Source organism: Serinus canaria, chromosome 9 (assembly GCF_022539315.1).
Source record: "Serinus canaria isolate serCan28SL12 chromosome 9, serCan2020, whole genome shotgun sequence".
Lineage (NCBI taxonomy): Eukaryota > Metazoa > Chordata > Aves > Passeriformes > Fringillidae > Serinus > Serinus canaria.
Genome location: NC_066323.1, coordinates 14,222,011 through 14,495,598, shown reverse-complemented (window position 1 = coordinate 14,495,598; position 273,588 = coordinate 14,222,011). Strand labels below are relative to the sequence as shown.

Genomic DNA, 273,588 nt, shown 5'->3' with positions numbered 1-273,588 from the left:
ATAGCCATGTGGTTGTGGATTACTTGAGTTTTTGTGGCAAAAGGAAATTCTGTAATTTGAAACTGCAATTTTTTTCTTCTAGCTGTCTCCCTTTTTCCTGCTTTGCCAATGTTGTGGTGTCTCACTTGGCTGCCTCGTTTTCCAGCAGATAAGATGCATTTGAGTGCTAATATAATCTAAAAAACTAAATTGTGAACTCTATCACATTAAATGCCATTTGTGACAGGTTACAGGGTGCCCTGGCCACTTTGCAGGCTGAGTGCTGTCTTTGCTGCCATGTTTTACTCAGCCCAGCTGCTGGAACTGTTTGGTAATTCAGACTTTAGCAAGCTAAAGTGTGAGATTGATAGCGCTTGATGTGTTCTTACAGGAACATCATTTAAAGTTCAACAACACTCCTGCTGGCTCTGAAAGGTATAAGAGAAAGACTTTTCCCTTGTATCTCAAGTCCTGATTTTCTTTGATACTACCTCTGTTGCCCTTACCATTACTTTCCTCATTTCACTGAGCACAGAGACAAAATTATGCTTGTTATTAATATTAACCGAATGAAATCATTGTTCACAGAGATTATTTCTCAGTGGCACTGAGTACCTTCAGTTGTTTCATTACATAGGCTCATTTAGTCAATAAACACCTTGTTTTGCAGCAAGTAGTTCACTTTTATGTTCCAGTATGAAATAGATTTAGTAATAGAAACCTGTGTGCAAATTCCTGGCACATCTTCAAAGTTGCATCTTTATTAGGGAAGGCAGCTTTAACATTAACCTAAGAGCATCATAATGAATATAATACTTGAGGTAGTTATTTCTTCAGCTATAAACTAATGCTAATAGAGAAGTATGATGAGATCTGTACTTAGAGCAGATGCCTGAAATTGTACAGTTGTAGTTATAAAGTGATGCATGGTTTTATATATACTTTTAATATCAGCATTTTCTTAAGAAACAAAATGTTTATAATACTGTATTTAAAATATTGTCACTTTTATAGCTTTTAATGATATATCTGTAACATTTTTCTCCTCTGAATATCCACATCTGTGATGAGGATAAGTATGCTGACATTATTTACCTTAAAAAGTATAAATTGCTTCTTTAATGTAATGACAATAATTTTTATCGTTTTATCATTCATTTTTTAATACCAAAACATTTAATCTCTTTATGCTGTAATGAACTGTAGAAGAAGTATTTTTATTATACACAGTGTTTTTTCCTCCATAATAGGATTTTAATTAAGATCTTAGCAACTATGGCTCACAGCACTATAGAAGCACTGAAAATCCTTCCAGTTCTGGGACTTCTGCTAAAAGCAAAGTTTACATTTTTCCTGTATCAAACACATCCATTTTGAAATCTACAGGTGGAAGAAGGTACTGGTGCTTTCCAGTCTGAGACCTGATGTGTAGTATTTGGGTAAAGGTCCCCTGTGGTCAGGGCAGCTCGGGGAATGCATTTGGAGCTTTCTGTCACAACAGCCTTGGGGAGCTGCATGGGCACAGTGAGGAGTGCATGGACAGACACTGCAAACCAGCTCAATTCAGCACAGGACATTTTATGATTCAGCACTGCCTCATTACAGCAAGTAGCACTCAATCTAGTATTTCAGTTTAAAAAATAGACCAAAAGAATAATGTTTCTTAGGAAATCATTGCTTGGTATTTCTCTTGAGTTTCACTTGTATAACTGTGTGAACATGAGCAGATCTAGTATAAAACTCTTACCAGTCAGTACTCTTCCTTAGGGAGTGGAAAAGCAGAAGAGTAAGAACACAGGGGTGTCACTGTGTCGCTTGGAATGCAAGTACCTTTATCCATGGGAAAACATGCCTGGTGATGCCTGTAGCACCCTTCTCCTGAGTTTCTTTCCTTTTATGTGACATAAAAGATGGCCCTTATATTTACTCCATTGTGTACCCTCTCCTGTCACCCAGAGAAAATTGGCACAATTTTGAATGAAGCTATTTTAGTTTTCAGGGAAACTTACTGTTACTTCTGTATCTTGGACAGGCTAAAGGTACCATAAACAACAGCTGTCAGCACCATTTAGCATTGACCCAAAGTGGTGAAAGGCTTTTGTGGGGAAAAACATGGGAAACCCCCCCCCCCCAAAATGAGTGTTTTTGAAAGGGCTTCTGGATATGTTATGTCTATTCCTTTCCTTTTCACAATTTTGAGGCAGCTGCAGTGGTTAACTCCTCCCTTTCCTGTTGACTGAGCTCAAGCACAATCTGGTTTAGTAGTTCTTTTATCCTGTTGATGCTCTTTATCCATGTTTTACAATGTCTGAGCTTTGTTAGTTGGCCAATTCTTCCAAGTGTTTTGTTTTCTGGTTAATGTACACTGATATGGTGCTATTACAGTGTTTGGTAGAATGACTTACAAAGAAAGAAAATTTTCATTTTTCTTCTGTACACAAGCATTACGTGAAGTTAAACATAATTAATGAATTCTGACATGTGTTTTATCAGTTGCACTTTACCAAACTTACATGTTGGCCTGTGCAATCCATTGAAGTTGTTCTGACAGTTACATTTTACAGAGTGGAAAGATACAGCCAGGCTGAACGACACACTGTGTACATGTCCTTATGATGGGAGTTCCTCATGATGAATGTTTCCGTGATTCATGTTTTTATAAAGAATGCCAAAGGGATGACTATGGATATATCACTTGTCATAACTTGTAGTTCAGTTAACAATAGTGAAGTAACTGTTTAAAAAAACAGCTATTGTACAGGAATGTTCAGTTATGTTTGCTTTGCAAGACTTCAAGCAAGCATGACATGGGATGTGCTAGACATGTCTCGTGACTTTTGAATGGCTGGGGTAAAAGGGCTACTGCAAGTAAGAGCAGATTTGTTAATCACTCCTCCCTGCAAACATTCCTGCAGCAATACATTCTGTTCCCACTGCACACCTTTTGGACAGCGTTGGAAGCTGTCTTTTAACTCCAGTGCTGCTGTGCAGTGCTTAGTGCTCAGTCTGCAACTACATCAATGGAACTACAAAGAGGGAAATGATTCTTATCTCCTGGGACTTTTCAGAGGATGCAGAGCACAGCACTGTAGTGATATGAGGGCTTGAGCCTGCTGCTGGCATCACCAGCGTGGAAGGCAAGAGTGGCTTTGAGAGTATGAAAGTGGGCAGAAGGAAGTCAGGTTTCATAATGCCTGGAGTCACTTCAGTCCCACTGTTAGGAATGGCTTCTCTAGATTGACAGTAAAGCTATTTCTTGATAAAAATGATGATTGGAATGGAACCAATGAGAGAATGTCTACAACAGGACCAAACAGGAAGGCTATAAAGCATTCCTGTTTGTGCATTTCCTTGTAGGAAGGAATTAAATTCATAGTAAGAAGTATGGATAATTATTATAATTTCTAGTAATAATAAGACCAGGATCATAAAGAAGAATTGCTAGCACCAGTTACTAATTTTGCTTGTTACTCTGCAGCAGCTTGAAAGAGGCCTGATTTACAAACAAGGCAAAAGAATTCTGCTTCTGTTTCCAAAACTTAATACCTTAAACAAAGAACACCATGAACAATGTCTTGTTCATACAACAGGATGTCATAAACAAGAGGAGGAAACTGTCTGGTGAACTTGTACAGGACAAGTTGATGGAATAGTAATCTCAAATATGGCATCTGGACTGTAAATCTGTTGTATTCTATCCTAATTATGCAAAAACTGTGAATCTGGTTTGACAACAATCACTAGGCAAAGTTTTTTCTGAAGAATAGAGGAATTTTTTCTTTCTGTTCTTTACAAGGTTTCATCCCTTCCTCCAGGCCAACTTCTATCCTGTTCCCTACTAGGATGTGATACATTAAAGCAATTTTGCAAACAGATGAGAGAGGCCATTTTTGACCCCAAAACTGTGACAAAGTTGGTAAAAACAGAGCTACCTTGAGAAGATAATGATACATCAGTACTTATCTGGTATCCAAAAAGATGAGAAATAGGAAATTAATATATATTGGAAATTAGGCTGTAGTTTAAGGAATATTTTCTTCAGCAAAAAGGAGATACACATCAGTTCCTTAGTACAACTTTTGTCCATGTCTGTAAATAAATTGTATCACTATTGCAGGCTATTTTAATCAGCATCCACATAGAAATATTAATTCTAATATTAAGTAATGTTTGAAGAGACCCATTTAAATATCTTGCTGCATAGAGTGAAGGCAAAGACTTGATTCTGGATATTTCTTTAGGACAGCTAAAAATTTCAAGTTTAAGGTATTGTATTAAAGAGGATGAACTCTCTGAGAGGTTGTGAAAAGGTGTCATGATTCTACAGTTATGCATCTATTGATACATCTGGTTTTATTTGATAAATAGTGAAAGCAGCAACATTCTCAGTACTTTTTGAAGAAATGTGGGAAGCTGTGTTCTGTAGTTGTAATGCTCAACTGCATCTTTTCATCAAGTACAGAGGAAGAAATCAGAAAATGTGCTCTTACTAAATTGTAAGGATACTTTGTATGCTGCTTAAAATAAGCTGCTGATGATATATTGTCTGATATGACCTAAGAATTTTCATGCTTTCATTTTAGTTTAAGGCATCCTATAATGAGAGTTCTACTCTGTTAAATCAAGAAATGGATAAATGTTCAAATACTAGCTTTCCTAAATTCTAGCATCCCAGATGATTTTTCTCATTTCTGCAGTTTACATTTTTGCTCCTCTCCCCATCTTTCTGTGCCAATACTAAATCAAGATGTTACATTCTTTTTGGTGTGAATGAAAATGTGGTAAGAGATCCTGGATGAAAAGTCCTATAATTCATGAATTCATAACTCTAATCCAGGATCTACTACCCATGAGAACCAAACCTGAGTATGTATTCTTATATGTGGTCTTTCTAAAGGCTCTTAGGTTACTTCAGTTCCAGTCAGGGAAAGGAATAAAGAAATGGACAATCTCTTCAGAACTTTCCATATGCTTTGTTCAGAGAATGGCAGATCAAATGTTTTAAACAAAGAAAGGAAGGAAACTTTGATTCCTTGCCAAGAGATTGAAACCTGATCTTTTGCCAAGCTAGTTTATTTTGCTGCCAACAGTTTCCTCACCTTAAACAGCTCCTTTTCATCTGTAAAGCTAATGGCTGTGAAAGAAACAAGCTCTGCAGAATGGCAACACTAAGAATCTGCCCTAGTTTATGTAGGGACAGATTCACTTTCAAATTTTGATATGAACCTGAAAACACAATTCTAAGCAATGAATCACCTCAAATGATTTGTAAGCAAATTTTACTTTTTTCTCTAAGTGCATCAAAGTTACTGGCTTTGTGAATGTTGATCTCTTATTGCACAGGAATTACTTTATTGCTTTTGCTATTGATTTTCAGGATTCCATATATTCTGTAAATCCTTCATTTCAGGATTCCATGTCTTCTGTATTTTAAAAAAAAGTTGAGATTTACTGAATTTAAGAAACTGAACTCCTTTGAAGTGAATGCATCAGTTCTGAAACTTAATCTCCTTTAAAACTGTTGAGTTAGTTATTGGAGTTTCACCATATCCTCAGTGGTTGTAGTTGTGATTTCAGTGCACTCTTGAAGCAGATATGCAGCACAAGTTCTTAGATATTTCACTATTCCTTTTTCAGTGAGAAGAACAAGATGATGAAGATGTTTAGTATAGTCTGAAGTCAAAGGCTGGCCATGAGTACCATATGACAAGGTTTTTAGTTTTATTGTGCTAATAGACCTAAGACCAGATATGTGTGATGAAATTATCTTCTGTGTAGTAATAGAGTACAAATCTTGCACACCCTTCAGCATGTTGTCCCAATCATATTTATGCAGGGCTAATTAATTGAGGACTTAATCATCTACAGGTAACTGTTTAGTCTTTAGCTGAGAGTAAAACAGAGGAAAAGTTTTTAATTGGAAAACTGTAAATTAAAAGAGTAATGAAAATTACAAATTTTGAGGGAAGAAAGTTGTAATTCATGAGCTGTGTTAACAAACATATTCCAGCTTTTGTCTGGATGGACACAATCCAGACACAGGGATAATTTGTTATTCTGAGATCCATGGAATGGTCAGTGTTCCAGACTGTAAAGTATTGTTCTGAAATGACCATCATATTGGTATTATCTGAAAAAAAGTCATTTTGAAATCAGTTTAAGACAGGATATGCAGGAGCTTAAATCTTCACTTTAATCAGGAGTGGCAGTAAATGCACTAATTGTGTTCTGTTCCTGCAATTTTCCGGTAAGGAGAAAAATAGACTCATTCTGTAAAAGCTATTCTTTTAAATGAACAATGCCATTTTTTTTTTTTTTTTTTTTTTTTTTTTTTTTTTTTACAATAGCAAGAGAGCAAATGCTGCCTGAATCTTTCTTTTCCCCTTGGAAATACTTTCTAATTTATAGTAAATTAACCTCCATATGAACAACCCTCCATATGAATTTGTTTTTTCCTTTATATAGCTAGCAGACTGCAACTAATGCTTCTACCAGCAGAACTGATAAATATGAGAAAGAAGAAATGTTTCAGACTTTGCCACACATCTCTGGGTCACCTAGATGAAAATATTTGGACTGTTTAGAAGAAATGTATTTATTTTCTAACAGTAAGTGAAAACTCTCCTGAAGCCTACAAGCAGCAGGCAAAGACCAGGGCATCTAAAGAAATTGTACATTCTAAACCAACTGCAATGAACTTTTGTGTATTCATCTCTAGAGGGATGGTTTACCTACCAATTTCTCAGTTGCTCAACTTACAATTTATAGATTACTGCACAGTCATTTGTTTAGTTTTCTGTTTCTAGTAACAATACAAATGGTTTTGTCAACATAAAGGGATTTTATTTCACTGGAGAAGCAAAGCAATGGGGAGGGATGACATAAACAGGGCAGGAGATATTTCTCCCTTTTGGTGCCTTTATTTAAAGTGATCAGCTCAAGGCCGGCAGGCCCAACGGATCCACGGGTTTGCCATCACAGCTCTCTGGAGTGACTCGGAGGAGGAGACCAATGCAGCTTTGTCCTCCAGAGGACAGAGATGAGCAAGCAGTGGTATACTCCCCAAGATCCCGATTTTCATTTGGCAGACTCAGGTCCTGGCTCTACCCAGCATCTTCCCCCATTAAGGTTTTCAGAGTCTCTGCTGGCTTCTCACCTCACCCCTGATGTCTAGAGACCACTTTGATCTCTGAATTCTATATTGGCTCGCTGGTTTAGGGGTTTATTAATTGCGTTTGGAATAGGGCCTTGCCCTATTGCATTTTGGCTTTAAACTTATCTGCATATCAACTCCTGGTTCCCTCCCCTCCACCGTCTAGGGGGATGCCATCCTCCCACCTGGCCCCAAGCAGGGTGATGCTGATACAATAGGGTGAATTCTCAACCATAGATGGCTAACGACCCGATACTTAACAGGTGATTACAACAAGCAGCTAACAAAAGCACTCCTCGCCAAAACTGGTTAAACTTGTAATTCTACTTTTGGAAAAAAAATGGGTAACCCTTTTCTTGTTCAGAACAAGGGAGACACAAGGAGAGCCAAGGAAACAGCTTGAGAGCACAGTATATGTGCCCAGAAGAACTCAATTAAAAATACTTGTTTTTTATAAGAGTCTCTGTGGTCACAGATGCTTATCTGTGTAATACTAAGTGATACCCTAAGGATTTTTTGGGCTATTCTGCTGCTTCAAGTTCAGACTGCAGCATTTTTATTTACTTTATGCTTTATATTACCCCTTTTTAAAACAGGGAAACGTCTTAGAGAACGGAAAAAACCTATTTTTAACTATATGGTAGGACACACCCTTATGAAAAAACACTGTCCTTCTTTTCTGACTTGAGCAACAGACATGAGTTCTAATAAAAGAATAATTCAGATTTCAAGGTGCCAAAAGGATTTATTCTGAAATTTGTTGTGAAAGTTGAAAAGCAGGTAGTGTAATGAGCCCTTCACTACTTGACTCAAGCTGAACACAAACTTAGAAAAGTACCATGGAAGAAGGGAATTTTTTATTTAATAGGAATCTTAATCAGATCATTGTTGCTACAAACTGATTTATTATGTATTATTTGACCCAAAATAAGTAAAGATCTTGTGTCTAGGAAACAGCAGAGTTATGTATCTCACAGGGTAAAAGCTCAGAACCAGCCCTGCAAATCAAATACATTCTGCATAAGCCAGAAGCAAAGCAAAAGCTAGTAAAAGAAATACATTGCATTTGTCCAATCATTAACTTGTTATTTTCCACCTGTGCATCAGTCACAAGTTAAGAAGTCTGTCCCAAATTTATTAAAATGGAAAGACAACAATGATAAAAGTAAAATACTTACACCTTTGTAATTTAATGCAATGCAGGAAATTAAAATTAAATTAGGATTTTTTGCATAGAGTTACAAGCTTTTTCAAAGTCAATGGCTGAGGATTGCAAATGAGGGATTGTGTCTTTCTGCTATGGAAATGGCACTCATGGCAAAACCTGAATCCTCACTGGCTTCCTCCAAATCCAAAATTTCTTAGGTCTGTGTTCATGAACATTATTTAGAAGGAATTGCTAACAATTCCTTATGCTGTATAAACAATTCCTCCTCCAAACTAAATACAGAGTTTCCAGTTAGTGGCTCACGTGTCTCCCAGTTTACTTAAGGGTATGTATACACAGATAAGATGAACTGGCTTTGGATCTTGGTGGTATGAATCCGTAATGAATAAATAAAGAGAACTAACTTAAAACCAAGCTTTGAAATTGGGTCTCCATCTAAGAATGTTTTAAAATACAGAACACATACCTACAAGACACATATTACAGCTGCCCTACCTGGACTCCACTGTGGGTCCTGACAATGATTTAGGATCTAGCAAAAAAACCTGCTCTTACTGAGATCATCCCAACCACTTGATAATTACCAAGGAGGGGGAGACAGCTATAATTGTATTTCATGGTCACATTTAAGGTAGATGTGTAGTATTTTTTGAACACTGTTTGGAGCAATATATAATGGATTTGAGTATGAATTCATTGCCTGGGATCTAGACAAATAACCATTTTCTCTGCAGCCACTTCAGTGTTTTCAATGCGATTAACTCTGTATTTTTCTGTTATACACAGAAGTTAGGCCTCTCAAGTATTGATTAATAACCTCTAATAAGCTTGCTAATGACCTTTTTTATGTGTCAAATTTGAGTAGTCCATCTTGACATGAAGTGCAAGGAGAGCAGCTGTGCAGCAGCATCAGCACTACAGATGTGTTCAGTGCAGTGGCCAGCTGTGCTTCGTTTGTGTTTGAATGCTGAGAACACAGCTCTGCTCTTCATAGCTCTTATGAAATACAGTTCCTTCATCTGTTTCATAAATTATCTTCCACACCTGGAAGCTGCACTATGATTTCTGCCAGAAATCACAACCAGGTTTACTCCTTAGGAAGGCTGTAAGTACTTTATTTTATCTGTTGTGGAATTACTTTTAAAAAATACATTTCTATGGCCCCAGATTTGTTAACAAATAGATCTCAGGTGTAATCAATACATCCTTGTCTGAGCATTAGAATGTGCAATTATATTTGCACAAATCTATGCAGATGGGCTTTTATTATAAATTATCTTCTTTTTCTCATGTTAGCAAACAATTTAGCAAATAAATAAAAAATGAAGATTGATGGTATTAGAACAAAGTGCCCATTACAATTACAGCAGCAGAGAACTGCAGTAACAAGGATGTAGAACATTTCAGTCTTTTTTAATACTCAGGGTTTGTTTGTAGTTTAAGATTTTATTTCCTCATAGGCTCTCAGATTATAGCAGACCACATTTTGACAGGGTTTTCTTTTGATTTTTCAGTGAACTAGATCCTGCTCCTCCTGCTCAAACACTTCCATTCATGTATGGCAAGCATCTCTCCCAGCATGGGAGGAGATACAGCAGCTTTGCTGATTATGTGAGCACTCAAATGTGGATTTTTGTTGGTTTTGTCTGCAGTATGAATCTGAAAAAAACTTTCCCAAGCTACCATGTTTTAAAAAATTTCTACTTTTCCATCCTCTTGTAGTAACTACTGTTGCCCTTAAAGTAGATAGAGACAAGTTAAATGTTCTGTTTAAGTATAATTTCTCTCCTTTCAAAAGATTGCATCTGGTAACTGGAGGTAGAAGAAACATTTTAGATTGTATTCTGATTGAGAAGCAATGGAAAGGGAGGCTGGTTGTACATGCTTGTTCAAATGTGAGAGAATTTGGAAAATACATATACAAATAATTAACAACCTTTATTGGTGGCCCTGTTGGGAAAATCTGCTAGCATTTATTGGGAATGAAATATGCAGGAGCCTGCAGAACCTCAAAGAAATGGGCACACAGATCCTATGTAACTCCAATTCTTTTATATTATTCCTATAATACTTTCTAATAAAATTATGCTATAGACTATGGTGTATTTACTGCCTTTTCACAACCACAGATAGTTAAAAATCAACACAAATCAATTGCTGAGAGTTTATAATTCTAAGATGATTGAATAATTTGCTGTAAGGATAGTACAGTCTTACCAAAAATGCTGTAAAAAAAGTCAGACCAAAAATAGACTAATGGTGGAATTCAGACTAGAAAGAAAATGCTGACTTTCATTTTTCATTTTCAAAGTTCTTTTTTTTTTCACTTTCCTTTTCAAAAAATCATATAAATAAACAGATTAACTTCCTAGCATGAAAAGGGGATATTATCTCAATTTGTAAGCCTTGTGATTTTGTGTGGGCGTTCCACAATTGTACTTACTATAGGGATACTCCCTACAAGTGAATTTATCAGGAACAGATGGATGTAGGACTTCATGGAAAAAATGCTAAGCATCTGCAGTATCATTTGTGGTTAATAAGAGAGGAAGGTAGTTGGCTTTTTAACAAATCTAGCTCTCACTGAGGGGGAGACATACTCACAAAGACTTAGTAAATAACCCCAGATAAAAATATCAGTCAGAAGCTGTTCCTGTGTGGCAGCTGGTTCAATGTTTTTATAACATCAGTTTGATGCCACCATCACTAAGGTGTATATCTGTAACACACACTATTTGGATTAGGAAGTAAAATGGAACGTACCCAAAGCAAGTAGATTACAATAAATTTTAGTAGTTAAAGGGGAACTACATTGCAATGGTCTGTACAATACTGTGAACATTCTGCTAAACTGTACATAAAAGCTGGCTTGCTATAATTTTTTCTGCTAATGTATGCTCAGAAGGACTAATAATAGGCCTTATGAGTCACAAGCATTCATTAAGTAAGCCACCAGAGTTTAAAAAACATAACAGTTGAGATCTAGTCTGTTTGAAGTGAACAAGAAAATTAATATGTTTTAAGTAATAGTGACTCTTCTAAAAACACTATAATCATATGCTTCTAAATATTTAAGATTCTTTATTCCATGAAAAACCATCATGTTAATTACTGGATTAGCAAGAATATCTTTCAAGACCAAATTTGAACCCATCTTCTTGGTTTTGAAACACATGTGGAATGCTGGACTCCCTCACAGTAGTCCCAAGGGGAGCTGTGTTACTTTCACTCGTGTCTGGTTACTGGGGAAGGCCCACAGCTGGCCCAGGGTTTGGTTTGCAGGGAAAAGCTGCCTTTTACTTTACTTGTCCCGCTGGCTTGATTCGGGTGCAATTAAATCAAATGATTTGTTCAAGATCACTAAGGGATTCAGTGACTCAACTGGGGTAAGAAAGCTGGACTGGGAAAACTGAAAATACTAGTTCCCATCGTGGGACAATTTCTCAATACCATTTAAGTAAATTAGAGGGGCAGCTATTGTAGTTCAGAGTCTTCTGTACAAACTGCTGCATTGTATAGACTAAATTTACATCAGTAGGGAAATGCAGATACAGAAGGAAAACTGAATGAAAAAGATGAACACTTTATGTGACAGATATCCTAACAGACATACCAGATGACAACCAGAAAAGTTTAAATCAAGTTTTGTCTGCCAAGGATTTTTGAATTTGTAGGTATCCCTTTTAGAGGAAAAATGAGTCTTTCTTTCTTGTCTTTAGCCATGTATGAGTCAACCTTTAAGTATTTTGTAGCCTTACAGGTGTTCAAAGTTCCTTTGTCTTATTTTGTTTTGGTTTTGTTTAATCATTTTTCTCCTGTTTTTTTAATGACCTAGAGACATGTCTGTACTGTCTGTTGGTATGATACCACTGCTTTTATCAGAAAGATTAGATGACTGCAAAAGACTTCCCTGCTGCATGCATTGGTTACTGATAAGAGTAAGGAGTTGTCATTATCTATGACAGCAGAAGGCAATGACATATGCACATTGGCTCATAATTTGCATCAGAAAATTTGGTGGTAAAGGAATAGTGAAATTTAGTATTTTCTAATGTATTTTCAAGGGCAGAACATAATGCTGCAGCAAGGACAAACTCCTGCAATTTCTTTCTATCCTCTTCCTCCTTCCAAACCTGACCTCACTTCTCCAGGCCTTTCATTCCCTCCAACATCAATTTTTCAACAGTGTTTTGTCTTCACAGACTCTTCATTTCAGCCTCAGTCTCCTGACTTAGCCAGTGCTGGCTTTCTCCTTGGCTTGCTGCCTGAGTCCCCTGCTGAACTCAGGATGTGGTTCTGCCAATCTAATTGTGGGCTGCTACTGAAAGGGGTAGTCCGTCCCGTTCCTCCTACTGTCTGTCCTGGTCTCCCTTGTGAGCTGAGTCAGGGAACTAAACTTGTATAGTTCCTTTTCTTTCACTTCAGCTCTCTGAATCAGGTCATTATGGGGTAAAATGAGCACTAATGCTAAAAATTGCAGCCAGGGTTGGAGAGGACAGTGAAATAGGGAGAGGAGGGACTACCTCTTTCAGCAGCACTTGATAATTAATGTGAGTTTCATCATTAAACTGCATTTCCGTCTCCAAACTCCTCACCCTGCCTCTCTTGTGCTTCATTTTCCCCTTCTAGCCCCTCTTCCTTCCCATTTGTCCCTGCCCTTTCTGCTCCAATCCCAGAGATATCCATGAACTAATGCCAGCTGTCTTACCCAGCTCCCTTTTTTTCTGTGTCAGACCTGTACTTCACTGGTGTCTTGTAGACAGACTTTGCCAGTAAACACCTGTGGTCCCTCACTCAATTGCTGTTTACAAAGTATTAGCTTAAGAGGATAGAAAATGCTTCACCAATTAAGATACCTCATTTTTATAAACTCTTCTCAAACCAGCTTTCATTAAGTAGCTCTTTAACTTGTCCATGAAAAAAATCTGAAACTGAACTCTGACAAAATGTTATAAAATGGATAAAACCCCTGATAGTTATGAAATTCCTACAAATTGAGCTTTCCTCACTTTGAACCCTTTGTATTAAAAATAAGCAGTGAAACAGTTTTCAACAATAGTTAAGAGTCTCTTGTTCCTACTGTAAACAAATGCTGAATATCTGGGCAAAAATCTCTGCATAATGCAAGTCAACTCCCATTGACTTCACAGGAGTTATCTTGCTATATATGAGAGCAGAATCCTGTCTCTGTGAATAAAGGAGTTTTTTCCAGAGTGAGGGGGCTCTGCACAATGAATGCATTTTTACCAGCACTTTCTGATTCATTGGCAAACTCCCAAACACAAGAACTGTTTCTGTAGTCTTTCTACTCTCACAATGACAGACATTTTCTTTTTCATTTTTAGTGGGAAGTCTTTTGTACGTATTTTCCTCATGAAAACGTTTGTCTTGGTATTTTGTACAATGAAGTAGACAATATTTTTCAGTCACAATATTTTTGAAGTCGTTCCTTCCTGAGTTTATTGTGTATCTTCTAATTCCAGTTTAAACTTAGCTGAAGGTAAAGAAGCAGATTTGAGCCTGATGTGTACGTCTCCTGCAATTCAAAAGCTGCTTTGAAACGAGACTGGGCAGGCCCCTCTGGAAGTTCCAGCAGCCCCAGGGAGCTATCCAAGTTGTGCCAAAGTTGTGTCAGGCTGTGGTCCACCCTAGACCCAAACTAGAAAACAAGGGGATAGCTTTCTACTTTTCAGGAATTCTCCAATGGGCCAAAGTGAAATTCCCTTTAGCAACACACATACACAAAAAAACCTCTTGTGCTGAATAACTGCCCTCTCTACAGAGTTTTGTAACAAATTACAATTTTGCCTCCTATAATATTTTATTTTTTCCCCTGAGTTCTACATGACAATTTTTAAAAAGAATTTAGCAGGTATGTTAGGCAATGTTTTTAAAGTTTGGAATTTTTTTTGTTATATCATTTACAGTTTTGTCATCATCATCATCATCATATCTTATTTTCAAGGTGGTTTTCTTCCTGTTGTGCTCTGAGAAATAACTATTACTGATGACACCATTACAAAGATCAGATAAAGCTGCCTCTCCAGAGAAACAAGAAATTGTAAGTTGAGGAGCATTCTTAGTGCTGAATGGTCTGTGAGATGAGCCTACACTTGACAATGTTCAGACACCCATATTCAGAACCACCAGTACCATTCCCTCATTTCTCTCTGTGGAACCAGCTCAAGTGTTTCAGTAATCACCTGATACACACGACTGGATTTCTTCCAAACCTGAGTTAAAACCTATCTTTAAAAAGTATATCTAATCTCATATTTAAAACCCAAGCAAATGAATACACTATCTCTGCTGATATAAACTATTTAAATGTTTAATTGCCCTCACAGTCGAGAAATGTCAACATTAGGTTTGTCTTGCTTCAGTTTCCAGCAAATGGATAGCATTGCCTTTGTCAGCCAGGTTGAAAAGGTCATACTATTGAGAGCACTTTTCTATATTTAAAGTAATCCAGTCTTTTGGATTATTTTTTCAAAGTAATCCAGTCTTTTGTCAGGTGTTTTCTCTTTCAGAAAACAAATAAGCTGAAATGTGGAAGCTTCATATTCTATGTGAGCTTGTTTTCTGCTCCCTGGATAATTTTTCAGTACTCTTTGAACTATCACTGATATTTCCCTGCTATTGTAAATATCAGAAGTGGCTGCAGGTGTTTTTGTACCATTTCTTCACCATCTGTGCAGATGCCTGCTTTCTAGAAGACAAGTTATTATGCCCATTAGATTGCATTAGTTCTTTTCCAGTTGCTGTGATGTAGCACTGCCAGGGCTGTGCTGGTCCCTGTACCAGGCCAGGGCCCTGCCCACCCAGCCCCCACCCTGGGGCTGATGTCTGGACCTGGACTCTCACAGGAACCATGTGGCAGATCAGGCTATCCTCATTCAGCACTTTGTGTTCACTGGAGGCTGGAGGGACCCTTCCATTATTTTACCTGGCATCAGTGTGTATCTCATGGGTTTATATGTCCATGAGTCAGGATACTGACCCTCCGCCATCTCAGAAAGAGTTTGATTTTCAGTGGGGGTGTGGATCCACTGTCTCATCCAAGTCAAGCTGAGCTGCAGGAGATGGCTGATTTTAAAAATGAGCATAATAGTTAAGACTAAAACTGAGCCTCTGAAACTCAGTGGAGCAGAGTACAAAAAGATTCCAACGTTTTAGGTTGTGCAGACCGCAGAGTTTTGATGATGCCAGATAATACTAGTTCCTCTAATACTTTAGCTTACAATTTCTTTCTTTCTGTTGATTGCATAATGTAGAGCTTGGTCATTCCTTAGAGACAATTTGATTTTTTAAATCTATATTAATTTCCACAGTTCTTTGCATTGAGTAAACTTTAATGTTATTGAATCCATTTGGTGCTCAGTCCAAAAAGATTGATATAGGTACATTTTGCTAACGTGTTATTCCCTAATAGTGTAGGATACCTATTTGAATAAACTGGGAAAAATAATTCAGCAAAGCAGATGTTAAAATGGAATGACAGTCAGTCTTTGGCTTGGTGTCATGTAGAAAAAGAATAAAAATGGAGATGGCTTATTTCTGGCCTGAAATGTGATCTATTAGCTGAGCAGTGTGACAAGGAGTAATTAGTGAGTGATACGTTATTTTCTGTTGTTGTTCTACAGCAAATAGAATTTTTTAGTTGATGTACTGTAACATTTGAGACTACTGGAATCAGACGTTCAAGAGGCAAATAGGTTTATTCTATTTTATACTTTACACTTACTGCTTTCTGGCAATATTGCAATCGTTGTAATGATTTGAACTAACCATGCTGATAAATATGTAATTCCTCATAAGACGTCTCTTACATTTTTAAGATGTAGTCCGGTGTAGCTTTTTCACTCGGGTTTGATCTCTTACTATTTTTAAGAACTGCATTGATGTAGGAGCTCTCCTGTCACACGTGAGTTTTGCGAAGTCCCCAGTTAATGCCATTACCGCCACTGGCTGAGACTTCTGTGAGGGAGAGCAAACTGGAGCCGACCCCCGGGGCTGGGGGGCTGCCGCTGCTCCGCTTCCTACTGGGGAAAGAGAATTCCAGCTCCTGATCCGTGCCACAGAGTAAATGGAGGCTGCTGCCGTGCTGCCAGCCGGGGGATGGGAAAGGGGGTGCGTGCTGTCTTACACGGACCTACAGGAGCGCGACTGCAAGGGAGCTTTTGAGCCCTTATGCTCCAGGAGTCACCTTTCCAACAGCCCTTCTGTAGTATCTTGACACATTCGTGTTCTGTCACCCCGTGTTTCAGGGCGGTGCAGGATCACAGGGAGTGCCGAGATGCGGTTACACTTGCGAGCCTTTCCGTCGCCCGGCACTTCTCTAAGATGGTTGCGCAGCAGGACCCGCCCCGCCGCGCGACATCCCCGGCGCTGCACCGGCCGGGCACATGGCGGGGTCACGGGTGCCCGGAGCCGGGCTGGGAGGCGCCCGGTGGGGTCGGGGAGCGGCGGTCAGGCCAGGCCGGGCCGCGCGGGCCCCGCGCTCCGCCCGCGCTCGGTGCCGTCCGCTCCGCCAGGCCGGGCCGCGTGCCCCCGCAGCAGGGCGGCGCTGGCCGGCAGGGGGCGCGCGCGGCAGCGGGGATCGCGTGTGGGCGGAGCGCGGCGGGGCCCGCCCGGCGCGGGGGCGCGAAGAGGGAAGGAGGGCGGGATTGGGGAAGGTCCCGGCGTGCCCGGCCCCCGCCCGCTCTCCCGCCGGGCGCCGCGGCCGCAGTTACTTAGCGGTTGGGAGCGGGCGCTGGCTGTGGCTTTCTTTGCTGGGGAGGGTTTGCCGCCGGAGGCGCGACGCAGCCGCTCCTCGCCTAGCCATGGCTAAGGAAACGAAGAAGCCCTTCCGCCAGAGCATGGCCGAGTGGCGGCAGTTCATCTACAACCCCAACAGCGGCGAGTTCCTGGGGCGCACGGCGAAGAGCTGGGGTAAGCCTGCCGCGGGGGACAAGGGCGGGGTGAGGCACAGCGAAGCCGAGGGGCGGCGGGGAACGGCCGAGCGCGGGAGGTGGGGGCTGCGGGGGCGGGATGCGGGAGGGCCCCCCGCGGGGCTGAGGGGACGGGATGCGGGTGGGCCCTCCGCGGGGATGGGCTGGAGGGCCCCCCGCCGGGATGAGGGGACGGGATGCGGCAGGGTCCCCGCGGGGATGCGGAGGCGGCGCGCACCAGGTGAGGCGGCCCGCGCGGTCGCGGCGGCGCACGCGCCCCGGTGCCCGTTACAACCGCTGGTCTAAAAATAGCTCCGTCCGTGACAGCGGGGGTGGGGGTCGGGGGGAAGGGGGAGTTCCCGGAGCGAGTCCCGAGATGACTCAGCGCCCGCCCCGCAACCGGTGCGGGCTCGTGGGCTCCTCTCCCGCCCGCTCTGCCGGGGGCGCCCCGGGGGCCGCCGCGGTGCGGCCGTGACGGGTTTCCGCCGCGAGGTGTGGGGCGGCCCCGCCCGCGGCATCGCCCGCGCCGCTCGCAGCCTGCGCGTGCCGGGGCAGCTCCCCCGCTCCAGCCGTGCCCGAGCCCCCCCCCCCCGCGCTCCAGCGCCGCCCGGAATCCAGAATGAATGAGCGCGAATTGCCTGTGTGCTTGGAGCTGCAGTTCGGGGAGAGTAAAGGAAAATCCCCAACTCCCCTCCCCAAAAGTTCATTAGCCCCAATTCCAGAAAGTGATCGTTGTGTGTGGTTGTGCGTCATCGTGCTAAATTTGTTCCAGCGTAGGGCTTCTGGGCCTTTTATTTTCTTAAAGGAAGCTTTAAATGAAGGCTCTCCAATAAAGCCTGTGAAGGCAGTGTTTATTTTCCTATTTTCAGGTAGTCATCCTATTGCTTTCTTCGGAGCTGGAAAGCATGTTATCGTAATCTGGTTGCTTCCAATAAAAATATTTTGATTTTCCGAGTGTGTTTTCTCATATTAAACAGTTGTACAAATGCTTAATATTAGGATGTTTCTTCAGTCCTCATGGGACGTGTTTACTGACTTCAGAAAATGCTGCGTCTCCTCCCAAAACTTGGATGTAGTTGGGATACTTAATAGTTGTGCTTACAAAACCAACAAGGCTCTCAGCGTGGTGTTAAGGAACAGGCCAATACATCCTTGGCCTTGACACGATCTCAATGAATGCTGATGTTGAAATAGCGAGGAGGAGCTTTAAGCGGACGGTGCTTGGGGTGTGCTTTCTCTGCCGTGCCAGTATCTCCTGTCTGTCAGGAGAGGGCCCGAGCTCTGACTGGAGTTCCCCTCCATTCAGATGGAAATAAGAGCTTGCAGCTACTCAGCCAGTTGAATAGCAAAGGATAGGAAATTTCCACTATGCTGTTGTCTAGTGATCTTTCTGAACAGGCAGGTTTCCTCAAGTGCGTGGGCTGGGTGTGTGGATTGCAGAAGTCTGGCTGTGTCATGAGTCTGAGCAGCACAGACTGTAGATATGTTAGAAATAGCTTGCAAGTTTTTTGTTGGTTGTTTTTTTTTTAAGGGGAAGATGAAACCATCTTCTTTGTTTAAACCTATCTAGTAGGATAAGTCACCTAGGATGTTATTAGTCCATGTTAGACCAAGGCCAGTAGATAAAATTCGAAGTTGAGATGATTTAGTTGGTAACTGAGTTTCCACAGTTACTTTAGAAAGTATCAATGGACAGTTTGAATAATTTCACTTCATTAAAAAGAAAAATTATAACTAATAATAGTTATAATAACTATTTTATTTAGTAGCTTAGGTGATTGGCATGTGGTTACTACTGTATACCATTTCCTCAGCCTGGACATTAGGAAGTGAATGTTCAGTAACCCCATATTTTCAGTGTTTTGTTTGTTTTGGTGTTCCATGATTAATATCCTGTTCTTATTTAATTTAATTATAATCTGACTATTTTGGGGCATGGTGTGTGGCTTTCTGTTTGGTTTAACTTTTTGATGGCAGGACACTAAGTGGGTGGCTCTGTTGGCACAGAAGAATATGCAGGGTTAGGTCTCCTGCTCCTGCAATGGGGGTGTGAGCTTAGAGCTCTCACCGACTACAGTTGCTTTTCTGTTGCTGGTCTCTGGGCTGAATGGCGAGGGCATAGGGGAGGGGAGCTCTGGTTGCCAGCCTACTGGGTTGTCGTGTCTCCAGGGACAGCACGATGAGAATTCAGCTGGCTCTGGTTCTTCTGTGCACATTTCTCTTGTCTCAAGACAGCTTTCTCACAGAAATAAGACAAGAGCAGTAGAGAAGCCGTTAAGTAATTATTCACAGTATGTGCATGTTTTCCCCACTCTGACATAGTCTGGGGGGGCTTATGTAAATGGTAACTGCAAGGCAGTGATTCTCTGTGAATGCCAATGCTGTGGCATTGGAGTACTCCTCTATCTGCCATTTCCAGTTCAGGGTTTGTGAAAAGATCAGACACGAGTGGTTCTGTATTCATTTGTCATGTAACAGAGGTTGCATTTTAGGGTTTGGTGAAGAGTTGCTTTTTACACCTTGGTGAAAACTGGATATGTCTCTTCCTGCAGAAAAAAATTGGAGATTTTCACCTTAATTTTTTTCAAACTTGAGGGGTACTTCAGTTTGAATCTTTCACAAGTTGATATGCAAACCTACACACACTCTCCCCCAAACTCTTCTATTTTTAATTACTTGGCATAATAATTTGTTGTATTAAAAGAGACAGAAAATACTGAGAAAACTGCTGACTTGAGGCTGTCCTGTTCTCAGCAGCAAGGCATGAGGGGTGCTGATAGTCCTCGAAGAGGCGATGAGGACGAGGGTGGGTCTGGGCTGCACCCAGCGTTTAATCAGGTATAGCAGAGAAAGAAGGACTCAGCAGACTGCTGGGTGGAGCCTTCCTGCAAGTAAAAGGAGGATCAGCATCAGTCCTGCCTGTAATGGCAAGGTGCTGTGTCTGCCTGGAGTTAGCAAGGATGGAGTGAGATCATCATAAACCGCTTGTATTGAGATGCTCACTGCATAGTCAGGTGTGTGCATTGTCTTACAAGATAGTTAATTCTATTCACATAAGGTTAATAAAAAAATAATTTGTGCCAAAAAAGAAGGGCAATGTAGGCTGTAGTAGTACTTGGTTACACTGGATGTCACGTCAGGTGTATTTAAGTCTTTCTGTAAAGCTGGTTGTGTCAGGGTGTTCGAGGTAGAGGTGGCATTGCCTTGACGTGCACAGAAATTCAGACCTACTGAATTTTCTTTTAAATGCTTAGTTGTATTTTTTGGTGCACAGATAATGTAGTTATAATTACAAAGACCCCACCAACAAAACCCAGCACCTTATTTCTGGGAAAGCTTTCCCCCATGTCAATGGAAATACACTCTTGTTGGCCACCATGACAAAGTATCTTTGCTTCTTTTTTTGTCTTTGCTTCTTTTGAATTCCTGGTTGGAATTCAGTGAAGACAAAAAAAGTGCTGTCAGACTTTTAACTGCTTTTCTGACATGGTTATTCTGTCTTCCTTATTGCTGTTTTGAGCAGGGATTTACTGTCATTTAGCTTTCTTCATGAGTAGTGTAATATTAAACATTCTGGCATCACTGTCTGCCATTGCAGTAGAGTATTTTATTTTCCTTGGCTCAGAGCACTCTGAAAAAAGGCATCTTGCTTTGTCTTGTAACAGATATCAGTATGCTCTAGTAGTACAGTAAGTGTATTTTGTGGTGGTGGTGGGGTGTTCTAAATTTTTAATCATGGCATTAGACCCTGTCTTTTGGGATTCTTTAGGAGTGTAGCCATGTTCTGTGTGGAGCCCTGGCTTATTGTGACACAACATGTAACATGGGACTGAGGTTGTATTTCTAACTAGTTTTTTTCTTCCTCCCTCTGCTGTCACCCAAATCTGGAAAACAGTAATTCTCAAATGTCCAAGGAGTAAGATTGAAACATGATTAATGATTATTTAATGTGTATAGTTAGGTTAAAGTAAGGAAGTCATCTGCAGGTGGACTAAAACTCCTTGATGTTCCTGGTATTAGTCAGTAGGAAGATCACTTGAGTATTTAAATCCCTCTTGTTAAAGATTCTGAAGGACAATCATGCAGGTGATAGGATCTGAGTGGCATGAAATCCAACAAACTATAAAAACAATTTAATTTTTGTTGTTGCAGGTAATGTTGAATAGTTGCTACCCTGTTTGTGGGAGTGCTTATATTGATCCGTGTATGTATCTAACTAAGCATTACGTACTGGTAGATTTGTCAGTCTGGTTTATGCCTGAGTAACATGCTTTTCATTGCTTTTGCCATGTGAAGTTTGGAAAGCTTGTATTCCATGGAAATGATGGCCAGGTATGTGATATCTTGCAGTCACCAGAGTCAGAAATTCTTAATTTTCACAGTGGCAAAGTGTTTTGATTCCTGCAAATTAATTCCAGCTAATGATAGTATCAATATGTTGGTTTAGAATTTAAAGTCTTCCATATTTGACTTGCTTGTCCATGTGGTTAGGATTCGAAGAAGTGGTTTTGGTACTGTGATGCCCTGCAAAAAGAAAAGCAAACCAAAACAACTAGGTAAATTTTAATGCAGAATTTTGGTTTTGAGGTTTTTTTGTGTTATCATTTTGGTGTACAAGATGTAAGTACAACAATTGAGTTGGGTTGCATGTTAGATGTGGAGGCTGTACTTTGTTTGGAGGAAATATGGAAGATAGCTTTTCACTGTTACTTGGGTACATCTTGTTTCCTGACAAGAAATCCAGTGTTATGTGAAGTTATTTTGGCAGAGTTTCTTGACAGGTTATGGCTTGCTCACTGTGATTAGCTAAGGATAATTAGTACTAATAGGCTCACAAAGAGCAGCTTACTCAGTTTGGAGCTGTTGGAAGTTGCAGAGGGGATTTTTGTTGTTTGTTTTTTCCCTCTTTTTAATGTGGCAAAGTAATGAAAATGGGTCGGTTTAGTGGTCAGCATTCTGCAGTGCATTTACAAGCTGTATTAAAATAAAGATTAAACTTTGTTGGGCTGGGGGAGGCTAGTGGAGCTTCAGGGCCGTGAATCGTGTTCTGCTGCACATCCCGGTGGTTGGGCTGCTCTGGGAGGAGCGGAGCTGGGGAAGGTGCAGTTGTCACTGCAGTCTCCACCAGGGAGTGGGGACCACTGTTAGCCCTGTACTGGTGCTCCCGCCAGGCTGGGAGGGGTGCCCAGCTCTGCCCTGAAGCTGCCCTTGGTGGGGAAGGGGTCCCAGCGCTGCCAGCCCTGCTGGAGTGAGGGGCTGTGCAGGTGGGTGGGGCACCTGTGACCCCACTGGGGAGAGCTGCCCTTGTGGCGCCTGCCCTTCAGGGTCAGAATGCAGGTGATGTGGTAGTGCTGGCCCAAGGCAGGACTCTTCTTAGGGCTGTGTCTGCTTAGAACTGCATTCCATGGTGCTCTGATTGCCCATGTTATGCCCATCAGTTTTTTTCTTTTTCTGGTGAAGTATGGCATATTGTTTTAGAAATTAAATACGAGCATATTCTGAAATAACTTCCCTGGTTTTCTTGCTTTTACTCTACTTGCCACAGCAGCTTCTTGTCTTGTCTTACATGTCAAATTCTTCTGTTCCATTGGGACTGTTTGATGAATGTCTTGGTCACTTGATGGAAAGTGTGCTGTCTAGGGAGTTTGATGGAAGTATCCAGCAGTTGATTAACTTGTATGGATCACAATGAGAGCTGACCAGAGGTTTTGTAAGGGAGCTTTTTTGTTTGGTTGGTTTTATAATACCCAGAACACAGTGGATATTAATCAGAAGATCCTCGTTCTGCTTTAAATCCAGTTAAAGCAATTACAAGCTTGTAGGTAAAACACATTGCTGCTGTGCCAAATACACATGCAACTCTTATAATGGCTTTTGTTGACTAGAATTTCTACTATTTGTTTTTATGTTCTCGTTGTAGCAGCTAACATTTCTAAATAACCTTAGCAATCATTCACAATAGATGCCCAGCTGTCTTGTTCATTATAGAGTAATCTTGTTTTTGTGTTTGCATACTTTGCTACTTCTACTTGCGGCATAGAATCTTACATCTTGGTGGTTTCAAGTGTGTTTTAAATAGCTGATCATTTTCAGGTTATTGTAGATTGGTAGGTAGCTTCATCAATGTATGAGATTGAAAACTAAATCCAAATGGAGAATCCACTGACATTCAGCTGGTTGCTGTTGAGAACTCTACTTAAAAAATTTGGAAACCATGTCATTATTTTAACAGATGTACACAAAATTCTTTTGGGAGAAGTAAAACGGGTTCTTGGATTTTTAGCAGTCATGGGTTTCTGGGTACCATACTGCACTAGAGGCTATTTCAGTGCAAAATGCAAGCATAGTTTTTGGGACAGGAGCCAGGGCTTAGGTTCCTTCTGTCTTATTCCAGTGGACAGTACATAGCACTGGGGTACAGTTGTGTTTACTTTTGCTCTTTCCTTTTCTGTGAAAGGTTAGAAAGTTCTGCACTTGGTTCTGTCAAGTGTCAGTGGTAGGATGTTGCATAATGGTTTTGAAGTGCATTTCTTCATACCCAAGTTGCATATCTGGCTTCTGATAGTGCCCTTATGGCTAGAATATCCAATAAAAATTGAATTTGTGTCAACATTTGGTTATGTTTTTCAATTAGGCTCTCAGTCCAGGCATCCAGTCCCCTCAGTACTTAATAGCTCCCATTCTTTTTGACAAATTCTTAGTCTTAAAACAGAATCCCACACATTTATTTAGATTGGTATTGAGTGCTCAGTTAATGAAACAATTTGAAGCTGGTAATAATCTGTGTATCTGGTAAATTTGGTGGGGTTGCTGGGTCCCTGAGGTAGATTGGTAAAGTAGGTGTGTGTGTTAGGCTGGATAAATCTGAAAGGAAGGCTTGGTTTGTTTTCAGAAACATGTGGCAGAAAGCATTTTCACCCTGAGAAGTGTCTTTTAACTGGGCACGTGTGAAGGACTACTCTTGTGGGGAGTTCCCTCAAATATCAACTATGTTATTAAAGCAACAATTGCTTCCTCCCTGCTCTGGATCCAGTGTAATAATTTTATCTTTTCCCTCAGTTCTTTCGTTTTCCCAACAACCAGATACAAAGCTAAAATTCTAGTAAACAAGTGACAATTTATTTTTTTTGTAATGCACGGCTTAGTAATTTTTGCTAGCTTTCCTGTTTGGCCTGAAGAGTGGTTTTTAATGCTTCTCTCTTGAAAATAGAGATGCCAGAATGGTCTGTAAGCTTTAAGAATCAGAAGGTATTAAGAAAACCTTTTTGTATGCATTACTGTGCACTGTGCATTACATATGTATGCTAGAGGCATATTTATGATTACAAGCATTGTATTGCTGATTTCCTGTTTCTGATTTTCAAAATAGGCAATGGAATTAGATGAAACAAAAATTGTAATTTTAACTTTTTCTTTACAGGATTGATCTTGCTATTCTATCTGGTATTCTATGGCTTCCTAGCAGCACTCTTCACATTTACAATGTGGGTTATGCTTCAGACACTGAGCAGCGATATACCCAAGTACCGGGACCGCATTTCTAGTCCAGGTAACGCTGTATTTATTTTTTCATTAACCTCTGTCTGGTTTAACAACTGAGTTTCATTTGAGAGCTCTTTTGAAATATGAACCTCTTATGGGAAATCATCATTATTCAGTTACTTGCAGGTTGCAAAGGTAAAACTCGGTGTAAGGCAAGTTATATATGTTTATACCATAAATTCCATAAATTCAGGCAGTTGGTTTTTGTATGGGTTTTTTTGCTAAATTTTGCTGTTTTTTCCTTTAAGCTCCTGTCAGTTGAATTTGTCATGTAGACCACAATTTTGCCTGCAGATCCACACAGCATGCTGATGTAGAAGTTGGTTTATAATTTAATCAAATTGCTGTAAAGCTACTTTAAAACAGTTCTCTTGGATGAGGTGGAAGGCCACCTTGATTAGTGTTTGATACTTTGCAGAAGGTACGGGAAGGCTCTGTGGGTGTGATCTGCTCAAGAGCATGTAAGGACTGTGGGATAGAGCCCTATGCAGAGTTTTTATTACAATATTAGATAATTTCCAACTGACATGGAAAGTCTGTGGATTTCAGGGATTGCAGACCTCTTACATAAGGGTCTACTAGAGGAAGGACCCTGTTTATGATGAAGCTAAGTCTGTGTAACACGTAGCTGCCACTGAAAGTGCTGTCTTGCTTCCTTTGTGTACTGCCCTCCTGTCTCACTGTTGGATGCTTCAAGAAACTAATTGTATATTTAAAAAACCAGCCCTGTACAAATAAGAATGAGTAATAAGGTGGTTGTCTTCACCAGTATAATAATATATTGGGGGAAGCGAGATGATGTTATTTTTTAAAATACTTTTTTCCTTTTGTTGAATGCAAAGCTCTTAAAATGGAACATCATCTTGCAGCTGTATCCACACTTAAGATGGTACAGTGATCTTTGAGCAAGTTGCAGTTGGGCCAATGTGAACAGAATTTGTTTTGGTGTAGTGTTCTGGCTTCTCTAACAGGTGTCATATTGTAAGGGATTTTGAGGATTTGTGCTGTTTTTTCAAATTAGGAATGGGCTAGATGCTCGAAAGAATAATAGAACAAAAAAAAAGAGAAGAAAAATAAATGAGGGAAGAAGAAGATGGCTTAGTTGACCATTTCTCCCCATTTCCATTGTGTCTGTTGTGGAAGTCAGAAGCATCGTAGTGGATGAAGCTGTGGGTGGCTGTGGCTTAATGCTGGGCTTGAGTGACATTTTTTCTCTCATGTAGTTCAGGGTATTAATTTTCCTTGGCTTTGAAATAAGTCATAAGGGATGTTTGTTTTTAAAAGTATATATTCTGCAATAAGTTTTTAATTGAAAAACTCATGTAACATTTCTGAATTAAGTATCTTTATTAACCATGTCTTTAGTAACTCATACATTGAAGTTAATCAAGTTGCTTGTTTCTGTTTTAATGTTTCTCCTTAACTCTGTTGTTTTTCATTTGCAGTGAGACATGTAATGTTCCTGGCTGTAAACTTAAATTCTTTTAAAAAACCTAAAATCTACACACAAAACCTGGATGCCGTAGGTCAAAGGTTCTCCTCTTACATTGAATGTACTTTGAAATCTCACAATTGATTTATTTTATAATTGATACCTGAATTGCTTTGTACACTCGGATATAATAGTATAAATCAAATCCAGATGATTTTAAAACCTTTTTTGTTAAATCCCTTCTGGAATTGTAAAATAATGTAATCTCTTTCACAATCCTAGATGTGATCCTATGCTGAGGCTGTAAATTCTGTTCCTCTAGAAGTGCTCAAATCCTACATCTCTCACAGTCTATGCATCAGCGCTTCAAATAGCTTCTGTAGAATTTATACCATAGTTTTTAGGCAGAAGTAATCCACTGGAAGTGGAGTCCCTTCTTCTTAGGATGTTTCTGACATTCCCCTGAAGCAGTAAATCTCATTGAGTTATTTTTTTCCTTCATTGATGACTGGTTTAGTTATTTTGTTGTATACCCTTTGAAAAATATCATTTAAGTCCTTCATTTACATTATAGTTCTGTAGATAATAATCTCTTATCCCCTAAAAGCTCCTAATGTGTAAAAACCCTCCAGTGATTTTTCAGCCCTGCTACTAATTGCCTTTTATGTTGTTGAATCCCAGTTCAGTGTGAAGGCCAGAAAATTACTGTAATGGTGCAAAGTAGTCTGCAGTCAAAATATGGACTGTTAGTCATTAAGGCCTTTACTTGGTGGTGTCCATGGAAATAATTTAACTGCCGTTACTGCAAAATAGAGGATTTATGATTTATTTGGAATCCTGTAAGAGACCTAGAATAAAAGACATTAAATTGTATCTGGGGTTTTTTTAAATCTGAAGAACATTTGTTGGTGATGAGTTTCTAGTATAGATGTTTATTGTTTGCAAGTTACAAGTATTTGTGAATAATTTCTGCCTTTGGGTCAGAAGCTTGGCCATTTGTGTAGGTAAATCCTTAATAGACCTAGGCTGATGAACTACATACTCTGATGGTTAACTACAGTAACCTAACTTTATTTTACTTTCTTAAATGTTTATTTTTTTATGAAGACGGCCTGGTTTTTTGGGGGTGGGATTTTTTGTTGCCATCAGGTACCTGTGTGAGTGACAGCTCCTGGTGGCCCAGGCTGGGTGTATCAGTGTGCCGTTTGCTTTTACCTGCTCCAGAGAAATCCCTGAGATTGAACTCTGCAGCTTTCTGGGCCGTATGCTGGGAAGCAGGGGGAGTTCAGCTCTTGAGAGGGCCATGCTCACTTAATTCCTTGTGTGCCTTGCCCGTCCTCCAGCTGAGGCTGGGTTCGGCCTTTGGTGATCCATGGGCTGGTCCCTCCTGCAGCTCTGGCCCCTGCCCCTGTGCCCCCAGCAGGCAGCAGAAGGAGCTGGAGCTCTGCCGGGAGGCAGCTCCGGAGCCCTGGCCGAGCCGTGCCCTGGGGCTCTGTAAAGTGTCTCCTATTCTCCATGGAACAGGAGGTTCCACACATATCAGCTGTGTTTGAGGAGAGGGAGGAGAAGACTGAATAATTATTTGACTTGTCTGTTTTGACTGGGGTAACTTTCAAGCCACCTTTATGCATAATCAAATTTTAATTTTTTTTCCTGGGTTTCTGTGAGAATAATACAATCATAGCTTCACTCTCTATTGCCTAAATCTTTGAACTGTTGCTTGAAGTGAAGGTTTTCTGGGTGTGCTTTTAGGTATTTTTAAAATTATTTTTAAAGCTTAACTTGCTGAGTGTGGAAAGTGGATCAATAAAAATCTTTGATTTAAAGTGATTAAACTGCTGATTTTTTGCTTTTCCTAATCACTTGGTTTGGTTTGTGAATTGCAGTTATACATTGGGTTGGATTTAAATGTTAATTAATATAATGCTGATTTTGATTACTGGCTTCAAGCACAAAGTACCTTCCAGTACTGCAGAATATAGGGGTAACATTATTGTTTCTTTACAGATAATAGACATTTTCCAATTCATGGATGTTTGAGTAGGGGTTAGAGTGGTGAAGGAAAGATAAGTTGCTTAGTTCCTAACTTAAAGTTTTTCTTTTTAAGGACTTATGATTTCACCAAAGCCAGACACTGCATTGGAATTTTACTTTAATAGGAGTGACAGCCAATCATATTCAGAATATGTTACTACACTTCAAAACTTCCTTGAATGTAAGTTACTTAAAATTGCCCAAGTGATTTAGGAGTCTTAATCTTGAGTACATTATTTCATTTCTTGCTTGTGCTTACTAATTGCCAATGGAGACTAATGCAAGTTCAGGGTTACTGTAGATATGTGTGTTATAAAAGTCTCTATTTTACAGAAAATGGTGACTAAAATGCCTGTATTGGACAGTGAGCCTGAGCATGAGGAGTTGTCCAGTACACACATAATGGAGAGTTTTGGGTGATGTGGTTATTTAAAATTACTGTAACATGTAGAAATTACATGTGCCAAAAGAATTTAATTTAAAATAACATGTTATTTTAAATTAAATTCAAGACCTATGTTATCAGATTAGTCTTAATCTAAATTATTTGGTTACTGAGTGAGAGTACTGTAGTCTGAAGAATTTGGGTGTCTGTTTGAAAAATGAGGCACACAAAGATTAAATTATTTGCAATGTATTGATTTTTCACTCTGATACACAGTATCTACACACAAAAATATTAAAACACTGAATTTAGAACATGGAGAAAAGCTAATACAGGACAAATCTGAAGGGTGGAAAAATCACTGGTTTGTAAATATTTCACGTATGTGCCTATATGTACACTTATTAGAATAATATGGAAATCAGTTGAAAATATTAATAAGTGTAACCCCTCAGAAGTTGTAAGTCAGAATGAGGAAGGTGCTGTGAAATCTCACCTGTGTGCATGAGTTGCTTTGTTAGCTACAGCTATACTTGAATCTCTCCATATTCACAATTTTGGTGCCTACTAAAAGCTTCTATGAGTAGGCTTTTCTTTCAGAGCTCTGCCAAGGGTTCCTGAGAGGAATGCTGCATTTCATGACTACCTGCCTCTCCTGCAGTTCTTTGGGTCTTGCATCAGGATGAACTTTCCCTTTCTCCATTTCACCTTATTAGCTGGGAGATGGGGTGTAAGGGAGGAGAAAAAAAACACAAAGTGTCTTAAATGGGAGTCATTTAGCATTTGTGACAGTGTGGTCTGTGCACTTCAGAAACACAAAGTGAGAAACAACTTGAGATGTTAGTATAATATAAATTGTACTATCTGATGTAAATGTAGAGGCAATTTAATATTAATTATTGCAATACTTTCAAGTTTCCTGTGTGTTTGTAAAAGAAACATGTGGAAAGGGAAATCTGGTTGAGTTTCCAGATAAAAACTTGATTTTTGTATTTTAATAAATTATTGGCTTAGCATATGTGGTTAGTTTATGTACAGAAATTCATGAAGTTGTGATTGTTACAATTTTAAAAGCAGGAGAGCATTCATTCTTCTGTAATAGTCTTTTTCATTCAAGTACACTGCTACTTGTCTTTAGGCTTTGAAAAAGTGTTTAAGGTGGATGTAAGATACAGTGCTCTGAAAATACTACTTTGAGAAAACTCTTAGGGAAGTAACAGGATAATTATTTATATAGGCATCTGCAGGTTTTGGCTGGTTATGTGCTTTATACCATTGATTTACAAGCTGTTTTTGTTTCATAGCATATAATGATTCAAAGCAGTCACAAAACATAGACTGTACCCGGGGGAAGATCTTTGATCAGAGCGATGCTGCTGTTAAAAAGGCTTGTCGATTTAACCTCTCTGACCTCGGACAGTGCTCTGGCAAGGAAGATGCAAATTTTGGCTATTCTAAAGGAACTCCCTGTGTGCTTGTGAAAATGAATAGAGTAAGTGCCTGCTTATCTTTTAGCTCTTAGTACAAGGGCTCCCAACTACTGCTGTATGAAAAAATACTGTGGAAAGGACTGAAATATGTGTTCAGTTTGCTACTCAAGATATTTGCATTTCTTTAATAGTGTAATTTACTGAAACATTGAGCAATTCCAGAGAGTAAACTTCTTAAGCATTCTAATACTTACCAGTATTGGCTTTGACAACTTGAACCAAAATATCTGAATCTTGTTTTCAGAAGTATATTGTTCTTTGCTTTTACTTACTGTTCTGTGAAACAGATTCTAGACCACTCTGCAAAGTAAAGTGCTGTACTTCGTGTCTGTGTTCCAGAACTCTAATGTAATAACTCTAATCTAATGTATTCTGTAACTCCTAAACCATGAAAGGTGAGGAAAACTACAAAGTTTTTGACTTTTCAATGATGTCCTGTTACTGATTGATGAATGATGTACCTGTATCTTGAATTGCTAAGTGGTTTGAGCCATTAAAATTATATGCTAAATGTAAAATAAGAAAACAGTACTTTCTGTTACTACTGTAAATATTTTGAGTTAACCTGAGTAAACTATTTAATTTAACAATACTTTAAAACTTTTAGTTTAAAATTGTGTTCTGAAAATTATACTAGATAGACTTAGTCCCTATATGAACTCATAGTTAGTGAGGGAAAAGTTCAATTTCAGTCTGTAAAAATTGAAAGTGGGAAAAAGATCTGTAAATATTTTAACTTTGTCTCCTTTAGATAATTGGATTAAAGCCTGAAGGAGAGCCACATATACAGTGTACCCCTAAGGTCAGTTCAGAATGTAAGAAATAAGTGTGTTGTTGATTTTCCTTGTGATTACAATGAATAATGAAGTAGTTTATTTCACTCTTCCCTTCTTCTTAAAGATTCTGTTCTTTTGTTTGTGTTTTTCACCTTACTGTATGTCTCATTTAGTTTTAGTGTCTTTATTTTCTTCAGTGTACCTATAGAAACATTTGTTGGTTGTTCTTCATCCGTAGATGTTTGAGCTACCTGATTTGATTTAGATTTGAGGAAAGTGCATACATGTGTATTTGTGGTCTTGTTTATTTATTTATTGTGAGTTATATTTTGTTTTCCCATTTCATAACCTCTATTTTTATTTTTTCTCCATGCTGCAAGTGCACCTTAGACAATTTTATAAATGATGGGTAAGACAACTGTGTGAAAACTAATGTTACCACTCAAGTAAAAGTTGCCTTCAAATCAAGTATAAACTACTTATAATAACAGCTAATCTTTGTGTATTTGTTATGTACCAGTGGATTTAAACAGAATGTTTTATTGCAATTATAATAATTACTTTGACTTATGGGTGTTTTTCCTAGACTGCTTGGGGAGCAGTGAAAGAGTTGGTAAGTTTGTAGCTTGAGCAAGGGGCAGACTCCTGGCTTTTAGCTTCTGGTGACTGATAAAAGTGTAGGCTGGGAAATACTGGTAGTTAATGAGACAAACACTTGTAAGTGTTTCTGCCTTCATCCTAGATACCTGTGGTAGGCACAGTTTTTAATACATGATTTTTGTGGGGTCTCTGCAAGTTTTGGTCTCTCCAAGACAGTCCATAGCAAGCAAAGGTGATTGTTCCTCTTACTTGAGACTGATTTATTTGCTTCCATTCACAAACCTCACATTCTCTTGAACAGAATAAAGCAATTAACCTCTTTCTACTTTTACTAGTACTCTTTCTTCTTTGACTTGTCTAATTTATAATTTTTTTTAGCAATGTGATATTCCAAACTAGATAGAAGTTTGCCTCTGGCTGAGGTATTGTGACAGCCTTTCTCCCTTTGTGATCCCTTTGAAAGCAAGGTGAAGCTGTTTGGAATACACTAGTCTTTATTTTAATTGTTCTCCTGTTTAAATCATTCTTCCGGTTATTTCCCAGTCTATATTTGTAGATGTGACTTCTCAAAGTTCACTGCTTTGAATTTCATAGGGCTGTTTTTGGCCCTCCTCTGTCATTTTTTGTGGTCATTTTAACAGGATCAAGTTCTTTGAAGTGTTTTGCCCTACTTAGCTTGGTGCCATCAATGAATGAACTTGGGTTTGCCTCTCAAGTCCTTATTGAAACACGGAATAGGCTCCAGAGCAGTCATCTTCATTTCCACCAGAAATGCCTTGTGAGGTGTTGAGAACTAATGTTCAAGTGATTTATAAAATATTGATGGCAGTCCTATTTTATGATGAATTTCTTCAACTTTTGTCTATGGATGCTCTGAGACAATAGTAAAAACTATACTAAGCAGATGATACTTCTTCTTACCCTCTTAACTGGTTTCACTAGCAAAACAGTAAGCTTGATAACAACTTGGTCGATCATGGTGGCATTTTTTGGTTGCTCATGGTGGCACTTTTTGCTATATTTTTACCCTTTGGGATACATAGAAGTGATTTGTGTGTGTTTCCTTGCATCTCCTTTCTATAAGTATGACATTCTGCTACTGCATCCACATAAAATTTTTGTGATCTACACAAGAGTGATGGTTATGATTTTTAAAATTAATAATCTTACTAATTCTTTAGTGACTTCCAGGGAAGTATTTGTCAGGCTTTGCTACTTTGAATGCATCCATTTTATCTTTATTAGCCTATTCTCACCCTTGCTCATAATAATTTACTTGCTTAGGAAAGCTTAGGTACCAGTTAGAATTCATCCTGTAGATTAACTGTTCACTGATTTTTATTTCCCTTTCATCTCTGTTTTTAAATATTTCTTACAATTAAGAGTCACAGAGTGGATAAGGTTGGATGGGACCACAGTGGTCATCTGGTCCCACCTCCCTACTCAAAGAAAGGTCATCCTAGAGCCCATGGCACAGAGTTGTGTCCTGACAGTTCTGGAATATCTCCAGTGAGGGAGACTCCACACACTCTCTGGGCAATCTATTCCAGTGCCCGATTACTGCCCAGGAAGAAGGTTCTTCCTCATGCTCAGATGGAACTTGTGTGCTTAAATCCTGCATGTATTGAGAGCAATGTGGAGAAGTATCTGCCTGGACTTAACACACCATCTGACTTTTAAGTGGTATTTTTGCTTTTACAAGTCTCTCAAATACAAAATTAGTTCAGTAGCTTCAGTCTGCACATCCTGCCAGTCTTGGCCACCTGACACATAATTTTAAGTTTTTCAGTGTGGAATTTATGTTCTTCAATAAAGAAGGTGAATCTTCTTTATTCTCCCTGCACTTTTTGTATGGGATTTTTTTTTAATGGAAAAATTTTAGATAGATGGGTAATTTCAGAGTCAGCACACTTATAGCTGGGGATGCTTCTCCCTCTGCCCTCATGTAGTTGAAGCTGTCATCACTGTAATTTCTGTAGATGAGGGATGTGAGTGTTTGCAGTGTCAGACACTCAGTCCTGCAGTGTGTAGGAACTAATCTGCTGCAGTGTTGAGAATCTCCAGAAAGAGAAATAAACCAACAAAATTTGAAGATCAGCATTTTAGGTCTTTAGTTTGGGGCCAGAGTTGTGCAGTTTCACATGTGCTAGAACAACTTGTAGCAGTATTTATTACAAGTTAAAACAACCTTTACTGAAAACTGATAAATTTGATGGGGTGTTTTGTTTTTAACTAGAGAAAAGAAAAGAAGCCTTAATTCCAAGATACATCTATTTCTGCTGTTTAATGGCCATCTTGACTTTGTGTTAGGTATCACTTTGTAGTTGACAAGAATGAAGAATGGCTGTATGAATGACACACTGTGCCTTGCTTTTGTCAGCATACTCAGGATCTGAGTTAACTTGCTCTTTGTGATAGAAATCTGTTGTTTTACAGCTTCTTCTAATGAATACTGCTCTTTATCTTCTTCATTTCTTCTTATAAGTGATTACAGATAATTCCTTCCTAAATTCTTTCCTTGGGTCTTTATTATATTATTTCAACATCTGGTAAATTCTTCTTTCTAAACTGCAGTCTTAAGACCCAGTTAGAGGTGGAAGTCTGTCTGTCCAGCTACGTTGTCCAATTTTTAGATTTGCTGACTGTCAGCAGCTCTTTGTGGAAACTACATGATAAGCAGAAAAAGTGACACTCACTAATGGACTGATTCTTAAAGTTCTTCAGCAAATGCAGCTTGTTTAGGTCTTTTTTAGTTTGCTTTTATTTAATTGTGAAGGGATATTAATTAGGATTGCTTATTCAGGAAGATCTGGAACCACCCAGCAGTTGCATTAGATAGGCAGCTGCATGTCCCAGAACCTCCCTGCTATTGCATTGATAGCCTAATGCATATATTTAGTGTATAGTGATGACTGCATGCATGCCTTTTATTTAGCTGCTCCAGAAAGCACTACTTCTGTTTACTTTGCCTATGTTATTCCATATGCTGATTATTTAACCATTATTTCAGCAACATACTTTAAAAGTAAGTATTTTCAGCTGCATGAGCTTTAAATAAAATAAAGAATAATGGTGAAAATCAACATATTCCTGCTTAATAGTTATATGCAAGCTCAAGGTCCAAAATACTTAATAAACTTACATTAATTATTGCAGTAATTTACTGCAAAGGAATGAGAATGTGGCCATATCCTAAAAAACTATTGTATGTTCTTTTGAGGAGGTGAAAAGAAAGTAATCTTGAGCTGTGGCTTGTTCTTAACCGCAGTAAGATCAAAACATATTTATCTTCTGAATTTTGTAGGGATCTATTTAAAATTACAGCTCTTGTACAACAACAAACTTGCTAATTAACTTTGAACTTGTGAATTACATGGAACAAGCAGTGATGTTCTGAACTTGCATTTAGCATTTTGGGGTGGTTGTTTTAATGACATTTCTCTTGCTTATGGTAATAAATTAATTTATTACACAAGGTTACAGATGTGGGCATTTCCTAGTGGTATAAACTTGGAGCAGCTTTTTATTCTGCCAGGATGTACAGTCTTGAAGAATGTTGTGTATAGGGAGAGGTGTTTGTGTATTGCTATACTGATAACTTGTGTCTGGACAGCTCAATCATACATACATGTTTTGTATATTTTATGGATTGAGTGACTCCTTAGTCAGAAATTAGGCAGCAGCTTTGTAGGTAGCTTATTCTTATTCCAGGATTTGGGGTTGCAGGGTCCTGTTTAGTGATAAGGCCTGCATCTGTGTATATTGTTGCTCTGGGGGAATTATATAACTCTGGCAACATCACCATTTTAACCATTTGGGTTTCTTCATATCTGTCCTGTATTTGAAGGATAGAGGGCACCTAATGTCAGGAATGACACTGTTGCAGAGAGGTGTCTGTGGTTCTCTGTGAGGGGTTGTATTGAGAGGCTTAAAAACCTGGCTTCAAACAGCACATGATTCACCAAAAATACACAGGCTTGCTTGGAGATACTTGGGATTTTAATTATATATGGGAGGTTGGGTTGTTAAATTACTCATTACAATGAACATACACCCTCCTTCCCCATTTCTTTGACTCATAAGTGTGAAGGCAGGCTGTCTTTGACTCGATTGCTAATTTAAGTACTGCTCATCCTTACTGCAGCAGATGTGTGCAGCGTGTGACTGCCAAAAGAAATCCGGTTTGAATTATTTTATGAGTTTGTAAGTCAGTTGCCCTTTTTTAGGTATCTTGCAGTTCATCACTGGGTTATAATTTTAATTTTGTGTTCATTTTTATGCAAGCAAATGTTAATTTCTACTTTCCTTGCTGTCTGCAATTACAGGAAGAAGGCATGGTTAACATAAATTATTTTCCTCCTAATGGCGCAATGGACTTGATGTACTTCCCGTACTATGGGAAAAGCTTGCATGTAAGTACCCCCTAATGATGGTCTTCACTTTGTGTTTTGTTTCTGTGTGCATTTACAGTTTCTAGTAGCAGATTAATTCTGAAGTTTGAACTTTGTAATGAGGTGCTGCTAAGGAATATTGCAGATGCAGATGTTGCACAGCACTCAATGAGGCTGGAGACATGCTTTGGCAGACATGAACAAACTGGGCATTGTCCTCATGGAGGAGTGGCTGTACACTAGCAGTCTTGAGAGTCACTGCTCCTTTTTGCTCATTGAAATCTTTTGGAGTCTGAGTGCAGGGAAAGGCAGGAGAAGTAAACTGTCTTCATGTACAATACACTTTCTAGTAGTTAAACCTTGGTGTTTCTGTATGGGATGTTAAGCTCATATCCTTGTGGTGGTGTTGATTATATTTCTTTATGGCTCTGCCTGTCATGGTTTCTGTTTGCCCTGTTTTATGAAGAAGGACTTCAATGCAGCAGATAGGTTTGGGGTTTTCTAAAATTATTGTGGTAAAAACCCTAAACCCACTACTTTATGAACACAGTATACACAGAATTAAATCTCCAGTTTCTTTTGAAACTTCAATTTAATCTTTTTGTTTTCTTGCATCAAGTTGTGGTCACTGTATGCAGAAAATCTATACCTTCTATAAAACAGAAAATATTGCCTCTTACTGACCAAGTTATTTAGTCTGATAAACACTGTTCACCATTGGACATAAAGGTACTTTTTCAAACATAAATCTATTAGATCCATAGTGTACCATGGTGGGTGGTTGTAATTACACCAAAGTGATTTTTGTATTAAATTACTCCTTTCTCAGTTATTTTTCCAGTGTACTCTATACTTAGAGCAGTTCCACAACATTTTTAAACTCCCATGGCTTTTACTAATGCGGAAGGAGCTTGTTTTCCTTCAACATTTGCTTTCATGTTACTTCTGGGTAATTCTGTATTTTCCATTTTGTTGCCATGTTATGAATTGGTACCCCATCTATTCACTTAGGGATTCAAATTAAAGAGAGATTGCCTGTGCTTCCAACAGCTGGAGTCAGTACAGACTCTCTCCTGTTCTTGGAATTAAAGAATAGGGAAAGAGAGCACTGCTTCCCTAACAAATGCAAAATACAGCATCTGTGCACCTTAACATATCAAGACCCAATTTGTACCAAGGATGGGATGAAGAATTTTACTAACAAAATTCCCATCTTGCTGCTATACTGATGGAAAATAAAGATTATGAAAAGACACTAATGAAGATAGGCAAAACACAGTGCTATTCCTTGCTTGAATTAGGTGATTTAGAAAAAAACTTTTTTTATTATTATTTTTAATGTTCTTTGTCATATGGAAGAACAGGGGCTGTGGTTTTAGGGATTCTTGCTTATGTAAGGCCTAATTCTCCTAACATTATCATAGTGAGAAAAAGAAGACACAGTAAGAAGAGTTGTGGGAAGTTTGAGTATTTGACTGCATCTCAAGGGTGTGGATTGATTCCTTGGCTCTGCAACAGAATTTTTATATTACATCAGTGTGGAATTGTTAAATTACTTTATTCTGTAAAGGAGTTAAGATTTTAACAAACTTGCTGCTTTGGTTCAGGTAGGAGCCAGAAAAATACTAATAATAATATCTACAGTTTTGTGATCCAGAATGGTTCTTGTCTTTTGCTGCTTAGTACAATGAGCCCAGCGCTGACCTTGGGGAATGTTCCCTTTTTGAGATGATCTGACATAGTTAATGGATGCTGCCTCTCTTCCCTCCTCCTCCAAATTTTATACTGAGTAAAAGTCCATTTTGGTATCATCTCTTTTCAAAACATCATAGTGTGCCCCTTTGGAAAAACCTTGATGGTGAGAAGACTTCTCTCCCTGAGGAAACATCGGAATTTTAGTTCTGATTTTTAGAAAACTCCAAGTGTGGTATCACCCTTACAACTGGGAAGTTTTGAGGGAGTCTTGCCTGGCTGCATTTCCTCCCTCCCAGTCTGAAGTTTATGGGAGCACAGGAAAATTTCTGATCAAGTAAAACCATTATCCAATGAAAGCAGCTACTTCAGTCTGTTTCTTACTAGTTCTTAAAGATTTTAGCACATCTACTTCGATGACATCATCCTTTATAAATGAGACTTTGAGTATTCTCTAGTGTGCTCTTTGGTAGAGAAGATAGCCTAAAACCAACAGAAATGTATTAAATACTCTTTTAAGTTGATGAGGATGAAGTTTTAAAACAAAATTTTGTTCAATTAAAATTCAAGGTTTATACTTACATAATACTGGAGTGTTTAGTCCACTGTCTTACATTAATTTTTACCTGGAAAAGAATTTTGCATAATCATCAGTCAGCAGTACTGACCTAAAAATACTAATAAATTATGGAAATGCTTCATGAACATTGCATAAAATGCTGCCTTAACAGTGTATAATAAGCTCCTATTTAATTCATAGGCACTTTACAAGAGAATGCAAGTTCTCATTGAATTGAGTGTGAGGTACAATATTGGGTTGACAAAAGAATGGAATTGATTATACTCTCTCTCTTAAATTTTAATTTTTACAGTAGTCACAAGTTGTAATTGTTCCACCATTGTCAGGATATTCAAGGAAGGTTTTATGTAAACCTGTTAAACAGATAACACCTTTCAGAATGGTTTGTTGCTGAAAAAGTAAATGGGATAGGGGAGAAGGGAAGCTGGTTTATTAGTATTTGTTGAGCCAAGCTTTTGGAAAAAAACCAACACTTTAAACCCTGCTAGAAGAAAAATTGCATTCTGTAGCAGATTACATGCACCCTGCCAGACAAACCCAAAGCAAGCAGAAGAGTGGAAGACACTCATTTCTGAGGTCCTGTCATTGAAGGTTTCTAGAAGAATTTGAATTAATAAAGTAGAAAGTCATATGCATCTTTAAGATACTATCTGTGACTCAAATTATGTTTAATATATTAGTTAAGAAATAGTATGAAGAATGTCTTTGTAACCTGGGAAAATAAAGTGCCTTACCTGAATCAGATTGGACTTTGAAAAGTTGGGTTCCTGATTAGCTTTTTCTTAACTGTTCTGATGGATTATATGTTAATTTAATGCCAACTTACTCTGGTCTCTCAAATATTTCCCCATCTTTCTGTTTACCAGGCTCACTATTTGCAGCCTCTAGTGGCTGTTCAGCTAGCAATTACCCCCAACGGTACCAAAGAAGAAATAGCAATTGAGTGTAAGATCCTGGGCTCACCTAATTTAAAAAATCAAGATGACCGTGACAAGTTCCTGGGACGAATTGCCTTCAAAGTTCAGATGTCTGAATAGCTGGAGTAAGCACTCTCCACAAAGTAAATGTTGTGTTGTCTGTTTTGTATCAGCTGGACATGCCATTCTAGGATATGAGACCACCTTGAAGAATGTTAAGGTGGTTCATGGCGTTCAGGGTAGCATAATAATATGCTTCCAAATTGTATGTTTAAATTCCCTTAAAGTAAATGCCTATCCTGCTTTTTGCCTGCCCTGTTGGAACAGTGTACAGACTATAGTTATGTCATAGGGACCTGTAAATAGCTGTTTTCAAACACATAATAATGGTGACCTTTGTCCTGCTCTAAAATGTGGTTTTATCCTCCAAGTGAGTGTCTCAAGCTTAATGTGCTGTGCTCTGTAAATATTGTATTGATTTAACACTGGTTTAACTGTCATATCTCAATGCTGACACAGTTAGAGGGATAAATAATAAATGGTACCTGATTGACATAGTGATTTCTTTGTAAGAGTAAACACCTCCAACATAAATCGTGTGTATGGGAGTGGGTGGGTCAGTGGATGGATGGCTGTGTGGAGATGCCTTAAATTGTAGACTGGGTGGCGTGGGAGAACTGAAGTGGATTTTAAGAGTTGGTATGAATATCTGAAAGTAAGTGCTCAACTAGTACTTTCTTGTGCTTGTCACTGTGCAAGTATTGTGTACATGTAATAGTTGGTATAGAGTTTGGTGTTGTAGCTGAGGAATTGAACCTTTCCTTGTGTTGTTAATTGCTTGTAATATGTGGAGCACAAATAAAATCTACACTATTTTGAAACTTTTTAGTTCAGAAATATCAATAGAAAACAATTTAAATAGTTCAGGATCCTGGTAACAGTTGTACAACAGAGCTGCTTGAAAGAAGTGGCCTCACTATTGTGGGAATAGGCTTTGATTTTCCAATGAAAACAATTCTGGAAGAACCTCTGTTTAAGGAAAAAAAAGGAACAAGAAAGGATTGTCTTGATTAAACATTCTTGTTTAATTTATATATCTGTTTTGTCGCATCATTTTAACATCTCACGTCTTCATCTGCTCTTTCATCTTGAACTTTCTATGTATTTCATCATCATCCATCTAGAAAATTGGTGTCATCAACTGCTTTGTAGAAATACCTTCTTGACTTGGGGTTAATCACTTGCAGTGTAACTTAAAGTGCAGCTGCTAAAATGACTACAACTACAACCAGACTGGTTTACTTGTGATTGCTGCTCACTTTGAACCAGGCTGAGCCATGCTCTTGGGCTGACTTGGGCAGTTGAACTGACATGCAATTTATATTACTCTTCCCAAGGTTTTTGTGTCTTTCAGTCTTGGGGGGGGTGGGCTTGAGCTCATGGTTCACATTCTGATGTCTTCCCATATTAAAGACCACAGCAAATCTGCATTTGTGTAAATACCTGTATGTTGTACTAGTTAGGCCCAAATTTGTTACTTAACAACTTTTATACCTAATTATTACAGTGGTTTTTAATATTTTATTTAAACAAATTAAATGAAGGATTTCTAAAATTCAAGATCCAGTCTTAATGCCCTGCTTTATGTTTGGGGCCAGTCTAAGCCACATTAGTGAAAAACTTTTAACAACTGTGCAAGCCTACTCTGATGCACAGTTGGAGGAAGCTGCTCTTAATGGGACTTGAACAGTGTCTTAAACCTCATTAAAAATAGATTTATATTGATCTGATACCATTCAGCATGCTCTCTGTTGTCTACAAAAGAAAGTTGTTGTTCCTACAATAGGCAATGAATATTTTTGTAATAATGGCATGCATTAATACTGAATGAGATGTTCTTTCAAAATATTCCATTACTAATGTTTTAAATGATGCACTTTTAGAGCTGGGATACCTGGCTTCTTGAAGATATGACTAATTGCTTCTCCGTGTATTAATACTGCCTGAAAGTATTTTAATAGTTGTGAGGGACCTTAAGTGTAGATGTTGCATCTGACAATGAAAAGGACTAGCTTAATGTAAAACTTCTCACATTTGTGTTCACTTAGGAATGGTAAGAAGTTCTGGAGAAACACTCATTTTGCAAATGAGCTTGTTTTTTGCAACAATTTATCTTTTGACTTATCTTGTCTATAGACAAAGCATGAAATGGCAACTTTTCACCAGCACTTTTCAGACAGGTAAAACTCAATAAACTCCTGTTCTCCCTAGATTCTGTACTAGTGTTTTTTGTTTTTTGGGGTTTTTTAAATTTAAACATGTAAAGATTATCAGTTGTGGGGGGGGGAAGAAAAAACCACAACTTTTGGAAGGGTTCAGCTATCAAAATAAGCATGTAAATTGTATGTGGGTTGTAAATCTAGTATTAAGCTATTTAATTAAACTGAACTATTTCTTATTTTTATTTCTGTGTCTTGAGTAGGTAAAGGATACAGCAATTATCTGTAAAGAGATGTACAGACTATTACGACGGGATAAAATTACAGTTTTCCTTCATATGAACTTTGGAGTAAAGGTTTATTAGCCTTAATTTTAAATTATGACTAAAGATTTGATTTAACTACCATGTTACCAGAAATCTGAAATGTTTAACTTTTATACTGGTAAATTCTTACTTGGTAACTTTTAGTACCTTCAAATCTGGAAGAATGATTTTTAATTTCAAACCTGTAAAATTGCCAGTGTGTGTTCCAAATCAGCTGAGATGCCTTCTCCTTGCCATGCCCCACTCCCCTTGCCACCCCCCACGTGAACACACACGGGGTTACAGGGGAGACTGAGGAGAAGCTTGTCAAAAACCAAAATGAGCTGTAAGGCTTTCTTTACATCCAGCCTGCAGTAGGTAAGATGATCCCTTGAGGACAGATGCCATTTAGCACTGACTAGTAATTACTTTCGGCTGGGGATGATGCTGCTTGTAGAACAGTAGTAAAGAAAACTCCTTCCTTTTCTACTGAAATGTCTGCTGTAGTAGTTCCCTAGCAGTAGAGAGAAAATCTGGATGGAAATGAAGAGTAGAAGGGAGAGTTGTAGACTAAAGGAGTTGTGAATCGGTATGGAAACAAAAACAAGAGTGGGGAGGGTGGGTCTTGTTTTTTGTGTTTTTAATCCCCTGCACCCTGCCTCTTTCTCAGTAGGAGATTTGGAAAGGAAAAATATATTTCTCAGCACCAAGTCCTGCTCAATGATTTCATACAATTCTTTAAATGCAGTGTTCTCGAGCCTGGTATTGAACCTGGATTTGCCCTATTTTTGCCCTCTCTGTGAAGTTTATTCATCATTATTTTTGGAGAGATTCAGTTAAATAGAGCTTGAAGCGGAACAAGAACTTTGCATCAGAAAGTACACTTTGGTCTTCTTAAAAAATGAGTGTGATGGAGAAAACTGCATAATTTAAGGGTTTCTGGAAAAATCCTAGTTGCTAAGAGTATGTGGGCAGCTCTGAGTATGGATTTAAAAATGACAGAATGCTCGAAGCTTTAATCTTACAGATTTTTGCAATTATTCAGAGCTTCAACTTCCCTGCTAGAGGAAGTGCTAATCATCATCTTGCTAGTTGGACACTTTGTTAAAACACCTCAGCATTCTCACTAAGTCTACCATCAAACTACTGAAGCCTTTTGATGAATTTATATTTACAGTTTGTGTTAGTGTACCTGGAAACTAGTGGTTGTTTTCTTAGAGAAAAAAAAAAAAAAACATTCTGGTAATGTCATCTACCATGATAAATCATTTAGACAGATTTTTTTTTATTTTTGCATTGTATTACTACAATATGCAAGGCATAAATATGTTCAGAAGTTACTGTTCAGTTTTGCCTGTAGGTCAGATCTAGTTCTGTACCTGTTGGGAATAGAAAAAAGCTTCACCTACAATGGGCAGAATTTTAGGTAACACCACGTGGGGTTTCCTTCCAGTTTGCTTTTGAAGAACATCACTTCTGTATTGGAAGCTTTACTTGTATTAGCTGTGCTGAGGGGATAAATCACTGTAGTAACTTTGATCCTCAGCTGTTTGGCATCATAAATCTTTGTCCTTATGCTTGTTTGATTACAGATATTGGCTACACACCAAAAATGGGACTCCTCTTTTACCTTAAAAGTTTCCTGACTATGAATAGTCAGTTAAAACATGTAAAACTGTCATTGTCTTGTTAGAAGCATTTTAATATAGAAGATCAGAGTGAGTTCCTCTGTAAGCTGTTGCTGCAGGTTTTCTTCGTCTTTAAATGAGAAGTGGAAGACCTAAGAGAAAAGCTCAGTTAGGGAAAAGCTAAGTCAAAAATTCAGGTTGAAGTATGTTAATTTGGTGACTGATTCTCAATGTAAAATCATTAGCAGAGCTATCAGAAAATCATTAAGACAAGGGTTACTAGAAATTTGAATGTCACTGTGTAGTTTGGATCAAATAGCTGTAATAATTCATGACAAAAAGTAAGAATTTTGTTTCTTAAAATCTCAGGCAAGCACCTGAGGAAGCCAGTAAAGGGAATTTCAAAGTTTTGTTCACTAGCATGTACTTTAATATTTTATGTGGTCTGAATAGTAAGTATTGCATGGAGCTGTGGAAGCAGTGCCTCATCTTGATTTTGCATTACCTGAAGGGAGATGTTAAGAGTTTAATCTGGATTTGGCAACACTTCCTGTAAAAAGCTCATGGTTTTCAATGTATTTGGAACAAAAATCTTCATACTCAAGTATAGAAAGTTTACTTAGCTGTGCATATTGTGTATTAGAGATGATTATCTTCTTTTGAATTTGCTTTACACTTGTATGGAACAAAAATGTGTCCTTCCAGTACCCAAATGTTATGTGACTTGTGAGCATATTATGATATTTCTATTTTTCTGACACAAGAGACCCCCTACAGTGATAACTCCTCCAGGGTTTATTGTCCCTAACAAGGTCTCTCTTAAACCTGCTGGGCTGCAGATTCTAACCTCAGAAACTGCCACTTCACTCCTAATTACAAATGGGACAGATGCACTTAACACCATAAATATTTTAATGGCTATTATTTAGTACCAAGTTCTCATAACATTTTAAGTGTTCTTGTGAAAAAGCATAATCTATCAGAGCTTGGGTGAGTTTTAGTGTAAGGAATTGGGTTTTTGCTTATCAACAAACTTTTTTTAATGCTTCTTTTGCCTTTTGATTTTCAGGAGAGTAGCACATAATTAGCACAACATCTGTAATTCTGCAAATTTCTCTCTAAATATATGTGGAGAAATTGCTTGATTTAAATATTACTTACAAGTGGTCATAAACTTCAGAACAATTGATTTATATGTTACTTTAAAACAAATCCACAGATAAGATTACAAATCTTAATGTGCCCTTGAGAGAAGTTGCAGCAATGGCTCTGCCTTCTTTTGGGAGCAGTTCATTATTTTGTCCTCCCAAGTTGCATAGTAACTCCTTGTTGGGTATAAGGGAGCTTTTTTTTTAAGCTGATAGCACAGAAGGGTTTGCACTGAGGTTCAAGGGGATGTCTCAATCTACAGGTGAAGCCTGAAATACCTCTTAATTTTTTTTAGTTATCTTAAAGGACACAAAACGAGAATTGGGTAAATAACAACATTACATAAAACCTCTTTCACAGAGAAACTAATTGACCCCAAAGCAAAAGTATAATAAATTGCTTGTAGTTTTCAGTAGTAGTAATAGCCTCACCTAAAGCTGAGGCATTGCAGGTAAACAGTGAAAGAAAGATCGAGGCACTGTAGTAGTAAGGTTACAAATTGGACTGGAATGGCAGGCAAGAGTGATAACTGCCTGTTAAAGAAACCAGGTAAAGCAGCTGTTGGTCAATAATACTGGATGGGATTTGGCCTTAATTGTTTTATCTGCATGGGAAAAGTCAGGATGGTGTGTGTGGTCTTTGTTTCAACCATGCTTAAAACGTCCCTTAATAACAGAATTTGGGGAGGGAAAAAAACAAAACCCAACCTTTCAGCATTATTCTGAAGATCTACACTGCTCTGTAGATCTTGAACTTCAACATAGTTTGCAATGACAAGTGTCTGCTGGCTCACTCAAACAACTGTGGTCAGACATCTTAATCAGATTACAAATCTGAAATTTCCACACAGTGAAATGTGTCTGGAGTCCTGTTTCTCATGGGGGAGAAGGAAGGGATAGTAATCCAAATTTCTCCTTATTACTTCTCTTATTTAAGGCTTAGTTCTAATTTAATGGTAGGAATTATTGTATATGCTCTCTTTCCTTTAGTAGTGTTAGGTCTGTGTTAGTAGTTAGGTTCACATTTGATAGTGGAATTAATGAAAGTGTATCAAGGATCTCTTTTGATAAAACTTATAGTTCCCTGAGGTTGCTGGAGTTTTGGAGGATCTTTCTTCTGAACACAGCTGGCTGGTGTGCCAAGAGAGAGGATCCCTGTACTGCCAACCAGGTCAAGGTTTATCATCAGTCACACACACGAGCTCTCACCTGAGGTGTTCTTCAGGAAGTGCAGCCTAGAAGGGCCGAGAAAGAGCAGTGCAGGTCAGTGCCTATGAACAGCTTACTGACTTGGCCATTTGATCTTTTTGAAATAATGTGCACAGTCTCTAGGTAAAATAATACAGATGATGATTGATGTGCATGCTGCCAATGACTTGACGAATACCTTGAAAATTATAGTCTGTCACCTGTGTTTTAGTGGATCCATGTGTTAGTCTATAAAGACCTGGGCTTCCTGCTGCAGTATCCCACTGTCAAGCAGAATGCTGCAGTGGATCTCATGTTTCCAAATGCCCCAATGTGTTAAAGTAGGTCAGAAATTGCATAAGATGCCATTACTGGAAACTGCTGTAGGCTGGCTTGCATATGAAAACTCAGCAGTGCAACTGGCAAATGCACTCTGACAAAGAGAAATGCAGCCATGGCTTAAAACATGACAAGAGAACTCTCTGAAATCTCCCTAGGATATGAATGGCTGTTGGAATTGTGAGATGTCTTTGCCCCTTCAGTCCAGGTTCCTGCTATCTGCTGAGCCAGAGCTGCCTGCCTGCCTTGTCAGGGGGGCTCACATTGTTCTTATCTGCAGGGAACTCAGGCACATGGCTCCTTAACTCCTTCTGCACCGCACAAAATGTGTTCTGTGTTCCCCTGCTGGCCAAGCTCCTTGAGAGAAAACCCAGCACACAGTACACTGCCACTCCTGTAAAGGCAAGAATCTGGAGCAGCTCTTCCACTGACTGAGTAGTTGCTGTTGATCAGTAAGGGCCAGTGGAGTGTGGGGCTAAGTGCACAAGTCTGCAGTTTCTCCTGTTCAGTTTAACACCACCAAGCCCAGGGAACACTGAGCTGAGTACAGCATGTGCATTTTCTCTCTTCCATAGCAGTCTCAGAGCTTTAGCACATTCCTGGGTATCCTTTACCCCCTATATATAGTTACAAAAACATGCCAATGGAGAAGGTAAAAATAATTCTGGAAGTACCTTAGTGACTCCTCAGGGTGCCTGCTTGTTCTGCTGTATGTGCATCCTGTGCCCATGAAACCAGACCCACTTGGTGAGGAATGTCTGTTGGCCCACTTTTTCCGATGCCCTTGGACTTCACTACATTTTACTTTCAGGTTTTTTATCTTTTAAGAATTTGAACACTGAAAAGGACACTCTCCTGTTTTATTTGGTCTTTTTTTTTTTGCTACTGATATTTTCATATAAACTTTTCTAGCACAAGTTTAACCAGTTGAATAGAAACAAGAGAACTCCCAGTTGAGGGGATTATATCTATTAATAATCAGAGTGGGGTATATATTTGGCTGCAATTATATTTTAAAATTATTATTATTATATTTTTAAATTATCTTTTAGTTCAGTGTATTTTTAACTCTGAATGGTTCATTTGTCAGAAAATGTACTGCTTGGTGATACATTTTACAAAGATTTGAAATATGGGCACTCCTCCCTGAAATGAATGAATTTGCAGTTATTTCTGAAAAATCTTCACCATCCAAGACTGCTTTGTTTCCTGGAATTGTTGCATCTCTGGTGGTATATGTGCCCATTTGACATCATGCCAATCACCCGTTTCCTACAGATAAGTAGATGGGTCAATATGAACCATCTCAGGAACACACAGTTGTACAGTCAGATGTGCTGGAAGGGTCTGCAGTTAATGTACAAACGTCAGCAGGTCTCTGCCAGTCCAAGAGCTTCTGCTCCTCCTTTTGCTGCTTGAGGGCCAACAAATAGTTGTCTGATAAATGCTCTGATACAGTTGACTCAGTCATTTGGCAGCGCCCTCTAGACAGAGCAGCCCTATCACATCCAATCTTAATTCAATAGAATTAATGCATTGCCTGATGACAGAAAACGAAGCTTGGCAGAACATCAAGTAGTTTTTCAGCCTAGATAGAATGTTTAGAACTTGGCTTCAGTCATGCTAATGAGGTGATGAGAAAATATCAAAAGGTGAGAAGGTTTGAAAATAATAACAATAAAAACCTGGGCTTTCAGCAGACTTTCATCAGCCTGGCCATCCCGATTGCAAAGAGCCAGCAGCTGTGTTAACCTACATCTTACTAGCAACACTTACAGCAGCTTTTTCTACAGCTTGGTTAATATTAATTATGCTTAATGACTTACTTATGGTAATGTATTAGTGTTATCTTAGTGTTAAGATGCAAATTCCAAACTCTCCCGAAATCGGGAATGTTTATAAACAGGTGGGTTTAGCAGCGGTGTTCCCGCAGGTTCCCAGCGCGCCGGGCCCGCGGAGGAGCGCGGGGCGCTACCGTGAGGGCAGGGCGCGAGCGCAGGCTCCTGAGGGCACGGAGCGGCGGGCGGGCAGCGCAGGAACCGCGGGCCCCTCGGGGCACGGAGCGGCGGGCGGGCAGCGCAGGTACCGCGGGCCCCTCGGGGCACGGAGCGGCGGGCGGGCAGCGCAGGTACCGCGGGCCCCTCGGGGCACGGAGCGGCGGGCGGGCAGCGCAGGTACGGCGGGCCCCTCGGGGCACTCAGCGGCGGGCGGGCAGCGCAGGAACCGCGGGCCCCTCGGGGCACTCAGCGGCGGGCGGGCAGCGCAGGAACCGCGGGCCCCTCGGGGCACTCAGCGGCGGGCGGGCAGCGCAGGAACCGCGGGCCCCTCGGGGCACTCAGCGGCGGGCGGGCAGCGCAGGTACGGCGGGCCCCTCGGGGCACTCAGCGGCGGGCGGGCAGCGCAGGTACCGCGGGCCCCTCCGGGCACGGATCGGCGGGCGGGCAGCGCAGGGTCAGGGCAGGAGCCGCCGGCCCGCCTGGGCTTGGCCCCGCGGGCGCTGGGGCGGGTCCCGGCCCGACGTGCCCCTGGAGCAGGGGAGGGGAAGGCGCGGGTGCGGGCCCCGCTCCGGAGCGCGGAAGGCGTACAGAAGCTGCGCGGGGCGGTGGCGGGGAGAGAGGAGGGGCGACTGTGCAGGACAGTGCGTGCGGAAAGCGGCGCCGGCTGAGCCTTCGCAGAGCGGGCCGGGAGCGCAGTGCCCCCAGCAATGCAACACAAGGGGCAGACGTGGGAACTCGGCAAATAATGAGGCCGGGTCCTCAAGACAGGGATGCAGTTTCTTGGAAAGGTGTCCTGGTCGAAAGCTGTCATCCCAAAACAGTAGATTTAAAGCACAAGAACTGCCTCTTAACAAAACACATGAACACGCAAACACCTTTTTTTCTGATGCTTAACTAAGGTGTGGCCTTAAAGCATGCTGCCAATTGTGGAAGCTCCACGGGTTTCTTTTTTACCTTTACCGCGGAGCAGCGTGGGTGCGGTGTGGGCAGTCACCGCGGGCTGTCTGCGGTGCGCTCACAGCCTGCCTTTCCTTGCAGGAACTTGTTCCCAGTCCTGTTACTGGGAGCTCTGCTTGCTGCTTTAATTTTACTCTGCAGAGCCGGAGACTTAAATTATACACAGGTCAATGCTAGGACATTTTCCTGGGGTTTACTCATTTGAAACGTTTTTTAACTTCTAAATGTGCCAAGACACTTATGTCCTTGTGGTGCTTATTTATTAAAAATAACTGTCTTTCTCATGCCAGCAGCTGCTGTAAAAATGCAGTTTGCTGCTTTTTACATAATATGGTGTTAATTGTAATTTTTGTCATTTAATATTTGAAAAATAATGTTCAATTAATGGCGGCAGATTAATTGAATTAGTATTTGTATGTAATATTGTCTTTGCTACATAACCTGGACTTTAATGTCAGGATGATGAAAACTTGAGTTAGCACAGGTCATTTGAACCAAGGGACTGGCTGTGTGGTTTCATGTGTTGGACAAGAAAGGTGCTTTGACAATTTGGCCATTTTGTAGCTCTGTTTGCAGCCTTATGCTGGAAGAACACAAAGCCTTTTGTTTGCTTACTTCTTCCTTTTGATGTCATTTCATTATTGTAGGCTTTTCTATTGCTTCCTGTGCAGCTTTGCCTGGGACAGTGGTTTTCATTTTTCTAATGGGTCTGTGAGTTGAGTGGCCGGTGAGAGATTGCTGAAATGTTACAAAACCGAGCCTGCAATGAGTTGTCCAGGGGGCAACTCTAAGAACCAGTGGGCAGTAGTGCCTTCAGCAGTTTGGGACTTGATTTAACCTTTGTGACAGATGGGAAGTTCTGTGACATATATAGGAACAGATTCTTCTATTTTGTTACCCCTGAACTGTGGTTCAGCAAGAAGTCCCAGTGACATTAGGTCTTTCAGCCTTTTGAACGATCTCCAGTGGAAGGAGCAGAACAGGAATTCAGTATTGTGTGGGACCCCCAGAGCAGACGGGTCCCTCCCCCGGCAGGCGAAGGACGGGCACTGCAGCACAGCTGAGCCTCTTCAGGAGCTACCAACCTACACGGATCACACGGCCCAGGGCAGCACTCGTGACACGGCGCTCGGACAATGAAGTATTGTTCACATTTATCTCCTATCCTACACTTGGGGTTGAGACAGAGTTTAATGAATAATAAACCTACACAAATTTGGGGGTTTTCTAGTTTTCCTGAATGTTTCCAGATATTTTTGCTTTCTAACAGAATGTGTGGAATTCAACAAGATACAGTTTTAAATACTGTTATTTTTGACCAAGTACAATATTTGTTGTTGTCCTAATGTTTCCATTATTAGCACAGAGCACCTTAATCCTGTAGCAGTTACCATTGATTCCTTATTTTAGAAAACATACAGATTTGCTTAGGTGAAGAAAAACATAAACTAGTTTATATGATGGTATCTGGTTGGACAGAGAAACTAACCAAAAGTATTTGTAATTTCAGAGAGCACTATTTGCAGACTTCTTAGATATCCATGCTGAGTACTTCTTAGAAAAGATGAAATGGGCTTTTATGCTCTCGCATCTCCTCAGTTGCTTTGTTGGGTTCTTGGGGAGGAGATCCCCAGCTGAAAACATAGCACAAAGAGCTAAGGATTGTTTAGAGGAGAGTATTTATTCTAACCAGGTTCACCATCAGCTTAATGTTTCAGAGTCATTCTGATAGCAACTTATGGAGCACTGACACAAAAGAAGGTAAGGATTTTTACTTTTTTTAATAAGAAGCATAAATAAGCCCTGTATATCTTTATTGCTGGTATAAAGACTATACCCTCTCATCCTCTCATTTCTGCAGTCGTGTTTCTTGCCCATAAAAAAGGCTTTGCACGAGTGTTAGGTGGTTATTTGCCAAATCTGTTAGCAAAAATGCTTTCCCAAATAGGCCATTGCATTTTAGATGAAAGGAGTTTGTGGTAGAGTTTCTATTTATTACACAAGAATGAACTTACAGTTTTGTAAGTCTTCTGCTGTTGTCTTTAACCTTTACTTTTAGCTGGTTTGAGATTAAAAATAGTGAGTTGTGGCTCTTCTCTGCATGTGGAGAAAAGCAAGCACTGTGACATTACTTGATGTTTTCATGTTTGGGAGAGTTGGAAAACCAACACAGGATGAAGAGGGACTGCATCTAATGCTGCCTAAATTCTTGTCATTTGGATTCTTGCTATCAAAACAGGATGGTGTTTGGAAGGATATGTGTTCACAGTCTGTAGGTGTTTGAAGGGTGTTCAGCAGGATAGATCTAGCATGAAACTGGAAGAAAACACCCTGTTTCTGGGCCTTCTCTTAGGTATAGATCAGGTGTGTGTCTTGAATGGATAGGGACAACAATATCCCTAAACATTTTGTGAGTTATCAAAATGTAACCATTTCAGAAGTCCAGCACATCTTCCTGGATAAGGACATAGGATGTTTCTCTGAATGACCAGCCAAGGAGGATGCAGTTGCTAGACTGTGGTGTTTTCAATAACCAGAGGCTGCAATATTTCCCATGTAAAGCAGGGCAGTTCCTTGTTTTCCTAACGAGGTGCACAGACTGGCAGTGTTAACCTTGAGCAACCTTTTCTCTGCAGTGTTCTTCTCAAAGACAAGCTCGGTCCTGTTGCCTTGAAATTCTTTTATTCAGTTCTTCTACAGTTTAAGGTTTACATTTCAGTTCACAGAAAACTGGTGGTTCTTCTCCAAAGCATACACAGCTTTCATCTCAGCCAAACTCTGCTCCCCACCCCCATTTACAATGTACAATTCCCACTTGCAGCATTTTCAGTAAACATGGGATCAATTGAGTATACAGAAAAAACTTCTATAAAATTTCCATTAAAAAAATAACAAGTATTTATTTACAAAGTGTTTGCTACTACAAAGTAATATTTCCTATTGGTTCAAATATACTATTTGCTAATGCCAGTGTTCCTATTAGGAAAGTAAAACTTTGTATATGCACTTTTCTTTATATCTTTGTCAGTGTTTAAAGCACATAAAACACTACCACATTTTTTTTACACTACTCCTAGCCACGTACAATGTGGTAGTGGAAATTAACATTATTTGTTCAGGACAAAAAATCAGCATAGCTTAATAGCAGACTTTCTGCAAAAATAAAACTTTAGTTCATAATTTATAGGTATTTGGAAAGAGAGAAATCTATGGAGAATTCAAAAATATGCAGCAAATGAAGATGAATGGGAAACTTGGGCTTTCCTGAAGATACAAGAGCTTAGCACAAGAAAAGGGAGAAAAGTTTCCACCAAAGTGTTTGTGTGACACTTTGTGCCAATACACATCTTGGGAAAGCAAGATGAGTAGATTAAAAAAATTAATTAAACTTCAAATCCCATATAATTAGCATACTTGTAATTGGATTTGTCTCTTCCCACCCACTATGTTTACAAAACCCTGCTTTGAGTTCAGCATTGGAGGTCATTAAATTGCTTTGTCCGTGACTGGCCTTGTTCTTAAAAAAAAGTTTAAATTAAAAGTTAATGGACTTTCAAGTGGTTTCTGCATTTTAAATATGAAAAGGAAGTGTCTCTACAATTACTTCCATATAGAATATAGTGGATATTAAAAAGTGCTACTGTAAGGGTGGGGAGGAAGGCCAGACCTGCCTTTTCTACCCCTTGCTGCATGTTGTAGCACCTTCAGAACATGGGCTGATGTCACATCAGCATTCAGAATTCAGCAACAATCCTCCTTGCCAAGGACTCGTCCACTGCCAGATCATCCCCCAGGTGCCAGCAAACAAGTCCTGCTGTAAAACACTGCCTGTGCCTGCTGGCCAGTTTCTCCTGATGCTGAGTAGGATATGCAAACACAAAGCTTGTGCCTTGGTGCCAGGGCATGGTTTGCAGTCAGGGCCTGAGGAACAAGGACAGGCTCACATCCTACTTCTTACAGGTTTGTTCAAACTAGGATTCATTTTTTTTTTTTACAGCAGGTAGGTCCAGGTGAGATAGTGTCATAACATTTGCATATGCTTCTCTGAAGTATTTCTCATGTATTCAGCATGGCCTTTAGGACAAGGGAATGTTTCAGAAACTTGTATGATGGGTTGTGATTCAGATGGTGTTTTCCTGGGGAAATTCTGGGAGATCCACTTAGTCCCTGCATTAGTATGACCAAATCTACTAATTGTTAAAGTTACAATAGCCATTTAACAAACCCATCAAAAAGCCTGGAGACTAGTTTTGTGGACTTTACCTTTTCTGATAATTTTAACTTTTGTGGCCATTCAGAATAGTTGTATGTGACCTGAAAATGTCAGCAGGAAGGGCTGTGGATATGTGATGTTCTTCCCTCTCTGGCTGCCTGGATCGTGTGGGTGGGCAGCACAGGAACCAGGCAGTGTGAGGGACAAGTGTTTCACTCACCATGGAGAGGGGAATGGGCTAAAGTCAACTCAATTTGTCTTGGAAAGTTTCTGCATAGATGAGTTTGATTTGCAGCTACAGCTGGGTTTAAATTTGAAATTGCTGTATCCTGCTGTCCTATGCTGTCCTTATATCTAAAGTACCTAAGCCTGGAGAATGTTGAGTACTTAAGAATGGCATTTAGAGAAATCAGATTTAAGTGACTGTACTTTTCTAGCCAATACAGAAGACTAAGAATCTTAGAGATGCAAGTTTGGGCTACTGGCAGGTTCCTGTGTCTGCTTGGAATTATCATGGCTCTGTTAAAGATACTGACCTGACCCAGGTCAGTCTGCTTTTCTTCTTAGAGAAATGCAAAAGTATTTACTTGCTCCATATTGGTCCTAAGTAGGAGCCTTTCCCTTGGGATTTGGATAGCGAGATCTCAGATGTTACTTCTGACCAATTTTGAGCAAGGATTTTTGGTGTTCTGCAGTTTAGGTGGATATCCTAAATGCTGGATTCTTCAGTACTGTCAAAAATATGGAAGCAGAAAAAAAACCATTTTGGTTTATCTGATCTCTAGGTGGGCAGACAGGGCAGGTGTATTAAAGGTGGAGAGTGACTATACAGCTGTGAGGAACAGCCCTTTCAGTTGTTACTGCCAGACTGCTGTAATGAGCATTCCTTCCCCTCCCTCTCAGTGCCAGCTGGGGAGGGATCCATGGATGCCACCTCAGGCACTCAGATTAAAGGAGCTGAGGGGCTCTTGCACACGCAGCTCAGCAGTGACTTGCAAGGACAATAATCCTTTGCAGGTGGAATGAACAAATGGGAGTAACATTGGTTATGGGTAGTTTTTGGCAATATACCTAGATTGGGAAGAGAAGAGTTACTCACAGCCTCTTAAAAATACTCGCCAGACAAAATTCTAACAGTTAAACAGGAAAGACATTATCTGATTTGGGAACTTTAAGTCTAAGGACTGAGTTTCATGCAGTTTTATGGTATCAGAATTGGGTTGTGTGAACACCTGCCAGCAGAAATTAAGTATTTAGAGCTTTCGTGTGCTCAGGTAGGTGTGTGATGTCCACAACATCACAAATGATTAATTGGTGCATTGCTTGCAGACAGAGGCCAGAATTCAAGTGGCACATGTTAAACAACAAACCTCCATAAACAGGCCCTTGGCTTCTCCTTCCCCTGTTCAACTAATGCTGCAAGAGGCACCTGAGACGCCTTTGGCCTCAGTGACCCAACTGCAGTAGAAGGATGTCACCTCAAAGTATGGCTATTACTAGAGTTTTTTAAATCACAAATTAAAAAAGCACATTTAGTCTTTCACCAGCTCGTTACATCTGGTTATTTAATATAATGGTGTTCCTGAGAGATTCCTGGAATGAAAAGGTATAAATGAGGTGGGTCAGGCAGAAGATAGCTTGCTTTGGTTTGTTTTCTCTACACCATACCCGGTGGTGCTGGCTTTGATTTTAAATGAATCCAAATGCCAAACATCTTTAACTTGCTGAAGGGAAAGTCTTTACCATCAACTGCCTGGATTATTTTCAGGTGAAAAGGGCCAGTTAACTACAAAAAGGAGTATTGCCCAGAGTTCAAGTGTGGTTAAGTTTCACCTATACTCTTGAACTAAAATGGTGGATTTGGTAAAAAAAAAAAAAGCACTTGAATTTTTAAACCTTAACTGTGGAATTCTAAATTCAAGCATCATTTCATGTATGAACACAAAGGCCTCATTTTTCTTTAAAAAAACCCCAAAAGGATTAAAATTTGGTTATTAGGCCTTTTTACATAATGTTACTTCAGGCTGACAGCCCTTCTGTGGGAATTCTGTATTCTCAGCAATTTCTAGCTACTCAAAAGGATTTAGGGGTATTTGCAAGCTGTAGTTTAAAAATTAAAACCCCTTAACCAAAATGGAAACACCTACAGCAGGGCTTTTACTGGGTTTAAGTCATACCTTCAGGTGAACTGGTCTTATTTACTAGATACACACACTTTCTGAGATTAGGTAGATTGTTGGCATTAATTCCAGTGTGGAAATGTGAAGACTGGTGCACTTTAATACAATTTTGAATGTCAAAATCCACAAACATTATGTTTTATTTCCAGATAATAGAAAAATGCTGTCTTCCACTCGTAGTTTTTCACCTAGATAGTGGAGCTGACAAGCTTTTCTAAATCAAATGTAGATTTTTCAAGCACCACAAAATTAGGCCAGAAATAAAGTTGTTCAGTGCACAATAGCTATAAAGGCATTTACATACAGCATTATATGGCTTGCAGTCAAGTGCCTCCTGAATGTATAATCAAGAGAGAGTGTTCCAAGACACAGACACATCCCTTAAATTTATCTTAAATATAAGTTGCATGAAAATTTAAGTGTTCACTTTTTCTTACACGAAGTATGACCTAGTACCAGTTGCTGCTTGATTCCTGTCAATGAATGTCATTCAGGGGTATTGCATGAGACAGGAGATGATGATGGAACTGAATAGAAAATGGGAAAACCAGTCTTGGTCATGACCATTTTACTGTGGAAAGTGTTTGCTGGCTCTCAGCAGGAGGGAGGGCCTGTGTATGGAAGCAGCTGAGCCTAAGCACTGCCATGAGCTCAGTGAGAGCTCTGTGGTTTGTTAATATTCTCAAGCCCCTTCTTACTCACAATTGCAGCAGCTGCCTTTGGTGAGGTCTTGCATTTACCTGTTTTGGTTTGTGGTTTTTGTGTCTTTTTAAAATATGGCAGTTAAGATCACCAGAAATGATTTAAAAGTTTGCCTGAGATCATACACAGGTGATTGTGCTGGATCAGGCCCCAAATTCTCCTAGTTCTCAGACTTTAGTGTGCCCACAAGACTGCAGTGCTTTAGCTGAGCTTCATCCTCAACTGGTACTTGGCACGAAGCCCAAGGAAAGAATTTACTTTTGAAGTCTCTTCTAAATGTTCTAACTTGTTTTGTCCTTTGTATTCAACTAGTCCAGGAAAAATAACTTTTGAAGGCTTGGTTCAACTGTCAAATAAATGCTATGCGTGCCCATATTTTTTATTTTTTATCTTTAAATTTGATAGTTAGATGTTTACCAGAAAGTGAGCAGCTGTGCAGGCTGCAGCTCTGAAGGGCACAGACATCAATGGAGGAAAGGTGTCACTGAAAAATCCTCCCCCTGTAAAGCAGACTGACTGCTAATAAAATACATTCCATTTCTGGGCCAGAAGCCTTTTTTTGCCAGGTTCTTATAGTTCAAAGTGCTGCTCTTTAAGAACTGTTTAGTGTTTTGCTGTTTTTTCTTTTTACACCGATCTTGAGTGGGAAGTGTGAAGAAAGTGTAAAGTTAAATGTGTTCCTAGGGTATTGTTGGGGAGAGGGTGGTGTAACTACTTTGGAAGATATTTCCCTCCCTCTTAAAGAATTCCTTATAAGTTACCTTTGATCTGTCCTTTCCAATGAAAGCTTACTGACAGGGCAATTTTGAAGAAGCAGTGGTTTTTTTAAGAATTAAAGTGATGATCTGTTTAAATGAAATGTCAATCATGAAGCTGGCAATTACATAGTAATACATGTGTAGTACATGTTCCCTTCTCCCCCCATCTCAAAAGAGAGCCACTTGGCTCAATGCACTGACTCTCTCAGCAAGAATATTTTTTTGTATCTGTAAAGCTTTTCTGGTATGGAGGTAGTGTTACAGATTTGGTGGAAATGAGGGGGTATAAAGCCCTCAGTCTGCTGTTGCCTGTGAGCCATGAGCACAGGATGGTCTGAACAGTCTTGCCCCAAGGGTGAGTACCATAGCAGGCATTGTAGTTTGTGCATTTGCTATTCATTTGTGTAAAGCAGACAGCTCAGTCAAGAGCCATAGCTAGTACTGGTGCTGCCCTCAGGTACTCCTCAGGTGCAGGAGTTTGAACTATCTGTGAGAAGTTTCTATCTGGATGCTTCCGTTTGTAATGGAAACATGCGGGTGGTGCTTGTCTACACCTCACAGTTTTACCTGTCCTGTGAGCAGCCAGCCCTGGGCTAACTCCTGCACATGGCCAGGCAGCTCTTGAGCTGGAGCCTCATTTTCTCTCTGTAGCTCAGGCTTGGTGCTTTTGGATCTTGCTGGCCTGAGTGAGTGCAGGTTTGGCTGTAGAAGATGATGTGGACACAGTCCAGGCTGTGAAAGGATGCTGCCAGCAGCCCAGGGGTAGCTTCTGCCATTGCTCAGGTGAGCAGCAGCACAAGCTGCCTCATCCCCCAGGGCAGGAACAGAGCCAGGACAGCTGCCTCACACAGCTGAGACACAGTGCAACCCCCTGCAGACAGTGGAAAAACTGGAAAGATTTGCCTCCTGAAAAATAGTTAACTTAGAGCTAGGCAAAGTCCTGGTCACTGGAACACCATGGGAAGAGTACATCTACAGTGTATTTTGCATTGATATTCAAGGTTTTGGTTTTTTTAAAGGTCTTTATGATTGGATTTGATGTTAGCTATAGAAAACACAGCCTCCTGCTGCAAGTCTAAGTTTAACAGTTCACATGAGATATGTGTTGGGTAACTTGAGCCACAGACTATTAACATGGTTTGATACAACTTTCAAAGGTGCATCAAGGTGAGTGCAACTGAAGTTACTGATAAGAAAGTCTGTCAGAATCCAAGCTGACCAGAATAGAAAATATGAAATGATGTACTATTGAATTTTTTTTTTTTCTAAGAACCTCAGCCTATGACTTTAAAAGTTATGTGACCTGCCCAACCCAAATTTGAAAGGACTGCCTTGAAAACACACTGCCTGAGATCCTTAATATGGTGGGAGGCCTTTTTTTAAAAAAACAAGGCATGCTCTGATATCAAAGGGATTATATAAAGTTAGAACAATAAAGGAGAAGCTACACTGAATACGCTGTAATCTAGAAAATACAGGTTTTTTACTTATTTTCCTTGAAAAAAGCTGGTGCAGAGAATACTGTTTTTTTTCCTGACTGTTTAATAATGGCTAAGAATAATCACTTATAATAAATTAGGCCTGCAATATAAATGAACATATGAACCTTTTATACTAATGCTTCTTGTTACTTTTAGAGTATCTAAAATGGATATAAACTATTTCAAGATTCATTTAATCACTTGCAATTTATATTACTTTAAGAATCTTCTATACAGCAAGTCGAACAGAAAAAAAGCAAACATTTTAACAGCCCCTTTTCCCTATAACCACTTTCATACAAGATAGTTTTAAATAATGATTTTAGCACATTTGTGTGTGCTGTGTGCTCTCTCCCCCTTTTTCTAAAGGCAGCACAGCCAAAAGACATTACAAGAATCAGCTTTTACTGGCTGTTTTCTTCTCCATCTGAAAAAGACAAGGGGAAGACAGAGAACTGAGTCCCAAAATGGAAAAGTTGATCTTAAGGTTTACTTTGCCAAATCTCCAGGGATTTTGTTCTTTTCCTCATTTATAGTTTATAAAACCCACTTTGCTCTGTCTCTGCATGTCACTCTGTGTTCAGTTACACAATTCTTCAATTTCAGCTTTGGATAAACTTGAAGTTTCCATTTTGGTTCACCAAATGCAGTGCAAACCAAGGCAAGAAACCAGTAAAATCCAAACAGGAACTCCCATTAAGAATATTTGAGCAGCAATTTGTATTTTCCATTTTCCACTGTCCTCATTCTGGGGAGGAAGAATCCTCATCTTCATCCTCTTCATCTTCCTCGTTGAAGGAGCAGGGCGTCTCCCCCCGGGATGCTGCACTGCTGGACTGCTGACTGCTAGGGGCAAGCAGCTGCCCAGTTGCTAAGGCCACTTCAGCATCCAAACACAACCCTGGATTCTCACTAGCAAGACAACAGAAAGGGGCAAATTTAGAGGGCTTCTCATGAGGTTTTAAACTTTTTTCTTTTTGGCCTCAGTTTTTCCTTTAGTCAGAGAAATGCTACCAACAAGGAAAAATCCCAAAGTGTTACAGTAAACACAGCTATTAGTTGAGTTGATAAAACATTGGAAAATTGCATAAAAAAGAATATTGGGTGACTTCCTTTTTTTCATAATCAACTAGTAGAATTGCTTAAGCTGAAGGAAAAAAAAAAGGAAATCCATCACAGTTTCATTAATACACAGAAATGATTGCAATATAAAATGAAGCTGTTAAATGCTATGAGAAAGAGCCTGCTCCAAAATAATAATCCCTATAATAATCCCTATTTCCATTTTTTATGGTATAGGTAACCTCCAAGTTAAGTCTGGCTGCTGAGATGTATTTAAGGTTGGGGTTTTGTGCATGGTGTTTATTTGTTTGGTTGTTGGTTTTTAATTTTAAATTCTTATTAAGTTGTGTGAACTAAACTTCTTTCAGGAGAGCTTAAATAGCAGTGCATTTAAAGAGCAGACATTCTTATGCATTCTTCAGAAATATTACCAGGCTTTTATCCACATGTAATTATCTATCTGTAGTCCATGCCCAGGCAGGAATTTAAGGTTAATCAGGAAAAGGGGCTTGAAAGTGATTCTATTCTTATGAAACATAGGTACAAAATAGCTGGTATGTTCAGTGTTCAAAGCATGTTGATTTGACCTTTCAAACATAATTTTCCTTCAAGGAAGACAGAGACTTTTTCGCTATCAAAATCAGCCATGATAATTTCTCAATTCCTGCATGCAAATGGTGTGAAGTAGCAAGGTTACTAAAGTACCACAAGCATATATAACTATTCTTGAATAAAAAATGATTTTATTTACCTTGATTTAGCATCGTAAGTGCTTCCAGCTGCCTCGAAATGGGAAACTGCTTGTGCTGAACTTGAAATTAACCCTTGGTTTATCCACGAAAATCCCACAGACATATCTAGAAGAAAGCATAACTATTTATGATAGTTACTTACATTTTTTCTTTCTTTTACAATTTTAAACTTTGCATTCTCTTTGCAGTTAGGATCCCTTAATTTAGTTTAGAATGTACCAGCAGCTTGAGTTTTATACTGTACATGTGTCCTGTTTAATCAAGATGAAATTCTGTCCTGTGTTTGTGGATTGGTTTAAGCCTTGCACTCAGCTTTTCCCTCTATCTGAAGAAGATTCACCTGGCTGGTGACTGTATGCAATCACAGGTATCTGAAATGAGTTCTAGAGTCCTTCATGGAAACTTACTGCCACAGCCTGACCCAGTGAAATACCCGGACAGCTCCAAGTGCCTTGGCTGCCCTACTTGGTGAAGGTACAAAGGAATTGTATTTATTTGGGTTTGAGACAGTGCAGTAAAGCCACCCAGGCAGTCTCTGTGTTGCTGTGTGTTTTGGTGGCCAAAGGCAGTTTCAGCCTGGTGCTTTCATGGCTGGCTGCGGGGCAGCCTCCTCACCCACTCTGCCCCCAGCCAGAGCTGGTCAGCAGCGGTGGGCATGCACAGACCATGGCAAAGGGCTGGTGCCAAGAATGGAAGAGAGAGCTTATTGTACACTGCACATGAGACATGAAAGGCACTCTCCTCCCTAGGGATAGGAAATGGGGGCGTTAAGACCATTAAAATGGTCTGGCAATAATGCCAAGTTTCTTCAGGTAGTTTGTTAAAAGCCCCCTCAGACATGTGAAGAGGTTACTTACAATGCCCACAATACTTGTTTTCAAATTTTCTAACAAGTTATGCCTGTCAGTTGTTTCCAGTTATGCACATTTCTGCCAAGAGAATCACCAAACCAAGTCTAATGACCAAATTACATTTATGAATTTTTTTTTTGTGTGTGTGTGTTTCTAATTTGTTTCTTAGATAAGACATTTCTATTCACCTGCCCAAATTCTATCTTCACACAAAGTTAACATCAAGACAAAGTTACCCAGACTGTCTAGTTCTTTCCCATGGTACTTGCATCTGGTTCCAGCTGGATGCATTAAATCAGAAGTTAGAGTTAACTTACTGTTAAATTCTATACCTAACCAAGCCTCTGTTTTAGACAGCACAGTTGCAGTAACTGGGACTATACTACTCATAATTATCTAGAGTTGTTCTATAACAGCAGGTAAGAGAAATAACTGTTTGTTACATACACATTCTCATTTGTCCTGTGTCCTTGTCAAGCTTTGGTTGCTCTAGACTTGGCAATGCTGCCTAGGGAGCAGGGACTGTTAAAACAGGGACTGTTTTAAGCAGGGCTGTTTTATTGCCATGTAAATTGGCTCACCATCCACAGGGATGGATCCACAGGCTACCTTGGTTTGTGCTGTGGAAAGCTGTTGCAGCAAGGTATTTAAATGTCATGGTAGCCTTGCCAAGGCTAGCAAGGGTGGTGTTCCTGGCAGCAGTCCTTGGAACATAATAGCAGACATTGATAAATGGCAGTTTTAGGGTGATGTGTGAGGACAGAATAGATGAGAAGAGTTAAATGTGGATGGAGCTCGATGTCTTTCATCAAGATTGCCCTAAATGCAGATTTCATGTTACAGAGAACATGTTCTCACGGATTCCTCCTGTCTGTGCAGGAGGAGGCTAAACCATTTGGAATGACTGCAGTGTATTTAGACTAATAGAGCTGTACCACACTGTTGTTCCCTGGTATTTTGAAGGAGTGTACCTGTGCATACATGTTTAATATTTCAGAAGAATAACAAGACACTACTAGTAATCTTGTGGTTTATAAACATTTCTGGATAATAGCTCATTAGTTTTCTTTTTGAAGAACAAAGTAGAAACATGGCAGAAAGGTGGTTCATAAAAGCATATCCCTGCCTTGAATTTTTATTGCCTTATATTTCTAAATAAAATATATATTTCAATAATATATTTCAGTTTTCCAGTGGACTCTGAGGAGCTAGGGATAAGAAGTTTGTGAAATATGGGGAGTTGAAGACATTTACCAGTATGGTAAAGTCTGTCAAAACAGAAGTGTGCCTACAATGAAAACACTTATTTCTTCTGGCAGTGTAGATCAATTACTAACAGCTACACTTAAAACCAGGGAAAGCAATTTGAATAAACCTTCCCAAGGTGGTGCAGTCCAATCAAGTAGTGGCATTGTTATATACTGTATCTTGCAGATACACTTGGTAGAAATTTATACTTTATTTGAGAGGGCTCTAAAGCAATACCCTCAAAAGCTTTAGCAGTTAATGTACAAATGTTGCATGGGAATGTTCTTGACATCTGAACAAACTTGCTCTGGCAGTGGGTGCTCTTAGCTCTTTAGTTCCATCTCCAGCCCATTTTCCAGTCATGGATAATTACACAGCTTAACAGCAGAGCACTTCCTCACACAGGTTAAAAAAACAAGTCCTAAACTGCACCACTTTGCTCACTGCCTCAGTGTGGGATACATAAGGTGAGATGTTGTCTTATTTTTTCTAGTAGTCACAACTCAACCAACAAAGGTGGGACTTGGTTTTGTGTTAAGTGCCGGTAGGAAGTGCACAGCCCAAAAAAGAGAGATATTACTCTGGCTGCTGTTCTACGAGTTCATGCTTGTCCCAGGCAGTGGAGTATTTCTGCTCACCTAGCAACCTCACTCCCACCTTTCCACTTGAGCTGTTCTGGTTGGAGCTCTTTGCTACACAGTTCTACTTGTTTAATTGATGCAAACTCGTCTGCCAGACAAAGCCTGCACTTTTGTACCAGGAAACAGCTCAGGGAGAGCACATGGGAAAGCACCTGGGTCAAAATGCAGAAATGGGCAGAAATGTATAATTAGGATTGTGCCCTTGGGATGTCCTCTTAAGCTGGTGCACAAGTCATGTTTTAGACATTGTCAGTTATGACAGTCAAGCAACAGAAAAGTGTGTTACAAAAATAATGTAAGATACACAGAATCTTTTTCTCTAGGGGGTCAATATGCCTTAGCTTCTGCTGATTTCAGGGCAGTTGTATCTGGGGATCACACCAATGCAGTATTTAAAATGCATATTACAAAAATACATTTATTTACTAAAACGTGGTGAAATGAGCAAACCTAGAAGATGCTACTTTTATGAAATTTGGGCACTTGAAGAATGGCCTAATTCACATGATCCTCTTTAAAAGAAAATCCACCAATAAAGCTTTGATGTGCACATTATCAGTTCAACAGTTCCAAGTAATTTATGGGACTGTTCATTGCAAATAGAAAGTTACTACTTTTCAAAGCTGAGATGGTTCAACATTTTTTGTCAAGTTAATTTCTTTAGTTGAATTGGTTTACACTTAGGATTCTTCCAACTGCTTCTCTAGTCCTTCTGGTAAGGATTATAGTACAAACTTGTTAGTGTTTACAAGTCAGAAATTATCTGAAAAATGTCCAGGCTAAGGTCAAACTAACATTGTACAGGAAATAATTCACCTATTTGGACATATTAGAACAGAACTGGCTTCTGGAGCAGTTGTCCATAGAGTCAGCTACTGGGATCATAATGAATCTTGATTGCAATATATTTACTCAGTGAATAAATAAGAGACCTGGATCTGTTTTTCCTGTATAGTAGTAACTGAAGCCATTGTCCTTGGAAGAGTCATCATGACAATGCAGAAGTAACCATGAATTCTAGAAACCAGTGATGACCCTTCTATTTCCCTACTCTTGCTGTGCACGAAAATGTCTAAAGGCTCCCAAGGTTAAAATGGGAAGATAAAAAAAAATGTAACCAGGTAAATGCTTTTCAAATACTGTGCAAAACATTTAAATGTTTCCTTTATTGGTAACTTACTGCAATTAGAAACCACCACTATGCAATTCATTCTCTTAATTGTAGATTTGTGTAGCACAATTATGTAATAAGGAACAGATAGAATAAACATTTAAAATTAATACAGGTACTGGTATGTAAATTAAAGTACTTTTTTTTTTTAATATATATACTACTAGGAATACTTCTAAGCTAACCTTTTACAGAGACTGAAACAGCTGAATGTAACCCATGTATGAAGAGTACATTACTTGCCTTAATGATTTTGAGTAAAAAATAAAATCAGTGCCTTTCCTATGATTAAAACTCTATACAGGTTCCAGGCTGCTGGTTTGCTACTAGGGAAGTACTCAGTAAACAGTGTCATGACGCAGGGTTTTTTGCAAATGTAAGGAAACCCTGTTTTCTGGAGGTAAATTAATGCAGGCTTAAAATGAAAAAGAAATTTTAATTTGATCCTTGACACTTGGGAGCAATTAAGTAACTTCAACATTGCAAAACTATTAATAGACATGGGTTCTGCTCCCTTCCCCTTTTTTACACTGCTGATAAATCACATGCTGACACATAATGTTGAGTTGAATGAACCTGTGAGGAACACATCAAGATTTCTTTCAACTTCTCTTTTTGTTGCGAATGCCATTTTATAAAGACTTCAGGTGCAATTTCAAAATTGACCAAAAATAAAATAGGAAATCTAGTTTTAAAACCCACAGGACAAGAGAACCAGGAAAATACAGATAACTGTTAATAAACATAAGCACATCTGATGTAGTTTGAAATGTTAAGCCATTTAAAATGTACTACTTTGATTGCATGTAACTGAATTCTCATTTATATATAGCAGTAGAGAAGTCAGGGCAAGAGCTTTATTCCCTTTCCTCAAAAACAAAGGTCTGTACACATTAATTGGGTAACACTTCCTTTACAGATAAAGTCCCTCCAGAAACTTGAGAAAATGCTGGGCTAAATTAAAGCTGTGGTGCAGCAAGAAGGACACACTGACAGTAACTGTAGGAAGTGACAGCAAATTGTGGCAGCTCCAGTCCAGTGATGGACTGAAGGAGTTCCAGTCTTGCACAGCCTGTTCAAACAGGGGAGGTAAAAGCCCCTGCCTGGGACACCTGTCCTGAAGTCTATGGACTTGCTTTACTTAGAGAAGCTTGGTTCTCAGGTGGCACCTGCTAGCCCCTGAGGGATTACACCAGTTCAAGGTGCTCTTTTTCTTTCCTTTTCCTCAGCTTGGGAAGAGCCGCCTTCTTCCAGTTTGCTCCTCCATACACTCAGTTACTCAAAATTAATACTAACACATAAAAATTTGTTCTTGGTGTCAGTTTAGTTATTTAAGAAATAATTTCTTCATAATGCAGCTTGCACATCACACTGTTATAAATCTGTGTGCATTAAATCAACAGGAAAACTAAGATAAACCTTCCAAAATTAACAGCAAAACAACTGGTTCATGTACCAACCCTACTAAGTCCCACAAACCCTGAAATTTCCATATGTAAGTTAATATAATTAAATTTGCTTGAGTTAAGTAAGGTTATGGATTTGATCAGGAACAATATTTAACTTACCTGTGATGTAGCCTTCTAAAGCTTTTGGCACCAGTGATTTTGCAGTTCTCAGGTCCTCAGCTGAGCATTTGCCTGCTTCAAGCCCAAAGGACATTCCCATTCTCTTCAGCACCTCGCTGTCATCATGAATCTCAAAAGTATTATCGAAATTAAAGAGGTATTCAAATCTGCATGTAAAAAATTAAAAGTGAGATGGTTCTGAAAAGAGCACAGCTGTGCTCTTCTTGCCTATTCTTTCTCTGGTGGTTTTGGCATGTACTAAGGTAAGCATCTGGAGTCCTGGTTTTCTGTAAAGGGTCCTTAAGGAAAGAGAAGTGCAAGAAATGCTTTCTCTTTTCTGTGACTGGCATGCCTACAGGTTTAAAATGGCACATTCTCAATTAAAGTAACTTCACCAGTGCAGGAACAAAGTTTAAAATTTTCTACCTCATTAAGTAGATTCAAAAGGGAAGAGGGAGGCCTTAATTAGACATGAACTTTCACTTGCACTAAAGCCAGTAAGGTCACCTGAAGCCCTGTCACCAAAACAACTATTTTCTTTTTCTGCTTTTACATTTCACTTTCTGTTCTAATGTGCAACACTCCTCCTGTGAACTGACCTATTTACTTTGGTATAATTTTGCTTCTTTGGATGCAGCTAGAAAAGCAGTCTGTTCAGAGTCTTGTGTGTTCACAACCCACTGTTTCTGCTGCAGGACTCTCAAAATGTTTTTAACTGCATATAAAAGTGGAAAATGAGGTTAAAACTTCAGACAGCTTTAAGAAATGCAGGGGCATTTAGGCTGGCCTTACACTGTTATCACAGGTATTAAAAGCCTGGACAGTTCTGGTCTGTAAAATAAGGCTTAGTTCCTAGTACCTTCTTTCCTACTGACAAAACCTTTATCCTTGGAAAAGCAACTCATCTGTGAGATAGTCTTTAAAAGGTGACTCACTGGTGGGTCTTCCATTATCTCTCCAAGCTCATGTCACATGTCAATTTTCTTGTTTTCTAATACTTATTTTCTTATACCTGAACCAGGAAACCTGGAAGCTTTACAGCTCTTGAGTTTATACACAGAATTTTTAATTGGTAATCTAATGTTTTGTGCTGGGTGTAATTGTAAATTACACACAGCATTTCTTCTGTGACTCAAACCATATTACTTGTTAAACCTACTGTTTATGTACCTTTATTTATTTCAGCATAATCAGATTAAGAGGGAAAATAAGATGTGTCATTTTAATTTCAGCCAGTACAATTACATTGCTGCTGCCTAAACTGGCACAGCTCGGTGTCATACCAAGCTACTACCAACAAGCTGTAATTACTGACTCATAACTGAATTCCAATTTATGGCACAGGATCAAAAGCTGCATTTATTGATAGCTCTGCAATTCTTCTTCCATGTGCTGTGGCCAAATACTGGATATTATTTTCCTTTCCCAGCGAGTTTCCAAACTGAGAAATGTACAGTCTTCAGTATTTTCCAGTTTAGTTTCTAGCAGCCTGCAGTCACTGATACAGGAAATCCCTGCACTTATTCTATTTTGCTGTTAACAGCTTTTTGAGGATTTTCTTTCAGGCACTTGACATGACCCCCTTCTGAACTTATGTAAACTTTTAGCATGAACAAAATCAAATTACTACTTGCATAGAGTGTTACAAAAAACTTACTTTTGTCATCACCTGGTTTCTTCTCTTAATGTCTCTCAATTTAATAAGCAACTATGTGCAGCTATTCTCTGTACATGTTCACCATATCACCCATGACTTTTGAGACACCTGGGACCACTGTCCTCTCCTTTTTAGGCCAAAGAGCCTATCTGTTCCTTCTGTCAAAGCCCTTCCATAGCCTCAGTCCTTCTTGCTGCTCTCCTGGTTATGCCATACTTTTTCCAAGAACATGAGAGTGAGTAGTATTCCAGATATAAAGCACTATATGCATCTTGCTTTACACTGTAGTCCTTGCTGGTTTTCCTGGTAATTCCCAGCGCGATTTTAGCTGCTACTGAGAAATCAACTTTTGTTCTCACAGGAATTGTCTACTGGGCTACCATGTTATTATTCAGTACTACAAGCCAGGTCCAGAGGCTATTAATACTGTGTATGCAAACTTTGGGTATGCTTCAAGCCCCTTTCCCATGGTAAGTGCCAATTTGATCACCCGTGATTTTGATCTGGATTTTCTGCTGCTACAGGCAATTCTTTCTGTAAGGGTACAAGAGGCCACTTCCTACATGTTCTTGCTAATATACAGCACTGTATCTCCAGTACTGTCCAAAATCTTCTGCATTTCCCCTTAGAGATGTTCTAATTTTCTAAGTTTCTGATACATCCATTGTGTCTGAATGCTTGTTTAAAACAAGGTATCCTAGCTACTTTTTTTTTTTTTTCCTAGGATCAGCAGCATTTATACAGAAGCACCATATACACTAAATAAATTTTTCCTGTTTAAATGGGACTTACTTATTCAGGTGCCTCATCTTTAAAATTAGTTAACGACTTCCTTTTTACCTGAAGACTTTGCTTTTCCTACTCCAACTTCAGAAATGCCATTCCCAGCATGCTGCTTGGCACTCATCTACCTTCTCACCTTCTCAAACCGTAAACAAAACTTGCCCAATAACTTACCTTTTTTTTTTTTTTTTTTTTTTTTTTTAAATAAAATTGTGAGACATTTTACTCTGTTCTGGTTGTTCTGGCATAGGAAAACACTTACAGGACACAAATCTATTTTCCTTCTGATACTATAACAGCCTTATATGTACAACATTTCCAAGCAATTACTTTCCTGTAGAAGTTCCTCTGTAAATACAATTTTGAGCAGCTAATGCTGTGAGCTTGGCTCTTCATTGGACTTACTAACATCAGTACTTTACATAAATGTTATCTGGAGAAGAAAGGAAAATTGAAGCCCTTTAAAGTGACTTTCAGTCTGGAACCAAGTGCAGAGCAAGCCCTCAAGCTGACCAGTGATGGAGCCAGGCAGCAGAAATACTCTCCAATTAACTGTAGACTGGGAATACTCCAAACCAAGTCACTACCTTTGCTAACTGCCTTATTTAGCAGATCAGTGTAACAGTGGTTAAAATGGAGCAGTTTCTGGCACTGTTTACCCATTACTGCTGCCACTAATTAGTGGCATAAATAATAACCCAAGTGGAAAGCTGGCTTAATTTGGGTTGTACACTTAATGACCTCCAGGTGACATACTACCACAGCTGAGTTACATAAATTAAGTATCAACAATAATAATTTTGGTGTGCTCACTTTTAGTAGGAGTGTTTTCACACAGCTGGAGAGCACAAAAGCATGTTACACTACTCTGGATCCCAAATGCCAGATTAATCTCTGACAGCTCAAAGCAGCAGTTCTGAAGTTTCAGTATGAAATTGTTCAACTTTTTAACAACTTCAAACCTAAATGTAGAGTCCTGTTTAAAAGAGCAGGAAGACCTTTATAGTTAGACTATAGAATAAGGGTATAATTATGCTAAATCAAAAATGACCCTAAAGTTCCAAACTTGCTGAACTGCAGTGCTCTTGAGGGTATTCCAGAAGTTTTGTGATAGAATATATTGAACTTCAGTCTAATTTTCTACAAAAATTCAACTTTTAATTGCTGTTTTGCATGCTGGTGCATGGATTACTAGAATCTGTCTATTTTTGCTGTGTGATTGACTTGAAGTTCAGTACAGGATTTGCATACCACAGAGTGAAATCTGTAATCTACAGCATTAGAGCAAAGACAGCTATTTTCAGCTAATAAACTGATTGTGAGCCGATTACCAATTGAGGTAACAGCACCTCAAACTTCAGCCATATTTTCACAGGATGAAGAGCACAAGCACTCACAATTATGTAACTGGAAGATTTTTCAGATTAATGTGAATGCAACTGTAGCAGTTTGCTCACAAAGACAGTATTACAAATTTCTGTAACTTTTCCTTCAAAGTACTTTTTGCTGTTAAAAAACCCTTTCAAAGTTTTTATCATCACCTGGAGTATGTTACTTTTGTGTCACATGGGTAACCTTGTGTTTCTGACTGTGTACATTTTTATGGCATACTAAGAGTAAGAATTCACATGGCTGCTTTAATGGTAGTGCTGCAGCCGTGGTAGTGCTGTCCTAGTAAATAGTTTCATTCAGTTATTTCTTCTGTGCAGGGAATGCTCTTTGGAATGTCAGCCTGAAGTGCCTTTTACAACAGTGAAAATCAGCCTGTTTTAACCAGAGATTGCAAGGCAGTGTTAATAAACTCATCCACACTATTACTGTAGTTGCACTTAATATTGAAAAAAACAACAAGCACCCCCGAAGTGACAGTTCCGAACATAAATACAATAATTACTTCTAGTAAACTAGAAAAATCTTCCTCACTTGTTTGAGGAAAAATTCCAGTCCACAAAGAAAATAAAATAATAAAAATTAATTTCAAAAACACTCACTTATCACTTGATATGCTGCAGTCTATAATTGTTCTTTTGCTAGTGTTGACTATTAAGAAAGGCAGCTGTATTGTGGAGGTCAAAGATGGAGGGCCTTGATTTTGCTGTTCATTTTGCTGATTTCTTTGTACCAAGTTTTTAAATGCTATTTGCTGTAAAACAAAAGAAAGAAAAAATGATCACTGACAATAAAAGAGCAGACATTAGTGTTTCCAGGAAATAAAACCTCATAGGTCTTATTCACCAACTCTCAATACCTTCAGTAATTTTTTGTCAAAAAATGAGCTGTGGCCTTACTTTCTCTTGGCACTAGTGAAGTTCACCGGGAGCAGAAGTTAAACCAAATTTTTGCACACATTTACTATTGACTGTTTCCCCTCATATTCCCTGGTATGTGGCAGAAAGTAAAGGTGTTGGATTTGCCAGCCTTCTACTCTTAAGATCCAGAAATGTCTCCATTCCCCCAAACAACTTTGCATTTACACAAGTTGTTGTGAACTTCATAGCTTAGGTCAAAGCGAAAATTTGAAGAATGACTCAGGGTAGCTCTGGGGGAGCTTAGAGTCAACAAAGGGGACTTGTGACTTGTTCCCATTCCCACTGAGGTTGGCAGAGCTTCAGCAGAACACTTAAGAAAGCTTGTGGCACATAGATGGAGCGTGCTGGTTTACAGCAGACAAAACTGAACCACAGAGTGTCAGCAAGCAGTCCCCTACCAGAATCGAGAAAGGTCACAGGGGTCAAACTTTTCTCCTTAGTATGTCACAGCTGTTAGTTAAATCTAGAAAGAACTTCAGAAGGTCTAACGTGTTGGATTTGCACTTGATATTTTCATTTATGGGGGAAAAAAATTAAAATGAAATATACCTGCAGTAGCAGTTCTTGCAGTTGGGCTCGCTTCTGTTTTATCCTTTCAATCCGCTTCTGCTTTTCTATCTTAAAATACAAATGTAAATGCATCAGGATACTTAGTTACCTTGTCCATTCCCTTGTGCCAAACTGACCAGGCTTCCTTTGTAAATGGGGCCAAATAGGATGGGCATAAGAGTTTCTCCATTAAACAGGTCTGGCAGACTGAAATGTCTTTGTCAACAGTTTTAACTCCAGTAAGGATTTAATTATTACAAGAGACTATTATGTCTCCCCCCATTTTGCCTCTTATGTCTTGCACTGAGTGCAAATTGGCACCAGATCAAACACTTGCTCAAGAGGATGCTTTGGGGTTTTTTCCCTTCTGCCCTCCACTCTTTTGGAATTGTGCATGTCCCACTGTTCTCCTAGCTGCAAGCTACTAGACATAAATATATGGAGGCTGGGCTTATGATCACCTCCTGTATCTTACCAGTGACCTCCATTTTTGTTTGAGACTTGACTAAACTGACAAGACTGCAGCAGCAAAAGGGCTAGAGGTAACATTTTCTATGGGAGCACAGCTCTTGCAGCAGTTCAGTTACTGCTGGTTGATGTGGCCAAGCTGCTGTACCCAGGACACACAGGGCTGGGACAGGGCAGAGCTGACCCTGCAGGTACAGCAGTGTTTGGAAGTGTCCTTTGGGGCAATGCTGAAGAATTGAACAGTCTTTGGGGCTGAAAGGGCTTTTTCCTCATCCTCCTCTATGGTGCCATCTCTGTATCTGGCTCCCAAAATACTAAACTCTTAAATTACCTTTTCATTCAAGCTCTGAAACTAAATAATGCGGTGTTTTAAAACTTAGCTGGCCAAACTCCTCTATCTTATTTACAAGGTTGCTTTGTGATGGTTCCCTCCTCACACATTTTAATGATTAAAATGCATCTTTCAGTTGGCTTTCTCTGCTGGGACTCTTAAAACCAGTAAGCAGTACGGATATCATTCAGGCATGGTTTCTATATAACGAGCTCTTTTGCATTGATTTTTGTACTGGTAATCTTATTACAAATTTACATTGTAAGAACAGTTGCCACTTTATACAGCCTTAAAAGCAAAATCAATTCTGATTTTCACACCATGAAAATGCAGCTTTGTTTTACATTCTTTTCTATTTTGTCAGATGAAGCAACACTTTTGGAAAAATATGCCTGGCTTCCATTTTGTGCATGTGTAATTAGAGCCTGAAACAGTGAATTGCATATGATTATTTTGAAGACGAGACAATGAAATTCAAGTTCCATATTTGTAACAATAACCTGTACTGGAGACAATGCATTCACATGAATGCATGCAAAATGTAGATTTATCCAGAATTAAAAAAAAAACCATCCTGGAGCATAATGATGGAACACATACATTCTCCTTGGATGGATGTGTTTTTCAAGTCACTGTAATGGAAAAGGACAGTAAAAGCTTTTCTCTTACCACATCTAGAGAGACAATTGATGTAAATGACGCTGCACAAAAAAAACTGTTCTGTACTGCAGAGGCACTCACCCACCTTTTAAGATACCTAATGTCCAAGTGTCACAAATGGAGATGTATTTGCAGACAGCCATTACAGCAGCCTGCAGTAAATACAGTGATTTGTGCTTTTTATTTATAGCACATTTGGCCTGAAGGACAGGCAACATTTGTGCATATAAATTCTGGCATCCCTGCAAAAAACACTGTAACTCTTAGCCTGCTGAAAAAATAATGGAAATAACTGATGAGTAAAACTTATTCTTTTGACTTTCTTCTGGTTAATTCAAGGTACTGCAGACTTTAATCTTAAAAATAATCACTGATTTAATCAATGACCAATTTTGTAAGGTAAAGAGCTTGGCTTTTTTTAAAAACTAAATATAATGTATAGTAAATAAAACTGAACTAAGCATGCACAAACATATTTTTTCAGTTTATTCCAATATCAGAATTTGTATTTCCATAGCGCAGAAGCATGAAAACCAATCAGGTTCAAATTAAGAAAAAAAATCCCTCTTCTAAGGAAGAGCAAGTCAATTATCACAACATGTGAACAAATCAGAATTTCCCATGAACCTCCCTTTCCTCCCTTTACCTCTAGATTCTGACATTCCTGAGCTGAGTTTGTGGGAAGGCCGATCCATCGTATTTCCTTCTTCTCCTTTGAAATGATGTTCATTGCCATCAGGACATTGAGGGCATCGTAAACTCTCCGTCGAATGTTTTTCTGATCATAAGCCTGCTAAGAAAACAATACAACACTAATTACAACAAAAGAATTGAATTTAAAAAGGAAAAGCAATTGAACACATCCTCCACAGACATGGAGAAGATCAAATACCAAAATGGCAGTTCTGGTCAGAGTGGTGTTAAACCACGATCCTTCATATCTGATATCCCTTGGATAACACATGAGCATGCTTGGTTGCAAATGAAAGTTTCAAGCCTTCCTGAAGCACCTCTGCAGGAAATTCCATCATGGCAAGTCTGGCACGGTTGAAAAGCCTGACAAGACCACATATACAAGAGTAGCATTTTCTTAAAGTTAGTTATTTTGGCACATTCCTCTACTTTGTTTATAGTTTTGAGGGAGTTCAATTCTTCACTTTAATTCTGTATTTTTAGATTTCAAAGGGTAAGTCTTTATATCTGAGAACTAGTTAAGTGCAGGAGAGTATGGACTGTGCAGGACAGTGCAGAAACAGAATTGCATGATACAACAGACAACTCTGTATTGGAATAACACAACACATATTTGCTTACTGAATCTGTCGCTAGGTGGCTGTTAGAATTTGTGAATTCGGATACGAGCTCGTCAGCGACTTCATTGTATGAAGTTGTTCCTTTACGTTGAACTTTTTCACAAACTTTCATTGAAAAATGCCTCAGACCCTTCCCATTTTTATCTCCTTTCTTGCTTCTCTTACTGAAAAGAGAAAAGTATTATTTTAATACGTTGAATGTTAATAAGGTACTTTGTTACATAGCAAAAGGTCTGCATTTTGTAACAGAAATCTGGACTATCAAAATGAAAAATAAAAATTTTGTATCAATTTGTTGTTTCTTACAAGTTGGCAAAAAAGTGCACTAGAGCCCCTTCCTTGACTATTTCTACATTGGTAGCATTTGAACACATGCTGCTGGGAAGATGCTTAAAATGGATTTGTAATTCATCTCCAGGTAGTCTCAGAAAAGAACAACCAAAAAAAAGAGGAAAATCTCCCAGGGAGCTTATGTACCTGGAAGCCATGTTTATGTGGAGCTCTCATGTGTGTGCCTAAAATAGAAAGGCTCAGACATCCCTGTGTAGTATACAGCAGGAGATAATAAACTTGCTCATTAGGGGAATTAAGGTGTGTCCATCATAGAATATATCTGCATATATAAATCACAGTATATCTACCTATCTATACATCTATTCGGTGATGTATCCATCCATCATAGAACAGATACAAGAATCTATTTGTGTAGAGTAAGTACGTAGTCATTGGGTTTTAAGGTGCTAAATTAAGAACTGGCAAACTGTCAGGATTATTTTCCATTCACCTTTTTCCAGAAAAGGCAATGGTAATAGAAAAAAACAGGAGCAGTTGTTTTTATCACACAAACTAGATCTGGATGTGTAATTCAATAGAAGCCTTTAAAAAGTTCTGCTGTGTTGTTTTTGTTTCCTTTTTCTTTTTTTTTTTTAATTAGTCTCATGGTTTCCTTTGACAATGTATTCCAGGGAGAGCTGTTACTTTACAGAAAAAGGGCCCCTGTCAGCAGTAAAAAGCTAAAGAAACTATTAAAGAAACCAAGAATAGTTTTCAAATATGTGAATGTATCTAAGAAAACAGAATACAGGTAAAATAAACAAAAAAGAGTAAAAAGGAACACCAGCAGACAAAAAAATGCAACACAGTTTGAAGGAGTGAAAACTGCTGAAAGCAGGAACTGGGCAGTTAACTTTCTGAAAGGCAAATCTGAAGTAAAGCAGGTAGGACTCTATACACAAAATACACATTCAGTAACACTCACCTTTCTGAAAAATCTGACTCTATAATTTCTTGAGTCCGTTTTCGCTCCCTAAGACAAGACAATTCAAACTTAAGTTGAAAGAAACATTATATCTATAGACCACTAAAATCACTGTATGTGGGGCCTAGCTAGTTCTAGTGCTTGCTGTCACATGCTTACTGAAAGGGAAAATACAACTCACAGAGGCTTGACAAAATTTGAGGGAAGATGGATAGGACTTGTGGAGGAAGTTGTCGGAGCTCACTGCCAGACAAATTCTATTCCAAATTTTACTATGCTTTGCCCACAGGAATCGAGGGAAGTCACTTCACCTGGAACTACAGAAAGTGCTGGTGTGAGCTAGATGTCCAAAGTCCATCAAAAAAGAGAAGCTGGGCTCCTTTGAAAATTCCTATTTAAAATTCCTCCATATGGAAGAAAAATGATATATCCTATATTTTCAAGCCAGTGAATGTTTAGGAATCTTTAAACAAAACCTAAGCTAAAACACTAAACATATTCCTGTTAGAAATGATGCATACAGAGCTGAAGACAGACTCTTGAAGAAGCAGCTGCCATAAATTTTGAACAGCAGCAGCAGTCTGCAATTGTTGGCCATTCCTTATCTTCCAGTTTATTCCCCACAGCAAGCAGGAGCTGCTTTGCAGCCCTGCCTTTTCCTCAGCAGCCCCAAGGCAGTGCCCAAGAGCTGTGCTGAGCTGGAGAACGCTGTGTCCCCACGCTTTCCAAAGCTGGTCAACACCTGACAGTGCTGGGAAGGAAGCTAAACAAAAATGATGGGTTTGAAAACCTGTGCTTGAGTGCCAGCGCACTTTGGTTGTGTGATCCAGAATGCACAGGCAGGCCCCTCCCTCAGCAGCACCAGAGGGATTTCTGTCCATGGTGCTTAACTGGGGGCTGAGCAGCTGGGCTGGGGGCTGCCCTGGGCACTGGCCTGGGACAGCAGGGAGTGACAGCTGTGCCCTGCTCTGCACAACAGGCTGCCAGAGCCTGTGCCAAGCACTGCCATTGAATCTGCTCCTCTCATTTTGGACATAATTTGGAGTCTGTGAAGCAAACAATGGGTAAAGCAAGCAGTCTTCTGATGTGTCTTCAGCAGCCACAGCTCACTACCTCACTTCAGGAATACCACAGACCCTTCCTTAGCTCTGTTCCTCAAATGAAAATATGGCCTATTGTAAGGACTTCTGCATGCTTCACTATTGGCTGCTCTGTCTGGAGTCATCTCGAGCCTTTTTATGGATGAAGCAAAAGATTAAGCTCATTGGAAATCCTGTGTCTCAACTTGGACAGTACACAAAGAGGATGGTGCTGCCTGGTGGTGGTGGTTGATGCACTGCCACAAGGTGGCTCTGGGAATCCCCACCACTGCATGGCACTTAGGAAAGTGAGGTGTGTTGATTCTCTGGTTCAGCAAGCTGTGACCAGATAGCAGAGTTTGTCCCTTTTCTAGGTACTGAAAGAACCTCTGTCTGGCCTCCACATTTCCCAAAATGTGCGGAAAAAAAAAAAGATCTTTGGCAACTCCTTTCTCAAATAAAATCAGAACTAAGTGCATTCAAAAGGTATTTCAGGAAATGAACACTCAGTTAAAAAAAAAAAACAACAAAACAACTTAAAAACTGTGTGGCTGGGCTGGTAGTTTATTGACTCTCGGGGAGGAATACATTAATTGGGAAGTACAACCTATGACACACCTTGCTTACAGAGTAAAATGGAGAGAAGTCAAGGTACAAACTGTCATTCCTGCTTTCCTAGATGCTCCATTTCCCACCTTTATTGTTGAAAAGGTAATACTGACATTCGTCACTGATTAGAAAAATTAATCTAGATGCAGAAATATATTACTTTTCAGAGGCAAAGCACTACATTTCTGTTTTGAGACAGCTAAGCTCAGCAGTACTGATATTAAAACAAAATACCAAGAAACACTGTAAAGACCAGATTTAATTAGATGAGATAAAGAAAGTCATGTTTGGCTGGAGCACCTCAGAACTCCATGAAACTTGTTGTTAATGTAGAATAGTAATAAAAATACCATACTGATTATATTCAAAGTGTTCTATTAGAGTTTATTCTTAAATGCCTGTTGAAGTGTTTTTGGCAGTCTCTCCCCCTATAGGCACCTGCTGCTGTGCTTAAGAGCAGTGCTACATGGATATACCATGAACTTCTGGAAAAAATAAAGGCTTCTTTTAACAGGAGTCATTGTGACTCTCCATTTTCACCAAGAAACAGACACTGTCAGAAACCGCAGTAAAAGCAGACAGTGAAGTGACTGGTGCTCATAATTTGTGTTCATATGCTCCAGACATCAGAAGTGCCTCCTAGTCTGAAAAGCACATGCCATACTCCATTTAGTTGTGCAAGAAGTAGAAACTGTAAGTCAGCATAGATTCATCAGTATAAATAATGGAAAAGATGAGAAGAGATGCTCAGACATCTGTACAGAGACAAAAGCCTTACCCTGGGACCCAGCCGGACGCTTCCGTTATGTGTGTCTGTGTGACCATGGCTGGAGCTGGGGTGTACGGGCTCCCGATCAGAACACTCCCTGAACTGGTCAGTCTTTGTGGTGTGCTTATGATCTGTAACATTTAGCAATAAAAACCACAGCTCTCTAAAGAAAACAGAGGTAACTACAGCCCAAAATTCATACTAAGCATTGCACTAAGAAAAGTAACAATGATTCTGTACCAGAAGCAGTCACAGTATATAGAAGAGATGGCATCAGAAGATCTTCGTAGAGCAAAGCCATTACAGTGCTGCCAAGTTTCCTATTAGTTGTACCATATTACTGTATTATTCACATGGACAAGAACCAGAGAAATGATTCCAAGTAATTCCTAGCTATGGCAAATAGGATCTGTACCTAGAGACACCCAATTGTTTCTTCATGAGTACATCTAGGCAACTTCTTGATCAATGTAATCAATACAGCCTTCTTTCTTTCCAATGGATTTGTCGCTTGTAATTATCTATACAAAAGACAATCTGAGCTGCAGGCAAAGCATTCCCTAACATTCACAAGATCCCAAGGCACTCTGGCAACTAATTGCACCTACAGAATTCAATGTAAAGTCTTTATAGTATAGATAGAATTTACATTTCAGCAAACCTGGTGAAATTGTAGGTACACGGGTTAACACCGACACCCAGTCTCAACTTTTAAATCACATCCAAGCTCATTTTTCAAAGTAGGTCACCAGAATAATTGAAATAATATTTAAAAATTAAACAGTATTGATAAAGCTAATCTTTAAAATGAACAAAATTTAATTATTTTGATTCCATTATGGTAAGATTCATATCAAAGCTTCTTGAACAGTGCTTTTTACTCATATACCTTACCTAATTTTTTAAAACTTTGTATTACTTTACTCCATTTATTAGTGACATTTGGAGTAGTGACTGTGCTAAACTTTGTGGTTTCCTTTACTATTTAATTTATCCAACACCTGTGTAAGCATCCCAAGGCACTCAGGGACACTTCCACTAACTGTTGGAAGTATACGCTGCAAGAGCAGATATATAGGTACTGCACGTGTGTACATATATATGCATCTGCATATATATATATATATATATATATATATATATATATATATATATATGTATACAAACTAGAGATAAGCATATAGCATTTGTTTGGTATCCATCACTATTGTTTAGACAAGTAGAAAAACGGGATGTGAAGAATTCCCCATTTCCTTAGCTTATTAGCATTACTTCACATCCCCCCCAATAGCAGGTTGTGAACACATACATGTCTTTTTTGTCTTAAAGACATAAATTGATCTCATCTATTGTTTGCAAATGAACAGCTTGACAGAACCAAGGGAAAAGAGAATTTTAGAGAAACCAAAACACAGGTACAGGTATGTATTTATTTCCTGGTTGGTACTGCAGAACCAAAGCGCCTGGCTTTACCCATTGCAGCAGGCACAGAAAAGGTGTCGCTTCTGTCACCTGGCTGCTGCACCGGCCTGGAGCAGAGGTTCAAGGGCTGCTGGGTGTTTTGGGGCTCGCTGAAAGGAGCGCGGCTGCGGCGGGTGGGTGCCAATGGCCCCGGGGCGAGGGACGGCCCGGCCCGGCCCGCGCCGCCCTCTAGCGGCACCCGGCCGCTCCTGCAGCGCTCCCGCACCGCGCCGGCCGCTCCGAGCGGCCCCGGACGGAGCCACGGCGGGCAGCCCGACCTCGGCCTGCGCGCCGGAGCCTCCGCGCTGCTCCAAGGACCCGCAGCGGCCCCAGGGCCTGGAACCCGCGGTGGGGAAATAAGGCCTACATCAATAAATTAATCAAGCAGGGTATTGCTGACACAGGCAGATGCTGAGGGAGTGCTAACATTGCCACTGCTGAGAGCTCGGGAGCATTCGTTTTAAACAGCCTGGCACAACACAGCTGTATGCTGGGTGTCTTAGAAAGCCTGTGTTAATGGCCTTTTATTAAGAAAATGTTTTCTGAATATAGATCTATCCTTGCAAAGCAGCAGAATAAATGATTAAAAAAGAAACAAACAAAAAGGAATAAAAATGGTGTGTCTCACATCCCTCAGTAGCTTTTGCAACTTCTACTGCTATAGAACCTAAGCTGCAAGCAGGGCTCACTGAAACCAAAAGCAGGGCTTGAGAAGTCAGTCATAAGAGTAGGAAGTGCATTAAGTGAGTGCTCTCCCTGTTGTGGGCTATTTATTGCACTGCCAGGACACATCCTCAGTGGCAGAACTGTTCCAGCACGGTGCCACAGGGCACAGGCCTGTGAGACATCAGCACTGACGTACTCAGCTGTTCCTGGCAGGCAGCCCCTGGCCAGTGCTGGGGGCAGAGCTCTGTGACCAGGGAGTGCCACGGGGGTGGCTGTGATGTGTGTGCCCTCTGCCCGGCTGGGACGAACCCCAAGTGAACACTGCTCAGGTGAAAAAGGTCCAACACCATTTTTATGAAACACATCGAATGGTTCTGTTCTCAGGCTAAGTGCTTGGCAAGGAGGTATCAGGTTACTAGAAACCGTTCACAGGATTGCCTATTTAGCTCTCTGGCCACCAAAAAATCTAAATTTTTTCTCAAAACTAGATCCAAAAATCCCTGGAACATCAATATACGTATACAGTTATCATGGACAGGAAAAGAGAGTTTTAAGAAGAGTAGTTTCAACAAGTTTAGAATTTCTACCAACACATCAAAGATATTCTCTGACAATTCTGGAGATTTACTGGTGAGAACATGACTTAAAACATTCAAAAAGTATCAATAATGAGGGATTTTCTTAATACACTTTTGAGTAATAGTTACAACGTCAGCTGCTAAAGCTGTTTCAATTTCCACTCAAAGCCCAGAAGTTAGGTACCCCCCTGAGGGCACATACAAGAGCATTGCTGGGAGTGGCAGTTCTGGCATGCCAGGCCTGCTGTGCCCCCAGGTCACCACCCTCCCATCCAGCTGGGGCACTTTCTGGCTGAAGCAGGAGGCAGCAAGTTCCTCTCCTGTTCCTGTCTTACACCACCAGGAAGTCACAGCCAGTTACACAAGCTGGCATTACTGGGGTTGCAAAACTTACCATTTGGGGTCCAACATTCACATTGATTGGTCCCAAGGTTTTTGGCAAAATCTTAGTTGGAGAGTTGGTGCTGGAAACTGGTAATGTGATTACTGAAATATTACCTAAAAAGAATGGTAAAAGGAGAGTTTTAAATTTCTTCCTTAGTAACCTGTGAAAAACACTTTGGCAAATTCTCACACCACTCTAACGCTCAGGAATCAGGTTGGCTTTGTTTCATTTGATGTGAACGCACCCTCAGGTAAGCTCCAGATCTCTCAGCAGATGTCACAAGGACCTCTCACAAAACTACACCTTCCCTATTTTACTTCTAAAATTACATGTATTTTATTTCCAGAAAAAATTGATTCTTGCTTAAGACAAAGAGCACACAGCCTGACATTCCTCCGCATTAGAAGTGAAAATTAATGAGAATACTTCTAAAAGAAGCCAACATACAAATCCTACTTACAGTCATAATCATGTGTACAAAATATGCGTCCATAAACCTCCAAAGCCTTAACCATTCCTCATCTGACTGTCCCAGAGCATTCCACAGTCATTGCTGATGTAAGGCAGCCACAGCCTGCCACTGTAGAGATGGAGCAAGTGATGCCTTTACAACTCACCTAAAGTCACAGAGCAGGCAGCTGGATGTCACAATAAAGGCTCCCATCCCATCTGCAGTGCAGGGTGTTCTCATCCCAAGATGTTTATCATCCCTCTGATCCCAAACTGCTTATGGGTCTAAATCATCCTGCCTTCCACAGAGAAAAGCAGCTCTGTGCTGACAGCCCCAAAATACTGCTGCTCCTCCTCTATCCCAAATTGCATCTTGTATCTTGATTATTTGGAATGTTTAAATCAAAACTGTTGCAGCTGCTCCTTGGGTGTTCAAACTGCTGTGCACAGGCCTCTCCAAGCTCTGAGCACATTGGCTTTTCCAGACTGCCACTGTGGTGGCAGCAGCTCCTTTCTCTGTGACAGCTTCAAAGCAGGAGAGCTGGGAACGATCAGTCAAAACCAGCCCCCGTTCCTACACAGCCTGATCAGCGTGGGGAGGGGTGGGCTCTGAGGCACAACCAGATACATGGAAGAGCTGCCACTGCCTGGTAATCCAGAGTCAGCCGGGGTCTAGCTGGGGTCATGAGGACAAGGATAGGTTCCTGGAGAGCTACTAATGTTCTCTGGCACTGCAGCCAGCAGCTGAAGGCATCTGAGGTGACAGGTCCCTTCAGAGCAGCACAGGCACCAGCCCTCCTCCCACAGGAGCCAGCCAACACTCAGCTTAGCCCACATGGCCCAGGCTGACTCAGTGGTGTTACACATCCCTGCTCCCCTGTCTTTTCTCACATCACCTGTTCACCTCCACTGCCCAATTTTCATTTCTCACTTGGTCCTGAATCATGGTCTCTTTATTTACATTTTATTTTAGTACACCTGTTTTCCATGAGGTTACTGAAAAATGATAAATTCAACAAAGTAACTTCTCTGTGACAGGAAGCAGAAGCAACACAACTGAGAGGGAAAAGGATCTTGTCTTCTGTAGTTACAGCACAGAAATAGAAAATATGTAGATTTATGCAAAGTCTCACCTTCATAAGAAATGTTCAACAGATATATGAGAAATAAAAATAAATTGAGACTAGGATATTCTAATGTTCTGTGTAGATTCTTTTGGCATCTGGAGTAATACTACTACTAAATATTAATTTTCCATAAGGCAAATTTGTATCTGAAAACATCTTCAGAAGGAGCTTGCATCTCTAGTCAATAAAATGAATAAATTATTCAGTCATGTAATTCACCTAGAAAAACAAATATAAACCTCCCACACTTGCAAACCCACCCCCTCCAGTAAATCTTTGCTCTGTTATGAAAAATCTTTTGTGAGGTAGTGCCAGAGAGCACAACACAGTAATTCACGGTTTACATACACTGTGTTCCCATGATGAGCTCAAAAGAGTTCTCTCACTTGCCAGTTTTACTTTTGCTAGAGGATTTTGCCCAGGATTACCCAAGCTGTGCCAGCACATTCCATCAAAACCTAGTCTCTCCCCTCATTCCAGGCTGTTGCCATCAATGATGTGTCACTTCCCAATACTGTTGTAGGAATTTTCCTCTTTTCTGCTGCATCTGAAACTTTTGACCCCACTACCTCCAAGATCAGCTCTCATACTGTTTCTCCTTGTCCCTTTTCTTACCAGGGAAAAGAAATAAATTCCTTTCTCTGGTGTTGACAGCACAAGGTCACATGGCCAAGTGCAGTAAAATTGTGAAAGGTCAGTTTTGGCTCCCAGCTCAACCACAGGGCTACACCACAGAGTTGCCTCCAGCTGCCCTTCCCAGCCTGCAAGGGGCACTGGGCTGTCATGTTTGTCTGTGCCAGAGTGACCACATGGGCTCCCAGCACCGGGCAATGCACAGGGCCACCCACCACACCCAGCACTGGGCACAGCCTGTTCCTCCCCAGCACGCACCACGCAGACTGGCATCCATGGCATCCATGAGATCCGTGGGATCCATGGGGATCCAGCTGCACCTGTGATTGCTGAGAACATTTCATGGATGTACTTCCCTCACACACACATGCAGACCCATGGTCAAAGCCACACAAACCCACCAGATTTACTGAGCAGCCTGGGAAAAACCACTAATAAACCACTAATTAGCAGCTACTGCTGCACTGTGCCTTCATTTACAAGGCTCCCTGCATAATGGAACATTGGCACCACTGGGCTAACTTCAGTAAATACAAGGGTCATTCAAATGACCTGATCTTGATTTTAAAAAGACATTTGCTTACATATGGTGCGTGTTTAAATGTCTTTTTGGCAGAGTTACTGTCAATAAAAAAGATTTTCATCTTCTAATCCCTACACAAATCCCTCATTTGGCAGCAGTAGCGTCAAAATAATCTTAAAAGTTGACCAAGTTTTCAAAGAAATGTTTCCCTGCCCTTGTTCTTACTTTTAGTTTTCTTAATTGGCAAATATAAATATGTGGATGTGTAGATTTTAAAATACAGATCGGATGAAAAAGAACCAGTTTGTTTTTATAAATGAGGTATTTCTTATCCAGTGGCCAGAAAGAAAGAATAACCAAATTCTTCACAGTAAGAGGTTACTTTTTGTGTTTGTCAGTTGAAAAAATAGTAAATAGAAATACAAATAAATTGTTCCTCCCTACCATCTTCTTTTTTTTCCAAATAGCATCATGGTCCAGATACTCCTGTAACCTCAATTGCTTAAAATATTATTATATCATTAAATTTAGGAGGAAGTAGATGCGACAAAACATTCAACAGATTTTGGAATTTGACTGAAAGCAGAATTATCATCAAACTAACTATATATACTATCACAAGGGCTTTAAACATCACCAAATTCTAAATAAACGCCAAGTCTCAATAACAGCCATCATCTGGGGGCAAAAAAGATTACACTGATTTATGTCCCAGGGCACAAGAGCAGTGAGTACAGTGATAAGCTGAACACAATGAGACCCATCAGCCTTGAGTCACGGTAATCTCACTGCATGGATGGAAAAGGTCAGCACAGATGGATCAAACTGGAATGATTTGTATAATAATACTCAATTCTTATATAATGTTTCTCAGCAGTACTTTCAAGGCACAAAGGAGGTCAGTGTCATTATTCCCATTTACCTATGGAAAACCAAGCACATGGGAAAGAAACCCACTTAAAACTCTCATAGGGAGGCTTTAACTGCAATACACAGCCATCCCAAAGTGAGCCTCCTTAGCACTGAAGCAAATTCAGAATAAGAATCTGCCAGTGGATATATATATGCGTATTTCTCTCAGAACAAAAGCACTTTGCTTCTACACAAATTATTTTCACATTCTTCAGTTGCCACTATTGTTACTTCTCAGGGAGAGAAACCAGTGTTGTTATAATTTCATATTTTAAAAAAACATCATTGCTACATAACCATTATTCTTCCTGGCATTTGTGCAATAATTTTACTGGTACACAAAAAGAAAAAATCAATTTAAATGATCTTCAGCTTCAAGCAGTCACACAGATAATGTTATTCATGTTTATGTACATGTATGCTCTCATGCACACCCAAAGCAGCCCACCAAACTCAGTTTAAGTCATTATGTGCCACCCTAAATAGCCTAATTTCACATAAACAGCATGCACTTCTAGAAAAATATGAAGCTAAAGAGATTTTAGTGATTTTTTTCCTGTATAACTAAATCTGTTAGGCCTGCAGCTTAGTTGCAACGATAATCAGAAACAATGTCAACTAGAGAATCTATAGAATCTGTCACAGCCAGTTTGAAGGAGACCATGGCTGATGGGGAGCACAGCCCAACCAGCTGGGGTTACACACAAAGCATACATCAACAAAAAAACCCATTGAATTTTCAAACAAAACACCAGGGAAGTGGTGGCAATTTGGATTTCATATTCAGAGCTCTAAACAAATGTGCACTTTTTAAAGGTGTCTCAATGACAGCCATTTTTAATAATACAGCCTACAGCTTGACAATGATGGCAAAAACCCCAGCTCAGAGCTGTGAGATATCAGCAGCCCTTGGGATATTTTGGAATAACATATGTGATGTGTCCTCAGGGTCCTCTATTACACTAAGACAGATCAGTAAATTTACTGATCTCCGAGATCAGTATGATAAATGCATATAGAAAAAATGGAATTATTATTGCATTATTAGTACACAAGTATTTTCTTGGTACATTTCTTCATTTGTGCATTGCACAAAATTACCAGGCTAAAACCCTAACTTTAAAAATTCCATAGAGATGAAGTCAAAGGGATCTGTAGAAAAGAAAAAAATAAAATGGTGCAGACAGTTTTTCAGTGTACTTTGGGTTTACACTGAGCAGTACAATTTCAGTCTTTTACTGTTCAATCTGAGACAAATCTACAGGAGTTAACAGCTGTATGAATCTGAAAGAACCAGGCACAGGCCTATGGATAACTTCTGATGTCTTGGACATTTAGCAGATCTCTTCAAGCATACAATGAAGTACCTCTCTTACAGCAGCTCTGTGCACCGAGTTTTTAAACATCAGCCCTGTCAGGACTTAGTAAAAGACAGGTACTGTGTAACAGAAAGATGCATTGAATGAAGTTCATTGTGAAGTTGTCTTAGAAGTGAAGATTCCCACCCAAAGCAAGCCCTCTACAATTATGATGTGATCAATGGCTCCTCCCTCATGGAGCCTGCTGCAAGACTGGTGCTCTTGGCTGGACTCCCTTTTCCCTCCACAGCAGTAAACAAAGAACAACATGCAAACTCATAGGAATTGGGAATACAGTAACAAAGAAGGATTAACTAAGGACAGCAAGATTCCTCAAAACCTTTGTGTGAGTCTACACCAGCCATTTTAAGGTAAGAATCCTGTAGCTATGGCCCAGCAGCAGCTGATGTGCCCAGTCCCAGGTGCCCCACGGCTGTGCCCTGGCAGCCGGCCGGTGTCTGGGATTTAATGGGGCTGCTCCCCCCACCAGGCCCCCTCTGCTGGGCAGAGGCAAATAACCAACACACACCTCAATTATCTTTTTGGAAAGAAAAGAAAAATGCAACTTTTTTATCAGCAAAAATTTCCAGCCCTTGAAATCTGATGCTTTCAAAAAGGTCTTCAGTAGAGCAAATGGCCTCTCTCCTTTGTTTTTGAACATACCACAAATGCATCATGCCTCAGTCTAAGGGGATTATGAAGGCACAGTATAAACAGGCCCAGACATGTAGCAATAAATTGCCTTTATTTTTATTATAGCAAATTATTTAATTTAAATAATATATATTTAAAAAACAACCAAAAAACCCCACAAACAAACAAACAAAACCCCCCCACCACTAAAACCCCAAAACCAAACAAAAACCCAAAGAAACCAAACTGCCTTTACTAGGAAGCTCACAAAGCCCTGTTAAGAGACAGTGGATCTGAATGCCTGTTTGGAGTTTTTCGCCCCTCCATAATTTCCAGAGTTCAACAGTGGACATGCCAAAAGAAGTAAAGGATATTTTAAACTGAAAGTAAGAGACAGCTTAGATACTGGCTGTATCTGTACAAGTTTCCCCAGCTTTTATGGAATATTTGATGTTCTAAGAAGAGTAATCCATTGTGAACAAGATAATTTATTTCAACAGAGATGGCAACAATTTCTAACTATACCTCAAGGTTAAAAAAAATCATTAGCTCATATAATTTTAAAGAATATATCAAATGGAGGTAATATGCATCCATCATCCCAGAAGCAAAATCTGATAAAGAATGGGATATTCCTAACAGTAATGACCCATACTTTATAAAGTTATTCAGTTATTTTCTGGACAAATCAATTGCTTGTTTCAGAAATTATTTGAAAATGTTGCACTTAGTCTTTTTCCCTAGCATCACAACACAATAATCACAAAACAATGAAGCACAATGTGCAATACATAATTCTCAAAGGCCTCCAGCAGTTTGTCATGTTCTGCAAAGTTTAGTAAACTGGGAAGATACAGCAGCTCCAGCCATTTCCTGTTTAGTTGTTCCAATTTTTCAGTCTCTTAGGTTTGATGGCATCAGCCAAAAATTAACCTCCCTGCTACTACATGCATTGGATTATTGCAGTGGATAACAGCAAACCAGTATTTACTTAGAAAAGCCAATTGAAATGTTTCCTGAACTGCAAATCCTTGAGTTTTCTAATATAGATAAGGGGTTTATTTGACTGGAATACCATAGCTGTTATGACTGATCATAAATTGGTTTTGAGTCAAAAGTGATTAATCTAGAAGTGCTAAGATAAAACAGGACAGGACAAAACATAATTATTATTGTGCAGAACATTTAGAAAGAAGTATGACATCATGCTTAGCCTTCTCTGTCATTTTGACTACAACAGAATCAGGGAACTTTACGGGTGGGCTAGAAATCAGAAAATTCAGCACATTATTCACCATCAAGGAATGAAAAAAAGGGCTTATCCTCTTATTATTTTTACTAAAACTTCTTTTCCCCTCTAAAATCCTGAAGACCTTCCCATCTTTGCTACTGACACATGTTGGTATTAAACAATTACTGGTGGGGATGTATGAAATATGTTTTGAACATTTAAATTCTGAGTATCCCAAATGTGAATCAATCATATACTGCAGTGAAATAAGTCTTAATGTATGCATCAAACAGAATTCTCTTACCTTTTGTTGGACTCTGGTTCTGATCTATAAATCCTTTCAAGTCTCCATTTGTGGAAGTCACACCAACCTGAACAAAACATTTTTGAAGTCTTAAAATATGATAAACCTTTCTATGTTTTCTAATATGCAACTAGCAATGTTATGAAAGCAACTTTCAGCATTATGAAACATCATAATCCTGTGGACAGTAAAGTCTAACAAGTGCATGAGACTCGAGGCAAGGTATCCAGGACATTTGGAAAGTCTACTTTTTACTAAGTTGTTATCTAAAAAACACCCTGAACATTCTGACTGTGTACTGCATATGACCCAAGCAGCCTATTCTGGCTATTATGGTGTAAGGCACCATCCCCTCCAAGTCAAAGGGAGCAGCTGCCACCAATAACACAGCAGAAATCTGCCCATGTCCAACTGCCTCAGTACCAAGCTGCACAGTCTACAGGTATGAGATGTGACTATTGATGCATTCTAAATACATTCCCTAGTCTTCAGAGATACACTGATTTACTGAGGGGAAGTTACTGGAGACATGGAAAACTTAAATCTTATATAGAATAGTGCAATTCAGACTTTAGCATGCACACAAAGCATAGGAAGATGTAGTTAGTACAGAAAAATACAAGATCATCCTGGATGAGGAAGGGAACAGATGGGAAATCCCTCATATCCCAACCTCTTTTTAAAATATTATAAAATGTGAGTGCTTCTGTAATTCATTGGGACAAAGGGTTCCACTATCCAAGTTAAAAGAAGGCAATCATATGATGAAGGATCAAGCATTTTGGTTTATTTTACAGATGTATGCAGCAATAATGGAACCTATGCTATGGCCACTTGAAGAATTTTAACATACTACAGTCAGAGGATCATTTAAATTTAGGTAAATTAAACTTAAGTAAAATAAACTACACAAGACAAAAGAAATCTGCTACAAGCATTCAGTCTCTCAATTCTGATTAGAGAGACTTGTATTCAGCAGATAATTTTTGTAGGGGAAAATCTGCACACAGCATTGTGACAGACTCTTGAAAATACTTCTACTAAGATTTTTTCTCCCCGCCAAGAGACATGTAAGAAGATCTGATTGTAAAACTGATTGTAAAACACTGCCCAAATGAGCTCAGTTATAAACAGCTCAGCTATAAACCAGCCCTTCGAGATGCTCAGTACAGGCCTCAGTTTATCTCGGGCATTGTCACTGTCGCACTGTCCCTTTCCTGCCCTTCCTGGCACACCCAGCTAGAGCCTCCTAAAGCCTCCTCACTCGCAGGCGCTTGGGCTGCTGTGCTGTCCCCAGAGGCTGTGTCAGAGGCTGTCCCATCCTCCCTCCCACTGCCGGGCTGTCTCCCAGCAGGTGGCACCGGTGCAGCAGGGATGCAGCAGGGCTGGGAGGGCCCGAGCAGAGGGAGAAGACATAAAAACAAACCACAACATCTCCTTAGCAGGTTTGGTAGCAGATCTAGGAAAAGAGCAGCACTCCAGGATCTCCTGTGCATGGGCACAAGGAACACTCCTTGTGTGGTAAGAGGCCACTGGGGCTCCTCACATGGAGGATGAGCTCTTGAGGAGATTTTACCCAGAGGTTGGCACGGCTGGGGAATGCCCAGGGTAAAGCTCTGCAAGGCCCAGCCAAGGGGAAGAGGCTGCACTGCTGGCTCACACCTCTGCTGCCTCCATACAAACAAGGGTCAGCTTCTCCCAGGAGCCCTGCCTGCCTCTGCAGCAACTAGAACAGCACTAATGGGAGAAATTTTAAATTCAGGAAAAGAACAGGAGTCCACAGGGATAAATATCATGTTAGATTACAGGCCTCAACTCATTCCAAGAGAAGGGATTACAAGGAACATCTTCAAAGGCAGCACTGAAATTTGTTCACAATTGAACATTCAGCTCTAGATCTACAGCTGTACAGTTCCCTATTAATTCAGATCAGTGTTTCAATAAAACAATGAAGATGATGTACATATACAGTGTCAGAATGATAATTGTAACTTCCACATTTAATTCTCTGAAAGATTTAGAAGGAAATGCAATAAAGTACTTGAGAGGGTTTTTTGTGTGTATGTTGTACTTCAGCGATCCAAATGACACAAAATTACAGAACTTCAGTTTGCACAGAAATATGTTGTTTTCATTACAATGATCCTAGTAGCAAATTTATAAAGAGCAGCACTTTTTTCAACTTTATAATACTTGTATCTAAGTTTACAAGAGCTTGAAAACTAACTTGAATTTCATGAGAACTGAAGTGAGAAATGTGGCAGATCTAAGGGAATTTAGTTCTCCTGCAGAAGAATGATCCTACGTACTCAGAGGAAGCAATGTGTGACACAACATTATAATACTGCTGCACAGCAATACCTTCATTGGATTCCATCTCACTGTTCAAGAGTTCCCAGGCCACGTTGTTATCTGAGACAGACCACACACTGCTTTTGGGAATCCTGTACTGTAACAATTCTTAAGCTGAAACCGGTAAACAATCCAATGCTTAACTGGTATCATTTGTTACTTTTTGTACTGCTCCTGTGATATTTCTACTTTAGCACACTGGCCCGGAGTGCCAGCATTACTGGGCATGGCAGGAGCTGGACTTCTGCTCATCTGCAGCACAAGGAATCCAGCCAAGATGGAAGATGAAGAAAGGACTTGGCAGGCCTTTGCATACTACTCAGTATCTTAGAGGTTTGTTTGCCTTTCCTGTTAGGTGACTAAGTTTCCAAACACGGTGAAAGGAAAGAGTCATAGCCAGAGTCTTGGATGGGGCCAACTGCCATGAGCAGCTCTCGCAGCTGCCTTGTAGCCCAGCCCTCTCTACTGCTTGGCTGGGCAAGTCTCTGTGACCACCCTGAGCAGTGAAACTTTCTTCCATGCTGAATGTGAAAGAAGAACATCACAGACATTTAACTGACCTTATCTATGGCAAGACAGGCACCCTCTGAGAAGCACTGACAAACAACTTCACAATCAATAACTAACAGTCTTATTAAAAAAACTTGCTGAGGTTATATCACTCATTTGTTTGAGTAAACTAAACTAAAATTTACCATGAGTATTTGCTCTTTTTTTTCTCTATTTGTTAATACTGTTTTATTGTCTTTTTACCTGAAGGACCAATGGGAAAGGAAATACAAAATAGGCAAGAAAAAACCACATTTTTTCATATAAGTAAAGAATGAAATAACGAAGTTGGACAGGGTGATGTGAATTACATCTGGGTACAATGTATATGGTAAGCACATAAACATCTTTTTTCCAAGAGAACTTTTATTCAACATTTTATTATTCGTAGCTTCTTTGGTCATGTTAGTTTTCTAAGGAAGGTCAAATTACCCACAAACAATATTCCATAAACAGATACCAGAAAGGGTCCTGTGTTTAAAGAAAATGAGCAGTGATCCCAGCCTGGATAATTTTCCCACCATATGCTCAGAGTTAGGAAGGAAAAGGGGGAAGGTTTTTCATCTTGCACACACATTCAATCCACAGGAACATTCTGGCACGTGCTTGAAGCACAAGCTGGCTGGACAGGAGGTTTGTTTGCTGTTCCACACAGCTTCTTGCAAGGTGGAAAGCCATTCCAGCCACAGCTCACTGCATGGGGCTGGGATGTAGCAGGAGCACACACATGCCCAGTTGAGGAGCAGCGACTGCAGAATGCAGAGGTGGCAGCTTCCTGCTGTGCACGTTTGACAGAAACCCTTCAAGAGTTTCCTGGAAGATGTTTAAATTCCATTACTTTAAAATTTCCTTTCCTTGATGCTTCAACACAAAGGAAAATTATGGAAGTACTCTCACAAGGAAGCTCTCTCCCTCAACTCACTCTGCAGATCACTAAACCATTTCTGACACTGTAACAAATATGAACCTTACATTTGAAACAGGTTTTGTGCTGCAGAAACCCCCAGGCATATACAGAATCTAAACCCTGCAACTCTGCAAATTCAGAAGCATTATGCCCTTCTAACAGCACCAGGAAACACCAGGGCTGACACTATTCTGAATAACCAGAGCAATTCTGAGTAACCAAGCTTGGGAAAACCCTAAGAAGTGCTACTAATGACACAAAGTGTATGACCACCATATGAACAGGTAAACGTGAAAACTGAGTCCTACATTCTGTACCACAGCAGCTGATTTTTTTAAACATAAACCCATAAATGTTAGGTATCTGACTAGGTCTGCATGATTTTGGCATGCAAAATTTCAAAGTACGCATACCAATAAAATATTTCTTCTCTAAAGTAACCATAGCATTGTGCTGAGGTAAACAACAAAACTATATTTCTATATTCAGAACAAGAGTAGGTTACCCAGAGTAAATGTCACGTCTGTCCTAGGAGATTTTCAAAACCCAAAGCCCTGATGGAGCCCTGAACAAAGCACCAAGCAACTGGGTTCCAGTGTCAAAGAGCTTTACACAAAACCCCAGAGTAGATGGCTTCCTGAAATCCCTTCCAGCCCCTGCCCCTCTATGACTTACACAGCCCTCCATGGATTTTATTGGGATTGGTATTTATCCTTTCACTGCATCAAACAAAAGGTCAAAGCCACAAATGACCTGGATTTATGCAGCTGTTCCACATACATCAGTAGAAATACTTATTTGTACTAGAGATGAACATGACCTATGAAATAATAAGCAAAGGGCTTTGAATATATACATATACACTTTATGTCTTGGTAAGCTTGAATCAAAAAGTGAGATATAAGACACCTCAAAGCCTGGAACCACACCAACAGAAATTTCCAACACTTGAGAATTAATTCAACCAAACTATATCACGGCACCAATCTAACCCAATATGCACAAAAGCTTTTGCAGTTACTGAACAGAGCACATTCCTAGGTGACAACCTGCACTTTCATTGTGGGGCACTTCTTTGGTGGTGTTGGTTCCTAAACCCCTCAGATTTAACTAGAATGCAGGATGTCAACAGGCAAATTGCCCAGGGCCCAAAGTCATACGCAATTCACTGATCACCAGGATTAACCAGAACTGCTCTCTACACAAGCTGTGTACCTCAGGAAGGACAGCTAATTAGGCAGAAAATTAAGGTCAGGATGTTAAGACATTTCATAAGCTTCCTCAGAACTCAGGATAGAGGAGTCAAATATAGAGCCTTGAAACACCACTCCAGGCTGGGTAATGAGCAAGCAAAGGAACCAGAAGGCCTCCAGTCTTCTAGAAACCAAGAGTGTACCAACAGTAGCCAAATAATATGCAGCCCTGCTATTTTTTCTTGAGATCTGAGACTCAGACTCAGTGGAAGGATTTTACAGAGTTGCAAAGGTGAGAAGATTCAACAAAATGTGCAGCTTTCATGTAAGTTTGAAGAAATGTTAGAGAAATCACAGACTCACAGACTATCTCAAGTTGGAAGGATCAATATGAATGGATCAATATGAAAACAGCATAAAACATTGCCTCAGTTATCAATCTGACCAACTAAACTCCACATGTTTAAAGAGCTTCTAACCAGTATAAATTTATCAAAATACTGCAGAAGATGGTAGGGTACATATTTGTGGAATACAAAAATCAGGTAAGATTTCTGAATTTGAAGGTCTTTGTGATTGATTTCTTCTATTTGTCCACACAATTCTGAAAGTCAGCAGTGACTGGCAGGATGCCAATATGAAAAGTAATACATGTTGAAGAGTCATACTTACATTTTTTGCCGTCATGTCAGACAGTATTGCTTTATATTTCATAAAGCCATAAGATATCCCTTTTCATCTTCACAGAATCTTCAAAATGAACATCCTGTAAGACAGTGAATGAAATACCTTAGTTGAAACCCAAGCTTCTGAGAAAATAATCACCACGATAGTCAGGTTCTGCAGAGATACCAAAAATGGTCATTGCTTGGAACAGGCAGAGATGAAATCCTATATATAAAGGCCCAACTTACATAAAGGCCTGACTACATTAATGTCCTAGCAAACCATGTTGTATCATTACTAAAGTTTTATAATTAAAACCATGCAATTTTTGCATTTAATGCAGGTTGGCTTTAAAAATTGAAGTGAATTACTTCTCTCCACTGTCTCTTTAGCCACCAACAGAGAAGGCTTTAAATCAAATGTATATATAGAAAAAACAGAAAACATTCAGAATTTTTAGGAAACATGCAAGAAAAAAACCCAATTCAGCTCTAACTCATCTTTTAAATATTTTCATGCTTTTTTATTAAAGCTGTGTAGTTAGAATTTTAATATTAGAATTCCAGGAAAAGATAAAAATTTTGGTACACCAAAAAATAGCTCAAAGTGACTTATTTTTTAAATGAAAGCTTCCAGAAGCCTTACAGAAAACAGAAGAAAAGTTATGAATCTATGTTGTTAACACAAACCATTTTAAAGACAGAATTAACTTGACAAAATGTTTAGGTACCTTAAAAAGTACTTTATAAGTACTACTTGCAGTCTAGAAATGTACTACAAAAGACATTTGAATTGCATTTGGATGTATAAGAGAGAGAGAACTGTTCACACTTTGAAGTGTGGAATCAATTCAGTAAAATTAGGAAGATACCTAAATTCCTTCTCAAAGAAGAGTCATGACCATTTACAGCAGAACTCACCAGCTACAAAAGTAGGATGCAATTTATGCCATTTCCTCTGTATTTTAACCTATGTCAAATTTGAGAATGGCCAGTGTCTTTACCTCCCCCAAGGAAAGCGCCAGGTCTTGTTTCAGAAGTGTGTGCAACTAATGAAGAACTCTACCATCACATCCTATCACTGCTTTAGGAGATTTGGATAACCCAGGAGAATTTTAAATTCTAGCTGTTTCTACACATTTCTTGGTTAATTCAGATATCGTATCAATTAAACTGCTAGTGAAAAACCATTTTATTCAACTTAGAGGTATCTTCCACTTGCTGTTGACTGAGTTGTACTTATCTTCCTTGGTGCCTCCCTTGATTGCAGCCATAATTAAGCAGTTACTTCAGCATAACACCACACAAATCTACTAAGACATTCTCCTGTGAAAACTTGGACATTTTAGTTTCACCACAAAACATCCAAGAAAAAAATACAAATTTTTCTCTGGCTTTAGAGGAGATACTACAAAGAGGTATCTATTCCCACCCTGGGGAAAGGAGCTACTGGATCTGTAGTAATCCTGAAACCTGAAGCTATAAAGCTACAGAGGTCATGACAATGAGCAAATACTGAATTCTTGCAATGCATCTGAAAATTATGATCTTTGGTGCCTGTTCTTTTTTTGGCATTTCTGACCCCTGCTGACGAACTCTCCAAATCCATCATCTGGAGCTCTGGCCAAAATTCCGGTTGCAGACTGACCTCCTTTAAGAGGCTTTACAAGTAATTTACTCAAATAAAATGTAGTTAAGAACATAATTGCTGAGCAGTTTTAACTTATTTGCAGATAAGCAAACTAGGTTCATCATGGCAAGTTATTTGCTGCCAAGCTTAATGATGCAGAAGGTATTGTCCATAAACTATTACAGTCCTTTGCCACAATGCTCTTTAGCCAGTAAGAACAGTTGGGATTCTTCCAGCTTTATGAACACATTTTGTCAAGCCTGAGAAGCCAGACTTTGTGACCCCACCATCTGCCATGACCTCTTGTCAGGTTCAGACAAAAGAACCGACACAGATGGCCTCAAAATGGAGATTTTCTTCATTCCCAGTTGCTGCATGTGCTTGCACTGCACAGACAGAAAAACATAAAACTCAACCTTTTTTCTTCTTTAGCTGGTTTCTACAGAAATGAAGCTGCATAAGGACAGAGCCCAGAGCACACGAGACACAAAGATTGCTTTTATTGGAACTACATTTGTCCCTTCATAAGCTAAGTCTTGGTTTATAATCCACTGCCATAAAATTGCCTTTTGGTCATATATTGTAGAGTACGAGGAGCCAATCAAACTGCCTGACTTTGTAAACTCTGAGTTGTAGCTTCTTTTAGAACATGTTTTCTAATTACTTATGCCACTGATATTAAAAAGCCAGTTTGAGTATGAAATTTACAAAAGCCTAGGTAACCAAGCTCTAGTTATAGCAAAACAGTATAGGAGTTTTATCCGTACCAGTATAGGAGTTTTATGCCAGATCTATTTTGATGTTTTGGTTATTTTGAAGCTGAATCCCAGTGCAACAAACAGTGCAAAACAGAAAACAGTTATCTGCAGAATAACACTGCATTCCTTCTTATGTTTATTTTATCTATTGTCCAGTCTTATTTTTAAATTACCCCATAAGACAACATAACAGTCTGTTCTCTGCTTTACCAAACTTGCCCTGGCTTCTCTTCTAAAATTTTATCAGTACAAGTCACAGCCTCACCTAGGCCAGCACCATGCAAAGACCCTCCTCAGTGCCAGAGGTCAGTTCCCAACAGAAAGTGCCATTTATGTAATATTACATCAGTACTAAACATCTACAAATGAAGACAACTATTGGACAATCACCTAAATTGTTATGATGAAAAGTCTTTACAGAACACATGAAAGATAAAAAAAGAGATATTTTAGTATACTAGAATGGTTTTTATCACCACTAAGGAGTGCTTTTTCTGATTTACCTCACAAACAGTATTGTAAAGGAAAATTATTCCAGGTAACTGGGTGAGCTAAGAGGAAAGTGTGATGAGTTTTAAGAAAAAGAAACCTGTATAACACCCGTCTTTCCACAAGAAAGTAATTTATACTCTTCATATCCCTCTCCATAGTACTAACTTTCAGCTATTACAAGACTGATTTCAGAAGACAGCAGTAACAAAAAGACTCCTTACTAATCAGTACAGGCTCAGTTTAAAACCACTAATTTATGCACAGCATCTACATGGCTTAGACCACCTGTTACACATATGCTGCTTCAGTGTGTCTCAAGTTTTCAGATCAGTACAATTTCAGAATTATTAAGTACTTATCAGAAATCCACCTGCTCCCAGGAAGTGTTTCTCCAGCTTGTTCCTAAAACATGTTTCAATATCTAACTCCTTTTTGGGGAAAAAAAAAAAATCAAAAAAAAAAAAAAAAAAAAGACAGGAATGCCATATAACATCCAGCTTGTCACTCAATGAAGCTCTTCAAAAAAGCCAACCAAGGTCTATACCCAACAAGTCACATACAGAGGATGGGAAATAAGTCATCACCTTCAGCTGTCACACAGTAATTTTTATTTTGAAAACAACATTAGAAAGTAGCTCTAAGGAAGCCTTTGAAAGGAACTTCCACCATGAGGTATATGATGAAGATCTGGCAGGTATCACAACTTATTTTTCCAGCCTTTACTGTGAGCAACTCTATGCCTTAAAACAGTCCTAGTAGATAACAGACAAGGTAATTAGAGAGACTGAACAAAGCAAGTCTAAGTGACTTGACCACTGAATGATATTACAAATTTTTAACAAAATAAAATAATTTGAGAGGAGTATTGAGTTTAAAAGTGTCACTGTTTAATCATCTTTACTTAAGAGGCTGCAGCCTGCAAATCCAAAGCACAAAAGTTCTCCCAACTATACAACACAAAAAGGAAATGAGCAATACTGCTTTAAACCTAGATCCAAATGAAAGATAAAACTACCTGAACCCAAACTGAAAGTGAAGATCTCATCATCCAGGTAAGATCCAGCAAAATGCCAATGTATCATCAGAAAAAATTAACTGACACCTCCTGGCAACAGCAGTAATTATAACTCAAGTTTACATAGCACAAAGAACTTGGAAAAACAGAAGAGGCATTCCTGCAAGTTCAATGAGTATAAACAGTAGCACTTCAGCTCCATGAAGGAAATCCACCAACCTGAGTGGTTTGCTGAAAGCAAATGTCCCCTCAAGGACTTAATGTAGCAAATACTGAGGCAACAAATTAATTAGATCCCATTCAGGACCCTGGGAGTGGATCCCAAATGCTACATTCCAATTACTCCCACTAGTTGTATTTACTCACTGTTGTACCTATTATTTACTACCAATGTACACAGTATATGACTGTACATGTATACATGAACTAGAAAAAGCACTGTTTGATAGAGGCTACTCAATATCCTGAATCCCAGCAGCGAAGACAGGTCTGAGTGAGAAGGACAGGTGACAGGGGAAGAAAATCCAAAGCTGGATTCAAACTCTCTCCTAGCTGAAAGGGCTCAAGATCTCCATTCATTTAACTGCACTGCTGACCCTCAAGTCTGCTGCTTCCCCAGTCCTGACAGGGCTGAGTCCCCAGTTCCAGGAACCTGGACCTGGGTGCTCCTTCCCTCATGGGACCTGGTTCCTGGGCATGTTCCTAGACACGCTCCATGCCAGCACCTGCAGTGAGCTACATGCCTAACAACAGGGCAGCACTTATGGATTCTTTCTGCATCAGTGGGGTGAAGCATGTCTCTTATTGTCCAAATGAGGAGAACTTTACATTAAACACATGGAATAATTCCCTAGCACTTGCACCTCTGAAGGCTCTTTTAATTCCCCAAACCAGCTTACTGTCATTGAAGACAGAGTTCATAGGGCCTGACATCAGCACAGTGGGTAACATTCACACAGCACTTAAAGCACGATCTAAAATGTCTTTTTGAGATTTATAGACAACTTTTATCACTACCAAGATAAATTTGGAATTAAGAGAAATTTATCGGCAGGGTTTTTATTTTAAGCAGGCAATCTATTCTAAAAGCTCATTTTTTGTTCTCTCACTGGGTTTCTAGCCCATAGCTGTCTACTACACAGGCACAACATTTGGGAGTCTGCTGCTTCAGTAGTAACAAGCAGGTACAATTTCCTCTCAGAACAAACAGCACACTGTATTTTCACAAACACATTTTTGCCTGAAGAAATTTCATTTTCACAATGGATTGACATTTGAAAAAAAAGTAGTGATTTTTGTGATGACTGTAAAATACCATGGTAAGATGGTCTTTGTGCACTGCCAAGAACACATCAGCTCCTCTTTCAATCAACCTCAGCTGAAAACAGCATTTTTTTGTCTACCGAGACTTCTACACCAGCTTCTTCCTAACACCAGCCCATACACTGTATATGCATCAGAGAATGCTCTAGATATTAATCTGGTTTTGTAAGTTTTAATTTTGAGATTTAAAAATTTCCAGAAGTATCAGTGTGTTGACAAATATATGGAAATGTTTAACCACACTATTGAGATATACTTTTGGCTACACTTCACAGCTGGAAGGATCTTAACATCCAGTGAACTGAAAATAATTTTACATTTGCATTTAATTAAAAATCACCAAGTTATATGGCAAAAAAACTTGATTATGAAGACTTAGTAGGTATTTCTTCTATTTTCCTCATAGTTTGCTAGAAGCTTTGCTCTAGTTTAATGCCACTATTTAACTCTACTCTTGCATGGGCTGAAGACTATGACAGTATTCACCAAAGGGTAAAGGTTACAAATTCTTTAATTGTAGTTTGGTACAAAGGCAAAAAGGGATTTTTCTGGTGATGAACAAGCTCACGAACACTGCTGACAGCACACAACGTTACCTGAAGGGCACAGTTCCATGAAACATACTGCACTGCTCTGAGATCCCACCCCTGCTGAGACTGCTACAAGGGATCTTCCACTTTTACCCACTTCCTCCACTTTCCACTCCTTCCCAATGCTGCACACCCTCAACAGCTCCCACTGCTACCTGACCTCCTCAGTGAGCCACCTCCATTCTAATATTGTCAGAATTCAACAGTGGGGCTGACAGGGGGTACAAGAAAGTTTTCTAATTGCTGTGACCCCTGACAGCTCCAAGGGCCACCTCAGCCTGTGCACAGGACAGCACCAGCCCTCAGACTTGGCCACTGACTGACCAGTTCCATTTCTGAAAAAAAAGCATTCATGATCCCTCAAAATTTACTTATGGAATGAAATGTGACAAAAGGTTCCATATGGCTTGTTCATATGGATACTACTGTATGCTTTTGAAGAATTCACTGGGGTGTGTGCATGCTTCAAAAATCCATTAGGAGGGGGGTATTTTTGTCTCCAGATCACAGCTTCCTCAATTTCTTATACAGCAAGAAGCAGGATTAATAATTTGCTTATGACAGAGAGCAGAATTCTGCTGTTATACCAAATCAATACACAGCTTGAAATTGCATCAATTGTATGTGTGAAGTTATTGATTTAAAAAAAAATGTTTGAATGTATTTGCAATTGCAAGTTGAATTTTAAATAAACTGAAATTTACAATAACCTGATTACACCTTTAAGAGAACAGAAATATATTTCTCACATTCCTCAAATCTCAAGGTCAAGTTTATAACAAAAGGAAGTTACCTAACTCCTTCCTCCCAGGAAATGGAGAGCCCATGCACACACGGTTTCGCATTTCACTCTGAGAACATAAGCTCACTTTCACTTGCAGTTTCTAATCTCATCCATGATTACTGGTCGTGTTACCACCATATATTCTTGGATGACCATTACAGTTCACAAGTGACTTTTAGTATGTCAATGCATTGGCATTTACAAGCCCTAATGAGCAGCTACTGATAGATTTGCTTTAATTCCCACAAATAACATTATAATAGCTGTTACCAAGTCGAAGAATTCCTCTCTACAACTAAAAGTTCACATCCTTAAAGACAGTGGGTACCTGTTACAACCTACTAATTTCTTTCTGACCTTATTTTTCTTTTTTCCCACCCTGAAATTTGCAGTAAGAAAACAGTAAATTAAAATAGTCCCTTATTCACACAGGACATATTTGTGTACACCACCCATGGGTAAATGGATTATGAATTCCTATCAAATTAACCTTCCCATACACCCAGCCAGATGTTATAATCACCCAAAAGAGGTCAGTGAGGGACTCCATTAAACAAAAGTACTAAAGAGGCTGTAAGCCACAACTGAATCATTTGCTATTCCCACCCAAACCAATACAAATCTGGCAGCAGCAGGAACCTGATGGAACAGGAGAAACCTGCCTTGCCTAACACAGAAGCATACTCTAAGCTCCACAGGAAAAAATAAATTGAGCTGCAAGACCAGAATTCCATTCACGAATGGAGTTTGGTTGATAGATGTTAACAAGAATTCCACGGTTTGGACACGGGCACTCCACTCACTGTTAGCAAAGAGGAACAGAAGCAGTCCCACTACCATCACCACTTCCTCTGACCCCTGTTTGTGTAAAAACTGGTGCTCAGGGCACATCCACTGACTGAAATAACACAATCCCAGTCAAAAAAACATCAGCTTTATAAAGTGGATGATTTCTACAAGTCATGTTAAAACCTAGCTGTTCCTGTCAGTCAAATATCCTATGGACTGTAAGATCCCAGTGCTGTGACAATCCTGGATAATGCCTTCAAAGATTTCTCTAAAGAAACCCCTTCTAGAATTTGTGCTTCAATGATTTGGGAAGTTACCAAAAATCAAGTTTTCTTCTCTTTTAAACATTATCAAGTCAGAAAGAATGAAACTGTGCCAACACCTGAATTGCGGCAGTTCACAACCAAGCACACTAACAAAACCAAACACTCATCTTTTCCCAGCTTGGTTTCAGGCTCCATAGTGACAGCCAATACTGGATGTGAGCTGGCTAAAACATTATTTTTCACGTACTACAAAAATCCAGGAGTTACTTCAGGTTTCAGTAAATTCAAATATCCTCACAAATTGCTTCACAGGGGGCTGTGGATTTTGCAAACCGCGTTCTGAAAGGCAAAGAGTTTCTTAAACAGTACTAAGTGAATAGCTGGACCTCAAATTATTTTCAAGCATCATCTTTCTTCATTTAATTACTGTTCTGTATTTCACCAGAAGTAGGATATTCTACAAAGCTGTGCTTTTGTTACAGTTCCATTATAGTGGTCTTAAAAAAATGAACTATTGTAGGCCTGCAGTTGACTTGCTTAGATAGATTTTTATGCTATAAATACTGAAAAACATAAAAGTAAATTTGAGCAGCCTGTAAAGCCCTTTATTGGGAACTATCTCTGCACATGGGACATCAGACCAAGGAGTTCCTTTAATGAAACTATGAAAGTAAGATCACTTACTACTGCCTCAGATCCTTGCAGAAGAGTCATAGCCTACAAATACAAATAATGGGGGGAAAAATAATTCATTTCATTCTAATACTGGATGTTACAAAACATACATGAAGAATCAATCCAGGAAGTTGTTACAAAACTCTCACTCCCTATCACACCTGCACCTTTACACAATATTTCCTTGCATATCCCTGGTTTCTCAGATCCCACCACAGACCCTTTGTGCCCTCAGCTCCACCATCTTATGTGCCCTATTACCACTCCAAGACATTGGGGCTGTTTTTCACCTAATACCTAAAGTTTTGAGACAAACCCATCTGATTACAGTGGTTTCTTGGCTTTACGCACAAAAAAAATTCACAAGGGTATTTCCTTGCAGCAGAACAGACAGCCGTTTTTCCCTATTTTAAGATTCACTGTTGGTTCATTAAGACTCATGTACAGTGAATGTAATTGAAAAGGCAGTGGAGAAAGTCTTATACCATTACACTCAAAAAATGAAAAAGCAAACAATTTAAGAGATTATCACTTATTAGAGACAGCCCTAAGAACATTATATTCAAGTAGCACAACAGCAGAAATGCAATTCCAAGAACTGAATTAGACTGGCTATAACTAGAACTCATTCTGCTCCACATCAGGATACAGAAATTAAATATTTCTCTCTACATAGGATGGGCTGCAGCAGCTTCTCCCCCATACCACTACTCTATATCGCATTTAGAGATTCACATTCAGCTTTCAAAGGCACAGTGACAGGGTCTGCACGTCTAAACCAACATCACACACCCTTGACGAGGATGTAATGCTGGAAGTTTGGTCCCTGTTTCTTCACTAAACCTTGAACAATTTTAGCCAAAGCTACTGAAAGATCTTCACTGGGAGGGTGCTCACAACTGCTCAGGAAGTGTGTCCAGATGCACCAGAGGTCTCTACAGGGCTGTCCAACACAGACAAGAGCAGACAGAGATAAGGAATGCTCTGGCCCTACTGACATTCCCTGCAGAACAGCACTGCTGCTGCCCAGCTGGGGAGCTTGGCCTGTGTCTTGTACACAGGAGAGCTGCTGCCAAGATGCTCTTCTGAAAACTGTACCTTCCCACTTTGTAAAGTGAGGCCACCAGTCAGATCCCTCTGCAACAATTAAGAGCATTCCTCTCACTGGTGTGTTTTCTGTAAAATTAATTCTATTACGATAGAAACCATTTGACTTGTGCTTTTTGCTATGCTGCAGTAGTAATCTTTGTTGAAAGGGGAAGTGGTTAAAAGAAAGCCAAATAATTTGACAGTAACATAAGATCACTCTTAAATTCACCCATGAGACAATCTTATTAATATTTAATAATTTTCTTTTTTCTCCTAGTATAGAACTAAATCATTTTACCTGTTACTCTGTCCTTTTCTAGAGGCACTAGACTCACTTCATAGTAAGAAACTTTTCAAAAGAAAAGTTGACTTTTATCCCCTCCTGACCACCTCTCCTGCCAAGTCTTTTCTATAACACAAACTTCTCCTTAGTCCTCCATGTTTTTTTCAAAGTGCTATATTTAACACCCTCCACGTTAGTTTGAACAGAAGTTCTTGAAATTCAATACTTCACTGCGCAAAAACCACCGGTGAGTATAAAGAGCATTGGCATAAATATGGGCTGTGAAACACAGCTCTGCATTTGCCCTGTAACACTGGTCCTCTCAATCCTTACCACACTTACACAGATCTGGTTTTGTGTATGACAGGATATAATATTATATAATATAATCAAAAGAACTGAGGTTAGTTTGGGAAGGGTAAAGGAATAGAGAAAATCTATTAATTTCTTTTTTAACAGCATCCATTTTTATCAGCATAACATTATTTCTGAATCAAAGATTGTATCAAGTTGCAATTTGTTACAGCACTACACAACCTCTAGCATTTTATTACCTTTTGTCCACATAATTAAGCTACATCAGTGATAGTAGTTGAAAAAAAGTCACTGTGAGCCATATTAATGAAGAGTCAAAAAAATAATTGAACTGCTTTCAGAATTACAAAAGCTGACCAAGAAATAATTTGTAAAAAATGTTTACCTAGCATATTATATCATATCAATTAAATCTATTCATTTTCTCTGTCAAATCAAGAATTTACAGAGAAAATGAAACTCAAAGTCCTCTCTCCAGAGGAGAGCAGCATAAGCTGAGACACACAGCTCGGCATCCCCCCTATACTCAATGAGGGAGCACGCTCTCATTTGCGGTTTTCTTCCATATTTCAAGGAAGTTTGCTTATTCCGTATTTTCCTCCTATTGTTTGTATTCTGAGCTGCAACAGACGTGTTTACGCTGGGTTCACCTCTGCCGCTGAGCCCTTTACAGCTGGAAGCCAGGGCAGGCCTGTAACTCCCAGGAAGAGGCAGGCAGGGAAGTTTTGTTGTTGTTGTGCCGGACTGACCCTCTCCCGATAAGACCCGCGGGTGAGAACCGCCCCGACACGAAGTTCAGGCACCACTGAGCAGGGCCGGGCGCTCCGCCGGTGCCTTCCCGCTCCGGGGCCGCGGCCGGGCCGCCGCTCGCTCCACAGCCCGCACAGCCCGGCGCGGCCCAGCCCCGCCGCGCCAGCGCTCCCCACAATGGAGGAGGCGCCCCGGCTGTCACCGCCGCCCGGGCCCGCAGGTGTCGGGCACCGGCTCCCGGCCTCCCGGATCCGCCCGGCGTGAGGCACCGGGGGGGGGACGAGGTGGGGCGAGACCGCGCTGCCCGGCGGCACCGGGGAGAGGGCGGCAAGGCCGGCGGGACCGCGCCGCCCGGGGCACGGGGGGCGGCGGCCGCTGATTGCTGAAGAAAGGCGCTGCCCTTCCCCCTCACAGCCCCCCACACCCGCCCCCCGCTTCCCGCTCACCTGCAGGCCCGGTCAGGGACGGAAGGTAAGGCGGGCGGCAGCGCGGGCTGGGCCCAGACAGCAACGCTGAGGCGACGAGACGGCGACGGTCCCTTGGCAGCCGCCGCGGCAAGGAGCGATCCAGTCGCGCCGACGACGCCTCTCGGCCGGGCCGGCGCCGCGCACTCGCCGCTGGCAAGGAGGCCCCGGAGCCGGGACCTCCGGGCGGCCCCCGGTGCGTGGCGGCAGCAGCGCCCGCAGCGCCCCCGGCCCGGCCCCGCCGCCCCCCCGCGCCCGCCCCGCGCCGAGCGCTACCCGGTCCTGCTCCCCCGCACAAGCTTGGCGGCGTCTGCCGGCCCGGAGCGCCCATTGGCTGCCGCGACGCGTGACGTCAGGCGCCCTCTCCGAGCCATTGGCCCGGACCCGTGTGTGTACACACACCGCTCGCCAATCGGCCGTGCCGGGCCCGGGGGGGGCGGGGCGGAAGGGCGTGGCCGGCCGGGACCCGCCGCCGCCGCCTCTCCCTCGCGGCGCGCGCCGGCCGCTGTCGGGACTCGGGTTCGATCCCCGCGACGGCTCCAGGCGGCCGCTCCTGTCCCAGCGGCGCCCAGCTGCCGCGGGCGGTACGGAGTGTATATAAATACACAAATACATAAATATATACAGGCCTGTATTTACACATAACGCGCGGCGCCACGCTGGCTGCGGCCGCGGGCCGTGCCGCTTATCTGCGAGGAGCTCCTGGGGCTGAGTCCCGGGATGCAAAGTTCAGCCCCGCCGCAGGCTCGGCGCCGCGGGCCCTCCAGGAACGTCCGGCCCCGGTGCGGGAGCCGGCGGCAGAACGAGGTCAGGGCCGCCTGTGCACCGTGCCCGGGCCCAGCTCCTGCTGTGTTCCCCCTGCGAACAAAGGCGGCGGGGCCGGGGAGCAGCGACCGCGCCCTCGCACCTCCGCCCTGCCAGACCCGGCACCCGCCCCGCAGCCGCAAAAACCAGGCCTAGCTCGGCGCCTTGGAAAAGCCTTAAAAAGTGTTTGATTTTAACGTTTCCTTACCGCTTAAAAAAAAATGTTTCAACGAAGCAGGGTTACGTATTCTTACAGAGACTATATAAATAGAAAGCACTCCTGGGAGCAAAAAAATAAATTCAGCACTAGTTCCATTCAACGCAACGATGCAACATTTGTTAAGTCTTCTCAAGTGCCGCCAGGCACACATCCAAGGCGCGCAGTTACCCGTTTTGCATATTTCTCCAACACAAACGCAGCTTAATGCCATTGAGCAAGCTGAGCAAAACAAGATTTATGGGGACACAAACACTAAGTGCTTTAAATCCCTTCAGATCATACATATACTAGATCAAACATGGTAAACTTCTATTTTTCTTGCATTACAGACATTAAATGCTCTAGAAAGACATGGTTTTGATCCTGTCGCCTTCACTAAAAAAGGAAGGAATGTCAAAAAACAAGGTGTTCAGCCTATAAAATTGAGTTCCTAAATGTCAGTCTAAGGAATATTAGCAGTATTAGCAAACAAGACCTTTGTATTTATTGCAATGGGGCAGTTTACAACTGAAAATCTTGCATGTGCCTATGAATTTCCAGACTGTAGCTTTAGTTTCTTTTCCTCCTCTATAAAACACTTCCATGACATGTAACAAGACCTTTTATCAATATTGGCAGTGTTATGCAAGATACATTCACAGAAGCAACAGAAATATGCCAACTATTGTGTATTCTCTTGGAGCCCCCTCTAACAGGTACAACAACAACCACTAATATGACACACGCCCTGACAGAAGTGCAGAAGGCACACACTACCTTCAAAAGGAAGCAAACCAGAACCAACCAGGTTGGCTGGTTTACTGCACTATTATTATTTACCACAGCAAAACAACTACTTGAACCTAGCCTCAATAAAGACACTTGGGCTTCACAGATCTCTTTTTTGTTCACTGGTTTATTTACTTTTTTGACAAGAAACACTGATGAGCTGAAGTCAGATACTGGAGCTGATTATGAACATGAAAAATAGCCATCTGAACCCCCAAGGAGAGAAACAGAAGGAAGGTCACTGCTGTAATTTGCATTTGCTTTCAACAGCAAATTGCAGACTAACTCTAGATACACACATCTATACATATACATTTACACACTATTGAGTTTGAAGGTGGTGAAACAATGACCAACTTGCATGAGTGTAAGTATGCTATTTATGCAACATTCTGAAAGACTGTGTATTGGTTTAGAACTTTCACAAATCCCAAATTTTACCCCAGAATGAAGGCTGCATTGAAAAAAACCCCCTTAGAATTGGGTTTTTTAGACATTCTAAGGTGTGAATTGAGCAGCTATGCCTGCCCTCCAGAACCTGTCTGGTGTCCCAGCCCTTGCTCCCCCTGGCCTGTCAGATCCAGCCAGATCCCTCCTAGATGCCAGCTCTTTTCCCTTTCACAGTACATCACTTTTCAGTATTTGCTAGTTTTACTGCTTTCCTGTCAGCCCTCAGCCCTTGCTGTGATAACCTGCACAAACATTAACCCAAAACAGGCTCCCCAACTACCACCATACCCTTTTCTCCTGCTCAACCTGCCCTGACTCCCCTTAAAGCCCTAAACTAACACACTGCCCAACTTCTGGGTCAGAGCACCGACTCACCTGCAGGACTGTCACACCTCTTTGTTTCAAGAGGGACTCACACCTTTGTACTCATTAGCTCAGACCAGTAACACAACCCCACTGACAGGCTAGAAATGGTTCTTACCTCTTTCTCTTCAACTGCTGAGCCTCTTGTGCTGTGCCCTGATCCTGGAAATAGTGGGACTAGTTGAAGGATCTTTCTACAGAGATTATGCCAGTAGAAGGTAGCAGGCTTTCAGCAACGCAGTATTTTGCTTTTTTAACTTTCTCCTGACGGGAAAGCAAGTCTAAATGTTCTTGTTAAAAACAAATAAGAGCAACTGAATTAATTTTACATGAAATTAGCTGTTAGAGTAGAGCAGAAAATACTGCTTAAAAGAAAACAGTACTCAAAAATCTTGGTCAAGTTTATTACAGTAAGCTTTTAAACACAGCCAACTTGATAATTTTTTTAGCTATGTAACAAAATTAATACAGCTGCTGATAGTATTTTCAACTATCTGAAGACTTTTCCATCTCCCCTTTCTCTTGAAATACAACAATTAATCTAATAGTAGCAAGATTCCTCCAACAATAGAGGGGCTATTATGAGGCATCACTTTTCATGCCACATAGTCCCCACATATTTACTAGGACTATATGTTATGAATGATCCAACTGCCAAACTGATAGGACGTTATCCACTATCAGCACGGAGGGATCTGTCAAGACAGAATGCCCAGAGATCATTAACACATCTCAACTCAGTTGCCAATCTCCACATGCCAATGTGCTGCATTGCTGTCCAATCCCAAATACAAAATTAAATTTCAACCGAGTATCTTAAAATGACAAAGCTGCAAACGAGTTAATATTTGTAATTTTGTATTGTTACCTTTACTATCAAACTCCGCTGATAGAAAATGTAAAATTGCATATACTTTCCAAACTGATGAAAACAACCTTGAGACAAAAAAATTAAATACAAGCAAAAAGACAGCAGTAAAAGCTGACATATTTTTAATAAAAGTTAGTATGAATGAGGTTTTAAAATGGTTTTAATCCCCTTCTGTGCAGCAAAAATTGGGACAGCACAGCACCTGTAAAAATATATCTAAAGCTTATTTCAAATCCATTATCAATTAACAGGTGCCACATTTAGATAACATCACATTAAAGATTTCATGGGAAGATAAAATAATTTTTTTTGGTAAAAGATAAGCAAAAGAGGCTTTGATCAGTAATCAATTTTTTTCAAAATGTCGGTTTGTCTGCTCAGTCTTTGGACAACTTCATGTCACAAGCTGTGGCAATTGCTCTGATCTCCAAAGGTTGGTCCATCCTGGGAGATTTCCAGACACCCCTGTTTAAGAGCCTTACTCCCTACTTTGAAACTCTCCACATCAGAGCTCACAACTCGGCAGGCCAATTGAAAGGTTCAGCTGGTAAATACACCAAGGCCTTTCCACATCCTTCATTTGTAGTGAAGTTTCTCTCCTGTAGACTTGAGGTTAGTGAAAGGAAAAATCAGCTTAAATTCCTGCTTCAAATTAAACAGTGACAGTGCTAAAATGGTTATCTAGAGTGTGTCCTCTAGGATACCACCTGGAACAAGAGGACTACATAATGTCTTTGGTATCTTCTCTCTCTCCAGCTGTGCCATTGCCAGGGTGAAAACCACCACCACATAAAGGTGAAGTATCAGGCACACGGTGCAGAGTTGCCTCCAGCAGAGTGATTTGAACAGAATCAGGTTGAGCTCCTGTCAGAGTGGTCTGGGAGCACTGCAACACTGCCAGCTCAGCCCAGCTAAACCTCCAGGCTACCAAGAGAACCTAAGTCAAGGAGCCTTCAACAAAAGGGCAATAGGTGATGAAAGGCAGATGATGATGAAACTAAACTCCCTCAGTGAGAACAAAATGTAGAATACCAGTGACTCAGGCAAAAACTTCTGCCCAGAGTGCCAGACTTAAAGCCTTTCTCCTTGGCTTTGGAGAGAGAACCTCCTTGCTAATGAGCATTTTCTTTAGCAGTGACTTTGTGATGGCAGAGGAAAATCCCAAGCTGAATACAGGTGTTAAAGCAAAGCAATTGTTTCACATATCCTGTAACTGCAGAATCTTACCTTACAGCAGGAAGAGGAGTAGAGGGAATCTCTTTGAGGAACTTAATATTGGAGTCTTGGCACTACACCCTGGCATATTACTAGAAATCAGCAGACACACTTGCTCCTGTGCTTCATGTAAGGATTCACATTAAAGAAGGTTAAGGAGAATTGGAAAGATACCCAGAGAAAAGAAAATTGCCAAGATGTAGCACAGGTTGAAGGGCAGAATGTAACAGAAGAACAAGAAAAATGGCATGTTGAGCTTAGGCTGACAAGTAAATGAGATGGAGGCTGAACACAGCCAGAGGAGATGCTCCAGCTCAGGGTACATGACTGAAGGCAACTAAGGAAATGGTGTATGATTTGACCTTCTGTGTATCAGCACAAGAAAATTATAGTTCTTCAGCCTTCTTTCAGTGATGTTAAATCTGTAAACATTTCTTATCTCCAGTGTCTATGGAATACAAATCACCCACAGCTTGTACTTGATATTATTCTGAAATAAAAATGTTTAATATTTTTTCATTTTGGAAGCCAATTTACACATAATCCTGAGAAAATTACAATAATTTAGTATTAGAAATAAACAATTATATAAGAATAATTAACTACACATTTCTTTAATTATATTTTATTTGTTTAAAAAATACAAAAGTAATTTATAGCTTCAAAAATAGACTTCTTACTCCCTTTTAGTTAATAACAACAGGATTTAAAAATGGCCTTGAAGATAATAACAGTACAGATATTTACAAGTTAGATAGCACACCTGGAACTAGTTTTAATGTATCTGTGCTGGCCACTCCAGATAAAATTGCTTTTGGTCTATATAAAATTTTAAAAAATTGAGCTACAAGCTAGCTACAAAGTATCAGCTACAAAAATCCTGGATTTTTTAATGGAGTGTTAAAAGCCTATTTGCTTTTGTATTTCATCTTGATCTAGTGCACAAATGTGATCACAGTGCCTAACGTCAACCAAAAGGTGGTAACAGGCTACTTCCAAACCAATGTCTTTGTACACAATTGAATTCCTCACAGCCCAGCCCCAATAACCATTTTGTTTCTCAGCAATGCCTAGGGGAGTCCATGTGCCTTTTACCCTTCCTGGATGATGAACACAGGCAAGATTTTAAAGATCTGAAGGGAGGGGAGCTGCTCAGTGAAAAACCCATAAGTTAGAACAGCCCATGGGTAGTACATGGTAGGATTTGAGCAGCTGGGCCACCCAAAGGAGGTCACTGAAGGGACACAAATGCTGCAGCTGGACCACAGCTGCCACAGGGATGATGGGAAGGTTCATTACAGTATGGTAAGTAATCCAGCAGCAGGGGGGGGATCTGAAATACCACACGACTTATAATACACCATCACAAATTTCAGTTATGTTTTTTTACTGTCCTGTTAATGTCAAGATGTTATAAAATATGAATTAAACCATCTTAATTCTTCTAAAAGTAAAATAGAAATTTCTACCAGTGTGGTGAGTGTTTCATTGCTTGCAGCCATGCATCCATAGCAGGTCTGTATTCCTCTGAATCCTTTTGGGGCTCAAACACTGCTTCTATTCGCCTTAGCTTCTTTAATTGTTTTTTGTTTGTCCAAAATCCTATAAAGAGAAAATTTATTCTCCAGCTCAACGGCAAATATGTTATTTTTGAGTTGTTTTAATCTATTTCTAAGAGATGCAAAGTGGAAACACAGAAAGAAATAATGACAACTTTTCTTTTTACTCTCCCAGCAACTTTCTCAGAGGGAAGCATATTTTTAATATTGTGAAAATCCTTTCCAGTAGGATCCACTTGTTTGGAATCTGACAACAGTGCATCTGCTTGACTGGGATGGTTTCCAAGGAACAGCTCTGGTACACTGAAGTTCCCTTAGGTTTCATCCACCAAGTGCTTTTGGTTGCAGGTCCTTCTCAATGAAGAAGGGCCACAGAAACCAAGACTTAGCTGCTTTCCTACTGTCTTAAAAATTGTATCAATAGCAAGAAACAGCTGGTGTTACAGATCCTATCAATATATGTTATTAAACCATTCTTGTCTATCAAGGGTCTCAATTTTCTTGCACTTTTAATTGCTGAATAAATCTTACCCAAACATATAGTTTTTACTTTCATTTGTGTTATTTACATATCAAAGCACTTCAACAAAAACGTGTTTTGTAGGTGCATATTAAGCAAAACTGTCAACAGTTTATAGCTTTCAGTCTGGTTAACAATATGAAACAATTCTGTGTGAGTAGAGCTGTTTTTCCTGTTAATAATTAATTCTGTACTTCCATTCCTGTGAAAGCCTCAAAGGATAAAGGCTGTGTTCACAGAGCACAGGACACAGCTTCAGTGGGAGTGAGCTGCAGTGGCTCCCTGGCCACGTGGTCCATCCACAGCCAGCAGCACCAGTATGGGAATGGACATGGAATGTCTGAGTCAAAGAAGAGGAGGCAGCAAAGACAGGGTTCACCTTTCTTGTCTGGTAATACATCCTTCTAATGGTACCGTACAGAGAAACATAAACACTATTTACCTTAGATTCCCACAAAAATGGCTAAAGTAATCCTTTGAGGTAGGGGGGCTTACAATTATTTGAAGTTATGCCCTTTTTTTGTCTTATCTCTTTTCTATTGTATTTACAACATGCATTATAAAGGGGGAAAAAAGCCTTTTTAATGTCTACGTACCTGAAGCAAGGCCTGCTAGAAAAGCTGCACCAAGACTAGACATTTCCACATTTGCAGGTTTTTCTATTTTCTTATTAATTAAATCTGATGTCATCTGCATGACAAAACTATTATTACTGACACCTCCATCAGCTCTATAGGAAGAAGGGAAAAAGTAGTTAAAAAAATGTGTTAAGTGCTTATTGCCAGCATTTCAGAAAACAACGTTTGGTATTTCACACTTATGCATAAATCTTCCTGTCATTCATGCACAAATGCATTTCCACTTTATGGGTAAATTTAGAGGACAGAACAAGGTGCCAAAAAAAAAAAAAAAAAGAAAAAGAAAAAAGAGTTTATAAACTCAGAGAGGAATGGTAGGCAAACAGAGACACAGGACTCTATCAAAAGCTCTGAAAGTTCTGTCTTTTAAAACTATGCATCATCTTGGCTGAAATATTGGGGTTTATAACAGAACCTTTACATAGTTACCACCACAATATGACAACACCTAACAAACCTTCCATGTGTTCTCAGATCTGGAAAAGTACAGTTCTCCTTAATACCAAATCTTTGTATTAGTTAGCTAAAATGCCTTCACAGCTGCTTCTTTTTAAGAGGAAGTTTAGAATGAGGCTTCCATCTGTCTATTTTCCCAATTTAACGGGGAAAACGAGAACTTAGCAGTGCTGATCTTTTTACCATCTGAGATTTCAAAGTAATTACTCTTGCAAATAAACTAATTCTAACAAAAAGCAATCTTTGAAATGTCCTAGGTAGGTTCATTATGCTCTTGTACTCCAACACCAGCCATGTATGGAGCTGGTGTTCTATCAAATGTGGTGCAGAGAAGACCTCTAGTGTTTATTGCTATAGAAAGCGTTAGGAAATAAAACTCCTTAGTTATAAGACATGTGGAATAAAGCTGAGGGCTCTTTCTCTGGGCTTTCCTTGATGGTGTTGAGACAAGCAAAGAGAAGCAATAGAAACCTATGGAGGACTAATGAAAACAATGCCCAGAGACCAGGAAGGAACAAGGAATACAGGACAACAGCTAAAACAGGAATGAATAAATTCATGGGATAAAAACAACAAAAAAATCAAAGGTAATAGATGCAAAAGATGTGGACATAAGGATGGCAGAGCAGTTTGCAGCCCTACTGAGAACCCCACCTGAGTGTGTCTCATAATGTTTTAATATTTAATCCACAAGCTGAATTGCTACTGCTTTTAGTTAAGTAATACAGACACTATATAAAACTGCAATTTTATATCCATGAATAAAAAATAACATGATCATACAATTTAAGGTTTATATTGCAATGCAAATGGAATCAGAATTCTAATGCTCCCTAGGTTGTATTTCCATACTTCCCATATTTTAAGAGTTTTTTTAAGAGTTTGCTCTTTTAATGTGACTGTTCAAAATTTGGATGCAATTTTCTATGTTAAAAAGCTTCCTAAGTAATCAAAGTTCTGGTACTTTTCATTAAACACCTAATCCTGGCTGTTTCTTCACCTTTGCCCTCTCTCTCCCAGTATGTGAAGGAAAGCAGAAACTTTTCCCTCCTCCCACTTCTGTATTCTCGCTTTTTTCCCCACTGAGTCTGATTGTGACATGCCTGCCAGTCTGTTCTTCCTTTGCAGAGGCACAGGAGGGATGGGAACGCTCACCTCTGCTCCTGACTGCAGTGCCATGCTGACCCCTGGCTGCCCGAGGGAGGAATTTTGTTGCAGAGCTTTCTGAGCCTCAGGGGGCTGGAGCTTCTGACAACTGGTGTGCTCAGAGAAGGTCCCTACCAAAATGTGAAATGTGGTCTTCCAGCAAGGTTTAATTCAGCTAAATGTTGTGCAAGCATATTTTAGGGATTACAGTTGCCTCACTGAATTTGACATAGTTCTTCAAAGATTAAAGCAAAACCGATTTCTAAAACTAATCTCTCTCTTTCCCTCACAAATAGAACCAGTTTTAACCAATGTCTTCAAAAAACTGTCTGTGAAAAACCCAGCACAGGAAATGTCAGTATGAAAGAATGATGACAAAAGGTAGAAAGACCTTTGTGGTAGGCATTGCTATATGCACTCTAGTGCTACCTGAAAACATGGATATGCCTTCTTTTTAATTTTTGTTTTAATATTTAGAGCAGTTCATTACACCCCCACTAACAATCACCAATACCAAGAGCTGTGAGTAGACTCTACTGTTGCTTAAGTTACATTAACATTTGACTTGGAAAATATCTACTTCTAAACAGCAGAATTTTTACAGGAAGAGAAAATGCATAATAAAGCTCAAACCTGTTTAAAATCAAACTCTCATATATTGAATTTAAAAGTTACGGGGAACTTACCGAATAGTTCGAAGAGGAATGTGCACCTTCTTCACAATGATATCATAAAGCAGTTTGTTTCTTTAAAAAAAAAATTAGTTGAATTAGGCATCATATATTCCATAGAGTGTTTTCAGTATCTACATAGTCAGAAAATAAATGCAAGGCAAGAAAGGCCTCAGTTCTGTTGGAACTGCTGCAATAGCTGAAAAGTTTCTAGAATGCATAAATGAAAAACTCAAACCCACTGAAACTGATGTTTGGTCTTTGTCACTGTTAAAAAGGCAAAGTATGGCTAAATCATGGCCCATTCTATGGCAAGTCACTGCAGAAGGTTCATTTTTACACTGAAAGTTACTGATGTGTTTCTAGAGGTGTAATTGCTGATGTAGCAAGTGGCTTAGAGTGAGGAAAGTAGGCCAACAGTGCTAATTCCCCGTATTCTGTACGGGGAATATCTGAAGCCTCTAAGTTGACTTTTTCCAGAAACCATTTCATTTAATGGGAGAAAATCTAAACACAAAGGATCTCTACTTTTTCTCTGGTTATTTGTATGCAGTATTTGAACGAGACAGATGAATGCTTAACATCCCTTAACATCCTTTTCAAGACACCCATATGTCAGTTCAGAAATTACTGCATCTCATGTTCAGGCTTAAGGTGCAGAAGGAAAATCCATTAGAAACTACTTGCAGCAATTCAGAATACTGCCCTGGCCCAGACATCTTTTCTGAGCTCTTTGCAGGAGATTTTTATGCCCAAAGTGATGCCTCTAAGGCATCAAAAGCAAAACTGTTGACTACATGGAAGGAATCACATCAGTGCTCCCTAACTGGTCACAGCACAGTGTGAGCCAGGCTCAATCCATGCTCAGCTCCAGCTTGAGGCATGGCAAAGGGGTTGGCAAAGCAGTGACATACTGATGTGGCATCAGCAGTGACATCTTTAGCCTTCACAGATCTGGAAGCTGCTGTCCATTCACATCTTTTAAAACTTTTAAGAGGCCTGTTACTTTGTTTTATAAAACACCAAAATTTCAAACTTTAAATAAAAACTGATATAAAACTTTCAGCTTCAAGGATACTTTAAACACAGATGGAGAGGACTACAGTTTCTGACAAAACACTGTCAGGAGAGGAAGGACAAACTTTAAATAGAAAACACTTTCAAAACATGCAGAAAACAATATCATTTAAGAATCTCTATATGGTTACTTAATGACAAAAACTCTGAATGAACAAATATACACAAATTTATTTGTAAAGAGTTAAAAAAAAGGAAGCAGCTAAAACTCCTTTCCAGTGTAACAGTAGTGTATTGTACAAACTGCAAAAGTCCATGTATCCATTTAACACTGCTGATCTAAATAAAAGCAAAGATAAGAAAATACAAGGCAGACAATTTAGCAAGCAGTACCTGAAAGCTACAGATTCCAATATAGCCCGAACAAGATGGTTTCTGGTAGTGGAAGGTTTCAGCCCCATGAAAGAGGCACATAAATATGGGTCATCCCCAGAAACCTGCAGAAAAGATGTCACCATGAGTTCAGTGAATAGTATTTGTAGGCTTTTGTGAAAGAAGTAAAAGAGTAAGAAGAAAATAACTTACGACAATTACAGGCAGCATAGTGAAAGAAGAAAATTGAAAACAATTGTAAGAGGCATATAGTGTTATTTTAGCTTACTCAGCAAACAGTTTAAATTGCTTCTTTCAACAGGAAAACGTTTAAGTGACTTCTTCCAAATAAAACAAACTAGAAAAGACTAATCCACACAATTTCCCTTTAAAATACATTTAAAATGTACACCAGTTGACTAGGACATGGCACACTCCTATTATTTATATTGCTGTTCTCTAATGTCTAAGATTTCACACGTCCCCTCCTGAACTCTTGAAAAAAAGATGAATTGACTTTCAAAACTAATATTAAAAAGGACAATAATACTTTTTATTGATGTATACCACAGCCTGTTATCAGTGACACTGCAGGAAGCTGGGCTATCTGAAGAAGAAATTAAATTCTTCTTTGCTTTGTTCCATTAGCATACAGAACTTAGACAAAGGTAAGGTAGAGATGTTAAGGTCCTTCATAAACACTAGTCCTGGGAATGATCAAACTGAGTATGATTAACTTTTAGCAACACACTGAGAGATGGGCTCGTATCACTGAAGCCAAACAGTTACTAAGACTTCTGAGAGAGAAGTCTATTATACTGAGCTTGATCATTCCCAGGAAAGTGCTTCAGTATTATCCTTGCTTTTCATAACGCCAGGACTTGGAATCTTGCTAATATTTAGATACTATAAAATATTCAGATGAATTACAAACCTACACCTTGAAAAAAGGCAGAATAAAAGAAATTATTTTAGAAGAGTGATGAGAAGTATTGTCTCAATGAAAGCTCTGCCCTTCATAGCAGAAAGCTGTGACATTGGTTTGTGTCTCTGCAGGCATTGCCAGTGCTACTAGGGGAAAATACTTTGGTCTATCTGTCCACCACTGATTTTCATATTTGGTAAGGTTTTTCTTAAGAGGAGGAATGGCATTTAACCATTCTGATATGACAATGGCCTTCGTGTATCGTGATGAGCAACAGACAATAAGAATCTCAACAGTACAGAATAAATGCTGTGATAAGATGTAAATTATTACCTTTAAAATGTAAAAATCAATTTTTACTTGGGTTATTAAAATATAATCTTGATTAATAATATTAATTAATATTATTAATATTAATCTTTTATTAATAATATTTTTACCTGCAAACCTGGAATGAAACAAACACCTTCAGAATCAGCAGTACTCTGTGCCATTTCTGCTGTTTCATCTACATTGGTGAAAAGTTCTGTAAAGATACACAGGTTGTAGGATGTTATTATTTCCTTCAATTTCTTCATTTTGTTTCACTAGAGAAAAACATCTAGAGTCAGACTGCTCCTTTTTTAATATTTTCAAACTACATGTTCTAAGGGAGACAATTTCTTCTCTATTTCATGTTCACCAGTCACATCAATAATCGAAAACTATTGAGATGAAGGCTAAACTCAAAAGGATCCTCTCCTATCTGCTGTGCTGTAGCCTTTTAATCTCCAAGACAAAAATGGGAATTAAGAATGATAATGGCACCTAAGAGGGCTAAAACCTTAGATTCATAGAACATATTCCGCCGCAACCCCCCCCTCCGCCCCATGCTGTTACTATCAGTCCAATCATCTCACAACTACAGAGAGAGTCCTTAGTACCCATATTTTATCAGCACTCTTAGTATCTTTACAAGTGACACATAAGGTAATAGATCACCTCTCATCACAATAATGCCTCTTGGATAAACACTGCTTTTATTCTCTGTCCAGCCAGATGAATCCTTTATTAACTCTACAGACATTCCTCTTCAGCTTGTTCTTCACCCACATGAAACTCTAGTACTAACATCCCTCTTCATCAGTTGTAACTAATTATGTCCTTATGTGGCCACATAACATGATTTTACAGAAGACTAGAGGTCTTCTCTACATTAGAGATACTGCTTTCTCTTCTCTAAAAAAAGTGAATTTTCCTATTAAAGGTAAATTAGTTTAATCTAGCTCAACTTACCTTTGAAAAGCCCATCTGGGTAATTTATCAGGAGTTTCAATTTACCTTTGTAACCTTTATGAATTTGTGGGAAAACTATGGATTCTACTGTGCTCAGACTAATAAACCTAAACCACTTTTTTTCCTTCTTGTTATCTTTGCTATTATTGAATTACACATATAGTACCTCTATGCCAGCACAGAAAATCAAAAATTAAGTAAGACTGACTTCATGCTGAAATTCCACAAACTACTACTTCTTAAAAATTCTTAGAAGTTATAGCATTCCACTAAAAGAAGTCCACTAAACTAATTTTGCCTTGCTGCAGAAATTACTATTTCCAAGCCTTTACCACTATTGTGTCTCATCTTCATCCATGTTGGGCCTCACCACCCTTATTGAGGCCCTTACCTTGTGTTTTGGCCCAATTCCTTCTGTAGAGCTAAAGTTTTTCCATTCTCTAAAGCTGATGAAGTTTCTGAATTCTGCTTCTCTGCAACAATTTTTTTCAGTAAATAAAGGCCTTACTTGTTACAGAGTTCAAAGCAGCTTGCCTTTTATTTATCCCATCTCTAAAACTTCCCCCTCTTTTTTTTTCCTATGGTAGCAACTGTAGGTCATGATCATTTTACTACTGACTAGCTAAAGATCCTTTATACTTCTGCATATACCGATAATATCCGTTTGAAGTACAGATAAGTTCCATATGGATAATTACCCATTTTAATGATGGAATCTGAAGTAGCAAGCTTATATATGTAGCCCTGACACTTGAGTCTGCAGCACTGAACTGTGAACTGAACTGAGTCACTTCCTGCAAAGCCTAGTGGCTGTTACTCTCTAGGTTTAGTCAAACCTTGGATGAAGAGGTGAGGACCAGTCTGAGTCATACTTAACCCTTAGGGGCATGTACCAGAGCACATCCATGTACACATGCATCTAAAGCTTCAAGAAATGTGGAATTTTGGGATGAGTTACACTTGGGGAAAACCCTTCCCAGACAGTCCAAACTTTGAGACATTATTCACTTTTTTCTCATCCTAGTAAAAATATGCTACATTTCTAAGTCAGTCAAGTAAATTTTGAAGTTCTAATTAGAATACTGAGAACAGTTGTTCTATGAACAAATCAGTAGGTTTGAACATCACTACTACAGAGCTAGTATTTTCATAGTCTGTCATTTCACTGGAATGCAAAACCTTTCATTACAAAATAGTAACAGCCAAAAGGCACATTACTTCCACGTGAAGCAACAGTTACTTATACAGTTCTTCATGTTATTTTCATATAAATCAAACCTGTTATTAGTTATGAGATGTACAGCTCAAGATCTCTCAAAAGCAAGTGTAGAGTAAAATGTTTCGGGAAAATAAAACAGGCAGGATGGTCTGAGGCAGAGACTGAAGAGGAGATGATTGTGCAAACCAAATTCCCTCAGCAGAGTGCCTACTAAAAAGATTGTGCATTTCTGCTGTCCAAAGCATGAAGATTACTTCCTTCACTTATGAATAATAAAATCAAATCCAGTAACATAACTATGAACCCCTAAAACAGCTTCTAAAGCAGTTATATATTTCAGCCTCTATAAAATGACAAAGTTACCTATATCCAGAGCCCATTTTATGGCAGTGCCAACATCCGATATAGAGCCTTCAGTTAAGTAAACAACTTCTTCCCCAATCTTCCAACCGATCAGTGGATAAAGACCTTCATTATTTTCCAGGAAACAAAATATTCAGTTAAAATAAATGTTTACAGAAAAACATAGACAACCATTCCTCACAATAAACCCACCTAGAAAATGTAAATTTCTTTGTAGAATTCAAACTACAGAAGTCATTGGTAGAGGTTAAATGTGTTGTTTAAAACTTTAGTGATGGGATAACAAGAGAACTGAGCAACAGGTTGTTAGATCAAAGTTAATTTAAAAAATTGCTATCAAATTACCAAAAAAACACCTTTAAAATGAAGATCTATCTGTGCCTAATTTTATTTTTTATATAAGAAATTGTGCATACCTAAAAATTTATCAGCGTTTTTCTATTTAAGTCCATCCAACTTTCCCCAAGGGTTTCTAAAAAGGAAGAGAGTTTTTCCCCAAAACATAAAGCATGAAGGCTTGGCTCTCAGATAGGAAACACAAAACTGAAACAGACATATACACACAAAAAAAGTAACAGAAACTTAAGAGCACAGATCTTATTCACGGAAGAGGATGAAAGTGGTGTACTTTTAAATTCCCTGTTTAATATGCAATGCTTCCTCAAACAGAAAGCAAAAAAGACAACAAGCTTCACCTGCACTTCAGCTAAAGAAATGGCTTTTCAGGTCACAAGATAAGAACTCTAGTAGTCAGTGGTCACTGCAACAACTCCACCCAATGAGGCACAGTAACTGTTAGAGTGAAGGAGCCCTGCTGAGGACTCAGAGATCATGGGTGATATAACAAAGGTACACAAGTCCCAGTGTACCTTTACAAGGACCAGAAAAGCGTCAGAAGAATCTAGGGGCTCTCTCTGCTTTCTCAAAGTGACTTTGCTGATGTTTGTGTTCCTCACAGAATCATGTCCACCTTGCTTGCCTGTGTCCAAATGAGTTGGGTGGGAGTACCAGTGCAATTGCAGGAACTTGTGTTAGTACTGGGGCACTCTGGTGCTTACAGTATAAAACAATCAGCAGCATTGATTATAGTCTGTATTTGTCTCTTGAAAGGGGAATGTATATATATAACTCCAGATCATCCTGGTGCAGGTGTCCCTTGAAATCTTTATTTTTTACTAAAAGTAAAGCCACAAAGAAAAAAGCCCAAAACATTAACTGAGCCGAAGATCCTAAAGAAGAGCAGCTAATTAGTGACAGAGACATCCATCCATCATGTGGCCTCCCTAAAATGCTCACACCAGAGTCTCTAGCAGGGTAACATAATCTTACCTCGAGGGAAGGGATCCCCAAGATACTTTGGCATGACCAGAGGTATTAAGAACCCTCAGACTATCAGAGGTAGCTTTAAACCTATACAACATGATTCCATCATTGATTTGTGAGACGGGCTGCTCTTGAAGGAACTACTTTATTTTCCTTTTTTTTAAAACTGTTATATGTAGGAGCTAAATGTAGACCAGAAACTAGAACAGCAGCTAATGAATAGCTTGCACAAGGATGCTGCAGGGATTCATCTTGCAGTCTTAAATACATATGTCAGCTTTAAAGATTGAACACATTACATTTCATGCCCAGGGCACTGAGAAAGGCAGGCACTTAACTTGTCCCACTAACCATACCCCACGACAGCCAAAGAATATAGGGAAAGTAATTTTACAAAACTAACAGCCTAAAGTAGTAAAAGTTTCACAGCACTGCCTTAGAAGATTTTAAACTCCTTTTAGAGTACAATAGCTAAATCAAAAAACTTCACAGCAAGTTTTTTGCTATTACATTTTAACAGACTACATATGTATTATTTCCTAAGTAAAATTTTAATAATAATGAAATAATTATCATAAAAAGCATTTCCATTCATAGAGAATTCAATGTCTATGCTATTCAGCTCTGACACATCTCATGTATTTGCCAAGGTCCTTCAAGACTTGAGCTGGTAAAATTCTCTTGATCACACTGCAGTCCTCCTCCCCAGCCTCACTCCATTTTAAGCAGTAAACATCCTGAAATTAGTAACTCTTAAAAAATATGACAGACAGAGAGAGACTGTGTAGGCAAATTTACTTCAGTGTCATCTTCAGCATTTGCTCTCTTGACAAATAGCTATCTCTGACAAATTACTTGACAGACCACAGATGTTTAGAATGGCAAAGTTTTAAACACTAGAAACACACTGGGGAGCCCATTTTAAAAGAAAATTTTAACTTCTAATTCTGCATTATCTCATTGCATGTGCTTCAATGCTTAAGGGCTCAAGGGGAGGAACTTGCAATGAATCTCTGCAAGATTTTGATGGGAGAAGCAAGAGGACCAATCCCTTTTTTCTCCTATCCTGTACAATACTGCTATGAAGAACAGGTGAAGGAAAAAAAACCAGGAAGTATGCAGGTAGCAGATATAATTACTAATGATGCTAATTAAGTTCTCTTCCTGAGAAGCTTACTTTAGGATAACCAAAATTTACATTGCTAATTAAAATTTTCCACAGTCTTCTCTTCTGAAAGAACTCCCAAGCTGTTTTTCTACAATCATAGACAGAAGGAAAAGCACAGCCCTGTTCTATTCTTTTGTTCTGTGTACCCTCAGGAATAACAGTTATCAAGGAACAGCTGAAAGAATAGAATCCCCTGAAACCAAAACTCCACTGTCTTACTTCCCCGTGATGCAAAGAGATGCTCTCCAGTATTGACATTCCAGAAGCCACCTGTTCCCATTGTCAGTTTAACATCTCCTGGGTGAAAGCAGCATTCTCCAAACATAGCTGACTGCTGATCAGCCACCTGTCAATCCAACAAAAACAATGGGACAAGTTAGCTACCAACTACCAACCTGCAATTCTGGGTTTGAAAATATCTCTGTAAACACTCTGGAGTTCTGAATACAAGTAACCACTCAGGAACCAAGCATTCAGAGAGGATTCATTTACAATTTTATTATAACAGTCAGACTTATCACTGGCATCAAATTACACGAAGTTTCACAGTGTGAAGTATCGGTAGGACTCCTTGCAACACTGAAAAACATTATGGAAACAAAAGAAGTATTTTGTGGTTTAATATTTAACAAGGAAAAATGAAGCATTTACAATCCCAGGGAGCAGAACAGAGTAGCTTGGCCTGAATTCCTTTCTCTCCAAATAGAAAGTTGAAGTTTTGAGGTCTTGCCTTCCTTTTTCCTTGATACCCCTCCTGTACCAAATTATTCCATGCTCCATTTTTCAACCACAATTATGGTTATTAAATATATTTACTTATGTTTTTGCATTGGTGAAACAGTAAATTTACGGCTAGATTTAGTCCACAGTTCTTTAAAACCAGACAAATTCATGTTAGCTGGGGTCCAGTTTTTTCATTTAGCTCAATTCAAGCAGATTTTGCTCCAAATCATCTCTTTAGGTTTTCTTATCCAAATTCTAACTTCTGAGGAAAGAACATGCTATTTGCCACTTATTTTTAGTGAAAAGTAAAAAAGGGATAAAAGGTACCACAAGTGGATACATTAACACATACTCTTCAATTGTTTGGTCTCACTGAAGTCAAGCCAGAATGGACTCATGCATAACTTCAGACAGAACAACTGCTTTTAAGCCAGACACACACATTACCAGAGCTTAGAGTTCTACATTCAGAACTTAATCATTTGGCCACACAACCTTAGTGGACCTCAACCTCTAGAAATCCCTTCTTGTTCCTTTCTCCTCCTTCCACCTACGGTTGTAGACTGTGTTTTTGGAGAAAAATTCAACAATCAATTCTATTGTAGCTAAATCACAGAGACTCAATAGAGAATATTAATGAAAGAAGCAAGTACTAAATCAAAGCCAAATAAATAGAGTATAAACATACAGATTTAAGAAAATATTTTCACTTACCAGTGCCATTATTGGAATAGGTACCCCAAATATTTCAGAGTCAGTTGATCCAAAGTTGAAGCTTAAAACAAATCACATTAAAATGACCTATTTGTTAAAATGAAATCTAGGTACATACAGCTTGGGTCTGGATCACACATAAAAGGTAATGCTACTGACTTATTTTAAAGAAAACAGTAAAACTATCACTTTAAGAAATAAAAAATCACAGTAAAAAAATGGCATACTTTTTATATAAGGTATAAATGCATAGAAAAATATTTTTTGTGTTCATGTGTATTATTTGGCCTGTACAGAATATTTAGTACTTAATAATTAATCATAATTAATTTAGCAATAGATTTAACAGTTATCATATTCATTTAGTTATGTCTTCATAGTTAGTTACCTTGTGTCTCTCACTGGTGGATAAATAGACACTGGAATAGAAAGTAGATTGCACAAAGTGGGATTCCAACATTTCTGAAATGAAATGAAAAAGTAAAAACATTAGCAACCATCTCAGAAGCACAATAAATAGTAACAACATTCTTTGGAACAGCACATACCGTGAAGGGCTCAAAAATGCCTGTGGCACTGGCATTTGAGTAATCTGTAGCATACACAGAACCTAGCATGGAAAGAGAGAACAAAGTAAGATTTTTAGACATCCAAATATTTAAGTTTTCTTTAAATATCTCATTGACTCCTGTGAAATATAAATCAAGTGTGTATGAGCAAAATCACAACGATGCAATGAGCACAGAGATTTTACCTGCTGCTCACTATACTGTGCACACATTAACTACTCTATTTCTCTCATGAACCTGTCTAGAACAGCCAACAGCACCACACCAACTGCATCACAGTCATAATGTGACTCCTCAGACATTAGTCCTCAGGACTGAAACTTGTAATTCTTCCACATTTGTAACAATTCTTTGATCTTCTGCTTTCACAGGTACTTTTCTTCAATCAACACCAATCAGCTCTGTTAGTTCTCTTTAAATCTTATACTCTTAGAAGGCTGATTACACTGAATAAATATTTCCCTTCCAGTAGGCCCAAAGAATAATTTATTCAGAAGTTTTTTGTAACAGGAAATACATTACAATTTTTATTGAATATACATAAGCACAAATTCAAAAAAAATATCTGAATTCTAGGATATATAAATGACAAGTAATGAACATAATTTCTTAGATTCCAGTGTGTTTTACTAATATTTAAGAGGAACTGTAATGTTCACCTTTAGTCAATCTATACAGTAACCATGTGTCAACCGTTCCAAAGCAGCAGTTGTTTTTTTTAGCAGCTTCCTCAGCCTGGGAAAAAGATATGTGAAAAAAAATTATTTACAATTGGGTACAATAAGAGAAGAATATTTATTGATTTCTTTTATTATTTTCTTCATGAATAATCAGAATGTCCTCAGAAAATAAGTCTCTGATTGTAAACTTTTCTTCAAAACAGACTGAGTTGGCTATTTAACAGATATTATCCATAAATTCATGCTCCTAACAGAAAATAAGAACACTTTCTTACAGCTGTTTCTAAGGAAAGAAATGCAATTAATCTTCTATTGTAGGGGCATCATAGCCTTACGAAAAGAAACTTTTAGTCACAATGATAACAGTGGTGAAAGAGTGGTAGATAAAGAAAACAAGGTCCTGCATGGTGAGTATTAGAGCAATGAATATAACAACACATAGCTCAGGGCTCACTAGTGCACTAGAGTAAATCCATCACAACTTATTCCACATGCATTTTCCAATTCACCAAAATGCAGATGAATTGTGCAGTATGGTATTACTTGTGAAAATGCAAAACATTGGCATAATGCAGAGTGGAAAGGTAAGAGGTCCCATGGAAAAGAAATAAAATCATCATGCAAAAACCAGAGGGTAAACAACTTTAAAACAAAGTACAATAACTAAGTGTATAAATGTATCAAGTGAAATAAGATTTTATTATGTTGCTTATGTATGAAGAAAACTCTTTACTACTACACATTTCCAGAACGAGAGGAAAAATTTGTACAAATATAAGTTACTAATTAGGTAGACAGGCTTTGAACATTAACAGAAAAAATCCTTTCTGGTTCTTCTGAGAAGAATGAGCAAGATAAAACTGAAGCAATTACAGCCAACAGTCATAGAGCCATGGAATGGCCTGGACTGGAAGGGACCTTAAAGAGTTCCAACTTCACAGCCATGAGGAGGGACACCTTCCACTAAACCAGGTCACTAAGGCCCCATCCAGCCTGGCCCTGAATACCTCCAAGTCACAAGCCATCATTAGGACTTAAGAAACCTATTGCTTTTCCTTTTCCAGCTTACCTCATGTATGTTTTTAAAAACCCATGACAACTTCATGGAAGCTTGATGTGTTGAAAAAGTAAGAAAACTGGGTGCCAAATATCGATCATTCCCAGTCAAGAAATGAAGCACTGTAAAAATAACATGGATTACCTGTTTCAAAAGAAAACAGTTACTTAATTTTTAATCTTGCCCTTTAAAGGTTACTAATCAATTATCTTTAAAGGATGACAACACAGATGAAAGCTGCAGACATTAGATTCAGAAAGCTAAAAGTCCTTTAGAGGATCCTTGAGAAGGACTATGTAAGGATGTTCATATCAACAGACTGCCTTCCTGCAACACACACCACAGGAAAGAGCAGCTGCTCTAAGCCAGGCTGCTTTAGCACCTTCTGCTGGAGCTCTGACAGCCACTGCTCTGCATTGCAAACACTGGCCACCTCTGTGAGCACAATGCATGATGTGGCTGACAGCATTACACACTGTTATTCCAGTGCAAGTTCTCTTACAGTTGACAGGCTCAATCATGACTTACGAGATTTACCAAAATTTAATCATTAATCAAGTTTTCACAAAAGAAGTAACTGGCAAACCCAAGAATTTAATTTCTTATTGTGACTGTGCTGGTTCATTTCCACTCAGAGGAAAACTAACTTCTGTTTTGGACTTAGAGCAAATCTTTCTCTTCTGAAGGTATGAAGCACAAGACACAAATAGCATATAATGTAACTCCTATAGATAATCTGAGCAAAGGGTACATGAATAAAACAAGCCTAGAAACCAAAAGCCCAAACCACTTCTAACCCAGACCTACTTACACCCACAATCCATGCTGTTGTGGTGTCAATATGAAACATTTTAATATAACAGACTAAAAAGTAACAAAATAAGTCTTAGACCTGTAGGAATCTTTTTATAAAAGTTACTTTAGGCTACCAGTGCTGAACTTTATTTCTTGGAACTATCTTCTATGCTAATATTACTCAGTTAAATGTTCATTGCTTAGTTAAATGATGGTCACAGCACATCACATCACCATGTGAACAGGACACTTGCAGTATTCTGTATAGCGTCCTTACTTGTCATAAAAGTTAAACAGCTCTAATATATCCAAGCAGTATCTAGATTAGTGCAGTTTTACCTTCAGCAGAAGGGAGTTATTCCAGGAATTCACAAGTTCAGCACTTCTTAAATCTTGCCAACTTATGAAATTATGAAAGGGTTTCCCTGTCCTCCTGAAAAACAGTATTTGGATGATTAAAGCTAGAGAACACAAATTGCCCAAAACATTCAACATTATTCACCATTTCCAATCAGGACAATAAACACTAGGTCAGTTCCTATAATAACTGCAGATCCTCCTGGTCGATTTGAGGAATTATTACGTCAGCACACAGACATTTGAAGTGTCAGACTTCTCACCAGAATTAAAAATACATATGGATTCATCTCTTCCAATGCATAAAGAACAAAACCTAGGCCACACACTCACGATCTGTTCTGAACAGCTCTAAGGTGTGGCTGTGCAAACACAAGAGAACATGAGTGACTTGACAACTTCTACTTTTGAGTTCAACACTTCTACATCCTGCTTCCATCCAGTCTATGAATACAAATTCATTTTAAAGAACACATAACATACATACTTGTGCCATGTAATGAAAGTTCCTCTCTGGGTGGAGATGCCAAGACCAGCAATTTGCCTCATGTGAAGTCCTGCAGCTAAAATCCAAAAATAAATGACAATCACAAAAAAAGCACTTATTTGGAGAAGCAAAGAAAAATATAACTTCTATATAAGTATTAAAACTATAGAATACTTAGGAAAATAATAGTTTATGAGAATATAAATCTCTACAAATTGCTCAACTAAGTGTTAAGAGCAGTGAAATGTTAGAGTGCTCTGAGTCAGACAATTGATTCCAAAGCAGATAAACAAACCTACGTACTTTGCAAAAGCAGTTGTGGCTCACAGACCCTTTCCACCCTCTGAAAGGCCTGTTGATACTTTTTATGAACAATCCCAGAGAAGGCAGGCAGATTACATATGCCCACAAAATCAATTAAAATTTGTATTTCACATGGATGAATGTGAACAAAAGCACCAATGAAAGTACCTTTACATACTTAGGGAAACAATTTCTATAAAGTAACAAAACTAAATTGATCCTGCAGGCAGTAAATAGATAAATATGAACACACCATAACTTTTTGCATCACTTTGATAATGACATGTCTTACTTTAAATATTTCTTAAGCAATGGTTCAAAATTCCTAAGAAAGAATTTGCTTAATCAGGTACCACTGAATGCAACAAAGTATAGTTTAAAGTCAGAAGTACAAAAATGTACATTTGGATATACACCAATTTTGCTGTTAAACCTTACCTTCAAGTAACTGTTACAGAACATTTTTTCTAATGTAAGTGTAAATAATTAAATATGTCCATAGCTACTTTCAAAGCAACTCTGTTCAGCTTGCTAATTACCTCCAGTCATACTTACAGAAGCAAAATTAGATTAAGAAAATACACATTAAAAAATTTCCACTTAAATGACCCATCCTGTCTTTACTGCTACTCTGAAGGGTTCTCAATCCAGCTCCTTGAACAAATCACAGGTTAAGTAAGTCCTGCTCATACGTGCTCTCATGTTAATTTTCACATCCAAAGTTGCTCATTTGTGTGAGCATGTCCTGCAGACTCTACACCCAGCACCCTCTCAGGAAGGGGTTTCACAGAAAAAGGGTACATCCTGTGCTACCCAACTCTACATGTGCATCTGCACCTCCCCTTACACTGGGTCCTTGCATTCCTGCCAGCAGTGCTCTCAATTCCTCAATCAGCTGGAGATTAAACCAGTGCTTTCACAAGGCAACCTGTTCCACCTGCCTGCACAAGTGCTGCAGGAGGGTACAGGAGGAGCACCTGGGAGTGGGTGGCCTGAACAGCACTATTTCTTTTCCAGGCAAAGGCACAGCTTTCAAGCACTTGCACGGCTCACTAAGGACTACTGGCATGTGTTATTCTTTCCCATCTCCACAACCTGCACGGTCCCACCACTTTCCCTGTGTCAGCTATCATACTCTCCAGACACCCATGCAAGTGGAGCTAACTTCCATTACAGACAAAAACAAACCTGAAGACAAACATGGGTATTTTTCAGTTAAGCTGTCTTTTGGATGGAGTGCCGTAACAGTAAGAGACAGAGTTGGGACCGTGCAGCCAGAAGCTTCCACCTTTAGGTAGTACTGAACTGCAGCAGCTCATCCACACATGCATGGAATCACATTTAGCTCCACAAGCCCTGCAAACCCAAGTGTCACTGTGCTCCTTCTGCTTCCAGTCATTCCTGCCCCTGCTACCACACCCTCTCTTGCGTCAGCATAAACACTGGTGAAGCTCTGCTGGCATAAACAACAGGACAGTGATTCCACTCAGGAAGCTGCCCTAGACTAGAACTCTGTAAAAAAGGGGTGGCACTGCTTCTTTTGGCAGCACTATGAGTTATGCTTACTTACACAGCCACTTAAAAATTACTTGCCAACAGTGGGTGCAGCTTGGCCACAAGGAAATCTTCCCTTTTTAAAACTAGCTGAAAAGTCTTGCTTCCTGACTTGTCCCACAGAATGAAAATGAAGGAAGACAGCAAGGTCTTTGGGGGTTGAGGCAGCATTGCTGTTCTTGTGACCAAACAGTTGTGGCTGCTGACAAAACAAACCAAGAGCCCAAAATAATCAGCTTCAGTTTACACCTGGTGATATTTACTTTCCCTGTTCCTTAGGCAGCCTTCCAAAGGAAGGGACAAGCAGTTTTGCCATGAGCCATGTCTGAAGGCAGAGCAACACTGGAGACCAAGCAAGAGGGGCTGAACAGGAGGAACTGAATGACTTGAATGAAAGAGTGCAATGTGCACACATGAGCCAAGGAGGCTGGGGCACAGTGGGAAGGCAAGCTGGGGTCCAGTTGACAGGTTCACAGTATCAACATGGCACAGATGATCCAGGATGGATGGCAGAACACTGGAGGCAGATTAATATGAAAGCCGTGAGAGTTGTAGAGAGCAAGAGCTAGATTAGAGCAACATCCAGAAAAGCAGGGGAAAAAACCCATCAGAGGTTTGTCAGAAAAAGGAGTTGTATGTATTTAGTGTGTGGAATTTTTAGGCTAAAGTACAAATAGAACAGTAATAGAGGAACAGGACGGTAAGAATCACTTAACGTTTGAATGGGAAAAGGAGAAATATCAGGTTGCAATCGAGTGAGCCCAGCTCTGCAGCATCCCGCATTCATTCTCACTCACACACACAAAGTGGTGGAAGAACAATGAGGCACTGGAAGGGGAACAAGCCTGCCTTCTGTTCCTGCACAGAGGCATCTGGAGGAACAGACACTGGGGAAGGATGCATATACAAAAAGCTGGAGCCACAAAGTGCTGGCACTAATACATAAATCAAGTATTCACATCGCTTCTACTTCAATCCTAATCTGGCCCCAATGAAAGGAAAAAGGTAACTGAAGAACCCTAATTTACACAATGATTGAATAGGCCTTAAAGCATGCCATAGTCCTGTGCCCAGTGATGATTTTCAGTACCAGCTAAAAATAGTTTTATTACCCACGTAACTAAATTTACTAATTTTTATAAATAAATAATTTCTCAAAATTTAAGCCCTTACCATGTACAGCCTCTTTTATTACACCAATAAATTGACTCCATAGCACTTCAGGATCTAATTCAACCCATCCAGGACGAGGATAAAGTGATTCTACCTGTTCGGGAAACACAAACAGCATTATTATGATCCCTAGAAATCAGCAAATACATTTGGGTTTGGGTTGTTTTGTTTTGTTCTTCATTTTGTGAATCTCCTGTAAGAGTAGAATCAACAGTATATTTTTAAAACATTGCTCAACATAGGTGTGTGATCTCTAGAAGACCTCCTCTGTTCTGGGGCAATAAAGAAGCTCAAAGCCCTTGAAATCAGGAAGTCCAAACCTTTTGGAATAAAGGAACCTTTATTCAGATGTCTCAGAAAGCCGTTTCTGCTGCATTGCTTAATTCTGACGTCGATGCCTCTGAGCTTCTCAGTGGCAGCAGAGCAGGCCTGGGATCACTTGTCAGACGAACTTCCAGCGTCAAGGAGGGTCAGCTCCACCGAGAGGAGCCCCTTCCATCTCCAAAATCCATCAGATTTCTTACACTTCTCGCTGCAAGCTTTTCATTGCAATAGGTAACAGTAATAAAAGTTAATTCTGGAGATTGCCTCGATCCTAAAATCACAAGCAGTGCTAACCAAAAGCAACCTAAAATTCATGTTCTAAAGTTGACACTTCTCCTCATGGAGCTGTTACATGATGGGACACATGTAAACGTAAATCCTATTCAAATCTCAGCTATGCCCTACTAACAAAAGTGGTTTTGTTCAGACAGAGATTAGTCGATAAGAGACCAAAGGTAAGGTAACCAGGAAGGGTGGGAGGGGGTGAGCGCCGAAGTAACGGGTTGAGTGCTACGGCGGTCCCGCGGGGGTGGGGGGCTGGGGGTTTCCTTTCCCCCCTCGGGAGGTGGAACCGCTCCTGTCTGCCCCGGCTCAGGGGATGCCCGCGCACCGGGACCAGCCGAGCTGGCCGAGAGCCCCTGCGAACGCCGAGCCCCGACGGGCAATCCCTGAAGCCTGTCGGGGGCCCGCAGGTCGGAAGCGCTCGGGGCAGAGCGAGCACGCTCGGCCCCGCCCGGCTCCCAAGACAGGTGCTGCCCCCGGCTCCTCTCGCCCCTCGGCCCCGCTCCGGACCGGTGGCGCGCCCTGCAACCCGCCCGCACTCACCTTCCTGTGGCTGGAACCCCTGACGGCGGCCGCCCGGTCGTAGACGTGGCACTTCACCACCGTGCTGCCCACATCCACCCCCAGCACGTACTGCGCCGGGGCGGCCCCGGTGTCGGGCTGCCCGCACGGCATCTCCAGGCGCGGAGCGCGGAGTGAGGGCGCTCCTGCGGCCGCGCCCGCCACAGCCGGCCGGGGGCGGGCGCTCCTGCGGCCTATGGGAGCGGGCAGCGAGCGGGGCCGCCGCGCGGGCAGGTGGCGCCCGCCGGGGGCGGCCGGGGCAGGCCGCGGCCTGGAAGCAGCGCGGGCGGTGCGGTCCCGCCCGCCGCGCCCTCACAGGGCAGAGGTGCTGGGCTCGCGGCCCCGGGATCCCAGAAAAATAGCAAGAACACGAAAGCGAAGCCTCGCGGTTCGTCTGTGCGGTCTCTACGTAAATCCACTACGTGCACGCAAAAAACGGCTTTTAGTTAAACACCAGCTGTTAAAGGCTTTTCTAAAAGCCTTTAACAGCCCCGAGCGCCGCAAGGAGAGATGCCCACGGTGTGATGCTGACCCCCCGTGATCAGTGTCCGACCCCAACCTTCCCTTACACTAAAGGAGATATGTTTTCTCCTGGGATTTGTCACTGAAGACACTGAGCATCCATGAACAAATTACGCATAGTTACACAAAGTCATGAGCTGCAGCAATTCACTGGTGCCATCAGTTTGCTTTAAAAAGGGAATGGCATCTAAAATTACTGCTGAAACAGAGTCAGTGACAGAAATGTTCCCGTATTGCCCTTGATGGGTAATTTTTAAATTATTAAAATTATTATAATTAAAAATATTTTTTTAAATTTTAGATGGGTAATTTTTAAACCGAAACAACCAGAAATATTAACAGTAAACCAATAAAATTCAGAATGCTCAACCCCAAACCAGTACCACTACAATTTCATTTTAACCCAAATATAATCAGAAGAGTTAGTCAATTAGTACAAACTCATTTAATTAGAGCAGAAAAAGCAAAAGAAAAAAAAACCACATTGAAAATATTTCCCCCTTGCACTTCTGGTTTGGCCCCTCTTAGAAAAAACTGCAATATGAACAGTACTAGGTGAGATAAGTCTGGCATTACTGGATCTTTAAATCAGGAATACTACTGCCAGTGAAAGCCACATTAAGAAGAGGCTTCTCACCTCACATGGACAGTCGCAGAGGTCACTGGGACAAAGGTACAGATCACGGGGAAGTGAAGGCACATGAAAGAGAAAGCCAAGAAACAAGTGCTTTACCTCTCCTCCCTAAGGAACAACACATTACAAAATCACAATCTCTTTGACTTTTTATTCTCTTTGACTATCTCTTGACATACAGGTAATAGATGTATGTCAGAGAGGTACCAAGTACTTCCTGGTATTAAGAATTAAGAAGCCTTAAGAAAAAAAGGCATCTAGATATCCTTCCTGTTTTTACAGTATCAATACAAGCAGGGCCTACCTCACTGCAAGATTAAGCAAAACTTCAAAAAGAAAATGGATGCAGGTTATTTCTTCTTTCACAAGCTCCTAATGTAACAAACACATACCCTTTTGATTGCATGGCCATGTAAAGTCGATTTCTTCTAGCAGATCTTAAATTCTGTTTAATATGTTAAAAAAGAACTTAGATGTGTGGAAAATGATAACCTGAATCAACTTGCAAAGTGTCAATGCATACATAATCTTAGCCATAGAGAGCATGTATTAAAATTGCTTAATTTATGAGAGGCTTATGAAATACAAATTTCTTATTATTTTGTCCTGTTTGTAATGTCATAAAAGTAATGCAATAAAAGACACAATGTGCTTTGATATGTGCAGAGCGTGTCCAGACATGACTTATCTGTTGTTAGTTAATATTGGTCTGTCATAAATAATCTCACTCCCACACATGCACTCTGTCTATCCAAAACCTTTGTCACCCTCATAGAAAAATCTTGTCAATATGCACAAAAGCCCCAAGTTCATTTTAGCACAGGCAAGAAACATTCAATTTGAAGTGAAAATGTATGGACACTTTCCTGGTAACAAGCATAACCCCTACCAGCACCCCGAGTCCTCCTGCTTGGGTGAGGGCACATGGGTACCGTATCACTGCTCAGAGAGGGAGCTGGCACACCTGGGGTCACATACCAAGTACCTCAGCAGCCATGTCCCATACTTCTGCATCTTCTCTGCTGAAATCCTCAGCTTCTTTGCTCTCTGGAAAGCGTGGCTGGTCTTATTTTTTACTGGGTTATCAAACCAAATGAAGGAGTGGAGGCACTCCAGGGACCTGTTCAATGCTGTAGCAAAGGAAAGAGTTAATAAGTGAAACCAATCAAATGGCACAACATCAGGGTCAAGATCCTACACTGCTAGCAGGGACAGCAAAACCCTACCATGATTTATACTAAACATAATTGAATATTTATAAGCAATGTCATCACACTCTGCATGCTTCAGTCAGCAATACCTAGACTTTATAGGATGATGCAAGAGACCTTGAGCTAGAACTGCCACAGACCCAGCAGACCTAACTCCCAGAAAGAAAACATGATCTTTACACTGTCTTGATACTTTCTAGGACCAGATTATTAAATAAAATTTACAAATTATCTGTATTTTGAATAGTTTTGGGTTTTTTTAATAAAGTGTTCTCAGGTGCATTTCTGTTGTGTTGGAGCGTCTTCATTCACCTAAGGCTTCCAGTATGAATCAAACTTGCCAGTGGCACTGCTAACAGCATTCCAGATATTGAAATCTTATACAGCAAGACCCAAAATTTGTAACGCGTGGGGGTTTTATCTTCTCTTCCTCAGCTGTTTTTTTTGGTCAAGGTGCATCTATCTTCCTACTGCCTTCTCAAACTGAGAGTTACCACTTTACCCACTTAATTAGCTCTACCTTTTTAACAAGTTTTAACACTATGAAAGCACTGATGTGGGGGCCCTTTGTCAGTTTGCACATAAACAAGAAAGAGCCCACTAATTTCTCTTGCTCCATTGGCTGGTGCAGCCTACATCCATCATTCATTAAGACTCACCTAAAAACTTAACAGACAGACCAAAATGAAAATTATCATCTTTATGCAAATGTTATTGCAATAATTCACCATATGACCCTTTCTCATCAGTTCCTCCTGTACTCCTGCAGAAGTTACCACTCTCCTAGAAGTCACACAGAACCACATGCAATGACATCACTTGATGAATAATGTTAGATTTGTGGGTAATTTGAGCTTTAGGCAGTCATGGGATGTTTCTTAAGGAGTTCCATTCTTGCTAAATCATCCCTCACTCACACTACAGACTGTACTAACCCAGCTGTTCTTGGGGCTCCATGATGAACTATTATGAAAAATAACACACAGGAGAGTGCCAATCAGATTAATTCCTTGATAAGGTCCCTAATGTGGCAACACAGTTTGGCATGACCCAGAGGGAGCAAGTAATAAGAGACTGGTTAATCCAGTATTATCACTAGAAGATTGCACATCAAATCTGTGCCCACATGAATGAGGATTTGCACTGTGCCTCAGGCACAAGTGGTCCTTCCTTTTTGCCAGCTCTGCAACACAAGTAAACTCTGACAGGAAATGAGGTGGACTTTAGGACAATTAAGCTGCAAGCCCAGAATTTATCTGCCAAAGCAAGTGAAGTGAAAACTGGTGTACTTACTCTGTTAATGTTTCATTATTTACCCATTATTTTTACTCGGCCTAAGGAATATCTGCATTAGGAGAAGAGCAATGCATATTAACAGGATAGTGTCCATCATCTTCTGTATGTCTCTTAGGGAATTATTGTGTGGACTGAAAATGACGTAACTATGAATAATTTTAAGAAAATGAGTGATTGAGTTCCTGTGTGTGTATATAAATGTGTGTGTGTGTGTGTGTGTGTGTATGTACATAGATATGATGGTCCTGTGTAAAGAGAAAATTCAGAGCTGAATAGCTCTTTAAAAGAACATTTATTTCAAGTCTAGAAATAAATGGAAAATTATTTAAAAGTCAGAAAAATGGCCATCAATGAAGCTTAATTAGAACAGGAGAATGAATATACTAGAAGCTAAAGGGATTAAAAAGCACTTAAGAACTATTTTTTCAGCAAGACCTAGCCATTAAAAATAACTGCAATTACAAAAAATACAGGACTAAGTGTGATTATCAACTTTCATAAATCATTGCCAATGCACTGATGTTTTATTGACCAAGTTTTACCAGAAAAAAAAAAGTTTTAATGTAAAATGCTTTTTCTGTACTTTCAAATAATAGGAATCACATTTACTCTATGCACTTGATGGCATTGTGACCATTCCTTTGATTTGTAATGTATTTCAAAGCAGAAATAAAACAGGAAATTTGTAAATTATAGAAAAATAAGAGTAAACACCCACTTAAAAATTGACAGCAATAAGGAATTGTTGTTGGAACCATGGATTCTTTTAATAAAGAACAGCCACTTACCTCATGATATCAGATTCTTCAAAACATTTATCAGTTACAGTCTCAATATTCAAGGCTCCTCATGCACCTGAATTTGAATTCTTTTGGCCAAGAGTGTGTATTCAGACTGCCCTTATGCCCTTGATGTCAGTGTGTCCCTTTCCAGATACAGAAAGAGAAGAACATAACTGTCTCTCAGTAGTAAGGAAGGCTGATTATGGAACACATAAGGAGATCACATTGCAAATAGAATTAATAACATCCTTATTTTAAGTACCAATTACTTCTTTGAGATTCCTCACCCTCAGGGGTCATCTATATAGTAGTTCAGATCAACTCAATTAAATTGAACAAAAGTCCTGTAATTTTTGAATGGGAGCATCCATGCAAGATTTACTCTCCAATAACTGATAATATTTTCAAGTTATCCCTTCATTTAAGTTGCTTGAATTTTCTTTAGTGCTACATATTGACATGAAGAACTCACCATGCAGGGTAACAGCAGTTAAGACTTCACTGACTAATCACCTGAAGACAGTTTATGAAATGCAAGATTTTATCTTGGTGTCTTTAAGTTGAGCAATATGACCTGAGTATTTACACCAACCAGATTTGTTCTGTACAGAAACACCAAGTTGCATACACGCTTACATAAAGTTGCAGCAGCTGGCCATGCTAAGAGTGTACTCCAATCTTTTTGTTGCATGCTTTAAATAAGCTAATTCACACTAAAATGCGTAAGAAAGACATTAACATTCTGCTTCTCAGCCACCAGCTGGTTTTCCACCTTGTTAACAATCACTAGGACTGAGCTCACTGGAGAAGAATGACTTTTCTATGGGGTTGGGTTTTTTAAATCTAATTGGTGAAAAGCCAAAAAATTTTTGGAAGATCAGTATCCTGTTAAATGCTTTTAATTGCAAGGTGACCAACAGCTTTTTGGAAAAAAACTTTGTTATTTTGATCACAGTTACAGTTGAAAGCCATCAAGAAACAGTCAGGAGGGCAAGTCCTGCTTCTGAGATCACAGAAACTGAGTTTCACGAGATTTGATTCATATTGTAAACTTCTGGGTTAGAGCATACACAAGTCCCCATGTAGTATTTGGAAATAAAACAGTGAAAATAGGTAATGTTTCTTGTTTCAATATTTAATCCAAGCAGACACAGACAGTTTATAAAATTACTCTATTGCATTAGAGTTCTATATAGCATTTAAGTTTTATGAATGTTTTTCCTTCAGTGTAGCATATATTCATATTCCAAAATATCTTTGCACAGTCTTTGTGCAACTACATGCTAAAAATCTGCAAATGCACACTTAACACTAAACAGCACAAAAAATACATTCTGTATCCATTCATATGCAAATTTAAAACATTTCACTTGGCAGATAAACAATGAAAAGTTATTTTAAAAAAATCAGAAACTACAAAAATGCGCACATAAAAGTCTTCCCTTTTGGATTTTTAGTAAAATACTGCTCTGTATAAGATCTAATGAAAAACTCCAGTGCTTAGAAAATACTTTATATCTATGAGAAAAAGAAATGCCTAAATTTATATCTGTATGAGCTAAACATTATGACCTTGTTAAAATATAATAATGAAATCAAAGGGGGCATGGCAATGATCAGTGCAGATGTCACATCTACCAGGACATGTAAAACTGTAATTAACTGGGCACCAGGCAGTCACTTTCATAGAATAGAAAAACTAAAAATCAGGGACTAATACAATATGCAGCAGTTACAGAATAAAGGGTTTAACCACCTAAATATACTATATATAGCAATTCCACTTGAAGAGGGAGCAGAAATCTTAGTCTGAAGTAGAATAATTAATAAAAAATTGCTGTGTTCACTGGTACATAAGAGTATAGCATCCTCCACAACTTTGTTTCTCAAAAATCTGCATAAACTGGCTCTGCAGACACATCAAAATTCTGTCATGCAGAGTCTAACACAGCCTCATCTCTGTCACGGAAAATTTCAAATAGGTATTTTCTCTTATGATCAGATCATTCAGATAGATACAGTGGACCAATTCAATGTCACATAACCACTTGCAAAATATTGGCATGGCAGCATCCTATCAGTCTCATGTTGCTAATGAGAAAAAAAAAAAAACCAAAAACCCAACAGATACAACTTTCCCTTTACAGAAGATGGCTTTGAACCGCTTGAGATTAGATGACTATAAAGACAACAACAAAATCAATGTGATCTCAGACTATATGTAGACTATTCCAGAAGCTTTGTGATGGTAAAATAAAATTTCTTAATCTTGTTTTTATCTCTGTGATCCTTTTTATAGGGCTTGCTGATATTCTACAAATACTGCTGACCCAACAACTGTTTTGAAGAAATGAAAATTAAAAAACACTAACACAGTAATAATGTGAAACTTCATACTACACCAAGAAATAGAGGCAAAAAATACAAATGAAAGAAAGTCTAGGGACTTGCAGACCCAGAATGAAACCTGTTCAGAAGCAACAAAATAAATCACTCAAGTTTGCTTTATTTCTGGTTCCTGGGCCTTAGAGAAAAAATACTTATTTTTCTAGAACACATGAAAAATGAATTTAATTGATGCCAGTAAGCAACACCAACAGAGGTTTCAAATTTTTTCTTAGACTAAAGATTTTATGTTAATGTGCATAAGACTGGTATATGTGGGTTAAAAAGGGTACAAGGACCTCTGATCCTTCTTTTTTTCCTATATGAACAAAGAATCCCATAGTTCTATCCAAAACTTCAAGTCAGCTTTTTGTCTGAATATTCTTATGGAACCAACAGCAACACTTCCTCATCATTTAATTTTGCAACACAGAAATTCTCTCACAGAACTAAAAAAATAAATATTAAAAGTCATTAGTAACAAAAAATAATCTACTATAGAGAAGGGTTCAGGGCACAGACTATTAGAGGAAGAAATGGACTCTAAGTAAACATAACTTTGACAGCCATCCAGCAAAATGGATTTCTTTCTGTCTGGCCATTTTTGTAGTTTAGAAAAAAAATCAGGCTATCACAAGCATCTAGGAGGCTATGCACATCTGTATTAGATAACTTTGTTATTTTATCATTAGAAAACAATTAAATTGGTAGATTAAAAAAAGTTCAATGTACTTTACCAAAGGGATCTCTACTTTGCAAATATAACTTTTTTAATTCAATACATCCTATAAAATTAATCTCCTGGAACAGATTGTGCAAGAGCAACCAGTTTTTGCCACTCCAATACCAGACACACAATAACACCTATGTTCTGAAAGCTGTAAAGCTGTTGCCCTCTAGAACAAAACCCAGCAGTTCCTACTTAGAGTGGATTTGGCAGTTTCTTTGTAGTCAGCTTTTAGTTACACTGATTCAACTCAGAAGGACCTGGAGTGCCAATATAAAAACTGCAGTTAAATAATTTTTACTGTCTTATTACACTATTTAAAATCAAGCTAGAGTACAAAATGCCATGCTAAACACTGTTAGATGCCCAACTTATTACTGTTCCACATCCCTCCCAAAAAGCACATCCAACCTGAGTTAAGGTTGCCACTGTTATTGCTGCTTACCCGATATTGTCTGTAAGCCACTGTTTGGAAACCTAGGCACAAGGGATGGCATGGCAACCTTAACTTAGTATTTCCTAGCTTTTGCTAATTTAAGTGAAAATAAATCAAAATTTTAAAATAATTTTTATGATTTTAATGACAACCTGAAAATAACGTAGCAAATAAAATGTATTTCCTTCTATATTATACTTAAAGTGGCTGGTCTTTTTAATAGAGATTTCTGATTTTTTTAAATGATAAAACATAACAGTGGGGAAAGAGTTCAGTAAAATACACCTAGCTACCAGATTTATTCTGAAGATTTTGGTGCGCCAAAATTGACAGCCAGTTTTCTTGGCTTTCGCTTGCTGGAAGTGTTTGGTGTTGATTTGTTATGAGGAACACTTGGAGTAGCCACATTGTCTTGAAATGAAACAGTGGACTGAGCAGCTTGAGGAGATTTTAAAGGAGCTGAAGAACTATCTTGCTGAATGTGGTCAGAAGACATTGGCTGTTCATTCTTTAGTGGTGCAGCTTGAGGGGAACTCTGAAACTCCTTGAGTTCAAAGTTTTTCTTGCTAGCAGCCCTTTTTTTAGTTACCTTTAAATTAAATAAATATTATTTAACAGAATGCATTCTCAAAAAACTGCAAATATTCCACTTTCAGAAAACATGCATACATATCTTAAAAATAATTTTCTAATACTAAATTCTACTTCATAATGGGGGTGTTGTATTAATCTTGTAGTCACATTTTTACAGAAATAAAATATTAATGCTCTTACCTGCAGAGGTATAAACTGGTTGTGAGAACCGACTGGTATAGTTCCTGCAAGAGACACATTTCCTGGATAGGTGCCAGGATAATAATGCTTAGGCACTGGAGTACTCCAGGATACTGGACCAAACATGTGAGATGATGGAGGCATCATATTAGCTATGAAAATAAGAAACTTTTAGCTCTCTTTCTTTTACAAAAAAAAAAAAAAAAAAAAAAGAGAGAGATACAAACTTGCCAAGAGCCCAGGACTACTCCAGCTACAGCTGACTGCATGTTGTTTATCTTTCCAGCAAAGCCTCATATGCTTCATATTTACTTCAAAATAGCTAAGTATTTATTTATTTATTATCAAAAGCCCCCAAACAAACAGAACTACATCTAGATGACAACACAATTAAGAGCACTAAAGTCATGGTATCTGCATTCCAGAGTGCTCATAATGCAGGATCTCCACATCCTCAGCTCAGCCAACTGTATTAGGAGAAAGCTGCAAGTTTAGGCCGTCATTTTGGAACACAGCAACAACAGAGAAAACCCATGGAAAAGAGATGTAGCAGCTGCTGTATGAGTTTCTAGGATGCTACAGCAGTGCTGACTCATTAATTCCTAGCTGTGATGGGAACTTCAGTAAAATACAAATCAACTGGGAGCCAGAATACAAAACAACAGCAGTGGGACTTTTAGCAATTTTTGGGGGGTTACTTACCATGCTCACATTTGGCAGTGTACAAGAGGACTGTGATGCAGCACTTCAGTGAAAGTTGGTAATAGATGGATAAAAACAGTACTGCATGGAGAAATATTAACTATATGGCATGGGGGGAAAAATCCAAGTAAAAAATCAAGGAAGCTATTTCTTACAAATTCTGGACTGGGACTATCTGCTTTCAAGTAATTACTGTTGTTTTGAAGGAAAAAAAATGGAAAAAGCACCTAAGACTGAATAGATCATACATTCTTGAGGAAAAGAAATCATTAAAAGAGATAAGTCTTCATACTGAATTAGTCTACACATTGATGCAAAGAGGATCATGAACTGTTTTCAAAACTGTTCAGACATACAAGTACACATGAAGACCAGAAAATGGGGCTTTCTGGAAAGCATTCATTTTCATATAAAGAACCACCATAATTAGAGGATACGGTGATATTATTTGAAATGTGTATTGGTCAAACACCTACCAGGGGGCTGTGCAAATACTGGAGGAATTGATCCAGGTGGTACAGGAACTCCTAGAGGCTGGTAATTTGGAAACACTGCTGGAGGTGGAGGCGAAGAAAAGTTTGCTCCTATAGAACCCTATGAAGAAGGAAACAGAGGTTTACCAACAGATGCAGTGCACAGAGACAGAGATTTGACAAGATGTTTCACATCCTCACCAAGCGCTGTAAAGCAAAAAGCGCAGCTTTCTCCTTCGCTTCAGCCTCAGAATGACATTGCGGGCCGTGAACCAACAAACCATTTGACAACTTTATGTGGCAAACTGTCATGGTCTAGAAAAAAGAGAGAAGATTTTCGAGGCAATTTGTATTGTTAACAAACCGTGAGACAGGAACAGAGATTTGTTTGTTTGTTTGTTTTAAAAAAAGGCAACAAAGGGAGCTAAGGTTTATTTTCAGACAGATTTCAGTGGTCAGTCCAAATATGTAATACAGAACAGTTGATAGAAAACTGAAAACTTGTACTTTGTCAGAAAAAAACATTTTACCTGTGGTGTTTTTAGGAAAGAGAAATCTGGTTGTGACATTCCAAGAAGAGAACAAATACGAGAGAGCTCAGAAACAGTAGACAGTGCAGGCTGTGGACAAGTGAAAGGGTGACCTCCAGTTTCTACTGCTGGTGTGTTCTGGGGGCCTCCAGGGCTATGCTTGTTCATATACGCAGCTGACAAAAAGGGAAGAAAAAAAAAAAAGCTGTATTACAATTATTTTCTTCACTAAAAGGATGGTAACTTGGTTATTAGCAAAAAAAAAAAAAAAAAAAAAGCTTATTTGATTTTTCCCTGGTATTTTCATACTGTTTAACAAAAACCAAGAGACTATAGCTGAAGAGAATTTTAGATCCAAATACAGAAGTAGAACTAAAAAAATGGAAATTTTATTACTATATTTTGATAAAGAGTACCCTGCTGAAACTGTGTTCTAAAATGTCATTACAAGGTGAAGCTCTGAATTATTAGCTGATGGTTACACATACCCATTTTTTTTGTTGGTCTGTATTGCACAGCAGCTCCATGGCAATCCTGTCTGCTAGAGGGAGCAGGAACATCATTAACTTGTGATTTCACTTCATTCTTTGTTTGCAGATCTGAGCCATCTATCTTCAAAATCTCTTTCAGCATCTGTGTTCCTTTCTTTAAAAATAAAATAAACCACTCAGGAACATGCTGGCATCCAGACAACGTGACCTTCTTAACACTGATTATCATAACTGGCAACAGAATCTGACTTTTTATTTTCCAATCAGTTATATTTTATCAAAGAAAAGGTAACAGCATCCTAGCATAAACAAAGGCGTTCACTAATTTTCTTTGAGAATAGCTAATTAAAAATCATTAATACATTTTAAAAAGCAGTATGAGGTTTCATGGAGATTCTTTAAATAGAAGCACGGATGCTAAGACAGCAGATGCTAAACTGCAATGTAATGATTTCTGCAGTATACAGACCATAGCAAATGACTGTGGTGACAGATGTTCCTCATTTGTAGCTCTTGCTTCCTTGGAATAAGTCTGCACTTCATTTTCTTTGGAAATTTTCAAAGAAGCTAGAAGCCTTTCCAGTTCATTGTCCTTCTTTAATTTAAGAAGAAAAAAAGGTACATCAACTAAGTGTATTTACAAGTAGATGCAAGAGGAAAGGTATATCAATTTGATTTGAATATCATTTTATTCTCATTCAGATTTTTCCTCTCTTAGGTTGGGCAGGTCACAGTCGTGTCTGTTCAGAGTGTGAACAGATATCCAGAGACTGCATCAAGCTCTGCACATTAAAATTGATAGAACTGATTTAAAGAACAATTAAAGTTACACAGGTTTGTTGTATTTTTCAAATATGAATTTGCACACAAGTAACCAAGAACAATTGCAACAAAATGGACTGGAAACTGAAGTTACTCAAAGAGCACAAGACAGTCAACTCCTTAGATCCTACCTTTCCACTTGTGCAGGGACCATCAACTGCACCCTTCTGAATTAAAGGCGTGTTGGGACTTCCATTCCTCTTCAAAAGTTTGACATTGTACTTATTCACACCTGCAAAATTCTGAAATAAATTGCAGCCATTATTACTGAATACTCTATTACTCATTATAACACAACCATATTAGAAATGCATCTGCAAAGAGCTTTCACAAGCTAATATTCTTAGAGGATTTCAGCTTATTGAACACCTAGCATTTATGTTTTCCCATTACAGCATAGCTTTTAGAATCTAAAAGGAATAGCAAAGTTGTTTGGTATCATCATAAATTTCATGATCTCTCTCTCATATTCTGTCTATAAACCTCTAATGAAAAAAAATCTCAAAAATAAAATTGCTGACTAAAAGAATCAACTAAGATGACAGTTACAGACAAATCTGTAACATGATAAATCACATCATGAGTAAAATGAAAAGAATAGATTAACTCAGTACAGACAAAATTACCTGTTGGTTTGACATTTTATTATGTGGTTGACTTTCACCTCTTGTAGTTTTGGAATCTTCTTTAACTACAAAAGAATGCATTATTTTGAAATGCTCTTAAAAACAGTAATAGTCAAGACTCAAAACAATTAGTAACTCCATACAAATATACAGAGTTGCATTAACATGAATGTTTTTATCAAATGTTTAATTTTTGCTTCATAGGTCATTTGGTGTATGCTTTTCTTCTAGGATAAAATAAAATGAAGTATATCCAATGATATATCTAATTTTCTATTCTACAAATATGATCACAAGCAGATTTTCAAAGACACGTATGGTTTTTTGTTTGGTTTTCATATTAGATGGGTGGCAAGTCAACAGAACACAGAACAACTTACCTAAAAGGTTTGGGATTATGTGTGGAACAATCTGATATACACACCAGGGACATTATTTGACAATAACAAGTGCAAAGTATTGTTTATAAAACTAAAATAATTATTTCCTGTCAGTAACTACAAAAAACCAAAAAGCTCTTCAGACATTTCAATGAAGGTCAGATAAAGCAAGAAGTTCCCCTAAACAAAGTTTCTAATATTAGTACTTACATTTTTTATAAGGCTCCTGTTTTCTTTGTTGACATTTAAAGCTGCCGTCATTGAAGCCTGGCTTATAAAACTGATGGCCAGTTCCCAGCTTGATTTCCTGAGGTAGAACTGCACCCTAGGGTTTCAAACATCAAAGCTGAACCAGAAAACCGAGTATCTAGTATTTACATAGTAGTGCCCTATGAATACCCCTTTCCAGAGATATGCATACTCCATGTAACACCACTTTCATCCAGATGATTTATTGGTAACATGAAGTTTTCTGATACAATGAACCAACGTATGAAATTAAGTACCTTCATATTTTGAATGCAGAGATCTGTTAAAAGTTTCTATACAAACCTTCTCATGCATGTTTTGTTGAATGTGATGAGACTTCCCAGAACTCTGCAATGATTGCCATATGCTGCAGAATTCATCATCTTGCTTGTTTTGTGCCTAACAAAATAAAAAAACAAGACCCCGGACAAACTCAGCAGCGATAAATTCAACTTTTGAACAGCTAAGTATATACCAAGATATTCTGCAAATTGTAAGGTTCATGTTTAACAGTCCTCAGATGACAGATATTTTCGTACTGACACTAGTACAAGTTTCAGGCAAATAATTATGAAAGAAGCTGTGGTAGTGGATTGCAGTTACGATTTTTACTAAGGATCACCACTAAAGTGAAATGAGGTTAGTTTGATGATTAAGTACAATGAAACTCAGGCAACAGTTCAGAATGGTTTCAAGAGCATGCTTTCATACTGGGAGTATTCTTCGATTGTATTATTAATGATTTATTTTGTAAGGCCTTGACAGCCAGGTTAAATTACTTCATTACATTACAGGTGTGTTACTGCAGAACTAAAGCCCAGCTATGCAACAAACACTTTAAAAAATCTAATATCTAAACAAGGATAACACACGATATTATATTCATTCAAGAACTGAGAGCATTTCTGCTCCAGTCTGTATCTGAACTACAACATCTGATGTACTAAAACAAAACAATTTATTAATCATGAGAAAATGACACCCACCCTGAACAGAGGGCCAAAACAGAGACATTTGGGTCCGATACTAAATGAATCCGAACACTCACTTTATTTTTCTGATTGCCACTCAGAAATGATCCTTTCTGGGGTGAGTTAGAGATGCCCTGATTTTCAGCCCTGAGATTGCAATGCTGTCTTCCATTCAGTTGCTAAATCATTGAGAGTGAAAAAAAAAATCAGAAGTATTTCATTGTCCTACATTTTCTTTTGGAAAGTACTTTTTCTTGTACAGACTCGAAAAACATGCGATAACTGTTTTCAAACACACCTTCAGCAACATGAAGTTACTAATTAAGGCAAGTTTAAAAAAGCCGTTCGTTAAAAAAATTAAGTATCATTAACTACCAAGAAACTCAATTCAAAACTTGTAATTTTTCCTCCTTAATTGTAGTTTCAAAGTAAAATATAACCGAGAAGCAAAACTGATAGGGAAATCATGTCTTCCCTTTCTATGTATGGAAAAACAGCCTATAAGGAAGCACTAACTGGATCAAAGCTTTAAGGAAACAATTGCATCTCTGTCCAAACACACTATTTGACACTGAAGAGTGTGTCACTGCTCTGAACCAAGTATCTGTCTCTCAGAAAAGCAAGTGGAATTACTCAGAGCAAAACCACTGTCAATAAGGTAATTTTAGTCCTTTTTATTATTAGATTAATTCATTTCTCCAGCATAAGAATTATTCTACTTCTAATATTTTGACATAAAAACTAAATTTTGTTTGAAGATAACCATGTACATATTTCAGATTCTAGGGAAAAACATTTTTGTAGAAATGCAAGAAAAGTCTTACTTGAGTAGGAACAAAAAGGGAGCGAGGAGAATGGTTGAGGCCTCCCAGATGCACTTTTTGTGAGCATACAGATGATAGATCAGATGCATATGAGTTGTAGTTATTCACTGCTGGCTGAGGTTTAACTATGGCCATCAGCTTTTGATTTCCCATTTCTGACCGACTACCATGAGAAAGGTTAATTAAGGCACTTGAGGGCAGGCGATAACCTCTGGCAGGTGAGCACCTTGAGAAAAGAATTCCACAGTTGTTTCATGCAGTTTAATTGTTGCCAAAAGACAATGACTCAATCTGAACAACAGAAGCTGAAAACTATGCAATATTGAAATCTAGTAGCATTGCAGACAACCTGAAACCCATGGCTCCCCTTTGCCCTCTGGCTGTCAAACAGTAATTAGCACTACTCTCAGTTTATATTGTACCTTTCAGTGCCGAGCTTAAAGAAATTTTTAAGATGAGTGAATTGTTATAGCACAGTTCTGTAGTAAATATTTCTGTAAAAGAACCAGAAAACAATATTCTTTTATTTTTCAGAAATGAAAGCTGAATTTTCAGGTTCAGTAGCAGAATTACAAATGGAAGTTAGGCAGCATTTCTGAACACTGAGTATTATCTGTTACAGCACATGCAAGGGCTGTGATTGCTGACTGCAGGCCGGAAGGAAGAATTTCCTCTAACTTCCATCATTAAAACCTTAGGTAAGAACAGTAAAAATGAAGCCTGCTGGGTATATCCGAGCACTTAGAAGTTTAGGTGTTTACTTCAATACAGAAGAGTTATCACACTTATAAAAACAAAAGCCCCTCCCCCTCCTGAAAAACACTTCAGGTTCTTAATGGTTGGAATTTAGTGTCTAGTATCAACTATTGAGTTCAGAGTCCCTCCTTCAGAGGAACAGATGCCTTCTGCCTGGTTTTTAATCTACATGTTGAATACATACTGGTAAGAACCTATTTTCTACATATTTGTTTAGAAAGACATCTGGATCTAGTGCCTTATTCTGCTGGTTCATATTTGCTTTCTGCAAGTCAGAAGTTTATACACCAAAAAAGCCTAAAGAGCCTTTCCACAATATTACATGCTTCACAAAAAATTATCACTACTCTAAGACAATCAAAAAACACAAAAGAAATAAAAACTGACCAACAGTGCCAAGAAACAAAGTTTCAAGAAGAAGCATTAAAAATACTCAGCCAAACCAAAGCAAACAATTCCATGCCATCTATGCCAATAGCATGAATTGACTCTGAACTCCACCACACAAACCTTATAGTGAGGCCTCCAAGGAATTCTTCATCAAACAAAACTTCAAAGAGCACATCTGTTTCTCTAGTAGCTACAGAAAACAAAGTACAACATCATCCTATATGGTTATGTCCATCTATATTATGTAAATATCTATCCATACTAGTTATACAATAAATAATGAAAAGACCAAAAATGAACAACATACCCCCAAATAACTTCTGAGTAATTTCATTAACAGAAATTTGGAAATCCTTCTAAAGGTCTCACATATGTCTGCCCTTCAAGATATAGTGTCAACAGTAATGTACCATGCATTACACCTTACCCACGTGCATTTTCAGAACTGCACTACAGCACTATGCCACACTTGTCAGAAAATGGCAGAAAAGAGATGTGAGCCACTTCTACATTAAGGCAGTCAGAAACAAATAGCTTTAATATTAACTTCTTGCATAATGATAGACTAACACACCTTCACAACTATAGTAGTATTTAAGATCTATGGAGAAAAGAATATTTCTTAAAAAATCTGCACTCTAGACTAGTCTCTTTGAGATTCTGTTAGATGCAAACTGAATGAGAAAGCAGCTACTGAAATGGCAGGTAAGAAAAACATTTGTAATATTCAATCTCAAACTGCTACACTCTGTGGGGCTCCAAATATCCTTCTTGAAATAGATTTATGGGTAATCTTCCCGTGAAACAAGGTATTAGTCTATGCCAATTAATGGAAATGGAATATTGCAGAATAAAAATACCAATTCAAAGTAAAACAATTTAAGACAAATCATACTTGATAAAGCTTCATGTTCAATGTAAGTATTAAGGTAATAATTGGTTTTAATACTTGGTTTTAATCCCAACAACTGGGATTTCACATAAAAATACTTGGTTTTATGTCTACTCCACTTAACTTTGCCTATGTTTTCCCATAACTTCCGATCTGCCTTCTTCATATTAAGAAGAAAACAAAGAGTAATTCTAATTCATATAGGAAGGACCATAGGGTAAGTAATTTCTTTTTCAAATAACAGCTGTGTAACACATGAAATTACACCAGGTTTTTTTCAAAACAGTAAATATGTTATTAACAGGTTCAAGCTGCATATGCTTAATATCAAGAAATATGTGCATTCACAACCATTACATTGAACATTATCCTGAATCCTGCTTTCATAGTACTAGCTGAGCTGTTATGTAGTTATAATCACAACGAAAATATTACCTCCTTTAATTCCAATGATGGTGCCTCGTAGACCAACAGGAACAGAAAAGTTCTCTCTGACATTGACAACACGGTCAAACAGCTTGTACTCTGCATCTCTATCTGGAACAACCCCCTTCTGCTGTTCTAATGGCTGACAATCACCAAAAGACTGTGTTAATGTATGCAAAACAATAAGAATTACAATAAAAATGCATTTATAAGAATAGCTGAGACACACTATAAAGTAAACTTTCTGGGGAAAAAAACCTTGACAAACCCCCCTCCCCAAAGAATAAAAACCTTCCCTCTCCAGATTCAAAGCAAACTTTCTTTTTTTCCCCTTGCAACTCTTACTACTACTTCTGCCTGAAAATGTGTTTTACACTAGCTGATGAAGAGGATCAATTTAGACATAACTAAAACATCACATGTAACCTGCCTGTATCAGTAACACAGGCAAGAGGAACAGCTGGTCCTACGTGAAGATCTGAATAAAAAGTAAAACATGGGAAAAGACACAGCAGAAAGCACATTTTATTTTGTCTTCATTATAGAGCCAGTAAAAACTGCAGAAGTATAAAGGGCAGGAGGTAGAAAAAACCTTTAAGTCAGTGCCTGACATAATGGAGTTTGTAGTTACAAGAAATTCTCTCTGCTTATAGAGACAGACTGCTGTTTCCAAAATTATTTTCTAGAAGGCATCACAAAATGTTTCCTTTCACCAATACTGTCATAAAATTCTATTCTCCTAAAGTTGGTAAGCTTAGGTAAAATAAATTATGATCTAGACAACTTAAACCTCCCCCCCAACCCACTGATATCACTTACTCTGTACAGCAAATGGGGTTTCACAGTTACTCGCACCTTCTTGTTGCTCTTCCTCTGCTAAAGGAAAGGAACAGAAAGTCTTTACAAACTAGTGTAGGAACAAGCACTGGAATACGTAAAACAAAATTCCTGAAAAGATCATGTAGAATTCTTTAGTTTCCTTTAGATACTGGTATAGAGATTTAATGAAGTCTTTACAGTAAATCTAGTTTTTAAAGCATGTTGGATTTCATACCAAACCATTAGTTACCTAATTCCAGATTTCACACCAATTTTCTAAGATGTCCTTGCAAGTTATTTCAAAAAACATCAGCCCATGATTTCATTTGGCTTTGTCCTTAGCTTTTACTTTAGTAATTTCCTTGGCCACTTTTTTCATCTTCTGGTCTGCAGAAAATAACTTTCTACTTTTCTGCAGACCAAAGAGAAACTGCAAGGGAAGAACAGCTGGGATTTCACGTAAAAAGAGCACTTCAGTATTTTTCAATATATACTGATACCTGCTCCTTTACAAAACCACCAAAAGGCACTCAGAGTATGTCCCACTGCTGATAAATTACCCCTGGAAGAGTGAATTTCTTACAAAGATTAATAATGAGCTCTTCTGAATTTCTGGGATAATATTACAAATACACATTTTACATTATATTCTGTGTCCTTTTTCTTTGGAATGGCAAGTAATCTTCAATTGTCTTATTTAAATTCAAGAACTGCAAATATAACGAGCACTGCTTTTTGGTTCACTCCTGCTCACAATGACACCAAGCTGTGTACCTTGCATTTCTCTACTTCTTCTTCAATTTTCTCAACAATGGCTGCATCCAAAATTTGCAAGTCACAAGATGAGCGAGACAAAGCAGACACAGGATGTGCTTTTAACCAGGCAACAATTTCTTGCACTTTCTCAGCTCTGAATAAAAAATGGCATGAATGAAAGCTATTAGCTGCATGAACCAGGCATTTTACTGTGTTCCCTAATTTAATCAGTCAAGTATTATCATTGAGGCACACTGATTATATATATTCATAAAGTAATGGCATCTAAAGGCTCTGTATGACTTAAGAAAAGTCAGAATTACACAGTACTGTTTCAAAACTATAACAAAGTTTTGTTTCAGGAAAAAAAATTATTAAATTAATTAAAAGTATTCAGCAAATTAAGTTTGCATCCAACCAACAAATTGTGTCCAGATGTGATTACTGGTTCTGTGACCAGCTGTTTCTTACAACACAGGAAGAAAACTTGACAGGGGAAGACTCTTTGGTAAAATGGAATAAAAATCTGAGATTCTTCTACAAGAGCAGTCCCACACTGGTGTATCATGAGGTAAGAGTCCTCATGAGGTAAGATTTACTGACTAAAGCCCATGGACTGGGTTTATTGTCTAATAACTAAAGCTTTTTCAAGTTACTATATTGTGTCTGGAACAAAGGTTGCTATTTTTCTCCCATGTAAATGTAAATTAAAAATGTGCAAAATACTTCCAACTCCGATCTCGGATTTATTTTTCAAATTCCAAGTGATTTTAGGCAATTACCACAATTACTGGTTATTTTTAAAAAAAAATTATTTATGACTAGTCATAGCTATGCTTACTGTAGGCTACTTTAAAAGCAATAATTATGAAATAGCCACTGAAAATTATATTTCTCATTTAATGGACTAGAGGTTGAAGTCTGGCAGAAACTTGGACTCCATGACTGAAAAGTACAGCATTCAAATAATGTTTTCAGTTTGTTTCACTGAACAATCAGGCTGCTGGAGGAACAGCAAGGTTTCACTTACACAGCAGCCAATGATCATTAACAATTTCATAACTGTCAGTCTTTATTCTTCTCATTATAGAAAAGAGGTAAGGACCATGGCTTACCCATTCTCATCCTCTCCAGGCCAAATGTCATCTTCGTAGCAGATATCTTCCTGGCTGTTCTTGGCTACATAATTAAATAGTTCAGGCACCCTAAAAACCCCCCAATATATAGAAGATAATTTTAGTTTCACATCAGCATAGACCACAAAAATGCCCCATCAAAATCAAGTCTGCTGGGCTTCAAAAGTTGTGAAGCCATGATGGGTTATTTTTTACTTAATTTAGTATCAGACCGCTCATTTTACAAAGGCAAGCTGCTAACACAACTACTCTATCCCAAAATAGAACACTGCAATAAAATAAACAAACTCATTGTTCTTAGAAGATCTGTGACCAGAGGACAAATTCCAATGACTGATACAAAGGTGGGTAATTTGGATGAAGCTCATATCCAATTATTTACCTTTCTAAATACTCAGCAAGTAGTTGTTCTACTGCAGAAGAATACATCCATTCATTTCCAACTTTCTTAGTATAGCCAGGAACTTCTTCATTTTTCTTATTGAACTTCAGGTTTAGCCCCACATTTGCTTTGTGATCACCATGAGGACTGGAAAGAAGAAAAAGTTCATTAACCTGCAATATGTGTGTGTATTTACATACATTCAAGGCCTTAAACCACAGAAAAAGTAAATTCATTGTATTGTTTACTTGCTAACATTGTGTCAGCTGTAAATGTCACAGCCAAAAGCTGTGCTATGCTAGTTGTCCACCTGTGTGCCTCTATACTTCATTGCAGAGGAGGGTAGGAAATATTTTACATTTCTTTCTTAATGGACATCTAATCAACCACAATCAACCTGACATTTACCAAGGTGCAGAAGGATGTCCTTGAACAATCCATCAGGAAGAAATGTACACATTAGATCACAAGAAGATGCTAAGGCATCCATCAACCATATCTTTACAGAGGAACCACAATCTGACATTCAGAGGACTACAGGGATTTCCTCCCTTATATATTTTAAGCAGTCTTAACTAGTTCTAAAAAGAAGCTACAAGTAAAATTAATCTCCATTTATAGTAGCAGTAATAAGTACAATGAAATTAGATCCTGACTTCACTTTTTTTTTCTCAGTATGGCAAAGTCAGTTTAAACTTCTAATTCAATTTTGCAAGTGGCTAACCAGGAAAGTCAATTTTGTGTCTGTCTACAGTATGAAAGCAAATAGAACTGTCCAGTAAACAAAAAATTAAAACATGCTTCTGACAGAAAAAAAGCACTGCATATCAGCTTGGTTTATAGCAAATAAACTTTAAAGAAAGCTTCAAATCACAAGAGTGTGCACTTCATAAAAACAGCACTTAAACACAGCAAAAATTCTGTAGAGTTTAGAAGCTTCTCTCCAGTCAAAATTCACAAAAGGAACTTACTTCTTCTTTGATCCTCTTCCAATAAAGATACTCCCTGTAAATCTGGAGACAAGATATCCACTTACTCCAAGACGGCTGGCCAAAACATATGCAGGATTGTATTTCACAGAATATTTCTTTAAAACAAACAAACAAAACATATTGGCAATGTCTAAAGGATTTTTTATACAAATGACAAATGAATTATGTGGAAACATCTCTGAAAGACATTTACCATTACAAAATCTAATTGATACATTGTTTAAGCTTTTACTAGAAAAGCAAAGCACTCACATGCTGGTTCTGTACTAAAGTATCAAGCTGGGGTTCACATGGAATATTAAAAACTACCCGGATTCTGCCCTCTGGGATCACATCATGTGAATCATGAACCTTGGAGAGAAACACAATAGGTTACAAGTGCTATAAATGTGCAGTCTTTGGATAACACACCCCATGTTCTACTTTATCAACAATTCTGCTGCAGTAGGCACAGGGACGCTTTGGGTTTCATCACTTTGCCTTGACCTGTACCTTGCTTCCTCATAGAGCCAATCAGTCAGCATTAAACCAAAGGAATTCATGACTGAAAGTAACACAAATGGGAACTTTATGTATTATCCCAAAGAACTAATAAGAAGAATCCTGCATTCAAGTTCTGCTTTTTCCTCTTATACAAGCAAGAAGAACAGGGAAAACACAAGATCCCTCTCTTTCTCAGACTAAACCACCAAGGAATCCTACATTAAAAATTTCAGCTAGTAAATGACCACTACTGTCACACAACATCTTAGATTATTTTAGGCTTACAAAAAGAAAAAATCTACAGGGAAAAATTATGAAATTACTGTAACTAACTTCTCCCATGCAGCCATAGTAAGGAGATCCCAGCATGAAGGCTGTACTTCCAGGAGGAAACAAATCATCCAAAGTTTTGATGCTTGAAAACCGAGAGTCAAAGGCTTTGATATCCTACATGAAAGAGACAACAGTGGTAATCCTTAATATCATTCAGTTCCAGTAGAGTAATTACAAAGTTTATATAAATAGACAGTTTAAAACATAGTCTGAATCTGAAATAATTCAGAGAAAGTACTGAACTTGTATATTTACCTTGACAACTGTTTGGTAAACAAAAGGAAGAACTTGTTTAGACCACTGTTTCTCCAAATAAACTTCTCCATTTTGGTTTAGTTGATATCTATTCCCAGTGAGTAACTGAGCATATACAACTACTGATGTTTCATGGATAATTATTCCTTTCCTTCTCTGGTACCTGAACACAAAGCAGAACATTTAGCTTCATTACAATAAACAGAACTAAACCAAGAGAGTAGAATTAAATTATTGAAGTAAAATTAAATAAAATAAAAAACCCTCTTTAAAAGAGGATTCGAATAGTTTTCTTCTTATTTTACAAAAAATACCCAGAATAAAGGGCTTCACCAACAGTTTACCTGCTGTTGCACAGCCATCACTACAGAGCTCAGAGTATTAATTTAAGCACACGTAATCTTTACAGTGGAAGGGTTAGGGGTAATTAAATCAGTTGACTCAAATGACAGATAATGAAATGCCAAACTGGAGCCAGATTGATTTTTGCTTTTTACTTTTATATATTCTTTATAATGTTTACATATACATTTGTAGCTCTCTGGCCTCTCACAGTATTCATAGCTAGCATTTTACCTACTATATTAGACAGAAAGACAAAATAAATTCTTTGGCAGCTCCAAGCTGGAGGTCCAAGGTTAGATTCTCTGGGAAGCCAAGGTTGAAGCCAGCTCTCCAAGACACATTTTCATAAACAAAGTTTAGTTCCTGTCTAAGGGGGGTGGGGGGGAGGAATTCAGTAAGGGTTGAACCGAGGGGGAATTACCTCATCACTTATGCCTCTAACTGGGGATTCTTGTCAGTTATGCTAATTGGCTAAACACATAAGAATTGTATGTGCTTTATGTTCCAGGTGCATCTTCAGGTGCTTTCCATCTAGTGTACTGTGCACCTAAGGATCCTTAGAAAGGTAACCACTTTTTATCACATAACTGCGATTTTAGGACCAGCATCAAAATTACAGTAACTCATTTATAGTCTACTGAGCTCCCACACTCTAGAAAAGCAAGAGCTGTTTTCAAATTTAACAAAGCTAAGCTATTTGAGTTGCAAGCTGATTCTGTATTGCTTCATTCTACATACTTCCTACAACTGAAGATTGCTAACACCAGAACAGAAAATCAAGAGGGAGAATAAATACTGAAACTCATTCGCTTAAAAGTTGTTTTGTAACAGCATCTAACTTTAGTTACCTCAGAACAGACTCCATATATTCTGAAATTGCAACATAAGCTCTTTTATGTTGTTGTTTTAAATTTAAGCAGACTTGATTAACCTTTATGATCAAGTATGCAGCAGCTCTTCTGTGCTACTTAGTTCTGTAATACAGGAACAAAACACAGCCAAGACATAAGATGCAAAGCTACACTTCAATTTTTGAAATTACTTACTGCTCTGAAATGCCTTGAACTTCTTTTACCCACATGCTTTGCTCCTTATCTCCAACATAAGCCACTTTAGTTGGGGGCACTGCATTTCCCATGTAAAGCTTCTGTGTGCCATGTGGTTCTTCCAAGTAAAACCTTGAGAATATTATGACAGATTGAAAATTTAACCAAGTAAGATTAACCTAGACATAACCAATTGTGAGCAAAACTCGAAATTGTTAGAAATTACTTGTTAAGGATGTGAAGACTTGCAGCATTGTTTTCTCTATCTCTTCCACAATGGGCCACAGCATGTTTTTAAAAAAAAATACCAGTACATGTGCTATTCATAAAGGAGGATTGTAGAGAAATGTTCACAGTGTGGATTTCTGTGCATGCCTTTTCCCCTCAAAACTAAGAAAGAGCTCTCCCAGGCTTCTACACAGTGAAAGATTAGACTGCTACAGAGGCAACCAAACCTCAGAACAATGTTAAACATTCTTCACCAAGCAGTCTTTATTACATCTAGGCTAATTGGTTGTTAGTTTTACAATAAAATCAAATTTTCTGTGCAGCACAAGGAACCTAATTGGAAAAAAACCAGTGAGACAACAAAGAACTACATATCAGGGAACTCTTACTTAGTTTCTCCATCTGACACTGCAACAACTCTGGCTTCTTCAAGGTGGGGCCAGTTAACAAAAACTCGTTTTCCAAGAACAGAACTGGCAACATTTTCTACCACCTGAAAAAAACCCCAGAAGTATTATTACTAATTGTCTAACATACTAAAAGATTTGTGTAACAGTATTTCCAAGTTGTTTTTGCAATGAAAACTACAGTAGTTTAATAATAGATTTTCTTGCAGAATAAAAAACTCATTTTATCTTACTAAAATATATTTGATACAGATTACATAATCCCTGATTAAAAATGTGGCTCTTAACATGTTACATGTGTTACCTGGAAGACCTGGGATAATTTCTATGTCTCATGCAGGTTTGCTAAGTACTTCTTTGTTAAATCATGTAAACTATTTGTGTCTCTGGGACACAATAAATAAAATGACCATTTGAGATTACCAAAGTATTTTGTATGATATATTTTACTTATATATCACATTGGCAAAAAGGAACAACTTTTATGTCAACAACTTGCTAGCATCTGTAAATTCAGCCTCACATTATGTTCTTTTTTTCTAAGGAGTCTCTGCTATTTTTTAATATATTAATTGGGCCTATTTGATTTTTCTTGCCATGTATCTTGAATATGTACTCTTCCTATCCCTGTGCTGTAAAATCATATCATACTATATTGTTTTCCTCCTCTGTCCCCTATTTTATTTCTTAATTTTTTTCTGTTCTGCACTTGTCATTTCCCACTTTGACTCTTCTCTCTAATTCCTCTATCAAACAGACTCATTATTGTGGAAGGCATTAAGTCTGCTTTGTTAATTAAAAGGAAACACTTTTTCTTTTTAAATGGTCAGCTCTTCAGTCAGACAAAAAGACAAACACCACTGGTCTGGAGACTGTTCCCCTGCATTTATACCATTAATTAGCCACCAGATCCTCAGCCAGGAACATCTAAATGCTACCACAGAGAAAGGCCAGAAACTCAACTAAGGACACTGATCCTTCATGCTGTAAAGTCTGGAAAATGATAAATTATTTTAGCAGATACCCAAATTTCTAGACTGTTTCCCACCCAAATTTAGCATTTAAACACCTCAAATCTGACTATTTAACAAATTCAGACTTCTTAACAAGCCTTTTGTCCAGCTGTGGAGATTTTTTTGTTTTGGTTTTTTTTTGTTTGGTTGGTTGGTTGGTTTTGGTTTTTTGTTAGGAGCTGAATGCTTACCTGGTCCTTTGAGTTCTCATCAACTATGATTTCCAACATCATGTTCTCTCCATGGCTGCTTTGCTGAAACACTTGTACACCACTTTTTTTAAGATAGAACTGGGTAAAAAAAAAACAGCACATAAAACCTAAGCTCTTACATAGTTATCTACTACATACAATTGAAATGTTGGAAGAGAAAAATCTTTTACCTTATGTTTAATGTGCTTTAAAGTAGGAAATCCACAAAAATACAGTGCACTCTTGTTGATTTTAGTTATCTTATTGTGGGTTATTTCTACATGCCAAGCATTCAAAGGTATTGTTTTATACCTAAAAAAGAAGTGGCACAACATTTGCTCATGCAGATTGACCAACATCTCTAGAAAAAAATCATTACTCATTTACTCATTAATTGAAAAACCCCTTGCTTTCCAGCAACAAATTTATGTCACTTGGAATATATAGAAAGGACTATAAAAAACTCTGTGCTATTGCTGCAGAGAGACTATTCATTAGGAAAAAGACAAACCTTCAGGATATATGGAAACTCACTCCTAAATAATTGTAATTACTGATTTCTAACTAGCAATGGTTCCATATGGTATCATTGATCTTCACAACAGTCCCTTCTTTACTCTGTAATCCAGCAACAGGTATTCCTCCTCTACTCGGCTTAAAGTTTGATTACTGTTAAGTTTATGTTTCCATTTCATCTTCAGTTTGTGTGAAATAAAGCTGGCTACTTTCAGTGAGAAAAAGGTGAAAAACAAATTTGTGTTTAATTCTCTGCACTGAATCCAAATGCTTACATTTAAAAAAAACATTCTGGAATTAGCACGCCAGTAAATGATCACTATATATCAGATATTTATACCAGCTTTCATCCTCTGTCATACAAAGTTCAGTTATTCTCTGGATTGTTCTTGACAACCTAGCACTGATTCATCTGTTTTGCAAAGTAACATCTGAAGGGACAAATACCTTTACTGTACCATCCAAAGCAAAATTCCGTATTTTTAATTTCTCAGTTTACATATTGGCATATGCAAGGTTTGATCAAAACGTTAGTAAAAATCCTCCAACTACTTTTAGCCTGCTCTAAAATAGTTACACAGCATTACCTCGTGTGGCATCGTTCTATTGCAGGGAATTTCTCTGGCCATGGTGACAGGTACTGGAACTCAGTATCTTTGTCATACCAGTACATCAAGCAAGCACTGTGAGTGTTTCTTCGTTTCTCCTCTTCTTTTAAGCCCTTATTACAGGATTCCATGGCCTGCAGCAGTCGTTTCTAAATTTTAGAGGAATTAGCACGTGTGAAACTGGCAACAAAAATTAGCATGGAGAAAACTACACTGGGAAAGTAACCCAGGAAATCCAGATACCCTATGTTCTCATTGTCCAGCTGCAGCCTCACCCCTTCTCATGTCCCTGATAAAAACGCTCTCTGAACAATTACCATGGAATGCCTTTGGAGAATAATCACCTTTCTGCAAGCCTATTTCCAAAGGGTAGCCTTGTCTAACACTGTTGTCCTATATGCAAAAGCAAAGAACTCTTTTATTGTTTTCCATTAATGCTTCCTTATTACTGGTGTTTATGTGAAGGAGGGACTGAAAAAATATTTTATTTTTTTTAAACGTTTATTTTCTTTTTCCTACAGATGCTCTCTCTTTTTATATGTACACAGGAACAGAATATTTTTCTCCAAGAAACTGAACCAAAATATTTGAATAGCTGATTAAAAACACTAACAACACCAAGTCTATAGCCATTACTTAGGACTTCTACCACCTCAAATTAACTTTGCTTGTGGTAACTTAATCTAGACTTACTCCCCAAGCAGCAAACATTTATATTTTTTCTGTGGTGTTATCAAGTGTTAATTTAAACTTCCACTTAATTGCATGTCTAACTGTTGATAAATTAAGAAATTCAGAAGTTTTGTAATGCAGCTTTTATGGACAGCACATGCTGAAAGAACTTACCTCATCAATAAATGGGATTAATACTACAGCTTCCCATTCCTGCTGTTTACCATTTAGGTCAGTTTTAAAATCAGGTGGATAATATTCTATAATTGGAGAGTCTTGACTAGTCATCAAATGCTAGGAAAATACAATAGAGATGACATCAATGGCAATTTAGCACTAATTGTAGGAAGTGACAAAGGAAGGCTGGTATTAAAACCAATTCAATGCTGTACAGGAATGAAATGTTTAACTGCCCTAGCTGGAAATTGCTTAGCAAATGTAAAATTTTGTATTTATTACTAACTTTACAATGCACTACATATAGTAACAAGTAGAATATTTAACCATACATCTAAAATGTAGAGATAGAATTTAATTAACAAGACATGCAAAACCACAAAGAATAGAGTAAAATAAAATAAAGCAGACAATGAGTAACCAGTAGATAGATAATGCAATTTAATTCTATATCTTACCTGGTAACATTTAGGCAGCAGATCTTTGCTAGCTGCTGGAAGTACAGCAAGAAGCTGTTCAAATGGCATGAAAGGTTTTCCAAGTTCAAACTTGATTTTGAGTTCACTGATGTTGTGAATATCTGACAGGTAAGGTGCATAATGATAAGGGTAATACCTGCAGGTTAAAAAATCCCCAAAGTGACATGACTTAATTAGAGCACAGCAGCGTTCACAGATCAGAAACAAACCAAACTACATTAAACGTTCCCAGCATAGAAGATGAAATACCACTCTATCATTCAGCATTCTCCCATTTAATGTTTTTTCTTACCAGCTCCATGATTGAACTCCATGGTAATAATAATGCAAAATCCATTGTATTGCCTGGACATAACATTCAGCTTGATCAGCTAAGAAGGCACTTAAAAGAAAAAGGAAAGATACCTATCAGTTTTCTCATTTTCACTGGTATATAAAAAGTACTTAGCACCTTGTACATAGGGATGAAGATAGAACATTTTGGGAACCTAATAATACCATGATTTTCTAGATTCATTTCCTTTCTGGTCTTCAAATACTTATTACAGAAAACTTCATTTGCAGCTCTTGTTGCATTAGGCAAAATCATCACCACTGCAATACTCTGCCAAGTGTTCTCTGCTTTTGACATGGGATGAATATTCTGTCTTTTATTAGAATCACAAAATGCTGAGGGTTGGAAGGGACCTTACTGATTATCTTGTTCCAACCCCCTGCCATGGGCAGGGACACCTTCCACAGGCCAGACTGCTCAAAGCCCCATCCAAGCCCTGGCCTTGAACACTTTCAGAGATAGGACACCCACAACTCCTCTGTACAACATGCTCCAGTGCCTTGCCACCCTCACAGTAAAGAATTTCTTCTTAAACCTACCCCCTTTCAGTTTGAAGTCACTATGCCTTGTCCCATCACTAAGCACTCTTGAAAAACATCTCTAATACACATTTACAAATGTATGTCTCAAATACATATCTACAAAGACTTGTCTTCAGCACTTAGGAATAAAAAAAAGAAGTATATACTTACTCAGACACTACTTCTACACCCATTTTAGTCATGTAGTAAGTTCTTTTGTATTGCCTAAACTCAGTTTCAAACAGATCATCATCTTCTGGTTCATCTTCCAATGTGGCTGGAAAACCAGTCACCAAAAAAAAGGATTAACATTCACTTCTTTACTACAGTAAGGTTTGAAAACATTCACTTCTGATATAATGCCATAACTTTACTCCTCAATTCAAAATTATAGGTACTCACACCTTCCTTGCACTGAAAGTAACATGAAACAATCAAACAAAATTTTTACCCATAGAAATTCTGGAATTTTTAAGACAGGCAACCCATTTTTAACCCAATTACAAGAAAAGAGAAGATAACATAAGCCATCATAAAAAAAGTCTGAGAAAATATTAAAATGAATTTTAAAATTTAATTATGTTTAGCAACATCCTCTAGTATCATGCAGTAAGATTCATACATTTTTGACAATTAATTTCAAAACATGAGCAAGAAACATTTCCTACAAGTAGAATGAGTTTCAAACCAACCACAAACAAAAATCCTAAAGCTATACAAAAATCCGTTCCCTTGTCCCCCATCTAAGAAAATACCTATGCATACAATTATCAAAACCATAATATTGTTGAAGGTTTGTTCACTAATTCCTTTAACTCATCATAGAAATACAGGGCAGGGAAGAAGCACCTCTGAAGCTTTAGCCCCACTCTCTCTCATCAGAGCAGTTCCACTTAACAACAGATGACGGCATTCTTGCATTCTGATTAAGCTGATCTCTGACATGCAATTCTTACAGTTCTTTGAAATCTATACACACATTTTTTGTTATATATGTATAGAAAAATTATTTGCACTTACTTTTAGGGGTCACTTCACCTTCATTTTTTTCTAAAGCAGCCAAAGATATAGAATTTTCCTGAGCCTATTAAATTAAGATTTGAGATAATGTAAAAATACAGGTTAATATGCCAAAACCCCATTCAACACCTGCAACTCAAAATGCTACAATCAAAAACGTATAAATATTATTTATAATAAACCCCATTTCCTTCTCTTACAATTGCTTCAAGAAAATTATTTAAGCAGACAAAAAGGACAGATCAGACAAAAGGAGCAGTGTCAAAACGTTAACTACTTCTCAAAAAATGCCTGAATATTTGTGTTCCAAAATGCTACTCTTTCCAAAATTGCTCTGTACACAAAGAACAGGATAACAATATACAGAGAGAGATTAAATGCAGAGGAATTTTCTCCTGCTACTCTACACTCTGTTGAAGCATACAGCGAAGGACACTCAGTGGGAAGTGGTGGTGGGAAACTTGACACTGGGGCAGAGACAGGATGCTGTTGTGTAGTAGTACACACATATACAAGGTGCTGTTTCTTATTAATTGTTTATATCTAGAACTGCAAGTTTAATACTGATCTGAGATAGCTCACCAATGAAATTGCCTGTTCCCTATTTGCTGTCCAGTAGTTAGCCAGTACCAAGACATACATGAATGTTCTATCAGTGTATCTGAAATATATGGAACTTGCAGCAGACTATACATTAAGATTATGAAGCATAGGCAGGTTTGATCATAACACACACAAGAGGTAAGTTCTGCTGTTTTTGAAGAACAGCAGAGCATTAAATACAAGTTTACAAGACTAAAAATCATGAGCACCTGCCCCTGACTGAACCATTTGATCACTCACAACAGTGCATACAGGCAGAATGCAAACTGTTACAATTTACTACCTTTTCTGGTTTGAAAAAAAAAATCTCAAAACAGAGGTTTATGCCACTTAATTTGTCTAAGATTAAATTACTGATTTGCAAAAAGCAACATTCTTATTTCTGATATTGTGCATATAATACACTGACCTTTTGTTTCTTTTGTTTATTTTTTCTGGCTTCCTCTGCTGCAATCCCAGCTGCTTCGTTGAGGTATTTATTGCCCACTTTACTTTCAAACCATTTTAGGTCAACAAAGACTTCACTGAAGTGCTCACGATCAAACTGTGAGATGAAAGTAAGTTTGCAAATATTTGAGAGATGTCAAATTTAGAATGCCAGATTAACAATGTCTTTTCAGTACATGCATTAGATTACATCTAGAGTAATCTGTACAGAAACACTTTGCCCTAGAGATACAACTAAACAGATTAATACTAAAAATCCTGTTTCTCTTTGTACCACACAGCCAAGCCATATTTTGTTTTCTTTCAGTAAGGCAGCAAGGTGTAACAAAAGAGAATTAAATAACTTCTACACTTCACTATCAACTCTTGCAGTACACATATAAGGTCTGTTTAATACAGCCTTGTGCCACAGATCTAACACTTTCACAGCTCTATCCAAGAAAATAAAGCTGAGCAGGGACAACACATGATCTCCCTCTTTCCAAATTCAGCAGAAGGTTTAATCCTTTCCATTTCTATATGGCCTATACCCTACCTCACGTCTAGTATGGATTACTGCACTAACACTTAACAAGATTACCTTCTGTACACTAGTTAGTTCATGAATAACACATGATGCCTGCCACTCAGAGATGCTCCTTGATCTTTACTAGTGATTTTCATAAAAAACTTGAAAACAATTCTCCCCTCCAAGACCTTCAGACAGCTTGCTCCACAGGAAACTACCAGCAGAGGAAACAACATCACTGCGTTCAGCAAGCTTTAGGAATACACAGAAATCACAGACAATTCCGAGCTGGAAGAGATCCACAAGGATCACTAAGTCCAACTGTTATGTGAACAGCCCTAGAGGGACTGAACCCGCATCCCTGGCATTACTGGCACCTGCTCTAGAGGGACTGAACCCACATCCCTGGCATTACTGGCACCTGCTCTAGAGGGACTGAACCCACATCCCTGGCATTACTGGCACCTGCTCTAGAGGGACTGAACCCACATCCCTGGCATTACTGGCACCTGCTCTAACCAGCTTTGCCCGATATTGCCACACACTTTGATGGGAAGTGAGTACCATGATTCTACTGGTGAATCCTCATGTGACACGCAGTATTTAAAAGCACTGTGCTGGCTAAAGCACAGATCAAGTGATTCAATCTTTTTCCTCTTATGCTATAAGATCAGACAACAACTGATCGGATTCCATCTGTTCAATGCTGAAACAGCTGATTAAACCACCTGTAAACCACAGCCATTTAACAGTTCATTAAAACTACAGTATGGTGTATTTTAGGGTACCATACTGAGTTTAAATTCAACATTCTATGAATTTCCAAGTTACTTACATCTGACAATCTTGTAAGATATTTCTCAAAACGTTCTAAATTCAGATGCCCATTTTCATTGATGTAACCTGTTGAGGAAATTAAGAGTGCTTTTGAAGTAACAATTCAACAATTTTAAGATTTGCATTTAAATGATGCACAGGTAATAAAATGCAATCTTGCCCCCTCTCTAAGGAAAATGTAGTAAATGCTAAACATTCTAATGTGAAAAAAGGTGAATAAATACAAATACATCACTGTTAATGCTTCTACTTTCCACAGCTGAACTTAGCTTTCTCACCTCCCAGTTCTGGCAAGATAGCCATGTATGTTCTATAAAGTAGCGGCAGTGCATCATGATTAATGTGTAAATGAGGTAGATGAGGAATAAAATCATTTCCTACAAGGAAACCCATTAAGATCCAATCATCTATTATCCTTTCAATATCATATTCAAAAGAAATCTTGTCCTGGAGGAAAAAGAAAAAGGATAAAAGAACAACACTCAGAAGTATAATTTTGTTGTCATTTTTGCATAAAGACTTCACACATTTACACATTTTTTTTCCCATCTCAGCTCCATTAGAACTTACTTTTACTGGTGAAAATTCATAATCAATATATTCTCTCATCAATGATAAGTGCAGTAAATGAAACGTGGTTTCCTCTGGTGCACATACTCTGTAAATTATTCAAACCGCCAAGTTAATTATTTATAAACACACTTTCAACATTAATATTAATAAGTTCAAGGTTACCCAAACACAAGAAATTTTACTAGGATCCTATCTTTGCAGAAGAAATAATGTGTAAACATTTCCTTGAATCTATTTTAGGATTATACTTAAAATTTTGCAGTAGAATCTTCTGAACACCAGATGAGATTGTAAGGAGAAAAACTAACTTAGAGAACAGCTGTGTGGAGTTTCATGCTGCAGTTAACTGTTTCCTAAATCCTTATCCCATTGCTCAAAAAAGAGACAAACCAGCCTAACTTGGCACCAAGCTTCACCATTTTAGGGTATTTTCTAACCAGTCTGAATGAGAACAGAGCACACAGATTTCCATCTAAACCAGCTGGGTTACATTTGCAGTCATTTGAAATGCTTCTTGTAAGAGATGAATATGCTCAACTTGAAAATATGCTCTGTATGCTGTCTGTATAAGCTCATTTCATGGCTTCAATACAGCACTGGAAGAATAACAAACCTACTGTTTGTTTATGGCACAGCCAACACATATTCTGCCTTCCCTTTTTCTCTGCACTGAAACTACTCATAAAAACCCTAAGCCAACACTAGCTCCAAATCAGTTAATACCTACACCAAAAGATTAATGAGCTAAATGATGTATTTCAAAATAATAATAAAGGACTATTTCACCTTGTAGATACTATACCCAGCTGAGACCACCTCCAATGACAAACCAGCATAAATACTTGGGCCTTCACACATAAAGAGGAAATTTCAGAAATGATCCCAAAAGGAAGAAGTGTGTCATAGCAGCCTTCAGATAAACTCATGTAAGACAAACTCTGAGCTATACTGGGCTTCAGAATCAATTGTGCCATTTTTAAAATGCAATTTTCATACTGGTATTAAAGAACTTTGGCAACCAGGTGGATACCATAAGACTCTAGAGACATTCTGCCCTTACTCTTCATTGCATTGGACTTGAAAATCCTGATAAGATTAGCAATTTCTCTCAATGAAAAAAATCATGGAGAGATATCAATTTGTACATATTTTTAGGATTTTCAAATTTCAAACTGTAAGTATCCACAAAAGTGACAATATTGACAGAAGGCAATTCCTGCAATTTACAGAAGTAAATTCTCGTAATGAGCAAAATTATTCAGAAATTACAACATGGAACATTGCTAGGGGGGTGGAGGGGAATAAATAACACTTTGCCTTTTGATTTCATACTTTCTCTAATGAATCTTTCAAAAAGTAATCACACTCTTATTTCTTATTTATTTTTTAGAAAGGTAAAATTAAGGTTTTACTTGAATTAGATGTAAGGTCTTTAAAAATATTGCAGCGCTGCATGCCAACACATGAGTATTAGTGAAATGTTGACTGTAAAGACTGAAAAGAAAGCTAATTTCTGATGATGTTCATCATATTGTCCTTGGACATAAAATATTCCTTTATTAGCAAAAAATACACATTTATCTACACATTTATGACAATCCTTTTAGTGTCAGAAATGCTTATCTCTGTCTCTCCCATCTTCTGCCTTTATGTACCCAACATATGGTTAAAGGTCCTTCAAAGAAGGAACCCAGCCAAAGTAACAGTTATAAATTATTCCCATATTACTTCAGCACAGCTCCAGGTACACACACAGCTCTGGAATAAGTCAACATCTTCTGACTGTTTATAGACCATGAGTTATTTCAATTGGGCAAACCCTGAATAAGATCATCTACCCAGCCATTTGAAGAGAATTTATTTTAGTAATTATCCTAGTAATTTACATTTATGCACAAAATCTCAGATATATACATATAAATATATACATTTTAGAAAGTTAATATCCACATAACACAGTTATGGAAACAATGTCAATACAGCCCAGGCTGCTCCATTATTACATGAAGAAAAGAGTAAAACACACCAAAGTTTTAAGGATTTTTTTAACAGCTGTTCTGAGAGCATACATTTTTTCATGTCAACCAGTTCAAATGCACAATTCAGCATGCTGATTTCTCTAATTTCATGACTATTCTAACCCACAGAATAAACTAAATTACTGTGCTTCAATAAATTATTAGACTTCATTAAATTAGTATGCAATCAATAAAAGAAAACCCAAATCACCACACACATCTGTTTTAGTCACCCATTATGTTTTGGATTTATTTTCATCATAAATAAAGTAAGAGTAAAGTTAAATCAATTCACCTTTGAGCCTTTTTACCACCAAATCTGACTTCTTCTCTTAAGAGCGCAAAGTGTGCCTCATGACTTGTTAATCCCAGCATTATCTATTACAAAGAGATATCAAAAAGATCTTACTTTTTAATTTTTTTTAAACCTTTTGAGCAGTATAAAGAAATTTTGATGCTTGGTTTCATTACAAATTCAAAAGTTTGCAGGAATATAAAATGACATGCTTGTTTCAAAAAATTTTAAAATCCTATGAGCTTAGGAAGATATCAAAAATGTAGACACTTGACAAATCCCTGTTGCTTGTATTATTTTAGTTGCACATACCAAGTCAGCATCTAAGCCATAGAGACAATGTCTTGTGTTTGGATCATGATGGGGCTTTGCTTTTTCTGATCTGATGAACTCCATAATTTTATGCTCACCTTCCCCTGGAGTCTGGATACCAAAAAAAAAAAAAAAAAAAAAAATCACAAAAAAAAAATTCAGCAGTAAGTATTACTCAGTACCAAAAAATGTATTTAAAATAGGATAGTAAGAAAATATAATGACCTCATGGCCTGATAAGTAGACTGTTATTCCTTGCCAGGATTTGTCTGTGGAAATCTTCATATTTACAAAATATTTAAGATGCTCATTCAATCTGGCCATGAATTCGGTTCCTGAAAACAGAAACCTAAGTTAAAGTTTTTCACTAGTTAGCATTTAAATATCAGAAGTATTAAAGAAAATGTCAACATATAAAACTTCAGCCAGAGATGAAGGGGATGACTTATTTCTTTCGTAAGATATTTCACTTTATACACAATAATCTAAAAAATTTTTAGAATGAGACAGTATTCCAATGCTACTGAATGTTACTAAAACTTTTGTAGAAACTTACTTAAGCCTTTATTGATTCTGTCTTCTATTTTTTAAAATACACGCCTAGAGACAGGAAAATAGTACCAAATACAAATGACAAACCATAAACACTTAAATTTAAATAATCTACAAGTTATCTTACCTGGTGTAATACAGTTGGAGTCAAATCTGGCTTCTGTAGGGAGAGTTTCTCCCTTTTCCAATGCTTTTTTTATTTTGTCCTCTGCCTCTTTTGCTGATCTAAAACAAAACAGCATTGGAGAGAGAGTACAGAACAAATCTTATTCAAATGTTAATATCCTAAGTACAGCTTTTTGATAAAATAAATATAGTTAAATATTTAGTGTGCTTAATAAATAAAAAAGGAGAGAAATTGAATACTTGAACAGTTTGAACTTATTTCTGATACAATTATGGTGGTTTAAAAATAGCACTTATTTCATGGAAATGTGACAATCTGTTACTATTCAAATGCAGTCAGCATTTAGATTACCAAGGTGATCATACAACAGTTGGTCACAATGAATGGCTATTAATGTTGAAACAACAGGAATATTTGTTATCTAAACAGCTGAACAATAATTGCACCCCAGAACAATAACTGTAACATAGTTAAACAAAGCACCAGGTCTGGAATTCCAAGGGAGTCACGAGTTTATCATGCTCAGTAATGGAGAAATTAACTAACATCATGCTAGACTTTCTTGGCCAACAATTTCCTTAACACTTCTGAACCAGAAATAAAGTAACCACCAAAGTCTTAGGTTTTTGTCTGGCCCTCAATTCTGCTACAATTTTCTATTTAGAATTCTTAATTTCTACTTCCTCTCAACCTCCTTTATTCCTTAAAGAAAAAAATTACATCAAAAACCAAATCACAAAAAAATACACTCACTTGAACATGTTTTCTCTAGTTCCTTTCCTGAAGCTTGTCTATGCTGCATTTCACTCACCATCCCAGTACTGTCAGACCACTGGCTATTTCTCCTTATAGCAATCTTAAAAAAGCTTCCAAATCTCCCAAAACATTACTGCAATTCTTAATGTACTTGTAGCTCTGTATCTGAGCTAGCTTGGTAAATGGTATTAATAGGAAATGAGTTTCATTAGAAACTTGATATTTTCTGTGACTTCCACTACAGCTACCAAACAGGCATATCTAGAACTAGCATTCACAAATACCAAAGACTCTCACAGGTTATGAAGCATTTGGAAACATCTGAAAGAGCTCCACTGCAGAGCTGTTTCACAGAAAATTTCATAAGAGAAAGCTCCCCTTGTCACCAAGTGCCACATATACAGAGAAAAATTTAGGTAACAAGCAAACTTTCCTTTTGGCATCCTGATTTTAACATTTTACGGGTAGTTACCCTCATTCAATTAAAACTACTGTCAAAGGCACAAGCACTCACCATCTCTTTTACTTTGCATGGCACACATTTCAGTGAGTGGGCTCTTTTAAGTGTTTACTATTCTCAAGACAGAGTCAGAACCAATCTTCTTACCTAAAACGTCTCCCACGCTGCTGATTCATTTTTGCTCTGGGAGCTACTCCATCAACCGCCATGAAGAAAACCTTTCTTGGTTTAATAATGCGAAATAGTACTTCCAGATAGTGAAAAATATTGGCAAAAATCTTATCTTCTGAGATTCTGAAGTGGACATCGTCATCATTTGGATGTGAACACTGATGTATAATGCCATTCATGTCCAGGTACAAGTTGTCAAATTCTGGAATCTACAAATGCCACAGTTAGTACTACTTGGTGAATGCACCCACTGCCCAAGGCACACCTGAGACCACTCTGGAAATGAGCTGAGGTGGGAGGACCTCTGTGGAACCTCCTGCACACCAACAGGCAGAATAAGAATATCTGCACTGGGTATGGGTTTGCCTGCACATGCAATCTGTTACTATCATTTTTCTCAGTGAGCCAAGTCAGCTAAACAGATTCCTACTTTATTCTGGCTGCATCTGGAACCTCAGGACTTTTGTCCCTTTGCCCAGACTATCTTCTACATTGTAAAATGGAAAAGCAAATCAAAACCACTGTTTTCAGGAAGATTTTTTCTTGTTTTTTGTAAGCCTGCACATTTAACCAATTCAACCTTTCATAGCTGCACTACAAACAATAAAAACTACAAAACTGAGTGTGCAATTTCCAGCAATATTTCCAAGCGAAGCTGGCTTAAGAACCTTTAGAGTTCTCCGTCTGTTCAGCAGCTCCTAACCCAACCACTGCATGCTCTATCTTCAGCTATGTTTGTGAGCATCTTTGAGTCTAGAGAGTGGAAATTAGCACCAAAAACAGAGAGTGGGCAATAATATCCATTTCTTACCCAGACTTTGCAAACAGACTTTCTTTTTCCATCTAGTTCTCTACTCTTCTAACAGCCTTATCTATAGCAGCCACGCTTTCTTTTAAAGGAAAAAGAAAGCCTTCCCAAATGTACACAAGCAACATATAGAGAACAAGCACTGGTAAATGTGTGACACAAAGGGGTCTGTACTACCTTGGTGTTACTAAAATGCACCACAAGAGCAACTGACATTAAACAAATCGATTCCCTAAGCCCCAGTAAAACTGTTCACAAAAATCCCCCCATCATCACACCTAGGAAAAGGCACTGCACACTTGTTACAGTTTTCCATAGCACTGCTGCTGACACATCTTTAAAGTCACCTTGTGCTTGCATTTATCCTCCAGATGCAAGAGAAATGTAACTGTCTTAGAAAGAGGAAATGGTGAAGAGAAGAAATTACAGGCAGGATCAGGAATGATCCCCATTCAACTGCTGCTACTAGTCTTCTGTTGCACATCATCTTTAGTATGGTTAAACTCAGTAACCAAACTGCTCTCAATGCTTTCAGATAAGTGAGCACGGCAGTGCAGAGGCAGCATTTTATAGAGACAAAAACTAAAGCTTTTACATGGAAGCAACATGCATAAAAGGTTCTGTGTTTTCTTCAAGAAGCACAGCTATAATATAATTTAACAATAATGCTGTTTTACATAGACAGGCCTTTCAATTTGTAGGTTTGGTTTTGGTTTTTTTTTCACTCTTAGCATATACTCTAGATGCCAGTATGTGTCAGTTTGTATATTTATGTGATCTGGAAGGGTTAAGAGCTCTAACTGCCTCTTTCAGGAGGCATCAAGTGTAGCACCCCTTTCTGCCATTCCCCTGGTTAGAACAGACACTGCTGCCTCCTTAGCTTGCCACAGTTCTTCAGCACAAGTTTAAAGATGTGTGAGCAGCCCAGGTTTCTAAGGAAACAGCAGAAAAGGCAGCATAAACTGCTGCTGCCCCGCTACACAGATAGCTTTGGACACTTCAGAGAAGGCCAACAGATCATAAGCAAAGACCTAAGCTTCAAAAAACTGCTTTAAAACTAGCAGGTAAGGCCAAACATCCAGTTGGGAATCACTTGAGCTGGGCATCTTAATTACACTGACACAACAGCTATTTAATCTTTAAAAATCACAGGTGTTTAGGGAAAACATTAATATTCAAACATACTGGCAATTATCACCTATCTCAGAACATCCTTATTCAATCTATAAAAACCACATCTGTGACACCAGCTGAAAATGATAATTAGAAGCCCTTGTATCCAACAGGTACCAAGCATGACATCTCTGAAAATACGACGTCTTTGTCCAACTGTTAGAAGTATGATTTACAGCTTTCGTTTCCCAGGCTTGAACATACTTCCCGGTTTAGGTGCTAACACAAACTGTCCGACGCAGGCGACAACAAGGAAACACGGCAGAGCTGTAAAACCTGTCCCTCGTCATTACCGCGCCATCGGCCGTCAGCAGCTGTAACTTTTCTGAGCCCAACAAGGAGTAAACTCCGACCTTGGCTCCCCGCGGGTGCTGAGGCAGCACCACGGAGGTGCCGCGGAGACCCAGAGCGAGGGGAGAGAGCCCGGAGGAGCAGCCGGGCACGGCCACGGGCCGGGACCCGCCGTGGGCCGGCCATTCCCCGGGGGAACGGGGCACTCTGGGGCCGGGACTGCTGAAAGCATCGCCGGCCCCCAGCCGCGGGCTCCGGGCACTGCTGCGCGCCAGCGGCGGGCTCGGCCCGGACAGGCGGGCTGTCAGGGGGCACCCAACGCCTCGCCCGTTCCCCAGCGATCGCCCACCGCCGTCCCACCACTTTCGGCCGCTCCCGCTGAGCCGCAGCCGCCCCCCTGCGCCGCCCCGGCCGTCGGCGAGCCGGCCTGGGCTGGGACTCGGTCCTGCAGGGCCGGCGGGAGACGAGGCCCGGGCGCTCACCCCCCTCCCTTATCCCGCCGAGGGGCCGGTCAGGACCCCCCCGGGGCGGGCCCTTGTCAGGCAGCGCCGCTCCGTCCCCAACTCACCTGATGCTCCTTCAGGACCTGGCTGAGGCAGGGGTACCGCTCCGAGATCCACCGGTAGAACTTGGGGACCCCCATGGCCACAGCTGCCCGCCGCCCTCACAGCCCCGCCGGAACCAAACACCGCGGGCCGCGCTCCGCCCTCCTTCCGGCGCGCCGCGCTGACAGCGGCCGAGCGCCCGCACCACCGACAGCGAGCGGGCACAGAGCGGCGCCGGAGCGGGGCGGGCCCGGCCGGGGCGGGGCGGGGCGGGAGCGGGGCGGGCCCGGAGCGGCTCCTAGCCCTCGGCCGCTTCACCGTCGCCCCCGGCACGCAGGGCCTGGAGCGCCGCGAACACGCGGGACCCCCGTTGCCCCTGACCCGCCCCAGCCCGGGCCCCCGTCCTCGGGCAGCAGATCTGCTCCCCGCGTGATGGCAACGCCCGGTGCAACAGCTTCCCGGGCGGCTCTCTGCGCTCCGAAAAACTGATAAAGCCTGGGAAAAACAACAGAGCGTCAGCACTCAAACACAACACGGGAAAAGATCACTATATGTTCCAAATATTTTACTAGGAAAACTCGTCACGTTTATGGGACAGTGACAACACTTCTAGATTACCCACTAGACAGGGAAACAAACGCCCTGGAAGCAGTTGCAAACCTATTATTTTACTTTCCCAAACCTCTGGATTTCAGCTGAACAGAAGATACACTTGAGTGTCACACTACCATGTGAGCCTGTGATCAAAATCTAAGCGTTCTTTGTCTCAGAATAGCAGAAACAAAACCACTGTACAAAAATTCTAATGATAGCCTACTGTAGGTTAAAAGGGTGTAATTTTTCCCTACTTCCCCCCACCCCTCATTTCCCTCCAATTTGGATGCCTAGAAAGCAAGCATTTATGTAAGTTAGCATTTCCCTTTCAACCATATTTCAGTCTTCTCTTGTCTGTGCTAAAACACCTTTGCTGAAATGGAGTCTGAAAAACACCCCTAGAGCAATGCTTTTTTCAGGGGAGGAAGAGGGGCTGCACAAGGCTCTCAGGAGCCAACAGGGATGTTACAGTCACAGCTACAACCACCTGCCTGCTGCCCTGGCCTCACATCCACACTGCCAGGGTCCTCCAGCTCCCAGCTTTGTGCTATGTCCTTCAGGAGGGTTTTTTAGCAGTCAAGGGCTAAGGAAACAGGTTCAGAACATGGAACCACATTACCAGTTTACTCATGCTAAGATTTAAGATCCCAAAAGCTTTCCTAGAGGTAGCCAGGCCACATGGAAGAAAGATGAAGAAAAGTCTACCCCTGGAAAGAAATACTAATAATTTTAGAAAGCCCTTCTGAATGTAAGTACAAAAGTTGAAATAACCACTTTACATCCTATCAGTATTAAACTTCATTGCTTTATTTTCTAATGTAAGCCAAATGAGAAACATGTTTACAAAAATATACAGTACTTTACAGAATGCATCTGTCAACATCATGAAAATCTTTCATATAGTCAGAAACTTGCAGAGCTTTGCATAGTCTAATTTTTAAGCAGTTCTTCTCTGCCTTCTCTGTGTGTACAAAAGGTAAGTCCTAGAACCTTACACATCTGCATTCATAGCATCCTTGAAAGGGCAGTGTACATTTGACACAGATTTTGGAAGACAATAAACCTGTTCTTCTGCTTGCAGCCAAAAATCAACAGAAGTAACCAAGTACCACTGACTGATTCCTTCCCAACAATATTATAGCCACAGCACTTGTGGATGGTACCATTCCAAAGGGAACAAATATCACATATATGGAGCCCAGCCCATGTACATCTGGCAGAGCAGGTTGTCATCACTTGCTTCTTGAATGAGGTAGTGAACATGCCCTTCAATAGATAAAGGCAATCCTTTGATTCTGTTTCTAGTCTTAATGACACCTTGAAGCCGTTGCTCTATATCAAGCACATGGGTTTTGGCCTGGAAGGAAGAAAAAAGAAAATTGGTACTATTCATGAACTTACACTTCTCAAAATAAAACCAGTATTTCTTAGGATGTGTTTGAAATCATATTATAATTTAATACAAAATGCAGATGCCTATACCAGCTACATTGAAAACAAAGGCCACTCACTTTTAAGAACAATTCTCTAGAATGGATATATTATTGGTCAAGCTATAACTTTTGCCTTACATTTTTACAGTTTAAAGTTACCAAAGGAGACTGAAAGAGCTATATAAATATATTTGGGAATTGTTAGAAAGCTTTATTGCATACAAATTATTTTAAACAAATGCAACATTTTCTTAGCCTTGTTCCTGGAATTCTGGATAAAATTTAAGTCTGGAAAATTTAGGTCAGAATTTGAGCATCTCAAAATGAGCTGTTCCAAGGCCCACTGGAGTTGCTAGTTCATACCAATTACACTCACACATTTTCCTTTAAAGCTCAAGCATAACATTGGCACTCCTCCAGAAAAAGCAGTTAACATATACAATTATGTGGGTGGTCTTGTAAAAGAAAATTCTTGTAAAAGAATGTAGACACAGCCTGGTTAGTAACTGTTTGAAGACCAGAAGATTTTCTGTGCTGAAATAGATCAGGTAAGTTCTTTGCTGTCATACAGTTTCAGAGATGTAGTTTTTCCTTATCTTAGCTGTTATGTTTGTCAGTGCTCCCTAAGTATTTTCTGCTATTACACATTTATTTTCATTAAACAGTCCTTTAAAAACCCCCCAAAAATAGAAAGGGACAAATCAGAAATTTTGCACAGAGGGAAGATAATAAAAATTAAGCTATATTTTGGATGAATAATACAGTCTTCAGCAGCAGCTAACAAAGAAACAGCATGAAATCTTAATTTTAATCACATAATTCTTTATATGTACCAAGGCATATATTTATTCAATAATAAATATCCACTTAGGAAAAGCATAGAAATACACATGGAAAGGGCTCCAGATGTTACCATCACCGTGAATCTGGAGAACTCTGGAAGTGAGGAGTAACAAGATCCATTGCTTCTGCTGATACCGTCCTTGATTTAGTAACACCAACGAGAGAATCACAGGCTTTTTTGTTTGGTTCTTTAGTAGATAAATTACATCTTTTTCAGTTAAAAAAAAAATCTCTTTACAGATAAAAATTATTTACAGAGAGATAACAAAGAACAACCAGAGAAATTTTTAAATGGAAGAAAAAAAGATGAAGTTTCAATTAGGAAATACGTAATTCGTAACAATAATGGACATTTGACATTTGAATACTTCAGGTTGTGTTTGTTTAAACTCACCTTTTCATTGACAACTTCTCCAGTTTCATTCACTTGGGCTTTTGTATTTCCTTTAACAGGTTTACTCCATTCCACAAGAGGATCATGCAGAAAAGTCTTTAAGACACTAAATAAATTAAAAATTTAGAAAAGGATATATTACATAAAATTCATTTAATTTTAAAAACACAAACACTGACAGGAGCCTGTAGTTAATGCTGAATATTTATATTAAGCTCCATGTCCTGGTGAGAGTGAGCTGCAGGACAGGCATATGCTGGAACTGGCAGATTCCCCAGCAGTTACTGTTGCACATGTTTAGACTACAGACAGCTTTGAGGAGGTTGGAGCAAAAGCAGCAGCCATACCTCATCAGAGGCTCCCTCTGATCTCGCATCAGCCTCAGGGTGACTTCACAGGCTCTTCGGAAGAGACCCTCAGTTCCCATAGGGCCCATCCCATTAACCATGTTGTGGGTGAGGCGGAAAGGAACGATTTCCGGAACTTCAAAAGTTTCTCCCTTTACATTGAGAAACAAAGGTATGCCCTAAGTGTTTTAAGCATTATTAAAGAGTAACATTGGCATTGGCTTTAGGTTTTTTCCTCCATCTTTGTCAGTGGCAGTTTCTGAGCTGGCAAGAGATGTTTGCTCAGCTCACAGTCCTACTCAGATAAGGGGAAACTACAATGAGTAAAAGATAACGTTGTCCAAATAACCTCTTTTTCCCTGTTTGAACACACTAATACAGGGTATAAAATTTTGTTCTTAAATATATATTTATGCTTTGTAATCTCATTGCAAAATACTAACTTTTCTTTTATAATATGCAAGTTAGCTTAAAAACATTTTTAAAATATAGGACAATTTAGACTTACTAAAAAGAAACCAGAAGAAATAACCTAACAATATTTCTACCTCACATATCAGAATTAAAAAGGCCTTATGTCCCACACCAAAACCATCTTTCATCTGGAACACCAAATCTCCAAATCCCAATCTGGCCACAATTTCTGCTGTTTATTTTACAGAACTGTTGGAGTTTTTGTAATGAATTTGTGGGAGAGAGAACAGAATTCTAAATGTAGCAATTACAGTTTTGTTTGGAGCGTGATAGTGGAGAAAGGAGAGTCACAAAATATGAACAGTCTAAAATTTGGGCTGTTTCAGTGTATCCACATCAGGTCATCTGATATTGGCAAAATCAAAATGGTGGTTTTCATTGAATGCAGCACACAGAACGATTACATCCTCTTTATGTATCCCAGGCTTTTTTGGGATATAAATACAAGACAAAGTGAGACAAAGAACAAAATGGATATGTTACAATAAAAACTTGGGAAAAAACCCCAAAGACAGAAATGTATAACATATCTGCATATCACATACAGAGTACATTGAGCAAGTGGCATTTCTCACCTTATTGAAAAGGCAGTTGAAATCCACATGCACACACTCGCCAGTGAAAGAATCAAACAAGATGTTCTCGCCATGGCGGTCGCCCAGCCCCAGGATGTAGCCCACCATGGACATGACGGCAACAGAGCGGCAGTAGGCTGACCTGCTGTTGTACCTGTGAGACAGAGCAGGCAGCTCTGAGGCACTGCTCGCCTCTGCTGCCCTCATCCTGCGGGCCCCTTAATTCTTAGGGAAATACTCAAAGTAGATGTTCTTGAGCTGCCACAACCCCAGTCACTCACCATGAAGTAGGGTCAGGAAATGTTCTAAGAAACCATTCATGAAAGAGAGGAGGGTGACGAGGCAGAAGGACCTCTTTGAACATTTTCAGCTTTTCAGACAAAGGTGCTGACTTTGGAAGCATGTGCTGCCGCAGTTCTTTCCCAGTCATATAGATACCTGCAACAGACTTCCTCAGTTAGGCAGAAGAAATACCCAAATACAAAGCCTTATATGTACTATTATAATATGATAATTTAAGGAAAATAAATGTTTCCATAAAGTTGAAATAAATGATCAAATGAAAAATAATCTATAAACCATGTTGGTTGTAGGGTACAGGGAAGTTTTTCCCCAAACTTTTACTGCACTGATCGGAAAGGTGCTTTGTTAACAAGAAATTCAAAAGAAATCTGATATTTTCTCTGTAAAGCTGCTATATTCCTAACCTTGATTCAATTGTATATTATCTTAATTATCACACATAAATGTAACGGAAATGAAAAATAACAAATCAAATCTAGAGAAGAAGTTCACAGCATTTTTTATTATTCAGTGCTGCACATCCCTATGCTGCTGAAACAATTTACATCACTGTATGTAGGAAAGTATTCAGATGCCTGTGGTATCAGTACTTGTAAGGAACTTGTTCATTCCAAGTGCCAACTGTCTTCCATTTAAGAGCAAAAGTCTACCACACATATGAATAATAATACATTGCTGATAGATAAAAATACATGTGACTACATCTTCCTAGAATATATCCTGACTCCTGCCATTTGCTTCCTTTACTTAAAAAGATACAAGCCCATTAAAAATATCTACAAACTTTTACTATATTCTAATATATTTCTTTACCTTTCTCCTTATAAAGTTTAATCAGGATATTCCTTAGACCAGCAGTGTTATTCACCCACTCAATTATGCCACACTCATCATTTAATGGAATCACTGCGTAGGTGCGGATATGGAGCTCTCGCCTACGGGACTCTGCATCTTTTCTTAAGCACTATTCACAAAAGGAAAATGAGATTAACACAGAACACATAGATCAGAATGGATCTATAGCATTTACATTCTATCTATAACTACTTTCTAATCACACAATCTAGAATTTAAAAATCTAAGCTTCACAGTCTGCAGCGGGTCAAATGAAAGCAAAATGTGCATCTGTTCGCCAAAGTAAATTAAAAAAAGAGGATTTTGCAATAAAATAGTCAAATTGTATAACTTGTACATGGCTTAAATCCCTTAAAAGCAGTATTTGAAATAAATCTTTTAGCGTTTCAGAGATGCTGTAATTTGCTTTACCCTCTCAGAAGACATCGTACCTTAACCTTAAGCATACTGCTGAAAAGCAAAACAGAACTAAAATAAGAGGTATAGCAACACTTCAGTATGAAAAAATTAATTTACCTGTGTTTTATAAAATATATTAGAAATTACTAAATAAGAAAAATTAAGCTTGACAGCAGAAAGTCTACAGATATTTATTTATTGTAAATAACCTGTTCTGTCTATTTTTGCTGGAATAAGCGATTGTTTTGGCAGAATATTGTAATGTGTTATTGTTTTCAGAAGTCTGTAAGAAGTCATACACTATCAATTGCTACTGGTTTTTTGCTAAAGCCAAATTGGCTTTTTTTGTTAGATCGCTCCTGTTCAATAAGTATAATGCTCCTGATTGTCTCATTCATCAAACCTTATTAATAAGGGAGTTGAATTCCATGAGGCGACAGTCTTTTCTCAGATCATCTTTTGGCTTGCACATCATAATGTAAGATTTCCCATCTGAACCTTTCAAGGTGATCTTTTTTGGCTTTTGAAGTGAGGCAAGAATTTCCACCTAAAGAAAAATAAACTTCTTTACTAACATCTGTATCAGATTATCCAAAATAAGTGTGTAATTGTAATAAACCACTGCAACCAATTGTGTTAGCACTTCCACGGTGCTGCAGCACATTAACCTCAGACCAAATCTTTATCTGATTGCAAGGGGCCACACCTCCCTCAGGCTGCTGTGACAGAAGCCACTCAGCTTCCACAGAAGTAATTTTGGAATTTCCTACTTCCTCCTCCCATTTCTAGACAACAGAGATGTATTTGCAGCTATGTTTGTTTAACATGAAGTGAAAAAGCAGGTGACAACTAGAGCCTTACCGCATCATCAAAGCCTGCAATGTAGGCCCAGCAGCCAGGAAAAGGGTCATGGTTAGCATGGGTACCAGGAATTGAGGGAAGAGTTGGTATCATTACAGATTGCAAGGGAATGAGAATTTCACTGAATGTGGGCTCTTCTACTAATCTTTTCAGTGTTTTGAAATGAATACTCATGCTTAATGTTGAGTTGTTTCCATCAACCTTGAAAAAAAAAGATGACTAAAGTTAGAAATAACCTTTAAAGTTAACAAACACTTTAAAAAATACTGCCCTTTCATATTAACTAATAAATAGACTAGAGTAATAGATGCTGATTGTAATAAGAACAGCAAGCTACATTTCAAATTAAATAATCAAGAAGTAAATATATCTGGTTAATATGACAGACTTATTTTTCACTTTGAATATCAATAGAGAACAATGAAAGAATTTAGTTCTACCTTTATTATCAAGTTGATTTGTTCATAAAAGCACAACCACCCTATATTTACAGTAAAACTCTGAAAATTAATGGGCATGAATGATATGTGAAAGTACAAAACAATGTAAAGTCCATGCACTGTTAAACAAGCCATTATGTACTGCAAGATTTTACAGTGTGCTCGATTTAGAGCTGTTTTAAATGTTTTACAATTTAATGCAGTTTCTGCTAAACTACAGTAATATTATTATATAATAATGATTAATATGGATGTATTATTATTATATTATTATTATTATTATTATTATTATTATTATTATTATTATTATTATTATTATTATTATTATTATTATTATTTAGCTAATGAAAGCAATCAGAAGCAGCTTTTGCATGACATTCTTGACTAATCCTACAACTGCAGTCATTTGTTTATTTCTGTAGGTACCGGTTTGTTGCAGAGTTCCAGCAGCTTGTCCGTAAGGCGTGTGGCATCTCCAATAAATTTTGCTAAAGATTCCTTCATGTGAATAGCTCTGTTCAGAATTTCCTTACATCTATTGACTCGCATAGGGTAAGAGGACTGAAAAAAAAGAAAGTTAAAATTTATTAAACAAAGAGTTGAAGAATCCCCCTTAGTGGTTAACAATTCTTTCCTTATTGCTGATCATATTTAATATCTGGAGAAGGATGCACTTCAATTGAAAAGCTGAAGTGGTACTGTTGTTGGGTGTGTGGGGGTTACTTCTGAAACCATTCTTGGGAGTCCCACAACATAAAGACCAATATTCAAGAACATGTCAGTGTATCTTGAATGTTATTTCACCAGCCTCAAGAAACAGTAGGCAGCACACTTCCCAGTCTGCTTTGGAATGACCTTACTGCTAAGTAATTACTTGTACAGCTATCTACCAAGTTGATTCTTTGATTACAGGACTGAAAGTACTATAACACAATTTGTAAATGCAACAAAATCTGTTGCCATAACTACACAATTCATCAGCTATTTGTTATTCAAATTTCCTTTCCTAATATACCGTACAAGTTTGGATGCATATTAGCATTCCAATTTGGAACACTTAAACTGTAATATCTGAATTAAGACTGCAATAAAATCATTTGCAGTGATGGCACTGATATTCTCTTCTATAACACTGTATCACAACAAATGAGACTCTCAAATCCTTCTTATCAGCTGTAGAGTAAAATGGCTTATATTTACTTTTCTGAGAAAAACAGTTTTGTAAACTTAATAAAGGTGTAGCTATACATATCAAGGTACCTTGGACACAGCAGTCATCATCCACATTGCTTGCTGTGGATAGGCTAAAAACACCTTAGCAACAATCACCATCAGAACTGCGAAGACTTCATCATGAGAATGGCAGATTCGGGAGATGAGCTGAGAAAAGGCTGTCAGGAACTGGTAAGGTGCCAGGTGATTTGTGTGCTCTGTAATCACCTTGTTTATTTTAGCCAGATCATTTTTCATTTGACCACGTTCTGAACGACCTGCTGAAAAATGAAAAGACAAGACCATATTCCTGGTTCTCCCCACTGCAAGTGCAAAGCCATTTAAATCAAGGCTATAGAATAATATTTTGTTGGCAATTTCATAAGCCAAAAAATTTTGAAGGCAACAAAAAAGCTCCAACTGTAAAATTCTTTTTAACACAGCATACAGTGACTGAATACCTACGCTATTTAACTAAGCAGAATACCAGGAAATTAAATCTCCTTACACTCCTAAAATGACTGCTCTAAAATGATACAGTTACAGGCTAAAAACACTCCATGTATTTGCCTGAGAAAAGGATTCCAATGCTCTTTAGTGGAGAGGAAAGGAAGAAAGTCTTTCCATGGGATGAAATTAGCACATCTGCTCCTATCTCCACCCCTGTCCCTGAGGACCCAACTTGAGTTTCACACCAGCACCTCAGAGTCCAGGATCTGATGTGCCTGCAGCCAAACACTTGACCAAAGTGTGTAGAATGAGGACAAGATTAAGGAGCACAAATGTCTGCTTCACTCCACATCTGCAAGCAGTATTTGCAATTTTGTACCAGAATCTCCCACCCAGAGTGCATCTGTGGTGTTAAGTTTCTCATGCCTTCATGCTGCTGCCTAAAAGATTTTTTCCCCCTTTGTTACAGTAAAATGAGGTGGAAAATTTAAGTAAAATTCCTTCAAAGACTGGAACCAAAACAAATTGAAAAAAACCTCCAAGGCCTAACACTTTACTGTAGCAAGGGCATACAACTATTAGTCATCACTCATGAGGCATCTTAGAAGTGGTGACCAGGGACATGCAAGGATTTTCCCTGTATCTAATGCCTTCAGTTACCCAAGGAACAATGTTGTCTCACTATATACTTGGGAAAAATTCTGGAATATTTAATTACAATAATTAATACTCTCCTGCATATTAACATCTTGTATTTTACAAGAACAGTAGTAAGGACTTTCTTGTTTCCATATAACCTCAGGCAATAAATCTAAACTAAAAACTGTAAATACACTTCACCATTCTTTCAATCATCTATTCAAAAGAATGGCATGGGAACTGTGTACTGGGAAGAAATGTTCTACCTTTATCACATTCATATGCTTTTGCTCCAAAGTCCAGCCATAAAGACAGCATTCTTGGCATTGACTGATAAATGAATTGGTTTCCATACTGTAGAGACCTGTGATTAAACATTTAAATCAAAGTATGTTAATGATATATATTAGAAGTGATACAAATTTTACATTCTCATTTGTTTAATATTCCACTCTAACTTTAGAAATTTATGTCAGCATTTTAATGCATCTGCAACAACCAAAAATTAGACAAAGGGTTTGTTTTTATTACTCAAAATCACAGATTAAATAATTAACTGTCTGACAGAAGACACAATTGGTTAGTCAGAAGTAAAATTAATTATGTATGAAAACAAAAAAGGAAGCATGTAGTACTTTGTTTTACAATGGTGCAGAAAAATTGGAGTCAGTCTGAATCGGTGAAAGACAATATATTCCTACAGAAATGTTTTTTTCCCCAGTATAATTGTCATCCTTTTACAAAAAATAAGCAAAGGTCCCCTCTAACCTCCCAAAGTGATGAACTATGTATCTAATCAGATCTCCTTGTTTTTCCATCTTGTTGTCAGTTACCATCGGCATTAATTTATCATAGTATTTTGCAAGATAAAAATGTCCATCTTCCCATTCTGGTAAGAAAACTGTAACATCCTGCAACATCAAAATGAGACAATTACTCCTGAGAGGATGCTAACTTAAAAATAAAAAATAAAAATAAATCTTCTCAAGAAATAATCTCGTATTAGTTACGTTGTGCAGAGTATGTGCAATAAGTTATTAATTGTTAACCGTGTAACTCCAAAAATTCTAATTTTGCCTCAAGATAATTGCCTCTACAAACCAGAAGTCCATTTTTGAAATACATTTTGGTTTTGGAGACAGACAATTCAAGATAAGGGATTCCTGAACTAGGAAAGATCCCACTTTCATTAAAATCAGGTTCCTGATCCTAATAACTCAGTACTGGCTTTCTCAGAGCTTTCTGAAAAGTGAAACACTATGATGTTAACAGTTGGACCCTACCACCTTCCTGACCCTAATGAATCTGATTCCATATTTTTCACATTTCTCTTTTCCTTCTAAATCATGATGTTTGAAAGAAAAACAAAAAATTGTGTGACATGTATTAGAAAAGAAATAATTGGTGAGAGGGACATCCCTTATCTAACAACACTGGCTTCTTTCCTGTGCCAATACTTAGCAGAGAGTACTGAGTGTTAGTGTTTTCATGGAATCCACTGAAATTTTGTTTACATTATTTCAACCTTCATTTGATTTGATAAATTTACATTTTTCTCTAAATGACTTTTACAGAAGTATGTTATCTAGTAAGACAGGATTAACTATTAGTAGTATCAAATGCCAAAACTTGGACAGGAGACATGCTGCTTTTAAGGAAGCATAAACATCTGCATCTCCTACTGTTTTAGAAAGCAATATTAACCAATGCCACAAAGTATTTCACAGGCATCACAAGATGAAGCATGCAGTGCTGTGTTGTTTGGACAATCACACCAGTTGGCCCTTTTCCTAGTCCTTCAGAGACTGGAAGCACATTTAAATCACACTTACAAGTCACTACCAGAGAGAGAAATAACACTGAAGAGTTGTGCAATGGATCACCAAGTCAACTCTGAGTATTTGGAGAAGTCCACATTTTAGTGAGGAATTCTAATCTGTGCAAGCATGAGAAAAAAGCCATACTTCTGTAACTTGTTCATTTAAAAAGAATTATATGAACTGTAGTCTTCCCTGTACTGATGTGTTACATTAAACCTGGTTAAGACAGGTAAATCTTTACAATGGATGCACTCTTTAATCCCATTGATGTTATACTTGGTTGATACCATCAGGAGCAGAACAACAGCTTACTTAAGGAATACATTATTATTCAAAGCTCCTGCCTTGTTAACAGTAATATTCTAGATTACCTTATACTTTTTCATGACTGCATTGCTTTCAAAGTTAGCAGTTTCTTCCATAAATCTGCCCACCAGCAGCATTGCCCGACCATGGATGAGCTGATTTTTGCTGTTGCAGGGTGCTTTATTTTCAGGGAAGCATAACTCAACTCCCTTCTGGAGAACAATTAGTGCTTCATGAACTTCACCCTAAGGGAAAGACAAAATCATTTTATATACTTTAAATAAGAGAGAGGCAAACTCCCCTCTTAGAGCTGTTATTAAGGCCAACCTATGTCCTCAGATGTGTTCTAGGCCATTCTGGCTGTGGTAACTGAATATTACTGACTTAAAATGCTTCTTGTATTCCTTGTTATCTCAGCACTTGTGAGTGCCTTTAGGTGTACCACAGTAATTTCTATCGTGTTTGCTGCCTACAGCTATCAGTTAAAAGGAAACAAATTAAGAAGACATCTACTATTAAAATAATGTAAATTTGCCTGGGCTGCATTGGCAGAGACAGGTAAACAACCAGTTTTATACAAGGGTGCCAGGAAGGTCAATGGATACAGAACAGGGCTGACCAGCACCTGGAGGATCAGCTGCAATGTGTTGATAGTCCTAGCTGACATATCGTGTTTTACATATGCTGATTGTGTGCCATTTTTTTCTTGAAGAAAATTAAAAATATTATTTTCCTGCATGTAGGAAATTAAATTCCATTTCTGTTTTCCTTACCTTGGACCAGAGCCACTTTGCTCTTTCTACATAAAGTTCTGAGAGTGTTGATTCCCCAGCATTCAGCAGAGCATTATAGGCAGTCTGGTGATGCCCAGCTTTCCTGGCAACTCTGGCACTCTGGAGCCAACACTGTCCAACAAGCTCACTGTAATCCTGGCTGCAGGGACATTTTTGCAAAAAATAAAACATTTCTATTTTGAATGCTACTTTAAAATCTGAAATAAAAATCAGTGTGTTGAAACACAAGTTGAATTTCTCAAGAAATTATATACTACATAATAATGATTTAAAACTATTTAAATACATTTGTTTCACCTTTTTTTTCCATTTAGGACTAGAAATAAATACACTTTCTCCCTGTTTCTTGCTTCTCTTTCCTTTAGACACTGCTTCTCCTCCTTATTTTGAAGGTACATAATACTGGAGGACTGCTTTTGTTTAGAACAAATTCCCAGAGTTTTTTCTTCTCTCTTCTAACACATATATGGAAACCCAGAGTATCATTGAGAATACAACACAGACAAGAAACAGTCATGTCCTCACCTTTTACTGAGACTAAGCAAAGCCCTTCTCAGTGCTAAAATGGGTTCTTTTGCTCTGTAAGAGTTTTGGGTCATTTCAATACGAGCACACCAGTTCAGAGAATCTCTGCTGTGGTCACCATCTGGTTGCTGAAACATTGGCCCAATACTGTGTTCCAACTCACACAGCATATGCAACCTGTGTTAGCAAAATAAAGGCAAGAAATTGGTGAGAACTGACTGCTGGTTGAGATACATGCAGATCTTACAAAGTTTTTGCAAATTTCTTTCTAAAATTTGGCCCTGTAAATAATGTCACCCAGTAGGATTTATTCTAAAAAGCAAAAATGCAGCAAAAGCAAGCACAAAAAATCCAGGATTTATAAACTGATTTGTTTTTTCCTCAATATTCCTTTGTCAAGCTGCTGAGTGAGACAATATAGATCACTCAGAGAGGAAGTCAATCTTTGGAAAGAATATTTCTATCTATTACTTTCAGCAACAATTCTTCAGTAAGTCTGACATTTTCAACAAATCTCATTTTAATTAACAGCAATATACTTTTACTTAAAGTGAAGTTATTCCATTTATTTAAAAATACCATTACTGTGAATATCTGTTCCTGTAAAGATGGAAAGCTGAGTGGTTGTAAATGCCCCAGTTCTCACAGGCAAAGAGAAGTGGGTACAAATGTAGTGGGTACATCTGACAGAGAAAAAGTGATTCTTGAAAGGCTCCCAAGTAGCTTGGATCAGTGGCTTAAGGAAACTACTTTGAAACACTTCTTTCTCAATCCCCAAACTTCATTTCCCAAACAAGACTGCAGAAATTACCAACAGAAAATAGAATTAAGAAGTAACTAAAACAGGCACTTCAACTGGCTTCAGCCAATATCTTGCCATAAGGATGCATTTACAGTGCAGAGGAAGTATTAAGTCTTTTTATTCAAAAAAGCTACTCACTTTTTAGTCTACTGCAGCCAAATTAAAAGTTTAATAATAAAGAAAAGGGATGGGGTATAACTCTTACTGCTCTTGCTTTATAAAAAGGGAGTGCTTTTCAGCCTCCATACAGATCAAAAGCAATGCTCTGAAGTTAATGGAGTTACTGGCCTATTTGTACTACTTCAAGCATGGAATTAAATTGCTGGTTTTTATTACCTGATGTTTACATTTGCTTGCTAGCTGATTTGGAAACACCATGCCACATAGTTTTATTGGGAATGTTTTCCATCAAGGATAAATATAAATTCCTAACTAATAAAAGGTTTTCAGTTGGATGAATATTAAAAAAAGGTGACAAAAAATGTATCATTTACTGTAGAAATTCAAAATTCTTTCTGCTGCATACTTGATTACATGGTTTCTGAATTTAAAAATAGTGCCATGAAAATGAAAAACCTGATAATGTGTTCATATCCTCGCTGATAGGATCCTCTTTCAAAGCTTGCTGCTGAGAGGGGTACAATCTGCTCTGCTCGAACAACCTTGAGTGTCTCGTAAAAAGCTGCTTCATTTTTCTTCTTGGCTGATAATAACAAATGTCCCAGTCTGACACTCCAAGTAGTAGACTTCACATCTTTGGGGAGAAAAAGAAGCCTCTGCTTCTTTAAGCAGCTTAACCTGAAGATACTAATTTGTCTTAACATACTACTGGAAAAAAAACCTCTTTCTCAGAACTAAGTAATTGCATGTTATTAACACTGTATAATTCAACTCCACAATCCACCCAGCCAAACAGACTCAAAAGATACACACACTCAAAACTTCTGCTCAAAGACTACACAGGTTACAATCAAATTCAGTTACAAAATCCAGAACACAGTCAGAACCAATCTTCCTACCACTGAAATCCAAACCAAATAACAATAGCTGCCCCTTGATTCAAGATGATTAAACTAAAACATACAATTGTTCAGAAATGCAATGAAGTATTAATCCTTTCATGTATACCTGAAGCCAAATAATTTTCCAGTAAATCCCATTGTGATAGTTTCCAGGCTGCTTCCACTCTGTAAGTGTTCAACTCAGAAATCCATTCAGACCTATTAAAAGAAAACAAAGGCAATACAATTTCGTGCTGTCTCCTCTCAGTATGTTAATCCTACATTACATTAGCAAGTGTTCTTTAGATAAAACTTCTCTTACTTGAAAAGAGGCAAGATAAGCTTGCTTCTAAAGAAAGTCAGTAAAACCAAAGGACATGCACTGATAACAAGTAAGATCTGTACAACATGATCCAAAACTTCTGGACTGCCTGAAATAAATAATTTATAGATAAAGCACTCAAAGTTTTCTAGCTTCACACTGCTAATTCAATTAAGTTTAATAAGCCTCAAATGTTTGATAATGAGCAGAAATGGCTACTGAGGCAGAGATTTATACCAGAGCTTCATATTATTCAAATGAACTGTGTATTAGATGCTTACAGTACCTGTTCGCAAGCACTCCATTGACCTGAGTTATTACAGCAGATAACTGACCAAGGCCTAACATGGATTTCACTGCACCATGATAGTGAATGATCTAGAAAGAGGAAAAAAACCCAAACCAACAAATTAAAACCCTACAGACACATTAATTAAACTCATGGCAATCTGAAGGAAGACATATGCTCATTTGGGTGCTTTTTAGAATACAGGAAGGCATAACTAACTGCACCATAAGATAAATGAACATTGAAAAAATCCAGTAAGCGATCTGTTTCAGTTCATAAGCCACTTCCAACAGCAATAATTATTTAGCAACTGGCACAATAAACACTTAGATTCCTATTTGACTTAAATATTCTGAACTTTTTATGCCTTAGTCATCTGTGAACTAATAAGATTAAAAATAATAATTATATTTATTAAAAAAGAAAAAAAATATTTACCTGATCAGGTTCCAGTTGGATAGCCCTATCATAGCAGGCTGTTGCATCTCTTAACAAACCAATACTTTCATGCTCAAGGATTTGTTCTTTGAGAGATGGCTCTGCCTTCCGAATGGCGCTCACCCCAGCCACTCCATCTGGCTCATGCATAGCAGCATACAATTTCTAGATTCAAACAGAATTGGATGTGGCCATTAAGAACAGAAAGTTATTTCACAGTAATCTGTAGAATTGCAGAACTTCTTGAACATGGAGCACACACTACTCTGTAGGATTCACTGGTAATAAATTTTCATTTAAGATGTCAGGTTTGCCAGGCTCCTTCCACAGCTGAGCCCTACTTCTTAGTATACAGTAATATTTATGATCTCATGCTATTGATAGACTACCACATGAACTTATCTGAAACCATCTGTATAAAGAGTAAAATAAATATCCTATTATTACACGATAGCATAAAGATGTTTACTTTTGGTGAAAAAGCAACATGCTAAGTTTTTTTCAAATTTGAAGTGTCACTGACAAATATAAACCATAGGGAACCACAAACAGGATCATCCCACAGGTTTAAATACTTCTTAAAAATAATTTCTAGAATTTGCAATACCTTTAGCATTGGCTCTTTTTCTACTTTAGAATAAGCCTCTTGGAATTTCTTCCAATGTACTTGGCACTTTTTTTTGGTTATTATAGTTGGCTGTATTTTCTGGCAAAAGGCACAGAGCCAACTTCAAAGCAATAAATGTTATCCTATCAACAAACCCGTATTTAATTATTTTCAGGAATTTACAATCTTTTAATATAGAATAGAAAGCTAATAATTCTTTTTCATATAAGAAGCATGCCAAGCAAGAGAACTTACTAAATACTGCTGAAACACAGATGACTAAACACTTGTATTTAACAAGTGCCCAAATAAATCTTTTCTTTTTCACATCACAAAGAAGAATTTGACCAAGCTTTATTTATCATATGCATTTTCATCTTAAAATAAAAAACAAAAACCAAAAAGAACTTCAGAACCTGAAGAAATCCAAGATGTTCCTGAATATTTTGTTTCTTCTCTGTTATAAATGATTCAAAGTGCATCACAGCCCTGGTGTAAGCCTTGGAACGAAAGGAGGCTACAGCAAGTGTATCCTGGGGAATGAGGTCTAGAAAACGTGTCACATTTTGATATTCTCCATAGTCCTCACTTGATGCTGTTGAGAAAAAGACATATTAAAAAGTTTGTCAACTGAAGTTTCATTTATAAGAATTACCTTATGCATCAAAATATAATTAACTCGTTTAACAATTTAGTGAGATAACTGTACTAATTAACGAACATGTTTTTTTCTTCTGTCAACAATAATTTATCTAAAACAATTCTGGTGAACTTTCAACATCTTGCAAGACAGCACAGAATATTATATATGTAATATAATATTAGATATATAATATAGTATTATATTCAGTTAAACAGAATATTTAGAAAACTATCAAAAGATTAACATTTCATTGTTCAAATTTTAAATCTGTATTTCTTGCAACAGCCATTCAGAACAATCCATCTGGGGCAGAAGGGGTGGAAAGCACAACATGACATTAAGAAATCATAAAAGAGATTACATATTATACTAATGCAGCATTTGTAAATGATCACAATGTGAAGCTGCAAACATAAATAAAATACTTCTTAGAATAATGTCAATGACATTTTAAATGAAATAAGCATCCCTCACTTTTAAGATCACTTCTGTCTTTGCTAGACTTGCCAGCATTTTTCTCAGCAATGAGTGTTTGAAACTTATGTCTGGCCCACTGAGTGAGATGATCCAGCATGGAGAACACTGTCTGTGTGCTCAGCTGGCTCAGGTCAGATGCGCTGTCCTCAAGCCTCCTGCTGGACTGGTCATCGTGTTTCAGAACAGCCATAATCTCCATGTAAACCTACACAAAGGTAAAAGACACAAGTGTCATTCCTGCAGCAAAATAGCAAGAAACAGCAATTAACATCAAAGTCAATCTAAAATACTAGATATTTTAAGTGTATATTTTAATATTTTGGAGATTATTTTCATGATACTGTTGTCTCACAATCTCAAAAGGAAGAAATGGCAAACCAAGCAGAAGCTGTTGTCAAGGGATTCCATACAGAGAGAAAGTCTTGAGGTTTCAAGACACAACAAATGCTACTGCATCTCTTCTACAAATACAATACTTTAAGATTTGGTAAGAATCAAGTTATCTACTGGTTACAAGATTACAGTTCTACTTTTTTGCTTCTGTTTAAATAAATGCCCTGACAAAATATCTGTTTCTGTTTGTTTTAGTCCATAAAATATGAGTTAACATAAATAACAGATGCTTATTGTGGATGTATTTCCTCACAGAGGAAAAATCATCACACGCCTCTACACACCCACAATATTTAAACACAAATATTTTAGCTGTGAAATTTCAAATAATTGGAATGTAGGTTATACTTTTCAGTATCTTCTAATTTCTTTGTTTCACCCACAACATGCTTACAGATACCTTGCAAATTTGCATCTCTCTGTACATACACGTGCTGCTCCCAGGATAAATGGCAGCACTTGGCCACATGCACTGACAGCTCAAGCAAACTGAAGGAAATCAGGATGACTTCTCCCCCACCCCTGCTTTGCTATAACACATCCATGAATCCTGCTTCCCATGAATCTGGCAGCTGAATAGTTTATCCACTGAAACTATAATTGTATGCAAAGGAGAAGAAAAAATTATGAGTGTGAATTCTTGGAATTATACAAGTTCAATTTACTGGCTTTGTTGCACACTTCCTCTTTGTACCACTCCAGCTGTTGATGTTACTGCAGTCGTGACTAACCACATAATATCTCATCCTAGGCCCAACTGATGGAAATCTGCAGAAAAGCAGTTCCAACACAAACTTGTATGAGGATATTCAAAACCCTGTGTGAAAACTTATATTATTTCTATTATTAATACACAAAAAGGAGTTTAACACCGGAACAATTTGTTCATGTAGGCCTACAGAGCTGAGCAGCTCTTATGAAGAACAGCTGCTGACCATTTCTGTGAAAAACACTACATCTTACACATCTCACCTCTTGTTGATCCTCTTGACTGCATCCCAACAAAACGTAGACAAGGATGTGTGGAAGCAGATAAATTGTCACTTTATAGTCATTTTTCATCATAATACTGCAGCAATCAAAGACTTTTCTGGCAAGATCATGTCGCACCTATAGAAAAATATTATTTCCAGGAAAAGCATCATTACAAAAGTGCAAATACATGAACAACCAATAGATTTCCTTTTTTTGATGAACACAAATTCTAGTCCATCAAATAATTTTAAGATACCTGTCTCGTACAGAAGATTCATCAGACTTAAATCTGCAACAGGGATACCAGATGGTAGCTACTATTACATGTAGCAACTGCTGACAGGAAAAAAGACAGGGAAGTACTGCTTACACTTCTACTTTTCTATGTGTTTTTACACCATTGTGAACTTGCACTGGCCATAGAAAAAAACTTTAGGCTGAGAGTCTGCCACTACACTCAGCCTCTCTTCTGCCCTTAAAAGCCTGCAGAAAGTAGGATATTATGAAGACATTCAATTCTACTCTATCTGGAAGAGGACAGTGTAATTATTGAGCTGTTGTAATTCAATTCACTTCTTACTGTGGCTGATTTGGAAGTGGTCACTTAGATATTGGAAAGGGAAAAGAAAAAGAAGATACAAGTACTGTTTATATGCTAAGACTGTGGAGCTACTGGGAAATCTTTCCAAAACTGAGAAGGTAAATCCAGAAGCATTTCAGACACTTTGCACAAGCATTTGTCAGTGCCCCCAGTTTCACAAGAGCGTCTGGGCAAAGACAAGTTTCCTTGATTTTTGGCTTTGACACCGCCTGTGAAGCCTCACCAGGAACCAGTGCAGTACCCTGCTGTAGATGCAGGAAAGTCCTGTAAGAGGCCTGTAGCCAACAGCCATATTCTCCCATCCATCCCTGACCTGCAGAAACTGAAATGAGGTTCAAGAACTGTCTTGCAAAGAGCCTTACAGAAAGATTTATTTTCTTACCTTTGTTATAAGATAACCTGCCCAAGTTGCTGACCATTCTGCAAAATTATCACCTAATTTGCTTAAGTAAATTGGCTTCTTCACCTTAGACCAGTTTACAGCCTTCTGATAACTCTTGTACCTGTAATTTTGAAATATCCATTTAATAAAAAGAACTATTCATTTAAACAGTAAACAACAGCAATTGTTAGTTATGAAATTCCCTCACTGGAGCAATATTAAGTTCTGTCTTCTGAATCTTTAAAAGTAGAATTAAAACTCACACTTTCAGTAGTCAACATCTTATTTTAGAGCTTCTTAAAATTAAATATGAAATAAAAATTCTCATAACTTGATAGATTGTTTGTCAGTATATTTTAAAGTGCTATTCATAATCAGTTTTAAGAAAAGAAGTTTGATAGATATTTGGGTACAATGTTCTTGACAGGAAAAACCCAGAGCATACATGGAAGCTGAGAAAGGCCAAAAAGTCTGTTTTCTGAAAAGGTAAAAGCTTATCACAGGTGAGCATGAGGAAATAGAAGGGAAACATTGATTATTTCAAGTTAAGACACCAACATAATTTGAAGTTTCATTTCATTGAAGTAATGATAAAAATAATGTGAAGAAAAAGTCAGATTAAAACTCAGTGAGCTCCTCCTACTTCTATAGAAGGTAGGACTAATAGGATGCTAGTAGATTTGAGCAGAGGGGAAAGAAAAACAAAAGCTTCAAAACATCATATAAGTCAATGCTCTAAGGACAAACAGGCAGACCTGGGCAAAATATGAGCTCCAAGTTTTGCTTGTTTGATTTCGAGAGAATTACATTCAAGTAAGTAATAATTCAGCTTTTAGTAGAAAGACCTTATTTCAATTTGGTATATATACGTATCACTCTTCCCAGAAGAGTGAGAGTCACAAAACCATATATGGTTAATACTAGCCTGGAGAAAAAACCCAACAGATCTGTTATGAAAAGCCATTCCTTTAGCTGTCATATACCGTGTGTTTAAGTGAGGTTCCAGGATCTCCTGCACATGCTCAGGAAACCTCCTCCAAAGCCTGGAGCCAGGGCAGTCAGTGTTTGTCTCTCTACAGTCATAGATGGACAGTAACTCCTGAAAAGGGATGGTTTGCATCACCAAGTTAGCACTGAGGATTTTCATGACCACAGTACAAAACCCTGTGCATACGACCAAAAACTCAATGTATAAATGATCTTTCCAACCTGAATGAGTCTGTGATAAGTAATGAGAGAGAAGTTATGGAATGCTTAATTCAGAAATCATAACTACAAAACTGTTATCCAACACTGTTAATCCTCTGTTACTAGGCAAGTTTTGATTTCAATTACTGATTCCCCAGATTCTCCAGTTGGTGTTTGGACCACATTATCTTGTATTCTTCACATCTGCCAATAAACCAGGACTAGAATTTAGTCTGATTCCTCCTTGCGCAGGAAGTGCACAATCTTGTGCATATGCTAATAAAATTCTTATCCTGCCGACTAAATAGGGCCACCTATTTTCTCCTGGACTAAAGAGCTATCCTGAAGTTTTCACAGAGATATTAAACATTAAAAACAGCGAGAACAAAAAAGCAACCAAAACCCCCCATCCACTAAAATAAAACCAGCACAAAATACTAGAGCCTGAAAATAAGGGTAGGCTCCCTTTCACTTGCTTCTTGAAAGTGTAAGCAGAAACCATCTTAGGAATACTGCTTTTCATTTCTGCCTGAGAAACCTGAACTAATTCTAAGCCACTCTCAGGATTACTCCTTAATCCCTGTGTATGGACTGCTAGTTACCTCTAAAACATCTGATGTCTCCTAAAATATTGTAACACAAAAGCCAATCCATCTATCTTATTTGAGGATTACCCAGAATACTAAGTGTACTTTCTAATTTAAACCTGTTACAGGATGAAGTTTCAAATACTTAAAAATGAAAAATTGTATTGCACAGTTCTAAATTCAATGTTACAGAAAATAATCTGTGAAATGAAAGTAGGCGCTAACCTCATATCTTACCTGAATTGCATATGCTGCAGAATCCTGAGCACGAACATTGTCAGCATAAGCAAGGAAAGCTCTGGTCAGTTCCATTAACAATCCATAGGCAAAATTTGGATCTTCCACTCCAGCCTTAATCACAAACAGAATGACAGTTTTACTAAAACAGAGTAATAGCTGTATCTGTAAATAACCACTTGGAAGCATAACTCAAAACTGTTTTAGGTGAGACAGCAAGTCAAGATCTTCAAAGGGTCAAGAGATAAGAGGTTCCCTACTCCTGAGGACTTTTAGAAGATTCCTAATGCTAAACAAAACCCTACTGTAATGCTTCTTACCACAAATGTGAAGTGCTTTCCTTGAGTTTCACTTGTTGAAAAATCAAGCCTGCCAGGATCTATGGCTCCCAGTTCACCTAAACATTCTCCACAGAGCAGTCGTGCCTGGGAATTTGCATCCTGGCAGCCGATGAGAAGCACCGTTACCAGCTGGGAGATGATGGGCTCCACGGTTTCACTGTCTGTGACATACTTGATCAATTTTTCCTGGGAAGATGAATAATAAAGATGAGTCATTCTACAACCATATTTGTAAATAATCTCGGAAATCTTCAACCTGTAACTCACTTCCAATTTCATTTAGCCATGAGTTCAGATTGTAACTGCAGTCCAATTGCACTAATCTGCTTCTCACCCTAGGAAGGACTAAACAAATGTGTGAGGGATTTGGGCCTCAGTTAATAATGCTGTCATGGCCAATATTGTTTTTCATTATCATGCACCTCTCTACTAACTTCATTTTCTTTCTTTATCTTACCAAGTACCTCTTTACTTTTTCTACATTATCTTTTTCAGTTACTTATCCCTCTTCTTATATGTTCCAATACGTCCTCCCAATTTTTCTCATGCAACTGTTGTGATACCTTCTGGGTTTGCTGCCATTTCTATTCTTATTATTTGTCAGTTCTTGAACATTTTGTCACTCTGAAGTTCTACAAAGCCCAGGATTTCAAGTCCTTTGATCAACGTCCATCATTTTAATTGGGTGTTCTTTCTTTTTTTGCTTTGGCCCAGCTTTTATTCCTCAGTTTCACATTTAGTCCAAATACAGAAAAAAATCAAAATGTTTGTCATTGTTATGCTTAATGAAAACTGAAACTACAGCCAACATAACAGAGCAAATAGTTCCACAAGCTGTGGAACTAATTAAGTTTGATTTGCCTCAATTATTTTGCTAGACCTCTAACTCAGCAAGGCACAGCAGGATTTTGCTGACCTGAGCTGCAAGAATTATTGGTTGGCCAGAAGTACACACAATGATTATTTGTTCTTTTAGCTGGACTTTTTTTTTTTTAATTTCTGGCTAAAGAGTGTCCCACAAGCTTATAACTATTAAGGGTACAGATTTATTACTTTTTCTAATTGGTCACATACACCCTTTGGGCTAATAACCACACAGAACTGTAAAGCAATGTCTTCAGCTTGTACATGGCTATAAGATGCTTTTGAATATGATCAATGGATTCAAAATGTTGAGGGTGGAAGACAAAGAAGGAAGAGGAAAAAAAAGAAGGTCTAAGGTGGTCCAAGGACATCTTAATTCTTTCATATATTACACACACGCCCACACCCTTGCTTTTATGTATGAGGTTCCTGATGCAAAAGCCATACATTCCCTAAAGAGGCAACAAGCCCACATAATAAATTGCTGAAATGGAGTTCTTAGATACATCTTTCCTCAGAGTTAAAAAAAAAAGTACACTAGCCTTGCTAAATCAGCATCACAAATTTGAAGGATTTGAAAATCCACCTACACAGAAGTGTCATGAAAAAGAATCCATTTTCCCCATTATATGCAGAAACAGCTAAATGAACTGAGGAGAAGAACCCAGTTCAAGTGAACACCCTGTAACAACAAGGAGTTTTAGACTTTTGGTCCAGGTGCTAATGTGATTTATTTTTAGGTCTACCGAAGGAGGTTTTCTATACCTGGTTTCTATACAACGTTTCTTTCAGGCTGGTAAGTGCATGAATCCGAACATCCACATTCTCGTGCTGAATAGCTCTCATAGACAGCTGCAGGGCTGTCTGCAAGTCTGTGCTTTTGGAGGATTCCTGAGAATAATATAAGAAGTTCAAGTAAAGTATAACAGGAATATGACTCAAAGTATAACAGGAATATGGCTGAACAGCATCTCAAAGAACACAAGCAAGAATACATGGAAACAACTGTCTTTTTGCTTACATTCTTGCCTATATCCACATACCATTGTCTTCTTGCCCATTTTAAAAAATGTTTTACTCAAAAAGGTGCTATATTTTACTTTGGGGTAAATAAAATGATAGTGTGAATAAAAATTATAAAATCGGAAGAAAATGCTCTGCTTAAAGTCTGTCTAAAATCAAATTAATTTCTACTTTTGTTGCATCCCTCCCACAAAATAATTGCTACTTCCCATCTATAACCTAATCATTCTGAGGACAAGCAAATGAAATGGAACATAGAGTACTCCTAAGAAGAGACAAAATTTGCTCCCTGTAAAGACAATATGGCCATAGCTAAAACTGTTGACTTCTCATCCTAAAATCTGTCACAAAAGAGAAGAAAAGTCAGGGTTCAGGAGATGCTACAGAAAGAAGAATGTTGAACATGAGTGTATTTCATTTCCAAACAAGAATCAGAACATCCTTCAAACTATGTCTGTGATACACAAAACCTATTTTATGTATCACAGGTAGATAAGTGTATTTCCACTTAACAATACACTTTACATGTTTTCCTCAGTTGTCATAAATTCATTTTATGCAATAAAGCCAAGCAAATAAATAAGAAAAGCTGTACCTTTCTGTATTCCTGAAGGACAACCTGAACTTCTTTTAGTTCAGGAAGGTCAGGTAGAAAATATATTTCATGTAGAAATTCTCGTACTGCATCCCTAATGTTATCAAAAAAAAAAAAAAAATTACAAAGAATACAGCAAACTTTAGTTGAATCCAAAAAAACCCATCCAAATAAAGCAATGAAGAAATCTCTTTCAATATTGCTGCTATGGCCTTCTACAAAGCCTTAATATTCCTGTTACTACCTTTTTTTGTGAAAACTGTTGGTATGATACAATGCTGGTAAGAAAAATGAAAACACATCAAAAGTAATCAAGGTATTAAGTAGCAACATTCCTAAAAACACCCCTTTTATGCTACAAAATTTAAGATGAAAAAGAATTATGACTCAACCTTATTTTCAAAAAGGTTAAATCATGAGAATTAATGCATTCTGTATTAAACTTTGATTTTATTTTCAGTTGGTGTGACAATTTGAATGGAATGTATGAAACCTTACTCAACATAATAATCTGTGCACTTCATAATTATACCTCTAATTATTGAAGAAAACAAAGAACTCATTTCCTCCCCATTTCCAATTCTGTACACTTCTCTTTAGCTCAGAGCAAATGTTAGCTATCATCATTATTCTGTAGAGAGAACTAATTTTCCATATCAGTGCAATAAACACACTGAAGACAACCTGGCAGGGTTCAGTGTCTGAATGGGTTGTAACTTGGCCACAGCATGATATATATTTATAAGGACAACATAAAAACCCCTTTTCAGATGAGGCTTGTTACATTTCAAGACCTCAACACAATTTAGAGAACTGGCAATTTTATAGAACAACAACTATTTAGCAGAAAAACAAATTTTCTCGTCTCAGTACTGGATGACTTGAATTTAGGGTTATCCTCATCCCTGTTGCAAGATTTAAACCATATAATTGAAAATATTTTGTGCAGTACCTGTTCTCCACTATGAGGAAGTGGAATATTGCTGTGGTTTCCTTGGGTTGGATATGTATGAGGGGCAATAGCACTACTATCACATGGCTGAGCAGGGAGCCAAGGTAGGAATGATCCAGACTTCGAACAAAGCAATCCCAGGCTCTAAACAAGAAAAGGCAACAACACAATATAATCAATGATTCTTCTCTGCAGGAAATATTTCAGGTGAGTCATGAGAAGCACTTTAAGCTATTTCAGCACTGTGGTTTAGATTCCTGTCCAGAACAAAACAACACAGTGCATTAAAGGACAGAAATAGCAGGGATGTCACTGTTTGGGTACACCATCAGTTCACCTGCAACACAGTTCTGGGAAGTCATCCTTGTATCTCAGAGCTGTTCTCAGCGTGGTCATCATCTTCACTCTGACAGAACTGATGTGTTTGGGACCCATGAGCTTCATTAGAGACCTCAGGCTGTTTAAAGCCTAGACAGATGAAAGTCATTTTAATGTATTAGATACTCAGGAAAACATGTAGGAGTTATATTTTCTCTTAAAATCTGGCTACCCTTGCTAAAGGAAAATCAAACCAAGAAAACTCCAACAGAGTTGACATACAACTGCTCACAGAAGTGACTGGCAAGCATCAGGGAACAGGTAATAGCTCAGTTGTCAGTGAAAGACAGAAGAGAAATACTGAGATGCAGGAGATATTTCAGTCACAGTAACAGTACACCAAACAAGGCAGTAAAATGTCCAGCGTGACAGATCAGTAACACAGAATAAACCTGAGCTTGAGAAAAGATCATGCAAGAGGAAACTCAACAAGAACAAAAACAGAAGATAGAAACAATAGCAGGTGCAGCAAAAGAAGTGCTGTACAAGTTAGGAAAGTCAGAAAGCATGCAGAAAGGGGGCTATGAAAATGAGAACATTTTAACATGAATATCTGAAAATAAAAAAAACACCAGAGAAAATGCAGTCTGTCAACACAAATGTTATGTACATTCTAGCATTGAAACCTCCCGTAGAAATCATCTACAGTGAGGAGGCTAAAAGGCCAGTCTTGTGGTTGGAAGCACTGCTTCAGTAGATTTTTCACTTTGTCTCAAGCTGTGACCTCTAATTTCTCTAAATGCACTCCACTGCAAAGCTTAAAGGAGCTGTTCTGCGGGAACCAAAACTAATCTCCTGGATTTCCATCTTTTTTCTTTACCCTTTGGTGTCCTTATATAACCCCATGCAGTAATTCCAGTTTTCTCCCACATTCCCTCATCCTCCCACTGGTGTTTGGTTCTCGCACTAAAAATCATACACTTGGATTTCTCCCCTACAATTCCTGGTTGACTGACTCCTTGCATACACCATGTCTGACTGAAGTATGTATCTGTCATTATTATCTGATCATTATCTATCTGACCATTAAAGAAATCAAGAACTTTTGAGCTTACAGAGAAGTCCCACCCTCAGTGAGATCAGTTTTAAGGAATCATTTTGGGACCTAGTACCTTTGAGACTCCCATGACAGTTGCACGATCACACAAGTAAATCTGGAATATTATAACAATGCTTGCTTATTTTTGTTTTAATATTCAAAATAAAGTTTACGCACCATTTTTTTATCCTCAATGCCAACACTGGAACTCAGTAACTGCATGTTAAAAAAAGCCAAGATACCAAGCAATTTAGGTTGCAGGTAATCAGCCTATGGAGAGGAAAAAAAAATGTTAAAACCCCAAATAATTACAAAAAGTTAAAACTTCAAACGATTAACACATTTCAAAGCCTAAGAAATTAAAAAGCAGGTATGAAATGCTTATTCTGAAATACATATGAGAAGAATCTCAAATATGTGGCTACTTAAGAAATATCAGTGTTATTGACAGACATCCCTATTAGGCTGTGGGTCTTGCTGTTTTATAGGATGTTAGGATTTACACGTGTGTTGTTGGTTTAGGATTTACACGTGTGTTGTTGGTTTATTCAGGCACTTTTTGTTTACATTTGGTTTTATGCATACTTAGTATGGATCTCTCTGTTACAGAAACACTTAATAGGAAATGTCAGCCTTTCATCCATTTTTTGCCTGAAATAAGTGCTGATCAGAGAATGGAAATCGTCTTCACTCTCACAATGGCCAGAAAGAAACTACTGAAAAACCTGAGCATGAATATTTTTATGTCCTTACCATTTGTTCTGGTGAGGTTATTTCCCTAGGTCCCTGATAGGGATCATCCTGAGAGGCAAATGAAGCCAATATGGACAGACCATTGAAGACTTGCTGGTAGTGCTCCCCGATCCGCAGCAGTAATTCATTATGCAGGCCCTGGTAGTCCTGCCTCAGTAAGCTGCCCAGCTCTATCTCAGTCTCATTCTGCACTCAAACAAAAAGCCTTCATTTCATCACAATGTAAATAGAGCACTGACAGACAGGAGGCAATGGGCTCTGGTTGGTTTGTTATAGAAGTCAAAGCTTTCAAACAGCTCAATGTTAGACAAACCAAGCTTTTAGAATTTGCTAAGTTCATAAAATATCTTGGAAACATTCCTCAGAGCCAATGGAAGTGATTATAAACAATAACAACAAAATTTCTGCATTTGCCATTTCCCAACCTCTGCTTTGCAATACCTTAAATTAAATACAGCAGAAAGCTCAACCTTATGCATCAATCTTTGCTCCTAATCTGCAGGTCTAACAGAGCAAATGCCAATTTACCTTGAGGTAGTGCAGTGCTCGCTCCAGCTCATCCTTGGTGCAGGAACAGACCAAATGAGAGAAGATGTATTTGAAGTTATTGATTAAAATCTCTCTTCGGTTCACATTCAATTGCTTTGCTATGGTTCTGATAAGTGTGGAGGCTGCAGGACTGGCCTTGGCTGCAAGGTCAGGAAGCAAAACTTGCAGGGTCCGCTGGTAAATGAAGAACTACAGTTAATGGAGAAAACAAACAAACAAACCCTCCAAAACCCCAGGGTTAGGCTAAGTTCCATTTGTGTCAGTACCACAACACACATCTCTGGTCATAATTATGACCACAGGTATGAACAGAGAAAAACTTTAATAAGATGCATATACCTAGTAAAAATGCAGATAAAACTAATTACTTTAGGAGCTGCTTCATCTAATCCATACTAAGAAACTTGTAAACAAAAAGTGAGCTAGCATTTTTTGTGTCAATCCAGATTCTCCTCAAAAGGATACTTAAAAAAACCCCAAAATTAAGTCAAAAAGCCAATATGCCCACATGCAAGACTCACCCAGCCTATGATTCAGCTAGAACACTGCTGACTTAAGAGTTGGGCACTTCCCATCTACCAACAAACAAGACACAAGTAGGATTCTGAAGCTACTTAGGATTTCATTAAAATAGATATCTAACCAGATCAAAAAGATGTACATCCATAGAATAGTAGCTTTCTTCTTTTGAAATAAGAAAGCTGACTCCATGCAAAAATCACACCTTACCGAGGATGCCTCCAAGTGCACTAAATCATTAATATAGATATACTTAATGAGCATTCTAAACTTTAGCTCCTTATCCACTATACTTGAATTGGCACTGTATTCATCCCTCTAACTCCTTGATAAAACTGTTCCTCTGCATTTGCACTCTCACTTGCAGCATTCTCAAGCAAAAGTGTGAATTAAAATTGAAATTCCCCAGCACAAAATACTGAAATGACTGACCAACTTACTGAGAGAAAGCGATTTAGATCTGGAAAATCAAATACACTGGCAATCTCAGATAACATGTCCAGAGCCATTTCTCTCTGGTGAGCAGCTGTTTCTTTCTGCAGCTCATTGCCCTGGCACGGAGCACTCAACACCACCATCTGGCTGGAGTGCAGAGATTCCACTAGAAACTAAGCATGAAGAAACAGGTATTTAGGATTATTTTCCCCTTGTTCACTCCCTAAAACTAAACACAAAAGTTTCACTGGTCTTCCTGTGCATCATTTTTCCCTCTCATTTATTGCACACAGATCTATGATTATGACTTTGCAACAGAACTGGATTATCATCCACTTAATAATTACGTTCAGTTTTGCAACTCTGGATTCAAATATTGCATTGCTGAAAAAATATTCAAAGTTAGAAAAGTCTGCTTTGACAATTTTCTTTTTATACAGAACTTGTTTTCATTAGGGGATGGATATAACAAAAAACCTGAATCAGTCATGGCAGAATTATGCCTGTGCAATGCTGACTTAAATTCCAATTTTAAACCATAGTGTCTTGCAGCAATAGTACTACAGAATGCAAGAGCTCTATTTCAGACTGAAGCATCTAGGGAATAAAACAGAGAATCAACACTATTGAGGAGAGATCACAACAAAATCAAAGATTTCCCATTCTTTCCTGAATATTGGTAGGGCTTTTTCCTTAAATAATTTCTTTCTTGTCCTATGAAATTTCACCTTGAGAAATTTACTGCAATTTTGACCTTGAATTCCATTTTCAAAATACATACAAAGAACCCAACTACATGCACTTTCTAAACCACACACTCTTTTTACCTGACAGATTGGCTTTTTGTACTGACTGAAAAAAGCCTGCAGCTTTATGGCCTTGGCTGCTGCCAGGGCCCGGATTTCTGTGTACGCTGCTCCGGCCACCGAAGGCGACTTGGACAACAAACAATGCAACAAATGCAGGAGGGCAAATGGCACCAGCTCTCCTTTGGATGCCCTTACAAAGTAAGCAGAAGAAAAAGGATTAAAAATTAAAACTGAATTGTAGCATTAATAAAATGACTGAAGAACATGCAATCGCCATCATGCAAAATGAGCCATGCTTGTATCTGCATGGCTTATCTGTACTTCCTGTGACAGGGCAGAATAAGGAATGTTCCACAGGAATCAAGGGCTCTGTACAGTTGCAACAGACTGGGGGAAAGGATGACTTCAAAATAAGTAATCTTACACTTAAAGAAAGGGCACTTTGTATCACAAACTGACACAACTTGGCAATTTTCAAGATACTATCAAAAATACCTTCCAATATCTCCTGTTGTGAGAATCAAGGTGTCTTTAAGCTCATTATTTCTTGACATTTTGGCATTTGTGTAGGCTTCTTTCATCCTTGAAACAAACAGCTGATACACAGGAAAACAAAAACATAAATGTTAGTGTTTGACACTAGTGAAACAAAAGCCATAGTAAGTTTGGAACAAAACCCAAAAATAAACATGAATTCACCTCTTTTATGAATCCTTCTTCAGAGTCTAAGGATTCTAGTATGTTCTTTATGCAGTTACTGAAAGCCACTCTTACATCTTTGTCTGGATCTTCCATTAGATTTAATAAAGACCCAACAAGAGTCTTCACACTGGACTCATCAGTATTAAAATCCAGGTGTTTGCAAAGATGAGGTATGTTTTCTATAAATGCTGGATGGCATGGTTGGAAGAGGAAAGGAAAACATACTTTTAATAGTTTTTTCAAAATCTACTGAAGCGCACAAAAGAGTGAGGCAAACAAACCATAAAGCACACTTTACTTTTTAACCCAAAGAATAAATCTTGTGAAATCAGAGGAGATATTTAAAATTCAGATTTTATCAAGTATTACAGTTTTAGATATAGCCATAGACCAAATTTAAGCCAAGGTAGCTTAAAAAGAACATCACTGACAACTTTAAATATCAGCAGTGATGTCAACTGAAATACAACACTTCAAACATCGATAGAACTATTTAAAACCCAACACAGAATAAAAGGAATGGAGAAAGGTACAGATATAATGACTTAGTACCTCAGATGGAAGTGTAAATGTTACTAAAGGTAAAGCCACATACCTAGCTTTACTGAACTGGGTGCTTTGCTCTCAAGCAGAATGAAAAAGGGCTTGAAAACACAGGCTTGCACAGAAGAGGTTTTTCCATGAGCAGAAGTCACAGTAAGGTTGCTACACAAAATACCATTAGAAACATCCTTAACAGCAAAGTCTGCTAAGGAAGGTCGGAGGTGGAATGGACCAGAAAGACAACAAGATAACTTCCCAACTATAGCAGCACAAGCCTCCTTGACTAGCTCAGACTCATCTTTGATTTGATTTCTGAAATGGAAACAAAAACGAAATAGTTTTAATAGATCATTTACCTAGAAATTTGCTTTTCTACCTTGTCTGAGTTGTCTAACTTCACTGGCAGTACTATCAGGACAGTTTAAGGATGATCTGTCCCACTAAATCATCTTTGTCCTTTTCAGATCACTCTCATGTTCTGTTGAATGTTTGAAGTAGCACTGGGCATGGGGAGGCTGGCATGCTGTAAAGAAGAAACTGAAGACTAACACAAAAGGACAGAAGACACCATGACATATATAAAAAAGGCAGAGAAGCTGCAAAGATTTTAAGAGACATATGGACAAATACAAGATGGATTTCACTGACAAAGATATCTCCCTTCCCCTCCTAATTTAAATTAGGGTCTTCAGCTAGCAAAGGAACTTGCATACTGACATAGTAAGTGAACACTATTCTGTCACACAGACATCATCAAGTGCACCTATCCTGTTGATATCTGATGATTTCTGAAATTCGAGTCTAGCGAATTTTGTATGAAATGAACATTTATTTTTGTGCTTATACTCCATTTATTATATGCCCATTTTTCTTCTTGCACAAAGACAGAAAAACTGCATTATACATACAAAAGAGCTCTGGGAATCATGCTGCAGGACTGCACAGGATGAAGTAGGAGAGAGAATCCTTTAACACAAGTAGCCCGAATTATTTCATGGTGACTTTGTAATGCCCAGTGATAAACTGATATTCTCCAATCCAGATGAATGTTTTTTGGGAAGAGAGTCAGAAGGAACACACAGTGTGACTGAGTTTGGGGTGCTAAAGAGAAAAAAAAGAAAGCAAAGAATTACTTGATTTAAATTTTTAATACCATCACTCATCATAAGAAGGCAAATAAAATAATTTTACTTTAGAACAATCATTCCAAAGTGGAACTAGGCTTTATATACTTTAACATACTTACAGAAACTCTGTGCAGTTTTTTGACTCAAAACTAGAGGACCAAACCCCCAAATAGATGGGTTAAAAGAACAATCATCAGGATGGCTGTAAATCCAGGGCAGAGACATCAATCCACATAAGTCATCAAGAATCTGATCACTCAGTGGAATTTTCACTAGGGGAAAGAAGCAGCAAAACAAACAATTAAAAAACATTTATAAAACATTTTATGTTCTTAATTTGCTACAAAATATTACTTTTTCTATCAACAAAGATTAGTATCACTATTCTCCCATGTTGATATCATACTTTTTAGGCATGTAATAATAAATCAGTTAGTGCTAAATCAGAATAACCTAAAAGTCTCATTAAACAGATGACAGAATGTAATACATGAGCAGCAGAATGAATATAACTTTGGTATCTCTGGATTTGTGCAAAGACTTTCAGCTGGACTGCTGGGTGTCTGGTAAGCTGAACTCATAATAACATTTTAGTCTTGGTAACTGAGTCTGTCCTCCATCCAAGTAGTTACTTTTAAAAAAACATGGAAGTACTCAATATTTTTGGTACCACGCATGAGATGTTTGCTGAAGCTGGTCACAGGCTTTGAAATTGTTGAGTGAAACAAAGACAGTAAATTATGCTGCCTCTCTGTGTCTTTAAAAGAAAACTGCTAAAGTTGTTTTCCTTTTTTATGTATTTTCACTATCCCCATGGATTCTCTTGAACAGATAAAAATCAACAGAAGTACAGAAAAGTACAAGACAAAAAGAAGTAAATGATGCTCATAAAGGAATGCAAATGAAGGTCTCTAAACAGAAAATAATGATTTTTTATTTTACTTAACCTTTTTTGTAAAAGAGTTGGAATACTAGCACAAGATTCATAATTTCAGCACCTCTACCAAAATAGACAATACACTCAGATAAATTCATAATTTATAAAATACAAGACAATCTTAAGGGGTTTCTTACCTTGTGCATATAGCAAAGCATCAAAGATTTTTACTATTCTGTCAATCACTTGTTCTAGGTTAACAATCTGTGTAGCAGCCTCTAACAGCTTTCTGCAGACTTTCACTACTCTTGTGGTAAAATCAGAGGAAATCCACTTGAACTGTATATTCACCATTGAATCAGAGTAGCTTGGAGTATTCTTACACATATCAGAGTTACGTGGATGAGACACTCCATGCTCTTTACTGTTAAAACAGAAACCACATGAATGCAACAAATGCAACAAACAACATTTAATATTAATTGCTTGTAAGCCAAGTCAGCATGAAAATGTACTTCCTCAAAATGTACAGCACCCATCCAATACTGATCCTGACACACAGACAAGCATTAATGTAATTACACAAATTGTAATGAGTTACAAGAAACTCTTGGTCCCATGGTTTCCCCTTGGTACTTTTACCTGGTGGAATCTGCTGGGGGAGAACAGTGAACAATGCACAGAGCAGCCAATCGCAGAATTACAGTGATCCCTTCCACAGCCTGAAGAACATCCCCTGGCAGAACTTCTTCCTCAAGGACAGATACTAAGGATGCAGCTTTCTTTGTGATGGCATTCCACAGAGCACTCTTCAGTTTCATGTTTACAGGGCTAAGTCTGTAATTTGACCATACTAATTATTTTTCAACACATACTTTATTTCAGAAAAGATAAATAATCATAGCAAAACCAGAGCTAATCCATATTTGATATAGTATTAGGAAAATATCAAATGAAGCTTTAGCTTAAATGTGTTTTTTGGAAGGAAAAGATCCTAACTCTTAGTGTGACTCATATTAGACTTATCTGAAAGGCTATAAATATATAACTCTACAGTCCTTGGAAGGTCTTGGCAACCAAAAAATGGCAAACGTTACACCCATCATTGAAAAAGGCATAAAAAGAGAATCCAAGGAACTATAGGCCTGTCAGCCTAATCTCACTCCATAGGAAGATTATGGAAAAAGTCTTCCTTGAACCCATTTCTACCTGCATGAGGGACAAGAAGGTGACTGGAAAGAGCCAGCATGTATTTATGACAGGAAAATCATGCACTCAATTCTCTTCTACAATGAGACACTCTGTGCAGCTCTGTGGAGAAAAGTGGGCTGCTTTTTCACAAGACTTCAACTGTCTACAAAATTAGGCTGACAAGAACTTTGTGAAGGTCTGTATGACAAGTCCTGCAACTGGCAAAAAAACCCCCTGATGCAATAGAACAGACTGACAGCTAACTAATTAATGAGCAGCTTTGGAGAAAATGACCCAGCAGGCTTGTGGAAAAGTGGAATATTAGTGCAGTGTGACCTTGTTTTAGGGAAAGTCAACTACACCCTGGGTTGGAGACAAAGAGTGAAGGCTGATCACAAGCCCACACCTGGAGTGCAGCATGTCCAAGCCAATTTTGAGTGCCCAAAGACAAGAAAGAGGTCAAGTGCTGGCACAAGTCCAAGATAATCAGAGAGCACAGCACAAGCAGAGGTTGAGAGAATTGGTTTTGTTCATCTGAGCACAACTTGACTTAACTAGATCTGCTTTAAGTACATCCAGTGTAACAGCACAGCCACACTGAATTCTGTCATACTATGCATTCTCTCAGCTTTGTTTTCAGTGGGAAAAAATGAAAATAATTTTCATTGAACAAAACAGCCTCTTTAATAAACTTGGCTTAAAAATCACCAACAGATTTTGATCCCTCAAAATACAATTTAGATTTTTTTCCCTAGTAGCTCTTTCAATCTGTTAAGAAGAAACTGTCTCAAGAAATTGTCACTTATTATTCAACAGACAAATTACAATAAAAGTAGTTACTAAGTGCCATACATTAAAGGTGCAGATTTCTTTGGATGTTTTGTGGGTAGGCTCAGTCGCCGTCTTTTGTCTGGAACTTCATCACTGCTGCTGCTCCACCCATCAGTATCTGAGCTCTCCAGCTGGTTCTGCTGAATCTCCTCAAAGATTTCTTCTGCTTGTGTTTTTAGTGCTGTATAAAGTGGACTCACCAGATACTGGGATGGACAAACAACAGAGGTACCATGATGTATGCTCCATCTTACTCAAAGATGTGGTACTATTTGCTTCTGACTTAAAATATTAAATTGCAAAATATCATGAGAAAATAGTTCATAAAAACCTTTCAGTTCAAAAAACTTAATTACAAGATGGAAGCTCTTATGAGCAATGAAGGTTCCTGTTGTGCTACCAGAGAGGATCCAGCTTGTTCAGCTGTTTTCCAGTTCCTGTCATAATACCTTGCTACCAGAGCCATCACACAGACACACAAAGTTTACCAAACAGGTAGGATACACATATGAATGTATGGAATAGAGGCAGTCAGCATATCAACAACTCATTATCAACAAGTCATTATCAACAACCTTGTTGTGCTTCTTAACTAAAACAGGGTTTATTTAGGTTCACTATCAGGAAGAAATTTTTTATTAGGAGGGTGGTGACACACTGACACATGCTGTCTGGAGAAGTGGTTGATGTCCCATCCCTAGAAATATTCAAGGTCAGGTTGGGTGGGGCTCTGAACCCTGATCTAGTTGAAGCTGTCCCTGCTTATTGCAGGAAGTTGGAATAGATGGCATTTAAAGGTCCCTGCCACCTAAACCATTTACTCTGTTTTAATTTAATCTTTTCTGTCTACCTGTCCCTAACAAATATGACTAAGAGAAAATGGAAAGTAAGATCATCTCAAACTACTACACACTACTTGCAAAGCTGCCTGCACTCTGGGCCTTACTCCCATCTTATATTATGATTATGGACAGACAGTTGTGCCTGCATAGCTTATGGACAGTTTAATACATCTGAAAAACAGGAGTCCAGCTACATCCAACAGATTTAAGAACCCTGACCTGTATGAACACATGAAGCAATTGAGAAAAAAGGAGTATCAACCTAAACATGCAACTAAAAATTACATTTCCTAGATTTTTTTTCTTTGCATAGGTATAAGTTTTTGTATATGACCTACTCACACAATAAATTCAGTTTTTAAAAGAAACCTACCTTCTGTTCTTCCTGAGTTCCAAGCACATTCACAAAAATTCTACATATGGTACTGATACGGGTCTTTCTTATTTGTAAGGCAGATTCGTAGCCAGCTGGTACAAAGTCCAGAAAATACTGCAGCATGTGGCAAAAAGCAATTTTCAGCTTTTCAGACTGAAGGCACCTAAACACATCCCCTTCAAACCACGAGCAGAGCTTCTCTAGCAGCATATTCAAGTAGACAGGTTCAATATTTTTGTAGGAATCTGCTTCAAAAGGCAGCAATGTCCTCACCAACAGTAAGAGTGGTTCTCCAAAGAGTTCTGATTCCTCAGTATCCATTTCAAGTGCTGATTGTAGAATTTCAAAAAAGACCGTGAAGAAAACACTGGCCAGCTGTTCTGGAGGTCCTCCTAAATGAATTAACTTCACCATAAAATTCATTGCCAAGGTTTTAACTTTTGGACTGCTGTACTCTAACAAGGAGCAGCCTATCCCCCAGAGAATAATATCTTGTCTTACAAAAAAGATATCTGCAACAATATTTGTCAGAATAGACATTAATACAACTTCCAAATATTCGATATTTGGCATACCCATCAGCTGTAATGGTGCCAGTCTTAAATATCCCACTTTGTTACTTATATTGCTGGAAAATCTCTGTACAGTCACTGGCCAGACCAGTCCATCTCCCCAGAGATGCTTCTGTGCATCTCTTTCGTGCAAGATGATTAAGTCTTGAAAAAGATGTAGCAAGTCTTTAGTTAGTGCTTCAAAAATGGAGCCACTCTTCATTTTAAACAGAAAAAGTAAAGAGCAGATGACATCACAAATGTTCTTGTGCAATGTGTTGCAGTTTGGAGCTGCAGCAATACGAAGAAGCCTTGTTATGATCCAGTTACTAAATTCTAGAACAATAAAAGAGAATTTTTATTATTAAGTTAAAAACTAAAATCGTCAATTGAGAACCTCCCTAAGAGTAGATTGCTTACCACCAAAACTAAACTCCTTGAGATAAATGCTTGTAGGCTCAGTAAACAAAGTCTTCACTGGGACATTTATTCAGCAGATCCCATTGAAAAAGAGGAAAAAAGGGGGCAGAACATGAGGGTTGGGAACGGAAGACACACATTTCACACTGGTATTTCCAAACATTTTTCTCTGTCAAAAAAATACCCTCAGGCAATGAGTACATGTACAGCATATCTCATCAACACCATATAATATTGTATCTATGCAATGGTAATGGATAATGTCAAAATCTGTCCTGAGAAATTTCCATTATCACAAATGTTAATCCATTCAAGATATTCAAAGTCTATCATCATATTCACTCATAAATTTATAATGATAAACTTACATATCTGCCTTTTTCCCCTTCCTGTTCTTTTGGATGATCCCACTGTCTGCAAATTTATATCCTGAAAATACCAAGCTTTAATATAAACATTTTTAACAAACTCACCAATGCAACTGCATTCAGTTTCCTCCTGATTTCCATCCACATTTACAAACATAAGTGGGGAAGATTTCATGATGTGTTGAATAAAATCAAGCAACATCACAGAACTTGGCTGTGAATCTGATTTCTTAATGAGTTCCAAGGCAACTTTAAAAAAAATAAGACAATATTCAAATCAGCATGGCAATAATCCACTGAAAAATTTTGGTCACACCTTATGAGAAATATTTTTTAAAAATATATTAAAATACTATGATATGGTATAAAACCTTTCAAATTATTTATTGTGAGTATATTTTTTAATCTATGAAGATAATTGAGTGCCTATTGTAAGCCCCCTATGTGACTCCAAACTGTATGAAGAAAAGTATAAATTACTCATTAAATATTATTAACCCCAAATGTATTAACATTCAGTTAAAATTCTATCCAACTGTGTGTTGAGTGAAGAACAGCAAATACTTAACATTTCCCAAGGTTTACAGTCTTGCTAGAGAAACAATGCTGAGAATTGTTTCAAACCTCCAGAATATAAAAAGTTTTAAATGGTAAATTCAGCTTACTAAAGCAGAAGGTTTAACAAAACACTGAACATATCTAATGCTGCTCCAGCGAAACAGGTATCTGAATCATATCAGATTTATCCAGATCCCCCAACTATCCAGGGTTAGTACACGAAGGAAACTACTTGAGATTCAGACAAGATTTCAGTTCTGAAAGACACATGTGAATATTAAGAAGTGCAAGCTGTGTTTCTTGTGAACAGTGACATTACATGACACTCCTGCTTTTCAATGTTGGAGCATTTGTATCCATACAACCCTGCACAGCATTCACCCCTCCTTCCTTGGGAGGTGTGTGTATGCTTTATTTACACAGGCAACTTCACATCCCAATGGAAAATACTTCATCACTGACTCTATTAAAAACTAAGTCATAAATGGTCTTGTATTCAACTAAAACTTTCTTTAAAGGTTCTTAATTTTATTTTTGACAGGAATTACTTAAAGTATACGGCAGACAATTTTAGATTATAGGAATGTAATGCTTACCAACATCTACCTCTGTAAGAATTCTGTCAATGAACTGGCAAAGTATTTGTCTTGGTTTCTGCACAACTGTGTTGTATTCCTCTGGACTAGCACTAAAATTAAAAGAATGATATTTTGATGTTACCAATTTTAAAGTACAAAATAATTACTTGGAAGTCTGTCTCAACAGCTTGATGTTAAACACTGATTTTCTTCTAGAAGTCTTCAAAAAATAAAGACAAATTGATTTCTTGGTGGTGTGTAGATGTTTGGGTGGGGGGGCGGAGGGGGTGTTGGAGCTCATTTTCAATTTTCTTGTTTTAGTGACCGGCCTGTCCCTCAGCACTCAGGGCTTGTAGGGTCACATTTTCAGTATACAATTGAACAACCACATCAGCTCGGTGCCTACTGTAGTATAAAGCTCCAGTGCTCGTGCTGCCATTAAAACTCAAAGCCCGGCACATTTCAGTTCGTGCGGCTCTCAGTGAGCGCTCACAGCACAGTCAGCCTCAGGCCGGCGGCTCCGAGGCCACCAGGCCGCTCCTGTCAGGCTCTGCCAGCGCCACACGGCAGGGAGAGAGGGCCAGGCCCTGGCAGGTGGCGAGAGAAGGGACCAGCTGAAGTGAAGGCGCGGGCCTGGCCACCTCCTCGCACACCTCCTTCTCCCCTTCCCCGCGGCACATGCCGGGCGCGCCTCCCCCAGCGCAGCACAGCCCAGCGCAGCGCAGCGCAGCACAGCGCAGCACAGCGCAGCCCTGCACACACACGCCCTGCAAGGCGGCCGCCGGGCCCATCCTACCCGGCGAGCTCCCGCAGCGCGGGGATCATGGAGGCCATGCCCAGGCCCTGCTCCGCCATGGCGCCGCTTTGAATCGGGCGGTGCGGCGCGGGGCGGGCACGGCGGGACGGCGGCCGGCAGAGCCCAAACTTCCTCTCCCGGCGCTGCTCGGCTTTAACTGCTTCGTCCCTGTGCACGGAGCGGCCGTGGCGGCTCGGGGTCGGTCCCTGATGGCTCCCGCGGACACCTCGCCGCCCCAGCGGGGCTCTGCTGTGCGGAGCGCTGCACCGACAGGTAACACCCAGCGGGGACCGAGCGCACCCCGCCCATCCTCGGCCGGTCCGGCAGCAGCACTGAGGGACCACCCGGCCCCGGCGGGCGCCTGGCGGAGTACGGGCGGGGGCTCCAGGGGATGGGCGAAAGGAAGCGCCGCAGTGTTAAGTGGCTTAAACGAGAAGAGGAGCGCCCGCGCTGCTAGGAGCGGTAAGGAGGAAACTTCGGTGCCAAGTGAGCGCCCGGGGCAGCTCCCTCTCCGCCCGCCACCTCCTGGCGCAGGCGGGACGGACCGGGGTGTCAGGTGCGGGACAGCCCCGCCGAGAGCGGCCCCGAACGCCCCCGGCCCGCCCCCGCCATCGCCCCGCCCGCCCGGGCCGGCCCCGCGGCAGCAGGTGGCGGCGGGACCCGGCGGGGCGCTGGCACTGCGGGACGGGCCGCGGGGCAGGTGGGCAGCGAGCGGGGCGCGGGGCCGCCTCTCGGGTGCTGCCGTGCGCCGTGTCCGGAGGGAGCGGGGCCGGGGCGAGCGGCGAGCGGAGCCGGCGGGAGGGCGCGTTCGGCAGGTGAGCGGGCTCGGCGCTCCTCCGCACAGGTAGCGGTGAGCAGCGTGTGTAAGATTCAGACTTTCTTTTTTGTTATTGTTATTACTTTCTGAGCGTACGTTGCTTTTCATTGCGTTACTTTAGGAAATGTTTACGTGTGTAAGTACGGAAGGTGTAGATGAGAGCCCCGAAGGGAAGCTAGGCGGTCGCTGCGCGGCCCCGGGCGGTGCCGGCGCTGAGCGGGAGCATTTGGTCCCACCTGGGCAGCGAGTCCCGAACGTTCGGGAGAGAAGAGGATAAAACAAAGGGTCACGGACAGGTGTGAACCGCAGAGAGAGTACGCGAGGGGACACAACTCTGAGCTTTGCTTTTGTCATTAGGAGCTCCGGCTCTTTCTGCATTTGTTTATGAACTTTGCTGAGCGTTCTTTCGGGGTTGAAATGAAATCCTCTCGGAGGATAATTCTGTTGCCTGTTTCCATTGTGCTAGGGCTGTGTCGCTTGCATGTAAAACAGCCCACGTATGTTTCAATTACTTGAAGCACTTCAGATGAATGCTTTCGGGAACCTATTGCTAATATTTCATTCAGAGATGGTTGTTTCTGTCCTGCAAAATACATGTTTGTCATCTCAATAGAATTCTGCGGGCCTTTTAAAGGCTGGTAACTTGGTAAGGACCTAAAATACTTCAAGAAACTTTACAGAATATAACTGGTTTTATCTTAGTTTGTGTTTCAGCATGTATTGCAATGTTTTCTACCAGCTGACTTTATAAAATGTTCGTCTTTCTAGAGTCATGTATAGAGGAAAAGCAGGAACCATGTGGCTATATGTGGTTTGTTAAGTAGGACTTTAATGGTTCAGGAAGACCAAGTACATCTGGATTTTGTTATCAGTGTTGTTTTGAACACAAAATTTTCTAGACTATTTCAGTTTAAAGTATCTATTATTGTGAAAGCAGTGTTCTGAATGTAAATTTCCCAGACTGAAATGACAGTCACACTAGGGAAGGTGTAAACTGGACTGCTTGTCAATTTGATGTAAACTCCTGTGGCATCCCTGAGAGAACAGGGTACTGTTGGTATATTAGGAAGTTCAGGAAGACTCTGTTATCCTAAGAAATAAGCTAAATTTACTGAATCATAGGGTGATTGGTTTTGCTGATAAAACATAGGTGGGGCACATAAAGTGCTCTTGCATGGGAACCTCTGGAGTCAACAGTGAGATCATATTAGTATAGGTTTTGTAGAAATGCTTTCATTTGTCACAGGTAGACTGCTACATAAATTTTTTGTGCAGTTTCTGGGAGCATTTACTGAGCATGTAATTCAGGCTTTTTTTTTTTGTTTTGTTTTGTAATAAGTACTTCTAACAAATCAGCAGAGAGATCTTCTGCTCCTCATTCTTCAACTGGGAATTTTACTTCTCAGTTGCAAAGCCCCATCTACTGACTTCTCACCATACCATCAAATTTCCCCTGCTACCTTGGTGTTAGAAGACTCCACATGAAGAGTGTCCATAACAACTTCCTTGGGCTGTGAAGATGTAAGGAGTCTCACTCACACACCCTAGTGTTTTATAGACCCTCCAGGAAAACAGCACCTGAAACACCTGCTTTCATTTCTTGCTTTTCTTAAGCACAGGCTAAGCATCTCCTTCTTTCTTTCTCACGTCATTGCGTTGCACTTTTATGTCTCTTGGCCCGCAGGAGGAGAAGCAGACATGTTACCATGCATTTGAAGAGAGTGGCTAATTGCTAATGAATATAGTGTGCCTGGAGACTTTTTTCCTCCAATGTAGATGATTCATATTAGTGAAAGGAATATTAGATGAGCAGAGCCCAGCTTGTAGAACTCGGATCAGGGGAAGAAATTCATGCAGATAGGTACAACTAAGTGTATACAGCACTACCAAGATTTCTGCCAAAGTTGCTGTTACTTTTTTTTTAATTCTTTCATTTTTTTCTCTCTCTTCCCTACTTAAGCAGTCATCTCACTGTATAGTTGAATGATTCTTCCACACTCAGGCCTCTCTCTTTCTTGGCTTTCATTATTTATTTACCACATGCCTCTGCAGGTCATTGTACTTATTTTGAGGCACTGACTTTGCATTGGACCAGCAGGTCTGAGAGGACAAGAGCGTGTTAATTATACTTTTATGCCCCCTGTTGTTTAATTCTGAGGCATAATTACTGTTCTGGGGGCTCATGTGCTCTGTGGATGTCTGTGAGCTGTTTTCCCAGAGGCTGGTGTGACTGCAGTTCAATCTCAGCTGTCCTGCAGGCAGACAGAAGGAGTGTAAGTGCAGGTGTGTGTTCCTTGGTGCCCTCAAGAGCTGAGACCTCACAGGCTGATGGCGGTGCTGAGGGAAATGCAGCTGAGATGGTGCCCAGGGGTCCTGTGAGCTGGACTAAGGAGTTCCACTCAGTGTCAGGGTGTGCTTATGGCTCCTCATCTGCAGGGCTGCTGCAGTAACACCGGGAGGCTGTGAGTGCTCCAAGTCACATTCCCCTGTGCAGTCATGCAGGTGCCTGACCTTTGGACACAGGGCACTGCTCCTCTGCACTGCAAGAATGTGGATTTCAGCCCTCGAGCCTTTTATCTCTGCCTCTGTTGCTTAGTCAACTGGGCTGGAATGAAGTGGCACAGATTAGAATTATGTGTCACCCTGAATATTGGTCTGAACAAACAAAAGAGTAAAAAATGGAAACAGTAAATGGTTGTAAGGACAACAGGTAAGCCAGAAACCTAAAAACAGATTATGTACATCCAGCTAAGCAAAAACTAACAGGTACAAGAGGGGAAAAAAGCGGAGAAAGAAAACATATAACACGAAATCCGTTTGACTTCTAAATATAATCCTGACAGGTCCTACTCCTGCATGCCCTTATTCATGTTTTTTCTATGAACAAGCCTACTAATATCCTACTGATAATGAAAAATACAGTATTTAGTAATTTGGAGAAATGGCATATTAGATTATATATTCCTTTGGAACCTAGTTTTATTATTTGTATAGTAGCAACTGCTACTTATTATTTGTTTATCTGCAACTGCTACTTTTAAAAATAGTTGCCCATATATTTTTTTTCTTACTTGTTTCTTACTTCCCAGTATTTCTAGAAGAGTACTATTCTTGAGGCTAGTAGCTGTGGAGGAAACTCAGAGATGTGTTTACTACCAGTATCAGTGTAAATCATCAAGACTTTTTGAGTGAGGGTTAAAATTCCTGGAGTCTATTTTCCTAAAGAAAAAATTACAGAATCTGGAATTTACTCTTTTAAAAAAACTTGTAGCCACAGTGATGCTTAAACATCCCTTAGTGAAGTCTAAAACTCTGTACTAGTCATGCTAGGAGAAAACTGTGCAGTGTGCATTTAAAATGTCATTTAAACTCCATTTGAAAATTCTAACTGTGGAAATTATATAGATTGTTTTATTCTAATATTTCTTCAATGAAAATCTGAAAAACTGTATCAGCTATCATTGCTCCAGTTTTCATAGGAGGAAACTGTTGTTTTCTGAGAGACTTATTAGAAGCTATAATTTTCTATCTGATTCTGTGTTCTGTACTGGTAAAAACTGGAATAGAGTTTATGTATGGGAATATTGATAAAATTTCTGCTAAATGTTCACTCTCCCCATGTTATTGCTTACTATAGACATCAGTGCAATGGAGGAAGGAGAAGGGGAATTCATGTTCTTTGTCCTTTTTCCATCTTTTTTTGGAAAGCAAATAAATCTATATGCAGTGGAGCACTATTTATCACTTCTTTGTTCCTTGATGAGTATTTTTCCAGTACTTAGAGCTTTTGCTTCTCTGTGAGGGTTTTGTCAGTAGAATAGGCAACAACTTAACAGCCTGCTGGATGGAAATACCTAAAGTGAGAAGTTTAGGCATACTCTCACATCTAAGACTTCATGTGAAGTATCAGTGTGATGTTCCACCCTTCTTATTGCAGTAATTAATTAAATGAAATACTTTCATAGCATTCACCATCATGTCTGAAATACTTCACATCCATAATAACTGTTTTCATAAAAGCTCCAAAAGTCACCAGGTCTACATAAACAGATTAAATAAATGTAGGACAGGGCTACCAGCAAGTAACAGAATCTGATCCCAACAAATAATTATCCCTGGACAAGGCTCCACTGTGCTGTGGCAGAGAATAAGGAAGCAATAAATTGTAAATGTAGTTCTGGCAAAAGATACTGAGTTGAGCAACTGCACTTGCTGTTCAACCTACAGCCTAGGGTTGGAGACCTTGGTGGAAGGTATGGTCTTATTAGCTCATTTTCAGCCTGACATTCAAGGAGCAAACAGTCAACTGGTGATAGTGGTGTGATTTGTAAAGCAGCATTAACAATGAAAAGAGCAACTGACATTGGTCAGATCAATATGGATCAGGAATTCCAAGTTACTGACAGAACCCATTCTGCATTACTGGTTTCTTTATTAAGGTTTTTAATCATTGCTGTTGCTAAATCTTTCAAGAGGGCTTGAAGCTGAAACAGTAAGGATGGTTTCTCTATTCTCTGGGGTACAGTATTTATGATAAAATTACTAATTACATTATTTCAGCTTTGATTCATCTCACCAAATGCAGGGAATGCTAAGTGTTATCAGTGGCTTTATTATTTTCATGATTGTTTTGCTACTTCTAAATGTAACCTGATGAACTCCTAGGTTTTTATGTGGAGGTGTGTACTTGGTTACTGCTCTTACATACGGGTGTCCAAGGAGAATAAAGGTACTGCATCACAATAGCTCATCAGAGGGACTGGTATTGCTAAGCCTCAGTAATAAATTATGCATAAAGCAAAATGTGTGCTTCTCCATGCATGCTTTTGGTGGGAAAAGGATTATCAACCCACTTTCAGGACTCTCTTGGCAGATGTTTCCTTAATAATAATAGTCACTAGAGGGGAAAAAAAAGAGCTGGCTCCAGTATTTCCCACTTTTGTTCAATTAGTGTATTCATCCTTTCATCTTGTTAATAATCAGTGCTTGAATAGACTGATTAAAAACACTGACATGTAGAAAAGCTGAAATACTAAGTCATATCTCCTCAGCAAGATGATATTTATTTGAATGTGATTTCAAGAGTTTGTTTCTGTTGAAGATTCAGGACCCACTTGTTTCTTTCAAACCAGGTGTTCTCTGATAGCTTTTCTTTTCCAGAATTTTTATAGTTTGGAATGTTTTTGTCTTGCTGATTTATCAAGCTCTTCTTCTAACTCCACATCTCCTCCCACTGTGTTTGCACATGTCCTACTGCTTCTCTTTGCACTAATTTATCACCTTTAACAAAGGGAAATGAAATTCTTTCTTTCATAGCCTAAAGGAAAGGCAATGTAAAGTAGTAAGAAGTTATCATTTTCCATTGAGCTAATTATTTTACTCTAGTCCTTCCAAGCTTGATTTATAGAATCAAGATATATTTAATTGAAGCTAGTGAGGATTTCCTCCTCCCTTTCCAGGCAATATGATGTATTCAATGTGAAGTAACTGAATATAAGGATAAAGTTCATTTTACTTAGCATCACCTTATCAGCCACTTAATTGTGGCTGCATTTTTAATTGCACAAGGCAGAACATTTTTCACATCTCAAATTACAAAGTATTAGGAGCAAATAAATTTAGATTTTATCAATAATTTCTTCTTTTAAAAATGAGAATTAGTTATCATTTAAATCATGTCAATAATTCCCTTTTTTTTAGAAGAGTTAGTTGTCACTTGCTTGGCATTGCATATGGAGGTAACTACTTCACTAGTGCAAGACCTATTGGAAAAATTCTTCTAAAAGCTGATATCTTGTTCATCTTACTCATTGACACTTCTATATCTTTGATTTCTCAAAAGGGATTTCATTATTCTGCTATTACCAGAGATTAAAAAAGTAATTAAAACTAATGTGTGCACTCCTTAAAATTTCCAGAATCTTTGACCATTTTGCTTGAAACTCACACCTAAGATTGGCGTCTTTACCATGGGCAAGGTGGTTTGGTCACCTCCTACCAAAGCTGCTCCCAAGAGAAGCTTGGCAGCAGCACAAGACTTGTTTTTTGTCATGCCAGAGCAAATCCTTACTCCTGGCACTCCTGTTGTGTTTGTTTTCATAAGGTGCTTGCACCCTGACATGGCAGCCCTTGTGCTGTGTGAAAGACAACTGCTGGGTCAGCCACACTGGGCTTTTTAGTGAACTTCTGTCTGATAGACTGACTGACTTAGGGAAAGTAGAAATTATCTGTAATAATAGAAGCACACATTTTGGTTGCATTCCAAAATTTCTTCGTGCTTTCCCTCTTGATTTTTTTTTTTTTTTTGTGTGGTAAATCTGTGGAAGAGACCCTTCTGCCATATAGTTTGTTCTTTAAGCTGCCTTTCTGCTTTTTCCTAAGTAAATTAAGGTGGAGGCATTTAAACTCAATGGGATTATTCGATATCAGCCCTCCCCAAGGAAATAAGCATATGCTGGATGAGTGATTGACTGGAGTCTGTGTGCTACCTAAGAAGTGCTTCATTAAGATGTCACTTCAGTTGTGCTGTTTCCCATTGGACTCCTCACCCAGCAGGAGACAGACCAGCAATAGTGGGAAAGCTTGGGAAGGCAAGCATGGTACTGAGTTGCTGAGTTACAGTAACAGCACAATAAGTATCTGTGTCATGTTTAGAAACTTAAAAAGAGGGATTTAAATCTAGGGTAGTGTTTAATGTTCAAGAGCATTAATTTTGGAGACTTAGAAATATGAGTTATTTTTCATTAATTGCCATAATGTAAGGTGACAATAAACAGTGTGACAGAGTTACTGAGTTTTTGTGAAGGTCGGAAGGAGTAAGAGGATTCCTTTGGTGTAGACTTGTAGCTAACTTAAAATCCAAAGCATATCAGTTTAAGTATTATGTGAAATAATGCTTATTTTATATGATCTCCTCCAAAGATGTTTTGTCCTTGTGAAAGTGCTGATTTATCAACAAACTGATTTATCTGTTGATCATCTCATCATCAAAGAGTCACTTTTTGGCTATGCATTTCATTTGCCAAATATGTGAAAATCTGCTCTCAAAGTCTGAGCAAGTGTTACTACTTCAGAGTGGTGTAAGAAATATTAACATTTTCCTTTGGAAGTGTCAGTTTGGAAAGGCTTTGGACTGTAATCTGGCAGCTTTGGAATCTCACTGCAGGCTGTGAGAGTAAACAATTGTCACTTAATCGTGGGACATCTTAAAATGGCTAACACAAAACAAATGTGAATGCATTATATTTAGGAATACTCAGTGTTTCAGCAAAGAGGCTCATTACAAAGGTGATCCAGCTTGCAGTATTTTCTGTGTTGTAGGTATTGTTCCCTATAGCAAGTACATACTGGATAATTGTATAATTGCATCTATCTCACCTTATAGGAATTTAGGTAATTAATTTTAAATCAACAAATAATTTTTTAAACTGTCACTTTTTGTTTTGTAAAGGTTTTTATTAACCTAGCATTGTTTTGTAAGATGAATTTTTTCAAGATACTTATAAAAAGGAAACAAAAACTCTATTTTTAAACAAAAATCATGAACACTTTTGGGCATTATTTTCCAGCAGATGAATAAAATGTTAGATTTTCATTGTTTTAGTAGAAATGCCTGTATATTTTTTTTGTTTAAACTTTGTTTTTAAACTCATGACTTTGTTGCATAATTGCAATGTATGGTTTATGTGCTTAAGGATGTCTGCTCCTGTTGTGAGCTCGAGCTATCAAAAGAGATAAATTGTTGTAACCCAAGATTTTGATAGGTTTATCTTTTTTTTTCTGATGTTTGCAAAAAAGATGGCAAAGTTTTCACCAAAATATCAGAAGTAGTTTTCATTAAAGAATATAAAGTTATCTCCTAATCATAGGAATCCTAAGACTGAGATTTTGAATAATTTAGTTACAAAATTGTGCTCAGGAATTTTTTTTTTCATCTACAAAACATGATTGAAAATGACAGTTGGCAACAACAACTGTAGATGTTTTATTCTGGCCTAATTATTAAGAACTACAGCACCAGCAAATGAGCTTCCTGTGTGCCCCAGATAGTCTTCTAGTTTAGAAGGTATGAACAATACTCTATTTAGCTTTAGTTACTCAGATTTACTAATGTGCTCCTTTTATCCTCAGCACTTGGGCAAACATAGCTCCTTAAAGCTATGAGCTGGCAAACAGGTGGCACTGGGGCATCTGTGGCTCTGCAGAGACTGGCTTTGAAATGCTGCCAGTTGCTTTGGCCATGTATTGTGGAGGACCCTCCTTTCCTCTCTAGCTGGACCAATGAAAAAAGAAAACCAAAAATAACCTATGAATTTTCCATGACAGAAAATCCTGGCTTGCTTGTAGTATAGTGGCTGATCAGTCTAATCTAATAATCTTTTGAACCATGTGGAGCTGAAGGAGGCATTAGTGGGTGTCAGAAGGCCATAGTGCCATCTGACAATTAATGAAAACTGGAAAATATTCTGGCACCACACATCTATTCAGTACTACCTGCAATTAGACAGAGTATGGAGAATATGTGGCTGTAAATTCAACTGCTAAGGGCAGAATGAATGCATTTCTATTGTTACTCTTAATGATATTCATGTGATTAACTTCTGGGGTGACCTTAAAACTAAGTTCATTAGTCAGAGTTAGCCTGTGTCTCTCTGTTGGAGTTTTACTATTTGTAGCAAGCTGAGGTTTCCTACTTCAGCTACCAAGGAACAGGCACAGGTCAGGATAAAGGCAGTTTTGTGGAGTGTTTCAGTTGTGCTGTTTAACACCTCCCTCCTCTTCTGCCTCTTCGGCTGTTTGTTCACGGACAGCTTTGCTCATAGCTCTTTCAGTTACCTGGTAACTAAATGTTATCTTCATGCTCAGAGAAAAGAAAAATGGTTCATAATGTTCTAGCTGGCTTAAGAAAAAGATCTTTTTCTGAAGTTCTGAATGCCATAGAAGGCTAAAGTCTATTCCGCAGCAAAAAAATAGGGAATACAGTATGTCTTGCCTCTCAAGTGGCACCGAACCTGGAAGAAACAGAGGCTTGGGACAAATACTGACAGCCTTGCAAAAGATCAGTGACATTGTAACAGATTAAACAGTCGAAGGTGAGTACACTTTGATGGGAGTAGACAGAATGAAAAATCCAGCAAAGTCTCAAAAACTGTGAAGCTTATAACTTAGTTGTAGTTTGGCACAGTTTGTGGAGTTGAGAAAATACACAAGAATCTGTTTAATTCTAAAACAAATTTCAAGTCCTTCCAGTTACTGCAAAGCAGGGCTTAAAAAGTTAATCTGATTATAATAGGAAGTATTTGAAAATGGAAGACAGGTGTTATTCCATATTTCATGTGGTTTTTATTTGCTTAGGGTCTAATATGTAGGATTTTTTTGGAAAAGTTATTTTTGTAATCCAGACTGTTGCTTCTCATTAGCTTTTCTGTTTAGTAATTAACTAGCAGTGCTATAGTTTATTAAGGAAGTAAAAGAATAATTAAACATAAATTTCAACCTATGAATCTTATTTGAGATGACTGGGATACCCAAAAAGTCCTACTGTCAAATGAGAGTTCTGTCAACATATGTGCTCTGAGAATGAGGTTTTTATTGACACAGGTATTTCAATAAGAATTCCAGGATGTTTTCCAACTGAAATGTCCTTTAAAAATAATGCAGCTTATATTTGTCATGGTAGTTGCATGCTAACAAAAGCTGCATGTTCCTAAACCTAGACAGAGAAAGAAAGAGATTAAGTATCATTTGCTGGTGTGTCTTTTAACTCTCTCTTTTGCTGTTGTTAACTTGATATGTAATGACAGCCTAGGCACAAAAGAGTGACTTGAGGATGGAGTTCCTGAATGAAGTTGCATTTAGTAGTGTAGCCTTTCCATTTATATTTTAGTGTGGTTTGCTCTGATGGAATGTCACAGAGACACCAGGTTTGGATTTAAAAAATAATTATGTTCTTCAGAGCAGTTATGGGTAATCAAAGGGGTTTTATGAGTAAACTCATCAAATTTTCTCTGTGTATTTGGTGCTCTTTCCTTCTAACGTGGATTTGCATGCTGAAGCTGCTATGATGCTTTCACCTTTGTAGGAATTTATTTTGCCACAATTCCTGTGTTTGGCTGCTGTAGTTTTGGTTCAGCCTGTATTTGTTCCTTGCTTTTGGTCTCAGCATCTGACGTAGAAGCTTCCAGTGTTAATTGGAAAGCCTGATCCTTGCCAACTGTGGCCCTCCAGAGACAGGGCATTTTCCTGGTCACTGTGGATGTATCCAGAAGTGATGCACAAGCAAAGATACTCATATGGGGACAAGGTTGGTGAGGCAAGGGAAGCCTTTGGATCAGGAGGAGCAGGAAAGGTGCTTGATGGGAGCTTGAACAAGTTCCCCAGGATGGGGGGTCTAGCACATTTGTGTCCAGGGAAGCCAAATGATGAGTCAGCGTGGGACATAGGTTTCAGTTTAATAAACTGATATTTGGAGAGTATCAAATTGGAGAAAATAAATTATATTGATGGCGAGAAGAGATAATAATTTGTCAGATAAATGAAATAATACATTATATTGATTGAATTTTCTGTTCAAGGTTCAGTGAAATGCTTCCTGGTCCAGTGTAAACATTTTGATGTTTATACATGTAAAGAAGTTTCTTCTACCAATTCACCTTAATTCTAACTGTTAACTTCCTTGGTTATTAATTTGAATGTTGTTCTGCAATCAGGGATTGCTTAAATAAATTGCCATGTGTGAAATGGAAAAGCAGGAGTTTTGCTTTCAGAGCAGTGCCTTTAAATGTTTAATTCAAAACTTCAACTTCAGATTCTTGGATAAAAAGATGAGGTGGTGCGGTTGCTTCACTTCTGTTAGCGTTATTTTTCTGGGTTATAGTGGGCAGTTTAAGTGATGTTCTAGAGCTGTCTAAGAAAAACCTGTTAATGACTAACAAAAATGAAGTTTTAATTGAAAATACCGGTGACTTGAATGGCAAATAGAAGTGGGCCCGATGGTAACTATGTATAGTCATATATCAGAAACACAGAGATGAAAATGGATCTCTCAAGTGTAAGCCACACAGCAGAAATGGGCAGCAAATTTTATACCAGGACTTGTGAATTTCCTTTGTAAGGACTAGTTTTAACTGTGTCAGTAAAAGGTAAAAATATTCTAGACTCTGGACAAGAAGGTAGAAGCAAAGCAACACTAAAATGATTTACATTAGGAAGGTTAGAACCACACCCACAAATGTCACATGTACTACAATCCTAGTGGTTTCTACAAATGTACATTTTCCAGTAGGCTTCAGGAGACACTTGTTATAGGATTTACTCAACAAATGGAAGGTCTCCTGTGTGATCTTGTGTCTCCCTTGGGAGAATTATAAATAAATAAGGGAATTCCTTAGTCCCTCTTCTCACACTGGTTTTGCCCATTGATTCCTGTCTTTGTGTTGCAATTGTGTGTCACTAACAGCATGTAGATATTGTTGCTAGATGAAATACTTCCTTATTGGAAAATCAAAATATTATTATGTCTATGACATTCGGTATTATGAACTATGAAACTGAGACATTGAGTGTTTACACTAACACTTGTGTTTCCATGGCAGCACCAAGCAAGAACTGCTTCTGTCTCTCTTGGAAGGAGATTGGAAATAAATAAGTGCAATGCAATTGCAAAGTTTTTCATTACTTTACTTGTGGCATGATTATTAGAGATTCTGAAAATCCATACAGTTGAAGCTGTTGGAGTGCAATTGAGGAAGGTGTCCTCTACCTGAATGCCAAGTAACTAATCTCCTTTAGGCCAGCTCTGAGGCTTGATAGGATGTTCCAGAGCTGAACTGCTTTAGGTTGGTGGCAAACCTTCTGAGCTTCTGATGTCATCCAGGCATTTAAACTTGTGTTTCCAAGCTGTTTGCCTACCAAGTCAAAGGCTCCAACTTCTTGAAACAGACCTAACAGGACCATCCTTTTCTACTATAGAGTGTAGTAATTCAATTCCTGTTTATTCTATTTCATAAGCTGCTTTTATTCACAATGAATTCTGAAAACAGTTTTTAGTGGAAACAGTTATTTTATTGGATAGTTGGTATGTTTATGTTAAAATTAAGTTCTTATCCCTTTTGTGTTCTTTTTCTTGACTAAATATTTGCGTTGTTGTGAATGAAAACCATGAAAGATGCTGAGATAGCATAAAAGGTAATTAAGATTTATGGCTAGAGTGTATTCAGGTTCTTCCTACACTTCCATTTTACTTATGTCAGTACATCTCCTGACAAAATTTGGATACCATCTACATGCTGTTATTGAACTTTGACCAAGCTCAAGTCTGTCCATAATAAAAGTGAGAGCAAGTGCCACTTCAGCAGATTCACTGTATCCAACTTCTACTTTGGGTCAGAGTGTTTTGAATCTAACCATGTTAAAAATTCTGTAGGGAAACTTTGGTTTTGTCCCTTAATTTGCTGTTGTATTATGGCACAGGTTTATTATTTTGTATTGTATACTTTGATTCTGTACTCCAGAATTTATTGGAAAGGGAATATATTTAAATTACATAAAATATAAAGATACTGAATCTTGACATTTTCATAATGGAAAACATAAATCTTATCTCAAAAGTAGAATGATTTTGCTTCAGATTAAGGGGTACATTGTTTTTGTAGACAGTCTGATCTTGTGTTCTGAAAGCAGAATGGGTCACATGTGATCTGAAATAATCCATTTGGGCAAGTTCAGCCCAAAATGTTGGTGTAGCTAGACTGTAAAGAGGTTAAGTTTGCAGAACATTACATGAAAGGTTCTTCCATGAACTCAGCATGCAGCAGCCCTTTTTCAAAATTACTTGCCCATGAGTGGTATAGGCATAGGTAAGGTTTCTCTTGGTATATTTTATTTGGAGTGCTGAATGCAACAACACAAAGCACGGGCAGTTTGAGATCCTCTTGAATGATGCATGCAAAGGAAACTGCGTGAAACTGATACTGTTGATAAATTTGCATGGCTAGTCTGTACACCCAGCAGCCAAATGAGCCTGGAGGCATTTTGTTTGGATGAAAAGGTATCTTACTGAAGTGAGCTTTTATCTGCCTTATAAGAGAGTTGCTCTTAATTCTGACCTGAGCCTCATGAAATTGTTCTGTACTTACTCCACAGTAAGTGAACTCAGAGCAGGCCCATGACCAGTCTAATAATGAAATATCTCAGCTTGTTTTCTTCTTATTCATCCAAGTTTATCTTATAGGCATAGAGGAAATGTTGATTCTGTTACTGACCATAGTACTGTACTATGTTGAATAAATTCCCGTGGAGTGAGTAATTAATTTCAGTGAATAAACATCTAGATCTCCTTTCATGAGATATGTTTTTGTGGACAAAAAATTTATCATTGTCTGGTTTGATAGCCTTACTTTAGCAAAAGTCAGTGAAGGTAAAAATACTATTTTTCCCTCTTAAATTGTACCTTGTTCACTGTGTAATATCATTCCTAAAAGACTGAGGAAAATTCCATGGATTATTGGTTTATATGTTGAATATTGGTTTATGTATTTCTTCAATGTTATCCTCTAACTTCTAGTAATTAAATACTTTTGATCATCATAAATATATGCAGTCATGTTTATAAGCCCTGGCTGAGAAATATAATTTCTGAGTGTTCCAGGTTGTGAAGCTTCAGACTGACTGTATCATATTGGAAGAACTTTGCTCTTCATACTCTCTGCCAATAACTGTAATTGATACCATAATTGTACCCCATCTCTTCTTTCAAAAATTAGCCATGTGCTTGCAAAACCTTTGTTTATATATACATATGTACATACACAGATATATGTATGTGTATAGCTAATTATATGTATGTATATAGCTAATTGACCTTTTGGTGCTCTCTTTGTTGCATTTGAAGTGGATCTATTTTTTAATCTTTTTTCTTTATAAAGCCTAGTGCCTGTCAGTTTATAGGTGTGTTAGATTAGTTCTTTGAGATCTGGCCATACCTGGGATACTGTGTCCAGTTTTGATTTCTCCCACAAAGAAAGACGTGGACAGGCTGGAGGTGGTCCAGAGAAGGGCAACAAAGATGATCAGAGGACTGGAAGCTGCCATAGGAGGACAGACTGAGAGAACTGGGTTTGTTCAGCCTTGAGAAAAGAAGGTTTAGAGGAGACCTTATCACCATTTTCCAGTATTTAAAGGGTGATTATTCCCTTTTAAAAGAAGTCACCTGGAAAAGAGGAGGGGTAATGTCTCCTAGTTGTTCCTGGGGACACTCCAATTGGTCACAAGACAATTTTTTACGAAGGGGAACAGTCATCCATTGGAATAATCTCCCCAGGGTAGTGCTGCATTCCCCAACATTGGACATTTGTAAGATTTGGCTGGGCAGGCTGCTGGACCATCTTGTCTAGAAAATGCTTTGCCAAGAAAGGTAGGACTGGCAGATTCTTGCTGTGCCTCCCAACCTGGCATTCTGTGATTCTCTGACTGTGCTCCACAATGAAGGCTTCTTTCACTTTGCATACCATACAGTGCAGTTCTTTCCTAATGATGTCTCCTGCAGCCTTACTAGTGATACAGGAAAGATAAGTTATCTTTCTGTGTCCTATACCAGGGCAAACAACAATAACAACAAAATTATAAAGCCACTGAACTCTAGTGATTTTTCATTTTGTCATAAAGATTGAGACTTATCACAATAAGATAAATACTTACCTTTTCTTAATTTAATTCATATTAATCACCACTGCTGTTTTACTACAGGCCGCCGGTGCAACCGGTAAAACAATTTGTGCTTTCATGTTATTAAAGGATCGATTCAGTTGGCCCCTAATCATCTTTTTATTTGAAGGACAAGAATCATCTTGGCATAAATAAAAAGTTCTTTCAGTCTAAGATAAGTTGGGGTAGGGAAACCAAAAAATAAACAGAACAAACCTGGGTAGATTTAGCTTCTTGAAAAACATCAGAAACCTCTGTGTGTGTGTGTGTGTTTTCAAATCAAACTCAGATTCTGTATGTCAGTTCCATTGTTCAAATCTTTATTATATGCGGATATTTCCTGTAATTTTTAATTAGCATTTCCTCTTTCCTTACTGTCTAAAGGGAATATGTGGTGCATATTCTTGTTTTAAAGGTTTTTTTGTGTGTCTTATACCTTGGAACATTTTCTCACTGAGACTGGATAGAACTCCTAGTTTATTCTGGTGAGATACTAAAAGACACTAATAGTGCTTGAAAGCTATCCTGTTCTCATCACATTGACTTAGAGTCCTGGATCCACTAACACAGGAATACTACAGGTTAAACTGTGTTTTGGGGGGATTTTTCCCCATTAAAATCTGTAGCAGATTCAAAGCCAAATAAGAGGAGAATTTTCATGTTTTGTAATTATAGATAGTACATAGTAATAACCAGCTGGTTGTTGATATAAAAGCACAACCTGTATATGCAAATGATGCTCTCTTGGCTGTAATTAGAGACAAGAGCTTTAAGAATGATGCAGCAATAGGCAGTATTTGCAGCAGGGATGGAGGAGGTGTGTCCCTGATGCAGACAAAAAGGACAGTAACAAAAGAAAATAGGCTCTCGAGTCAGCATTCTAAACTCCATTGTCACTGCAGTAGCAGCTGCGTGTGGAAATGAGGCAAATAGAATTTGAAATGAAGAACTGGAGAAGAAATTGCCACTTGCCTGCATGGATGGAGACAACTATTGGGCCTGATTGCCAATTAACTGCTCTGTTTTTTCTGACAGCTTTGATAACAGGTCAGAAATGTGGCAGGAGCTCACTTTGACCTACTTCATCTTTTGTGGTTGCTTAGCCATAGATGCTCTTCTGCACACAAAGAAATACCACAGGTGTACCAACAGTAGTTTGTATCTGTCTTATGTTGGATGTGGATGATTTCCAGCAGAGTCCAGTGAATTATCTTTAGATTGAAAAAGCCTTTCAGGCATAAGAAAGCAGGCTAGGACTACATAAATATTGTCAATTCATACTAAGCATATTTTTTTGATCCTAAAAAAAGGATCAAGGGTACTTCATCAGCATTAAAACAGTGTTTGTACCAACCCTGTCCTGGAGCAGCAGGAAATGGTTTATTGTAGGCGGAGACTACAGAAAATCTAAGTGTCATATGAGCACCCTCAGAGTACAGAGAAATGTTCTCTGGAAATGAAAATACCTTTGAATAGGTAGTCATAGTTCCAAGACCCAGATACCTCTGGAGGCTAAATCTTGTCAGAATTGCCTGTGCTCTGAGTCATCTTGGGTGGAGATGAGCCTGGGTGTGCAGGGTATTTATTGGATAGAAGGTCCCTGTTAGTGGACTGGAATTGTCTGTAATGTCTGACTAGTTAAGGTGGTGTCTCTGAATGTTCAAACTCTGTCTCTCCAGAATGCCTGAACCATGATTGCAGCACTTCTGCCATTTAATTGATAATTTACCCTGTCAGATATCATAGGCTATTTAAGGCTGTCTCTTTAGAGCAGTTATTAGCTTTCTTTTTCTGCTTCATTCGAGAACAGATGTTTCTACTGTGTAACTGAAATAATCAACATCTTTGGAAATCAAAGATTGCTATTTTATGAAACAGAATATGATGGAAAATCTGAACTAATAATTATAAAAGGGCAGAAATGAAACTAATTTTGTGCAACTTTGCAGGAATTTATAAGATCTGAGTCATGATAATAGTAAATAGTTAACTTTAATGGTGCCAGCAAAAATCCTGTTGTCTTTTATAGTTGCATAACTAAATATTTCACTTAGGATTTGTCATGCCATTTCTGTATTTCAGAGGAGTGTCATCTGTTTGGTTTTTGGTTTTTTTTTTTTTTTTTTTAATTTGGAGCTGTTTAAATTTCCTTAGTAGTTTGCATTTAAATGTTTTATTTTTTTCATCAATTTTTCCACAGTTCATTATTTCTTTAATTGCCACATCAGGTTCCTAGAGAAGGTACTTGCACTTCCAGAAATATCTGTCTGAATATATATCTTAATTTTTTTTCTTTTGATTATGGACACTGGTACATGCTATTAGTAAGCTTAGCAAAATGGGTAAGAAGGATTTTAGTACTTAAATAAGATCTAGTGACATGAAGGAAAAAGACTTAACTTACCACCCACACTCAGGGCCATATCCTGTGTGACCCACACGAGCAGTCCTAGTGAAGACACAGAAAATACTAACCCAAGTAAAGTAGACAAAAGCTATTTAAAACAACCCACTGTTGTTTAAGAACTCTGTTTATATAGCATTGTGGAAGAAAAAATTTCCACAAAAGGTGGGGAAGCCTTTCCTAAGGGCATCCAGCATGATTCATGCTAAAACTGATTGTTGAAGTCAGGTTTTCTTTTCTAGAGTCTTGTCCAGTGGGTAACAGTCCTGTTCTGCTGGTATGCATGGTTTTTGGGGAAGAAGCAGCTGCATTTAGCAGACCAGAATATGTTTATTGTGAGCATGGCCATTCTGGGAATATATTTTTTCTTGCTCTAAAGCAAAATCACTAAAGCAGAAGAAAAACTTGGGCAAGTTTAGAACATCTTTAATGAAAATATTTATGTGAGGTGGATTTTTGCCACTTTTGGCTTATATAGTAAAAGCAAAGATGAAACTTGGACGTTTAGGACAGGCACAACCCCTCCTGTAGCAGCCTGTGCTCCCTCTGTCTCCAGCCAGGTGCTGCTCAGAGCTCAGTGCAGGCAGGGTTGTGCTGCCCTGGGCTTGCTTTGTGTGTGCCAGTGGTGCACACGGTGGAAAATGACAAATGAAAATATAAACTTGGGTGTGGAGACAACTGCATGTGGCTTCTTTACAAAGCTGCACTTACTACCAATAAATCTGAATCATCCTGTTGTAGTAAAGCTTTGATAAGAGGCAAAATCTTTCGTGGGAGTTTATCAACCCTTGTGAAGGTGCCTTCAGTTTTGTTCTGCTTTTCTAAGAGGTCAGTAGAGAAAGGCTCCCACTGAGACTCTAATCTTTGCTCAGTAAAAGCCTTCATTCAGCTCTTTGACAGTGTTAGGAGACAGCAGAGTGTCACAAGAGTGGTAAGAGTTCAGGTGGTGCTACCTCCTGGAGTCGTGGAAAGGCTCCCCAGTGTTCACTGACAGATTGTGGGCAGGTCCTTGGAAGTGTCCCACTGAGGTTTATGTTGTGTAAATGTTGGAGTGCTCAGTGCTTTGCAGGACTAGATCCCAGCACTAAGCACTGCTTGGCAATGATACTGCATCTCACTCAGAAACTAATGTTTCCAAAAATTGTTTGTTGAAATGGGAGGAGATTTTAATGCTGGAAAACCACTCAAGCAGTGGAGGTAGGTTGCTGACCAGTGCTTATTCTATGCAAATGAAAACATCATATGTACGTAAACAGGTGCTACTATTGTGAATTTTCACTCACCATTGCAGTGAAAAGAATTGTTAGGTAGCTGATGTACTTTAAAGAGTTGTTTGTAACGTTTTAAGTGTGTCAGGCCTGGACGTGTCATTCAGGTCTGATACCTCATGTTGAATAGATCAGTAACTTATATGTGTCTGGAATTACAGCCTGCCTTATATCTTACCTTTATTGTTATTATTTTTTTTACCTTTATTGTTTATTGTTAGGTATTAGCAATTGAGGACAACACTTCTGCTGTCTGAAGATGGAGAACAACATAACTACTATCTCTCGTGAAGAGCTTGAAGAGCTACGAGAAGCATTTGGCAAAATAGGTATGTTTTAAATAAGGGAGTCAAAAGGGTGCCCTTATTTAGGGCAAAACTGTTGAGGATTTGTGGAAGAAATCTTTATGGATCACTTGGTTTTGATAGAACTGTATTTTCCCTCTGTATTGCCAGTAATATAAAAAAAGTAAAAATAATGTTTACATAGAGCCCCTTACTTACACTGGAACTACGTGTGTTCATTTCTTTCAACTTTAGCATTGAAAACAGATATGTTTTCTTGAAGGGTGGTGGTAGCATTTTATGTGTTATTTTTATGTATTGCTACATAATGGGATTCAAAATTCAGGTTTCTGAACTCCTTAATTTGGAAGAACTTTTGATTAAGCTTCAGGTGTTATATATTTTCATGTTAGGTTACTGACACTTGATTTTTGCTTTATTTGCATGCTTTGGTGAACTAATAATTTCATTTATTCAATCAGATTTTATGTTTTAAGAGAACTAAACTTGGAGTTTGGTTTTTTTTTTGATCTTTTGTTAATAAGATCAGCTTTGTTACACCAGTTTTAATAAATAACTACAGTTTTGTATGCTTGAGAAGATGTTTACAGATTAATCAGAGCACTCAGAAAGTGTAAGAAATTATATAGCAGCTAACCTTTTTTTTCCAGATTGCACTGCTGTTGTGAATGTTCATATCTGCTTTATTTCTTATTTTCTGCCATACTGAGGGGTGATGTGTAACTGTGCAGTTCAGGAAATCAAGCAACCATGTTTGTAATCAGTCATGATGGGGGGAACAGGATCATTTTAGGCAAGAACTCTTAAATATGAGGAGTCTTTACTTGGTAAAGAAACTATTGGGAAGCTGTATGTTAGAGATTTGGAGGACCATGAGTAGTGTGGAGAAGTGAAGAGGGAAGTATTCAGGTTCTGCCAATACTACAGTATCACGTGATGGCCAGTAGAGAGTCAGGAAGATTAAAATAAAGAAAACCTAACTCTACAATAAGTAATAGAACAATGAACCCATTGACTCAGGGTGTTGTTGAGACCAAACAAAGAATAGAAATTCTACAGGGAGTAAGATACATCCAGGGAAGATAATTCCTGAGTTGCTGTTAAACAATCATCAGGACACCTATAGCTCAAGTAGTTAATGTCCTGCAGGTGCTGGAATGACAGACCAAGGACAAGAGCACTACATACATGTGTCTGTCTGCTAAGAGATGTTAGCATAGGTAGAGACTCACTGGTGTTTTCTGACAGCTTTTCTATATGTTTGGTTTTTACCATCTGTATTCCTTCTTTTTCTCCATTCTCTGCCTGCATCTTTTCATACTTCTGCTTGAAGAATTGCCTATACTGCTCCTACTCATTGAATAGTATTTTTTTCCTTATGCTTTGTGTAAGACATAAAAATAAAGCATCATTAGTTTATTTTTTTCAAATTTCTAATGTCTTTATGGATAAAGTACTTGCAGCTAAATTGGTAAACTGAGAGAAGGCATTTATTTAACTCTCATCATGGAAACTTACCCTCAGTGAAAGATGAACCTAGAGAAATAAAATAGCTGGTAATCTGAGTGAGCTCATGAGCATGTCCTCTGATGGTTAGACCATCCCTGTTATTATGTATGGTCTTACATGTCTGCAAGCCAGGGGATGAATTAATGCATATGCAGACATCAAGTTTGTGCATTGATTTGTGAACTTTTGATAGTATCAAAACCACAAAAATTTTTTTTACCCTGTGTTTTTAGCCTTTTTTCTGCAGTGAAATGTGGCTGCTTTATGAAGCTGTACAGAAGCTACATAGTGTAGTATGGATTACAAAAAAAATTACTGTATAGCAATTAATTGTGGCTGGAGATCAAAGCATGTTTCTCTGCTTGCCCTTCTCTAATGAGAGGCATTCATGCACTCTGGTATTATTGACTGAGTTCTGATCCTAGATGCAGAGATATTTTGAACCAGTAAATGGGAAAAAAACCCCAAAAGTGGGAGCACCTTGACAAGTCAGAGAAGTGGCCACATCATCTGTTTCTGATTCATTGTGATGTTCTCTTACATTTCTTAAAAATATATCATTCATAGAGCTCTTCTAATCACAACATGCATCAGATTTGAGCTTACTGATTGCAAATGGTTTAATATTACAGTAAGCATGTATTAATTGTTGTCCCCTTGACTTGAATGTTTATAGATTATTTTGCTGGGAGTATTAAAAAAATAAGAAAATCTTGAATCTTCACTCTTTGCAAATTTGCTGTCTTGTTCTATCTGTGCTCTGGGGGCATAAGGCAGTTCCTGAGACACCATATAGCAAGATGGCACAAGTGGCACTAGATAATTGTGGCACTAGAGGCACTAGATAATTGTGCCTCTAATCCACAAGCATTCCTTCATACAAACTTATCTACATCAGAGAAAGAAACACTCATCTCCTAGAACTGTGTTTATCATGCTTCATTTATTCTTAACAGTTACCATACCTTACTATGAGTAGGCATGAGTTTACATGAGTATAACTTGTGCTTTCATTCTACAGATATTGACAACAGTGGCTATGTCAGTGATTACGAGCTTCAAGACCTGTTTAAAGAAGCAAGTCTGCCCTTGCCTGGTTACAAAGTCCGGGAGATTGTAGAAAAAATCATTTTAGTGACAGATAGCAACAAGGATGGGAAAATCAACTTTGAAGAATTTGTCTCTGTAAGACCTTCCCTTTGGATGTTCCTCAACTGTTTGATATCTATGGAGAATTAACTGCTACAACTAAGGGCTATTTTTATATATAACTATTATTTTGAATTTTCTGTGACAACCTAGAATATCCTATATAGTTATTTTCTAATTTTTATCTTTCACATTCCTATTTAATTTAATGATTCTGATTTCAGCAGCATGTGAAAGAGCAGTAGTTCCAATCAGTCTTGTTTTCTGTTTCCTCCAAGGTGGAGGGAGGAGTACATATTGTAGGAACTGTTGGGTCAGCCCTTGCTCTGACAAAAGAGCAGACAATTGGATACCAGCCTCTCAATGCTCTTAGTAGTGCTTCACTATGCTTAATCTCTATACTAATGGCTGTTTATTACTGGGAGTGAGGTACAAGTTTTTCCTTTCACTGGGCAGATTTCAAAGCTTTAGGCTTTTCTAATGAGAATTGCTCACTGGTGTGCTTTAAAAGAAACAAGAATTTACCAGGCTGTTGGTTGTGGATACTTGGGGATGATGATGTTATGTTTTGAAGTTAGACTACTGCTGCTAATTGCACAAGGTTGCTTGTTGAATTAGGGATTGGTCTTTCTTTCTGAGATTCTAAACATGCAAATATTTGCTTCCAGGTATTAACTGTGTCTTATACTTCATTGTCAGTCCGAGACCTTTGCAGTATTTGGGCAAACCTAGGACATACTAATATATTCAATGTGGTTTACATTGCAGGCAGGTGGAACATGATATTAGCTTGATAAAGGAAGGACATGTTTAACTGTCATGTTAGAACCTTTTACATGCAAAGCATGTGGGGAAATAAGTGGGAAAATTATACTATCATCATCAAAAATGTGTATCTCTTTAGTTGTGTTCTTCAGTTTACCAGAATATCTATGGAAAAATTATGTATGTCTATTTTTTTAGATAGAATGGCTTAATAGAGGTATTCACTGTGAAATAATATGTTAGATATCCAGTATAGATATAGATATACAAACAGTAATTATTTCTTTTTAGAACAGAAGTCATAAATATCAAATTAGTCAGATTAACTACTGACTCTAGACTACTTAGATGATTTAACCATTATTTGAAGGTACAACCAATCAAAAAATGCTTTCTGTTTTTTTAATTTAAGATAATTCAGGAATTGAAAAGCAAAGATGTTAGCAAATCCTTCCGAAAATCAATAAACAAAAAGCAAGGTATTACAGCAATTGGAGGAACATCAGCAATATCTAGTGAGGGGACACAGCACTCTTATTCAGGTAAGAAATAATTAAACATGGGCAAATTTTCCATGGAGGAAGACTCTTTGAATTTGCACTACAGATAAAACAGAGCCTAACTGGAAACTGTTGGCAGTAAAAGCAAATTCACACAGCGAAAGCATGTGGAGATAGACAAAGTGAGTGTGGGTGATAGTTTATTAGCTCTGTTCAGTTGTTGCTTAGTTTCACTCCTAGTTGCACTTGGAGGCAAGTTGGGCATCTGTGTGAGAGCAAAAGAGGAAAACAAGCACTGGTATCTTGTTGGGGAGGAAATAGCCCCTTTGGCATACTTCTAGTAAAGCTAGTCAAGTTTTTGCCTTCATTATATGTTAGTGGACCCTTATTCCTATATTCATATAAAAAAAGAATGAATCCTCATTTTAATTTCCAGAGTGTTAACTAACATGAACTAAAACCCCACTAACAAATACCACATATCCTTTCTGGATGGACTTCCCTCCTCATCTGTCTCTGCATTACAGAATTGTTCAGTCATACATGGCTTTTGCATAGACTATCTCACACTGAAGAAGCTGCTTTTAATATTTGATCTGTTTCTTTCTACCTCCCCCTGCTGCATGTAATTTAAGTTGGTAATTGTGCCTAATTGCATTGCAGCTCCTAGCCAGAGTGTGAACTACCTTCTAGGATCATATTGCAATCAGCAATATTGCAACTTTTTTGATTGACTTAAGTCTGGAATTTATGTCGTTCCAGATTGTGTTACGGTTCTGTATATGAGGAAGATTTACTCTGATTAACCAAAGGTGGCAATATCCTCTTTTTCAGTAGGATTCCAGCACCAGCTATACCTTCTACATCCTTAAAGCAGGGGATATGCTCCATCCCAAAGGATGCCTGTAGGGCATCAGAGGTGATTCTTTAGATGCAGTTTTATTTTTGGTGGAGAGGAACAAACCCTACTAGAGCACAATTCACCTGGCCTGGCCTCACCCAGCATCTGATTTATGATGAGGTGAAGCGTGCTCTGGAATTTCACATCGTTTCCCATTTACAATGAAAGAAGTGTAATGAGTCAGGTGCTTCTTGAGGTGGAGTGAGTGACACCTGTATTCTTTGGGAATTTGGATACTGAGACTTGATTGACTGTTATCTAAATAAGTTTTCTTAGATACATTGTAATAAATTATGCACTGAATATGAAAGAGAATTTAAAACTGAGATATTAAATATCTTAATTTTCTCAAAGCTAAAGACAGCTCAGCAGTTGAGATCAGTCTCAAAAGGCTGCCAGTCTCTGAAGTCCAGCAGAAGGCTGAATGAAACACTGCATTTTAAGCAAACAGTGCATGGAGTGAGATGTTGCATATTTCAGATGAGACATTTTCCCCTCTTCTTTGTAATTGCTGAGAAACCAAATTTGAAGTCAGTCTTGAGGACACCTTCTCTAAGATGTTCCTATGATATTCATGTTATCCTTCAGAAAATCACCAGATACTTAGAGGGTGCAATGGGAGAAAGGCCACAGGTGTTCTCTGTCATTGGTCTGATTTTTTTAATAACTGACCTCTGTGAAATTAAGGGGCTTTGTTTGCTGTTACTAGTATGTCTTCATGAAAATGTTAATCTTTTATTTTAATGCTGTCTTTCTTTTCAGAGGAAGAAAAAGTTGCTTTTGTTAATTGGATAAATAAAGCTCTACAAGATGACCCAGACTGTAAGCACCTCCTACCCATGAACCCATCAGATGCCAGTCTGTTCAAATCCCTTGCAGATGGCATCCTTCTTTGGTGAGTACAAGGCTATGAGAAAGAAAAGAAATTATTCTCAAAGGTTAAATGCTGATCACAGTGACATGAATTAGAAAACTTTAGACAGGTGTTAGGATCAAGACCCCACTCTAAAATATTTCATTTGTTTGCCCATAGTAATGTGATTTTTTTAGCATATTTTCTATATGACTCTGTGTATATGTTATAGAAGTAGTTTTATACATGCCAGATATGTGCAGGCTATTTATAAAGGAGATGATTAAACAGTTCATACATTCATTACTTGAAATAATTAAAAAACTTGACTATTTTAAATATTTTTAAAAGTTGCTACTTATAGTCTTTAAATCATGGGGTATCAAGAACAGAAATCTGAATTAAATCCATGGCAAAACAGAGAGCATATAGTAGGTCCCTTAACTTTAGTCAGCTGTAACTTTCTAGTTCAAGTGGATTACTAGTACTTACACACCATGGTAACAAGGGATTAGCTGTTAGTGTTGATGTGAATTAGTCTTTGAGATCCACGTAGATACAAGGTACTGCAGAAATGCAGTGCAGAAATATGCTGATTATACTACAGTCTTTCAGTAGAGACCATGAATGAATGTGCAGTTATTTAATGGGGGAGAGGAGATTCAGACAATGGTCTTTTTTTTTTTTCTTGTCAGAAATGTTTGCAGCTATTTGATTATATTATTTATAACCAAATAATATATTTTCTGAGAAATGGAAGTTTGAATAAACTCTTGACTTTTCTTTCTTAGCAAAATGATCAACTTTTCACAACCAGATACAATTGATGAAAGGGCTATTAATAAGAAAAAACTCACTCCTTTCACTATTTCTGTAAGTACTGCGTGGATAGGAACTTGCCACTAATGAAAAAGTAAAGTATTTTTCTGTTTTAATGGCATTTCTCCTAGTGGAGGAAAAAAATTTTTAAAATCATATGTAATAAAAAAATCCTGAAGCATGGGATGGTATTTTCTAATAAACTCTACTGGATTCTCCTATTTCTTAGATGATTTACAGAAAAACTAGTTTTTTCTTGTTTTTCTAATTCTTTCCCTACTAGCTATTTTTGTTTTGCCTTACTGAGTACCTGAAGAAAATAATTTTAGACTTTGAGTGGATAGCCAAGTTATATTTTAGCCATGCAGAAAGTGTCTGCATGGCTGTATATTCTTATATTTTAGCCATGCAGAAAGTGTCTGCATGGCTGTATATTCTGTGATAGGATGATGCACTTTGAAACTGGAGAGTAGCTTTGACAGAGGATGAGGAGATCTGTTTTAATTGTGTATGATGCCATGGAAAAGTTTGACAGAAACAGTTTTTAAGAACTTAATTTGGGTTTAAGAAAACAGGTCTGGAAAGGGAAGTGGATCCATAAGTTACAGAGCTAATGAGAAAAAACTGCTGATAAAACCTCAGTTAAATGGCAGACTTCATTTTAGGCAGTGGTGTTAAAATATGAAAAGTTAAACCACACTATGTTCTAAATCCTCCACGTGGGTTTTGTAATCGCTATTCATTTTAAAAAGATTTGTCAGCAAAGATGTTACTGCATGTGTTTATGTTGCCTCTGTAGATAGTGAAATATTGCATGACAAAATAGTAAGACTGAGAGCTGCCAGCTGTTTTTTCTTGGAATCTTTGTCAATATCTCTGACAATCACTAGCTTTACTTTGAGTGTCAGGGTTTTGAATTGTCGTGATTTTTTATGCTCTTCATTCAATTACAGTTTCAATTGCTTGAATAAATGTGTAAGGTTTAAGATGGGATGACAGGGATGTCAGTAGTATCCTGCACAGGACTCCATGCAGGATTTCCATATGAACATGTTTTTCAGGATCAAACCTCTGCTGTTTATACAAATCAATGCAATGCATATGCAGTGCATGCTGGGCAGCATTGTTTAATTTGTATAACTGATACTTAGGAATGGCAAAAAATGTTTTGAATAAAGTATTTCTCAGTAATCCCAGCTGCAGAAGGTGGCCCGCAATTTTTTGGTGGGTCTATATTAAACACTGTCATTGTTCTCATTAAATTTTAGTAAGATGCAAGGTAGTTCACAAAAAACCTCCAGAGTGCAGTTTTCCATTGGAAGCCATTGAACTAATGCATTATTTCTTCCAAGCTTAATATGAACAATTTTACTAAAAAATACAATCTCTCAAGTTGGTTAAATGATGATATTCCAAATAGGAAAACCTAAACCTGGCTCTGAACTCAGCATCTGCCATTGGCTGCACAGTTGTCAATATTGGATCACAAGATTTGCAAGAAGGAAAACCACATTTGGTATTAGGACTCTTGTGGCAGATCATTAAAGTTGGCCTTTTTGCTGATATTGAGATCTCCAGAAATGAAGGTAAGAGTAATGCCAGGTATAGCAATGCCAGTCACTTGAAATTAGCTCAGACTCCAATAGCAGTGATTTCAGCTTTCTTTCAAACTTGCTTTTAGCTCTTATTACCTTGCTAAATGAAGGGGAAGAGCTGGATCAGTTAATGAAGCTCTCCCCAGAAGACCTCTTGCTGCGCTGGGTGAATTACCATCTGGCCAATGCAGGCTGGCAGAAAATCAGTAACTTCAGCCAAGACATTAAGGTATGTAGTTATTTCTTCTCATAATTGAACACAGTAGTGTGTTGGAAAAAAATTGTCACATCAGGAGAATTTAGATACAATAGTAATCTGCTTTATCTGACTGCAGGTTTATCCTGCATTTTTCAACATTGAAAGAGCATTATTTTGATCTCTTCTATCCTATTTAGTTGCTCATCCCCTGTATTATCATATCACAGTGCAAAGTGAACATTTCCAACAAGCTGATAGTCAGGGAAGTTCTAATGTTGTTAAATGTCTATTAGAGTTATTTAGGATCATTTGCACCACATTACTAGCTGCCTAATAACTGCCAGTCACTGCTTTGCTGGTGTGTCAGCTGACTGCCACGGGGGCTGAAAGGTTCCTTGGGGCAGGGGGCAGAGCTGCATAATTCTCTCTTCAGTCATTCTGCAAAGGCAGGCAGAGCATTGTAGTAGCCCAGCTGAGGAGAGAACACAGCAACTTTTTAAAACTAAAAGCAAAGGAGGAAGACTCCCTTAAGGTGGTTAGACCTCCTTTCACTGGAGAAAACCAAGTCCTTAATGGTTTTTGGCTATCTGCTGCACCACTCAGCAAGTTACATCATTTCAAATGCAGCCAAGAAGGCTGTTATTAAAGCAGACTGTAACTAGGGTTTTATATGAAAACTGCTACTATGGTAAAAAAATTATATGGTGCTTAAGAGAAGTAGTAAATACTTCTAGAACTAGTAGGGGTTTATTTTTTCTTCTAGTTTGTTACTGCAAAACTGATCTTTTTTGTGGGTGACCACATAAATTTGCCCTGAATATCTTAATTACAACAGTTAATATTCAGCAGAATAAATTTAACTAGCATTGTCCACAATAATTAGCAGATATTCCTTTTCTCTGTCATCTGGCTAAATAAGTTCTATGTGAAACAAGGTAGTAAAATAGCTGTATGACCTCATCCATATTTACTGAAAGTAGGGTGCTGTATATTTGACTTCTATGGCTTTTGGATTGGACTGTTAAAGTAATAAATATCTAGGAAAGGCTACATACTTGCCGCTTTTTTTATTTATTATTACACTGTTTGTTTTAGGATTCAAGAGCATACTACCATCTGTTAAATCAGATTGCACCCAAAGGAGATGACCTTGAACAACTGCCCATTAAAATTGACTTCACAGGATTTCATGTAAGTATCGAGAAATGTAAAAATAGACTGGAATTATCTGAGACCTCTGTGTATGTATCCAACATTCTGGTTACCAGGTTATCCCTGAATCCTCTTCTGTTTCCTAAGGCGTGCAAAAACTCAGCCAGATTCCTGTGTTACAAAAGCTTAAATGAGCAAAACTTAAAGTTCTACAGTGCTGCTGAAACAGGATAATGCATCCTGCAGTCTAAAGTTTGGAGCTGTGTTTCACTTGGAGTTGTGTATATTGTTGGGTCATCCAACACGAATATTAGAGCATCCGGCTCAGTTCTCCTGTTCTGGAATTCAGACAAGGAAGAAAAGACTTCACAAACCATTGTTCCTTCCTCTAACCAAATAGCATTTAGAAATAACATGTGAGCCCTTCCAATAACCAGCAGCAAAGTGTGGCATCCATCAAGCTTTAAGTTGTAAAGGGACAGAGGGTCTAAAGCCAGCCTACACTGATGTGGAAACACTTGTCTAAGCTGCTTCATAATGCCTGTTGGAAGGATTATTCTGGGAGTGCATTTGCTGCAAAGTTGAACTGCGTTCCTGAGATACCTATATATCAATCAGAATCTACAGTAGAATCTCATTATTCATTTTAATCGTGAAACCCATGCGCAAGATTGTTTTCTTACATGCTTTAGTTCTCTTAAATTCTTTGTTTGCTTTGTTTGCTCTTCTTTGGGATTTTTTGAGAGTGAGAAAGAGTAGAAGTAAATTTTTTCCATGTAATTTCCTACAGTTCATATGATCACATTTTTGTAGTGAACCAGTATATTACTAATAAAGACTAACGAACAAAACATAAGTTGCCAACCTACAATGATTCAGAGAAAAAAATGTTAAAAGGACAGCAAGTTGGAAGCATTCAGACTCTTACTGATGGTTTTGGGCATCATCTGGAATTACTTGAGAATATCAGTTTGAAGCAGTGATGGTAAACCTTTGGTACATGTAGGAGGATATGCAATATGGGAATCAACAGCCTGGAAATGGAAATAGAATCTCTACACTCCTGGCTGCTGTTGCTGTGCTTCATGAGGAATGCTGTGCTGACAGCCACAGAAGTGAAGGACAGTAGAAGGCAGGGGGGAATTGTCATGGGCTGTAAGAACTAGCTCAGGCATGGGCAGAATGAGGGAGGGAACTGACATGGGTCATTTAAAGATTTCCCTACCTGATGATTCAGTAAAATCTAGTACTAGACTTAACTGTAAATTAACTTTTGTTTGTTTTTCTTTTTAGGATAAAAATGACTTGAGGAGGGCTGAATACATGCTCCAACAGGCAGATAAACTGGGCTGCAGACAGTTTGTAACTCCAGCTGATGTGGTTGCAGGCAACCCTAAGCTCAATTTGGCTTTCGTTGCAAATCTCTTTAACACATATCCAGCCCTGCACAAGCCTGAAAATTCATCTTATGATCTGAATTTATTAGAAGGTACTCAACTTTCTAACCATATGGAAGAGAAGAATATTAGTAGATTCTACTTAGGTATTCCTTCTAGGATGTGATGTAGGATCCCTGTGTGCTGATGCCTGTGTTTACTTACTAGCAGCCAATACAAGCCTTAATAGAAAACCCCAGTAGTGTCTCTGTTGTTCACTTGTGTTAGCCTGACCAAATGGTCATTCCTGAATAACATTCTGTCATCCATTTGCAGGAGCAAAAACTGTCCTCCTACTTTCCTTTCAGTTTCCTGCGCTTCTTTCCATGCTGTTTATATTTGAGCTGATGTACAAATTCTAGCTTTTCTTTGAAGTGCTATATTATGCAACTGTAATAATATTTAAAAGTATTTTTCACATAGTGCATTTATATATGTGTGTGTATGTTTGTAGCCTTTTAAAGTAGGAAACTTTTTTTTTTTTTTTAAGGCTTCTGTATCAGCAGTCTGTATTAATCTATTGCATCAACAGCCTGTGTAGATCCTGTCATAGCAGGGAATTTGGCCTTTAACTCTATGGTTCAGATCTCTAATGCCAGACATAAAGGGATAATGGGTAACAATCTTTGGCTGTTGCCCTTGCTGTGGACCAGCTAATCTAGGATAATGGAATGGCTCCTGCCAGTGTATTTCACAGTTGTTCACTGATCTCAAAGGAGTGTGAGAATCAGGGGTGCTGCACTCGGGAGAATCATCAGCAATGTTCACATAGTCCTCTGCACTGCCTTCTCGTGCCTTCCTCTTACTGTTCCTATCAGGTTTCCTTTCCATCTAGGTGAGTCCATCTTCCTTTGCTCCTGTTTTTTCATGATTTGTCTGTGCTGCTGCATCCCTCTGGCATAAATCTTGTATCCCTCAGAGCATTCCTGTTCCAGGCTTCTTGCTCTTCTAGCTTCAGCTGGGTGCCAGCTGTGATAGAGGTTGTAGGGCACAGGACGTTGTCTTCCCTTTTCAGCTGTGATATCCCCAGTCACTGCAGTCCCTGCTGGCCAGGACAAATGACTGAAGGAAAGGTCTGCTCTTCCTCTGCTTCAGTTTTATTAGAAATGTCAGCTCTTGGAAATGTATACAGGAGCTGTGTGGAGGTGGAATATGTTCAGTTCAGCTTCTCTGCTCTGAAGATAAAATTGCTGGTGTGGTTTGAAATACTGACAACTTGGTTAAATTTGGAAGAGTTTCCAATGGCATGGGAAAAAACAGTTGAATTAGTTTCTAGACTTTCCTGGAACATTTAGATGGAGATGAAAGTCTCAGCCAAACCAGTTTAAAAAGTTACAATCAACTGATTCCTAGACTATGATTTTGTAATTATAAATACTGGCCAAATTAAACTTACTATTTACAGTATTTATTTTAGAGATGGATAATCATGCCAATGTTATCTGTTCAAAGAAAAGTAGATGACTCCTTTTCACCCTCAAATAATAATCCCCGAGGTGTCAAGTAGATCTAAACCATCAAAATAGTTATTTCAGCCCAAAGACAATGTTGTTATTTTTTTTCCTGTTAATGTATTGTTTGTTTTCCATTAAGTCCTGTGTTTTTACTGATGTTTTCTCAAGCTAGTGATATAAAATATGATATTGATTTCTTTATAGTTTCATCATAGATTGTCTGTTGAAATCTGACTCATAATTTATAATGCTTTCCTGTTTTGCTTCATGAAATGCAGATTTGACCCCTCCTAATGTAGGTACTGTATTTAGTACTTTTCTGTACTCCATAAAAGTGTTTATTCTGCAATTTTTCGTTCTTTTTTTTCCCTATTGTTTAATCATCCCTGTCCTTTTCTGGTTGATTTTTTTTGCATTGTTCTTACATTTTTCTATTGTTTTAATATGCCATCATAAGTAAAAGAGAAGGAAAAAACCGCACAGCATATAAAATGAGGGCAAGAGTTGCAGTAAGCCAAATGCCATACAGGTGTTTTGGAGGGTTTAGCCAGTAAGGGCTTTCCATGAACTGAGATGTCAAGCTGTAGGTATGTGTGGATGAGTAGAGCTTCCTGAAAGTTTTTTCCTGCAAAAATTCCATCTTTTCAGAGACTGTTCCACCTGGTCAGCATGGTGTGGCTGTCCTCTTTGGTTTAAGACAGTTAATGCTGTGCATAAACTGACATCTGCCCTGATAATATGTCTGGTGGTGTGCACTGAAATATGGAGAGCATGTCTCTCAGGAATACTGGCATAGCAAAATGAACATTTGCTATTGTGTGGGGGTGGAGAGGGCAGTCCTGACCTCAGTTCTTGCACCACCTTTGCTGCTGATCCTCGCTTGTGGGGAAAGCAGCAATTTGGAGTCAAAGTCAGGAAGAAAGCTGAGTTCCTGGGGGGAGGAAGAGGAGGGACTTGTGTCCACCCACTTTTCCTCCAGTGTAGAGGAAATGTCCTGTGCTGTTGCTTAGATTACTGGCAGCCTTCATGGCTGTCACCACATGAGGGTTAAGTACTCCCACTCAGGCTGGCTGAAGTTTGGGTGCAACTGTATCTTGAGCTCAGTTGTGTTCCAGAGATAATTTTAGATTTATTCCGAGCTCTTTGGATTTTTCATCCCTTCCCTATGGCTACTCTCCACTCAGTTCCACAGTGTAATGATCTCAAAAAAGAGATGGCAATAAATATAAAGGATACTACCAAATTTGCTCCTCTCTCTTTTGTGTAGCTCTGCCCCCTTTCTGCAGTTTTCCAATGATTTTGGCTATCTGCTGCACCACTCAGCAGAAGATATGCTCCTGATAGGATCACAAGGTATATTTTGAATAAAAGAATAGAGAGAAAAAACTGGTCAGTTCTCAGCCATCTGGAAAACTTATGAGCACTCATGTATTGCATGATAAAGGGATTTGTTTAGAGTGGCATATTAAATATCGTATGCTGGGTTTCGTTCCTGGACTCCCACTTTCCAAAAGGGTCCTGCCCAGCTTGCATGCTCTTGCTCCTGCTTGGCTACTTTGGATTCTCCTGACAATGTTAAGCACTATTTTAAAATCCTCAGTCTGAGTGCAGTTGCTGAGTATCTGTTTTTGTGGCTATGCTGTTTAGTAAGAGTTCCTAAATAACCTTGGTACTGTCTTTGTAATGGGCAAGTGTTCCTAAAATCACTTTGCAGTCAGTATTTCAGGTACTGCAAATCAACTCAAAGCTCAGTAACCATAAAATCATTTTAAAAGCACAAGGCACTTGCTTCAAAATATTATAATCTCAAAGGTATTCTTTATAAACCTAAATTATATATAATTCTTGAGTTATGATTGTTTTTAAATGGAAAAATTCATATTTTAATAACTTTGTCACAAAGTGTAATTGGTCTTTTAAATTGTAATGTGGCAAGAAACAAAGCTCTGTGATCTTGCAGAATAGTACTTTTCTTTGTTTCTTCTCTGTTTCATCAGTGGCTCTGTGATTATTTTTACAAGTAAATATTTGAAACAAACACTAATTTGAATTGCATATGAAAAAAATAATTTAGAAAATGTATCAGTAAGATGAATATTAACTATTTCATAATAATTGGAAAGGAAAGAATGTGGTAAGGTGGCTGAAACTTTAAAAATAAAATTTACTCTGTTAGAAACTGTAAACTACAGCTGAAATTTCTGAAGTCCAGAGCTTTTTGTATAAAGGGTGAGAGACCCAGATTAAAATGGTAGCTTCTGTCTAAAAATCAATGTTATGACATAGGTCTAGGCATGAAAAGATAATGTTAAAGAGATTTCCTTTCTAGTCTAGTGATAAATACATGTTTACACAGTAAATTCATTTTACAAAAATACTCATTATTCTCTCTAGTCAGCCTAGAACTGCAGTACTAAATGAGACAGTTTTCATGCTATATAGACTTTGTCAGACAAACATGGTATTGTTACCCTCTAAGGAGCAAACAAAAACAGCAGACAAAAATCTTGCTTAGATATTTGTGATTCAGTCTGGAGAAATCTGCCCTTTCATTGTTTGGAGAGGTTTTCTGCCTCCTCAGTGTCTTTGCTGTTTTCTTAACTATGGATTATCAACCCAGGGGAACAAAGTGATGAGGTTATTCCAAGCTCACATATTCAGGCTAAAATGTTTTCTGAAATGCTCCTCTTTGATGCAAGAGAAAACAGCTTATGTGGCACTGATTCACATGTAGATGGCTACAGAGATGTTATTAAAATTTAGGTAGTGTTATATGTAGAAAATTAATGAATTATTGCAAGCTGGATTTTTATAGAGAAAGAGAGTTAGGTCTCATGATTGCAGTAATAAAAGCAACTTATTTCAGGAAAGTGAAGGTTGGGATTTACTTCCTAATGAATTTTCTGCAGTTCTTGTAAGTAGAATTGCTGGCCAAAACTGTGAGGATAACTGGCCCCCTCAGCAGCATAAATAGCTCCACAAAGTTAACAAATACAACACTGCCTGTCCATGTTTTCAGTGCATAGAACTAAAAAGAAATGAAAGCTGTTGCTTTGGGGAGGCCCTTTGCAAATTAATACTGTCAAATTCTTTGAGGACAGAGTGGAGTTGTAGTGCCTCATGTGTTAGTACTGACTTTTAATAAAAAAGATGTTATTTCTCTCAAACTGTAGAATGCAGTTTCCACTCATTTTAGTTTCAGGAAATGATTATTAATCATCTCCATGATATATTAATTATGTGAAATATAACAAAAAATTATTTCTGTATTTTATCAAATGGTATTTACTCAGATAAATGTAGTCTAATAATACAACTCTGTGTAGTCCCCCTGCCCTGTGCCCAGAACTGAGTGAATCTGAATTGGATAGGATTGCCTTGTAGTATAGACTATTGTTTGAGAAATTATGAACTCTTTTTGGGGTGGGAGGGGGGTGGTGAGGGATTTGAGAAGCATTTAAACATTGATTATTAAAGTGTTTTCCCCAATAACTTATATAGAATTGTATTTGTCACCATAGGAGAAAGTAAAGAAGAAAGGACTTTCAGAAACTGGATGAATTCACTGGGTGTAAGCCCATATGTCAATCATTTGTACAGGTATGGTTTTTTCAAAAAGAATGATTTGACTTCCCAGGGGTGACAGGGGAAGAAAGAAGGAAAGAAGAGGGGGAAGTTGTATTTCTACTAGAATAGTGATTTCCAGGTTTCCTCTTCAAAACTGATCTGTAGGACCACATTAAGCAGTATCTGACTTGAATATTCTAGTCATAATCTAAATAGACTAGAAAACCTAAGAAGGTTTAAATCTTCCCCCTTCACTCACTTGTGTGTTGAGATATGTTTTTTTTTAAGTTGAGATAACTGTGTTTTATGATGTGTAATTTTTTTTATTTTTTCAGTAGACTGTAAGAAGCTCTACAGCATAGTATGCCCTCAGATGAAGGGCTTTATAACAAGCTTTTTAGATGCTTCTGGCCACTTTCAAATTATGCCAGAAATTGATTCAAATTCTGTCAATAAAAGATGATATTGAGGGAACAAATGGAAACACCTGCTTTTATTTATATTTACTAATTGGTTTCATTATTTCAGTTTTTGGTCTCTGTAAAGTGATCTGTAGGTAGCTTAATGTGGAGAATTTAGTTTAAGTAGCTGATGGGAATTATCAGTAATGCAACATATAATGGGAAAATAATACTTTTCCTACTATTCTCCTTTGCAAGATAAGTTTATTGGTTTTGAATATTCTTTAGCAAAATACATCTGTAGGCATCTGCAGATAAAGCATGAGTATTTAACATTTGGGAAAGTCCTTAGAAAACTAAAACTAGATCAATAAATTAAAACTCTTCTAGCAGTATTTTGTCTATGCCTGCCTTATGAAAGTAATAATTTAATTGAAGCCAGTGACTGAGATTGCTTCAGTAAGATTTGTGAAACTAATGAAAGTAAATGCAGAATTTGGTGAGTATAATTGTCGGAATCAAGCAATGGAATGTAGGCTAGTTTCTTTACAGAACAGCACCAGTTTTTATTTAAATCTGGAATTTTTAATCAACTTAATTACACTCTGAGAAGTCTCAAGTACTTACTTTCACTGTCCTTCTGTGCTTTTGTGCTGAAACCCATTGGTTTAGTGACCTTTCGGATGCTTTAATCATCTTCCAACTGTACGACATGACACGTGTTCCAGTTGACTGGAGCCACATCAACAAACCTCCTTACTCCCTGCTTGGTGGCAACATGAAAAAGGTGGGTGATGCTCTGGGAGGCAGCCCAGCTTCACTGGCTCCCATCGTGCTCATGGCAGTCTGTGTTGTTGAGATTTCTGTGCTACTGAGAAGACAGTCCTGGGAGGAGAAGAAATAAAAATCTGTTTTTCAGTTATTATCCCAAAGAATAAATAGCAGTTATAGCATATATCGCCTTAGTTTCTAAATGTGGGCACCTTTTAACAATATTTAATTTATGGCCTGATTAAGTGAGTGAATTTATGGCCTCAGTAAGTGAAAGCTTCAGGCCTGACATGGCTGTTGTTGCTGGATGCTCCTATACTGTGAGGCATTTCCTCCCAGAGCAGTTTTACATGCTGCCCAGAGGATTTGGGCAAGACTTGCAGAATCCAAGCTTTCACATAGTTTTGTGGTTGTTGTGGTTTGAGAAGTGAGTTTTTTGAGATGTGTGGTTGTCAAACCATGACAAGCCTAAAATGTAGGATAAAAATTACTGTCAGTTTAAGAGCTGTTGGTTTCAATATCTTTCAAAGTATAGTTTTGATATAAATATATTTTATTCACTACCTTAGTGGAAATTTGGTTTTCTCAAATGTGGAAAAAATTATCATTGGAATCTTGCATAATTGCATTTAGAGTAAAAACTGTGTTATTTTAATCACAGTGTAGCTAGACTGGAAATCTTTTCTAGCTTCAGATCTCACTGTAGGTAACAGTCAGCCAAAGTAATTTAAAATACACATAGATTATATGTCTGTATTGCAGAAATACTAATATTTTTTCATTATTTGCAAAAAAAAATTATTTTTAGATTGAGAATTGCAATTATGCAGTAGAACTTGGGAAGACAAAAGCCAAATTCTCACTGGTTGGTATTGCTGGACACGATCTAAATGAGGGTAATCCAACTCTGACTTTGGCTTTGGTGTGGCAGCTGATGAGAAGGTAAGTTAGGCAGTGTATGATAGATGTCTGTATATATGTCTCTGCATGTGTGTCTGTAAATTAAGGCAAATTAAGGGTAGTGTTCAGGTCACCCATCTGGTGTTGTAGAGAGAAATCTCTAAATATTCCTGTTCTGGAAGATAAAATTGTATTTGTGTTTTGTAACTTTACATACTGTGCAGTGATTGAAACCACAATTTATAGTGACAATTAAAACCTTATAAACTAGAAACTGTGCCTAAAATTATAGATCCTGCAGCAATAAAAAGACCTCAACTTATTTCATGTTGAATCCATGTATCTTTCTGTAAGTAGAGAGTAATTTAAATATTTGTAAAACCCAAGGAAGTGGTGATATATACACTATAGAAGTTAAAAGGGTAAAAAATTGTAGGCCATCACAGCCATAGCTACCATAAGTATCATCAAATCAAAAATCTTGCTACTGTATTGAGTGAGAAAAAACTATTATAAAGTGATTTGATTGAGGAGTGTTTTATTGCAAATGTTTTCCTTAAATTAGTTTTCTTAGACCTATCCCAAAACACTTAATGGTTTTTGATCTCAGACTGCTGTGATTCAGTTTTTTTTCCCTACTAGGATGGTAGGGAGTCATTTAAACTTAGAAAGTATAAATTTATTTTGATGTACTGAGTGAAGATGTTACCATGAATATGATGAGATTTGGGATATTATTTTATGATTTTATTCAGTAACCACTGAAAAAGTGATTTCAAGTACTATATAGTTTATAAGGTAAGGGTTCCCTATGAAGAGTACTTAGCATTGTTACTGTGATGACATAATATTTTACCTTTGCTTATAGCTTTGTAAGAAAAGTTGAGTTCTACCACTTATTTTAACTTGGGCCCTTGTCTTTATTGAAGGTATACTTTGAATGTACTGTCTGACCTTGGAGAGGGTGAAAAAGTAAATGATGAAATTATTATTAAATGGGTGAATCAGACACTTGCAAAAGCAAATAAGAAAACTTCAATTATAAGTTTCAAGGTAATCAATTTTATTTACTTTTCTTTTCGCATATAATAGGAGCTGGGATTTTTAACCTGTTAATGATTTGGGTTTAACAGCGGCTCTCCCATCCACTAGCAAAATTGTTTATGGAAATATTTCTGACAGTCTTTGAATCTTCAAAAGTATTTTTCAAATATATTGAAAAATAAAAACTTATAGTAGCTGCAGTAAGATACAAATCAAAAAGCCCAAAAGCAAAGAAAAGAAAAACAACTTTAAACTTTCAAAGTGTCTTCTGTCTGAAATTACCAGTCTTTGGGCCTGGCATGTCGTATAATTCCCAAGTTTTTGGATATAGGCTCTCTCATGCTTGCACAAGCCAGACAAACGATTTTGGAAATACCGGGGGCAGATGATCACTTCTCCTAGGAGCTAGTTAAAAGGATGTTCTAACGTGTGACAGAGCCGGGAGAGGGAGCCCAGGGTAACCAGCGACACCTTGTGTCGTCCTTGGCACTGCTGATGTGCAGCAGGCCGGGGGGGAAACAGGAGCTGTTCTCGTTCAGCGTAAAAGAACACATTGATAAAGGAAGCTTTCCTTCCACGTTATTTAAGTGTTCTAAAAGAAAGAATCCATATGTGTGTCAGGTGTGTTATTCTGTGTGAATCTCTTGCTCTAGAAATGGCTGATTAATAATTGCCCACAAATCTAACATTGTTGTACAGGTTCATTTTATAACCTGAGACAGTTATGTCTGTGATTCAAAACAGGAGAACATAGCAAGTTAAGTATTTGAGAGTTCACTATGTTATGAATTTTAATTAGTTAAGCATTATTAATAAAAATAATTAAGTAAAAATATTTAATTTTCACTTTAGAAGGCACATTGAGCCTTCATTTTCTTATGAGATGTTGCTTCTCTTATTTCTACCTACATTGTTACAATGGTGATATTAAATAAACTGAAAATATGACAAGAACCTGTCCCAATAGCTTGCCTTTGGTATGCCTGTGTCTTTGAGGGTACATTGGTTGTGTTTTTAAGGTCATTGAAATGGTGTTTTTAAGATAATTAAACTGCTGGTTGACCAATAAAGAGAAGGAGGTACTGATGTAAAGTGACATTATTCAGTATTTGGGTTTTTTACTGCTAATTTTTTACATTACATAAATATTGCCTTTCACTGTTTGGGTTTTGGGATCACTATGGCAAGCAGACCGTAGAGAAGGCAGAAGTGCTTTATACTATGAAAGCCAAGTTCTCTTGCGTTGCCACTAGGTCAAACGGTAAAAATTATGAATGTGCGTCTTATGGTCTTGGGGACTCCCTGCATTTAATGTCTTGAAGCAGAATTCTATTAGTATTTTTAGATGGATGATTAGTGATGGCTCTGTGGGACTTCTCTGAATTGGCAGTCCTAGTTCTGACCTGGTGGCAAAGGCAGCTGTGCCCCGTGGCTGTGCTCAGCCACTGCAGGGCCTGAGCCAGCTCATGGGCACTGCCTGTGCTTGCTTTGGCATCAGCAGCTCCTACTCTGCCTGGATAGTTGGGATGGAATGATTGCAGCAACAGCAATTGCTCTTTTAAGAATCTCTCTGCATTAAATACGAAACACAGACTTCTCACACTCGCTCAGAATACCATCTGAGTCAAAATATTACAGAAAGAGTGAGCCATTAACTACTGGAGGAAATAGTTCTGTGGCAAGTAAACAAGGAAAATACTTCTATGGGGGCCTGTAAGGATTTTTTTTGTTGTCTTGAAAGTCTGGCCCTTGAACTTATGTCATAATTCCCTTCCTTCCTCAGGGCTTAAGGAGGGAAGTTTGATGAAATAAATTTAAACCATTTGTGCAATAATGATGCCAGCATGGTGAACATTATAATACTGATTGTAGAAAAGAACATTAGAATTCATAAAGGGTGAGGAAAACCTTCACAAGTAACAGGCTTCTGTCTTTGAGTATGCATGCAAGATGTGCTGTAGGGTTTTTTGCATTTTGAAGATGGAATAATCAAAGCAGATTCCTTAAACTAATACTGAGTCTTTTTCTTTTAGGACAGATCAATTAGCACTAGCTTGCCTGTCCTAGATTTAATAGATGCCATTGCACCAAAAGCAGTTCGTCCAGAAATGGTCAAGAGAGAGGACCTTTCTTACCAAGACAAATTGAACAATGCCAAGTAAGTTTTAATTGAATGCTTCATATTTTCCTGAAATGCATTAATTCACAGTAATGCATTAATTAATGCATTATTTACTGATTTTTTTAGGAGAAAGATAACACTAATATTAGTTGATTTTTTTTAATAGAATATAAATTCTAACACTATTTATTTGTCTAGTTTATCTAGAAATCTAAATTTTATCTAAAATATGAAGTCAAATTCACAGCTGATATGACCTACCAAGACTGCACTGTAATTGGTTTCTTAATAGTTTGCCATACCTCATACTGTTTTTGACCAAAATAAATGCTTTGATAACCAGTAGTAAAACATCTGCCAGTACATGCTTTCTTCAAAATAATGTCCATTTTCTAGTAGAGCCTAGTCGCTGTTAAATAGGCATATCCTGCTATTGAAATCTGGTTTTGTTGTTGTGAAGTTTGACATATTGGTAGAAGTCAGAAAAAATAACAGTATTTGTTTTCTCTTGTTTTCCAAGGTATGCCATTTCAGTTGCTCGAAAAATCGGTGCTCGTATTTATGCTCTCCCAGATGATCTGGTTGAAGTGAAGCCAAAAATGGTGATGACAGTGTTTGCATGTTTGATGGGAAGAGGACTGAACAGAATAAAATAATGCAGATGTATAATATAACTTTCTGCCATGTTAAGCACAATGAATGCCTCGCAGTTTACAGAGTTCTGAAACTTAGTGTGAGAAAAATTGTATGCAAAAATATCGATTATCTTTTAATAATGTGTTTATATTAGTTAATTTTCTTCAGTTTCATAACACATGAATTATTTATGGCTAATACCATTTTCAGAACATGTTCATTAACAAATTAACATCATAGATTTGTATTGCTTGGAATTACCCATATGAATCAAGCTTCATTTGTATTAGTTTCCATAGCACTGTGAGAACCTGCATTGTTTTACATATGTTGTTTTGGGACCAATTATGAAACACTGTTTGATTTTTGTGGGTGTTACTTATATGTAGTCATACAAGTCTCAAGGTGCATTCCAATCCTGTTGGATTGGACTCCAAACTGCACAGAAATTATCATCCTTGCCTTATTCTTGGAGAGCTTATCTCTTGTTGGAGCCAATGAGAGTCTTGTCATTGACTTCAGAGCAAGTAAAGGCCTATGATAATGTCTGGTAACTAATGAACACTGATTAAACTTTTTTGTGGGAATTATCTTTAAATATATGTAGTAGTTTTGTTCTGTTACTTAGCAGAAACTTTTACAAACCATGTTGTATGAAGAAAACCAGCAATAGAAAGCAGAAATGTCCTGTCATTATTAGGTCTGCATATGTGCTAAGTTTTGCGGTTGGACTAAAAAGCTGTTGGTTGAGTTTTTTTAACCTTTTCATAAAATAATGTAGTAAGAAAACAATAAAGAGCTGGCTAGTCCACTATGGAATTTCTCATTACTGTATTGCATTTCCTTATATATCATTCCTTTGATTTTTCTATAGTGTGCATCATGTGTGCAGAGGTTTTGTGTAGAAAGACCGGTGCATTGTCTGGATGAGATGAAATCCGTATTTTTTTCTTAGTAATTTTAAAGTAACTTTTTACTCCTTTTTCATCAGCTGTAAATTTTCACTTATCAAGCTGGAGCTGTACCTTTAATGAAGTTGTTACCAAAAGCCAAACATAAGAAAACTAAATGAAAATTAAAGACTTTTTTTAAAGTATGAAGCTTCTATTTTCTCTCAGGTCCTAAAGCCAGAACTAAGTGTGGCAGAACAGGAGAATCCTGATGAACAAGCAGTTGGACTGAGTTTTACATCTTCACTATCTTGCACACAATATAGCAATACTATGGGATACATCCATTCAGTTTCTATTATGTAAAGGGATAATGGAGACTGAAGGGAATTATGTTCTTCGATTTGAAGCCATTGGCCTCTGCCTATTTACTGGTTTGCATTGTTGGGACAAGACTTGATTTACTTGGTTTCTATTCCCAGTCCAAGATGATGACAGAGCTTTGTACAGGATTTGAATTCTGGTGACGCTCAGTCCAAGTCCTCATTCAGAAGAGGCTAAATGGAGACTAATGTAGTCTCTATACTGTAAGAATAAATGATCTCTTATTAAATTATAGAATCCTCAAGTACTGTATTTACCTGCCAGACAGGTAAATACAGTACTTGGTCCCTTACTCCATACAGGCCACTATTTCATGTTTTATAAACTGTTGCTGTAAGTGTCCAGAATTACTTCAGAGTTGCTTTGAGGAAATTTTCATAGGCAATCCTCTGATGCTGTGATGAGCAGGGCCGTAGTTACTGTAGCAGCTGGGAGAAAACCGATATAAGGGCAGACGCAGGAGCTGTTGCAGCGCGCTCTCCTTCCCAGGCAGCCTGCAGCCCCTGCCCGGCTCTGCGGAGGGGCAGGGCCGCGCTCAGAGCAGCGGCGGCGCCACCGGCCGCGGCCCCCGCGCTCCGCCCGCCTGCGCTGCCCCGGCGGCGGGCCCGGAGCCTGCGCACTGCGGCGGGGAGCGGCCGCCGGGCCCTGCCCTGCCCTGCCTTGCCAGCCCCGCCCGGCCCTGCCCTGCCCGCCCGCCAGGGGTGACCCGGCCGGGGCCGCTGCCCCGCTCGCCAGCGGTGCCGAGGGGCAGCGGTGGCGCCGCGACACCGCCCCGCCCGGGTCCGCATGGGCCTGGCGGAGCCATGGCCGCCCTGTACCAGAGTGCGGACCCGTCCGCCTCGGCCTCGCCCAACAAGCTGCTGGCGCTGAAGGATGTGCGGCAGGTGAAGGAGGAGACTACGCTGGACGAGAAGCTTTTCCTGCTGGCCTGCGACAAAGGTACTCGCCCCCGCCGCCCGGCCCGGCCCGGCCCGGCCCCCCTCGAGGTCTCGGCCGCTCGCTCCGAGGGCCGGAGCCGTGGCCGGTGTCAGCCCTGCGCTGCCTCCCCGCGCTCGCGGTGCGGTCCCGCCGTGCGGCTGCCGTGGGGCACCGGGGTCCGGGCCCGCCCCTCCCGCTGGCCCCTGAGCGGGAAGGGAGACGCGAGGCCGGCTCCTCCGCGTTCGTGAGGGCGTTCGGTTTGTGTCTGAGGAATCTGGGAGGTGTAAAAGAGTCTCTGAGTAGAGAGCTGCTGTAAAATTGGCGCTTATCTATACATCCCCAGGATGAGCGAGATCAGTATGCTGCGATTTGCACCACTGGTGGCGGATGAGAAGAAATTTGTCTTTCTAAAATACGCTGCTTGCTTTAAGCCTATATTTAGTTACTTTTGAATCGAAACGTGGCCTTAAATCAAGCTGATCTTAAAAGGTCTGAAACGTTGGACTTCGGGGTATGCTTTTAGTGATGTGCTGCACGGCTCTGCGTGCTTGGGGCATCAGCCGGGCTGCAAGAGCTGCGGTGTTTGCTGCGTGCTCGGCCGAGCTTAGGTGAGCTCACAGCCCCAGGGCTGCTTCTGCAGAGGCGTTTGCCAGCGAGCTCAGCAGTTTTGCCCTGGGACTCTCGGTGGTGCGATGCCTTGCATCTGCACAGCCCGTGCAGTCTGTCCTTAACATCAGAGGAAGCCATGGCTTTCTCTCTTTTACTATAAACAGAGATTCAGGGAGCTAAAAGGCTGCCTAACAAGAAAAGTAACAAAACCCAGTTGTCTGTATAACAATCAGTTCAGTACTCTTGGTCTGTATTTTACTGTATTCTACATATACTTCTCTAAGTGTTCTACACTGAGATCTGTCTTGGTCGTGGTCTTCTGTGTTGTAAAGTAGTTTGTTACCGCAGAGTCAGTTTTGGAAAGCGCCCATGCTTTTATGTGTGTTTGTTTTTAGGACTAAACTAAAGGGGTGGATTGAAGTACATATCCAGTGCTTTCCTGAAGAGAGATTTCCTGAAATATCTTTAGTTTTCTCCCTGATGAGAGAATGCTTATCTACCTTGACTTCTTACTTGTCTGATACACTCAGTTACTGTTGTCAGCTATTGAATAGTGTCTTGTTTGATGGTAGTTGGTACTTAAAATGATCTCATGCTTTTATTGCTTTATGATATGAAGTGATATCCCTGCCTTACTTCTGCAGGTGACTATTACATGGTTAAGAAACTCTTAGAGGAAAACAGCTCGGGTGAAATGAACATAAATTGTGTGGATGTGCTTGGACGAAATGCTGTTACTATAACTATTGAAAATGAAAACTTGGACATACTACAGCTGCTTTTGGATTATGGCTGCCAGGTATCCAGCACACATTTTTAAAAATGTTCAGTGTAGTCATATGTTTTCTTGGTTAATCTGTCAGAATTTGGAGATAAATGCACTCTGCCTTTTAGGCAGTAAGTTTCCAGTAAATTGGAAAAAGTAATTGTGAAAGTAGTTTCTTGTCACAAGTTGATTTTTCTAGTGGAATTTTATTGGCATGGCAAATGTGTAAGTAACACTATCTGTGATGTTAGCAAGTTTGGGTTTTATTTTAAATGTTAGTCCTGCTACTGAAATAATGCATGTATTATCCTCAAGAAAAAAAGTACATGGTTAGAGTGCCTTACATTAAAAAAGTGTAAAGGGCAAAAATCCTTTTGGCTGTACAGTATATTAACTTTTTAAATGGTAACACAGAAAAATTCACATTATATTAGTTGATTTTAGGTTAAGGCAAACATGCATTTCTGTGCTGCTTTCTTGTTAGACTTGAGCTGTGCTTGATGGCAGGGCAGTTTCCTACCAACAAGACTTCCTTAGATGTATGCAGCATCTCTGCTACTGGTGGGAGAGGTGAAGCCATGATGGATTAAATATGTAAAACAGGGAAAAGTAGAATCTTTTGTTACATCCTTTGATATTGGACGTGAAGAAAAACCACAAGCTTTTCTGTTCCTGAATTAGTGGCAGTAATAAAAGCTGTGTCTTTTTTTTTTAAGTAAAAATCCAAAATTTTGGAACTTAATCCAGAAGAATAATATCATTTGTAGGGAAAATGAAAAGCTGTTTATCTCAGTGTAATAGGAGGTGCAGAAGTGGTTGGTTACCAGCCAAGATGGAAAAAGCTTATTTTCTTAGATGTACCCCAGAATTACAAATGCACGGCTGAAGTATCCCAAATGCCTGAGCTGTGTTATACTACTACTTACTTTTAATCTGTCTAATAGACCTGGTAAACTGGGTCTTTAAACTTAATTTTTTAAGTCTTCTGCATCATCTTTGCTGGAAAGTAATTTATTCAATTGATTCCTCTTCTGTTGGTGCAGTGATGCAAATTGTCACTAATGCTGTGTGAACTCCTGCAATGACAACCTGAATTTGTATCCTGATCATATGCCTGGTGATAATACAGAACATCATTTTAATACTTAAATTTTTAAAATTTATTTTAAAAATGCAGTTTGGCTTGAGTTTGTCTCTTTGGGCTGTTTAAGTTACTGCTGTTTTCACATAGGATTTGTTTTCTTTATGTAGTCCTCGGATGCACTTTTGGTGGCTATTGACTCGGAAGTGGTGGGAGCTGTTGACATTCTACTTAATCACCGACCTAAACGATCCTCCAGGCCAACCATTGTGGTTAAGTGTTGTTTTTTGATTTTTGGTTGGGGCTGTGAAGGCTATTGCTTTTTTGAGTATCTGTAGTGTTTAAAACAATGTTCTTAAATTCTGCTTCTGTAAGGTGATCAAATCTAGACACCAGGGATTAGTTTTGTAATCTCTTTTGTCTTGAAAGATGACATAGGTGATTTTGCTTTATCACATATGGAATCCAGTGGCTTTATACCTGCCAAACACATGCCTAGTTCAGAAGAGAAAAAAACCTAGTGGTTATAAATCTTTTCTAGTAGTCTGCTTGCAAGGTAGTTAGTAGCCTCGACTTATAAAGTGTTTATTCATGTGTTGAAGCTTCATAGATTTTTCAGAGCAAATCTTTAAACATCAGACCTTCACCTTGAAATTAAGCAATTGAAGCTTGCCTTGTCAATGCTTTGGTTCCAAAAACTTGGAAAACACGAAGTGGAGGTGGAGGCAGGGAAGGAATAAGGTCTTGTGTAACAGAGTATGGCATGTTCAGGATATTTTTTTCTGCACTTCAATAGTAAATACAACCTTTCACAGACTAGAGCAAAATAACAATTTCTAATATCCCATATATATTGGAAAAATAGGCAGTATTTATATGTAAATAAAGCAGAAAAGTATCTGGGTCTGTTATTCTTTTTTAGTATTTATCTGACAGGTGTTTGAATGTTGTTACATATTTTTCTTTCTGTTCATGTTATGAAACACTGGAAAGTATTTTGAAGGAGAAATTCTTGATTGAACAGTTGAAAACCCCCTTACATGTAGTAGAACTGTAGGTAATAAATTTAGATACTTCCTACATTTTATTCCAGAAATTAATGGAACGCATTCAGAACCCAGAGTACTCAACAACCATGGATGTGGCACCAGTAATTTTAGCTGCTCATCGTAACAACTATGAAATTCTCACCATGCTCTTGAAGCAAGACATATCATTACCCAAACCTCATGCTGTGGGCTGTGAGTGCACACTGTGCACTGCCAAGAACAAAAAAGATAGTCTGCGACATTCCAGGTAACACTGCTTAGAAGTCATGAGCCACAAGAAAAAGATTCTTCATTCTCTGGCATTGCCTGGGTCACATTCACTATGTTTCCTTTTTCTTTTTAAGGTGAAGTTTATGAGTGGATGCCTTTAATACAATGTAGCTCTTATTGTGAGAGGTGGTAGTTCTTGGGCATGAGTTCTGCCTGAAAAGGCTGGTGGGAGGCAGTGGCTTTTTTCCATTTTGATTTTATGCCTTTAGTCACTGTGCATAGTCACTGTGTGCCTTTCCTTTCTAGCAAGTGTGTCTCAAACATTCTAGCTACCTTTGGCTTGGGGACATAAGGACTATGCAGATAAAATTTTTCTGAAAAGTTATTTGAGTTTTTGGTGTTGAGCTAGCACAGGCACGTTCTGGTATCCATCCTATCCCCTATATCATTAACTTCAGTATGAGGAAAATGTCAGGGTATCCAAAGCAGACAAACAGAAATATTTGAGGTAGCAGCTCTTAATTTAATCTAGAACTTCTGCTGAGGTTCTGGTAACAGTGGAAGTAGTGAGGAAAAGGAGGAACCTATTTGGCCAATTTAGGATACTTAGTATTTCTAAATATGTCATGTAGCTTTCAGACATAATGCAGTTAATGCTTGTAGTCTGATTTTAAAAAACCAAATTGTTTTGTCTTTCAGCTAGCCATTTTAAGCAAACCTTTGGAACAGGTTCTGGTTTGAAGCTGCTAATGAAATAAAACATCTTTGTTTTGTTTGTTGTTTTGTTTTGTCACAGGTTTCGTCTTGACATTTATCGGTGTTTGGCCAGTCCTGCCTTGATAATGTTGACAGAGGAGGATCCAATCCTAAGAGCTTTTGAACTTAGTGCAGACTTGAAAGAATTAAGTCTTGTTGAGGTTGAGTTCAGGTAGGAATTGAAAACACACATCAGTTTTAATATTTTTATGTAATTACAGATGTAGAAATATGTTTGCATTAGAAAAAGTTTATTCTTAATTTTTTTGTAAGTGGAATGTTTAAACTGATAATTAGACATAATAAGTTACATAATTTATGCCTCCTTAGTAGTCATTTTGACAGTTTAATTACTTTAAATCCTTTTAGGTGTAGACATTTTAATGTGTGTAGTTGCACCAACAGTTCAAATTTCAATTCTACTCTGCAAAAATAAACAGAAATTATGCTAAATGCTAAATTACTTGAAAATTATACACATATTAATTATATCAATATCTCATTAGTAGTCTGCACTTCTTTTCTGTATTGGCTTAGAAATATGCCTTGTTTATACTGATCTGACTCCTTTTGGGAGTTGTTTTGGGTGTTGTTTCCTAATTTTGCTCATTATAAGACTTTGAAGAGCACATATGTGTATATATTTAAAATATACATATGTGTGTAGAAGACTTCATACTGAAAATGCTCTATATGATGAACAAACTGTAATTTCATGTTTAAGCAATGCAGATTTTTAACATTTTGTAACATTCCAGCACAAAAACTTTCCAAGAACGTGAAAACAAGTGTTTATATAAGGTAAAATTCTACTTTCCTAAATACATGAATTTTCTAAAAATGTGAATTTTCTGCATTTTATCTGCCTATCTTTCTTAATAAGAGTTCAATTGTTGCATTTTTGTGATACAACGTGGCATTAAAATGGACTGTGTGCAAGGTGAGACAAGGAAATCATGTGGTTTCTTTTCATGTGTTTAATACAATAATACATAATACTTAGTGAATAGACTTTAGTTTTCAGGTGACAGAAATAAAGCAAAACCCCAAACAATTTCAGGTCCAGTTGGAAAGTCCAAATGATTACTTACCAGTGCCATATTTTGTGACAAATACACTTTCTCATGTCCTGGAAATCTAATCTTTAACTCTGTATGGAACTCATGACATAAGAATTTGTAAGTGTGTGGGCCAGATTTACTCTAGTGATCTTGCAAGCTAAACAGAAATGGAATTGTCATGTTACATGGTGAAAACTACTCAGAGTTGTCTTAGGAATGCTTGGACCTTGACATAGGACTTCTGGGGTGGTTTCTTTTAATTTATCTCAATATAACATACAATCCCAGCCAAAAATGGCTAGTTTGTGCTTGAATGGAAAATGCAGGCCTGGGGTAATAGTACATACTTCTTCTGTGTGTTTCAGAAATGATTATGAGGAGCTTGCTCAGCAGTGCAAAACCTTTGCTAAAGATTTACTTGCACAAGCACGGAATTCCCGGGAGCTGGAAGTGATTCTGAATCACACCTCCAGTGATGAACATGTAGACAAGAGAGGATTGTTGGAGGAGAGGATGAACTTAAGCCGCTTAAAACTTGCAATCAAGTATAACCAAAAAGAGGTTTGTCTTTGCAGCAACTCAATAGACTTTCCATATCGTGTTTTGCTAGTAATTAATTACTTTGTTGTTCTGCCTCTGGACACAGAAGTGGAAATAAACATGCAGGAGTTATAGAAGAGATGGTAATACACAGGTATCAGTATGTGGAACAGGGATGCTGCAAGATACTGAGGCATTCTTCACTGTTCACTGTGGAGATGAATGTAGTTTTTTTGTATTGAAGTATAGGCCACTGCTTTTTTATTAACAGCTCTGGTAGTGGTAATTATTTATTCAGTTCCTCATTAAATCCTTGCCTAGAGAGGCATGGATCCTTAGGTGCCAAACATGATTTATCATTCTCTCACTGGTCATTAACTGTTCAGCTGTGTCTCAGGCCTTGCCTGTGCTGTTCAGTAATTAGGTTGGACCTGTGCTGGTATAACTGAATAGCCCCTCTGTTCCAGAATAGCAGCACTTTTTATGCCATCAATATGCAACTTCCTTCATGCAGTAGGTTATTGTAATTTTTGTCCCTTCATAAATTATAACTCTAGTTTTCTGTGCTGGAATGCAAATGGATATTTGTGGGATTCTAGTACAAGGACCAAGGACAGAGTGGAAGTTTCCTTTTCAAGCAAAATCCATTTTTAGTTAGCATTTGCAAAAGGAATTACATAATTCTGTCTGTTCTACTTGTCTAGGCTTAAACTGTTTGTGAAACTGTTGAAATACATAGCATTTGAAAGTCATAAGCTGTAGTCATCAAGCACACTGAAGTATTTTGGTGTTCCTCTGGGTTTGAGCATAGCTTGCTTTTACTACAGGGCTTGGAAAATAACAACTTTTTTGTGCAGTACACATATAGTTACAAAATTAGTTTTAATGATGCAACTTAGTAATGTGTGTGAAGAAACCTGAGAGTGATTCCTTGTTTGTTTCTCGCCCTCCTTCCCCCCAGTTTGTTGCCCAGTCCAACTGCCAGCAGTTTCTCAACACGGTGTGGTTTGGGCAGATGGCCGGCTATCGGCGCAAGCACACCTGCAAGAAGATCCTGACTGTTCTGATGGTTGGCATTTTCTGGCCAGTTCTGTCCCTCTGTTACTTGTTAGCTCCTAAATCTCGAGTAGGTCGAATAATTCACACTCCTTTTATGAAGTTTATTATTCATGGAGCTTCATATTTCACATTTCTGTTATTACTTAATTTGTACTCGCTTGTCTACAATGAGAATAAGAAGAATACAATGGGACCAGCCCTTGAGAGAATAGACTATCTTCTGATAATATGGCTTATTGGTAGGTATGATTTGAGTGGATTGGATGTCAGTTGCTAAATATATAAAAAACATATGCTAAATATATAAAAAATGCCAGTTTAGTGGTACATCAGCAATAAGTAATAATGCAGTCTTCCATGAACAGTTCTGTAATGCTTGGTTGGAAAAGTAGTTAATAATAAAATTTGGACTTCCTGCACAGTTGGTATGTGGTTTAAAGGTAGAAGTATATGTTCTGTGTGTTTATGTATGCATACTCCATGTTACTAAGAGATTGGAGGTGTGCATTTACCTCATGCTTGTTTCAAAATGCAAAAACAAGTATTATTTTCCCATGTTATGATTTTCTAGTTCTGTATATCGTTGTCACCAGATATCATAACTGTACCAGAAAGGCTGCATGTCACTTCTGGTTGATGCAGCAGAGGGAGCACAGGTATAATTTTTGTTGAGTTTTCAAGAACTTTTGGTTGAAAGTTCATAATTTGAACCTTGGTTTTGGTTGTCTGGCATGCAATTTTATTTACATTAAAATATACCTTTCTTAATGTAAGGTAATTAGATATGTATAGTTTGTTTCACTGGACTTACAAAAAGGAGTGATATGGTAAAAAACAAAAGAGTTTTTATTTAAGTAATTCTGAGGGTGATTTATTTGATATTTTAGGGTGAGAGGATTTTTGTGTAATGGTGATTCACAATTGAGCTGTATTAAAACTGTGGAGCAATTCTTGCAGATTTTGGAAGTATGTAGTATCCCACACACAAACACAGGCAGGTCTTAAAAGAAACTTGAAAACTTCAAATTTTGAGTATAAGTCAGATTCCTCCATGGCTTTGAAATGAAATATCATAATTTTATGAATTCTTTTGCTGACAGAATGTGTCATTAGGTGGTCTTGGTAATTTTAATTAAAGGCTATAGAAATATATTTTTTCTGCATGCATTATTGTAATGTGGATTTCAAGTAGGATTTTAAAAGTATATCTAAGCAAACACAATCATTAAAATGGGGTTACTTTTCACATTGAATCTCAAGTTTTTAAATAGTAATTGCATTTATAGCTTAAATGCTTATTTGTAATGACATTATACTGATTCCTTGAAAATATTCTAAGTTGATTTAGAGCATATTTAGAAAATATTCTGCAAAATCAACTGGAATGAAAAGAATCAAGTAACAAGGGTTCACTTACATAATTGAATTCCACAATCACATTAAAATACTCTCTAAAAATCATTGTCAGAATGGCCACAGCAGAATTTGTAACACTTTGAGTTAATAACAAGTTTTGTGTTGTTCTGGATGGACTTTCAAAATCATGAATACAGATGTCCTCCATGGGAAAATAAAGCAACAGAACTCCAGTTCTTGTGTGTGTAAATATAATTTTCTTCTCCATTTCCTTTTACTAATTCTGTAACAAATTCAGTGTAAAATACATAGTGATCATATGTAAAGTAATACTTGTTTAGTGCAATGGCTTCACTTCCCTGGGTTTTATTTTTTCCCTGCAGGAATGGTGTGGTCAGATGTTAAGAGGCTCTGGTATGATGGTTTAGAAGATTTTTTAGAAGAGTCCCGCAATCAGCTTAGTTTTGTCATGAATTCCCTGTATTTGGCAACTTTTGCCCTCAAAGTCGTTGCCCATAACAAGGTGAGCACCAATCTTCATAGGCCAAAGCTCCTCTTGGGCTGACTGAGCAGGTGTGCTTTTAGTACATGGCTGCCAAATACCTGGAGATGTGTTACACGTGGTGTGCTAGAAGCAGGCTGCTGTGGTGCATTGTACAGCATCAGTACCAGCCTGTGATGGGGTGCAGGGTGGGCTTGGGGCTGAAATGCTCTGTGTGGTACTGGCCGTGGAGGTGACGAGACCTTGGTCTTGTTGCACCTTGGTCTTCCAAGCGCCGTTGATCAGGCAAATGGGAGTTAGAAAACACATCAGGACATGTCCAAGTGCTTGGAAACCCCAAACAGAGCTACTGTCTTCCTTGAAGGGCTGGCTGGTCTTGCAAATGGCTTGATTTTTGTTTAGGAATATGCATCTCATCAGACTGGGCATTTGAGCTTGCCTGACTCCATTCAGTACTATGCAGAGGGCTAATAGCATTCTCTGTGTTTGGATTGCCTAGTGCATTTTTGTTACAGAAAGTTTTATTTAGCTTTTGGTTACATATACTCAAATATCATAAGTGGTGGATTTTTAATTGGTTTTTGCTTGGTGGGGCTTTTTTGGTTGGGGTTTTCTTTGGTAGTAAGGATAAAAGTCCTGAGACCATAGAGGAGCCTTGTCTTGTCTATGTGAAAAGCCATCTGGATTTGATTGAAAAGATGAGTTTTGAAAATGATCATTGCCATTCTGTTTCATGTGTTGTTAACCACACAGCACATGGCAAACTGCCAGACCAGTTGAATGTGAATATTACAGCAAAATCCAAGCCAGTGCAGTAGCACTATTATTGTGTCTTGAAAACTGCAAGTTGACAGCTGTCTGGGAGTTTGGAGAGAAATAAACTGCTTCATTTCTTCCCAACTTGGTGTTTGGCTCATTTTCCTATCCTAGCACTGATTCAGAGGCTGGTAATTATTTGAAAATGAAGGCTCCATTTCTTGGAAAAAAATTAGAGAGAGAATGATCTTAGTGATCTCAACTTGTCTTTTTTTTATGTTGCAGTTTCATGATTATGCTGAAAGGAAGGACTGGGATGCATTCCATCCGACCCTAGTGGCAGAAGGTCTTTTTGCCTTTGCCAATGTTCTTAGTTACCTGCGTCTCTTCTTCATGTACACAACCAGCTCCATTCTGGGACCACTGCAGGTGAATATCATTACTGTTTGAAAAAATATTAAACATAATTTGCTATCAAGAGTCTTATTGAAAATAGGAAAAAATGTTAAAGTAAGAAAGTGAAAAGTAGAAAGAAGTGATACTGCATTGAAGTTTGATTTTTTTTTTAAATTAATCTCTTGTGTAAAACATACTGATTCAGATGGAAAAAGGTAAGAAAAAGAGTGAAAGACTTTGTGTAGTTCAGTTAGGGTATTTTTCCATAATAGCTGTACCTATACTGTCTTTTTTGTTTTCATCTGTTCTAAGCATAACATACCAGCTAAGTTTCCACAGTTTGGAAAGTATAAGGATTAGGTTCTTCCTGCAAAGTTTTATACAAATAATTTCCTTAGCTTCTTATTTCTAAAGAGATAGATGAATAAGTGTGTAGCAAAGAAGAGTAATCAAAAGCCTTTTTGTTTGTGTCTGTGATCTCATTAAAGTTGCACCTTGAGTTGTGCAAACTGCTTTTGTTTGAAAAATTGAAATCTGTCTCGAGTATTGAAATACTCGCCTAATTATTGGCAGTTAGAAGGGAGAACAGGTTTCTTCTTACTTGGTATTTGTTGGAGCCTTCCACTAATGATGACAATAAAACCTCCCACGTTTTAATTATCTAATTTTCTGTTACACATTTTAAATGGAAATGTACTTGCACACTTTGAAAAAAATACTGAAGTCCTGATATTGCATTAAGCATAAGGGTTGTACAAATTGATTAAACACTGAAGTCTCTCCACATTTTAAAGAGATTCACTGTTTAATGTGCATGTTTATTTATGTACTAGATCTTTCACAAGTTTTTTATTAGGAGGCTGTGTTGTGAAATTTTCCAAGTAAATAAAAACAGTCAACAGTCACCTCATTCAGAGGCACACAGGAGCTTACGTTATTACTGCTGGCCAGTAGGGCTGGTGCAACAACTCTTACAGTATTTTCTGAAAGTAGGTCACAAAGTTCAGATGGTGGTAATCAAATATGGGATGGAAACCCAACAGTGGGGGGCAGGGGAAAGCAGCTACCCTGTTCTCTTGGCTCTTAGAGTTATTTTTAAGCCATCCGTTTCTTGACTCATTGGCTAATAAAACCTGTAATAATCTAGATTTGCAAGTTGGCTGTGTGGGGTGGATTTTATTATTAACAGAAGGTAGAATACTACTTCCCTAGATGAGATAATTAGATTTCAAGTGCTTAGAAATTGTAAATTCTTAGAGAGGGAAAGAATGAATATATGAAGAAAGCAACAGGCATTTGGGATGGGTTGTTACACTCTCTTCCAAACAAAATATTTTTGGGAAGTTTTCACTTTTTGTGCATTCCTCTTTCACCTACTTTGTCTTTCTCTTGGCTGGAACCATGTGTTAAAGGGAAAATATTTTGTTGTTGGGATTTGGGTTGGGTTTTTTTCATTGAAGGGTCAGATGTGATGAAACAGTTTGATGGGGAGTACAGTGATCCTCTGAGCAAACATGCACAGAATTGGTGCAGAGCTCTGCCCACAGCTGCAGAATCTCCATGACCATTACAAACTGTACGGACTCTGGACGTGCTGTGCTGCAGGAGGTACTTGGTGAGTTTCCAGCAGCAAAGGAGGGAGCAGGAATTCATCTCCCAGTAAAGCTGTACTTGCAAAATCTGGCAATTGTGTTACAGTTCTGGCCTGTGAGTTGGTACAGATTTTGATACATATAAGACTGGGTTTTCCACACATTGATTTATATAGATTAGATCCACCCAATCCCACATTTGCATTATTTACAATGGTACACTGTTCTGAAGAAGTTTGTAGAAGACTAATTAAGTTATATAAACAGTTTAAGTTATGTCTGTGTAAAAATTTGGGCTTTTGTCAAAAGCAAATCAAGGTCTTTCCTGTGATGGAAAAAATCACAAGCATATGATTGGGGTTTTTAAAAGGTGCTGTATTTCTAATGTTGCAAAGTTCTGTATAGGATATTTTGAATTGGAAACTAATGATCCAAATTTACTGTCATACCTTGTGTGCTTTATCCTTCAATTTCTGCGTGTCTACACACATGTTTATTTAAAATCATACATAAAATGTACTGTGAGCCAATTTTGTATTCTGCAGATGGACTTTTGTATACTACTTTTTTTAATTAGTGATAAATTATTCCAAACGTTTTGATTAATTCAGTGTTCTTCTAAATGTTTTCATAATTTTCTATGATGGCATTAATCTTCAAATCCTTTTCATTTACTGCTTTTTGTCTATTGACCTGTGAATTCCTTATTACCATTGGTATTGCAAATAAGTAACAAGGTGTACATCCTATTGCTTATGGTTACTTGGAGGATATTAATTTTCCAGGTGATGTTAAAATTACTTACATATTCTTTTTAATATCTAGAATTTTTCTCTGAAAAACAGTACAAGGTTATCTCCTAACCTTAAGGTCTGTTTAGCATATCAAAATTTAACTTAAATATTTAATATGTAAGTAGATTTTTTTGTTGCTCAAAGGCTGAAGGAGACAATACAAATAAAAATAACTACATGTTTTACTAAAATTAAAAATAAATCTATTTCACAGATTTCAATGGGGCAGATGCTACAAGATTTTGGAAAATTTCTGGGCATGTTTCTTCTTGTCTTGTTCTCATTCACAATTGGATTGACCCAACTTTATGACAAAGGATTTACTGTAAATGAAGAAAAGGACTGTGCGGGCATTTTCTGTGAACAGCAGAGCAATGACACATTCCATTCGTGAGTTTGAGATCTTAAAATAACTGTATTGTTTTAGCTTTTAATCCCTTGTATTTAAACAGAACTGAATTACTGAATTTTTTCACTGATATTGAATTTAAATTTAATACTTCTGGTGTTTCCCTGACCAGATTTTTCCCTTGCTTCTGTAGGTTTATTGGTACATGTTTTGCTCTCTTCTGGTACATATTCTCCCTGGCACATGTTGCAGTCTTTGTGACACGTTTTAGCTACGGTGAAGAATTACAGTCTTTTGTTGGTGCTGTTATTGTTGGGACCTACAACGTGGTGGTTGTGATCGTATTAACAAAACTCCTTGTGGCAATGCTTCACAAAAGTTTTCAGCTGATAGCAGTAAGTGGTGTCTGATTAATTACCAATTACCTGCATCTTTGGATTTTACACAAATTTCTTCCTATAGTGTGAAAACTCATGGTCTCTAGACCTCGTGGATGAGCTCTTACTATGACCTCATATTTTTCCTTCAAATAAGAACTTTTTATTTGCTTTGATTAAAAAAAAAATGTAATTTCCGTGTTGGTTATGTATAGGGCTTTGGCCCACTGGGACTTGATGACTTTCTTGATACAATGGCTGTTCAAATGCTGATTTTGATATGTGTGGTGCTTTGGCATTTGATCTGGGTATTAATCTGTACCTACCTTCTGAATTTTATACTAGGAATTGAAGAAAGACGTACTTGTTTTAAATATTGAATATTAGAATATTCAAGCAAACCTATTAAAATACTCTGTAATCTATCTATTAAGATGCTATATAACCTAATTTAAATAATGGCCAGTTTTTCAGGTAAAAGCAAATTAAACTTTAAAAATAACCTATTAGTATTTCTGCTTCTTTTCTCTGTTAATGTTTCTGATGTTTTAGAATCATGAAGATAAGGAGTGGAAGTTTGCTCGTGCCAAGCTTTGGCTTAGCTACTTCGATGATAAATGCACACTCCCTCCACCTTTTAACGTTATACCCTCTCCCAAGACAATTTGTTACCTTTTCAACAGTCTCAGTAAATGGATCTGCTCTCATACATCGAGTGGCAAAGTGAAACGTCAGAACAGTCTCAAGGTGAGGAATGGTTGGGCAAGCTCTGAGCTCTGCAGCTGGAAAGGTGCTGCTTGCTGAAATGAAAACACAGGTTGCTGCATGAAGCTGCCTGTCAGAAGGTGAATGCTACTAAGAGAAATAGGAACTGCAGAATAATGGGTGTTGCATCCAAGATAAATAAGTGTTACTTACTTCTACTTAAGTAAGGTTTTATTAAATTTCTGGTTTGGAAATTTTAACCCACTTCCCTCCAACTCCCAATTCCCCCAGAAATAGTCTGAAAAAAATGCTTTGATTTAATGAAAACACACAGAAACCTCAAGGAAGTATGTGCTAATCTCAAAAACGGTGAGGTTAGAATATTCTTTGGAGAAGGTAATTGGTTTTAAACATATTACAGAAGTGTCAGAATAAATAGCTAAAAGAGAACACTGAAGCCTCTCATTGTTAGGGAAGGGATTTTTTGTTTGTTTATTTTATAAACATTTTTTTTTACTCTGCAATTTTGCATAATAATTTTGCACCTTTTTGCTGATGAAAATAGCACTAGATAAACAAATTCAGGCACTTTATGGAATTTGTACTGAGAGACATTCAGTAGGTTATGGAAGTCTTGATTGCTCACAGAACAATTATCAAGCCAGGTAGATAAAAATTTTCAGTTTTGCTGGTACAGAAGATTGTAATTTAATTTCGATTTTGTGGACAATTTATATGTGCTGTATAGTTGTGTCCATCAGGATGTATTTAAAAAATAGCTTTGTTCTTTTGTTCATGTTTCTTCTCTGTAGAATTGTATACAGGCTTTAGGGCTCAAAAATCACTTCCATGGTAAATATGTTCTGTTTGTTTAAAGGAATGGAGAAATCTGAAGCAGAAGAGAGATGAGAATTACCAAAAGGTGATGTGCTGCTTAGTCCACCGTTACTTGACCTCCATGAGACAGAAGATGCAGAGTACGGACCAGGCCACTGTGGAGAACCTCAATGAACTGCGACAGGACTTGTCAAAGTTCCGCAACGAAATGAGAGACCTGCTTGGCTTTCGAACTTCCAAATATGCTATGTTTTATCCAAGAAACTAAGACCTAACTTTTAAACAAAAGGTGTGTGTTTTTAAATACCATAGGTGAAAGTGTTGACCTAATTCTGTTGCCAGATCATATAGGCATGATTATTGCACAAAAATACATTGGAAAATGCATTTGTGTGAGTTGCAGCTCGGTGCCCAAGTGGTCAAAGTGAATGCAAAAACAGATACACTAATTTTCTTAACCTCTTAATCTTGGTGTGTATATAAAATTTGTATATAGGAGTTTTTTAAATGTTCTTCAGATTGACTGTGGCTGTCAAGTGTTAGAGCTTCAGAACTAGCACAATGTGTTTCTTTCTTCTATTTTTGCTGTTTGTTCTTTTTTTCATACTTATTTTTCAAGTTGTGGGAGAAGATAAGCTTTTTAAAATGAAAATCCAGCCTGTTTATTTTTCATAGAAAAGTCAGGTAAAGAATAATAGAAAATTTCCAGCACAGTTGGAAATTATGTATGACTGTAGGTTACAGTGCTTGTGAAGACTGTATGGCTCTGAAAGAGGCAGTTCTAGTTTTGTATGATAACACTGACTGTAAACTAACATTTCTAGAATACATCATAAAGACTTTTCACTTTTGTGGGTACATTGACATTTTGAACACAAAATAGACCAACCATTTCTTAAATGTTTATGGTTATGTGTAAGACAATCACACCCTGCTTGGATTTTTCAGCAGTGCCTCAATAGTATATTTTAATATACATGTTAGGATTGGAATAGAATTTAAAAATTATTCTGTGAACATTTAATGTTTAGTATCTTGGATTTTTAAAATCTAGATAAATTATGTGAATTATTAAAACCTGTGATTTCATGAAAATGAGGTGAAGCACATGAGTGCTATTTTTTGCAGTGCTGAACAATTCCTGTACACCGTTCTACTCTTCTTTCTGTGAGGTCATTGAGTCTTGTCATTGGAGAGATGTACTTTAGAAGGGTCTGCTTGACACAGGTTTTACATATCCTACTTTTAAATTTGGTTTGCTTTTTTCCTGTTTTTTACCAGAATTGTTCCCAAGCTATACATTTTTTTAATGTCAGGTATAATGTTTTCTGAAAATAGTTTATCTGACTTTGCTTACAGTGGACAAGAAAGGGCTTTGTGGATTTTCTGTGCTAGAGGGTCCTTTATGGCTTTATATGCTTATATATAATTCAAGCAGACAAACTGTAACTGAGAAATGTGAGATTCCTGTATTTTTAATTACAAATGACTATATTTATGACAGCTGAAGGATTGATGGACAGTTTTGCTGTTATGGTGCTCTTCTGAAATGGTCATGTGTCCAGAAGGCGCAGGTAGCCATTGTGGTCTTTGACTGCAGTTGATTTTGGGAGATTAACAGAGTGGGGGCTTACATGAATGTCTACTTTTTTGAAGGAATTCTTATAAAACTCTTTCTTGTAAAGGTAATATATTTTCCATACTATGAAATTATGTATTTCTGAGCTAGGTTTTTATGCTCCGCTTTCAGAAGTGTTAGAGTATAGAGGGATTCTGATCTGTGTTGGCTTTTCATGGGAATAGGAAGTTAACCTCCTGATTCAAAGCAAAGAGGATCTCTGAGTTTTGTGTTTGAACTGAGATCTCATGTTTGAATAATGCACCAACATAAAAACTGTGTATGTTATGTATATTCAAGAAAGGAAGCAAATAAAATCTCTTTGAAAAATACGGTTGTATTAATATTTGTTATATTGCAAACACATTGCATCAGTTACCACACAGAAAGTATTTTTTTTTTGTAATGTCGAGGTAATAAGGAAGGTAGCTGGTGTCAATGTGGTACTGCCTTTTTCCTTCTGGACCCATCCTGTTTGGTTCAGTGAAATGGCTTCATGCAGTGCCATGAAGTGATGCTGGTTCCAGACCAGCTGGGTTGGATCCTAGCTGTTTGGCACTGGCATGGTTAGTTCTGGAAATCTGAGGGTGTTGACAATGAATGAAGGAGCTAATGGAGCTATTTCTGAGTGCTTTTCATACATTGAGCAGAGTCCATCAGAGCTATCTTGGTCAGTGTCTTTGGTGCTGTGTTCTACTATAGTGTAGATGGCCTTAGGAAGAACTGTTGCACTCCAAGGCCCTCAGGGGTTTTGGACTGGGAGTTCAGGAGTTTTCACGTGTCACTGAAATACAAACCTGCAGAATGAGAGAGACAGAAAGAAGTTTGTTCTCTGCTATACCTCAGTTATATCACCTTATACATCTCTGTTTTATTTGAAAGCTGCTGTGCTCTTCCAAGCTTTGTGGCTACTAATCAGTACCAAGTGCTCTGTACTCAATTTTTTCTCATCATTTAGATTTTTCTAGTTCACGTGTGTTAAACATGCTATTGCTTTCTCATTTGACAGTTTAATACAGGCTATTCCAAGGCCTCCCTTATGCACACTCACAGAATAGTTCTAGACAGGCACAGAAACAAAATTTTACATATAAAAAAATTTGGGGAAATGAGTTTACTTGAGGATTCAGTTTCCTTTTACAAATTTTTCTGCAAGTCATGAAAGAACTAAGAGCTTTTTGAAATAACTGGAACAGATTTTTTTTTTCCCTTTCATATTAATGTTGGTTTTGTCTTGGACCTAGCTTTGCCTTGATAAATGAAAAATGGAGATGAAAATTTTCATGCGTGCATTTGGAGCAGGAAGGTCAAAATCAATGATGACTGAAACCTTAGTTTACACTTTTGCTGAACTATGGTCTTGTTATTTCTGTAGAAATTATTTCAGAAATCGTGATTAGATAACTTTGAATCTGTTTAGTTGCAAGTTGGATTTCAAATATTTTTAAGTTTACAGTTGCTACAAACTGGGTTTATAAACTTGTAACAGTTGTTGCCTGTGTTTTGTAAGCAACTCTTACTTGAGAAAACTGGCACTGCTCCATGTTCCTCTGTTCCCTGTTTCAGGCCTACTGCTACCAGTGCATTGACTGGGGAAAGGAACTGGTGTAAAGGGAGCATTGAGAAGAGCAGGCAGGAGCTCTCTCTACCTTCCATTTGGCAGATGAT

General features: G+C 38.4%; 7 protein-coding genes and 1 long non-coding RNA gene across 25 annotated transcripts; 4 read left to right on the top strand and 4 right to left on the bottom strand.

The window, feature by feature from the left end:
- The first annotated feature begins 16,952 nt into the window (after positions 1 to 16,952).
- On the top strand, positions 16,953 to 40,161 carry ATP1B3 (ATPase Na+/K+ transporting subunit beta 3). Its single transcript, XM_030226944.2, has 7 exons — positions 16,953 to 17,231; positions 24,651 to 24,779; positions 28,312 to 28,419; positions 29,928 to 30,115; positions 30,865 to 30,915; positions 35,815 to 35,901; positions 39,019 to 40,161. The coding sequence occupies exons 1-7, from the start codon at positions 17,123 to 17,125 to the stop codon at positions 39,187 to 39,189; spliced, it is 843 nt and encodes a 280-aa protein (XP_030082804.1). The 5' UTR covers positions 16,953 to 17,122; the 3' UTR covers positions 39,190 to 40,161.
- Positions 40,162 to 47,835: 7,674 nt separating this feature from the next.
- Positions 47,836 to 68,115, top strand: LOC127059900 (uncharacterized). Of its 2 annotated transcripts, XR_007778246.1 has the most exons (4): positions 47,836 to 47,978; positions 49,498 to 49,991; positions 50,556 to 50,611; positions 67,496 to 68,115. It is a non-coding gene; the product is annotated as an uncharacterized LOC127059900 (long non-coding RNA). The 2 variants fall into 2 exon arrangements; XR_007778245.1 differs by lacking the exon at positions 47,836 to 47,978 and having other exon boundaries at positions 48,272 to 49,991.
- TFDP2 (transcription factor Dp-2) lies at positions 51,516 to 107,268 on the bottom strand. 4 transcript variants are annotated; one of them, XM_050977990.1, is made up of 13 exons: positions 107,136 to 107,268; positions 93,197 to 93,290; positions 87,524 to 87,590; positions 80,362 to 80,465; positions 77,272 to 77,393; positions 74,806 to 74,853; positions 73,549 to 73,711; positions 72,881 to 73,027; positions 70,776 to 70,844; positions 69,909 to 70,060; positions 65,478 to 65,644; positions 59,998 to 60,103; positions 51,516 to 59,096 (listed from the first exon to the last, which is right to left on the bottom strand). In XM_050977990.1, exons 2-13 carry the CDS (start codon positions 93,236 to 93,238, stop codon positions 58,928 to 58,930), a joined length of 1,356 nt encoding a protein of 451 aa, XP_050833947.1. In that variant the 5' UTR covers positions 93,239 to 93,290; positions 107,136 to 107,268; the 3' UTR covers positions 51,516 to 58,927. The 4 variants fall into 4 exon arrangements, with proteins under 4 accessions (XP_050833947.1, XP_050833948.1, XP_050833946.1 ...); XM_050977991.1 differs by lacking the exon at positions 107,136 to 107,268 and adding an exon at positions 104,395 to 104,694 and having other exon boundaries at positions 72,881 to 73,024; XM_050977989.1 differs by lacking the exon at positions 107,136 to 107,268 and adding an exon at positions 104,395 to 104,692.
- Positions 107,269 to 109,642: 2,374 nt separating this feature from the next.
- GK5 (glycerol kinase 5) lies at positions 109,643 to 133,601 on the bottom strand. Of its 2 annotated transcripts, none has more exons than XM_030227340.2 (16): positions 131,317 to 131,987; positions 130,168 to 130,261; positions 127,138 to 127,213; positions 126,633 to 126,726; positions 125,511 to 125,642; positions 124,421 to 124,496; positions 123,741 to 123,802; positions 123,581 to 123,654; positions 123,193 to 123,253; positions 121,975 to 122,101; positions 119,265 to 119,369; positions 116,848 to 116,933; positions 115,504 to 115,607; positions 114,109 to 114,168; positions 111,779 to 111,912; positions 109,643 to 110,705 (listed from the first exon to the last, which is right to left on the bottom strand). In XM_030227340.2, the coding sequence occupies exons 1-16, from the start codon at positions 131,446 to 131,448 to the stop codon at positions 110,569 to 110,571; spliced, it is 1,554 nt and encodes a 517-aa protein (XP_030083200.1). In that variant the 5' UTR covers positions 131,449 to 131,987; the 3' UTR covers positions 109,643 to 110,568. The 2 variants fall into 2 exon arrangements, with proteins under 2 accessions (XP_030083200.1, XP_050833945.1); XM_050977988.1 differs by lacking the exon at positions 131,317 to 131,987 and adding an exon at positions 133,469 to 133,601 and having other exon boundaries at positions 109,644 to 110,705.
- On the bottom strand, positions 133,483 to 172,033 carry XRN1 (5'-3' exoribonuclease 1). 8 transcript variants are annotated; one of them, XR_007778243.1, is made up of 44 exons: positions 171,846 to 172,033; positions 168,982 to 169,214; positions 167,619 to 167,716; positions 167,165 to 167,274; positions 166,940 to 167,050; positions 166,628 to 166,710; positions 164,312 to 164,399; positions 164,020 to 164,188; positions 163,740 to 163,807; positions 162,359 to 162,493; positions 161,347 to 161,410; positions 160,498 to 160,603; positions 159,764 to 159,853; positions 159,451 to 159,607; positions 158,990 to 159,109; positions 158,123 to 158,292; positions 157,211 to 157,331; positions 157,020 to 157,118; positions 155,798 to 155,901; positions 155,181 to 155,312; positions 153,790 to 153,952; positions 153,535 to 153,648; positions 152,971 to 153,069; positions 152,698 to 152,813; positions 151,727 to 151,873; positions 151,324 to 151,413; positions 150,227 to 150,362; positions 149,453 to 149,509; positions 148,643 to 148,775; positions 147,436 to 147,505; positions 146,170 to 146,395; positions 145,423 to 145,524; positions 144,678 to 144,773; positions 144,336 to 144,450; positions 143,746 to 143,810; positions 143,251 to 143,361; positions 142,767 to 142,892; positions 142,295 to 142,451; positions 141,807 to 141,982; positions 141,478 to 141,591; positions 141,280 to 141,397; positions 140,102 to 140,253; positions 135,786 to 135,952; positions 133,483 to 133,620 (listed from the first exon to the last, which is right to left on the bottom strand). XR_007778243.1 is itself a non-coding variant. In XM_050977985.1 (43 exons), the coding sequence occupies exons 1-43, from the start codon at positions 171,918 to 171,920 to the stop codon at positions 135,887 to 135,889; spliced, it is 5,082 nt and encodes a 1,693-aa protein (XP_050833942.1). In that variant the 5' UTR covers positions 171,921 to 172,033; the 3' UTR covers positions 135,692 to 135,886. The 8 variants fall into 8 exon arrangements, 6 of the variants coding, with proteins under 6 accessions (XP_050833942.1, XP_050833943.1, XP_050833939.1 ...); XM_050977985.1 differs by lacking the exon at positions 133,483 to 133,620 and having other exon boundaries at positions 135,692 to 135,952; XM_050977986.1 differs by lacking the exon at positions 133,483 to 133,620 and having other exon boundaries at positions 135,692 to 135,922.
- A 1,168-nt stretch (positions 172,034 to 173,201) lies between these two features.
- ATR (ATR serine/threonine kinase) lies at positions 173,202 to 212,213 on the bottom strand. Of its 2 annotated transcripts, none has more exons than XM_050978024.1 (47): positions 212,046 to 212,213; positions 211,268 to 211,359; positions 210,219 to 210,362; positions 208,772 to 209,661; positions 207,578 to 207,762; positions 206,177 to 206,371; positions 205,732 to 205,958; positions 204,777 to 204,929; positions 204,439 to 204,631; positions 203,583 to 203,842; positions 202,985 to 203,175; positions 202,781 to 202,881; positions 202,304 to 202,475; positions 201,482 to 201,649; positions 200,502 to 200,696; positions 199,974 to 200,159; positions 199,398 to 199,490; positions 198,141 to 198,271; positions 197,804 to 197,947; positions 196,852 to 196,945; positions 195,999 to 196,124; positions 194,349 to 194,555; positions 194,029 to 194,142; positions 193,000 to 193,115; positions 192,017 to 192,137; positions 191,031 to 191,168; positions 189,663 to 189,870; positions 188,962 to 189,140; positions 187,939 to 188,103; positions 187,498 to 187,589; positions 187,017 to 187,108; positions 186,465 to 186,642; positions 185,087 to 185,263; positions 184,541 to 184,700; positions 183,833 to 184,012; positions 182,410 to 182,552; positions 181,908 to 182,005; positions 180,601 to 180,833; positions 179,767 to 179,901; positions 178,901 to 179,101; positions 178,443 to 178,586; positions 177,599 to 177,749; positions 176,764 to 176,920; positions 176,483 to 176,636; positions 175,434 to 175,585; positions 175,087 to 175,192; positions 173,202 to 173,773 (listed from the first exon to the last, which is right to left on the bottom strand). In XM_050978024.1, exons 1-47 carry the CDS (start codon positions 212,102 to 212,104, stop codon positions 173,600 to 173,602), a joined length of 7,974 nt encoding a protein of 2,657 aa, XP_050833981.1. In that variant the 5' UTR covers positions 212,105 to 212,213; the 3' UTR covers positions 173,202 to 173,599. The 2 variants fall into 2 exon arrangements, with proteins under 2 accessions (XP_050833981.1, XP_050833982.1); XM_050978025.1 differs by having other exon boundaries at positions 180,601 to 180,830.
- PLS1 (plastin 1) lies at positions 212,171 to 254,129 on the top strand. 5 transcript variants are annotated; one of them, XM_050978028.1, is made up of 16 exons: positions 212,171 to 212,318; positions 231,459 to 231,566; positions 234,073 to 234,236; positions 235,378 to 235,507; positions 237,129 to 237,261; positions 238,011 to 238,092; positions 239,459 to 239,624; positions 239,720 to 239,862; positions 240,928 to 241,023; positions 242,278 to 242,473; positions 247,396 to 247,474; positions 248,515 to 248,629; positions 249,422 to 249,555; positions 250,443 to 250,566; positions 252,591 to 252,715; positions 253,200 to 254,129. In XM_050978028.1, exons 2-16 carry the CDS (start codon positions 231,497 to 231,499, stop codon positions 253,333 to 253,335), a joined length of 1,893 nt encoding a protein of 630 aa, XP_050833985.1. In that variant the 5' UTR covers positions 212,171 to 212,318; positions 231,459 to 231,496; the 3' UTR covers positions 253,336 to 254,129. The 5 variants fall into 5 exon arrangements, with proteins under 5 accessions (XP_050833985.1, XP_050833984.1, XP_050833988.1 ...); XM_050978027.1 differs by lacking the exon at positions 212,171 to 212,318 and adding an exon at positions 212,354 to 212,507; XM_050978031.1 differs by lacking the exon at positions 212,171 to 212,318 and adding an exon at positions 212,683 to 212,745.
- Positions 254,130 to 255,326: 1,197 nt separating this feature from the next.
- Positions 255,327 to 272,252, top strand: TRPC1 (transient receptor potential cation channel subfamily C member 1). Its single transcript, XM_030227288.2, has 13 exons — positions 255,327 to 255,528; positions 256,761 to 256,915; positions 258,134 to 258,235; positions 259,057 to 259,259; positions 260,019 to 260,150; positions 261,405 to 261,600; positions 262,541 to 262,877; positions 264,378 to 264,517; positions 265,538 to 265,681; positions 268,249 to 268,424; positions 268,577 to 268,778; positions 269,313 to 269,507; positions 270,343 to 272,252. The coding sequence occupies exons 1-13, from the start codon at positions 255,393 to 255,395 to the stop codon at positions 270,568 to 270,570; spliced, it is 2,346 nt and encodes a 781-aa protein (XP_030083148.1). The 5' UTR covers positions 255,327 to 255,392; the 3' UTR covers positions 270,571 to 272,252.
- Positions 272,253 to 273,588: the final 1,336 nt, after the last annotated feature.

Bases quoted from the DNA above. Each gene is read 5' to 3' on its own strand.
- ATP1B3 (XM_030226944.2), top strand. From the start codon at position 17,123: ATGGCTAAGGAAACGAAGAAGCCCTTCCGCCAGAGCATGGCCGAGTGG. The intron at 28,420-29,927 runs GTAAGTTACTTA...TTTGTTTCATAG, and splicing joins ACTTCAAAACTTCCTTGAAT to CATATAATGATTCAAAGCAG. The intron at 35,902-39,018 runs GTAAGTACCCCC...TCTGTTTACCAG, and splicing joins ACTATGGGAAAAGCTTGCAT to GCTCACTATTTGCAGCCTCT.
- TFDP2 (XM_050977990.1), bottom strand. From the start codon at position 93,238: ATGAAATATAAAGCAATACTGTCTGACATGACGGCAAAAAAT. The intron at 87,591-93,196 runs GTAAGTATGACT...TGTTTTGTTCAG, and splicing joins CTGACATGACGGCAAAAAAT to GTTGGTGTGACTTCCACAAA. The intron at 74,854-77,271 runs GTAAGGCTTTTG...GTCTTGTCTTAG, and splicing joins GCGTCCGGCTGGGTCCCAGG to GGAGCGAAAACGGACTCAAG.
- GK5 (XM_030227340.2), bottom strand. From the start codon at position 131,448: ATGCCGTGCGGGCAGCCCGACACCGGGGCCGCCCCGGCGCAGTACGTG. The intron at 122,102-123,192 runs GTAAGTGAAAAT...TTGGATTGACAG, and splicing joins CTATTCCAATAATGGCACTG to GTGGCTGATCAGCAGTCAGC. The intron at 119,370-121,974 runs GTAAGACAGTGG...AAAATAATGAAG, and splicing joins TCTCTTTGCATCACGGGGAA to GTCTTTATCCACTGATCGGT.
- XRN1 (XM_050977982.1), bottom strand. From the start codon at position 171,920: ATGGGGGTCCCCAAGTTCTACCGGTGGATCTCGGAGCGGTACCCCTGC. The intron at 162,494-163,739 runs GTAAGTAACTTG...TTCATCTCACAG, and splicing joins ATCTTACAAGATTGTCAGAT to TTTGATCGTGAGCACTTCAG. The intron at 161,411-162,358 runs GTCAGTGTATTA...TTAATTTAATAG, and splicing joins ATAAACAAAAGAAACAAAAG to GCTCAGGAAAATTCTATATC.
- ATR (XM_050978024.1), bottom strand. From the start codon at position 212,104: ATGGCGGAGCAGGGCCTGGGCATGGCCTCCATGATCCCCGCGCTGCGG. The intron at 205,959-206,176 runs GTAAAAGTACCA...CTGTTTTAACAG, and splicing joins CCCCCAGCAGATTCCACCAG to TAAAGAGCATGGAGTGTCTC. The intron at 196,946-197,803 runs GTACTGCACAAA...TGATAACATTAG, and splicing joins TTCCTCATAGTGGAGAACAG to GGATGCAGTACGAGAATTTC.
- PLS1 (XM_050978028.1), top strand. From the start codon at position 231,497: ATGGAGAACAACATAACTACTATCTCTCGTGAAGAGCTTGAAGAGCTA. The intron at 239,863-240,927 runs GTATGTAGTTAT...TGTTTGTTTTAG, and splicing joins ACTTCAGCCAAGACATTAAG to GATTCAAGAGCATACTACCA. The intron at 252,716-253,199 runs GTAAGTTTTAAT...TTGTTTTCCAAG, and splicing joins GACAAATTGAACAATGCCAA to GTATGCCATTTCAGTTGCTC.
- TRPC1 (XM_030227288.2), top strand. From the start codon at position 255,393: ATGGCCGCCCTGTACCAGAGTGCGGACCCGTCCGCCTCGGCCTCGCCC. The intron at 255,529-256,760 runs GTACTCGCCCCC...TTACTTCTGCAG, and splicing joins CCTGCTGGCCTGCGACAAAG to GTGACTATTACATGGTTAAG. The intron at 269,508-270,342 runs GTGAGGAATGGT...GTTTGTTTAAAG, and splicing joins AACGTCAGAACAGTCTCAAG to GAATGGAGAAATCTGAAGCA.